The 253,246-nt window shown below is 54.0% G+C and overlaps 105 protein-coding genes across 105 annotated transcripts; 55 read left to right on the top strand and 50 right to left on the bottom strand.

Moving 5' to 3' along the window:
- Window positions 1-823: 823 nt before the first annotated feature.
- Window positions 824-2,264, bottom strand: K452DRAFT_291046 (uncharacterized protein). The gene is made up of 2 exons (XM_033541106.1): window positions 2,149-2,264; window positions 824-2,057 (listed from the first exon to the last, which is right to left on the bottom strand). The coding sequence occupies exons 1-2, from the start codon at window positions 2,163-2,165 to the stop codon at window positions 1,220-1,222; spliced, it is 855 nt and encodes a 284-aa protein (XP_033393726.1). The 5' UTR covers window positions 2,166-2,264; the 3' UTR covers window positions 824-1,219.
- Window positions 2,265-2,898: 634 nt separating this feature from the next.
- On the top strand, window positions 2,899-4,013 carry K452DRAFT_321388 (uncharacterized protein). The gene is made up of 2 exons (XM_033544391.1): window positions 2,899-3,242; window positions 3,300-4,013. Exons 1-2 carry the CDS (start codon window positions 2,988-2,990, stop codon window positions 3,939-3,941), a joined length of 897 nt encoding a protein of 298 aa, XP_033393727.1. The 5' UTR covers window positions 2,899-2,987; the 3' UTR covers window positions 3,942-4,013.
- Window positions 4,014-4,698: 685 nt separating this feature from the next.
- Window positions 4,699-5,611, bottom strand: K452DRAFT_93867 (uncharacterized protein). The gene has a single exon (XM_033547337.1). It carries the CDS (start codon window positions 5,439-5,441, stop codon window positions 4,869-4,871), a length of 573 nt encoding a protein of 190 aa, XP_033393728.1. The 5' UTR covers window positions 5,442-5,611; the 3' UTR covers window positions 4,699-4,868.
- Window positions 5,612-5,618: 7 nt separating this feature from the next.
- Window positions 5,619-6,244, bottom strand: K452DRAFT_291048 (uncharacterized protein). The gene has a single exon (XM_033541107.1). The coding sequence runs from the start codon at window positions 5,977-5,979 to the stop codon at window positions 5,782-5,784; it is 198 nt and encodes a 65-aa protein (XP_033393729.1). The 5' UTR covers window positions 5,980-6,244; the 3' UTR covers window positions 5,619-5,781.
- Window positions 6,245-8,357: 2,113 nt separating this feature from the next.
- Window positions 8,358-10,231, bottom strand: K452DRAFT_291054 (uncharacterized protein). Its single transcript, XM_033541108.1, has one exon. It carries the CDS (start codon window positions 10,117-10,119, stop codon window positions 8,470-8,472), a length of 1,650 nt encoding a protein of 549 aa, XP_033393730.1. The 5' UTR covers window positions 10,120-10,231; the 3' UTR covers window positions 8,358-8,469.
- Window positions 10,232-10,972: 741 nt separating this feature from the next.
- K452DRAFT_301399 (uncharacterized protein) lies at window positions 10,973-12,258 on the top strand (the record flags this gene model as incomplete). The annotated part of the gene is made up of 3 exons (XM_033542435.1): window positions 10,973-11,483; window positions 11,571-11,844; window positions 11,898-12,258. The coding sequence occupies 3 exons, from the start codon at window positions 10,973-10,975 to the stop codon at window positions 12,256-12,258; spliced, it is 1,146 nt and encodes a 381-aa protein (XP_033393731.1).
- A 735-nt stretch (window positions 12,259-12,993) lies between these two features.
- Window positions 12,994-15,672, top strand: K452DRAFT_311803 (carbohydrate-binding module family 52 protein; the record flags this gene model as incomplete). Its single annotated transcript, XM_033543465.1, has 2 exons — window positions 12,994-13,075; window positions 13,124-15,672. 2 exons carry the CDS (start codon window positions 12,994-12,996, stop codon window positions 15,670-15,672), a joined length of 2,631 nt encoding a protein of 876 aa, XP_033393732.1.
- Window positions 15,673-17,065: 1,393 nt separating this feature from the next.
- Window positions 17,066-18,431, top strand: K452DRAFT_339194 (uncharacterized protein; the record flags this gene model as incomplete). The annotated part of the gene is made up of 1 exon (XM_033545295.1): window positions 17,066-18,431. The coding sequence occupies exon 1, from the start codon at window positions 17,130-17,132 to the stop codon at window positions 18,429-18,431; it is 1,302 nt and encodes a 433-aa protein (XP_033393733.1). The 5' UTR covers window positions 17,066-17,129.
- Window positions 18,432-20,547: 2,116 nt separating this feature from the next.
- K452DRAFT_301401 (uncharacterized protein) lies at window positions 20,548-23,868 on the bottom strand (the record flags this gene model as incomplete). Its single annotated transcript, XM_033542436.1, has 6 exons — window positions 20,548-20,767; window positions 20,993-21,270; window positions 21,339-23,534; window positions 23,620-23,714; window positions 23,770-23,789; window positions 23,864-23,868. The coding sequence occupies 6 exons, from the start codon at window positions 23,866-23,868 to the stop codon at window positions 20,548-20,550; spliced, it is 2,814 nt and encodes a 937-aa protein (XP_033393734.1).
- Window positions 23,869-24,624: 756 nt separating this feature from the next.
- Window positions 24,625-25,251, bottom strand: K452DRAFT_235059 (uncharacterized protein; the record flags this gene model as incomplete). The annotated part of the gene is made up of 4 exons (XM_033537404.1): window positions 24,625-24,748; window positions 24,803-25,027; window positions 25,084-25,148; window positions 25,210-25,251. The coding sequence occupies 4 exons, from the start codon at window positions 25,249-25,251 to the stop codon at window positions 24,625-24,627; spliced, it is 456 nt and encodes a 151-aa protein (XP_033393735.1).
- A 383-nt stretch (window positions 25,252-25,634) lies between these two features.
- K452DRAFT_256809 (uncharacterized protein) lies at window positions 25,635-28,242 on the bottom strand. The gene is made up of 2 exons (XM_033538412.1): window positions 27,788-28,242; window positions 25,635-27,732 (listed from the first exon to the last, which is right to left on the bottom strand). Exons 1-2 carry the CDS (start codon window positions 28,138-28,140, stop codon window positions 25,917-25,919), a joined length of 2,169 nt encoding a protein of 722 aa, XP_033393736.1. The 5' UTR covers window positions 28,141-28,242; the 3' UTR covers window positions 25,635-25,916.
- Window positions 28,243-28,381: 139 nt separating this feature from the next.
- K452DRAFT_234950 (uncharacterized protein) lies at window positions 28,382-29,498 on the bottom strand (the record flags this gene model as incomplete). Its single annotated transcript, XM_033537397.1, has 2 exons — window positions 28,382-28,989; window positions 29,042-29,498. The coding sequence occupies 2 exons, from the start codon at window positions 29,496-29,498 to the stop codon at window positions 28,382-28,384; spliced, it is 1,065 nt and encodes a 354-aa protein (XP_033393737.1).
- Window positions 29,499-31,637: 2,139 nt separating this feature from the next.
- K452DRAFT_311809 (uncharacterized protein) lies at window positions 31,638-35,680 on the bottom strand (the record flags this gene model as incomplete). The annotated part of the gene is made up of 4 exons (XM_033543466.1): window positions 31,638-32,900; window positions 32,952-35,309; window positions 35,361-35,451; window positions 35,508-35,680. 4 exons carry the CDS (start codon window positions 35,678-35,680, stop codon window positions 31,638-31,640), a joined length of 3,885 nt encoding a protein of 1,294 aa, XP_033393738.1.
- A 329-nt stretch (window positions 35,681-36,009) lies between these two features.
- K452DRAFT_277713 (uncharacterized protein) lies at window positions 36,010-37,841 on the top strand. Its single transcript, XM_033539334.1, has 5 exons — window positions 36,010-36,247; window positions 36,297-36,454; window positions 36,517-36,574; window positions 36,628-36,713; window positions 36,763-37,841. Exons 1-5 carry the CDS (start codon window positions 36,053-36,055, stop codon window positions 37,682-37,684), a joined length of 1,419 nt encoding a protein of 472 aa, XP_033393739.1. The 5' UTR covers window positions 36,010-36,052; the 3' UTR covers window positions 37,685-37,841.
- A 2,803-nt stretch (window positions 37,842-40,644) lies between these two features.
- Window positions 40,645-43,975, bottom strand: K452DRAFT_301406 (uncharacterized protein; the record flags this gene model as incomplete). The annotated part of the gene is made up of 3 exons (XM_033542437.1): window positions 40,645-41,772; window positions 41,823-43,692; window positions 43,740-43,975. 3 exons carry the CDS (start codon window positions 43,973-43,975, stop codon window positions 40,645-40,647), a joined length of 3,234 nt encoding a protein of 1,077 aa, XP_033393740.1.
- A 418-nt stretch (window positions 43,976-44,393) lies between these two features.
- Window positions 44,394-47,398, bottom strand: K452DRAFT_277718 (uncharacterized protein). Its single transcript, XM_033539335.1, has 5 exons — window positions 46,892-47,398; window positions 46,451-46,760; window positions 46,305-46,363; window positions 46,210-46,249; window positions 44,394-46,149 (listed from the first exon to the last, which is right to left on the bottom strand). Exons 1-5 carry the CDS (start codon window positions 46,977-46,979, stop codon window positions 44,874-44,876), a joined length of 1,773 nt encoding a protein of 590 aa, XP_033393741.1. The 5' UTR covers window positions 46,980-47,398; the 3' UTR covers window positions 44,394-44,873.
- Window positions 47,399-48,662: 1,264 nt separating this feature from the next.
- Window positions 48,663-49,765, top strand: K452DRAFT_291071 (uncharacterized protein). The gene is made up of 4 exons (XM_033541109.1): window positions 48,663-48,763; window positions 48,816-48,910; window positions 48,989-49,629; window positions 49,678-49,765. The coding sequence occupies exons 1-4, from the start codon at window positions 48,699-48,701 to the stop codon at window positions 49,756-49,758; spliced, it is 882 nt and encodes a 293-aa protein (XP_033393742.1). The 5' UTR covers window positions 48,663-48,698; the 3' UTR covers window positions 49,759-49,765.
- Window positions 49,766-50,763: 998 nt separating this feature from the next.
- Window positions 50,764-52,843, top strand: K452DRAFT_361509 (uncharacterized protein). Its single transcript, XM_033546429.1, has 2 exons — window positions 50,764-50,836; window positions 50,898-52,843. Exon 2 carries the CDS (start codon window positions 50,962-50,964, stop codon window positions 52,672-52,674), a length of 1,713 nt encoding a protein of 570 aa, XP_033393743.1. The 5' UTR covers window positions 50,764-50,836; window positions 50,898-50,961; the 3' UTR covers window positions 52,675-52,843.
- Window positions 52,844-55,194: 2,351 nt separating this feature from the next.
- Window positions 55,195-56,568, top strand: K452DRAFT_353274 (uncharacterized protein). Its single transcript, XM_033545818.1, has 2 exons — window positions 55,195-55,764; window positions 55,824-56,568. The coding sequence occupies exons 1-2, from the start codon at window positions 55,331-55,333 to the stop codon at window positions 56,083-56,085; spliced, it is 696 nt and encodes a 231-aa protein (XP_033393744.1). The 5' UTR covers window positions 55,195-55,330; the 3' UTR covers window positions 56,086-56,568.
- K452DRAFT_328965 (uncharacterized protein) lies at window positions 56,197-57,437 on the top strand (the record flags this gene model as incomplete). The annotated part of the gene is made up of 3 exons (XM_033545022.1): window positions 56,197-56,568; window positions 56,611-57,295; window positions 57,319-57,437. The coding sequence occupies 3 exons, from the start codon at window positions 56,197-56,199 to the stop codon at window positions 57,435-57,437; spliced, it is 1,176 nt and encodes a 391-aa protein (XP_033393745.1).
- Window positions 57,438-57,513: 76 nt separating this feature from the next.
- Window positions 57,514-59,504, bottom strand: K452DRAFT_291073 (uncharacterized protein). Its single transcript, XM_033541110.1, has one exon. It carries the CDS (start codon window positions 59,150-59,152, stop codon window positions 57,911-57,913), a length of 1,242 nt encoding a protein of 413 aa, XP_033393746.1. The 5' UTR covers window positions 59,153-59,504; the 3' UTR covers window positions 57,514-57,910.
- Window positions 59,505-59,934: 430 nt separating this feature from the next.
- K452DRAFT_234879 (uncharacterized protein) lies at window positions 59,935-61,728 on the bottom strand (the record flags this gene model as incomplete). The annotated part of the gene is made up of 4 exons (XM_033537389.1): window positions 59,935-60,144; window positions 60,187-60,603; window positions 60,694-61,164; window positions 61,342-61,728. The coding sequence occupies 4 exons, from the start codon at window positions 61,726-61,728 to the stop codon at window positions 59,935-59,937; spliced, it is 1,485 nt and encodes a 494-aa protein (XP_033393747.1).
- Window positions 61,729-62,418: 690 nt separating this feature from the next.
- Window positions 62,419-65,338, bottom strand: K452DRAFT_291074 (uncharacterized protein). The gene is made up of 2 exons (XM_033541111.1): window positions 64,596-65,338; window positions 62,419-64,516 (listed from the first exon to the last, which is right to left on the bottom strand). Exons 1-2 carry the CDS (start codon window positions 64,886-64,888, stop codon window positions 62,863-62,865), a joined length of 1,947 nt encoding a protein of 648 aa, XP_033393748.1. The 5' UTR covers window positions 64,889-65,338; the 3' UTR covers window positions 62,419-62,862.
- Window positions 65,339-65,583: 245 nt separating this feature from the next.
- On the top strand, window positions 65,584-66,142 carry K452DRAFT_291075 (uncharacterized protein). Its single transcript, XM_033541112.1, has one exon. The coding sequence runs from the start codon at window positions 65,856-65,858 to the stop codon at window positions 66,033-66,035; it is 180 nt and encodes a 59-aa protein (XP_033393749.1). The 5' UTR covers window positions 65,584-65,855; the 3' UTR covers window positions 66,036-66,142.
- Window positions 66,143-66,655: 513 nt separating this feature from the next.
- On the bottom strand, window positions 66,656-68,126 carry K452DRAFT_311820 (uncharacterized protein; the record flags this gene model as incomplete). The annotated part of the gene is made up of 3 exons (XM_033543467.1): window positions 66,656-67,724; window positions 67,796-67,960; window positions 68,053-68,126. 3 exons carry the CDS (start codon window positions 68,124-68,126, stop codon window positions 66,656-66,658), a joined length of 1,308 nt encoding a protein of 435 aa, XP_033393750.1.
- A 939-nt stretch (window positions 68,127-69,065) lies between these two features.
- Window positions 69,066-69,434, top strand: K452DRAFT_361517 (uncharacterized protein; the record flags this gene model as incomplete). Its single annotated transcript, XM_033546430.1, has 1 exon — window positions 69,066-69,434. The coding sequence occupies one exon, from the start codon at window positions 69,066-69,068 to the stop codon at window positions 69,432-69,434; it is 369 nt and encodes a 122-aa protein (XP_033393751.1).
- A 25-nt stretch (window positions 69,435-69,459) lies between these two features.
- Window positions 69,460-72,372, bottom strand: K452DRAFT_277733 (uncharacterized protein; the record flags this gene model as incomplete). The annotated part of the gene is made up of 4 exons (XM_033539336.1): window positions 69,460-71,670; window positions 71,723-71,832; window positions 71,882-72,169; window positions 72,220-72,372. The coding sequence occupies 4 exons, from the start codon at window positions 72,370-72,372 to the stop codon at window positions 69,705-69,707; spliced, it is 2,517 nt and encodes an 838-aa protein (XP_033393752.1). The 3' UTR covers window positions 69,460-69,704.
- Window positions 72,373-72,551: 179 nt separating this feature from the next.
- Window positions 72,552-74,693, top strand: K452DRAFT_256840 (uncharacterized protein). The gene is made up of 2 exons (XM_033538414.1): window positions 72,552-72,727; window positions 72,779-74,693. The coding sequence occupies exons 1-2, from the start codon at window positions 72,707-72,709 to the stop codon at window positions 74,261-74,263; spliced, it is 1,506 nt and encodes a 501-aa protein (XP_033393753.1). The 5' UTR covers window positions 72,552-72,706; the 3' UTR covers window positions 74,264-74,693.
- A 354-nt stretch (window positions 74,694-75,047) lies between these two features.
- On the bottom strand, window positions 75,048-75,737 carry K452DRAFT_94338 (uncharacterized protein). Its single transcript, XM_033547339.1, has 2 exons — window positions 75,389-75,737; window positions 75,048-75,310 (listed from the first exon to the last, which is right to left on the bottom strand). Exon 2 carries the CDS (start codon window positions 75,302-75,304, stop codon window positions 75,128-75,130), a length of 177 nt encoding a protein of 58 aa, XP_033393754.1. The 5' UTR covers window positions 75,305-75,310; window positions 75,389-75,737; the 3' UTR covers window positions 75,048-75,127.
- Window positions 75,073-75,766, bottom strand: K452DRAFT_291082 (uncharacterized protein). The gene is made up of 3 exons (XM_033541113.1): window positions 75,711-75,766; window positions 75,389-75,659; window positions 75,073-75,310 (listed from the first exon to the last, which is right to left on the bottom strand). The coding sequence occupies exons 1-2, from the start codon at window positions 75,722-75,724 to the stop codon at window positions 75,452-75,454; spliced, it is 222 nt and encodes a 73-aa protein (XP_033393755.1). The 5' UTR covers window positions 75,725-75,766; the 3' UTR covers window positions 75,073-75,310; window positions 75,389-75,451.
- A 103-nt stretch (window positions 75,767-75,869) lies between these two features.
- On the top strand, window positions 75,870-78,076 carry K452DRAFT_291083 (glycoside hydrolase family 47 protein). The gene has a single exon (XM_033541114.1). It carries the CDS (start codon window positions 76,071-76,073, stop codon window positions 77,799-77,801), a length of 1,731 nt encoding a protein of 576 aa, XP_033393756.1. The 5' UTR covers window positions 75,870-76,070; the 3' UTR covers window positions 77,802-78,076.
- On the bottom strand, window positions 77,841-79,156 carry K452DRAFT_339235 (uncharacterized protein; the record flags this gene model as incomplete). The annotated part of the gene is made up of 2 exons (XM_033545296.1): window positions 77,841-79,030; window positions 79,113-79,156. 2 exons carry the CDS (start codon window positions 79,154-79,156, stop codon window positions 78,253-78,255), a joined length of 822 nt encoding a protein of 273 aa, XP_033393757.1. The 3' UTR covers window positions 77,841-78,252.
- A 1,332-nt stretch (window positions 79,157-80,488) lies between these two features.
- K452DRAFT_311826 (uncharacterized protein) lies at window positions 80,489-81,250 on the bottom strand (the record flags this gene model as incomplete). Its single annotated transcript, XM_033543468.1, has 1 exon — window positions 80,489-81,250. The coding sequence occupies one exon, from the start codon at window positions 81,248-81,250 to the stop codon at window positions 80,489-80,491; it is 762 nt and encodes a 253-aa protein (XP_033393758.1).
- An 871-nt stretch (window positions 81,251-82,121) lies between these two features.
- On the top strand, window positions 82,122-84,072 carry K452DRAFT_353281 (uncharacterized protein). The gene is made up of 7 exons (XM_033545819.1): window positions 82,122-82,174; window positions 82,227-82,384; window positions 82,435-82,517; window positions 82,574-82,583; window positions 82,637-82,720; window positions 82,782-83,238; window positions 83,296-84,072. The coding sequence occupies exons 1-7, from the start codon at window positions 82,133-82,135 to the stop codon at window positions 83,659-83,661; spliced, it is 1,200 nt and encodes a 399-aa protein (XP_033393759.1). The 5' UTR covers window positions 82,122-82,132; the 3' UTR covers window positions 83,662-84,072.
- K452DRAFT_234931 (uncharacterized protein) lies at window positions 83,889-87,485 on the top strand (the record flags this gene model as incomplete). The annotated part of the gene is made up of 2 exons (XM_033537395.1): window positions 83,889-86,532; window positions 86,602-87,485. 2 exons carry the CDS (start codon window positions 83,889-83,891, stop codon window positions 87,483-87,485), a joined length of 3,528 nt encoding a protein of 1,175 aa, XP_033393760.1.
- Window positions 87,486-88,065: 580 nt separating this feature from the next.
- On the top strand, window positions 88,066-89,628 carry K452DRAFT_277748 (uncharacterized protein). Its single transcript, XM_033539337.1, has 4 exons — window positions 88,066-88,197; window positions 88,265-88,487; window positions 88,543-88,982; window positions 89,035-89,628. The coding sequence occupies exons 1-4, from the start codon at window positions 88,137-88,139 to the stop codon at window positions 89,223-89,225; spliced, it is 915 nt and encodes a 304-aa protein (XP_033393761.1). The 5' UTR covers window positions 88,066-88,136; the 3' UTR covers window positions 89,226-89,628.
- A 994-nt stretch (window positions 89,629-90,622) lies between these two features.
- On the bottom strand, window positions 90,623-93,035 carry K452DRAFT_301424 (uncharacterized protein; the record flags this gene model as incomplete). The annotated part of the gene is made up of 5 exons (XM_033542438.1): window positions 90,623-91,706; window positions 91,764-92,192; window positions 92,245-92,685; window positions 92,739-92,923; window positions 92,997-93,035. 5 exons carry the CDS (start codon window positions 93,033-93,035, stop codon window positions 90,623-90,625), a joined length of 2,178 nt encoding a protein of 725 aa, XP_033393762.1.
- A 355-nt stretch (window positions 93,036-93,390) lies between these two features.
- Window positions 93,391-94,028, top strand: K452DRAFT_328975 (uncharacterized protein; the record flags this gene model as incomplete). Its single annotated transcript, XM_033545023.1, has 2 exons — window positions 93,391-93,661; window positions 93,718-94,028. 2 exons carry the CDS (start codon window positions 93,391-93,393, stop codon window positions 94,026-94,028), a joined length of 582 nt encoding a protein of 193 aa, XP_033393763.1.
- Window positions 94,029-94,469: 441 nt separating this feature from the next.
- On the top strand, window positions 94,470-95,497 carry K452DRAFT_301426 (uncharacterized protein; the record flags this gene model as incomplete). The annotated part of the gene is made up of 2 exons (XM_033542439.1): window positions 94,470-94,615; window positions 94,675-95,497. 2 exons carry the CDS (start codon window positions 94,470-94,472, stop codon window positions 95,495-95,497), a joined length of 969 nt encoding a protein of 322 aa, XP_033393764.1.
- Window positions 95,498-96,067: 570 nt separating this feature from the next.
- Window positions 96,068-98,535, top strand: K452DRAFT_321418 (uncharacterized protein). Its single transcript, XM_033544392.1, has 5 exons — window positions 96,068-96,163; window positions 96,228-96,429; window positions 96,492-97,020; window positions 97,071-97,306; window positions 97,360-98,535. Exons 1-5 carry the CDS (start codon window positions 96,123-96,125, stop codon window positions 98,326-98,328), a joined length of 1,977 nt encoding a protein of 658 aa, XP_033393765.1. The 5' UTR covers window positions 96,068-96,122; the 3' UTR covers window positions 98,329-98,535.
- A 2,482-nt stretch (window positions 98,536-101,017) lies between these two features.
- K452DRAFT_301428 (uncharacterized protein) lies at window positions 101,018-102,976 on the bottom strand (the record flags this gene model as incomplete). Its single annotated transcript, XM_033542440.1, has 1 exon — window positions 101,018-102,976. The coding sequence occupies one exon, from the start codon at window positions 102,974-102,976 to the stop codon at window positions 101,018-101,020; it is 1,959 nt and encodes a 652-aa protein (XP_033393766.1).
- Window positions 102,977-103,563: 587 nt separating this feature from the next.
- K452DRAFT_94454 (uncharacterized protein) lies at window positions 103,564-104,367 on the top strand. The gene has a single exon (XM_033547340.1). It carries the CDS (start codon window positions 103,750-103,752, stop codon window positions 104,215-104,217), a length of 468 nt encoding a protein of 155 aa, XP_033393767.1. The 5' UTR covers window positions 103,564-103,749; the 3' UTR covers window positions 104,218-104,367.
- A 404-nt stretch (window positions 104,368-104,771) lies between these two features.
- K452DRAFT_311835 (uncharacterized protein) lies at window positions 104,772-106,335 on the bottom strand (the record flags this gene model as incomplete). The annotated part of the gene is made up of 4 exons (XM_033543469.1): window positions 104,772-105,393; window positions 105,453-105,582; window positions 105,636-106,008; window positions 106,066-106,335. 4 exons carry the CDS (start codon window positions 106,333-106,335, stop codon window positions 104,772-104,774), a joined length of 1,395 nt encoding a protein of 464 aa, XP_033393768.1.
- A 1,043-nt stretch (window positions 106,336-107,378) lies between these two features.
- K452DRAFT_291095 (uncharacterized protein) lies at window positions 107,379-111,196 on the bottom strand. The gene is made up of 4 exons (XM_033541115.1): window positions 110,546-111,196; window positions 110,277-110,494; window positions 109,658-110,225; window positions 107,379-109,516 (listed from the first exon to the last, which is right to left on the bottom strand). The coding sequence occupies exons 1-4, from the start codon at window positions 110,895-110,897 to the stop codon at window positions 107,490-107,492; spliced, it is 3,165 nt and encodes a 1,054-aa protein (XP_033393769.1). The 5' UTR covers window positions 110,898-111,196; the 3' UTR covers window positions 107,379-107,489.
- Window positions 111,197-111,322: 126 nt separating this feature from the next.
- Window positions 111,323-112,106, top strand: K452DRAFT_94527 (uncharacterized protein). Its single transcript, XM_033547342.1, has one exon. It carries the CDS (start codon window positions 111,470-111,472, stop codon window positions 111,953-111,955), a length of 486 nt encoding a protein of 161 aa, XP_033393770.1. The 5' UTR covers window positions 111,323-111,469; the 3' UTR covers window positions 111,956-112,106.
- Window positions 111,837-113,636, bottom strand: K452DRAFT_321422 (uncharacterized protein). The gene is made up of 4 exons (XM_033544393.1): window positions 113,488-113,636; window positions 113,344-113,427; window positions 112,668-113,287; window positions 111,837-112,618 (listed from the first exon to the last, which is right to left on the bottom strand). The coding sequence occupies exons 1-4, from the start codon at window positions 113,606-113,608 to the stop codon at window positions 112,259-112,261; spliced, it is 1,185 nt and encodes a 394-aa protein (XP_033393771.1). The 5' UTR covers window positions 113,609-113,636; the 3' UTR covers window positions 111,837-112,258.
- A 412-nt stretch (window positions 113,637-114,048) lies between these two features.
- K452DRAFT_301432 (uncharacterized protein) lies at window positions 114,049-114,810 on the top strand (the record flags this gene model as incomplete). The annotated part of the gene is made up of 3 exons (XM_033542441.1): window positions 114,049-114,144; window positions 114,200-114,592; window positions 114,655-114,810. 3 exons carry the CDS (start codon window positions 114,049-114,051, stop codon window positions 114,808-114,810), a joined length of 645 nt encoding a protein of 214 aa, XP_033393772.1.
- A 1,385-nt stretch (window positions 114,811-116,195) lies between these two features.
- Window positions 116,196-119,753, top strand: K452DRAFT_291099 (uncharacterized protein). The gene is made up of 2 exons (XM_033541116.1): window positions 116,196-116,267; window positions 116,386-119,753. Exon 2 carries the CDS (start codon window positions 116,447-116,449, stop codon window positions 119,252-119,254), a length of 2,808 nt encoding a protein of 935 aa, XP_033393773.1. The 5' UTR covers window positions 116,196-116,267; window positions 116,386-116,446; the 3' UTR covers window positions 119,255-119,753.
- A 474-nt stretch (window positions 119,754-120,227) lies between these two features.
- Window positions 120,228-123,561, bottom strand: K452DRAFT_234742 (glycosyltransferase family 2 protein; the record flags this gene model as incomplete). Its single annotated transcript, XM_033537384.1, has 3 exons — window positions 120,228-121,265; window positions 121,320-121,507; window positions 121,560-123,561. 3 exons carry the CDS (start codon window positions 123,559-123,561, stop codon window positions 120,228-120,230), a joined length of 3,228 nt encoding a protein of 1,075 aa, XP_033393774.1.
- A 942-nt stretch (window positions 123,562-124,503) lies between these two features.
- On the top strand, window positions 124,504-127,628 carry K452DRAFT_353292 (uncharacterized protein; the record flags this gene model as incomplete). Its single annotated transcript, XM_033545820.1, has 12 exons — window positions 124,504-125,273; window positions 125,463-125,466; window positions 125,635-126,019; window positions 126,059-126,111; window positions 126,136-126,195; window positions 126,220-126,264; window positions 126,298-126,364; window positions 126,392-126,483; window positions 126,520-126,637; window positions 126,659-126,748; window positions 126,788-126,973; window positions 127,033-127,628. The coding sequence occupies 12 exons, from the start codon at window positions 124,504-124,506 to the stop codon at window positions 127,266-127,268; spliced, it is 2,106 nt and encodes a 701-aa protein (XP_033393775.1). The 3' UTR covers window positions 127,269-127,628.
- Window positions 127,629-128,431: 803 nt separating this feature from the next.
- On the bottom strand, window positions 128,432-129,594 carry K452DRAFT_256882 (uncharacterized protein). The gene is made up of 4 exons (XM_033538415.1): window positions 129,399-129,594; window positions 129,289-129,339; window positions 129,035-129,235; window positions 128,432-128,979 (listed from the first exon to the last, which is right to left on the bottom strand). The coding sequence occupies exons 1-4, from the start codon at window positions 129,492-129,494 to the stop codon at window positions 128,887-128,889; spliced, it is 441 nt and encodes a 146-aa protein (XP_033393776.1). The 5' UTR covers window positions 129,495-129,594; the 3' UTR covers window positions 128,432-128,886.
- A 98-nt stretch (window positions 129,595-129,692) lies between these two features.
- On the bottom strand, window positions 129,693-131,222 carry K452DRAFT_291104 (uncharacterized protein). The gene has a single exon (XM_033541117.1). It carries the CDS (start codon window positions 131,150-131,152, stop codon window positions 129,749-129,751), a length of 1,404 nt encoding a protein of 467 aa, XP_033393777.1. The 5' UTR covers window positions 131,153-131,222; the 3' UTR covers window positions 129,693-129,748.
- Window positions 131,223-131,492: 270 nt separating this feature from the next.
- Window positions 131,493-132,723, bottom strand: K452DRAFT_291105 (uncharacterized protein). Its single transcript, XM_033541118.1, has one exon. It carries the CDS (start codon window positions 132,716-132,718, stop codon window positions 131,795-131,797), a length of 924 nt encoding a protein of 307 aa, XP_033393778.1. The 5' UTR covers window positions 132,719-132,723; the 3' UTR covers window positions 131,493-131,794.
- A 216-nt stretch (window positions 132,724-132,939) lies between these two features.
- Window positions 132,940-137,434, top strand: K452DRAFT_256893 (uncharacterized protein). The gene is made up of 4 exons (XM_033538416.1): window positions 132,940-133,045; window positions 133,117-134,887; window positions 135,109-135,192; window positions 135,242-137,434. The coding sequence occupies exons 2-4, from the start codon at window positions 133,210-133,212 to the stop codon at window positions 137,056-137,058; spliced, it is 3,579 nt and encodes a 1,192-aa protein (XP_033393779.1). The 5' UTR covers window positions 132,940-133,045; window positions 133,117-133,209; the 3' UTR covers window positions 137,059-137,434.
- On the top strand, window positions 137,409-138,119 carry K452DRAFT_361541 (uncharacterized protein; the record flags this gene model as incomplete). The annotated part of the gene is made up of 2 exons (XM_033546431.1): window positions 137,409-137,479; window positions 137,534-138,119. 2 exons carry the CDS (start codon window positions 137,409-137,411, stop codon window positions 138,117-138,119), a joined length of 657 nt encoding a protein of 218 aa, XP_033393780.1.
- A 232-nt stretch (window positions 138,120-138,351) lies between these two features.
- On the top strand, window positions 138,352-139,720 carry K452DRAFT_234861 (uncharacterized protein; the record flags this gene model as incomplete). The annotated part of the gene is made up of 2 exons (XM_033537388.1): window positions 138,352-138,519; window positions 138,572-139,720. The coding sequence occupies 2 exons, from the start codon at window positions 138,352-138,354 to the stop codon at window positions 139,718-139,720; spliced, it is 1,317 nt and encodes a 438-aa protein (XP_033393781.1).
- Window positions 139,721-139,862: 142 nt separating this feature from the next.
- Window positions 139,863-142,124, bottom strand: K452DRAFT_301442 (uncharacterized protein; the record flags this gene model as incomplete). Its single annotated transcript, XM_033542442.1, has 6 exons — window positions 139,863-139,919; window positions 139,979-140,670; window positions 140,722-140,819; window positions 140,870-141,678; window positions 141,746-141,801; window positions 141,860-142,124. 6 exons carry the CDS (start codon window positions 142,122-142,124, stop codon window positions 139,863-139,865), a joined length of 1,977 nt encoding a protein of 658 aa, XP_033393782.1.
- A 345-nt stretch (window positions 142,125-142,469) lies between these two features.
- On the bottom strand, window positions 142,470-144,667 carry K452DRAFT_256900 (uncharacterized protein). Its single transcript, XM_033538417.1, has 2 exons — window positions 144,594-144,667; window positions 142,470-144,540 (listed from the first exon to the last, which is right to left on the bottom strand). The coding sequence occupies exons 1-2, from the start codon at window positions 144,626-144,628 to the stop codon at window positions 142,572-142,574; spliced, it is 2,004 nt and encodes a 667-aa protein (XP_033393783.1). The 5' UTR covers window positions 144,629-144,667; the 3' UTR covers window positions 142,470-142,571.
- Window positions 144,668-144,793: 126 nt separating this feature from the next.
- K452DRAFT_353299 (uncharacterized protein) lies at window positions 144,794-146,113 on the top strand. Its single transcript, XM_033545821.1, has 2 exons — window positions 144,794-145,153; window positions 145,211-146,113. Exons 1-2 carry the CDS (start codon window positions 145,014-145,016, stop codon window positions 145,791-145,793), a joined length of 723 nt encoding a protein of 240 aa, XP_033393784.1. The 5' UTR covers window positions 144,794-145,013; the 3' UTR covers window positions 145,794-146,113.
- Window positions 146,114-146,179: 66 nt separating this feature from the next.
- On the bottom strand, window positions 146,180-147,190 carry K452DRAFT_321436 (uncharacterized protein; the record flags this gene model as incomplete). The annotated part of the gene is made up of 4 exons (XM_033544394.1): window positions 146,180-146,206; window positions 146,253-146,582; window positions 146,631-146,912; window positions 146,975-147,190. 4 exons carry the CDS (start codon window positions 147,188-147,190, stop codon window positions 146,180-146,182), a joined length of 855 nt encoding a protein of 284 aa, XP_033393785.1.
- Window positions 147,191-147,260: 70 nt separating this feature from the next.
- K452DRAFT_277805 (uncharacterized protein) lies at window positions 147,261-150,157 on the top strand. The gene is made up of 2 exons (XM_033539338.1): window positions 147,261-147,618; window positions 147,684-150,157. Exons 1-2 carry the CDS (start codon window positions 147,473-147,475, stop codon window positions 150,013-150,015), a joined length of 2,478 nt encoding a protein of 825 aa, XP_033393786.1. The 5' UTR covers window positions 147,261-147,472; the 3' UTR covers window positions 150,016-150,157.
- A 169-nt stretch (window positions 150,158-150,326) lies between these two features.
- K452DRAFT_234745 (uncharacterized protein) lies at window positions 150,327-151,547 on the top strand (the record flags this gene model as incomplete). The annotated part of the gene is made up of 2 exons (XM_033537385.1): window positions 150,327-150,847; window positions 150,902-151,547. 2 exons carry the CDS (start codon window positions 150,327-150,329, stop codon window positions 151,545-151,547), a joined length of 1,167 nt encoding a protein of 388 aa, XP_033393787.1.
- Window positions 151,548-158,118: 6,571 nt separating this feature from the next.
- Window positions 158,119-158,850, bottom strand: K452DRAFT_291115 (uncharacterized protein). The gene has a single exon (XM_033541119.1). The coding sequence runs from the start codon at window positions 158,827-158,829 to the stop codon at window positions 158,266-158,268; it is 564 nt and encodes a 187-aa protein (XP_033393788.1). The 5' UTR covers window positions 158,830-158,850; the 3' UTR covers window positions 158,119-158,265.
- A 49-nt stretch (window positions 158,851-158,899) lies between these two features.
- K452DRAFT_301449 (uncharacterized protein) lies at window positions 158,900-159,610 on the top strand (the record flags this gene model as incomplete). The annotated part of the gene is made up of 1 exon (XM_033542443.1): window positions 158,900-159,610. One exon carries the CDS (start codon window positions 158,900-158,902, stop codon window positions 159,608-159,610), a length of 711 nt encoding a protein of 236 aa, XP_033393789.1.
- Window positions 159,611-160,438: 828 nt separating this feature from the next.
- On the top strand, window positions 160,439-161,787 carry K452DRAFT_234911 (uncharacterized protein; the record flags this gene model as incomplete). The annotated part of the gene is made up of 5 exons (XM_033537394.1): window positions 160,439-160,734; window positions 160,794-160,918; window positions 160,973-161,031; window positions 161,138-161,277; window positions 161,331-161,787. The coding sequence occupies 5 exons, from the start codon at window positions 160,439-160,441 to the stop codon at window positions 161,785-161,787; spliced, it is 1,077 nt and encodes a 358-aa protein (XP_033393790.1).
- A 161-nt stretch (window positions 161,788-161,948) lies between these two features.
- Window positions 161,949-164,066, top strand: K452DRAFT_328996 (uncharacterized protein; the record flags this gene model as incomplete). Its single annotated transcript, XM_033545024.1, has 4 exons — window positions 161,949-162,397; window positions 162,449-163,577; window positions 163,635-163,811; window positions 163,863-164,066. 4 exons carry the CDS (start codon window positions 161,949-161,951, stop codon window positions 164,064-164,066), a joined length of 1,959 nt encoding a protein of 652 aa, XP_033393791.1.
- Window positions 163,889-166,231, bottom strand: K452DRAFT_353306 (uncharacterized protein; the record flags this gene model as incomplete). Its single annotated transcript, XM_033545822.1, has 8 exons — window positions 163,889-164,402; window positions 164,465-164,754; window positions 164,818-165,362; window positions 165,435-165,598; window positions 165,650-165,692; window positions 165,750-165,823; window positions 165,961-166,084; window positions 166,127-166,231. The coding sequence occupies 8 exons, from the start codon at window positions 166,229-166,231 to the stop codon at window positions 164,218-164,220; spliced, it is 1,530 nt and encodes a 509-aa protein (XP_033393792.1). The 3' UTR covers window positions 163,889-164,217.
- Window positions 166,232-167,046: 815 nt separating this feature from the next.
- Window positions 167,047-168,952, top strand: K452DRAFT_277819 (uncharacterized protein; the record flags this gene model as incomplete). Its single annotated transcript, XM_033539339.1, has 4 exons — window positions 167,047-167,485; window positions 167,548-167,619; window positions 167,672-167,948; window positions 168,097-168,952. The coding sequence occupies 4 exons, from the start codon at window positions 167,047-167,049 to the stop codon at window positions 168,950-168,952; spliced, it is 1,644 nt and encodes a 547-aa protein (XP_033393793.1).
- A 777-nt stretch (window positions 168,953-169,729) lies between these two features.
- On the bottom strand, window positions 169,730-170,518 carry K452DRAFT_311859 (uncharacterized protein; the record flags this gene model as incomplete). The annotated part of the gene is made up of 1 exon (XM_033543470.1): window positions 169,730-170,518. The coding sequence occupies one exon, from the start codon at window positions 170,516-170,518 to the stop codon at window positions 169,730-169,732; it is 789 nt and encodes a 262-aa protein (XP_033393794.1).
- Window positions 170,519-173,155: 2,637 nt separating this feature from the next.
- K452DRAFT_328999 (uncharacterized protein) lies at window positions 173,156-174,331 on the bottom strand (the record flags this gene model as incomplete). Its single annotated transcript, XM_033545025.1, has 2 exons — window positions 173,156-173,566; window positions 173,900-174,331. The coding sequence occupies 2 exons, from the start codon at window positions 174,329-174,331 to the stop codon at window positions 173,156-173,158; spliced, it is 843 nt and encodes a 280-aa protein (XP_033393795.1).
- A 3,422-nt stretch (window positions 174,332-177,753) lies between these two features.
- K452DRAFT_234959 (uncharacterized protein) lies at window positions 177,754-178,501 on the bottom strand (the record flags this gene model as incomplete). The annotated part of the gene is made up of 2 exons (XM_033537398.1): window positions 177,754-178,220; window positions 178,372-178,501. 2 exons carry the CDS (start codon window positions 178,499-178,501, stop codon window positions 177,754-177,756), a joined length of 597 nt encoding a protein of 198 aa, XP_033393796.1.
- Window positions 178,502-178,589: 88 nt separating this feature from the next.
- K452DRAFT_311862 (uncharacterized protein) lies at window positions 178,590-178,958 on the bottom strand (the record flags this gene model as incomplete). Its single annotated transcript, XM_033543471.1, has 1 exon — window positions 178,590-178,958. One exon carries the CDS (start codon window positions 178,956-178,958, stop codon window positions 178,590-178,592), a length of 369 nt encoding a protein of 122 aa, XP_033393797.1.
- An 862-nt stretch (window positions 178,959-179,820) lies between these two features.
- Window positions 179,821-180,589, bottom strand: K452DRAFT_94846 (uncharacterized protein). Its single transcript, XM_033547344.1, has 2 exons — window positions 180,208-180,589; window positions 179,821-180,156 (listed from the first exon to the last, which is right to left on the bottom strand). The coding sequence occupies exons 1-2, from the start codon at window positions 180,478-180,480 to the stop codon at window positions 179,884-179,886; spliced, it is 546 nt and encodes a 181-aa protein (XP_033393798.1). The 5' UTR covers window positions 180,481-180,589; the 3' UTR covers window positions 179,821-179,883.
- A 493-nt stretch (window positions 180,590-181,082) lies between these two features.
- On the top strand, window positions 181,083-181,922 carry K452DRAFT_329001 (uncharacterized protein; the record flags this gene model as incomplete). Its single annotated transcript, XM_033545026.1, has 1 exon — window positions 181,083-181,922. One exon carries the CDS (start codon window positions 181,083-181,085, stop codon window positions 181,920-181,922), a length of 840 nt encoding a protein of 279 aa, XP_033393799.1.
- A 642-nt stretch (window positions 181,923-182,564) lies between these two features.
- Window positions 182,565-184,173, bottom strand: K452DRAFT_234906 (uncharacterized protein; the record flags this gene model as incomplete). Its single annotated transcript, XM_033537392.1, has 2 exons — window positions 182,565-183,722; window positions 183,778-184,173. The coding sequence occupies 2 exons, from the start codon at window positions 184,171-184,173 to the stop codon at window positions 182,565-182,567; spliced, it is 1,554 nt and encodes a 517-aa protein (XP_033393800.1).
- Window positions 184,174-186,086: 1,913 nt separating this feature from the next.
- Window positions 186,087-188,118, top strand: K452DRAFT_311865 (uncharacterized protein; the record flags this gene model as incomplete). Its single annotated transcript, XM_033543472.1, has 5 exons — window positions 186,087-186,089; window positions 186,157-186,489; window positions 186,590-186,846; window positions 186,900-187,115; window positions 187,167-188,118. 5 exons carry the CDS (start codon window positions 186,087-186,089, stop codon window positions 188,116-188,118), a joined length of 1,761 nt encoding a protein of 586 aa, XP_033393801.1.
- A 1,780-nt stretch (window positions 188,119-189,898) lies between these two features.
- K452DRAFT_329003 (uncharacterized protein) lies at window positions 189,899-191,452 on the top strand (the record flags this gene model as incomplete). The annotated part of the gene is made up of 1 exon (XM_033545027.1): window positions 189,899-191,452. One exon carries the CDS (start codon window positions 189,899-189,901, stop codon window positions 191,450-191,452), a length of 1,554 nt encoding a protein of 517 aa, XP_033393802.1.
- A 446-nt stretch (window positions 191,453-191,898) lies between these two features.
- K452DRAFT_291132 (uncharacterized protein) lies at window positions 191,899-193,139 on the top strand. The gene has a single exon (XM_033541120.1). It carries the CDS (start codon window positions 192,152-192,154, stop codon window positions 192,968-192,970), a length of 819 nt encoding a protein of 272 aa, XP_033393803.1. The 5' UTR covers window positions 191,899-192,151; the 3' UTR covers window positions 192,971-193,139.
- Window positions 193,140-193,295: 156 nt separating this feature from the next.
- On the top strand, window positions 193,296-195,746 carry K452DRAFT_277841 (uncharacterized protein; the record flags this gene model as incomplete). The annotated part of the gene is made up of 4 exons (XM_033539340.1): window positions 193,296-193,342; window positions 193,395-193,430; window positions 193,481-194,243; window positions 194,298-195,746. 4 exons carry the CDS (start codon window positions 193,296-193,298, stop codon window positions 195,744-195,746), a joined length of 2,295 nt encoding a protein of 764 aa, XP_033393804.1.
- A 1,446-nt stretch (window positions 195,747-197,192) lies between these two features.
- K452DRAFT_94922 (uncharacterized protein) lies at window positions 197,193-197,826 on the top strand. The gene has a single exon (XM_033547345.1). It carries the CDS (start codon window positions 197,401-197,403, stop codon window positions 197,731-197,733), a length of 333 nt encoding a protein of 110 aa, XP_033393805.1. The 5' UTR covers window positions 197,193-197,400; the 3' UTR covers window positions 197,734-197,826.
- A 716-nt stretch (window positions 197,827-198,542) lies between these two features.
- Window positions 198,543-199,283, top strand: K452DRAFT_311870 (uncharacterized protein; the record flags this gene model as incomplete). Its single annotated transcript, XM_033543473.1, has 1 exon — window positions 198,543-199,283. The coding sequence occupies one exon, from the start codon at window positions 198,543-198,545 to the stop codon at window positions 199,281-199,283; it is 741 nt and encodes a 246-aa protein (XP_033393806.1).
- A 990-nt stretch (window positions 199,284-200,273) lies between these two features.
- Window positions 200,274-201,774, bottom strand: K452DRAFT_301465 (uncharacterized protein; the record flags this gene model as incomplete). The annotated part of the gene is made up of 3 exons (XM_033542444.1): window positions 200,274-200,896; window positions 200,957-201,396; window positions 201,455-201,774. 3 exons carry the CDS (start codon window positions 201,772-201,774, stop codon window positions 200,274-200,276), a joined length of 1,383 nt encoding a protein of 460 aa, XP_033393807.1.
- Window positions 201,775-202,855: 1,081 nt separating this feature from the next.
- Window positions 202,856-203,484, bottom strand: K452DRAFT_329007 (uncharacterized protein; the record flags this gene model as incomplete). Its single annotated transcript, XM_033545028.1, has 4 exons — window positions 202,856-203,048; window positions 203,134-203,201; window positions 203,268-203,396; window positions 203,470-203,484. The coding sequence occupies 4 exons, from the start codon at window positions 203,482-203,484 to the stop codon at window positions 202,856-202,858; spliced, it is 405 nt and encodes a 134-aa protein (XP_033393808.1).
- A 432-nt stretch (window positions 203,485-203,916) lies between these two features.
- Window positions 203,917-204,981, bottom strand: K452DRAFT_234733 (uncharacterized protein; the record flags this gene model as incomplete). Its single annotated transcript, XM_033537383.1, has 1 exon — window positions 203,917-204,981. The coding sequence occupies one exon, from the start codon at window positions 204,979-204,981 to the stop codon at window positions 203,917-203,919; it is 1,065 nt and encodes a 354-aa protein (XP_033393809.1).
- A 54-nt stretch (window positions 204,982-205,035) lies between these two features.
- On the bottom strand, window positions 205,036-205,791 carry K452DRAFT_291139 (uncharacterized protein). Its single transcript, XM_033541121.1, has 3 exons — window positions 205,318-205,791; window positions 205,137-205,258; window positions 205,036-205,088 (listed from the first exon to the last, which is right to left on the bottom strand). Exon 1 carries the CDS (start codon window positions 205,761-205,763, stop codon window positions 205,362-205,364), a length of 402 nt encoding a protein of 133 aa, XP_033393810.1. The 5' UTR covers window positions 205,764-205,791; the 3' UTR covers window positions 205,036-205,088; window positions 205,137-205,258; window positions 205,318-205,361.
- Window positions 205,792-205,999: 208 nt separating this feature from the next.
- K452DRAFT_95022 (uncharacterized protein) lies at window positions 206,000-207,595 on the top strand. Its single transcript, XM_033547346.1, has one exon. It carries the CDS (start codon window positions 206,263-206,265, stop codon window positions 207,391-207,393), a length of 1,131 nt encoding a protein of 376 aa, XP_033393811.1. The 5' UTR covers window positions 206,000-206,262; the 3' UTR covers window positions 207,394-207,595.
- A 1,715-nt stretch (window positions 207,596-209,310) lies between these two features.
- K452DRAFT_311874 (uncharacterized protein) lies at window positions 209,311-211,746 on the top strand (the record flags this gene model as incomplete). Its single annotated transcript, XM_033543474.1, has 2 exons — window positions 209,311-211,219; window positions 211,268-211,746. The coding sequence occupies 2 exons, from the start codon at window positions 209,311-209,313 to the stop codon at window positions 211,744-211,746; spliced, it is 2,388 nt and encodes a 795-aa protein (XP_033393812.1).
- Window positions 211,747-212,246: 500 nt separating this feature from the next.
- On the top strand, window positions 212,247-215,477 carry K452DRAFT_291143 (uncharacterized protein). Its single transcript, XM_033541122.1, has one exon. It carries the CDS (start codon window positions 212,418-212,420, stop codon window positions 215,211-215,213), a length of 2,796 nt encoding a protein of 931 aa, XP_033393813.1. The 5' UTR covers window positions 212,247-212,417; the 3' UTR covers window positions 215,214-215,477.
- A 169-nt stretch (window positions 215,478-215,646) lies between these two features.
- K452DRAFT_291144 (uncharacterized protein) lies at window positions 215,647-216,360 on the bottom strand. Its single transcript, XM_033541123.1, has one exon. It carries the CDS (start codon window positions 216,333-216,335, stop codon window positions 216,120-216,122), a length of 216 nt encoding a protein of 71 aa, XP_033393814.1. The 5' UTR covers window positions 216,336-216,360; the 3' UTR covers window positions 215,647-216,119.
- A 4,469-nt stretch (window positions 216,361-220,829) lies between these two features.
- On the bottom strand, window positions 220,830-222,556 carry K452DRAFT_277856 (uncharacterized protein). Its single transcript, XM_033539341.1, has 2 exons — window positions 221,770-222,556; window positions 220,830-221,713 (listed from the first exon to the last, which is right to left on the bottom strand). Exons 1-2 carry the CDS (start codon window positions 222,439-222,441, stop codon window positions 221,045-221,047), a joined length of 1,341 nt encoding a protein of 446 aa, XP_033393815.1. The 5' UTR covers window positions 222,442-222,556; the 3' UTR covers window positions 220,830-221,044.
- Window positions 222,557-224,149: 1,593 nt separating this feature from the next.
- K452DRAFT_301472 (uncharacterized protein) lies at window positions 224,150-226,065 on the top strand (the record flags this gene model as incomplete). The annotated part of the gene is made up of 4 exons (XM_033542445.1): window positions 224,150-224,201; window positions 224,316-224,839; window positions 224,889-224,943; window positions 224,996-226,065. 4 exons carry the CDS (start codon window positions 224,150-224,152, stop codon window positions 226,063-226,065), a joined length of 1,701 nt encoding a protein of 566 aa, XP_033393816.1.
- A 649-nt stretch (window positions 226,066-226,714) lies between these two features.
- Window positions 226,715-227,966, top strand: K452DRAFT_291150 (uncharacterized protein). Its single transcript, XM_033541124.1, has 2 exons — window positions 226,715-227,676; window positions 227,736-227,966. Exon 1 carries the CDS (start codon window positions 226,970-226,972, stop codon window positions 227,606-227,608), a length of 639 nt encoding a protein of 212 aa, XP_033393817.1. The 5' UTR covers window positions 226,715-226,969; the 3' UTR covers window positions 227,609-227,676; window positions 227,736-227,966.
- A 680-nt stretch (window positions 227,967-228,646) lies between these two features.
- K452DRAFT_291152 (uncharacterized protein) lies at window positions 228,647-229,293 on the top strand. Its single transcript, XM_033541125.1, has one exon. It carries the CDS (start codon window positions 228,769-228,771, stop codon window positions 228,991-228,993), a length of 225 nt encoding a protein of 74 aa, XP_033393818.1. The 5' UTR covers window positions 228,647-228,768; the 3' UTR covers window positions 228,994-229,293.
- On the bottom strand, window positions 229,093-229,530 carry K452DRAFT_311880 (uncharacterized protein; the record flags this gene model as incomplete). The annotated part of the gene is made up of 1 exon (XM_033543475.1): window positions 229,093-229,530. The coding sequence occupies one exon, from the start codon at window positions 229,528-229,530 to the stop codon at window positions 229,093-229,095; it is 438 nt and encodes a 145-aa protein (XP_033393819.1).
- A 19-nt stretch (window positions 229,531-229,549) lies between these two features.
- On the top strand, window positions 229,550-230,053 carry K452DRAFT_95132 (uncharacterized protein). The gene has a single exon (XM_033547347.1). It carries the CDS (start codon window positions 229,648-229,650, stop codon window positions 229,915-229,917), a length of 270 nt encoding a protein of 89 aa, XP_033393820.1. The 5' UTR covers window positions 229,550-229,647; the 3' UTR covers window positions 229,918-230,053.
- K452DRAFT_291154 (uncharacterized protein) lies at window positions 229,693-230,508 on the top strand. Its single transcript, XM_033541126.1, has one exon. The coding sequence runs from the start codon at window positions 230,189-230,191 to the stop codon at window positions 230,453-230,455; it is 267 nt and encodes an 88-aa protein (XP_033393821.1). The 5' UTR covers window positions 229,693-230,188; the 3' UTR covers window positions 230,456-230,508.
- A 2-nt stretch (window positions 230,509-230,510) lies between these two features.
- On the bottom strand, window positions 230,511-234,172 carry K452DRAFT_321464 (uncharacterized protein). Its single transcript, XM_033544395.1, has 2 exons — window positions 233,813-234,172; window positions 230,511-233,738 (listed from the first exon to the last, which is right to left on the bottom strand). Exons 1-2 carry the CDS (start codon window positions 234,009-234,011, stop codon window positions 230,755-230,757), a joined length of 3,183 nt encoding a protein of 1,060 aa, XP_033393822.1. The 5' UTR covers window positions 234,012-234,172; the 3' UTR covers window positions 230,511-230,754.
- Window positions 234,173-234,642: 470 nt separating this feature from the next.
- On the bottom strand, window positions 234,643-237,558 carry K452DRAFT_277867 (multicopper oxidase). Its single transcript, XM_033539342.1, has 6 exons — window positions 236,956-237,558; window positions 236,509-236,526; window positions 235,982-236,458; window positions 235,712-235,932; window positions 235,300-235,661; window positions 234,643-235,221 (listed from the first exon to the last, which is right to left on the bottom strand). The coding sequence occupies exons 1-6, from the start codon at window positions 237,286-237,288 to the stop codon at window positions 234,839-234,841; spliced, it is 1,794 nt and encodes a 597-aa protein (XP_033393823.1). The 5' UTR covers window positions 237,289-237,558; the 3' UTR covers window positions 234,643-234,838.
- A 969-nt stretch (window positions 237,559-238,527) lies between these two features.
- K452DRAFT_234816 (uncharacterized protein) lies at window positions 238,528-239,850 on the top strand (the record flags this gene model as incomplete). The annotated part of the gene is made up of 5 exons (XM_033537386.1): window positions 238,528-238,689; window positions 238,738-239,183; window positions 239,232-239,343; window positions 239,400-239,486; window positions 239,542-239,850. 5 exons carry the CDS (start codon window positions 238,528-238,530, stop codon window positions 239,848-239,850), a joined length of 1,116 nt encoding a protein of 371 aa, XP_033393824.1.
- A 763-nt stretch (window positions 239,851-240,613) lies between these two features.
- On the top strand, window positions 240,614-242,481 carry K452DRAFT_256978 (uncharacterized protein). The gene is made up of 2 exons (XM_033538418.1): window positions 240,614-241,529; window positions 241,650-242,481. Exons 1-2 carry the CDS (start codon window positions 240,794-240,796, stop codon window positions 242,246-242,248), a joined length of 1,335 nt encoding a protein of 444 aa, XP_033393825.1. The 5' UTR covers window positions 240,614-240,793; the 3' UTR covers window positions 242,249-242,481.
- A 531-nt stretch (window positions 242,482-243,012) lies between these two features.
- Window positions 243,013-244,118, top strand: K452DRAFT_234909 (uncharacterized protein; the record flags this gene model as incomplete). The annotated part of the gene is made up of 3 exons (XM_033537393.1): window positions 243,013-243,196; window positions 243,255-244,000; window positions 244,056-244,118. The coding sequence occupies 3 exons, from the start codon at window positions 243,013-243,015 to the stop codon at window positions 244,116-244,118; spliced, it is 993 nt and encodes a 330-aa protein (XP_033393826.1).
- A 1,553-nt stretch (window positions 244,119-245,671) lies between these two features.
- Window positions 245,672-246,701, top strand: K452DRAFT_339344 (uncharacterized protein; the record flags this gene model as incomplete). The annotated part of the gene is made up of 3 exons (XM_033545297.1): window positions 245,672-245,724; window positions 245,780-245,906; window positions 245,967-246,701. 3 exons carry the CDS (start codon window positions 245,672-245,674, stop codon window positions 246,474-246,476), a joined length of 690 nt encoding a protein of 229 aa, XP_033393827.1. The 3' UTR covers window positions 246,477-246,701.
- Window positions 246,702-246,911: 210 nt separating this feature from the next.
- K452DRAFT_311888 (uncharacterized protein) lies at window positions 246,912-247,724 on the top strand (the record flags this gene model as incomplete). The annotated part of the gene is made up of 3 exons (XM_033543476.1): window positions 246,912-246,973; window positions 247,027-247,153; window positions 247,215-247,724. The coding sequence occupies 3 exons, from the start codon at window positions 246,912-246,914 to the stop codon at window positions 247,722-247,724; spliced, it is 699 nt and encodes a 232-aa protein (XP_033393828.1).
- An 826-nt stretch (window positions 247,725-248,550) lies between these two features.
- K452DRAFT_291161 (uncharacterized protein) lies at window positions 248,551-249,532 on the top strand. Its single transcript, XM_033541127.1, has 3 exons — window positions 248,551-248,709; window positions 248,899-249,017; window positions 249,173-249,532. Exons 1-3 carry the CDS (start codon window positions 248,650-248,652, stop codon window positions 249,330-249,332), a joined length of 339 nt encoding a protein of 112 aa, XP_033393829.1. The 5' UTR covers window positions 248,551-248,649; the 3' UTR covers window positions 249,333-249,532.
- A 1,676-nt stretch (window positions 249,533-251,208) lies between these two features.
- Window positions 251,209-252,416, bottom strand: K452DRAFT_329017 (uncharacterized protein; the record flags this gene model as incomplete). The annotated part of the gene is made up of 2 exons (XM_033545029.1): window positions 251,209-252,020; window positions 252,101-252,416. 2 exons carry the CDS (start codon window positions 252,414-252,416, stop codon window positions 251,209-251,211), a joined length of 1,128 nt encoding a protein of 375 aa, XP_033393830.1.
- Window positions 252,417-253,246: the final 830 nt, after the last annotated feature.

Raw genomic sequence — 253,246 nt, forward strand, 5'->3', positions numbered from 1 at the left:
AAAAAAAAAAAAAAAATGAAAACCTCAAACAATGCTTAATCAAATCGACCAGAATGCTTGCTCAACAAGCCCACCATCAACCACACCGCCTTTTGCCAGTTTTCGACCGCCATTTTCTTCCCCTTCCTCTAAGACTACTACGTAAGGCTACAAATGGATCCACAACACCAATCTGCGCCTCTTCGTCATCCAGATTCATCTTGGACCTCCGGACCCACTAAGCAGACAGTCGCTTTCCCCACCGACAGTTACCGGATATCAATTGTCACGGTCCCAAAATACTGATATAGGCGCCACTCGTCTGCTAGACCTGAGTATTTGTCGGCAACTTGATGCACCCTCAAATGGAGGGTCTTTAAACCCTGACGACAGCTTCCGTACGGCCCTAGCGCTTTATCGAGTTGGTCCAGATACTCCACAATCTGCCATGCCTCTTCGTACAATGCACAAGCCTCAGTCTCAGGCCCGATCATGGTCCATATCTTTTCTGCTTGCGGCACCATTAGTTCCTCGATACACCGGTGCTTATCTTCCGGCACCAAGGGCCTAGACTCGTCAAGGATCCATTGTACGTCGCACATGAGACCCTGAACCATCTCAATAAATGGGCCGTTGTCTACATAAATGATGGTGATTTGTGACGGGCTTCCAGAACGACTCTGGGTTAACTCATTGTTGCCCCGAGTGGTTGTAGTGGGTGGGACCGGACATTGTGAAAGACTGAAGAGCTCAGACGATGTACCTTTCACCGGGCTTGTTGGATTATCTTGTCTCTGGTTGTCCCTGCGTGATGTTAGTCCACACCATCTACTATTCGGTACATTAACATGCATACCAAGTGGCTGTCTCTGGTACGACGGCAAGCTGATGTGGTTGTAAAGCTAGAACGGGCGTAAATTGATAAAAGGGCCCCAGAGCGAACGTGAGCAACGTGTGGATGAACATTGTCGTGTGGTGTGAGGATATCTCCTGTAACGTGAACTGCGATCGTTGGATGAAAGATAGTGCCGCGTGGTTTAATGTCTCTTGTAATGCAAACTTTGTCTGTTGGATGTTGGATGAAAGATGAAAGTTATTGGCGTGGCATTTTCATAGGATATGAAGTCGTACTTTTGGGGCAGCAACCCCCATCTACCAAAAAAAAAAAAAGAAAGAACTAACCCTCTGAGGGTAGAGGAAAGAACCAACCTGCAATATAAGAAATGGAGGCAACCGCAACCTAAGTAGATTTCTTGGCAAACTCGACACGCAAGATGAGGTGGCCCAGCCCATACCCATCCACCTTAGCGCAAGCCATCTGAGCGTCGTCTCTGTCGGCAAAACTCACAAAAGCAAAGCCCTTAGCACGACCAGTCTCGCGGTCCTTGGCAAGGAAGACCCTAGTGACGTGACCGAAACGAGAGAAGATATCCCGCAGGTCTTGCTCCTCAGTGAACTCGCTGACGTTGGTGACGCGCAGCGTAGCAAGGTCATCCCTCTCGTACTTGCCGCCCATCTTCTCGCCCGTAGCGCCGCCGCGGTTGCGCAGATGAGGAGGGACATAGCTGGAGCCGCCGCCGCCGAGAGCACCCGCAGTCTCAGGCTCGTCGAGGTCCGCAGCGCCTGCACCGACCTCGCCCTCTGGCGCCATTGTATCCTTGAAAGGACACTTGGTGGTCCAGTGGTCTCCGCTGCAAATACGACACTTGATTTTCGCATCCTTCAAGTTGGCCTTCTTCTTCTCGTGCTCGCTCTTGTCATCAGCCGACGCCTTCCAGTTGGCCTGAGGACGAAACACGATATTCTCAGCGACTGAAGTGGTGTCAGTCTGCGGGCCCGCAGGCTTGCCCGCTTCTTGGCCGAATTTCGCCCAATGCTTGCGCTCAGCCACTGCGTGGTTGACGACGGTCTTGACAACAGTCTTTTTTATGCGCCGCGTGGTCTTTATCTTTTTGCCATCCTCGCGCATCATGTAGGTGACAATGGTCTCGGTGCCATCTTTGTTCTTGGTGATCTGCGGATGTGTGGGTAGGGCGACGTTCTGCTCATCGTCCTCCTCTTCGGCCCAGTCCGTGCGTCTGCTCGACCATCAGTTCGGTATCTCACGCAGGAACATCGAAGATTCGAGTGTCAAAATCAGTGACAAGCGGAAGATAGCATCCAGCTTACCCGGCGACCTTAGACATCTTTACAGCTTTTGCAGGGCAGGGCGAAGGTAGATAGGTAGTAGGTAGATAGTTGTGTGTGGGGTCGTACGTCACGAAACCGTCTCCGCTTTGTGGCCCAGGCACAGAGGTAGATGGTTGTTGATTGTTGATTGGAGGACAACGTAGCCGCTCGGACCATCCTCGGCTCCTACCCGCTGACTCATGCTCCGGGTTGCGCAAATGCGTCTTTACCACCGACTGCACAGTCAACATCGCTCATGATCAAAAAGGTTGCCAAACAGCTTGATCATCAATGCAACCTTATGACACCGCCCCTGAGTGACACGGTGGAGTCATTTTTCAACAGTATGTTCTCACAATCAAGAATGGTTACAACACTCCGGTCCCTACTAAAGGCATTCATCGGTACATCTGACCACATTTTCTGTGACTGTTTGCAACGTTATAACGAGAAAAACGTTATAACTAGCCAACGCTAAAGAGAGGTCATTGTAAACAGAATAACTCCGAACTTAGTATTATTATTGAGAGACCGCGCGCCAAGTCGCTCATAGTGAAGTTGTAGGTGCCTGGACCAACTTTCTCGGTCTGAGTTGAGCGCGAGGTTTTGTCAGCGGAGGTTTCGGCCTCGCCTTAGCGCTTTCCGAAGCCGAGCATCACCAAGCACCGGCGTGCGACACCATCGAACGTCGTTAAGTGATGAACTGTGACAAGAACGCTTCAAGAGCCATGGAATATAAAATGGGTGCAATCCAGCACCACAGAGGCATCAATCACTGCAACAACTCATTTTCTCGAGAAGGCATCTCTTCAAGAAGCTGAAAATCATCATCAAGCACCATGTCTGTTAAGAACGTCCTCATCACGGGTGCCACTGGCAAGCAAGGCGGTGCTACGATCACTGCTCTTCTGACCACCGGAGCTGACTTCAACATCATCGCCGTCACTCGCAACACGTCCTCCGTCGCAGCCAAGGCTCTCTCTCAATGTTCCGATAAAATAAAGCTCCTTCAGGGAGATCTCGATGAACCCCACGCTTTCGTTGACAGCGCCAAATCCACCTATGGGCCTATCTGGGGCGTCTTCAGCGTCCAGGTATGTTAAGATCTACCTCCACGTGACTTGGAACAGTTGCTAAGTTCACACTCACAGTTGGTGGCCGGCCACAACGCTCCTCCCGGAACTGAAGAGGCTCAGGGAAAAGCTCTTGTTGACGCCTCGCTTGCTGCGGGGGTCAAGCACTTCGTCTACACCTCCGTTGAGCGCGGTGGGTCCGAGGACCCCACCAACATCCCGCACTTTGCCAGCAAGTGCAACATCGAAAAGCACCTCAAGGCCCGCGCGGCTGGCAGTGACATGGCTTGGACCATTCTCCGACCAGTAGCTTTCCTGGACAACTTTGCCGGCGAAATGTTTTCCGTCTTCCCTAGCTTTTGGAAAGCTTCTTTGGGCATGGACAAGCCGCTGCAGGTGATTGCGACGACGGACATCGGGCGTGTCGCTGCTCAGGCATTCCTTCAGCCGGAAAAATATACTGGCAAGGTTATTCCGTTGGCAACCAGCGAGTTGACTCTGGCGGAAGCGGAGGAGGTGTACAAGAAGAAGACGGGTACGGACATGCCGATTGCTCCCGAGGAGGTAGCCAGGGGTATCTTCGCGCAGAGCGACGAAATGCGGCTTATGTTTGGGTGGTTTGTGAGCCATGGATTCAATGTTGATATCGAGTCTGTGAAGAAGGAGTTCCCGGGCACACTGGACTTTGAGGCATGGGTAGAGAAGGAGAGTGGCTTCTAGCTATAAGAGGAGAACGAATGTAAGGATATAAAAACACTTTTCAAGATATGGGAATACAACATATCCAAGGGCATAAAGTAATCGTATGTTTCAATATGTATGTTATCACATAAGGTAAGTAAAGTACCAGGGGCCTTTGGCTATAGCCTCAACTCGAGTAAATGGATGCTTCTTAATACCTGCGCAATGCCTTCTATCATAGCTCCTGAAATACTTACAATACGTGCGCAGCCAGCGAATGGACCGGAAGCAAAACAGGAAGACCCACACTGTAAAACACAAAGAGCAACCTCTCCATCCCCATCCATCGCCATCCATACCCCCTAGGATCAGGATTTGTACTTGACAAGCTCCTTGATGGTCTGATCAAGCTCCTTGTTTCTCGCCATGTGCTCGTCCCAGTTGCGACCCACCTTGTCGAGGACCTTCATGAAGGCTTCGGCGTCTTCGATCTCGCGCGCGTCCATCGCTTCCTCCAGTAGCGAAGCAACATCAAGCTTCTTCTCGTGAGTGTATATCCGCAACATAGCTCTTTTGAAGTCGTACCAACGGTCGAAGATGGAATGAACCTTCTTGACGCGTTTTGTTCCAGACATCAACTTTCGCATCCGATCCTTGTATTTCGCCACTTCAATCTCTTGCTCCATGTGCTCTAGGAACTCGGGCTCGATACCCCACTCCTCATAGCATTCTACGTCACCCGACACGTTCAACGTGCTGATGTGCGCATGGTCCACGTTTCGGATAGTCTCAAAAGGTTCCAGTAGACATTCTGCTTTCGAGAGGTCAGGAGGATCCCCATACTTGAAGATGTATTTCCAATCGACCTCGATATGAAGTACTTTCAGGTCTTTGGCGCACTTGAGATGCCCAACAACCCATCGAATGTTGTCCCTGACAATGTTGTATTCGTTAAATCCAGAAGGATCATAGTACTGCATGCCGTATAGTTCCGAGTTCATGTCCATATCTGTGGATTCCGTAGCGAGAATACTGATTTCGAGGAAGCGCATCTTGGAAAAAAAAGGCTGAAACATCTGTCCGGTACATGAGGTGTCTACGGCAGAACATCGAGTAGTTCCGAATCGTAATCTCATCATCAGTAATGATCAACACCTGCCCCGCCCGAAATTTGTTGGTGTGAGAGCGGGTGGAACTGTAGAGTATGTCTACGGCTTCCTCGTAAATCTCTTTGCAGGTACAAAGCAAGGCGGTGTAACCACGGCATCCGTCCCCAGGATGGAGTGCGTCACTGGACTCAAAGAAGCAAGGCTCGTCAGAGTTACGCTCGCATTTGTTGACTTCTCTGCACGTCATCTTCTCTGGTAGAGCGTACTCGTAGATCTGGATGCGAACTTCGACGGGCAGCTTGAGGAACGAAAAAACCACATCGTGGCTACGAGTCGAACGACGTCCTGTTTTCGGAACTGGCGGGTCGCTTTGAGCTGTCGCTTTGCCTTTGGCGGCATTGGCAGCGCCTCGGGTGGACTTTCGAGCCATGGCGGCTTCGAGTGTTCGTATAGTGGTGGTGGAGAAGAGGTGTAATGAACGAGCTGGTGGCAGCGGAGGAGTTGATGGAGGTGAAAGAGCAAGGAAGGCGCGTCCTTTAAAGGCAACCACCACGTCGCGTCGCGTCGCGTCGCGTCAAGGCGCTGCGGCTGCCAAAGGCGGAAGGAAGTGGTTGGATCCCAAACAAGGAAACCGCCTGACAGGTTGACGAACCAACAGCGAAGTTGAAACAATTGAAAATTAAGTAACTACAACGAGTATATCCGATAATAACAAGCTTCAGTAGCCCTTGGCGCATAATATATCACGCGAACATCACGGCGTTGTCACTTCACCACCAGCTTTCGTGGGCGATGACGTGCGTGCGACGGGCTGCGAATGCCTGCGCTGACAACACCAAATATCCTGTGTCGTGAAAGAAGACGTCGAGTGTGAAGCCTGTTGCGACGCTGCTTAGAACACCAAAGAGAAAAGCGTTATTGCTTATCGTTGGTTGACGGTGGCCTTCGTGCGTGGCGCTGGCAAACATCAACACCAAGCGCGCTGCGCCTGCGCCGGCTAAAGAGAACACAAACCTTTGGATAGGCGTGCGCTGGCTGGCATGCGCTGACTGAAAGAACACAAACCTTTGGCTAGACAGGCGTAGATAGAAGGAAAATGATTGTGCCGTGTCTCAAACCTATTGAGAAGCAGGGCATCGTCACAACCTCACTCGACCTCACTACACCATCGTGACAGACAAAAAAAAAAAAAAAAAAAAAAAAAAAAAAAAAAAAAAAAAAAAAAAAAAAAAATACTAAAAGTCTCGTAGGTTCCATCCGAAGAGGAACTCCCGCGTTGGAATCCGTTTTCAGGACCCCAGGCTTCAAGACTTTTAGTTGCCATAGGCAGCTGGCGGCGAAGCCAACGCTGACCACCTCTGCAGCCACTGAATGTCCAACACTGCCCTGACATGGGTTCGAACGTATGACCAATCAGAAGGGTTAGTTTCTGATAGTTTGGGTTCGAAAATGTCAGAGGTGAAGGACATACACTAGACCAGCCCGACCAGAGGAATTATATTAGTCATTGCGGTCTCGCGCATTATATACCAGACCCTTCCAAGGTCACATCCTCTGTAGAAACTCGTGTTAACTGCACGACGGCAGCTTAACTTACTTGTTTAAGCCCTACTGACGATGAGACCTTGGCGGCGGTGTTTTTCTATGGGTTAGTGTCGTTTTGGTGGCGTTCCTTTACCTACGACGGTTTTCTGCGACCATGAGTGATGAGGCTCAACGCAATGCCTTTTCCACCTACGATATCTCATCGGAAATCGTTGGTAGAACACGCTCACCATGTCAATACTCGTTAACCATAATACCAGGCCTTGGTCAACATCCCACCGCGCTTTCTTCGCATGGCCATGTTCCAAAGAGTCGTACCGGATAACAGAAACATGTCGACAGTCTCAAATGCCACAGTGACCGGGCTGTGAGGGTATTCATAAGAGCAAGGAAAAAGGGAACCTATTCGTGCCGCCAGGTCATGCGATGAGCCGATCGTAAGGCCAGGCGTGCCTTGTGCAGCCAGGAAGGATGGGTCGGCATCGGATAACTACAACGCAGGTCAGCAAAGGTCTTTCTTGCCACAATGCCGCCACCATCTCAGTCGGAAGAAGAAGAAGAAGAAGAAGAAGCTGGTACAGACCTTGTTGCCAGTCGTTATAAGCTTTCGCGCTGATACTTCGCGCGAAGCCGGTGAGGGTGAAGAGACCGATGACAGGCCAAAGGGTTCATGGAGGAGTTATCGAAAAGGAGAAAGCGGCGACAAGTGAGGCGAAAAAGGCTGCGAGCCCATGGCTTTCTCGCGGACGTGGCTGGTAGTTTCCAAAAGACGCCAACGGCATCCGCGTTGCTGAGAGAGAAGTCGAGAACAAGAAGAAGAATAAGAAGAACAAGAAGAAGCGGGCGAGGCGGCGACAATGAAAAGGCTCAAAGGAAGAGGCGTTTGAAGAGAGAAGGTGTGAAGGCTGATTGAAGAAGGCGAGCCCAGCAGGCACCCACAATAGCACCGAAAACCTGGTGGCACATGTCCCTACCTAGAACACCTTCATCAGCTTGTCTCTATCAGTTCACTAGGCACGCTCACCTTCACAAACCCACCCAGTCAGTCATCGCTCACCAACACTCCACCCACAGCCACAGCCTCACCAGGCTCTCTCGCCTCCCACCTAGACTTCCACCCCAAACAGCTTCACCCGGTCTCTCGAACCACAGGGCGTTGAGGCGTACCAGGCCAGCGCGTGTCGTTGTCGTCGTCGTCGACGTCGTCCAGAGGGATGAATGAAGTCAAAGAAAGCTCGACTCGCTAACCTCAGCTGGGTTGGGGCGCCGTTGTCCGTGCGGGTAGCCGCACCCTGTCCCTGGCGCCTGCCAAACCAGCACGCCCCAACTCACAATTGACTAGCGCGAACGTCGCCGCGAAGGCAGAAAAATTCGTTAAATCTATTTGGAATGCGGGTTGAGAGACGTACGTGCGAAAGAGCTGTGCGTGCATGCATGCATGCAGAACTAGCATCTGGGAACCCATGCGCGATGTGCAAAGTCATGAGTGGGCTTAAGGGACAGCGAGAAGGGGGCAGAGAAGAGGGCTTGGTGGGTTGGTAGCGCTGATGAGGAGAAGCAGTGAATATGGCTGTATGAATGAACTCGATTTTGGGCGTGTGCAGTTATTTGCCACAGCCTCAATCGTGGCTGTGAGGTGTGAGAAACGCAAGTGCGCATCCACAACTGCGGCTGTGACGCGCGAACAACACACCCACTCGTGTTTTGGTTTGTAGATTCAACAGGATACGAGATGTTTTGGGATAGTGAGGGGCGAGGTTTTTATATTGAGAGTACGTGACTTATAAAGGCAAAGACCTTTGTTCGAGTTTCCATTTCACACGCATTCTTCGTTTGCTATACATCGTGCTACGCGGGTATATCTTTTTGGCAGCTCGCCTGCTACAATATGTACAAGATGGCACCAGAAACTACTACAATCCCGCATCCTCCAACAGCCGCACCACCACTTCCGGGATCTTGCTCACACCATGCGCCTGGATTGCACTAACCGGGACAGCATTGATGTTCTTCTTCCACCCATTCTTCTTCCCGCTCGGATGCGGCGCCTTTCCCGCCTGCACTTCCTTCAGATACGCCATCAACTTCGCAAAGTTCTCCTGCGTGCCATCTAGGTCCGCCTTCGTCGCGACGACGAACCACGGCTTCGACGACATGGGCGGCAGCGCGAGCGGCTCAAGCTCGATCTCCTCGTCCGGGTCGCGGCCGAAGATATCCGCACCCGTGGACGACGCAAACTTATCCGTCAAGATGCGCTGCGTCTCAGCATTGAGCTCCTCGCCGCGCAGAGTCTCGTACGCGCCGACCTCGCGCCAGAGGGCCTGCAGAGCCTCAACAGCGTCGCCTGCATTCAAGTCGACCACGAATGCCAGCACCGCCGCGCGCTCTACGTGCCGCAGGAACTTGATCCCCAAGCCTTTATCCATGTGCGCGTTCTCAATCAAACCTGGGATGTCCGCAATGGTGAAGTTCTCGCGTGGCGCAACACCCCGCTGCTTGCTCTCGATGATGGGTCTGCCCGTGTGGTTGTCCAGCACGACCGTGCCAATATTGGGCTGCAGCGTCGTGAAGGCCCAGTTGCCGACACGCGCGCGCGAGTTGCTGAGCGAGCGCAGCAGGGTGCTTTTGCCGGCATTGGGCAAGCCGACGAGCCCCACATCCGCGAGCAGCTTCAGCTCCAGTTGCACCCCGACCCTTGTAGCGTCTTGCCCGCGCGACGCGAACTGCGGCCGCGGCGTCGTCCTGCTTATAAAATGCGGATTCCCAAGGCCGCCGACTGCGCCCGCGACTAGCAGCATGGGCCGCTCCATCGGCTTGTCCAGGTCCAGGCGTAGAGGGCCTCGGGGCTCCATGTGCGCAATTGGAGCCCGTCGTGGCCCTGGGATCTTGGGTATCTCCTTCAGGAAAATGGACGGCGAGGCTCCGGGATAAAGTAACCACTGTTCGTGCTTGAACTCTCCCGGTGTGACTTCCTCGCCGCTCTCCTTCAGCGCGCGCTTCCGGGCTTTTTCTTCACGGTACCTTTCCAGGTCCTCGTCCACGGGATCGCGTCGCCACAGCTCGCGCACAACTGTGCCGACGGGGACGGTGATCAGGACGTCCTCGCCCCGTTCGCCACCCTTCAACTTGCCCTGCCCGTTCCTGCCACGCCCTGCCTTCAACTGCCCGCGTCGGGCCAGCTTGTGCAGTGATGTCTCGCCGCGGACAGCCTGGATGAATATGCTGCCGCCTGTACCGCCATCACCCCCGTTGGGCGGTCCCTCGGAGATGAACTTCTCACGCAGGAAAGAGACGCAACCGTGGCCGCCTTCGCCGGCGTGCAGACTGAGGGTGCATTTGTCGGCGAAGGGCGTGAGCGAGTAGGAGTCCGGCGTGGGGTTCAGCGAACGCTCTCCGTCGACATCAGCCGTACGAGAAGTGGCAAAGTCAACGCCTTGGCGGCGGACGGTGGTGTTCAAGCATCGTCTGCGGGGCGTATGGGTGAGGCGCAAGAAGCGGAAGGCGACTGGGCGGGTGGAGTAGAGGCAGGACTCGGGTACGAAGGGATAAAGGAATGGCGTCATTGTCGTTGCGACATGATGGACCTGCGCTGGCGGCATGCAGCTGAAGGTGTTTCGGGCGCGTGAGGGAAATTCGAGCAGCCGTTGCAGGGTTGGTTGAGGCTAGACGGCGAAGAGAGCTCTCTCTGGCAAAATGCGCGCCAAGACGCGCGGCGCGCACGCCGTTGCCCCGTAATCTGTGTAGCTCCAGGCGCTCCTATTTGATACCTCTACTTTTTGTCTCCACGCGCTAGCACCTCGACAATCCTTCATCTTCTTAGGTCCTTCACAACTCTTTTCATCATGCCGACATGCGCCTTGGCACTGTAGCGCTCGCTAATTTTACCGGCAACCGCTGCCTTCAGCTCTCTCTGCAGGTTATCTATATTGATAAGATGACACTTTTACAAGCTTTTACGGTTCTAATATGGATGTGATCAACGTTCGTCACCGTCAGGCGAGATTCACCGTCTAGTGAGACAGGGAAGGATACAAGCAGTTCCCATGGAATACTCGTTGTCAAGCTACATCTCTGAATCCTGGATGTAAGTAAAGAGATGTTTAGGCATATACGTACAAACATCTTGACTAGATTTCGTTTCCACTCCATACACGCCTCGATCTTCTTAGGCGGCGATTCTCGCTTGATGGTGACGGACGTTAGTCCCGCCTTGTCTCAGCACAGCCTCCACAATCACACCGCGATAGCCGCAAGGCCGCAACTTCTGCTTCATGTGTTGTGGAGCTCAGCCGCCTGATCCCTGGATGCCTTGCATGGGTTCTTCTATAAATGCGGCTTATCGCCCGCATCTGCCAGTTTGCTATTTCGAATTTGCTCTCTACCAGCTGAGCATCCATCGGCTACTTACGCGTCACCATGTCGGCCTTAGCTAACTTTGGGCTTGCAATCCTATTGGGGCTGACGAATCATTTTTTGCCCGGCCTCATCGGCACAACATCCGAAGCACAGTTCATCGGCGAAGTCGCATTCCCTCTTCTCCAACTTTACATTGTTTACAAAAATCCCGTCTCTAGCCTTGCTTATGTCCTGTCTAGATGGCGAGGGGTCAACAACAAAGTCTACGGCAGTATCGACTTAGCAGTATTCTGGATAAACTGGATCGTTGTCGTGTACTTGTGGGTTATCACCCCGGCAAACGAAAAGCTTAATCGGTGGGCTCGTAACAAATGGCTGTGGGAGTTCAAGAAAGATCCTCTCATGAGGTTTGCCGCGGAGGAGAAGAAGTGGAAATGGCCCAACGAAATCGCTGTCATTACTGGAGCCTCAAATGGAATCGGGGCCTTTGTTGCGCAGGGGCTTGCGGCTAAAGGCATGAAGGTGGCTGTTTTGGATGTTCAACCGCCGGCTGAGGAGGTTCTGAAGGATGGTACGTCAAACTCTTACGCATGGCGACTAGCCTATTTTGGCGCCACAAGCATGCAAGTTCGGAATCGTTGACCGTTGTATCAAGCAGGCCCTAACATTACATATTTCGAATGTGATATTACTTCTCCCGAAGCAGTATGCCACAGCGCCGACATGGTGCGCTCAACTCTCGGACAACCTTCAATTCTCATAAACAACGCTGGCGTCGGAAATCAGGCCACCATTCTCGACTTGCCACCCGCTAAAGTCCAGAACACATTCAATGTGAATGTGGTATCCCACTGGTATACGATCCAGGCTTTTCTCCCTGACATGATTGCCAAGAAAAAGGGTCACGTAGTCACCGTAGCCAGCACTATGAGGTTCGTAATGCCTTGGGTATAGAGAAATCCGCCATTTGTACTGACTCTATTAGCTACGTTGGGAACCCTACCACGGTGGACTACAACGCGACCAAGGCGGCGCTACTAGGCTTGCACGACGGGCTCAACCTCGAACTGAAACATGTGTATCGTTGCCCAGAGATTAAGACAACGATTTTTCATCCTCACTGGACCAAGACCCGGCTCATAGATCCATTTGTTCCCGCATTGCAGGCCTCGGGGGCACAGATCATGGAGCCGCAGCAGGTCGCAGACGCCATCCTCAAGCAGGTCTTTAGCGGGCAGAGCGGGCAGGTTTTCGTGCCGGAAGAACACTCATGCACAATGCCCATTTTGCGAGCTCTTCCCACGTGGTTGTACGAATGGAGTCGGGACCGGGCGCTTGGTGCGTGAGCGTTGACAGGGATTAACGGGGGGATTTTCCGTACCGAGAGTTGCCACGCCACAGGGCACGATCGAAAAAGCCATTGATGAGATTCTGATTCGCGTTTCCCCAGAAAATTCCGGTCGATGAGCGTGCACATGTGGCAGTGCGGTGATCAGCAGTGGCTTGCGGGCGGCAAGTGGCAACAACGTGAATCCTGAATCCCCAAAGATGATGATCCCAACCCCCCGCGACGCGAGGGCCGAGGGGATCATCGTCGTCGATGGCGTCCTGCCGTGCCACAGCCTCCTCGCGTCTGCAGGTCCCGCGGCGGCTTGCATCAGCGCAGACGACACAGTCAGCAGACCGGTGCAGCCACGCTGCTATTCTTGGGACAGCACGTTTCCCAGAGCGGTTAGCTGCCGGGGCCGTAGTCGGTCGGGAACAGCGACCACGCGTGGCCTAGACAACTATTGACTCCGCCTCGCTGGCAGCGCCCGATTATAGGTCGGCTCCGGCTGGTCCTGTCCGTCCTCCCTACTCTTTTTTTGCCTTCCCTTCAGCTCGGGAGACGTTGGCGGCGTGAGGTTATTATATGTTGCTTGTGGGTCTTCGTGTCGCGCGGCGGCTATGGATTGCTTCCTTTCCTCCTCAGCGCCTAATTTTCTTCCCCTTCCTACTATTTCACCACTCTCGCTTCAAATATCCTGTCCGTCGTTTCGGCTCTGCATGCCCCTGTCTATCTAATGATATAGAGACATGCAATGGTTATGTTTTCGCTTTTCCTTCTTGTCCTTGTCTGGCTTGGCGTGATCTCGACTGCTAGTCCCGTCCTCGGCCGTCCTGGTAAGTTGTCCCCTATTTTTGATGCCTCAGGTCACTGATACTCCTCAGGCCTACTTTACCTCAATGGCACGAACGTTGTTCGTGACAGCACTCCGTCCCCAGGGCTTGGTGCCGAAGTGGTATCACCGGAAGTGGGAAACGCCACAACGGTGACGACGCCTGTTTCGTCTGACGCGACGACATTGACTGCTGTGTCGTCTCGTCAAGATGTATCGCCAGCTGCAATGGAGCACCACTCTCCCATCGACCCAAGTTCTACTGTACAAAAGACGAACTCGTCACGGGCAGTGGTATGCTACATCCACGACGTTCCAACACCTTGTTCGACACTTTCGGGCCTGACCTCAGCTGAGACTACTCCTCTCCGAACTAAGCTGACGCACGCCTTGACTTTGCCTGCGACAACAGCTTCTGAAGTTCCGTCGTCAGCCGCTGTATCACCGCCCGCAGGCGACACCAGCGCCACTGCTTCACCTCCGAGCTTTACTCTGTCGCAGAATGCATCGACATCTGCGGTGATCTCGCCGGCATTCATCGCCCAGGAGAGACCGGCTGCCTGGCCTGCCCATAACAACACAGTCTATGCGATGTGCCGTGTCCATGGTACTGCAGTGCCCTGCTCAGCGGTCGAGAGAGTTCAGACGGTCTCCGCATCGGATTCCTCACGAGCATACGCCGGCTGGAGCTCATCACGGACCTCGCTAGCTGCGTTCTTCTCCTCTACTCCATCATTTCCCTCCATCATCCCGCCATTCCGAAATGCCTCAGCACCAACCGCCATCCAAAACAACACCGTATCCGAGCCCACCGCCTCCGCCACGCGGACAATCTCAATCCACGGCGCTTTCTTCGAGCACGACGCCACAAAACGCAGTGCCTCGACCCTCCTCACCGTAGCCCACGCCAAAGAAATCCGCACAACCACAGCAACATCCTCCGCGTCTCCAAGCTTCGAACCCGAATCCACCAACGTCTTCGAGTGCGGCGGCCAGGCTTTCAGCCCCTACCAGTACACTTGCTGGGACGACACGACGCTCTGCCCCGTCACTGATGGCAAGCGCCTCGAGGCGTGCAATGGCGGCTGCTTTGACCCGGAGGCTTATGCTTGTACCGATGGTGTGCTTGAAGGCATCCACGACGGAAAGTTGCCCAATGGCGCTGCTGCTACGGCCACACCGATACCCGCGAGCGTGTGGCCGAGTTCTGCGGCGACTATCGCGCCCTCCAGCACCAGTGATTCCAGCAGTAGTACAACCGCCAAGTCCTCCAGCACGGCATCCGGCACATCCGCCGCTACGACCACCGCGGCTGTAGCACCCACAGCCGTCCCTCCCGATGATTCCAAAGAAGATGACGACGACCTCTCATCCGGCCAGATCGCAGCTATAGCAACCAGCACCACCTCAGCGGCCCTGCTCCTCTTCCTCATCAGCATTTTGCTGTTTAGGCGGCGCAACGCCCGTCTCCGCAAAGCCACCGATGAGGTTGTATATCCCGAGATCGCATACTTATATGATCCGCCTGTGCCGACGAAGTTTGGTGGCGCTGTTGTGAATGGCCGTGGTGCCCGTAGTAGTGGTTCTTCAGCTCATGGGGATACACCGCTCCTGCCACCACTGCCACAAATGCCGTCGTTGTTGCCGCTGCAGGGAGTTAGTGGCGGTGAAGGTGTGGATAGGAGCCCTGGAGCTGGCGCAGGTGTTGTTAGTATGGGAACAATGAGAAACGCGCAGACGCAGACGCAGCCACAACGCCGCCAACTGGATATCCTAAACGAGGAGGACGAGGACGAAGCCGCCGCTGCGGAAAACCAGCCCCAGTCTCAGCCCCAAACTCGGCCCCCGCCGGCCGCAGCAACAGCAGCCCCCAAGTCTCCCGCTCCTCCAAGCGTAACCCTCACTACTTCCTCCACTCCGGACTCCCCCGCCGTCACGGCCGCTCGCCCACTTCTCTCCTTCTCGGCTCACGCACTCAAGAGGAAAACTGGAAGTCTTGCACTGACGACGACGCTACCGCCTTTTCCACCTGAAGGTGTGCTGTACCACACACCTACGCACAGCGGGAGCAGCAGCAACAGTGGTAATGGAAATGGCAGCGGTGGACTTAGTGACGGAAAAGGAAAAGGAAAGGGCAAAAGAGGAGGCGGTAGTGGTGGCAGTGAAGAGCACTGGGACACCATCGACCTGCAAGACCACGGCCAGATCCTCACGCCCGTACACTCGCCACAGTGCCCCTGTCCCTACTGCATCACTCACAACCCGGCACGTCCTTCGACTTCGTCTTCTTGTGCCAGTGGTAGCAGCTGCGCGAGCAGTTGTGCGTCTAATGACGGGTGGGGAGGCCCGCGCTCGCACCGCCCCAGCATCATCAGCAGTAGGGGTAGCAAGACACCCTGGTGGTGTCCCGGAACACACATCCCGACATCGTCCGAGCAGTTGGAGGAAGCAGAGCGCTCGCGCGGACGACTGACCGTGCGGAACGGAGCTGCTACGCCTGCGAGCGGAAGGAGTAGGAGTGGGGGCGGGAAGAGTGGGAGGAGTGCGCGGAGCAGTGAGTTAGAATTTGCGGATCGGAGGTTGTTGGGACGAGAGTTTTAGGAGGAAAAGAGGAGGCTTTGACTTTTTGTTGTTGCATAGCGTGGCGTTGGTGGGATTTTTGAGGTGGGGCTTTGGATGTCTGTATCGATTATGATACCTTACGATGGATGGATGGATGGATGCGTATGCCTGGCTATGTGGCCGGGGCTACTAATGAGGCTACTATAATGATTGTTATGATGGGGGATGGACAGGGTGTTATAGATATGCCTATCAAATACTATGGTCAGAGAAAGTTATTTTTATCTATGTCACTACTGTGGGTGTGTTTCGTAGAAGTGAAAGCACGTCAAGTCGCCTGTGGTACCTTTGGAACACTCCCTATAGATCACTCTTTAAGTGGATCTAGAGGCTGCTCTCGTGATTATATGTATTACTCATGAAGATATGTAAATTGCAACAATTTGTACGGATGACCTGTTCTAAACGCATTTTTTGGTACGACCAAAGCCACGCCACGGAGTTAAAAGGTGTTCACCCAAGGTTGTCGCTGTCCGCTTAGACAGTATACTTAAAGCCACAATACTCGACTCCTCACTCGAAAAACAACTCCGTCCCATCGCGCAAAACTACAGTCAATGTTATATCATGGACCTTGACCGCTTATTATCCGTGAAAACCTACACATCTCCCGAGATCATGGCGGCTATTGCAGCCGTTGAGAGGGAAGTCATTAAGGCGATCGAAAACCCGCTCAGGCCCGTTAAGGCGGCTGATATAAGTACGAGGTTGAAGAAGATATTTATGGAGCACTATATAAAAGGCCGCGTAGAGTAGGCGAAACTGTGAGATTCCCTTGTATCACAGTAACGTACTAACTTAAACAGAAAGACAAACTCAAGAGCCATTGCACTGAATCGCCTGAGAACCATCTTGCCCAAGATGAATCTCCTTCCACTTCACTCTCTCGAAACCGACACACCTTTGCCAAATTTTCCAAGAACGGTCCGGGATATAGACTCTCTGCACGCTGAACACATAGACAATATGCTTAAGGAACTGGAACAAACACCGCTTAAGACGACGGATGTGGTGGCAAAGAGAGTGCATTTTAGAAGGGTTATTGGGTTGCGGGTGGGAAAATAGGGCTGAAGGATTAGGAGTGGAGGATGTAATAAGAGCATCCACTCGAGTTTTGCTCTCCCGGACGTAGAGCGTAAAGCTTTCATCTGTTTTGTGTTGGAGAATGGATTGAATGGGAGATGGTTACTACGATCGAACATGGTCTCGCTTCCGTTCCGAACCAGCCAATCCGTCCAGGAAGGAGCATCCCAATACTCAGACGACCCAATATTCTCGCCAGAGCGGGCTTCCTCTTCCCTGTCTCACTTGAAAACAAAGGATATCGGTCATTTTTGTTATCCAACAGCCTTTAAGATAAATTTACTCTATTGTTCAGCAGCAAGCGTCACTTGCTCAGACTACGACAGAACCTCGCACCTTCGCATAGCAACGACATGGTCTTCGGGCGGACGTCTAGCCACTGTGGACTTGGCTGGAGGGAAAGTGCTTTCCTTCGGGCCAAAAACAATCACTCCATCCCTCCCGAAGATCAAGGTCAAGCCGTAAAAAACGCAATGACGAACTTGGAGACCCTAAATGATCAATGGAGTCGCCATCTGGATACTTGCGATAATGACAGCCTAGTCTTGGAATTACTTCAGACGTACAAAGAAATACTTGAAGCGAGGATTGCTGCGTGTCTTGCGCAACGTAACCAACACGAGGATGCTGGAAGAAAGGCAAACGAGCTTACGGAAAACCGGCCCCTGACGCCAGATAGTGAGGTTTGGGGCAGAACGAGTTACTGTTCTTGGATGGAAACGTGGGAGAGCACCGTGATGTTACAGTTATTGCTGCATAGGCAGATGGCGTCAATAGCGGTCCAGCTGGCACCCTTTGCTTTGGAGTCTCCTCGAAATTTGGTTATAACAGACATGCAGGCCACCGTTAACCGCATGATTATAGAACCCCTCATAGCGGCAGGTACAGGGCGGTCGGCTCCAAATCCGGCCAACACCTGGTACGCCGAAATGTTGGTGCCTTTTTACAACGCTAGTTTTGGCCTCTTGGCCGGTAGCACTATGGCTAATGATAGCACTATGGTCTACTGCCAAGTCACGGGATATCCATACGATGCACAAATAGTACCGGCTCTTCAAATAGCAGAGCTAGATTGTAACTATTTATTGGGGAAACCACTGAGTACCTATCAGCCAACGGACTTGGAAAACCACCTTCTCGTAAACGCCCTGTTCGCAAGAGGCCTGGAGGAGAGCATACTTGCCATCGTTCCCGTCGTTCCTTCATCAGAGACGTCCACAACCACCTGGCGCCTTGCCGTTGTGGATGAGGATCAACGAAATATCATTGCCGGAAAACTCGTCCATCTAGACAACGCCGCAACATGGGGAAGATGGGACGGTCAATGGTTACAATTCCGGAACATTTGTCGCCCCTCAGCAGAGCGGTTGTACGCACGCTTCGTCTACACTGTTATCAAACTGAGGATAAAGCAAGATCGTGCCCCTCCACCGCCAGGTTGGTACAAGTATATCAAAAGCCTTTGGCCATCTCCACGTCCTTGGGTGAACACGTCGCTTATTATGAAGATCGCTTTGGCAATCGGGGACACATATGTGCTCCCATCTTTGTTGCGAAACGAAACTTTTCAGTTTGTCCAACCTACTTTGAGCTGGGAAGAGGAGCATGACTTGGCGAAGGACCTGGCTTATACGTTGAAACAAGACGTGTATTAGATCTTGACATTCTCAGGACTGAAAACAGGAAGACTTGGCGGAGTTTCTGGCCAACACGCTTGGATAGATCTCGTAGTTAATCCAGCTGCAAGCTTAAACAAACAAACACGTACAAATGGTGTGACCTCCTGTGTGATAAATTCGGATGCGTTTGAATGGCAGACTCCTGTCTCAAAAGCTCGATACTCAGTCTTATACCTATTGTCGGTCAGTCCATGACGGTGTGGAGGGCGAATAGATACATACCTGAGAATGGACTTTTATGGACATACATCTCGTCAGCTTCAATACCCATGACTCTCTTTCAGAACTGCTTGCGTACCCAACAAAGCCATTGAACCAAAGGGTCCTTATCACCATCATCACACACCACAAGGATGACAACACCACACAAGGCTTTGTAGACAAAAAGAGCGGACATTGCATAACTAAGAGGCGAGGAAGGTATCTCGAATCGGATGATATGCAATCTACTCAAGCAAACCGCAGCATCGACAGCAACAAGACACAACACAAACAACACATAAACACACACACGCACACACACAATCCACACCACCAAAGAACAGCACACAGCAACAAGAAGCAGCAACAAGAAGGGAAGAGAAAAAAAAAAAAAAAAGTTATAAAATAAAAAGGAATTGGGAGAAAAAGAAAAAAAGACAGTAAACTCGTTCCTCTACATGCGCGCATGAATCAATTTTCCTTCCCTTCTTCCTCCTTCCTCCTCCCCGCCGTCATCGTGCCCCAAGCCCAAACCAAGTCCGATCCGTCTCAGCACAGTCAGCCAGTCAGTCATACCAGTCCGAGTCGTTCCACCCAGCCAGCAGCCTATACAGCATCAACCAACCAACGAACCAGCCAAACAAGCCTCACCAGACCGACCCAGCGCAACCCAGAGCCTCCCTGCAAGAAGAAAGAGCAAAAGAAAGAGAAGAAGGGCAACAGAAAAAACAAAAAAGCCATATCGCCTCAAACCTTCGTTCGTACCACTCATCTACATACACACGTGAAAAAGAAGCCAAGCCACAAAAAGCGCAGGAAAAAGAGAAAAAAGAGAAAATAGAAGAAACCAAGAAACCAAGAAAGAGGGAATGGGAGTGATAGCAGCAGCAGCAGAGTCGTTGTCGTGGCAAAAAGGGAGTATGAAGAAGTTGAAGATGTAGTGGTAAGTAGCGTAGCATAGCGTAGCCAAAGCAGCAGTGAGTGAGCTGAGAAGAAGAAAGAACATCATGATCATGATCGTGCTTGGAATCATCAATCAATCAACCAGTCAATCACCTGACGCGTCCTCCGCGCCCGTCGCCCCAAACGAACGAACGAACGAGCGAGCGAGTCGAAGAAATCCGCCGCTTTTCTCTCCTCGTGTCATCGTGTCCCGTTAACTCGCATCACCACCAATCGTGCCGTCCGTCTTCATCTTTCTGTCTGGCTCCCATCGCCCCAACCCGTCATCCCAGCAACCTCAAAGAAGAGTAGTAGGTGAAGAAGCTCAAACGACAGACGGGCCGGGTCAAGTCAGGTTGTTGTGCGGGACAGATCAAAGCAACAGACGACGACGATGACGATGACGACAGCAGTCAACGGCAACAACAACACCAACACCACCACCAACGCGAGGAGAGAGAACCCGCCGTGCGTGTGAAAAAATGTGTCAACTCCAGACCAACTCCCCAAAACGTGTAGTCTTCAGTCGTGCCGCCATCTTGTCTCGCCCTCCCCCTCCCTCTCCCCACTCTGACTCACTCTGTACTGTACGCTTTCTCGCTCTCTCTCATCTCTCTCTCGCTCACTCTCTCCACTAGCAAAACCACACCCCCTCAAAGACCGCCATATCTCCTATATTCGTCATGGCTGTTGTCTCATTCAGGTCGGCAGCAGCCGCAACGGCAGCGGCAGCAGCAGCAGCGACAGTGCGACGAATGCCAATGCCAATGCCATTGCCATTGCGTCTGTCGCGTCCGCTATACCCACCGCCGCCACCACGACCACGATTATCGTCAGCGTCGTTGCTCATCATCACCACCGCACCACCACCACCACCTCCTCCCCCATTCCCATCATTCCCCACATGCTCCTCTTCCTCCTCGTCAGCAGGCTCCTCCTGCCGTACAATTCAAGTCCTCTGGTTGAAGAACCACGAGCTGCGCTTGGGCTGCTCGGGGCTGGCCACGGGGATGGGGCCGTCGCCGCCGCCACCGCGCAGGGGCTTGGCGATGCGGGAGCCGCCGCCGAAGGCGAACGAGGCGCCCGACGTGGGGCTGCCGAGGCCGCGCGTCGAGCCGACCTTGGCCGCCTCGAGGCGCTCCTTGACTGCAGTAAGCTGGGCCTCGAACCTGCTGGCTGTTAGCTACTGGTTCTCGAGGTAGCGAACAAGCATCGAAAGAGGCAAGGGCGGTGTCGTGGGCGAGGGCAAAGGGGAGGAATACGCGGGGTCTTGGTGGAGGAGTGGGAGGGGACGAATGGGCACGGGGTTGGATGAAAATGGTGTGGAGCAGGTGGAGCAAACGGTTGGCAAGGCAGCAAGAACGCGCGAGACGAGGGGCTTAAGATTGGCATACCTGTGGTTGGCCGCCGTCAACTTCTCCTGAGAATCCTGGAGCAGCGACTCGAGGCTCTGGATACGCTCGTTGCGGGCAATGAGCTTGCGCTCGGCAATGGCAACCTCCTTCTTGAGGCTGCTGTTCTGCTCGACGAGCTGGCGCTGGACGACCGTCAGCTGCTCAAGGTTGCGCTCCAAGAAGGCCATCTTCTTCTGCTGGGCGCGGTTGTTGGAGGTGCGCAGCACGTTGTTGTACTGCTCACGCGTCTCGTCAAGAGAGATCTCCAGCTCCACGACCTGCGACAAAAAGGAACTGTCAGCTAGGTGCAAATTTCGGAGACGGTGGTACATGAAAGGAGATATACCCGTTCGCAGCGGTTCTGCAGATCCCGCATGAGGCTCTTCTTCATCGCATCGAACTCGGCGATTTGCTGTTGGACCGTCTTGCCGTTGACGGGTGGCACGCCGTTGGCGCCATTGGCGGCGGCCTCGCCACTCTTGAGCTGCTGCTGCAGGCCCTCAATCTGGGTCTTGAGCTGCTGCGCCTCCTCCACCTTGCGGGCGAGGTCGGCCTTGAGCTCAGTGACCAGCTCGACCTGGCCGTCCTGCCGCGCGGCGTAGGCGTCAAAGAGCTTCTGCTTGACTTCTTCGACGTCGGCCTCGCTGAGGTTGCGCTCCAGGATGGCTTCGTACTCCTGCTGGATGTGAGCCAAACGCTGCTCGAGAGCCTCGCGGCGCTTCATGTGCTCCTCGTCCAGTTCGCCCCGCTCGTTGACAGAGAGCTCCGCCTGGCGGACAATGCCCTGAGTCTCCAGCAGCTTCTGCCTCAGGTCGCGAAGAGCGTCTGGTGCGACAATCTCGCCGGTAGAGCTCAACTCGATGAGAGCATCGACCTGCTCGATGACCTTGCGGATCATCTTCTCGTTGTCGCTGAAGATCTCGCCACCGAGGTCGAAGCCAGCCATCATCTGGGCCATGCGCTCAGCCTTCTTCTTCTCCTTCTCGTCGAGCATAGCGCCAGACTCCTTGGCACTCATCTTAGCGTCAAGGAGGTGCTGCTTGACTTCGTCGAGCTCGACGGTGAGCTCGGCGTTGGCCTCCTTGAGGCCATCCATGGTGATGAGAGCCTCCTTGCCCTCGAAGTTGATCTTCTCGACCTGCATCTTGAGCTCGTTGATCTCGGAGTTGAGCCTCTCATTGTCCTTGTTGGTCTTGGTGTCGTGCTCCTTCAAGAAGGACAGCTCTTCCTTGGCCTCAGCAAGGCTCTTCTCAGCCTTGGCGATTTGTGACTCCTTTTCTGCGAGCTGGTCCTGCAGCTCGTTCTCACGGCGCAAGAACTCTTCCTTTTCGTCCTTTTCGAGAGGCAGGCCCGGCGTGCCAGCCCTCTCAAGGTCCAACCGCGAGTCTGGCCGGGACGGAGTCTCCGACCTCCTGTTGGCCACTCGGTCAACAGCAGACGGAGTCTCCGAACGAGGGGTGCCCGTGGACTGTCTCTTGGCGGGGGTGCCAGTGGGCCGATCAAGAACCGGCGTCCACTTCTCCTTGGGTACAGTATCACCAGAGCGCCATAGGTTGACTTCACCCTCAAGGTTGGTGACATAGCTCTCGAATGTCGTGACTTGAGACTGAGCCTTCTTGAGCAGGGCCTTGAGCTCAGCAGGAGAAAGTTCCGCGTTGACCTTGGCCTTGTTCTTGATGGACTTGGCTCTGACACCGAAACGCAGCGTACTTACGGTTTCGGAGTCGTTGTAGCTGGAAGGCGAACAGTTGATGATGAGAGTCGTTCGCGAGTTACCACCGAGGGACTCTTGAAGGATACGGGTAAGCTTGGAGTCACGGTACGGGACGTGTGACGATTTGCCATCGGTCAAGGCGTTGATGACCATGCCCAGAGCACTCAAACTCTTGTTGATCTTCTTGGCTTCCTCGAGCGTCTGACCACTCGCACCAGTCTTGCCAACCTTTTCACTACCCGCCAGATCGACCAAGAACAGCTGACCGCTCTTTGCCGAGCCCGACTCGAGGTTCTTTTGGGTGATGGTGACGACGAAAATGGAATGCGAACGAGACGACTCCTGGTTCATGTTCGTGGCAGCGACCATTCTCGCCTGGCCACCTCTACGCATGACTTCGTAAACTTCCTGCACGCTGGAGACGTAAACCTCCAGCAGGCCCTTGACGTAGACTCCCCTGTTCTTCTCCTCGTGGACCGGCAGGTTGTCGTTCTGCGGCGCCAACAGATCGCGGATCTTCTCCATGTAAATTTCCATGTAGCTGACCCTGACCGTGTACTCGATGTTGCTGGGACTGGCCAGGATGCTGGCGAAGATCTGCTCGATAATTCGAGGTATTATACCTTTGCCCTCCGAGTCGTCGATGTTGGAGCCCATCATCGTGTACGACTTACCGGCACCGGTCTGACCGTACGCGAAAACCGTGCCGTTGTAGCCGTTGAGGATGTCATCGACGGTGGGCCTGATGGAGAAGTTGAAAACATCCTCCTGCCGCGAGTTCATGTCGAAGACACGGTCGAAGGTGAAGGCGCCGGCCGCCTCATTGGACTGTGTGAAGCCATCAGCATAAGCCATCCCCTAAAGGCCGCAGCAGACGCCTCCAGCCGTCTCCTTTTGACAGGGCCAAGCCTACCTGGATGTTACATGTGTCCTCGGTCTCGAACTTGACAATGGGCTCACCACCGCTGGCGATTTCGATCTTGTTTTGCGGCCGGAACCGCGCAACAACTGCGGTTCAACAAAGTCAGTACACGTGTGGGACTGCAGACTCGGCCGGTCGCACCTTTGATGGTGTTGTAGCTCCTGCGCGGGCACGAGGGTTAGCACGGGTCTTGCAGCAGCAGCAGCAGCAGCAGCAGCAGCAGGGCGGGACGTACGCCATGGTTGCAGGAAAAGGGCAGCCAGGGCCCAGCGGCCAGATGTATTATCGGTCTCGTCGCAAAATCTGCAGATAGGAGAGGGGCGGGCGCGGGTAATTGAAGAGGTTCGCCGGGCGTCGGATGTTTTCCGCGATCAAGGGATGAGATGGGGGGCCGCCGGTGGAGGGATGCGTTGGCGGTATGCGGACCAGGCCGACGAGCTAGCAGACGACGCAGCAAAGGGAGCGATGGACGGCGGGAGGGCGGTCGGTAAAGAAGGATGAAGGGACGCGGGAAAAGAGCCTGCAGGGCGCTCCACTATAGCCTTGGGAGAACTGCGGGCTCGAAGGGCGGTGTATAGGGTGGTTTAGAAATTGTTGTTTTGGCTGATCCCCAGTTGCAATGCGGGTCGACACATGCGCTAGCGCCCAAGGGTACGGCTCCCGCTCCCAGGCCCCTCCACGCCGGCCGTACAGTAGCACTGCGTCGCCCAGTCGCATCGCCCCGTTGGTGCCATTTTGCATCCTTCTGCCGCAGCAGGCGCGTGTTCTGCTCACCGGAAGCACACGCACCCATGCCCGCTCGCGGGGGGGCCCTGACTAAGTAGCCGCATGCATAGTAGAGACTGTCCCAAGAACCCACGCCAGAATCGCACACTAAATACAGGGCAGTATCAAATAGCTCCCAATACGCCGTCCGCACGCCATGCTGGTTCCCGCTCGGCTGCCCCGTCACTTCCAAACACCCTGAAAACCCTGAACACACGCCATGCCGACTCCCTAGTCCTCCCAGCTCTTCTCCACCGTCTCGCGCACGCGCTTGATGTACTCGCGCTTGTTGTCCTTGTACAGGTTGCTCGCCTCGACGTTGGCCGGCGAGCTCGTGTTCGGGTCGTTGAGCAGACTGTGACCCCGTCAGCGCCCCATCCGACCTCACCATCAACCTTTCCGCCCTTACCTCTGGATGCTCGTCAGGATGGCCGCAACATCGTATGTCGGGCTCCACCGGTTCTGTAGAATGTCCAGGCAGAGCTCGCCCGTGCCGTAGACGTTGGGATGGAACATCTCCGAGATGAACTTGACCTGCGGCGGCTTGTTCGGGTACGCCTCCTCGAAGTGCATCACCAGGCGAAACGTGCCGTCCTCAAACGGCGTGTCGGCCGGCCCGATGATGACCGCGTTCCTACCACCGCCCGTGCATCAGTATCCGCCATGAGCTGTGCTTGAAAGAGAGCGTACCAGGTCATGACATTGTCGGCGATGGGAGAGGCAGAGACACCAGCGGGCGGGTCGGTCTGCATGCGCTGTAGGCCACGAGGTTAGCTCATCAAGCCTGCCAAGCGGATAGACACGAGCCCAGCATACCTTGAAGTCGCGCATGAGCCTCCTACGCGCAGCAGTCGACATGTTTGCTTGTCCGTTGGAGCAGAGTGGGTGAGGGGAGAGGGGGGCGTCAGAGGCGTCGGTGGCCTGAGAGACTGGCGTTCAAAAAGGGGTGTTTCCGAGGTCTTGAGGGTGCAGGAAACTGTTGCGCAGGCAAGTCGTGCTACCTCGAGAAGGCGTGACGCAGCGGGATGCGAGGCAGGCAGCCGCGTCACGTGCTCCGGCCTGTGCGGGAACCACTCCAGGACGGACAGCATCAAACACAACCAACCAATATCAGATGGCTACCATTGACACATAGTTCTCCATGTCATGTGGCAGCCACAGGTCGACTTTTCTTGGCTCTCATCGCGAGCTTTTTCGGTACTCGGATGGCACAAACCACTCACATCGCAATAGGTACCATAGGTGGTGATACACACCGGATAGATTGGAGAGTCCCTAGCCAATTGCTAAACAACCTAAGAGAATACTCGTGATGCCAACTGGTATCCTTCCCTACTTACAAATGAACGCCGTCCCTACTTTTCCCCGAGATAGATGTCTACCTCCCACTACAAAAATACATGATACAGCTTTTTCCTTGGCCCATAAGACCATGATTGACGGCATCCATCATGCCGTTTGAAAGATCCTGAACGCCGTCGTCAATCGACTGTCAGGGCCGTAACCGATCGAAGTGCAGACGATCAATAGCGGTTGAACCTGTCGCCGCCGAAGCTTCCACCACCACGCCTGTCACCACCGACGCCTTGACCAGTGCGCCTCTCACCACCGAAGCCTCCACCGAAGCCTCCACCACCACGCCTGTCGCCGCCGAAGCCTCCACCACCGCGCCTGTCACCACCGCGCCTGTCACCGCCGAAGCCTCCACCACCGCGCCTGTCACCACCGAAGCCTCCGCCACCACGCCTGTCACCACCGAAGCCTCCACCACCGCGCCTGTCACCACCGTAGCCTCCGGACCTGCCGCGACCATAGGCGGATCCAGTCGAGCCAGGAGCAGCAGTCGGCGTTTTAAGGCCGAAGGGATCGTTCGGATCGTAATCAATTTCGCGGTGGGTTGCTGACCTCATCCTGTTTCCTGCCGTGTTGATCCCATCAAGTCTGTTGAGACCCAATTTTTGAGCCATCGATGGGCCGATGAAAGGCGGCTCGGGCAGGCCCCAAGTGTGAATGGCAAGGTCATTCATTTCATAAATCATATCCTGCTTGGCGCCGGCCGCGGGGGAGAAACCACCAATCATGGACAGGAATGAGGCAGTAACATTATCGGGGTCCACCATTTGGAATGCATTTTTAATGGTTTCTCTGTATGCAGCGACCTCTGGTGCAAGGCCTTCTGTCTCCACACCTGCCTGGGCCGTGGCAAGAGAGGTGTCGGCTTGGATCGGAAGATCCTTGAGCTTATGCCTAAGTTCGCGGCGCTCGAAGGTCGGGATTATCAGCCAGCCCTCGCCTTCTTTACCCGCACGGCCGGTACGGCCTACACGGTGAATGTAATCCTCGCGTTGTTTTGGCAAGCCCATCTGGATGACGTGCGTGACGTTGGGGAAATCCATGCCACGAGCCGTGACATCCGAGGAGAAGAGGATAGCAGTCTCATCAGCTCTGAATGAGTCTGCCGCCCGTTGACGAGAACCTTGCTCCATTTGGGAATGAATTCCATAAACGGAGGCCGGCCGGAGCTCCCTCCGGAGCTTCATAAAAAGATCGAAGTAGACCTTTACATCCTTGAGGGTGTTGATGTAGACGATAGCCTTGAAGGGACGTCCCTCACCCTGCCTGTTCAATTCCAGGTTCTTCTGGATCAGCTCGAGCAGGACGGTGTGCGAATTGCGAAGAGGAGCAACGACGGCCTTTTGAGGTACCCTGTGGTGGGTGGGTTCTTCATCTTCTTTCACCGTGCGGACAAACTGGAAGCCGGGCTTCAGAGTCTGACGGACTAGTCGAATTACTTCTTTGGGGACCGTGGCAGAAAACATAAGCGTTTGGCGGTCGACCTCTTCCCTTGCGGGAAGCTGCGCTTGGATGTTGGTAAGTTCCTCGAAGAAACCAGCATCAAGAAGACGGTCCGCTTCATCCATGACGAAGTACTTCAGGTTGGGCGCCTTCACGCCACTGTAGGGGTCGGAGAGAAGATCGTGCAGACGACCGGGAGTCGCCACCAAAACGTGGCAACCTTCCCTCTTGATCTTCATCAGACCTTCCCTCTTCTTCGTACCACCAACGGCTGTTTGTACAATGACACCAGTCCGGGCAGTCAACTTCCTCGCCTCTACGGCAATCTGCTCTGCCAGCTCTCTTGTCGGTGAGATGACAATAGCTTGAATATCGGGGGGAGTTTGCGAAAACCGCTGGTGCTGCTGATAACGCCGCGAATAATGCGAGGATTGGGGAGCCCGTTGGGCTTGAGCGAGCTCGGGGTTAGCGGCGATAATTCTTTGCAGCATAGGTAGGAGGAAGCCGATGGTCTTGCCCGTTCCAGTCTTGGCTTGGGCAATCCTTCTCATAGTTAGCTCCAGTCGGAAATGGATCAGGAAACGGGATTTTCACGTACATATCGGAACCTCGGAGCGCCTCATTGATACTCTGCGACTGAACATCGGTCATCGTCTCGATGCCCATGGCCGTGATAGAGCGGATGATGTTAGGGTGCACCAATCCCTTGGCTTCAAGATCCGCAAACTGGGTGATCAGAGGTTCCTGTGCCGGGGCCTCGGCCGCAGCGGCTTCAGAGAGGCGAGCGCTCAGCTGGAAGCTCCGGACGGAGAGGATAGGCGCCAGCTTCGACTGAGACACGACAAAGCGAGGAGTCGAGAGCGGCGCGCTGCGCAGAGCAGGCCGCGCAATGGCGGCGCAGCTGAGCGCGCGAGGAAGAGATGCAGAGCATCTCCGAAGAGGCGCGAGCATAACGAGTAGAGGAACTGCGAACGACTGATGACGAGATGAAGAGTAGGATCAAAGGGGACGACAATTGAACAGAGGGGACTCCAAAGACTGGCGGAGTGGAATATTTGTTCAAGATAAAAAAAAAAGGCAGCCGAATGGACGCGATAGCTTTTCCATTGCGCTAGCGTGCTATGACCACCAACGTCCGCCACTGGCGCGCCCGCGCGCGCCAACGCCGCCGCTCTCGGCTGATTTGCGCGTGCTATCTAGGTACTTTATTCAAGATATTCAACCCCTCGCTGACCCCTTCATGGATCCCGCCCGTCACGCCCTTGAGCCACCAAAGCGTCACGTCGTTGATTGCCTGTCCCACCTTCCCGTCGTTCATCTGGCAGATGGTGTTGGTGAAGCGGATACCACGCCGTCCGAGCCCGTCGACCGTGCTGATTGACGACGACACCAGCCGCTCTGATATCCGGTGCTGGCGCTCGTACTGGTATGCCTGCCCGATAAAGAGCTTGAAGTAGGGCAGGAGAATATTGAAGAGCAGGAACATCTGAATGATTCCTGTCGCAAAGATTCTATGCACCCACGAAGGCTCGGGCGCTGGCGCTGGCGCGTCCCCGTCGCTGGCCGTACACTGGATGAGCTGCCCGCTTGTCGCTCCCACCTGCACTGCTTTGGACATGATTGGTGGCAGAGCCGTTTTCACCGAAAGCCTCTCTTCATTACTGAGGTCTGAAGGGAGTCCTTTGAGGAGGTAGGTCAACGCATGCAGATAAAGCTGTCGACTGAAGGACTGCGTTGCATTGCCTGCACCAACCTCCAGCGCTGAATACTCCTGCAATGCAGAGGTGAGCAAGTTCAGTCCTGTTTTCCATCAGTGCCCTTTCAACCACCTGGAAACGCACGGCTCGCATACCTTGGTTGGCGTACTTCCAGTTTACTCCGCTCGGCGTCTCCAAAGAACTCCGATAAGAAAGCAGTGTCGACGCAGCAGTCGGTGGCGAAGACCGCGGTTCCTCTACAAACATGGCTTCGTCCGGCAGAGTCTGGGTGGTATCTGCATCCGAGCCTCTCCTCCAAGCCGCGCTACTCGCCGGCCGCGAAGTATAGCGCGGCGGGGGCGTCAGCGCGCCCTCACCCAGGCGCGGAGTATCAGGTGCGGCAACACACGAAGGCGAAAGTTGACGAGGACTGGAACGGCCGCGGAACTCGTTGACGGTTCGACGAAGCGAGCGCAGGCGCGGGATGCGCGTTTGAAGCACAGTGGGAAGGATAGCGTATACAGACGAGGGAGCGCCGTCATCGCCGCCATCGCTCTCTGCCAAATGCTTGGAGACGCCGCACGGGAGCGGCTGGCTCTGGGGGGAGGACATAGTCGGCGACATCGGCACAGCGACAGAAGACGAGACGCGGGCGACGACGACAACATACAACGGCATAATATACATATCAGCAGGCACGCAAAGGGCCTAAACGACCAGTACTGGCGCTTATCAAAGCCATATTTTTCCGCCATAGCGAGCGAGTAGCTAGCGGTTCCTGACATGTGAAAGAGCAGGCACCCTGCCTTTGTTGAGAGGACGTTGGCGACCCGGCTGCCGACGCTTTCCGGGTTCCCGGACAAAGATAGCGCGATGCAGGTGCCTGGTGGGTGCGCCAATCATGCGGCTGGATGCACGCGTGCTTGGATTCGCTTCTTCAACACGATGCGCGCTGGACGTCATGTTAATGCGCTAGTTCGCCTGTGGTTCAAAGTGCATGTCGCCTTTCGATATAGAGCTCAATGTCTCTGATAAGTCTGCTTTTTTAGTATGCGTTATTCTCATTGCTCTCTCATATGGTATCCAATACTAACATTTTCCTGTGTATCAGGCCCTCTAACGTCCGTCACCGAGAACCGAGATCCACCGTCTAGCGAGACAGGGGGCAATACAAGCAGTCCCTACAGATTACTCCTTGTCTAGCTCACATCCCGAGTCCTGGGTATGGATGTAAAGGTCTTAAAGCACACACAGACTCTATACATCGTAGCTGGGTCTCTTCTTCTCCTCTGTACAAGTATCACCATCTCGCTTCCCGGTGAATCTCGATTCACGGTGACGGACGTTAATCGTCAGTGATATAAAATATTTCCGCCTTTTTACTCCTTTCCCAACTACAACACTGGATTATCGAGTCGACTTTCCACGACAGTTCACACTACATCTCAAGCATACTAACATATACGTCCTTCTTTAAACGGACAATAAAACACTTCAACTCACAGAAATAGCCATCTTTAATAACCTAAAGCCAAACCTATCCACGGCCAACACGATAAAACAACAGCACAACTAACCACCCTCATCTTATTCCCTGCCAGCAACACAAATAGTTCCCCATAGAATAAAAGCAAGAAACAACCGAATTGCTCAACTTCGTAGCAAGGCACCGCTCCTACGGATGATTCAACGCCATGACTACTCGGTCTTGATAACTGCACTAAAAAAGAAATGCAAAATCTTAGTATCCTGCTTATACAATACATCTACATTCGAACAGCACAGCAAAACCAAAGCCAAATAAATCTAATCCGACATGAACGAAGGCCATATATTCAAAACCCTAAATTCAGCTTTTACTAAATCACCACCGTATCCACAACCATCACAATCAGTTCCAATAACCTCTTGCACACCAATAGCAAATACACCCTTCTCTCCCCGCGTCCAAAAAATACCCTCCCATGCCCGGCCTCAGACACTAACTCCAACACACACAAAAAGCCCACCCACCCCATCAATCCACAGTCCACCTCCACACGCACAGCACACCACACAACCAACCCAACAGCACCATCCCTCCACAGCTTCACACCCAATTCCACTTCACCACAGACAATACAAACACACCCACAAGCAAGCAAGCAAGCACACAACACACTACAAAACCCCTTCATTTATATCTACCACCCACCCCTCCCCTCCCGCTAACAACTGCACCCGCATCCCACCCCCAACCCTCCATCATTCATCTAGTTACACCAATCAACTTTTCCACGCCAGCAAGCAAGCAAGCAAGCAAGCAAGCAATCAAGCAGTGGTAAGGTATTTCCGTCCCAACAACAACAACAACAGCGCTGAGAACGATGATAACGGCAACAACAACAACAACAACAACAACAACAACAACAACGATGCATGCATGCAAACAGCTCACAGCTGCGCGCCGCCAGTCTGGGCGACAAATCTATCCAACCACAACGGCAATGAAAAGAGAAAAGGAAAAAAAGAAATGGATAAAGGAACGAAAAGAAAAACGCCACTACCGATCCAAGTCCAACCCAGTCCTGTCCTGCCCAGTTCCGTCCATTCCAAACCGCTTCATCGCTCGTCACCCACCAACGAAGCACCTACTACAAGTGTCAAATATCTACCTCTCCATCAGCCGGCCTACACCATCATCCAACCAAGCAGATGGATGAGTTATAGACCAACAGCCAACCAAACCCCACACACCCACTACCCACTCACTTAACTCGCATTCCTATAAGTCCACCCCCCATCCTCCATCAACCGCTTCCTACCCTCCCTATCCTTCTTCCTCTCCTCCTCCGTCAACTTATCCGCCGTCCAATGCGCCGAGCTCGTCCTCTCCCTAAACCTCTTATGGCGATCCTTATTCTTGAATATCTCCTCCATCTGCAACGGCGGGATAGGGCCAAACACCTCCATTGGATCCACCAGCTGCTGCTGCGAGAGCAGCTCCTTCAACGCCGGGCTATTGACCCACGACGGCGCCTGGAAGCTCGACGCCTCGGCATCCGAGTCCTCGTCCTCCGAGTCCGTCGCTATGTCTGGCAGCTCCGGCGTCGGGAAGTGCGGGCTCGCCGTCTTGACCGTCGTCGTCGTCGTGTTGACACGCATTGGCGTCTTGAACTGGTGGCTCGAGGGGCCGGCCGCAGAGGCCGATGGGCCTGGCGCTGCTGCAGAGTCTGCGAATGGTATCTTCGCTTTGGAGATGGTCGCCATGTCGTTGGGATGCCCGCTCGGCTTGCCGTGCTGGATCTGGTGCTGCGCCGTGACCGTCTGCTTGAACATGGAGCCGGTGTGAGATGACGCCCCCGACGGCGCCGCCATGTAGCCGTGCGTGAACTTGCTGGGCACGTCCTTGGCCTTGTCAATAACGCCCATGATCCGATCCCTGTCGGGGTATGCCTTGCGGATGTTAGATTGGCGGATTGGTGGTGCCATCATTGACCGCCTCTGCCCTGCCGGTTCTTCGGCTTCTTCGCTGGTTCTACGGCGTTTCGCATCTAGTCGTTGAAACGAGGGACCATTACGCGGCACCTGGGGCCGTTGTACAGGTTCGTCATCATCAGCTTGAAACATGCGCTTTGGCGGAGGTTTCGCCGGGTTAACGGGCCGGCTGAGGTTCATGTCCTGAACCGTGTTCATCCTGGAAATTGGTCTGGTTGCTGGCATGTCGGAACGCTGATGCGACGGCATCGTACTGGCCTTCTCTTGCTGCAGTGCATGGGCGAGGTCGTTGCCTTGGCGGCTTGCAGCCTTTGACCGCATCTGCTCTTGTTTCTTCGCCTCAGCTGCCAGCGCCTGTCTGTTCGCAGCCCTCTTCGCCTCTTGAGCCCGTTGTTGTTCCGCAGCCTTACGCTGGACTTCGGCCCGACGTTCTTCATCAGCCTTGCGACGCTCTTCTTCGGCCTTTGCAGCTTTTTCAGCACGCTGTTGCTCGATAGCACGCTTCTTCTCGGCCTTGCGTTGAGCCTCACGTTCCTCCTATGCAGATTTAGTGCCTGATCACATGCGTGTTTGTAGAGGTGTTCTTACCTTTTCCTTGTTCTTGGCCGCCAATGCCAGCGAGTTAGGCTTAGCCACCGATGATGATGCGCCCGTGATGCTCTTGTTGAATGAATTGCTTGCGGGCTCAGCATTCACCTTCGGTGCAGGCAAAGTTCCCTGAAGAGACTTTGACAGATCGGCCGTCGAAGGGTGTGCCCTTTGCGAAGAAAGGCCCACCTTGATAAGCGTCCTGGGCCTCGGAATAGATTCCTTGACAGGCTTCAAAGACTCCTTGCTGGGCTTCGCAAGCCGGCTGGCCGGCTGCTTCAGTGTTTGAGATTTGCTCGCAGAAGGCTGCGTCTTCGGAGCCGGTGGAGGTGATGCCGCCTCATCAGCCGAGTTGTAATCCTCGTCGAATGGAGAGACGGTACCAGCACGGCTGGCGGCACCTGGACGAATGCTCAAGCTCTCTTTCGAGGGCTTTGCCTTTTGCTTTTTCTTTTCAGCCGCTGCAGCAGCCTTTTGGCGTTCCTTCTCTCGTTCCTTTTCCAGCGCCTCTTCCTCTTGGCGCTCCCTTTCCCTGGCCTCAATCTCCTTCTGCCTGCCCTCACGCTCAGTCGAACTGCGTGTTTTACGGACCTCGGTCGGCTTGGGGGTTGCCGGTGCAGCCATCGAGCGGGATGCTGGAGGAGCGGGGTTTACAGGCTTATCGAAAACAGATGACAAAGGACGAGAAGGCTCGGGACTGGACACCTCCTCCATTTCAGGATAGGTGGGTGCAGGCGACTGCGCGTCCAATCGAGCTTGATCGCCGGCTCCAGCACTGCTGGCGAACATACTCCTCGCCGATTTCAAAACCGAGTAGAATCGGGATTTAGATGCGCTGAGTGCACCAGCATCAGTCTTGCTGGGAGAGCCTGCTGGGGTGCTGGTTTCCTCAACCTCAGCAGGCTCAGGCTCGTCGACAGAGTTCGATTTTTTGTGAGTTGAGCCAGGGTCCGTTGCCACGGGCCTCAACGGAGAACCAAAGTCGGGAACGGAGGAGCTGGATTTCGCATGTTTGGCACCGGATGGCGATGCTCTTGTTGCGGGCGAACGCAACTTTGAAGCCTGGGTATCCGGCTCCGTGCTGCCAACACTGCTTTTTCCAAGGGTGTTATCCATGGTTTCAGCTGAGCGGCTCTTGTTTAGAACAGGGCGAATGGAAGACATTGGAGGAGGCATGCTGCTGATTGGAGCAATCCAATCGTCATCATCGTCTTCGTCTTCATCCTCTTGGGTGTTTTGCACTGGGCTTGGTGCTTTTGCTGGTGCTTTGGAAATGACTGGTTCGGGCTCGTCTTCGTTGTCCACGCCCGGCAGTTGCGGATAATTCGGTTCGGTGCTTGTTTGACTGGATGGAATCGATTTGGTCCTAGGCTCTTGTGACTGAGCAAGCATGTTAATCCGCTCATGGAGAAGTTGTGTGGAAGTCTTGTTGTGCGTCTTCGTCGTTTCCGATGCCTCATGCGCTGCTGAAGACTTGTCTTCTTCAGCTTCCTTCTCTTGGCTTCCATGGTCTGTTTGGGTGTTCTGGGATCCACCCAGACTCTTGCCATGCGTGAACCTCCCAAAGTGACTGCTACGCGCCTTGTACTGGTCCACGTGGCTCGTCCGGGAGACTCTGGCACCCATACTTTTCTTCGCCGCCAACGGCTCACGCGCGGGTAATGATGAAAATGCCAGGCTGCTCTTGCGCAAAAGTTGCCTAGGCGGACTGGGCCCCTCGGAAGGGCTCTTCGTGCCCTCAGCATCCATCTGATTCTGTTCTTCTTCTTCTTTTCGGCGCTCCTCTGCGCGCATTATCGAATTGAAAGCAGAGGTCGTTTGGTCACCGACACTGTACTGGGGGGATTTTGCATTCTCTTCGTCGTGCGGGGACGGCGGCTCCTCCGGTTGTGTGTCTGGCTGTGTGGCGACCAAATCCATGTCCTCATCCGGCGCGGCTGCGCCCTCGTCCTCATAGACGCCGTAGTTAGTTGGCGCTTGGTTCTCGGCATCTTCTTTGGCAGAGACAAACGATGACCCATGCGAATCTTCGTTTTCATCGGCGGGCTTGGGCGGTGACGAAACAGCGGCAGGCTTCGCGGGGCTTTCCTTGACCGGGCTGAGCTTTGCAATTTCCTCATTGTCATCAACCTCCATCTCATCGTCCGTTATGCCATGGTATCCCGAATCCGTAATCAGGGTAGACAGGGGAGCGCGATGCGTCTGTGACTCGGATTGGGAAGGTTGGGAAGGCTCCTGCGCCGAGGAAGGCTCGGGGTCTTCTGCGACCTGGAACTGCGCAATCTGCTTGAAGAACTCGGTGTTCTTCGCCGGGCTCGGTCCAGCCTGGATATTTGGCGCAAAAATGTCTGTCAAGGGCTGTGGTTCCAATTAGCGGGGAAATGCCGCAGTAGGGTTGCAGCAACTTACAGCCCGAGTTTCAAGAGGGTTCCGCTTGCGGGCGGTTCTGGGAGTCTTCCCTCGTAGTTTGCCGGGCGTCTTGAAAACATCCGCGACATTCCTGAAAAGCATCGCGATCAGCGGCGCATTCATTGTAGGGGTGTGGCGGGCACGTACAGCTCAGTCTTGCTGAAAATATCGGCCATGTGTTCGTTGAGCCACTCCATCTCATTGCGCACCGAGTAGGAGAACTCCTCGGCCTCCTGGTCGACGAACTCATTCGCCTGGCGGCGCTCGCTCAGGATCCATGGCGCGGAGCCGACCTGGACCTTTGAGCGCGAAGGTGCCATGTTGGAAGTGTTGCGAGACGGGTGGTTGGAGAATCGACGGAAGCGTTTCCACGAGACGCGTGTCTAGAGCGGGAAGCGAAGGCGACAGGTACAGAGATCCAAGGAAGCAAAAGCTACATGTACATGGCGAAGTGAGATTCGCGGGCGTGATTGGCGAAATGGGTGGTTGCCGGGTGGTTATTGGCAGTCGCGGTGGTGGGAGCTTGGATGTTGTGATGCTTCGAGGAGCGTAAACAGAAAGCGGGAAGCGAGCTTTACCCGATCCGGCTCGCAACTTCGCATGACGCCAACACCGCGGGGACGGACGACCTCCTCCATCCTCTTTCCCATTGATGCTATCCAACGAATAGTCTAGTCAAAGTGCTCCCCACCATGTACGCCCGTAGCGCCCTCAGATATGCCTCTCTCAAGAGAGTAAATAAAGCAATCATCATCTCTTCTCCAAGATACAATTCTCGCTCTTTTTCCGTCTCATCGTCTCGCAGAATCATGGAAACGGCTGGATTCACCGAAGAGCAAATGTCCGTACGGGATGCCGTATTCAAAATATGCTCTCACTTTCCAGATGTATGCCGTGCCGTCTTCCAACCCCGCTCACGTTGTTGACTTGCCGGAGGAATACTGGGCACGGCATGACGAAACGGGCGAATACCCGCATGAGCTGCACGCTGCTCTCGCAAAGGATGGCTGGATTGGTATTGCGTTGCCTGAAGGGTTGGGCGGTGCCGGATTGGGCATTTCAGAAGCCACAATGATGCTCCACACCATCTCTGAGTATGCCGTGTCTGCCGAGAGCCAGCCGCGTGGCCACGCCCATTGAACTCATATCTCAACAGGAGCGGAGCTGGAATAGCCGGTGCTCAGTCTATTCATGCGAACGTCTACGCCACGCAGGTACCATTCTCCCGGCCAACATGAGTGTTCCAAGCTGAACTGCATATACGCAGCCTCTCGCCAAATTTGCGAGTCCTGAGCAACGGCAGGAGATGCTGCCCAAGATCATCAACGGAGAGTGGCGAGCCTGCTTCGGAGTGTGAGCTCTCACGCACTACTACCCCAAAACCACTATCTCACGTCTCTAGAACGGAGCCCAACACTGGCCTCGAGACGCTCAAACTACGCACCACCGCCAAGCGAGACGGTGACGGCTACCTGGTCTCTGGCCAAAAGACCTGGATCTCCTCAGCGCAAGTCGCATCGAAGATGATTCTGCTCGCGCGCACCACGGCCCTCGAAGACGTCAGCAAGCCCTCAGAGGGCCTCTCCCTCTTCTTCATCGACTTTGACAAAACCAAGCCGGGGCTCGCACTCAACAAGATCAAAAAGATGGGCGGGCGCGCCATCGACGCGAACGAGGTCTTCTTCGACGACTACCGCATCCCAGCCTCCGCACTAATCGGGGCCGAGGGCCAAGGCTTCAAGATGGTGCTGCACGGCATGAACGCGGAGCGGTGCCTGCTAGCGGGGGAGGCGCTGGGGCTGGGCTACGCGGCGCTGAAGCGGGCGGCGGGGTACGCGCGCTCGCGCGTCGTCTTTGGAAAGCCAATCGGGCAGAACCAGGGCGTGCAGCACCCGCTCGCGGCGGCGTATATGGGCCTCGAGGCGGCGAAGCTGGCGACGTATCACGCGGCACGGCTGTACGATCAGAGTCGGGTGGACGCGGGCATCACGGCGCACGCGGTTGGTGTCGCGTGCAACAGCGCCAAGTACCTCGCGGCCGAGGCGGCGTTTACAGCGTGCGAGCGCGCGGTGAGCGGTTTTTTTTTTTTTTTTTCATTTTCTCTGCCTTGGGCCCTTTTCCTTCCTCTCTCCACTCGTGATCCGCTGACAATCCCACCTTCCTGCTGCCAGGTCATGGCCCACGGCGGCATGGGCTATGCGCAAGACTACCACGTCGAGCGCTACTTGAGGGAGTGCTTCGTCCCGAGGATCGCGCCGGTCAGCAGGGAGATGATCATGAACTACGTGGCAGAAAAGGCGCTTGGGCTGCCGCGCAGCTACTGAGCAACGAACAGGTAAGTGAGAGTGGGTGGGAAGAAGGGCAAGCAAGAAAATAAAAAATAGAAAAGATGCAGCAGGAAGGATGTAACTAGCACAAACACGGAGGAAGGGGAGGGGAGGGGCATGCAGCAGCAGACTCCAATGGCATGCAGGGGCGGTGATAAAAAAAAAAAGTTAAGAAAAAACCACGTAGGCAAAGGTAAGGTAGGGTGGTAACAAGCATGGAGCCCGGGAGCCCCGCGATGATGTGTAAGTGTGCCCAACTTCCCCAGGAAGCAGCGCAACGCACAACACAGCCTACATAGCTACCCCGCCGCACGACGCCTCAAGAGCCCCACTTCCCGTGCATACATACATGGCATACATCATAGGCCACCCCCCTTGCCAGCATGCAACATGCCGCTTACCAACCACGCAGGCCCCACTCGCCCGAGCTTCCCACCCGCTGACACACACACGCACAGCCAGCACTGCTGCTGACTCTGCCGCCGAACAGGTCACTCGCCATGTATGATGTAGCTATGTTCGTCGGCGTCCACACCCTTGCATCTACCTACTTACCAGGTTACGTGCTCGCCCCCGGCCTAGGTTGCGCCCGTCCGCCCGCCCGCCCGCCACGCCGGCTCCGTGGCTCCGCGCCCTGCAGCTGTCTGCAATGTATGTACAGCAGCAAGCAAGCAAGCAAGCAAGCAGAAGCTGTGCCCCCACGCACCCGCTGCACGCGCATGCGCGCTGCTGCCTGCCTGCCTGCCTGCCTGCCTGCCTGTCTGCCTGCCTTAGCCTCCCTCCCACCCGTCTAGACACCTGGCTGGGTCGGGGCGCGGGCGTGGGCGTGGGTGGTAGGTCGTTGTCGCCCAACGGCTTCCCGGCTTCCCGCCGCGCCGGGCCGCGCTGCCTGCTTCCCTACCTACCTAGGCACCTACCTTACTACGTGCGTGCGTGCGTGGGTAGGTATGTGTGCCCGACTGGAGCCGGGGCGCGCGATTGGCTGGGCTGGCTGGCGCTGGCGGGCGCTGACGGGTGAGTGGGTGAATGAATGCTGTGTGCTGTTGTTTCCTCCTGCTGCTGCGGTGCGGTGCGGCTGTTTTCGGCGCATACCTACCACCTGCCGGCGCTCATGTGCTAGCTACCTAGCTAGGTCTTATGTAAGGTAAGGATGTAGAGGTGGGCCTGAGGACGACTGATCTACCTAGGTAGGTACCTAGGCTGTTGGCGCTGTTGGCGGATGCAGAGATAGTGTCCATACCTACTGAGTGGGTTGGATAGACCACCAGAAGGTACCTAGGTACGGCGCACACAGCTGAGTACCACCACCACCGTCTCTCTCTGTGCTCGCACACGACACACACGCAAGGAGGTAACGAGCCCATGTGCTCGCTACGCCCTGCTGCGTCAGCCAGACGGACGGCACACCCACTCACATGTACGTACCTATGTACATACATACCGCCTTCCGCCTTCCGCCTTCCGCCTCACGTCTGCCTACATCTGCCTGCTTACACACACACGCACACACAGCCATCCGCCTCCATCCGCCTACAAGGCAACCACCACCCCAACCCAACCCACCGCCCCTTCTGCCCCATCCCACGCATCTGCATCCACGCATCCCCCGTCCCCCGTCCCCGCCCCTTGGATCCTCACTCACTCACTGACTGCAACCCCACGCCCCACGCTTCGCACCTCGCACCTCCCGCCTCACGCCTCACGCCTCACGCCCAACCACCGCACCACCCGACCGTTGCACCACAGCAGCAGCAACAACAACAACACACGCACCCATTCACCCAACCCTTCCGCACAGCAAGCTCTGCAGCACAGCACTGCACCCACAGCACCCACCCGCCCACCCGCCCGCCGTCCCGCAGCCGCAGCGGCCCGACCCGCATCCCCAACAACCCAGGCAGCCAACCACCCGCCCATGCAAGCAATGCGCCTCTGCAGCTGCATTCAAGCACTCGATGCAAGAGCCAAAAGCAAAAGCCAGCCAACAGACCAGCCCCAAACCAACCAACCCGCAGCGCAGCGCGGAAAGGCAAGGCACGAAGGCAAGGCACGAAAGACAAGGCATGAAAGCCGCACCCGCGCACGCATGCGCACGCAAGCGCCTGCCAAAAATAACCCAACCCACCTCCCTACATATACACATACATGTACACATATATACATACATACACATATACATCCTGCGTGATGGAATCTCTGCCGCGCGCGCTTGCGTGTATGCGTCGAATATTCAAACGCGCGGGTACGCGTACGTGGTGCGTAGCTACTGCACGGCACCGTCGATCGGGGCGATCGTCGTGCGGAATCCGGGACTAGGGTGTGTGTGCTGTGCGTGCAGAGGGACGAGGCGAGCAAAAAGTACCTAAGCTTGCAAGTACGAGAGAGAGAGAAACGAGAGAGAAACAGAAGGGGACAGAGAAGAGGCAGGTAAGCATGAGAGGAGAAAGAGAATCGGAGATTTGTTCGTTCTTTGTTGTCGTCATCGTCGTCATAAAAGTCTATATACTTGGTGAGAATAATAAGTAGACAAGAAGCAGAAAAAATAACAGTAGGTACTGTAGGTAGGTATGTAGGCGCTGGCTGTGCGTATATGTACGTACTAGATCGTATGTATCCATGTATGTAGGTATGTGTGAGAGCGTGAGTGGACGACCGTCACCGCGCCGCCTAACTGACTGACTGACTGACTGGCTGGTCGCTTGCTCGCCTTCCCCCCTTTCTCGCGCAGCCCGTCTCTCCCCCCATTACCGTCTCTTCTGTACACGTTCCGTTCTGCCCCAGCGTGTCCAGCACCGGCGGCACACCCACGCCCACGTTCACTCCTCTCTTCAATCCCACCCCGCTTGCCCACTCTTTTGGATATCCTATCACCGCACACAACTTCCTTTCCCACCTCTTCACCACAATCACACCACACCATATCGCACCCTTGATGCAAACCCACTAGCACCACCTCCCTACAGACTCCCTGGCGCACCAGGCCCTTGCCCAAAGAAAAACCCGTCAAACAGGTCAAACGCGTTCCCGTCGCTCCAGTCATGGTTCCCCACCGCATCGCCCAGCTCCATCCCAAACCCCAGGTCCATATTGCCACCGCCGCCCGTCTCGGCGCTCGGCCCCGGCGCGGCACCACCCGGGGGAAACGCGTCGAGGAAGTCGAGGTCCGGGAACGGGTTCACGCCGAGGTCGGGATAGGCCGACTGCGGCGGGATATGCGTCTGGGGCGATGGCTGCTGCTGCTGCGCGCTATACCGGTGCTGTTGCTGGCCAAAGCCCATCTGCTGCTGGTACGGTGACATGTGTGGCTGTTGCTGATGGACGCTATGATGCTGCCGGTGGCCCTGGCTCTGCTGGCGTGGCATCGCCACCGGGCCGGTGGCGGCCTGCTGCGGCTGTGCGTCGAGTGGCGCAGCGCTGAACGGGCCTTGGCTCTGGTTCTGGGCCGGGCTGCCGTGCAGGTGCGCCTCGGGCATGTATGCGCTCGCGCTCGCGGGCCGCTGTTCCTGCTTCGCGCGTTGTTGGTGTTGGAGCCCGTGCGGCCGTATACCTACGAGGCCTAGGCTCGGCCGCCGTAAAGCTCGCGCCTCACTCTCATCGTCGCTGAAGAGGTCACGCAGGTTCATGTCGAATCGTGGATACGGGCGGGGCCCTTTGCCGCTGCCACTATACGATTGTTGAAAATAACTCTGCTGCTGCGGCGGCTGTTGCTGCGGCTGTTGATGCTGTTGCACCTGTTGCTGTTGTTGATTCTGTTGCTGCTGCTGCTGCTGCTGCTGCTGCTGTTGTTGCTGCTGGTAGTTCTGAGGTTGTTCAGAGGAAGGAGAGGGCATAGGGTGAGTTTCTGCAGCAGAGTAGCTAGGCGACGGAGTGTAAACTGGAGCATTAGGAGCAGGGCGGGCTTGCTGGCTGCTGATAGCTTGCGCAGCCTGTGGCCCGAAGCCTGTCGTCGACATGCACATCTGGATGGTAGCTTTGCTCATGCGGTCAAAGGCGTCGCGGCAAGCTTCTGCGGGCGGGCATTTCTCGACAAGATCGCCAAGCACCGAGGTAGCGGCCAGCACAGTGAAATCAACATCGTCAAGAGACTGCAACTTGTCAGTGCACGACCTGCCCTACACAACTAAAGACGACTTACCAGATGACTACGAACCACCGGCGAATGCCAGACGGCGTAAAGAAACGAAATACCTGCCATGAACAGATGGTGCGTGGCCAGAAAGGTGTAGTTCACCAAGTGTACGCGATGTAGCTGGCGATACAACTTGAGCACCTTCTGACCAGCTTCTGCCACCTTCAGGAATACGAATTCTTCGTCTTCCGTTGCTTCAACGTTGACCATAGAGGGACTTGAGACGTCATCCTCCGTCGTCTTCAATTCTTCGGCCAGCACCTGTGGGACACTCAGGCTCTGCCGGTACAGCATTATGACAGCCTGCCAGTAATTCAGTTCCAGGAAAAGGGGTGAGAATTGCACGCCCGTATCAGCCTGAGTCGGAGAAGATTCTTTCCACTCCCAGAGACGGCGGTCAATGTGCCGCCGCCAAGATTGAAAAGATTCATATTTTGCCAAGAACGGAGACGGGAGTTCCGAATGCATCCAGTCGTTGCTTTGGTTTGCTCCGTTCGCACGAGCTTGCTGAGCCTGGCAATGCTGAAGCACTTGGAGGATCTCAGATTGCAAAAGACGGAAGCGGAGATAATGATATGTCACGAACTTGTAGCTCGGCTTCTCGCTCGGTGGAGTCAAGAAGCCTTCCTTGGTGATATACTTGTCATCCAGCAGTGAGGGAAATTCAGTCGTGATGACTTGGTCGGTGATGCCAAAAGGTCGACCGACGCAAGTACTGACCAAGCGGTCGAACGAGTATACGCACCACCACAGACGGCGTCGAAGGTCACGGACCCATTGTCGCCGGCCTCTCTCCTTAGGATTCAGCTTCACAGTGTTACTTGGCTCGGCGGATTCGCTCGAGTCGGGTTCCTGCTTGTGTGAGTTCGTCGTTTCTTCTCCAGTGTTTCCGTCGATGCCTACGCCGTCTTCGTAGTGAAGACCTAGATCCACGCCCAGTCGGACCGCCACGCCCGTGATGTACCACAAACCCGGAGCGACCGGTCTCAGGAGGGCGAAGCCGGCCAGCAGAAGCACGGCCTGCAGCTCTTCCAACCCTCCGCCGAAGCCGTCGGGACGATCCACGGCCGGGTTGGAGCCGAGAAAGCTCTCGAGGTGCACTATAGCCGAAGCATGGTACTCCTCGGGCTGAGACTGGACGCCGGAGATCCTCCTCCGCTTGCCGGGCGGTGACTGAGGGGGTTTCATGGCGCCGTTCGAGCCATCAGGGTCAGGCGATTCGGAAGAATCGGAAGAGCCCATGATGATGCCGGCGCCAATAGCAAAGACAATGTTAAGCATGTAGAGCTCCCTGCTGGTCCTGGCGGACTCATCGGCGGCATAAGCGTGGTCGAACATGGCCATGAACTCACCGCGGTGGAGAATGGGGATCTGAGGGTTGGCATGCTCAAAGTACAGGTCCACCAGGCGCAGGGCCAGGTCGCGCTCGGGGAAGGGCGCCTGACGTATGTTGGGTTTCGTGTGCAGGCCGAAGAAGGAGTCCCTCATGGACGTGCCACTGGCGGCCGCAGATCCCGGCAGCGGCTTGCTGGCCTTGGTACTACCCTTTTCCGACGAGGCGCCCGACACGGAGCTCTTCACCGCCGCAAACACGACGCGCGCAAAGGAGATGCCGGAGGTTGAGCCCAAGTAGCGGGGGTCGGATGCCCCCTGCACCGAGACCATGCCAATATTCGACACCATTTTATTGATCTTCTCGCGATCGTGCTGCCGGTCCCGGGCCTGAGCCAGGGCCTGCTGCTCGAGCGAGAAGGTGGGCTGGCCAGTAGGCGGCTTGAAGCTCAGGGCAAAGTGCTCGGGGGGCGCGTAGGCAATGGCGTTGTCGCGCAGCAGCGATTGCAGGTAGGCGACGCGACTCTCGAGATAGTAGACGTAGCTGCACAGGGTCAGCCAAGACAGCACACTTGCGCATGGCCGACGCACCTTCGCGGGATCTCCCTCTTGGTGATGGGATCGTAGCCGACGCATTTAACATGGGCCTTTTCGCAGCTGGCGCAGGCGGGCAGGCGCTGGTCGCAGCGGTTCTTGCGCAGGCGGCACCGGTTGCACGCCGAGACATTGCGGAAGGACGAGGGCGACTGTGCGGGCGAGTCGACGGGCGAGGCGGCGCCGTCGTCATTATTCGAGGATGCCTCTCGCGGGCGCTTGGGAGCCGTCATGGGGCATGTCTTGCCTCGCGCGCAGCAGCACACCCTGCACACCGACTGTAGGGCGGCGGAACCGGGCGCGCGGTGCTGCGCAGGATGCTGCTGCTGCTGCTACTGCTGCTGCTGATGATGCTGCCGTGCAGTGCAGGGCGGTGCAGGGCGGTGCAGCAGCAGATGGGGGCGGGCGCGACGACAACGACGACGGCGAAGGTGCGGTGCTGCTGCGCTGTGTGCTGTGCGTGTGCTTGTTTTGCCTTGCGCACTGCCGCTGCGCTGGTGCGTTGGAGTCTGGCTATCGGTGGGACCGAGCGGCGGGACGCTTCTCCACCTGCCAAAACCGTGCGTCCTTCGAGAAAAAAAGCAAATCCTCACAGACCCTCTCATGAAACCCGGATGACGACGTGCAGTCGACGATCACTTGATACGAACGCGGCTGTGACGGAAGCTGAGTCAATTGCTGGCTACCTACAGCCCAACCTTCCACCCTCCAGCTGTTCCCACCCCCAAGCGCCACGTCCCGGTCCCCGGCCCTCCCTTTGCTGTCAATGGAGCCTTGCGCCCCCATGCTCTATCTAGTACAAACCAATCAAACAAATCAATCAAAAACAATCAATCAATCAATCAATCGCCCAAAACTCCGCCCTGATGCTAGTTCTGTGTGTGTGTGAGTGTATGAGAGAGAAAAACGTCCATCGAGGTAGGGGGGGAAAGGGGACAGCAAATAAACAAAAACAAAAAAACAAATCGCTAAAATAGGGAAATCGTCATAGCAGTCGCCCGTGAACTGCCTGGTATCATGCCTTTCCCTGAACTCCAGATGCCCCCCCTTTTTGGCACTCGTAATGCCCCTTTTCTACGCTTTCCATTACCCCCCTCTTGTTGAGTGTGCGTGAATCCGTCCGCACTGTCGTTAATACTGTTCTTTCGAGGCGCCCGAGTGGTCTTCCTCAACACCCTCGTGCAAGGTTTGCCCCTGGACCGGGTTGCCATCGGCCGCAATGTACGACGCGCTCAGCGCGTTGGGGTCAAGGAGCGCCTCGCCGCTCTCCTCGTCCGTCTCGTACTCGCTGCTTTCCACCTTCTCAAAGCGCGTCTTCACCTCCCTCATGAACAGACTCTCAGTGGCGCCGACAGTGGCCACCAGGGCGCACGCCCACCACGAGAGACCAGAGTAACCCAGACTGAGACCAGCAGACTGGATGAGACCAGAGACCGTCGGGCCGAAGGCGCGGCACAGACTCGCAGAGGAGGCAGCTACGCCATTGAGCGTGCCGAGCACCTTCTTGGACGGCGCCGAGTTGGCCAGCATGATCGCGTTCGAGGGGTAGGAGAGTGACTGGGCCGTGACCTTCCAGAAGAGGACCAGAAGCACGCCGGCCATGCGCATGCTGGTGGGAAGGAGAGTCAGATATGGCGTCATGGCGTACAGGAAAGGGTATGCGAAGATGACGGCGCGGAATGTCGTCAGACTGCCAAATCTGCGGCTGATGACGGGGAAGATGAAGACCTGAACAATCATCTGCATGAACCCCTGAAAGGAGAGGATAAATCCGATGGTCTTTGCGGGCAGGGCGAAACCGCCGACAAACCTGAAGGGCAAGTGGGCCGGCTCGTGCGACTCTGGCATGCTCATCAGGACAGGGAGGAGCTGTTCGAAGGAGATGGTGTGGAAAGCCAGGATACCATAGCCGACAATGTTCAGAATAACCTGTGGAGTAAAGGCAGAGCGCATTGACGGCTTCGGCTGCGGGGACCTTCTTGGTGGTGGCGAGCGGATCGAAGACGCGTTGGCGGCCTGAAAGCGCGAGGCCTCGAGCAGCGGCGATCCCTCGGTCGAGTGGTAGCCGGGGGGCTGCTCGTCCTCGGAGTCCTCAGCCAGCAAGTAGCAGGTCTGCTCAATGTAGCCGGCCTTTGCGGCCAGGGCCATGTCGTCGGGGCGGCCGCGCAGCTTGCGCAAAATCCATTTGCCGCACTCGAGGCCGGGGTCAAAGCGGTCCTTCTTGTCCTCGTGCGTCTCCTCGAGGAAGAGGAGGCCAATGACAAGGCCGCACAGGACGACCGTGGTGCACACCAGGTTCGGAAGGAGATAGGGGAAACGGTCGAACAGGGAGCCAGGCAGGAAGACGCTGGGATAGCCCTTGGCGGGTTCAGCCAGGGTGCCGCCCAAACCGGACCCGATGATGGAGCTACGCGAAGATCGTTAGTCGACTTTTTCCACGTGGCTGTCGGCAGGAATTCGGACGTACCCAAGACACCAAACAAATGGCATGATCGAATATGCGCGCGCTGTGTTTCACCGTCAGCCTGTCACTAGTTCCCGTGCGCGCGACTCAGCACTTACGCTGCTGCGACTCGACCGTCACCACCTCTGCGACTGTCGTCTGAAGCACACCGATGTTGCTGCAAGGCGCATGCGTCAGCGAATCAAGCTTTCTCGCTTGCGCGCAAAAGGAAATGTCGGTGACTGCGCGTCAATCAAAAACTCACCCGTTCAACAACCCGCCCAACGCGCGTGCCAGCAGCGCAACGGGCAGGTTGGGCGCAAGGCCGAACAGCAGCATGCTCAGCCCCGTGCCCGCCAGCCCGGTGAGGAGAATGGGCTTCCGTCCGAACCGGTCGCTGAGCCTGCCCCACATGACTCCAGTCATGAATTCTGCAAACGCAAACGCCGACGTGACCATGCCCGCGTACATGGCAATCTGCTTCTCGTCCGTCGTGATGTTGAACGACGAGACCATGTAGTAGATGTACGGGAAAATAGACATGAATGCAATCGGCTCGGCGATGCGGCATAGAGCTGCGGCGCCATGGTCAGCAATCGTCTTGTTGTTGTTGTGTGTGTGTTTGTGTCTTTTGTTCTTGTTCTTGTTCATGTTCTTGTGTTGATATGTAATGGGTGATGGTGATGGTGGTGATAGTGGTAAATACCTAGCACGAACAACTGCTGCGCCGGGAATGGTACGTTGCCATCCGGGCTGGCAGAAGCCCTCCGATGACGGGCGCGACAGCTCAGCATGGTGGAGAGGTCGAGGGAGGGACTGGTCTTGACGGCGGAGGAGGAGGAGGTGGTGGTGGTGGAGGGGTTGAGGGAAGAAAGGAAGGACTTGAAGAAGAGCGTCTCTTGGGGGGAGCGGCCAGGCGGGGGTTATATGGGCGAGGTTCACTGTGTCATCTAGACACGATAAGATTTAGCACAGTGGCGTAGGGCAGACGGGCTTATTGCAGGAGGCAAGGGTAGACCAGCCGGGGAAGTCGGGGCGTGATGGAGTCGGGTGCCAGATGACACAAGAGCGGGTAGGAGCAGCGGGCGGACGGGACGGGGCCATGATATAGGGCAAAGAGGCGGTGATGGTAAGCGAACGGATTCGCTGGCAGGGCAGACCCAACATGAGGTTGTGTACGGCGCCCAAGCTTGGGATGTGCGGCCCCTGAGTGTTTGGCAGCCAAGCGAAGCGGGTAGTACAGGAAGCGGCTGCCAAAAGTAAGGCGGGCTGAGACTTTGGGCGGTGCGGCGGCCGGGATGACATCCACCGATCAGCGGCTGGCCGGCCTGCCGGTACGCTACTGGGATTGACTTTGGTGCTAAGTGCCGTTGCCCCCTTTCGCCGGGCCCTGCGAGACAGGGGCTTGCGGCTCCGGTGGTGACGGGCAAATTGCAGGCCCAAGCCCGGCCTTCGAGAAGCCTTCCGCCCTCGGGGCACGCGGCGGCAGAAACTCGCGGCGGCATCGGCAAGTGCCCCGATAGCATCATCAGCTGAGGCAGCGTGGCAGTGTTATCCCTGCGCGCGCGTGTCGGCCTCGTCGAACGGCCGATCTCAGTCGGAACGTGGCCCACGCAACCTGATTCGCCCGGGGAGCCATCCTTGGGCAGCCTGCCGAACCTTCCGCGCCCTCGTCTCTCACCACCGTGTCTGGGGTACCGCCCGACGTCATGCCCGTCACTTGACGACCTGCGCGCCGCCTCGTGTGGTGCCAGCACCGCGGCTGTACCACCTGTCCAACTCCCCACTTTTGCTGCAGCGCCCGTCCCCGGTCCTTGGGCAAGCCATGTCGTGCCAATATAAAGCCGGGCGAATGCCAGCGTGCCGAGTTGTCCTGACCCCCGTCGCACATCTCCATGACCCGTGAGACAGCCAGATCTCCCGCTGCCTGTCTGTCTTCACCGCCAACGTGACGTGTGGCGAGGTTTGACTGGTGCTTCCCCGCCGTCTCTTGCAGGCCCTGTCCGACCAGAGATGCGCTGGCTGCTGGCGTGACGCGAATATTGGAGAAACCCGGCGCGTGGATGCGAGGGGCAGTGCGAGCGTTGCATTCATCCCACTTCCCGCATCCGGAAATGTGACAACAGAGCCTTTCTGTGCGACGTGTAGTAGCTAGGGCGAAGAAAAAACAAAACACGCGAGAGAAAGAAAAAAAAAATCAAAAACAAAATCAAAAATCAAAACTGAAGCGGGGGGACGCGGCTCTAGACCGCCACAACGCTGTGGTGACAAGCGTGCATATGGCGTGAACGAGTGTAGTTTCTTTTTGCGTGCGATGCTGCAAGGGCGGGCATTGAGATTGTCGATGGATGAGATGTGACTGATGATCGCGGTTCGCGGCCGAGTGGGAGGATCGCGAGCCGAAACAGATCCCCCGTTGACTAAGGCATCAAGGCTCCACTCACATGATAGGCTCGTCCCCTCCTCTTCCTCCCCGCCCCGCCACCTCCGCCCCTCAATCTACAAAAGTCATCATGCCCTTGCTGGGGCCCACGTTGGCCCTGCCCGCTCTCCAGAAGCAAAATCTCCTAGTGGAGTTGTAGGTGCGCGTCCGCCCGCCGCGTCGTCCGGCGCTCTGACGCCGTAAACAGTGCCAGCCTCCGCCATACCTGCCCCGATGGCATCTACATGAGCATCCTCCCGGAGGACGCCTCCATCTGGACTGGCGTCATCTTCGTCCGCAAAGGTGGGCATGTGCTCGCCGCCCTCAAAAGCGGGGCATTTCCTGCACCTGCTCAGGGGAACTAACCGCTTGCATCTCAAGGCCCTTATGCACCAGCAATCCTCCGCGTCCAGATATCCTTCCCCTCTACGTATCCAGCCGTCCCGCCGCTAGTGACGTTCTCTACCGACATCTTCCACCCCCTGGTCACCCCACTCACCACCTACACTTACACGACCGGCTCAGCTAGCGGCGACACGGTAAGCGCTACCGACGAGCAGAGGCTCCCGCCTGGCGGCTTTAGCTTGAGGCACGGGTTCCCGCAATGGTTCCAGCGCCCTCCCCGAAGCCCCTCCACGCCCCGCATTCTCCCTGGGGCCTTGAGCGTGGCGCCCGTGGTCCACGAGGCTGGCCCCACCCCCGAGATGGACTTTGAGTCCCCGCCGGTGGTGAAGATCCTCAAGTACGTCCAAGACACCTTCACCGACGAGGCCATCCTGGACACGATTACGGTCGAGTCGGCGGCGAACCCTGGCGCGTATCATGCTTGGCAGTCCTACAGGGAGACGCAGAATACCGAGGCGCAGCCGATGAAGAAGGACGCAGGCCCCCCGGCGACGAGGTCCCGACGGCCCGGCGAGTGGAACTGGGAGGGCGTGTGGGAGGAACGGGTCAAGAAGGGCATTCAGATGTGCACGTCGGACGCCGTGGTGCACGCGAGCGGCGAGGGGGGTGACGAAGTGGTAGGTACCGGGCGGCCGACGACGCGATCCCCCGCTGACGGACAACAGGTACGCTTCGCGGCCATTGATGCAGAGACGTACGAGAGTGCCAAGAACCGGCTGATGGCCGAGAAAGAGAAGGAGACGTAGAGGGCGATAGTTGCGTTGCTTCGAATTGATGCGTGGTTTGACTTGCTGCATGGAGATGTGGTGTTGGTGACCGTGACTATCAAGGTACTAGCCTGGGTGCCTGATTGATGCCTCAGCAGGGTGCCTTCCCAAAGTGGAAGGGGAGCAGCACCGCGCGCCTGCCTGTCGCCGGGCACGCGCAGAGAACATGGATGCACCGTCGACCGCCAATCCCTATCCTGCCACAACCAACACCATGGCACCCTCCTCCAGCCCCTCGGGACTCCCTACAGGGGAGCTTAAAGTCCGCAAACGCCGCGAGAACAGGTCATCTGCCGCTGAAACCGGTGGCGTCCAATATCAGACGTTCGCCGAAGATGAGCAGAAAGCGGTTGAATCTCCGCTCCAGGGTCCTCGGGATCAACCCTCCTCCCCGGCCCGTACCCAGAGCTCGCTGCACCGGCGGAAGTCGTCAAAGAACAAGGTCTTCTCCAAGGTACTGGGAACCATCCAGAACGGCAGATCGCATCCCGGCCATCACGGCCCTCGGAACGGTCAATCGGACGGCGGCCTCTTTAGACGCCTTTCACTGAAGAGGGCGGCTCAGCTCCCTGCTCGCTCCAAAAGCAACGAGCTGCCCATGCCAGCCTCGTCCACACCGTAAGTGCCTCCGCCGCCCCCCCTGTCGCGGCAGCCGCGGCAATGCACCTCATGCGTCTGTCGGCCTCAGTGACCGCCTAGCCGCTACACCCCGGCCTTATTGTTAACGATCGACAAGGCTTCTCACCCCGCAGGTCACTCATGCAAGCCTCGGACCCAACCAGGCTCTTTCCGGTGCAAAAGAAACATCGCCACAGCTAACCCTGCCGCTGCCTGCACCCGAAAAGGGTCCGGCTCAGGACGGAAATCCCAAACTGGCACCGCCACATAATCTTGGCGTCGACCTTAACTTGATGCCTGAAACAGACACCCTGAGCTTATACAAGGAGAGGTCCCTCTGGATAGCCGTTGAAGTGGCAGGGGTCCTGAGAGGAGCCGAGGGGCATGATCCTCCCGCTTCGCGTGCAGCTATTGATGCCGTGCTCATTATTGACAATTCGTAAGTCTCCCGGCCCTCACCTGATGCAGGGTTTGTTTTCCCAGGCTCAATAGCGGCACAGGAGATATGCGTCTCCGGCATGCCTTGAGGCCGCATGTGAGATTGCGCTCCGAATCTCGCAGTTGATGTCCGACCCCGAAGACCGGATCGCAATCATCTGTACATCCTGCCGCCATCGATCTCGCATTTTAAACGCATCTGGATGCCTGCTACATCCGCTCAAGCCCCCGAACCTCAAGGTGATTGGCCAGGAGATACGCGCAATCCGATCCCTGTCGACTCAACCGCCAGCTGCTGGCGGAAAACTCGGTGACACCCTGCATGAAGCGATAAAAATTCTTTCCGACCCAACAAATGGCCCTGATGTCCTCCGCCTCAACCAGAGCCATGTTTTCATCATCTCGCCGCAGTCGCCAGGTAACCGGATCCCAAGCGATAGTTTTGCACCGATCACTGTGCATGCAATCTGCCCGGCCGTCATACCTTACCAGAGTAAGACAATGCAGGCGGATGCGTGGAAGCCATCGGCCGAGCCGCTGTCCATCGTTGGGCAGTATGACTGTACCAGAAAATACTTGCATGAAAATTCAGCGTGGTTGCCCGATATTCTTGCACATTGTCGACGTGGACACGCATACGGCTGTATCAAGGACCTGCAACTTGCCATCAGGCCACATTCGAAATGTGTAATCGAGAGCGTCCTTGGTCCGACCACCATCAACATACTTGAGGTTGGTCAAACTATGACCATCTTGCTAAACGTCAGGATCCCAGCATCCTTGTCCGCAAGCCGCGAGCCCCCTCCAACGAGTTCAATTACCAATTTCGACGACGCGGTTTCTGAACTAGAGATACTGCTTGGAGAGGCTGTCACAGAGCTCTTTACTATTCGAGCGCGTTACAACCAGTCTGTATCCCCTGCTGACGCTGCCGTTCGTACAGAAACCATGTGCAGCATCCGTAGATCCAACCCGTTCTCACAATGGAGCATCGACCCTCGCGGGGATATATTGTCAGCTCCAAACAATGAGATTGAGCTTTGCAAACGACTGGCCTACTTTATCGCCACGCAGAATCCTGTGCAGGAAGCATTGAAAACTTTAGATGCTTTCTCAAACAGTCCAGGATTACCACACACATGCTTTCCTTACATCAATAGTATTCGCCAAGAGTTACGGTATCAAATATATACCCTGCAGCCTCGAACAAGTATACCTTTGACTACTGCTGTCCCAGTTTTGGCGCCGTCAATGCCCTCCATAGGAATTGTCCCGTCAGGGCCAACTGTTACGCGTAAGGAACCTATGAAAAATATTACAGGCGGGCCTCGCCACTATCCATCTCACCCGCATTTCTCTTTCGAGCCCCATGACAGTCTCCGCTTTACTGCTGTGACTCCAACACCACCTCCGGCGCATCGCTCCGTGTCAACGTCTCAACTTACGACCCCTGGAAACAGCGACATACACGAACACAGCCCCGACAATACCTCGCCAGCAGTCAAAGCATCGCCGCCCAAAAGCAGGCCCCTTTCAGGGGAGTCGGAAGCCAGTGCAACGTCAGTAGACGAGGCGCGCGCTATATGGCGCGAGATGCGGCGGGACTCGCAGCCGCGTCGCGGCGTCGAGTCAGTTTGCCAGGGTAAAGACGGCCTCACAGTGGGCGTCTGGCTCCCAGAGGAGAGGGTCGTCGAGCAGCAGCTGAAGGAACAGGAGATCAGGCGCAAGGCTGTGGCCAACAAGCGCAGCATCGGCGCGGATACGCTGAGAAGCCTGGCCATGGGAGGATGTGAACAGCTGGGCAGCGGCAGATCGGGATATGCGCCGTGGATGGTTTAGGTTTAGGCTGAGATGACGAGCGCGTGTACTGGCTTCGGGAAGTGGGTAGATGTTCCTACTGGATGGATAGGCGCAGTTAGATAGCGGGGAAGGCGGCAGTGTTACGTTTGGTTGTTGTCGGGTGTAGGGTAGGTAGGTAACTATGACTATTCGACGCGTGTTGTTGCACAACAACTACTACGGAACTGCACCACCGCCATCACGACGTCTCTCGTCAGCGACACATCGCGCTGCGTAACTGCCTGCCCGCCTGGCTCCTCCGGGTACGAGCCGGAAGGTCGGCTGGTAACTTTGTGCTCTCGGAAATGTTTCCGATGGTTTAGCCGGTTCCGCGGACGACGGCGATTGGACGATGCTTTAAGCGCTGGTGTTGTGTGTTCAACGGGCAAAAAAGAAAGCTAATAGCTATGTATCCCTGACATGTTACTCTACCCGGGTCTTCCAGCTATGTGCAACGGCTACATGGATAGCGGCCGCTACATGGATAACCACAACCATAGACCGCCGGAGTAAGCGGTTTGAGAGTTCGTCGATCAGGTGGCGGGTCACGCCAGGCTCTGCTGATGATGAAGGCGACTGATCTGCGCTCTGCCTGGGGTTCCGAGTGATTGGTGTATTGGAGGGTGTCGGAGATTTTGGTCGGGTTTGTCGGGAGGGCGTTCCTTTTGGTTAGGGGGGAGCGGGTAGTGGAGGGATTGGTGGTGGGGGATTTGGAATCTGAGATCCGTTGTGCGGGGCTGAAGAGGGGGTTTGGGAAGGGTTTGAGGGGGACTGGGTAGGATTTGGGTTTCTCATTTGCGGAGCTCGGGGTTAGTTCGTTCTCATGGGATGGAATTCGTGGGTTGGGATGCCTTCTTGATCAAGATCAAATACACTGAAGGCTGATGAGACCAGATCAAACTAAAACTGTTTCTTCTATGCCCGTACTGGATTTGATCCGGTGTGGAGGTGATGCAGGTAATGAATTCCTTTCTTAAGGTATCTCGTAGTGCTTCCCCAGACTTCAATTTCGTCACTGTTCTTATTGTTTGTTTAATTAACTTCATTGATAGCTTAGGATATTTTGAGATGTAAGTATCATAACCTCTACTACCAAGGGTACTCCTCCAAATATTGGTTTTATTGTACTTCAATGGTTTCCAGCATCGGTTTTGATCGGAGAAGTTGAGTATGGACCTTCTCCCTTTGTATCATCTTACTTGCTCGCAGTCTCAGTCATCAACTGCCATTTTTTGTCTTTTCACAACAAGCATCGGCGCAATATCCGCGATTTAGATTGAAGCAAATGACAAATATCGACGACCAAACCAATTCCACCATGAAGGCTTACCTCGATACCACTACGGGCATGCTCATAAACCTTTAATTCTTCATGGCATTAGACAACATACTCGAGTGCTGACCCCTATCTGCCGCCTAACCTGTTCACCGATTATTGGAGGAACAGGCTGATTGCCCGGGGAATTTCTTTCAGCTTGAACCGGATGTCTGGAAAATCGAATTCTCTAAGCTTTTATTCAATACATTAAGGACAACATTTCCTTGTCGTGGTATTAAAATTCTCATTCAAAGATAACTACGCCTCTAAGGTAACGAGCAGCTACACGGGCCATTTTTGAAACCATAAAGTACACGAACCGTTATTTGAAAGAACTTACTGCGCGGTTAAGTGTCTATCATCTTCACTCTCACTGATGAGTGGAGCTCCCCGCCTTAAGTAGATACTGATTCAATTAACAAAAATTTTAGGTTATTTGTTCGTTAAAAATAATATGAAATAATAACAAATATTTAGAACTTTCTCCATGCCGGGATACGTTAGTTTCATCTTGCTCGAGATTTGCCGGCTGTGTTAGTACTGCCGCACTGTGTCAGTTCAGGATATTTATAGTTATGAAAATAAATATTCACTGTCAATAAGTCTAGTTTAGAAAATCTTTTACTATCCATATTAAGTAGCAGATAATTCATCCTAGGCACATAAATATGTCAGCCAGGATCACTCCGATAACTCTCGTTTTTTCAGCCTTATTACAGTCAGTTGTTACACTACAGCCTTACCCCTTACACCACACGTTTATCCACTGCAAGGAAATAAGGATCTTAAAGAGAAAACGTGTTCTTTTAGATAGCAGCATATATACCCCCATAGGTCGTAGTAATTTAGGAGGACAAGCGGCGTCCAATTCCTCGCGCCTAGCTTCACAAAATACTAAAGGTAGATATCAAATAGGCTAAAATCATACTGCTTTACAAATCCCTAGGTAGTAAACCTTTTTAGTATAATTTGCTCTCTCGTTCCTTTAATAAATTTTGGAAGAAACGCAAAACCGCAAAACATCTTCTTAGTAACCCTCACGTGTAATTTGCATGTCGTGGCTATGCCGACAGAAAGTGAGGGGTCTTGGGACTTAGAGCCAGATGATTGGTTGCTCGCTCAGCAACCTTGTCGTGACACTTGCTCAGCCCCGTCAGCCTCGTCTTTTCAGACGAAGCGTGCTCCTCACTTCATCTGTCCGTCGTACTCCCTCTTGTCTGCTTTCTCGTCTGGTCCGTGTGTCACTGTAAAGCTTTGTATCTCGGTCAGGATTGCCGCCGACTGTAGCACCCTTTCTTCTCTGCCACTCAAAGTATCTAGGTGCTCAGCCTCGTCAAGATGGAGGCTCTTGCGGCGATTGGCCTTGCAGGCAATATTGCCCAGTTCCTCGACTTCGGGTTCAGAATCTTGTCGCAAAGCCGAGAGCTATACCGGTCAGGAAGCGGTTCTCTTCAGGAGAATATTGACCTCGAAAACGTCACCACAGACCTCGAACGATTGGTAGAAGGTTTGGCCGTAAAACCTTCACAGCAGTGTGCTTCTCAAGATGACATTCGACTTTCCAAGTTGGCTGCCTCTTGTCAAAGCACATCAAATGATCTAGTCATGTTGCTGGGGGATTTGAAGATGGGGGAAAATCCCCCAAGAAAGAGATGGTATTCATTCCGCTATGCTATACGTACTTGGAGGAAGAAGAGCCGGCTTCAAGAACTCCAACAGCGACTTGAAATGTTCAGAAATCAGGTCAACGTCCACCTGCTATCGGATATAAAGTAAATACTTACCACGTTAAAGAATGACTGAAAGGGGATTTCAAGCTAACATATCCAAGGACAGCTGTCAATTCCATTGAAGATCTGTCGCTGAGCAGTCTGAATTACGTCAAAATACTACTACAAGGAATGCAACAACCCAACACCGTAACTGACCTCAATTACTCCCAGAAAATAATGGAGTCACTACACATCATTGAGAAATTTCTGGAGATGAGAGAGCAGGACGTCGTAAAGAGCAAAAACAAGACCGTCCTTGGGAGTTTGCGCTTTGAATCATTCCACCTTCGGGATTCTCAAGTCAAAGAGGCACACAAATAAACATTTGAATGGGCATTCGACGATCCAAACGTCCGTTTGAAAAACTGGCTTGAATCCCAAAACGGAATCTTCTGGGTTACCGGAAAAGCTGGATCGGGGAAATCAACTTTCATGAAATTTATCTACAACCACTCAACAACCCAGCAAGCTCTAAAGGAATGGGGCAGCCTTGACAAAGTTGAAACTGCTCAATTCTACTTCTGGAATGCGGGAAACCAGATGCAAAAGTCCTTAGAAGGCCTTCTACAATCACTGGTGCATCAAGTCCTTGAAAGGTACCAGTCATTAATCCCGACCGTCTGCCCATCAAGATGGGAAGAGGCAGAGTTTACGGAGCAACTGAAGCCTTGGACCTACGACGAGCTCTCTGATGCTCTACGGGCATTAGCCAGGCAAAATCTTCATAACACAAAGTTCTGTTTCTTTGTCGACGGCCTTGACGAATACGACATAACTACATCCGACAGAGACCACAAAGATCTTGTCTGAATGTTAAAGGACTTGGCGTCTGCACCAAACATAAAGCTGTGTGTTTCCAGTCGGCAGTGGGAAGTATTTGAGCAGGAGCGTGGAAAGATGGAATGGAAGCTCCGTTTGCAGGATTTGACAAGAAACGACATCAGGCTCTATGTCGCTCACAGTCTGGAATCCGACAGCCGGTTCAAAAGCCTTCAACTGAGAGATGGCAATTGTGCGAGCCTAGTGGATCTTATCAGTAACAAGTCCCAGGGTGTCTTTTTGTGGGTGTATCTTGTGGTCCGCTCACTTCTGCGCGGCCTACAAGAAGAAGACAATGCCTCCGAATTACTGGGACGGGTCGAACAACTACCTGAAGATCTGGAAACATACTTTAAGCTCATGTTCGAGTCAATTGAAAAGTATCACCGAAGGCAAGCGGCCGAGATACTTCAAGTTGCCATTGCAGCAGAAGAACCACAATCGATTGCTGCCTATTCATTCCTAGACCTAGAGCGCCAGGAACCAGAATATGCTTGGAACATGCCTCTGAGAGAGATATCTGATTTGGAGGCCGAAGAAATGTATTTGAAAATGCGCAACCGCCTGGATGCACGCGCAAAAGACCTTCTAGAGGTGCAGCTCTCGCCTTCGACAGATACTAGCATGCCGCTGTTTCTTCGCTATCAGGTTACCTTCCTTCACCGAACAGTTAAAGATTTCCTCGAGACCAAAGACATGGATAACCTTCTACGTCAAAATGCACCAGGTTTTCAGCCTCTTGCGAGTCTGTGCAAGGCATCCTTGGGTCAAATCAAATCCTTGGATTGGACAAGCAAAATCCCACACGGAGTTTGGTTAATAGACTATCCTTCAAGGGTCAGAATCATATTTGAAGATGTGTTCGAATCTGAGGCATGCAAACGGCCACTAAGAAGGCAAGATACTGAAACGAGTCAACCAAACGGTAGCAGTCCGGATTTTCTCTCTCTTGTGGTATTGCAGCTGATTTATATCACATTTTTGGTGGGTTACATTCCTCATCGTGATAAAGGGCTGCCATCAGCCATGGAGTACGCCCTCAATCCGAATATACATATTTCATCCGGAAAGCAAGCGATTTACTAGCCTTTGTGTTGGAAAAACTCGAGGAAAGGAAAGATCCGAAGCAGGGACAAACAAGTCAGGGCAGTATAACCGTCGAACGGAAAGAAGGAACTCAAGAATCTATGTCGGCGTTTGCTGCTATACGGCGTTGGATCACCGGAAAGTGAGAATGCTGTTTGGAGTCGGAGTTTGCTGGTATTTGTATAGCGCTGAATGGCTGGGAAAATAACATTATCGTTTTCCAACATCCAAGCAACCTGACCTACAAAAACCTCTCCATCAACTCCCTCACCCTCTCCAACGGCAACGCCTCAACCCTCCTCCCCCCCGCCCCCACCATCGTCTCCGCCATACACAACGCATTCAAGACAGCCTCCTCAACCGCATCCACCGTGGCCTCAAACAGCGCATTAACCGTCTGATCATCCACGACGCGGACCTGCAGCGCCCGTGGCTTGAACGGATCGACGTCGCGCCCCCCCGCCGTGACCGTCTGCACCGGCACCTCCGCCGCCGTACTAAACGCCAAAAAGACGTCGCCGGAGGGATTGTGCGCGTAGCTGCCCACGCGCGCTATGCCCAGCGCCGCGCGCTTGGCCAGCCGCTGCAGCTGCAACGGGTGCAACGGCGCGTCCGTCGCGATGACGATGATGATGCTGCCGTCTTTCTTGTCCTTGGCCTTCTCGATCTCCGCCATAGCCTGCACGCGCGCGGCAGCGGCCGCGTCGTCCGGCTGCGCCGCTGCCGCTTGCTGCGCCTCTGCTTCGAGCAGCCGTCCGATGGGCGCGCCGGCGATGCGCAGGTCGCGCAGGCGGCCGTAGTTCGCTTGTACGAGCACGCCGACGGTGTATTCCGTCGTGTCTTTGTCGACGGACAGTTCGACGTCGGTTGGGACGACGCGGCTGGCGCTGCCGGTGCCGCCTTTGTGGCCATGACACAGCATGCCGGTGCCGCCGCCGGTGTTACCCTCGGGGACGGGGTCAGCGCTCACGCTCTCGATGCCCTGCACGATGTGCTCAGGCTTGATGCTCAGCGCAGCAATGTCGTTCAGGAAGCCATCGAACGTCTCGCCCACGACGGGCAGCATGAACCAGTCGACGGCGCCGGCGGCGTCGCGGTGCCGCGGGATGCAGTACTCGTAGATGCCCTGGTAGGCGGCGCCGACGGCGAACGAGTTCGTGAGCACAATGGGCGAGTGCAGCAGCCCCGTTTCCTCGATCCAGTGCGAGCCCGTCAGCTCGCCGGATCCGTTGAGCCGGAAGATGCCGGCGTAGCAGGCGTGCGAGAAGAAGTCGGCGCGCGGCAGGATCGTCGTTACTCCCGTGCGCACTTCGCCGTGCGTGCTGCTAGCGGGCAGGATCTGCGATTGCGTGTGGCATAGCACGCCTGCGACGTCGGTGAGCGTGTTGTTTGGGCCTGTGGCGTAACGGCCTAGATGTAGAGTTGGCAAGAGGGCGCGGATGCGCTGCCGGGATACAGGTTGGGACTGGGGTTGAGACGACATTGGGGGCGGAATTGAGGAGTTTGGAGAAGAATAAAAAGATATCAAGGCGCAAACCTATTATATATAAACTACCACAGCAGTAGCACAACCGCCCAACATTATCCCAGCCAGCCCGGTCTCCCTATCAAGCGAGTTTTTATAAGTAGTCGAGGTCAATGACTCGCTTGCGAGCTGTTACGACCTTCCTGATCGGGCAAGTGCCGGCGCAGTCCAAACTCGATTCGGATGCGGGGTGCCTATCTAGGTCACCGCCCTTTACCGCAGCGCATGATGCGATCCTGCTACGCAAAGTCGATTGGAGCTTGTGGGTTGGTAGACTGCTCTGTCGATGCGTACGGGTTATCTTGCATGCCTATGGCGCGAAAAGCTGAATCAGCGAGCTTAAAAAATGCAGATAGACACCTTGTTTTGACTTACCTCTTCACTTTATACCTAAAATAATTAATACATCTATAGATATGTTAGACGCAACCCCATTTGAACAGTTCCATTATGCATCTACACCCATGCAGCTGCAAAACAACTTGAACAAGTCAGTACCCTAAAGAGCAAGTATGGCAGCCAAAACAGCATTCTAAGAACATTTTGAATGGCAACTCACCGAAGCAAGCTCGCTCTACTAACAGCAGGGCATACCTCTCAGCCACGACCACTGTACCGAGATCACGTCGGCCGAATATTCAGAAGCCCCTCTAGCAAAATATGATACAAAAGCAAACCGCAACAGCACATCCAGAACGGCCATTGCAGCAGCAGCCACAATGTCCCGACAGCTTTTACGCTCAGTTCCACCAGAAGCTGACACTGAAGCTCGGGCTCAAGCTCCTGACATAGTGCCACCAGCCAATGGGGATATACAAACACTCGCCCGGTCCCAGGACCGTCTCCACGTACTTCGCATTCTTGAACCTGGGATACTTCTCCTCGAACACGCGACGCCGCTTCTCGAGCTTATCAAACTCGCGCTGATCCATCGGCTTCGCTTTGCCAATCTTCCGGTGCGAGTCGCTCCAGCCCTCAAACAGCTCCATGACCTCGCCAATGTCAATGTTGCTGTTGTTCTCCATGGGTACAATGTCCTGGCCGTTGCGCCGGGGATACAGGTTCTCGCGCTCGCTCGGCGCGTACAGGCGCACGTACTTGCTGCCGACAACTTGCGCGAATATGTTGTGGTATGGATCAGTGTGAACAGGTGATACGGTGTTTGCGGGTCCAAACCAGGCATTCAACTGGGGCTCTTCGACTTTGTCAACACGATTGACGAAAGGTGGAGGCGGAGCAGGTGGCGCGTCCGTGTGGCAGTAGTCAGGAATGGCGATGTCAGCGCGCAATGACGGGATTTGGGCGAAGAGGTCATGCTGCGCGAGATAACCAGTTTTTCCACCAGAAGAGCTTTCGCTGCTTATACTCTCGTCAGCAGCGGCTTCGCCATCACTGTCTGGAAGCTCGATCTCTTCGCCAGTCCAGGGGTTGTTCCCGGTGGCGCCTTCGTCAGCGTCCTCTTCGCTCTCCTCGGAATCCTCATCGTCAGTATCATCAACCAGAACATACTCCTCCATAAATTCTCCAAAGGAGATTAAGCCTTGGCCCCAGCCAGCAGCCATGTAGTGCTTTCCGGTCTCAATTGGCACAAGACGACGCCCTCCAAGCGTCTTGCTAAGTAGATAGTGCGGATCGCTCCATGGTCGCTCAGACAAGGCAGGCCAGTGTTCCAGGGCGCCAGTAAGAACAAGAGGAGTCGGTAGGTCGACATCATCAGCCTTTTTCGCTTTCGCGATGTCTAAGTGTTCCTGGAAAGTTGTCATACTTAAGTTGTGGCGTCTGGGGATTGGAAAGCGGAGATTCGGTGCATGAAGAGTATGGTCGGGAAATCTGTCCGGGACATCGAAGTCAAGGGTAGGCACCCTTCTGTGGCCTCGTACTTCCGTAGAGCTTGATTTCTGCTCAGGAGTGCGCACAATGGTAGGGTTGGGCGCCTGCTGAGGGCTGGATGGTTCCCTGGGGCTATCTGCCTTGGTTTGGCTGAGGACTTTCTCAGAGTTGGAAGCACCTGCGGGGTTCTGGTTTTCGCTGAGGATGCGCTCTTCCGACGCCTTGGACTTCTTCGCAGGCCGCTCAACCAAATCAAATGTCATCGGCCGAGCCATGACGGCCTCCTGGCGCCTGCATTCGTTGTCCTCATCCAGGACCTCGGTAAGCCGGGCAAAAAGCCACTCAATGTCCTCAAGCCTGCCCACGGCACCGGCTATGATCTTCGCCCGGTCTAAGACATTGACAATGTCAAAGAGCCAGTCTTGCGACCGCTTGCGGCCCCTAGCCTCGAGTATCTCGACAGCTTGCCAACAACTACCCTCGGTGTACAGGCGGAACCAGTGGTGCGGGACTTCGGTAAAGGGAAAGATGGAATGAATGTGTCGGTGAGCGGCATTGGTCGCGGCCTCGGGGGAAGTTTCGAAATGCTGGAGGTGCGACGGGCATTGTTCATGGAGGCTGTCGTAATCGCGCTTTACGGAGAGGCGAGCGCGGAACTGACGAGCGAGCTCGAGGCGGACGGGGTCGGTGGTGCGCGGCGTCATGTTTCGAGGTGCCGACGGCCTCCTTGCGACGGCATGCCTGCGCGGCGGGGAGAAAAGAAGAGGAGGTTCGGAGGGTTGTGGGGGAGAAGAGGCGGCGGTCGAGTTCAAGGAATCATTGTGAGTTGCGGGGTGGTGACTGCTGCCGTCGCAGACCAAGTCGTCGTGGTGAGTGACAGAATCGGCATTCTTCGGCGGAGGCAGCTGCAACGGCCTCCTTCTCTTTCCCAGAACCGATTCGGCGCCCGTTGGCATTGACAGGTCTGCACGCGATCGCTGTGATCACCATGGACGTGAGACTGCGGGAAGTGACATGGTCCCGTCACCACAACGCCGTCACTTTCCCCACATCGATTAGTCACGGTCTAAACATAGTACTGCACCTAGCGCCAACTAACTACACAATCATCATTGCATTGCACTCTCCAAACACTCACATTGACCCCCTCCTTTTTACAGATCATGATGATGCGTGATCCGTTAAAGTCAAGCCAAGCAGAGCTAAAAAAAAATTACTTTTTAAAAAGACAAGGTCCGCCAGCCACACCACCGCTACCCAGCCAAGCAGGCATTCCCACAACCAACCACCAAACCCCTCAATCCCGTCAAAATGCAAGCAAAAAGCCTCCCTCCATAACCTCAATCACAACAAGAAGCACATGGCATAACAATAAAGATACAGCAACCCTTTGCCACCCTCCCATTACAACCCATTTTAACAGCCTCCAAACCACAATGCCACCACAAACCCAATCCCAAAACACGATTAAACTAATCAAACGACCGCCCCGCAATCCCAAAAGAAAAGAAAAGAAAAGCAAAGCAAAGCAAAGCAAAGCAAAGCAAAGCAAAGCAAAGCAAAGCCAACCCCCTATGGCGCGGAACAGGATATCCCAAAAACCAGAAAACTCAAGATTTAATCAAGACGTTGAAGACGCTGGCGTCCTTCTAATGTGTAGTGGGCAGGGTATCGGAACGAAGGCGCTGAAGAGCAAGAAAGGGGTATGGGTATGGTCGTCGTGTGTCGTATACGTGTATCGTATGCGTGTATCGTGTGCGTGTGTCGTATGCGTATGCGTATGCTGAGATCAGAAAGGATGTTTAGAAATGGTAAAGGGCTGGTGTCGTCACGTCACGTCACGTCGCGGCGCGGTGGTGGTGGTGGTCGTCGTCGTGCGTGGTATCATTCCGGTCGTCGTCGCTCAGGTGCGTATGGGCAGCTTCATCATCTGGCATCGTCCTCTCCTCCTCCTCTCCCTCCCCCTCTTGCACCTCTCCGCCCCTACCGCCCTCCCGTCCCCCAACCCCCGCGCCGCCACCCAGAACACCCATCCGCGCATGCCCTCCCAGCGGCGACACCGGAAACGACACGGTCTGGTCCACGACGCGCGAAAAGACGTGCTCATCGGAGCGGCGCCCCAGCCCCGCCTCCCCCTCCTCCCCCGCACCCGCACCCCCCAACAGCCCGCCCACATCCTGCAAGCGCGGCAGGCCGCCGAGCGCCTGGCCCGCGCCCCCACCGCTGCGCTCCACCATCCCCGTCGACTGGCTCCCTCTGCGGCCGAGCCCCAGGTTCAGACCCAGCCCTAGGTCCTCCCCGTCCCGCGGCGCGAGCTCGAAGCACTCGCCCTCGCGCATCGACCATGGCCGCGGAGACGCCGCCTTGCGATGACGGTTGTGGTGGTGGTGGCTGCCGAATGCCAGGCCACTCAGGTCCTGGAGCAGTACGCGCGAGCCTCTGCGCTGCTGTTGCTGCTGCTGCGGCGGCGGGGAGGGGCCTCGCAGCGGTGGTGGGGCGCTGGTCGGCAAACCGCTGGCCAAGGACATGGAGCGCGGCTTCTCCTGTATGAGGCCGCCGACATCAAAGAACGAGAGGTTTTCGGGCGTCGGATGGTGCGACGCCAGCGAGAGGTCGTGCGGGCTGGGCGCCGGGTCTAGGTCGTCGGCGCCGGCGGCCGCGGGCTTCCAGTACGACTCTGCGCTGTCGTGGCTGTGGGCGTGGGCTTGTGGGAAGGTCCATCCGTTGCCGAGGAACGCGGGCGGCCGGCTGGGGTGGTGGTGGTGGTGGTGGTGGTGGTGCATTGACTCGGAGGGAGGTGCCACGGGGGCCGCGGGGCGAATCGTCGTCGAGCACGCTTCCATCTCCGGTGAGAGGCGCCAGCCGACTCCGCGGACGAGGTCCTCGTCGCTGCCCCATTGCATGGTGGTCAGCGTGGGTTTGCGCTGCGACGACCGCTCCGTGCTGTCTGTCGTCGAGCCAAACTTGTATTTTCTGTGCTTCTTTACGCCGCGATCACGCAAAAACGAATCCAGAACCACGCCGTTGGAGACAGCGGCAGCGGCCAGGATCTCGCCCGAAGCAAGCACGGTCCGGTACTGTTGGAGGCCTTGGTGGTTGATGACGCTCGGGACGCGAGCAGATGTGACTCCGATGAGGATGGCGGACATGGAAAACAAGAAAACAAGGCGTATCTTGCGCTTGAAGGGTAGACTCGATCTCAAGACCAAGGGAATAGGGAATACGATGAGCAAAATGTCGGTGATGATGTCGCAGGCGCCCATGGTGATCAGCTGCGCGTAACCCTGTCTACACTTGGGACCAGGGTCAGGGGTGACCTGCCAATAGTGGTTGAAGGGGCGGCACTCTCCCAAGGTGGCAATGATGACGGCGATGAAGGTAGCGAAGAGGAAATATCGGATACAGCGCAAAGTGATTTCGTACGCGCGCTTCCAGAACGTTTCTATGAGCCTAGCAAGAAACTCGCAGACGCCGAGCTTGGCAGTCCATATGCTGTGGAGTAAATGAGATTGGTTAGCATCGTCGCCGGCTCTCCTCCCCTGACAGCGGCATTCCATTTGCGGCAGCTTACAATGCGGCGTAGGAGATGCGGGCAGCTAGCACCAGCCTCGAGCCAACTTTCCGCATCCGAATTTCGTCAAGGTTGGTCATGTTGGAGGTGTCGACATTGTTGGTTCCGTAAAGTAGCATGGCATGGACGAAGGCCATGCGCGTAAACAGTGGAATGATGCTGAGGGCCATGACTCTGTCTTCTCTAAACAGCCGCTCGGTCCGTATGTAGCGGCCGCCCAGGCGGGAGAGGATGATGACGAGGGAAAAAAGAGTGCACCACCAGCTGAAGAGCAGAGTAGGATGATTTTCCATGCGCGTGCGGGGATCCGGTGGTGATGGGCTGCCAACGCTTCGAGGTAAAAACATGGTGGCTGGGGCGGGGAGGATCAAAGGCGCTCACCACCTCCGCGGAGGGGTGAGCCGGGTGAGCGCGCGATCTATCTCGAGGGGGCCAGTGGGCGGGGATTTATGGGGAGCCTTCGCTATCGAGACTCGACGTTGTAGCATGCGGTAATAGCAGCGCATGGACCATGTCGGAGGGCACATGCGGATAGCAAAAGGCTGGAGTAGCGGCGGGAACCAAGGTAGCGAGGCGCGCGCGAGATGGGGTGGGGAAGGTAGAGAGAGGTTGGGGAGAGCGAGGGGAGAGGGAGATGACGGGTAGTGTACTCATGATAGGGCGGGCGCTGTCTCGCAATCCAGACTCTAGGACCAAGGCGCTGAGTTGTGATTGTTGCGGCTGGCTTGATAAGGGGACGGCTGCTGCGCCGAATTAACGTGCTTCGACCGGGGTCATCATACTGAATGGACATACATCATCTCCGCCCCGGCTCACAGCATCCCAGCGTCGCATCGCACCTACGGCTCCTCTGTTTCGCCAAGCGGCTTCGAGCAGGTGATGAGCGCATGACAGAGTGTGGCGGGCAACTGTCCAACGTTGCTCATCACGCTTGCGAGAGAGATGGATACGAAGTGCTCACGCGGGGTACTGCCCGTACCTACACTAGCTGCTATCTCACTTAAGCCCACCTAGTCTCCAACCTCCTCCCCCACTCTCCCCCACCTCCACGATGCGATGCGATGCCATGCCATGCAGCTGCGGATGCTTGTTGCAGATCCATTGCCCTCCCCCGGCCACGGGCTGAGTGTGGGCGGATCCCGTCCCTCCTTGCTGTGACGAGTCCTGTACAACCAAACCACTCGCCTATACTCTCTTCTTCGTGTCACGGAACAGCTCTAGTCTCTATAAGTACCGCCACCTTTCGGCCTGTCTCGAACCATGTACTCTACATGGTGGCTGAGAGCCTCCTTACATGCCCTCGTCGTCGTCATCCTTACACAGCACGCCGTCCCGCCTCACACCGAGATCACAACAACACAGCCCGTCCGTCCGTCCACCCCATCCCTGCCTCCACTCCAATCTCACTACGATCTGCACCCCAGCCTCCCATCTCAGTAAATGGTCGGCCTCAGTCATACTTATGTGCTTAGTCCTCCGGACTGTGTCCACGTCCCGTCCACAACCAGAGCGGGAAACCCTACTTATTCACGTGTCTGAAAAAAAAAGCATTTGCCTTGCGCGTGCGGATGCATACATCCGCTTCCGTTTACTTTCCAATACCCGATCCCGTTTGCCGCGCGCTGATGATGCTTCCCCTCAGCCTGAGAGCTCCGTCTACCGATCCGACATTTCAACCGCCCCGGCCATGCATGCTGCTGTACTATCTTTAGCCCACCACTCGTCATCATCCCATCCACTCACTGAACTCCCCAAAAGCAACCAACGCACCGCTAAGCTTCTCCAATATACTAGGCTTCCGCTATGCCTTTATCGCAATACTTTCGCGATTGCGCGTTCCGAAATGTGGCTGCAGTTGGCTATCCGACTGGCTGACGGGGACTAGAGCGCTTCTGGCTATAAGCCGCGTGTTGTGTTCGCAATGTTCCGTGGGCTTATCTTCTCGACAGGCCGTGAAGGGGCAGAGCGCATTCAATTATCTTCCCGTCTATTTCCTTTTATTTATAGTCTATTAGATCGTTCAGCCATCTACGCCCACCTCAGCTCAGCGCGGAATCGCATTACGCGACAACGCCGCTGGCAGCCTTCTCTCTCTTCTCCTCGCCCTGGCCGCCCACCTTGGTCTTGCCCGCGTAAATCTTGTCCAGCACTTGGCGCAAGCTCTCCAAGAAGCGGGTGCACTCGTCCTCCGTACCAACTGTGATACGTAAGCAGCCAGTGCAACCGAGTTCCTTGCCACGGAAGCGGACAACGACACCCTTCTCCTCGGCCAAGCCTTCGTACGCCTTAAGCGCAACCTCGTTGTCAGGCTTGCCGCTCTGGTCCGCCGGCGCGTCCAGCACCTCGACTAGCAGGAAGTTGGACTCGGCGCCGCCGCGGAACCGCCCGATACCGGGCACGCCTGGCAGCTCGCGCAGCAGCCGGTCGCGCTGCGTCAGGATGTTGGTCACGTTTGCGCGCATCACTGCCAGGTGTTTCGGTGCCAGTGCTGCCTGCGCAATCTGCGACGTCGGGTTGCTGATGTTGTACGGCGCCTTCAGACTGTTGAGCAGGCGCGCAATCTCGGGCGACGTGAAGGCCGCGCCCAGACGGATGCCTGCCAGGCCGAAGGCCTTGGATAGTGTTTGCATCACCACTAGGTTCGGCCACTCGGTTACCCACTGCGCGAGCGAGGCGCCCTCGGGCGCAAAGTCGATGTAAGCCTCGTCGACGACGACAACGCCGTTCCATGTCGGGTGCTCGAGCACGGCTTGTACAGCCTCCTTCTTCACCAGCGCGGCCGTGGGGTTGCCCGGGCTGCAAATGTACACCATCTTGATGTTCTTGCCCTCCTCGCTGCTCAGCACGGCGTTTATGCTGGCCGGGTCAAGCGCAAAGTCCTGATCCGCGAGCAGCGGCACCTTGACAATACCCACGTCGTTGACGCAAGCCGACACGCTGTACATGCCATAGGTCGGAGGGCAGGTGAGGATCTTATCGCGGCCAGGAACGCAGAAGGCGCGCAGCAGAACGTCAATGGCCTCGTCGGACCCGACGCCAACGAAGAGGTTGGAGGGCGTGATCGACTTGCTCGTGTGAGTGTTGGTGTTGCGCAGGTTGCAGAGGAGCTGCTTGAGGGGTTCTTGGTGCCTGCGGACAAAGTGCCATGCGTCAGTAACTTGCGGCGTGGTCCAATGGCCAGACTATCATGCCACACTCACGGGTCGGGGTATCTGTTCAATCCCAAGAAGTCCACCTCAATATTCCTCTCTGCCGCGTCGCTGGCCGTATTGCTCAGCTTGCCGTCACCCGAGAGGGCCAAGCCGGGGCCGTAAGCATTCTCGTTGGCGTCCAGAAGGATGTTCGTGCCGTCATCTTTGTAGTCACTGCCTCATCAGCCGTCAGTCCTCTTGCGCTCATCCCGCGGCATCAAGGTAACCAATCTCAATTGCTGCGGGAACGTAAGCGGGACACTTACTCGCGAGCGCACCGGTACGGCTCCAGCGCGAGAATGTTTGACCTGGCACAGGTCTGCAGGTTGAAGGCGGGCATTGTGGGTGTTTGCGCAATTGAGTGGTTGTCAATGGTAACTTTTTGGCAGGGAGATGTGACACACTGGAGTTATGGCCGATCTCGCTATGACTCAATAGCCCTCCGGGTAGCATGCATGTGCTGCTTCCCGCGAGATGTCACGACTCCTCCCCGCATCCAATCCAGCCTTCATCCCTCATGAACCTCTATGTCGGAACTTCCCGACCTCACCATGTACACTACCTCCTACTCCTCCTATCAACCACCTTTCTCAACTCACTATCTCTTCCGTCGCTGAGCTCGCTAAGCCAAGCCAAGAAGGGCCCTGGTATCAAATACCTACTGACGCCGGTCTATTGTACATACATACACACTTTTATTCTCCAGATTGGCAAAGCGGATTGAAGCTAGCGGTGACACTCACAATTATTGCCAGCGACTAAACACTGGATACTTACGATTGATCGTCCCCCCCGTGAATTATATTTTGGCCCCCCGCACTTCTTCCGTTGTGGAGTAAAACATGTCGTTGCCACATAAACCCCCACATTTGTACTCTCATATAGGCAACGAATTACGAATCAGAAGCTCAGGCACAGACACCGAATTCCACTCCGATGCTTCTACACCGTATCTAAATGCTTGCCCGCACGCGTACGCCGTGGCCCTAAACAGCATTTCCTGGGGGCTAAATTGTAGGTAGCCTTAAGCACTTACGCTACGCAAGAGCCATGCAATACGACGTAGGCGCTATTTCTCTATGCGGAGCATACGCAACTGTGCTATAGAGACCATATATAAACTGCGTCGTTCTCAGCAAATCCCTAGTTTGGAGCAAGCCATCACCGTCTTCCCAATACAAACACGTCCTCCGAAACCAACCCACTGTCAAGGTAAGCACACCTATACAGCACGTGCCAAATACCAAACAACAACAACAACAACAACTAACAACACCAGATGTTCGCCACGGCACTCTTCCTCGCAGCCAGCCTCCCCCTTAGCGTCATGGCCGGCATAACCTGCGAGACGACGGACGGCAGCCCCTCGACCGAAGCCGTCACCGAGGTCATCAACCAGGTGCGCGGCCAAGGCGGCGACTGCGAGCAAACAAATCACTTTGGCAGCAATTGCACCACGCTGGTCCACCACGACGGCGCCGCTATCGCCATCTGCGGCCCCTACGGGAACTATTCCCCCTGCACCGATGTCGCGCATATCGTCACGCAAATCCAGGACCAGTGTTTGGTGGACGGCAGGGCCGGCGGCACATACACCTTTGAGGGGTTTCCTGATACGGGAGAAACCATCGAGCTTATTAGCTCGTAGGAGTTGAGCTAGTTGCTCGTAGAGCGCTGAAGCTTAATGTGGAGGATGATGTCTTACGCTGGACAATGTATACGACCTTGTATTACTCCTGTCCCATGCGGAACCCGTCCGCAACGCCAATGGCCTTCCTGTATATATACCCAACCCAAAAACCAGATTTTTTAACCATCGTAGTCCAGACGATGCCGCAATGATACCAAAACTTCTACGCCTCTCCGAGCACAATAGCACTTGCGCTGTAGCATCAATAATCCGATCCAACCAAGCAGATCAGACACAATCAATACCTTCGACCGCTCTTATGGCCCTTGTGCCTTGCGTCTCAAACAGCCCAACCAGACGTTCACACTTTTCCCGCAGTCTTTGTTCTCCCTTCTCTGCTTGCGCGTATACCCACTCCTCGACGCTCATCTTCTTCTCGCGGTCGGTCATACTGCGCATGACGTAGGCTATCTGTTCCTCGGGGCTAAGAGCTTCCCAGTCATCGTCTTCCATGTCTTGCTCCTCTGCATCAGCGCTGTCTTCCTTGCTCGTGCCAGCGTACACGCCACCTTGCTGAAGGATACGTTTCGTCTGCGGCGAGGGCAAAAAGACGTTCTCGAGGTCGACGGGGCGCCACGGATGCGTGGACGCAAGACCACCGTTGTTGGCATTGCGCTTTGATGGCGAAGCTTGTGGTGTGCTGCTACTGTCTGCCAGAGGAATCCGTGTACCCATTTGCCGAGCTGAGAGGGGGGGCCGAGTTGATGCTGGACGCGAGGACGGCGGCTTGTTCTCTGCGTCGGAGGATTGAGCGGATGGAGAGGATGAAAGTTCGTGAGGTGGAGCAGGGGAATTTGAAGATTGAGCAGGAGACTGCGCTTGTTCTTGATCTTCTTCGGGCTCTGGATCATCTTCATGAGGTGTAGGTACTTCGTCTTGCTCTGGTGCAGCAATTTGCTCGGACTCTGGTTCAGGCTCGGGCTCTGGCGAAGGCTCCTTAGGTGGTGCTGAAGCCATATTGCGGACCGGAACTTTGGAGGCAGAGGATTTCATGGGTGGTGGCGGTGCGGGCATTTCGTCGAGAGTTGGTTCTGGCTCTGGCTCCGCAATAGTGGACTCCTCGACAGCCTGGGCTTTGGGTTTTCGGCCACGCTTAGGCTTGGCAGCAGCAGGAGCCTTGGGCGCAGGTGCTGTAGCAGACTCTGCATCTACAGTTGCGTCCTCAGCCGGCTCTGGAACAGGCTCTGGCGCAGGGGCCTCCACCTTCTTCGGCTTCCTTCCTCGCTTCGCCTTTGGTGCAGGCTTTGGCGGCTCATCGACAACCATGATGGATGAATCCTCAACTCCCGAGAGTTTGGGTGCACCGTCACTCGTCCTCTTAGTGCCGCTTGTGGGCTTAGGTGGTTCGAGTTCATCGGCCTTCTCGACCGCATCTTGCAGTTCAGTCTGGAGCTGGCTCTGGTCATTGCTGAGTCTCGACTCTTCCACAGCTTTGTCCTTCCGTCCGCCCTTTGCCCGCGTTGCCTTGGGCTTTTTAGGCTCGGGCTCGGGCACGGGCTCAGCCTGTGCAACTTCCGGGTATGATTGAACTTCCAGTCGTGAGGTTCTTCTCGTTGCTCTTCCAATGGGCTTAGGAAGTTCCGATTCGGCTTCATCGTCCACTGCCTCCGCGGGCTCTTCGTCCAACAAAGTAGAATCTGCAGCCTTCTTGGCTTTTGAAGTTTTGCGAGTCGTAGCTTTTGCTGCACTCTTAGATTTTGCTGCCGTTTTCCGGCCCCGGCCTGCTTTCGAAGCGGTCGTTGCTGTGCTCAACGCACTATCTCCTTCGTCTGCTTCGATATCTCCAAGAGTTAGGTCTCCATCCGCATCAGCAGGTTCCAAGGTTGGCTGGTCCAGCTCCAATACAGACTCAGACTCCTCAGTAGCCTTTTTTCCGCGTGTAGTCTTTTTGGTTCCCTTGGCAGTCGATTTGGCCTTGGTAGTCGCCTTCTTTCCCTTCGCCATCGAGGTAGTCGTAGCTCCAGTTGCAGATGTCACAATGCTGTCGTCGTTCCGAACCGCGTCGTCGCCTAATGACATAAAAGATGGTGCGTCTGAGAAAGTGTCAAAGTTGTTAGACTGAATAGACAAGCGCGACGCTTTGGAAGCTGTAGATGCGCGTCCCCTCTTCCCTTTCGTCGCCTTTCTGGTAGGAGCATAGTCTTCGGCAAGAGCGAAGAAGGAGCAATCGGGCGACCTCCTGTGGTGCTCTTCCCTGAGCAGAGTCAGTAAAATAAGGAAGGCTCGATTCGGGTTTTTGGACGTACGCAGGATTATCTTTGGGCTCCCACCCGTCAAGGGACAGCAAGCAGTAGAAACAAGTAACACCATCCTCATAATCCGGGCTAGGATCAAAACACCATCCAGCCTCGGCCATCTATGGCAATATTAGTCAAGTGGTTCGCAACGGACATTGCGCGTCATACCTTCTTCGTCTTGCACTTCCATCCTTTCTTGTCCTCATGCGGCCAGTTGAGGAATGTAGCCGTCCTCGCAACGGTCATCCTTTCGCTCAATGGATCCTCCAATTCCTCCACCGGCAGGTGCATTACAGAAGTATTGATTGCCCACGCGCATTCAGGCGCATGTGTCAAGTGTTCGAGGGCTGGGTTGTCCTCGGGCTCCCATCCATCGAGCTTGCGATGGCACGAAAAGCAGGTTACATTGTCGGGATTGCTGGCAGTCGGCGTATAGTAGAAACCAGCGCGCGCGAGCTAGAAGTGCGTCAGATATTTTGGTCAAGCATGCATGCACAATTACTCACGTCTTCTACGGAAGGGGCGGTATGCGGCCAGGAAACGGTAGTCGGCGCCTTTCTCTTGGTGGTGGAGGATGCGCGTCGTTTGGTTAATTGCTTGGGCGCCTCGAAAGTCGCGACGCGACCGACAAAACTGGCGACGTCGTCGGGAGCAGCCATGGCGTGCGGTCTGCGGCGCGGAGAGGAGTGGGTAGCAATGCGAGTGACGTTGAATGTGTTGTTGATGGAAGGGTCCGGAGGTAAACAACATGGATGGAATTCGGCGCGACTCGCCGAGCTTTGAGCTCTGACTTCATCTTAGTCAGTTTCCTTCCTGCGCAACAACTAGCTCGTGGACACCGGTTGGCACCTTTCACCACTAGCTGTCTCTGTGTGCTCCTTTCCACTCCTTCAACCCATACATGGCTGTGCCTTTGCTCACCCTTGCTGCCTTCCCCGCCCGCCGGTAACTGGTAAACTTGAGCCCCTCTCTCCACCACTTTCTGCGCGCACAATGGCTCTTCGACAAAGCTCCGTAGGTTAAGCCGGCGCATTCCACTCTATCAACCCACGTTAATGACAGCAGTCTGCCAGGGGCCTGCAATCCCTCACCGCAGGTTGCATCATGCATCGCTATCCGCTGGCCTTTCGTCGCCATCCGCAATGCATGCGGCGCAGAGCTTATGCCTCGAATTCCTCCCCCGCAAGCACCCCGCAGTCCGACTCGCAACCGACCTCTCCCTCCATATCTAAATCGAAACGCGAAGCGCCAACCGCCACCAACGCCTCATCCATCAATACTTCGTTACCCGACGGCTGGGAGGATGGCCATCACGATGTCAAAACTTTCCACGACTTGCCAGCGGGCCGCGACTTTGGACTCAACCAACACATGGTGGAGATGAACCACGATTTCACCGATGCCCTCAGGCAAATAATATGGCAATTCCGTGCGCCCATCCGCTACGCCTTTGCCTACGGTTCCGGCGTCTTCCCGCAAAGTAGCGAGAGTAGTTCGTCCGGCTCGCTTTCTCCGCATCCCAACCCACCCGAAGCGATTAAAAAGTGGCAGGAAGGCGGCCAGAAGGTCATCGACTTTATTTTCGGCGTCACATATACGCAGCACTGGCATTCGCTAAACCTGCAACAACATCGCGACCACTACTCCTTTCTTGGCACCGCTGGGTCTTGGGCAGTCTCCCAAGTGCAGGACCGGCTGGGCGCAGGTGTTTACTTCAATCCCTTCATCACTGTGAACGGGACTATGATCAAGTATGGTGTTGTCAACCTCAACACTCTCTACCGTGATCTTTCCGAATGGGACACCCTCTACCTAGCCGGTCGCCTACAAAAACCAGTCAAAATCCTGCGTGACGACGCGCGCATCAGACTCGCGAACCAAGTGAACTTGATATCCGCTGTGCGCGCTGCGCTGCTGATGCTGCCTGGAAAGTTTACCGAGCAGCAGCTCTTCAACGCAATTGCGGGTCTCAGCTACATGGGAGACCCCCGGATGACCTACGGTTCGGAGAACCCTCACAAGGTCGCAAACATAGTAACACACCAGCTGCGCAACTTCCGGCGTCTCTACAATCCTCTGCTCGATACTCTACCCAACACGACACACACCGATTCGCGAGTCAAGACGCCTGGCTGGGAAGTTGATACGCCACCAGGCGTCGATGTCACAATGGAGCAAGATATGGACCCAGTCAAGCGGGGCAACATGGTGCGCCGGCTGCCCAAGTCCTTCCGGCAAAAGATCTACTTTGCGTACCAACGACAGTACGGCATCTCGGGCACCGAGTTCCAGAAAATGCTCGAAGCGGCCAAGGACGACGACAGCGAGTCGTTCAAGAAGCGCCAGGGTGGAGATTTCGAGCAGCGCGTCGCCTCCGAGTCAGACCTCCGCGACAAGGTGAGCGATGCGGTGCAGTTGACAGTCAAGTGGCCCAGCACAGTGCAATCAGCAAAGGGACTGCTGACCGCGGGCCCACTGCGCGGCTGGAAGTACATGAGCGAGAAGTTGGCCAAGTCGAAGCAGGGCAAGCAAGAAGGTAAGAGCAAGTAAAAACGCCAAGTGCACGAACAGGCAAAATACAGATCCAGAAGTCTGTTTATCGCCTGTACGATTTTGGCGAATAAAGGATGAAGGAGTTTAGGGAGTAGGAGACCCGGTATGATTGGAAAGCATGTTCTAGGAGGTAAGACGATATACAAATGATGCATGGCATAGCGGACGGGGTTAGGTCGGGACAGGGGCGTGCGGCGAGCTTTTGTTCCATGTCGTTTTTACGATTTACGCGCGCCTAATTTTACCATTTTCCCCGGTGTAAGAATGGCGTCGAGATGGCTGCATGGGCGTTTGAGACGTATCGTTGTGCCCTTAGATAAATGGTAGGCGTTTTAGAGCAAGCTTGGACGTGGGGCTCATGCACTTCGGATAGATGGAATGTCAATATACTGTAGATATCTGCACTTATAGATCTGGTGGAGTAACGTCCCTCAACGTTAAGCGCGATTCGCCGCCTAAGGAAATAATGATGCTTGTACGGAGCTGAAGAAGATATTCAGTTATGTTGTTTATAGTATATATGTGCTCTAAGACCTTTTTACTCGTATCTAGGATTTAGGCTTGTAGCTAGCCAGGAGTAGTCCGTAGAGACTGCTTGTATTGTTCCATATCTCGCTGAACGGTGAATCTCGGTCGACGGTGGCGGACGTTAGTATGAGCTCTGATCTCTATATAGGCTCAACGGGATTTGAAGTTAACAGTTTCCCGTATAGAGATTTCTCATGCGAAAACTCTTGGTAGTGACTTAAAAAGGCCGACATAAGAGTGCCGCTCGTTGCATGAGAAGATAATATTGGCACAGCAGCAAGGTTAACATAATTTGATTGCAGCAGTAGCTACATCTACAACAACGCAGCGAGGCTAGAGATTGGCTGTCATGAAGCGGAGGACTTGCAGAGAGAACTTTGGGGCCTTTGGATGAATTGTAGTGATATTCAGAACACCCACCTCTATAATAAAGGCATAGCAATACACAGCGTGATGCTGCGGATGATGTCGAGATCCACGATTCGGCTTTGTAATCTCATCTCCGATCATTCAAGGCTGCGATATCAATTAGTACTGCCCGGCGTCGAGTTCTTTCATTCACTACTACTTGGCATACATGCACCATGGACCTACAGTATTTTCCAGAGCGCTACGCGCTTGCTTTTGCGCCTATTTGCACGCAGGTCTTCCTCTAGATTACCGAATGCTTCCTAGCGGCTTGTCGTCCTGGTCCACGATGTGGATTTTGGGCATGGCGCTGTCCAATCTCTTCTTTTCTTCTTCGGTAGGGACCATGTTGAAAGCCTTCTCGGCCTCGTCGCTGGCGAACAGGCCAAAGGCGCCGTAAGCCATCAGGCCCACGCCCAGCAAGAGGCGGGTTTTGGGGGCCGTGGCGCGGTATTTCCTGAAGGGCAAAGGTCAGCGTGGGCAAGGGCAAATCGGGCGACCAACGCACTGCCAGAGCGACATGATTCGGGATGGGCAGGACTGAGTTGGCAGAGGGCGGCGCGTTGCATGACGTTGGAAGAAGCTTCAAGCTTCGTCTCGCTTGGGGGTTCATCAGACAGCTCCTCCCGAAATGCTGCCAACTCCGCAGATGCCAGCTATGCCGTCTGCCTACCTCTCCGCAGCAATCTGGACTGCTCCTTGATACCCGCGAAGATCGCCATCTGCGCCTTAATTAATCTCAAACTTCCCTCGTCCCCGACATGGGAACTTGATTCTTTCCCTTGCCGTCTCCGCGTCGAATCCTACACCAACGGCGCGCGCACACCCTTCGGCCCTCCCCCGATGACGCTGCCGCCAGCTCCTCACCATGGACGAATGGAAACCAAAGCCCCGCTCCCGGCGCATGGCCGCCTTTCGCCGCAACCCCACGCCGACCTTTAAGCTTCTGGCCGCCGTCCTCATCATCACCTTCTACCTCCTCTACGTCAGCATCTACGGAGTCGCGTCGCCCGTCGATGAGACCTCGCACGACTTGATAGGCCCCGTGATACAACACCGACCATGGACTGGGCCCAGCGGACGCGCAGACGAGGCAAAGACGAAGAAGGTGGCCGAGGCCATGAAATATACTTTCGCAAAATACAAACAGCGCGCATGGGGCTACGACGACATACTGCCGGTCAGTGGAGGGAAGCATAATAGCAGGAATGGCTGGGGCGCATTCATCGTGGATTCGGCCAGCACTCTGGCCCTCATGGGCTTGTGGGACGAATTCATGCTTTCTCTGGATCACATTATCGATATCGATTTCTCCACCGCCGAAGGACTTGTGGATCCTTTTGAGACAACAATTCGCTATGTTGGCGGCATTGTCTCGCTGATTGATCTTATTGACGCAGGCGTCGTACCGCCAAAGCTCGTCACAGGGGAGCAGCGCCTTGCCCTTTTGTCTCAAGCGACCATTCTGGCCAACAAACTCGCTCCAGCCTATGATAGCCCTACTGGAATGCCGTATCCTAGAGTCAACTTCAAAAAAGACATAGGCCAAGGGGATCCGCCGGAGCTGTACGAGAAGTATCCTGATAAAGTCCGGTACGAAAATCCATCCATTGGCCCTGCGCGTGCCGGATCGAATCTTCTCGAGTACCGCACACTCACCAGGCTGAACGGCATCGAGGACTACTTTGCCAACGCGTCTCTCTCCTGGGCTCCACTTGTCTGGGACAAATACATTCAAAAACCGCCCGGCCTCATTTCCGCCCCCATCGACATCACAACCGGCGCGCCTGTCGGGCGTCAACGTCACTGGGACGCCGGCCACGACAGCTACTACGAGTACCTGATCAAAGCGGCGATCCTCGCGCCCAAAGACCGCTATTCGAAAGCCTACGAGGAGCGCTGGCTGCAAGCCGTGGACGCGCTCCGGCACTCGCTCGCCACACGCTCCAGCTACGCCGACAACTACAACCCACAGCACCTCTTCATCGGCAAGCTAGACGGGGAGTGGTACCTCAACGAGCAGTCACACCTGGCGTGCTTCGCGCCGGGGAACCTCATGCTCGGGGCGTCGTACCTGGCCAAGCCGGCGCTGATCAAGACGGCGCAAGCGCTGCTCGAGGCCTGCCACCACACGTACGCGAGCACGTCCACGGGCATCGGCCCCGAGCTCTGGAGCTGGGAGCCCATGAGCAACCTGCCGCCCGGGACCTTCTCGCCGCAGTCGCCGCGCCAGCGCCTCGAGCTTGCCCACCACGGCTTCTGGGTCGTCGACCCGAGCTTCCGCCTGCGGCCCGAGTACGTCGAGTCCCTGTTCTACGCGTGGCGCATCACCGGCCAGAAGCGCTACCGCGACTGGGCCTGGGACGCCTTCCTCGCCATGGAGAAACACTGCAAGACGGACTTTGGCTATGCGGCGCTGCAGGACGTCATGGCGGGCGGTGAGGGCAAGAGGAGGGTCAAGCATTTGGATGAGTCGGAGAGTTTCTGGGCCGCTGAGACGCTGAAATATATCTTCTTGACGTTGACAGATGTTAATGTGGGGAGCTTGGATGAGTGGGTGTTTAGTACTGAGGGGCATCCGTTTAGGATGATTCGGTAGGTTGTTGTGAGCGTTGTTGTGTACGGGAGTGTTGTGTGTGTGTGTTGATGAGGAGGGAATATATGGCAAGGGAGGGATTACCGTTCCCTGTCTGTTTGGCATGGCGGAGTTGGGTTTGAGCATTTTAAGCCTGTCACGGGTTCAATGAGTGTACAGTGCACGGAGAGATACCCAGGCGCGCAGCACGAGAAAATGAAACGATAGGTCTTGTATACTAGGTTCGTGGGAATCATTGCATTTATCCTAATGAGGCCGGTTCATAGGGGCTCTGTGGCTACAAGTGTTTATTTTTCACGAGCCTCGTGCCGTACGAAGGAAAGATTGTAAGCAGTGGTTGTGGCTAAACAAACTTTCTATCAGTCCTTGCTTCCTTTCTGTATCAATGTCATCGGCATCGCAAAGCATCCCTCAGCGAACGTGTTCAGTACTGATTTGATCCACAATGAAACCGTTATTTCCCTGCATCAGTACGATCCCGACTGTCCTCTGAGCGAGTGTGCCAATGCATCATTTTCTTGAGCTTCTTCAACGACGCGGAGCCCAACAGCTCAAGCACTTCATCGTCATCGGCTTCAGCAGCTTTTTTACTCTTCTCCAGAAGCAAGTCCCGCTCAATTATTCCCTTCTCCACATCAGACATTGGCCATTTGCTTTTGTTCTCCAGATAACTCAGTCTGATTTCGTTGTTCCTTTTGTCCAGATGGGACGCGACTATGGAGGCAATGACCGTTTTTGGTGCGGCATCGATAAGCTTTTCAGCATTCTTGTGCAACCTTCCATTTCTGGGTGCATCGTCCTTGTTCCAATAATTTTCAGGTACCAGTAGCGCTTTCATGTAAGCGCAGAACGATGATGTTTCTGGAAGCACCTTGAAAACCTCGGTGGCATCTTCGTCCACACAATACCGTTGGGTGATTCGTTGGTGGTATTCGGCCATTATATCAACTCGAAGTTGGTTGACGTCGAATTCGTTGGCAAGGTGGTATAGATCGAGGAAGTCGTACACTGAATTGTATACATCGATTTGTCGAGTATTGACCCAGTGGATGAACCAACCGAACACATAAGGTGAGAAGCCGCCGATTTCCAGGGGTTTTTGCGTGTATTTGGCGTCGAAGTAAACTTCATAGAAATATTGACAAGTGCCGCGAATGAGATCTTTCTTAACGCTGAACTCTTGGGTTCCTCTTTGCTCTCCAACAACTTTTATTGTGACCATGTCGCTACCACTGCTGAAGCAAAGATGAGCTTCATGTCACAAATTCCGTGGATGGCGGCTTCTCCCCAGATGAACCGAGCGAGGTAACATACCTGGACTTGTGCACTCCGTTTACGTTGCCGTTTGTCTGTGCCATGGTGTCGTCTGTACGCAGCAGCTCACTGGCAACTGAGCACTGAGTCTTTTATGTTGATGCGAATGTGAAGTTATGCTGATGCGAATACGTGCAAATTCTTAGTGATGTGGAGTAACGGTATGTTGAAGTTGAAAAACCATGTATATGGGAAGTTGTAAAAGAAAGGTTGCAAGTAAAAGGTCGTAAGAGGAAGGTTGTCACAGGCATCCTGAGCGCCTTCCTAATTTGCTGAGATACTGTCAGGAAGTAACAGGAAGGTGCAGATGGTTATCCACGCATGCAAATGATCCGACGAGAACCCTCGCATGTTGGTACTAAAGATCAGATATATACAGTTCAATCGCCTCCCAGCTTTGATTGGCGATGACATTCCTCTCTTTATAAAGTCAAAGGCATGCAAATGAGCTTGCAAATGAGCACGCAGAAACTAACCTTGTATAGCAACAACTGCCTTTTTGATGACTAGCTACTGCTTACCAGCTCGTACGATGTAACCAGCTTGATCGTACGTGAAAATTCCCAAGAAATACTGATGGGCACATCTTTAACGATCGGAAGTTGCTGATAAACTCAGCCGTTGTAGCCAGTCTTGGCTGTATACAGCGGTAAAGAGGCGAGGTCTCCGGCAGATGACCAGAGGCAGAGGATTCCTGGAGACATCTCTTACACCCTTACCGCATACGCTACACACTTTGAACAAGGTAAACGCATCGAGACACATTTGTGGGATGTCATAATGCTCATCAAAAGCATAAATGTCGATCGCATGGCAGGAAGTAATATGCGTGTAATGGTTAAGACACATGGTCTCGCTTGGCAGGCGTTGACATTTGCCAAGCGTGTGAAGGTGAGTCCACGAGAGGGAATACTCCACGTGGACATCTTTAGGCTGGTTGACACCGGTCTCAGCCTCTTCTGATAGCTTATCGGCGCTTTCTAAAGAAACCGTTGACATTACAGAGGCGTTGTTTGTTGACGGAATACTCTTTCACTTGTGACGCGGTGCTAAAGAATGATTTTAGTACAAGTGGCATTGAAACATGTGTCCACTTACCTGGCCACTCGTGCCTAAGGGCCAGACATGTCCGTGCAACAACGTTTGGAAATGCCAGTCAAATCGACCAGTTCTTCAAAGGAAGCTTTACATGTTTCAGATAAGCTTGTAGACTCATTGGCGTTGCATGGCTTGGATTGACGCAAAACAAACGTGCAAAACGGTCAAACCCAGATCATGGGTGATTGGCATATCGAAAATGAAAGAAAAGGAATGAAAGAAAGCCAAAAAAACACAAGCTAAGCAGAAGAAGTAAGACACACCTCAATCCTATCCTTTTAACCGCCAGTGACATCACTAGAATCTATCCGCATCCTTGAAAGAGCCATAATCGCCTCTTCCTCACTCACAGAAAGGCTTCTCTTTGAAACGGGACGACTTTCTCTTTCGTACCTCTTAACCATCGCCCAAACATCGAACGGTAGTGTGTTCAGCCAGGGGTTGGACAACTGTTCCTTCCCCAACTGCCTAGTGTTTTCACTACACTCCTGCGGGTATTTGCCTTCGTATTGGAATCTGTGGTAGCCGTCCTCTATTGTTGCTTGCTTTTTGGTATAGTCTGCCCTTAGTAGGTCCTTGAATATCAAGAGCATGTCCGAGAGCACATGAACCGGCAACATTCTCACTGTCTCTGCTGCTTGCTCCCTTTCTTTTGGGTTATTTTTACTCTTTTTGACGACCAGCAAGTCTTTCGTATATTGAAAGAGAGGACACGTGGGCAGCAAGGCCTCGGTTTCGCATTGGTGATATACTTCATTGGTCAGGGTCCAAAGAGAAGCTCCTCTTAGCATGCTGTTGTGAATGGCGGTCAAAGCGTCAATCCGGAGTTGTGGAACGAGGTGGCCTTCGGCGAATCCATAAACATTGACAAGGAAGATGAGGTATGAGTCGAGGTTAGTGTGGACTGTTCTATCTCTCTCCCAGAGTGGACTGAGTTTCCGAGTGTATGCCCATGCAGTGAATTCTGCAAAGATATCCGGCTTTACATGGTGAAGCTTGCATGACCCAGACAGCGTCTCAGCGAAGCCACCGTCCAGCATTCGGCGAAAGTAATCCGGGCTGACACAGCAAAGGAGGTCTTTATGGATACGGAATGTCCTTGCATCCGCGGCGTAACCGACTTCAATTGTGGTCAGGTCGCTACCGAGATTGCTGCGCCAAATTAGCCCGGATTGTCAAATTGAAGGGGCCGTTATGGAGCTCGACAGAAGGACATCACGATGTGCGCGGGCTGTAGATTCCGTGCTGAATGAAGGCATTGTTTGGAAAAGTAATGTAATAGAGCGATTTCGAATGTCGATACTAGCGAAAGATAGCACGTTTTTTTTTTTTTTTTTTTTTTTTTTTGGACTGGGGTGCTTTGCTAGTAAGATCAAAAGTTTGGAAATGAAAAAAAGACACGACAATGGACGGAGTAGTTGCAGGACCGTACATAGTCTTCCTGGCTATCAGAGTAGGAAAGCGCAATCGATCTAGATTGTTCGACACAAAACCGCATCGAGCATGAGCGTGCATGTCCATCGCAGCCAGGCACAGATACAAAGTATTGAGCCGAGGCAAGCCTAGATGAAAAATAAGGGATTCGATCGGATGATGAGTAGTACCGCTTGAAGGCCACTTGATGCTGCTTATACCTAGTGAGAAGGTCGGTACCGAGAATGAGCAGACTCATCGTGATAGAGGACCGCCCGAGGGGCCGGTACCTTGGATCGCGAGAATCCAAAGCTGCTCATTCTACCAAATGTCGTTCCAGGTTTTCGTCCTCATGTCAAAGAATTGATAGCGTTGTTGGTTGGTCACGACGAAACCAGACGGCTTGGCGGATGGTTGTTGAGCGCAAGGCTCTATCATCCATGTTCGCCGACGGGGATAAAGTAGCGGTGACTTGCCGATCCAGCCATCAAAGCATGGCAGCGAAACGCATGGCTTCCGCGCTCACGTACGAGCCTGTGGCAAGATGTTCGGTACTTGGCGGCCATCTCCTCCTTCTCTCGATCACTGCTAACGCCCAACAAGACCACCAAGGCCCGCGCCGCTACGCTTCACCTTCCTCATGGCCCTGTCCCGCTTCCGATATTCATGCCCGTGGCCACGCAGGCCTCGCTAAAGGGTCTTTCACCTGAACAGCTGGCGGAGACGAGCTGCCGGCTGTGCCTGAATAACACATATCACTTGTAAGAGGGTTGGAAGAGCTCGGAGAAGCATGTGCTTACAAGCGCACTAGAGGATTGAAGCCGGGACAGGCGACACTGGATGCGATAGGCGGCGCACACAAACTGCAGTCATGGCCGCATAACATCTTGACAGGTATATTTACCTAGAACCTTGCGCTTTTGATTTCTAGAGAAAGCTGACGCTTGCAGATAGTGGCGGGTCGGTCACCAGGATACCTCCAACAAGAGAAGCTATACTGATTACTCGGATAGGTTCCAGATGGTCTCGCTGCTCAAGCTCGCCAAGGTCACGGAAGAAGGCGTAAGATTCCTGAGTCCGCATGATGGGACGCCTATGTATGAATGCCTGTTGCTCCTAGTTTGGCTCGTTGAATGTTTGCTAAACATTGAAACTCAGGCTGCTCACGCCCGAACACTCGATTTCTTTGCAGAACAGCATTGGCTCGGACATCATTATGCAACTAGACGATGTCATCGCGACAACCTCTCCAGACCACGCACGCATCAAGGAAGCCATGCACCGTTCAATACGATGGCTGGACCGCTGCATAGAGGCGCACAAATACCCCGAGAGGCAGAACCTGTTCTGCATTATCCAGGGCGGTCTCGACCTCGACCTCCGCCGGCAATGCTGCGAGGAGATGGTGGCTAGAGATACGCCTGGAATTGCCATTGGTGGACTCTCGGGAGGAGAAGAGAAGGAGTCGTACTGCCAAGTCGTGAAGACATGCACAGAGCTCCTCCCCGACAACAAGCCGCGCTATGTTATGGGCGTCGGATACCCCGAGGATCTAGTGGTATCGGTTGCGTTGGGCGCTGACATGTTCGACTGCGTATGGCCCACGAGGACCGCCGTACGTGCTCCCCTCGCCCGTTCCCCCGAGTAATTTGCGTGACTGACTCCATGACAGCGGTTCGGCAACGCCATCACCTCCAAGGGCGTCCTGACCCTGCGGCACGCATCGTTCGCGGCAGACTTTACGCCGATTGAGGAGGGCTGCACGTGCATGTGCTGCAGGTCCGAAGCTGACGGCGGCCTTGGTATCACAAAGGCGTACATCTACCACGTCACGGCCAAGGAGACTGCGGGGGCGCATCTGCTCACGATGCACAACGTGCACTACCAACTGTCTCTGATGAGATCGGTGCGGGAGGCGATCATTGAGGACCGGTACCCGGCCTTCCTCAATGCCTTCTTCAACAAGCTGTATCCAAACAAGGACTTTCCAGCTTGGGTCGTCGGGGCGCTCGGCGGGGTGGGGGTGAGACTAGAATAGCGGTCGAATCAAGACGAAACATTGTACAATAACCCCTGTCAGCCTTAAATACCCAGATCCTTGTCGGGACGCACGGGCCTCGCGCGAGCTTGGGGTTGTGATTCCCCTCGGTCGGTCTTGGACACAGCGAAACAACCAGGAGAGACTCAGCTGCTCACCAACATGGCCCTTTGACCGCGCACCCCACGATCCGTTCCCCCCTGAAACCTGTCGCTCTTTTACAAACAATGCAGAATGATCCAGCTCCCTCCGACCCCGCGCCCGCGGAACATGCCTCGCAGGCCTTAAATCCCGACAACTCCCCTCGTCTTTCCAAATCCATGAAGCGCCTCTCGATCAACACGGCCGCAAACCCTCCCCGCCCTGATTCCCCGAGCATGAGCTCTCCTCGTCGCGCTCCGGGCCAGCGCGGTCCTATGCGCTCGCCCACCCCAGCCGCGCCCCAGCCCAGCCCGTTGCACCGCAGCTCCAGCAGCATGGGCAACCACCAGCGTTCCTCGTCGCCCACCCTCTCCCGCCGGAGCTCCATCATATCCATGAACGACACCCAGAGCACCAGCACCCCAAGAAAGTCTTCTTCCCGCCGCACCTCGAACAATAACCACCCCCCAGGACCTCCTACCTCTGTCCCCATCTTCCCGACGCGGATGACGATCACAATCGAAGAGCCTGCCCCGCCCACGGCGCAGAAGATCGCTGCCGATTACTTCGCGAAAGAGCTGGAGCTACACAAGCAGGAAGAAACGTCCGCGCAGACGGTCGTCATACTGCACGATGCATGCTATGGCCATAGGTTCTCAAGGCAAAAGACCACCAAGACCGCGCTGAGCATGATCGTCGAGCGGCCGGAGCGGATACATGCTGGTATCCTGGGCATCTCCACGGCATACGTGCGGTTCGGCGAGAGGCACCAGGGAGGTCCGTATGCGCCGCATCCCGATCGCGAGCCCAACCAAGATCTCCCTTTCAGAATCCAACGTACCTCACGCACCATGGATATCACGTCGCAAGCCGTTACCAATGTTCATGGTACAAAGTGGATGGAGGAACTCCAGACAATGTGCAACGCTGCAGGTGAGAAGCTGGCACATCATGAAAAGGAGCTTACAAGGCCAGAGGAGGCGGGTCAACCGGCCAAGGAAGCTTTCCATGAGGGAGACTTGTATCTTTCTAATGAATCTCTGGACGCTTTCCAGGGAGCACTTGGTGGCGTTTGCGATGGCGTGGATGCCGTATTCGGCAACGCAAACAAGGAGAAGCCCACCAATGCCTTCGTCTGTGTCCGGCCACCTGGACATCATTGCTCGGCCGACTTCCCATCCGGGTTTTGCTGGCTGAACAACGTCCATGTTGGCATTGAGTATGCGGCGCTGAACCATGGTCTGACGCATGCTGCCATCATCGACTTCGACTTGCATCACGGCGATGGGTCGCAAAGCATCACATGGGAGCGCAACTCAAAGGCTGCTAAATTAGCTGCCAAACAATCTAAGAATGCCGCACCTTCCAAGAAGGCCTCTATCGGATATTTCAGTCTTCACGATATCAACTCCTATCCGTGCGAAGAGGGCGACATCAACAAGGTTCAGGCCGCTAGCTTGTGCATTGAAAACGCACACAATCAAACGGTTTGGAATGTCCACCTTCAGCCTTGGAAGACCGAAGAAGACTTCTGGAAGTTGTATGAGACGAGGTACCTCACTTTGCTTGAGAAGGCCCGTGTTTACCTGCGTACGCAATCCCAGCGTCTGCGCACTTCGCCTAACCAGACCCAACCAAAAGCGGCAATCTTCATCTCGGCTGGCTTTGACGCGAGTGAGTGGGAGGGACAAGGTATGCAGAGGCACAAAGTCAATGTTCCCACAGAGTTCTACGCTCGCTTCACTAAGGACATTGTCCGTATGTCAAAGGAGCAAGGCCTCGGGGTTGACGGTAGAGTCATCAGTGTCCTCGAGGGTGGGTACAGCGAGAGAGCCTTGACAAGTGGCGTTCTTAGCCATCTCAGTGGACTCTGTGACGGTCAAACTCGGACGGTGCAGAAGAAACAGGCGGAAACGAATGGCTTAGGCTACGATACGGTCATGGGCCATGCAACGGCGCAGCCCGAAGACGGAATTCTCGAGTTTGAGAAGCAGCTCCGTTACAACGTAGAATGGTGGCACGAGTCCAATCTTACTGCTCTGGAGACTCTGGTATATCCGGCTCCCCCACAGCCTATCCGGAAACAACAACGCATTGGACCGAGGCCGAACTTCGCCACGCCAACTCAGTCATTTACTCAAAAGGTAGTCGATCCTACCAAGTTCATTAAGAACTCCTCTGGCGATTGGGTGCCGATCAGAGAGGCCCCCAGGCCACCAACTCCGCCGCTTCCCGACGTCGATTGGGTCACTGCCGCGAACGAACTCAGTAAACTGCTTATTCCTACCGACCGTCCCACGAAGAGCCACACGGCAGAGGAGTTGGCTCCGCCTCGCATAAAGAAGGAGGTGATGCCACCGCCAGATTTTTCCATCAACTCAGGAAGACAGCTCAGGGACAGAAAGGCTAAAGTTCCAAACTACTCTGAGCTTCCCTCGGATGACGAGACTTTAGGCGGAGGCAGTGACCGTAGAAAGACAGTGCCCCCGGATTTCCTCACAGCCCCCGAGGGGAACGAGATGTCTGAACCTTTACAAACTAATCGCCGTCTGAGCGTCGCATCCACTGCCACCTCCGTCGCCGGCGAACGCCCTAGTAGTAGGGCTTCGGTTGCAAGACAGCCCAGCGGCACAGGCATGCAAGTCAAGAAGACGAGGCCTGCCAAAGCAGATCCGTCCACAAAGCTTGCTCCTCGACCTGCTGTCCACAGGCCGTCCACCAGTTTAGGCAGTCGGACCAAACCACCTGCTCCCAAGGCAGCATCCATCCCTCGAAGCAAGACTCCTGCTCCCGAACTAGCAAGCGCGAGCACCAAGTCTACCGAGGGCGGCGACCCTATGGATCAATTGACGTCGGGCATCAAGAAAATCACTCTCAAGATGCCGACGAAAGAAGAGCATGATGCTCGCCAAGCCGCGGCGGCGGAAGCAGAGAAGAAAAAGCCTACTGCGGCCAAGGCAGCCCCAAAGAAGGCACCGGCATCTCGCACGACCAAGACCAGCACCGCCGCAAAAAAGTCGGTTCAGAAGGATCCCAAGGAAGCGGAGACGAAGGTCGAACAGCCTGACGTGTCCAAAGCGGCTGCGGTCGAAGAGCCTCAACCTATTCAAAACCAACGAAGGATTTCCAGTTCCCCTAGACCTCGGCAAACTTCTCTAGAGCCTGCCGGTTCCGAACACCGTCCCATGACCCGTCGATCCATCGAAGACATGGGAATGCAAGTTATGAATTCAATCTCTCCGGAGCTTGCTAAGTCGCCCGAAATGCAAGCTGGGACGCCACATAGTCCTCTTCCGACAAACGCGGTTCATCTTCCCACGATGACGCCCAGGCCGGACACACCGCCCCCGCCACCTCCCTCTACTGCCCCCGAAGCGGGCCAGCAGTTTACTCAGTTTGTCCAATACACGCCTCCAGAGACCAAGGATCTCGCTCAGGCCGGACTGGGGATCGATGGGGCTGAATCGCAGCAGCCTGCAGCGCTGCAGTGGATACCGCCGAACTTGGACCCAGAGGCGCATGGCGCAGGGACCGAGGCGCAGAAGCCGAAGCAGCAGCTGCCGGTCTTCACCAGCAACGGGTACATTCCGTTCGGGCCGCGTCCCGGGAGCGGCGGTTCGCCGAATGGTGCGTCGCCACCAGCCAGCGTGGGAGAGGACATGGAGATGGCGGACCAGCAGTAACTAGCGCGTTGACGTTATCGACGGGACCCAGCATGGCGGTCGCCGAGGATCCCTGAAACGTGCGTCGGGGATAATGATGCTGCGACGATCATACACACGCGCCTGGGTCGCGATTTTATTCGGCGCGGTCGAGCACGCCATGCTCGTATCATTGCGTCGGAGGATATGGAATGTGGAGACCATTCCGGGGCAGAGTCGCACTCAAGTCGGGGAAGTTCAATCGGCATGGGCGCTTATGCGCAATCGACATTCGCTTCACTCAGCACACAGCAGTGACACACGCTCTTTCAGCGACAGCCTCTTTTCCTTAGCAGTTGGTCGGGCTTGACTACCCGTTTCCCATGTTCCAAAGATACCCACAAGCATACACACCACCACCACCAACACTGTACTACCTAGTAAACCTATCCTAGCATAATTGAGCGTCTTTTTTCCCTGTTGATTGATGAAAAGGCCTCTGGATGGCGGCGAGGATGCGGGGTCGCCAAGGATTATCCCTGCGCGCGCGTGCGAAAATGACGTGGGGCCCGGCCATGGTACGACCGTTGGCTGCGCCTTCTTAAACCTGCACACCCACACTCCCTCTGTTGCAACGCAACGCCCGCTCTTCCATTCCCTTCTTCTCCCCTGTCCTCCCTCCCCGCCGTGACCATGTCTGAGACTTCCGGCAACAACAATGTCGCCGACCGCATTCACGCGGGCGTGCACTCGAGTGAGTAAATCTAACATCAGCTCCCCACTCCCCGCTGCCTACTCCAATCTGACCACCCTCGTCTCAGTCAACCCTTTCAAGTCACATGCCGAGGAGGAGCGCTCGCGCGGCAGCATTGTCACGCACAAGGTCTTCACCGCCATCACTTACCTGTTGGTTCTGATCACAGCCATCTACTACACCTTTGAGCGCCCTCATGAGGGTCACTACGCCAAGAGGACCATCTGGGGTCAGAACAGTGCCCACCACACCAGCTTCACCATGAACTCGATCATCACGAGCATCTACTGGTAAGGATTGAGCCTTCGCATGTTACGAAGCATTGTGGTATTAACTCTGTTCAAGGCTCGTCCTCTTCATCCTTCAGATCGGCTACAGCTGGCACCTCTACAGCGGCAACAATGTCTATGTTGCGGCCGCTGCCAACGTGGGCTCGCACTTCATCACGCACAACCTGCTGCTCTTTGGATTCATCCACTTGTGGGTGCGCTCGCATTTCTGGCTCGCCGAGCTGCTCCTGGTCATCAACTTTTTCAACTTGTCCGCCGCCTACTTCCGCCACAGCACCACCCCGCGCTTCATTCACATCCCCGTTGTGTCTGGACCGCTGGCCTGGAACTTTGTCGCGCTGTACTGGTGCGGTGCCGTTGCCGTCCACGCGCACAACCTCCCGGCACGCATTGTGGCCAACATCTTCATCTGGGGGATTCTGGTCTACGGCATGTTCTTCTTGGCGGCGTACAAGGACTACACCATGGGCTTTGCGCTCAGCATCCTTGCGGCTGGTGAGTTATTTTCCAACTTCCTCGCGGCGAATACAGTTGCTGACTTAAACAGCGATTGGCGTCGCCCAGTTCCTCACCAAGGTCGTTGCCTTCCAGTGGATCTTCGCCTTCATCATTATGGCCCTGCTTTTCGTCTTCTCGCTTGCCGTCGGTGTTCCGGGTCTTCTGGGCCGCGACCCCTTCAAGCGCGGCGAGATCGTCGACGAGGACCGCGAGAGAGCGCCTCTGCTTGCGGACCAGTAAGCACGCCCAGTACAGTAAAATCTGGCGACAGCTTCGTGAGCCGCCTGCTCAGCGACACTGCCCTTTGGCACGCCAAATTTGGGACTGAGCTATTCGTAACTCCGGATAGATGTAGCAAAGCCTGGCGGTGAAGAGTGTGGTTGGTGCTTTGGCCCAATCACTACACGCCAGGAACATCTATCCAATTGTGCGCGTGTCTTGCTTTTCTCGTTCCTTTTGTGTGTAATGCTGCATCGTGTACCCTCTGTCGTTTCCGCGCTTGGTATGATTGTCCGCTCCGCAGCTGTACAATACCCATCTCCGTCGACCTGTCTGTCTGTCTGTCTGCATATGCATTCTGGAGGGAGGGCATAGTAATGAATTTTTGCAATTTACTCCAACCAGCGTAACGCTTGTGACACACACGTAACAAGTCTGCTCTATTTAAAATGCGCAGGTGAAACATGCATGTCAAATCAACGGCTGTTTCAAATTGATTAGGGAGATGTTTATACGTCTTGACTAGGTAGGTGTTTTGCATCGGGGCGGGCGCCGCAAACAGCAGTCTCAGCGTTGCAGTATGCATGGTGGGCGGCCAACCAAGACGTTTTGCTTGTCCCTCCTCTTTCTCGTATGTATGTCGCTCCTATCATGGCACAGCACAGCACAGCACAGCACAAAACCCACCGGACGCGGCACATTGGGTCAGACTTCTGAAGCGAGTGAGACAAACTGAAAAGGCTACGTATGTTAGTTAGACTGACTGGTTGTAGGTTTTAGGGCTAGTGAAGATGTGTGGCTGAAAGTCTGTCTGTCTGTCTGTCTGTTTTGGTGAATGGATGGACGGATAGATAGATAGATGAGACACAGGTAAGGGTAGGCATAGACGCGCGAAGGAAGAGGGCAAGCAATAAGAGAAAAGCAACAGCAGCAGGAAGAACGAACAGTCGGGCGGTAGGCAAAGAGATATAAATGGACTAGAAGAAGGAGCTGTCCGGCCCCCTGTCGCCGTCGCTGTGATGATTCCAACCAAGCACAAGATGAAGAAAGGGAGACTACTAGATGATGACGAAACAACAACAACGGAAAAAAACAACAGGAGAGAAGGCTAATGATAAAAAACAACCAAGGAGGAGGAGGGGGGAGGGGAACCAAGCTTTCCGTCCTTCCGCTCTCGCCTTCTTCTTCTTCTTCTTCTTCCTCCTCCTTTCTCTATCCTTCCACCAAACAAAACAGACGGGCACACGCCGTCGTCGTGTGCGCAAACGTCGTCGTCGTCGTCGTTGTCGTCCACCAAGCTTCCACCATGCCCCGCAAACCAAGCCCAACAACAAACCAATCAGACCAACCAAATCACACCCCGGGCTCTTCCCCTCCCCTCCAAATCTTCAACCTTACCTTCTCCTCCTCCTCCCCCCTTACAACAGCAACAAATCCCCGTTCCCCGCCCCCACCGCCGGCTGATACACCTGCTGCGGCTGGTTCTGATTAACGACGTACATGTTCTGCTGGGTGCCCGAGACGGGGCTAGCGGCATCGAAGCCCATGCCACCGCCCATGTCCATGCCGCCACCCGCCAAGCTCATGCTCGCCATTTGCTGGCTGCCTACGCCCGCGAAATAGAGGTCCGCCGCGTCGGCCGCGGCCGAGACGTTGCCGCCGCCGGGGTGTGCGCTCGCGGGCCCGGCGGCCCCGCCCGCCATCGCCGCCGCCATGCCCGTGTCCAGCGCCGGCATCGTCATGCTGCGCTTGATCTGCGCCTGCGCCTGCGTCGTCGGCAGCTGCTCGCGCTGCAGCGCCGGCGAGTCCGGCACGCGCCGCACGCGCGCCGTGCGGAACACTTGCTGCACCGGCTTGAGGTAGACGGTCGCCAGCGTGCCCACGTTCAGGCACATCTCCTCCAGCGTCACCGGGTCCAGCTTCTCCGACTCGGCTGTGATGGCCGGTTTGTCGCCCATGACGACTTTCTTCGCCGTTGCCGGGTCCGACGACAGCAGCCGCCAGTACATGTACCCCCGGTCGCGCAGGTCTGGGTTGTCCGTCTCTTCGGTCGCCCAGCGTAGGACCTTGGGCACCAGGTCTTGTCCTTTGGTCGGCCGCTGGATGAAGAGCTTCACGGTCGCTGTGAGAAGCGCAAGTTGCACCTCGTGCGGCTCGTCGGCGAACGTGTACAGGAAGTCGTCGAGGAGGACGTCCGAGTTGTCGATGCGGTCGGCATATTGCCCGATAACCCAGATCATGGCTGCCTTCGCCTCCGGCTCGTCCAGGGAGTCGAGGTTCTCACACAGCGTCGAAATGATGGATTCGTACTGGTTGGGGTATTTGCGGAAAATGTTGCGGATGACGACCGTCGCTTCTTGGACAATGTATGATACCTTGGTCGCGACCAAATCGAGCAGCGTGTTGATGCACATTCTTGCGGCGGGTTCGATCTTGATCGCGAGCTTGCCGATTGCTCGTACGGACTTGCGCACAAAGTCGACATCGATTTCCGTCGCGTATCTGATGCAATCAGCCTCTAGAAAAAAAAAAAGTAGCCGCGAGTCCATTGGTACTTACTCTCTCAGCTCGGTCAAAACCTCGTTGATGTTCTTTTCCGTCGCAAGCATGAATATTAGTTCCAACTTGGTCACCTTTACATAGATGGGGTCATTATATTTGCAGAAGAAGACGCGGATGTCGTTCCGGAGGACTTCCGGCCGCCTTTGGAGGATTAGAAGAGCGTTACGGAGGGCTAGATACTGGATTTCGGGACCCTTGGAGAGAAGTGTGACGAGAGGTGGGGAGAGCTTATTACAAAGGGAGGAGATGACTTTTTGGTCCGAAATGTAGTTCATGAGGTAGAGAATGACCCGTATGCAGGTGAGCACAACGGCCGAGTTGGAATGCGAAAGCCGGGGGGCAATGCGCTCTGCGAGCAATGCTGCTTCCGAGGTGTCTTGGGGTACATAGTTCATCATGGCCTCTAGGATGTAGGTTTGGCCCCATCTGCGGCGCGTCAGCTGTGACTTCACGGGATCCGGGCTAGAATTAGGCATACTCTGAGCAGTCCGGTAGAATCTGAACAATCTTTGAGGCGCTCGAGTAGTCGATGGTGAGCTTGATGCTCTCGCTTCTTTCCCAAATGTCCATCAAACTGGCCAGCGCGCTCGACACAACCGTGGGATTTTCGTCCCGCAGCATGCTATTGAGCCTGTCGATGAGGTCCGAGTGCTCGACCAGGTGCTTGTCATGATCGTACAGCTTTGCGACGCAGAAGGTCGCCGTTTTCCGGACGTAGGGATCGGTGTCTCTGAGCAATTGCTTCAGCGGCTGCACCGTCGCCTCGATGAACTCGCGGACATGGATGTACGAAATGGTGCGCAAGGCGAGGGCGCGCACGAGCGGGTTGTGGTCGTCCATGTCGTTGATAATGATTGGTAGCGCCTTGAGCGCAATCTCGGGCTTGATGCGCGCATAGTTGACCAAGTAGAGGAAGCACCTGCGCGGCGGGTCAGCTTCGTCGCGACAGGCGCGGGCAGAGCGGCCACTGACATCTTCTTGATCTCGAGGCTGGGGATGTTCATGCAGTTGACAATGTCCGGGAAGAGGGCGACCATGTCGTTATTGCTCATGGTCATGTTGGCGACAATCTTCTTCAGGGCAATCTTCTTGGCCGAGTGGTTCTTGTCCTTCTTACCGCCACTGGCCAGCTCGAGGCGCAGCTCGGCGACCTTGCCCTGTTGCGAGCGCACATAAGGTGAGTGAGAGTCGTGGGGTAGGGAGGGCATGGAGATGGCGAGGACGACGTACCCGCGCAAACAGTTTCGCATCTTGTCCGCCTGAACTCATGATTGCGACTCTATATGCATGTGCTTCTGACCCTATTCCCCTCCAATTGTATGCGGCTTGAACCTAGTCGCTGTCGCACCACCCGTTGGTTATGCCTGGAGGTGCGCGGAGCAGCCGGCCATTACTATGCGGGATCCGAGAAGGGGAGCGTGTGCGGAGAGAGAGCAGAAAGGGTGTTTTTGCAGGCGAGAGGGCAGAGAGTGAAGAGTAGAGGAGCCCCCCTCGGTCAGGCTGGCTGGGCTGGGGTACCGAAATGCAACTCGAGCCACCCTTGTTGCCCTGCACGTCCGCTCCCGCCACAGCCCATCATCATTACCGATCCCATCATTCACCTTCAATCCCCGCACGCGCAATCATGGCCACTCTGCAACAGCCTCCTCCGCCGCCTCCGCCGCAATGGGTTCTCGACCTCAACTCGGCGCCCCATGCTCAGCCCAAGAACTCGTCCATCCCGGACCCGCCAGGCTTTACGCGCCAGCTGCCGGCCAAGGGCAACACCAAGGCAGCTGCCGCCGCGACGCCCGCTAGGAAGCCGCCCTCGACCGAGGAAATGGACACGCTGAAGTTGAAGAAGGCCTGGGAGCTCGCCATTGCCCCCGCAAAGTCGCTGCCCATGAGCGCCATCGGTTCGTCGACACCCCGCTACAATGGAAAGCTACTGTTATTAACACAAGCCACCTAGGCATGTACATGTCCGGCAACTCGCTCCAGATCTTTTCCATCATGATGGTCTTCATGCTGTTCAAGACCCCCGTCACCGCCCTTCTCAACATCCAGCGCACCTTTGCCAACTTTGATACCCCCGGCACCTCCTCCCGTCTCCTCGGTGTCAAGCTGGTCTTCGTCGCTACAAACTGCCTGGCACTGGCATTGGGTATCTGGAAGGTGAACAAGATGGGTCTGTTGCCCACTACGCGCAGCGACTGGTTGGCATGGGAAGCAGCGCGGGAGCCGTTGGAGAGGGCCTACTTTGAGGGCTGGAGCAGCCGGTAATGCGTTCAAGGTAATCAGAAGATAAGGATACAGTACAGCTCCCAAAGCTTCTGTAGGTTGTGTATACGTATGACGCCCGGAACATAGCTAGGTACACGTAGGAGTATTGACCGATTGCAATGACCGCCGAGCGCCTTTTGATATGCGATAATTTCCCGTTATCTCGTATCTGATGGGCAGATCAAACAAAGAAGAAAAAAAAGAAAGACAAAAAAGACTTGTGCCAGGCAATAGCCGTGCTCTTCCAAAACAGCTCGTGACGATACTCTAGCAACGGGACGTGTGGCGCGTACCTGTGGCGGAACACGCTTACGGGAGATCGACAGTTCGCGCATCTTCCAGCCCATGATTACGCGGGCCCGCGGCAGCCTGGTCGCCTCCTAACCCTCATCTCCAACACTGTCGCTCACTCCCAGTGCGCCACTATAAAGACCATGCACCATGGCGTCGCAACCGCCTTCCGATTCCGAACCACAGAGCTTCACCACCATGTCTGTCGGCGACGTTGAAGCAATCGGCGCCCATTGCCAAATGGCTTTCTGCCACCAGCTGGACTTTCTGCCCTTCCGCTGCGAGAGCTGCAAGGGGTAAGCAAAGCAATCTCCGCCCCGCCGCACCCGCCAGCGACTAACAAGCAGGCACACAGCAAGTTCTGTCTAGACCACCGCAGCGAGACGGCCCACAGCTGCCCGCAAGCCGGAGCATGGGCGCGGCGACTGCGCGAAGCCTCATCGACTCCCTCCTCCGACTCCACCACGCCGACACAGAAACCCAACATCCTTACGCACGAGCAGCAGTGCTCCAGCCCGTCCTGCAAGACCCTCATCGACACTCCCCTCGTCCCCGGCATCCACTGCACCAACTGCAACCGCCGCTACTGCCTCAAGCACCGCCTGCGCGAAGACCACGAATGCGACAAGTTGATGCCGCTGGGCGCACGCCCCGGCCCCTCACAAAAGGAACGCGGCCTCGCGGCGCTCGAGAAGCTGCGGGCCTGGGGTGCGGGGAAGAAGGCAGCAGCGACAGGTGCGGGCGCGGCTGCCAAGGCCAAGGCCTCGGCGTCGTCGTCAGCTAGCAGGAACAGCAATTCGCCGGCGGCGCGCGCGGCGGCCCTGAACAATATCAAGAGGACGGCAAAGGGCGACTCGAAGGTCCCGGCCGAGAAGCGCGTCTACGTGCACGTGGAAGCGTCGGCCGATACCACGACGGCCAAGTTCCCGACAGGCAACTTCTTCTACAGCGCCGAGTGGAGCGTGGGCCGCGTGCTGGATATAGCGGCCAAGGCGCTGCAGGTCGAGAACGTGAACAACAGGGGTGGAGGCGAGGAGGAGCGGCTGCGCGTCTTCCACGTCGAGGGTGGGCGTCTCCTGGATTTCAGTGAGAAGCTGGGCGCGGCGGTCCAGACGGGCAACACGATTGTGCTGCTGCGCGGCGTGGGCCCGCCCGTGCCGGACTTGATTGAGGCGTGAGAGAGCGCCTGGGACTTTAGCGGCATCGGTTTTGGAGTTTTCAAGCTGGGATAGTCTTTTATGACATTGAGATACCCCGTAATCGATTTAATACGGTTCGTACCATCTGTTCCGCTGTATGAAGTGCTTGGACCATGTGATGTAGCAGTTGTTATGACCAACCCTAGATGTATAGAAACGGTTGTTGGGACACAACCAAGAAAAAGAAAACCCACTTCAACATTCCGACGTAACTATACCCATCCCGACGAGCATCCGACGACGACCTCGGCACGCCCAAAATACTACCCGACATCTCAACGGCCAGCACCCGAAGCCACCCAAGAACCGGGCCAATCTGCACTCTAACCCCATCGTGTCCAAGATCTGCATTCCCAGAGTCAAAAAGTGCCGTCTCGCCAACCGCAATGGCTGAGCACTGCTATTGTAAGTATTATGCGAGCAAGCCAGGCCCGTGCGCTTCCCCACACGCTGCCCCCGCAAATCGCACCCTAGCTCCCGTCGAGAGAAGTGTATATATAGCAGCCATGCCGCTGCAAGCTTTGTGTTGCGCTTACATTCCTCTCTGCGCGATTCGACGACCCTTTGGAGCTTGAGAGAACGTTTTGCTGGAAAAAATTGAACCATGCCTGGACCTCTAACCATTCCAGAGTCCAACTGCGATGTGTACGTCCTACGATTGCCCGAGCTCTTGCGTACATGCGGCTAGATGCTGACGTCTTTTGCGCAGGCTCATTGTGGGCGCTGGCCCGGCTGGCCTCATGACCGCGGCCTGGATGGCGCGCTGCGGCATCAACGCGCGCGTCGTCGACAAGCGCGGCACCAAAGTCTTCAACGGCCAGGCCGACGGTCTGCAGTGCCGCACGCTCGAGATCTTCGACAGCTTTGGCTTCGCGGACCGCGCGTGGAAGGAGAGCAACCACATGCTGGAGGTATGTCCGGGTAGCAAGCACGTGCCATCTTGGACATTGCGGGACTGATGCCAGCGCTGCAGTTTTGCATGTGGAATCCGGGGCTTGATGGCGTGTTGAGGCGCTCTGATCGGATTCCTGACACTATGCCCGGCATCTCGCGCTTTACAGAATGTGTGTTGCACCAGGGCCGTGTGGAACGTTTCTTTCTGGACCATATGAAGCAGCACTCCAATATCGAAGTGGAGCGCGGTGTGCTTCCGGAATCCCTGGAGATAGACGAGTCCAAGGCTGAAGACGTTGCGGCATATCCCATTACTGTCAAGCTACGCCATTTGACAGATGAAGAGGCTCAGCCTGAACAGAGCAAGGCGTCCAGCTCGAAGCTGCAGGATGGGCTGTTCAGGAGTAATCTCGCGCCAGACGACACTGATGATTTGATCAGAAAGAGCAAGGGAAAAGATGGGTCTGAAGAGATTGTACACGCCAAGTACGTGGTAGGTTGTGACGGGGCACATAGCTGGACGAGAAGACAACTGGGATTCGAGATGCAAGGAGAAGCTACCGACTTCATATGGGGCGTGCTTGATATCGTACCTATCACAAACTTCCGTAAGCATCTCTCCCTGGCTCATCAGTATCAAGTTGTTGACCGGCGCCAGCCGATATCCGCAGTCGCTGCGCTATCCACAGTGAAAACAATGGAAGCATCATGGTGATCCCGCGAGAGAACGGGCTAGTGCGCCTATACATCCAACTCAAGGAAATCGTTCCCGATGCCAGTGGGAGAGCCGATCGGTCGAAGATTACTCCTGAAGTCATTCTGAAAGCGGCACAGCGGACATTGAGTCCGTATACACTGTCCTACGTGCATTGTGATTGGTGGACAGCATACCAGGTAGGCGACGCTGGTATACACTTTTTATGCATAGAGATTGACCCTTGTACCAGATCGGACAGAGAGTAGCCACAGACTTTGACAAATGTCAACGTGTGTTCTTAGCTGGTGACGCAGTGCACACACACTCTCCTAAAGCGGGCCAAGGCATGAACATCTCCATGCAGGACGGCTACAACCTTGGCTGGAAAATTGCTGCAGCAGTCAATGGCCGCTCGCCTCGTTCCATTCTAAGAACATATCAATCGGAGCGTCGGCGCATAGCGCAAGACCTTATTGCTTTCGATCATCACTTATCGCGGCTCTACAGTAAGCGACCGGCCAAAGACGTCATGGACACTGAAGGAGTTAGTATGGAAGAGTTCAAAGCGGCTTTTTTGAAGGGCCATATGTTCACTACTGGCCTCACCGTTGACTATGGTGGCAGTATGTTGGTTGCCAAGCAGGGCGAGACCAATGTCAAAGCTGGCAAGCAGCATCTTGCTGCCAATGTACCGCTGGGAATGCGCTTCCCCTCTTTCAAAGTCATGAACCAGGCGGATTCCCGTCCATGGCACTTCCAGGAGCGCCTGCCGAGCGATGGTCGGTGGCGCATCATCCTCTTTGCGGGCAACATCTCCAGCCCTGCGCAAAAGGAGCGCGTAGAAAAGTTCTGCGCTGCGCTCGACAAGCCGAGCTCCTTCCTCCATCGTTTTACACCTGCCAGTGAACCCATTGACTCGGTCATCGAGATCTTGACGGTGCACTCGGCGAAGAGGTATGAGACGGAGCTGCTGCGCGACTTCCCCGAGATTTTGCACCCGTTCAGTGAGACGAGAGGCTGGGCATACGACAAAGTGTATGTGGACGACGAGAGCTACCATGAGGGTCACGGGCAGGCATACAAGAACTACGGTGTGAACGCCGAGAGAGGATGCGTGGTCGCGTTACGGCCTGACCAGTACGTGGGGTGGGTGGGTGAGTTGGAGGATGTGGCGGACCTGGAAGGCTTCTTTGGCGGCGTCTTGCTGGAAAGGAAGTAGCCACTGTCGAACTGTCTATGGCCGCTCGACAAATCAAAACCAAATCTTCTGCCCCCGTGCCGGCGTTCTCTCTCCATCGTCTATCCATTGATTGTCTATCCGTCTTCTATCCATGAGACCCGCTTCAAACCCACTGGGCCGCCCCAACCCCGTCAAGCCGGCCCCCGCCATTGTTACACCAGCTACTGCTAAAAAGCCGTCTTTTTCTCGCCCAAAGGAATCCGCTGCTAAACGTCTACGTCGCTCGCTGTTGCTGCCATTCACTCGCTGTTTCCGCGAGCCATGATACCCCCCAAGACTTCAAGGCCTGCCGGCGGTCAAAGGGTCACCCGTCACTGCTGGCCTAAACGCCTCCTGGACGAGTGGAAAGCGAGAATCGCTAGGGGCAATGAAATGTGGTTGGACATCCGCGAACAATTGCAAACTAAACTGACTGATTGGCATCTCTACCACTCGGCTCCTCCGAAGCCGGCTTTACCACGCGTTTTCCAGGATAATAACAACTTACTTTCGCGGCCTGTACTGCCTGCAGTGCCTGCAGCGTCTGGCAAAGAGATTACAGATCTCTTGGATGCTCTATCTTTTCTAACCGAGGCAAGCTCTCGACAAGGGGGTGCAGAAACACTACCACAAAGGGATGCAGGAGGATCAAGAAAGTCCGAGAACTAACCGCCACAGAAGCTACAACAAGCGCCTTCACGGCCTAAATTTCCTCCAGGCACTTCACATGACGTGCAGGTCAGACACCGCCATATTAACTTACACACGACAACGCCCAAACCCCCTCCACTACCAAAGCCAGCACAACCCACATCCCAACGACCACCAACATCCCCATCTCCACCAAACCATCCGCAAGTTCCCCCAAACAAGCCACCCCACCCCCCACGCCAACGCGCACCACGCAAACCGCGAGCACGGAAGCAACAGCAGCAGGCTCGGCCAGTGCCAGTGCCACTGCGGCATTTTCCCACCCCAGAGCCTTTCACGCCTCCCCCGCTAGAGCGCACGCCCAAGCCGTCAGCACTGGGCACACAGGTCATCGCGGCCGCGAAAGCGAAACCCGCTGCAGGGAGCTTTTGGGTTTCTGGCGGCGCGGTGGCTGGAGACTTGGGTGCTGGAGCGGGGGTTGGGGATGCTTGCCGTTGTGGTGGCTGGCGGTTGGCGGTTGGTGGGTTGGGGTTGATGTAGAAGAGGAGGAAGGAGGAGGGGGATGGGATATATATGCATACCTTACGCTTGAGATGGCTGGCACGGCACTGCTGAGCCGGGAACAGAGATCGAGGTGGTAACGCTCTCTTGCCATCGAAGATTAATTGCTGTTAGCCCAGCTTGCCGGGCGTTTCTTGCGTTATTTTCAAACTTCCGATCACTATCCCCATTGTTCACTGTTTACAGTCTTTGGTAGTTTGGTACTTTGTGTTACTGTCTTTACCATTGCTCTGGCACACATAGTCGGGGCTCTTCGAGAACAGTGGCTTTTACACCGAATCGTTCGTATGCTCAGGCAATGATTAGTTGGAGAGCTGCGCACACTGCAAACCACTCTGTTCCATCCTCCTCTGCTCGACGTGACTGTTGCATCGCATTGCAGTACATGCATCGCATACAGCGACTTGACCGATTTCCGGTGTGTCGAGTCTGAATATCCTCTACCAACATTCTCCGCTGGCATGGAGTCTACAACCTCGATTTCAGTGAATATATATGTACAAGGTACCTTAGCCAAGCCATCCACGGTCGCAACCCCAGCCGAAACAAACGGTTGCCGGATCGACTCTGCTGAACGCAGTACAAGGCACAAATCTGCATACGCTGGCAGCGGTGTTTTGGAAACCCTCCACGCTGGTTTCCTGCTTCGTGGTGGGTGATTCTCGACAGCGCCGGCTTGGTGCTGTAGAGCCGACGCCTACGTACCTACCCAACAGCAAGACTAGGCAGGCAGGCACCATGCAACAACGCACACGAACACGGGGTCATAGAAACACCAACGCCACGATTTTCTGTTTGGACTAACTATCCTGACTACGCGCGCAGACAGGCTAAGAGAGATGTAGCATGCAACTCCATGGCGAGAAAGGACGAAAGGAAGAAAGAAAGAAAGAATAAAAAAGGGGGGGTATAATCGACCAGCTATATATGAACCAACCAACCAATCAAACGCCAAGCTACCGTACGCGCACTCCCACCTGACCAAGCACCTGACGACGCGACCGGCTTATGTGGATGGATGGATCAATGGGTGAGTGAGTGGGTGGGTGGGTGTGCGTCATCCCATCCCATCCAGCCTGGCACGTACGAGTAGGCAACCAACTCAAGTAATTAACCTACGCAGAGCCACTGCGTTAAAGAAAAGAAAAAAAGCAAAGAAAAGAGCAGCTACGCCAAACGAAAAGAGACGGTAGCAGAGACAGCCAGCAACCGGAAATGGGGTATGAGGTAAGAGTGAGAAAAAGCCGGGAAGCCGCAAAAAGTCAAGAAAGCCAGGAAAAAACATGGAAAGGGATATAAGGAAAGAAAAAGAGAAGTGAAATAAGAGAAAAGTAAAAGAGGTAAAGAAAAAATAAAAGGGAGGGGGGCCAAACAAAATCAAGCAAAGCCAAGAAAGGGAGAAACGAGACAGCAGCAACCCACGCCGCCACCACCCACACGACACGACGCACCATCGCGCCGGGTAAGCCCAGGCGTCTCACCGCCCCCACGACGAATACCAGGCCCCCCTCTCCCTCTCGCGCTCGCGCTCATCCCGCACCCGCTGCCTCTCCCTCTCAACCACGTCTCTGCCCCGCGCGCTCGCCGCGCCAACGCCACCAACAAGAGGAGCCTGGTGCACGACGGGCCTATCGCCAGCACGGCGCGCCACGCTACCCCTCCTGTCACCACCGCCGCTACCGAGGGCGTGGGTCGCGCCACCGCCGCGCTCGTATTCAAGGCTCTCGCGCCCCCCCACAGCCGCCGCAACGTCCCGCGCATCAGCGCTCCGCCGCTCGCGCGCCAGCTGCTCGAGCTCGCGGCGGTTGAGGGCCTCGCGCTCCGCCACCTCGGCCGTGGCGGCGCTGCGGGCCGTCGTGTCGCGCGCCGGAGCGTTGTGCAGACTCGGGGTTGGACGGGCGTTGGTGCGGCTGTGGAGCGGCGACGTCGGGCTGAAGGACGACGAGGGCTCCTCGCGGCGGCGGTGCCGCACGGGCTCTGCGTACTCGCGGATGGGCTCGGGGTGCTGCTGGCGGAACGGCGCCGTGCTGGGCTTGTCTCTTGGGCGTGATGTAGCAGCAGACGATTTCTGGTGGGGTCGAGGGGTATGGGTAGGCTCTTCGCGAGGAGCAGGAGCAGGAGCTGGTGTAGGCTCCGTTCGCAGCCTTGCCGCATCCTGCGCGGCGCGCCGGCCTGCCTCAAACTTGGTTTCCCAGTCGTCGTCCGCTCTGCGTTGAGCCGCGGCAGCAGCCTGGCGACGTGCTGCTTCTTCCTCCTGGCGACGTGCCTCTGCATCCCGTCGACGGGCTGCCTCTTCCTCTCGTTGACGCGTCTCCTCTTGCTGGCGACGACGTGCCACTTCCTCCGCTTGAAGACGCCTCTCTTCCTGCTGACGACGTCCCTCGTCCTCCCGATGGCGTGCCGCCTCTTCCGCTTGAAGACGCGCCTCTTCCTCCCGCCTCCGCGTCTCCTTGCCATTACGTCTCGCCTCTTCGCGCGCATTCGCCCGCATTCTCTCATAGTCGGCATGCCATTGGTCCTCCCTCTGCTGCTTGCGCAGACGCTCGCGCTCCTCATAGCGCGCGGCCTCCTTGCGCGCATAAATGGCATCAGCAGGCTCGTCATCATTGAGGTCGAGCGCCGACATGGCGTCCTCGACGGGCTGGGCTCTCGCCGGGGCAGGGTGCGGCACGTCGCGCGGCGTGCGCACCTCTGCCGCGTAGTTCGGTGTCGAGGGGGTAGGGCCCTGGTGGTGAACACCTTGGGTTGGGCCAGTGATGATTGGGCGAAGGTCCTTGGCTTTGCGCTTACGGTTGGGGTCATCGTCCGGGAAGCCGGTGGCTACGGCGACAGGGGGACGCGGTGGGCCAGAAGGAGGTGCGCTGGCTGGAGCAGTTGCCGGGTGCCTGGGTGGGGCCATGGTTGCTGTGCGGGATGAGGCGTGTGCGTGTGAGTCGGGTGGTCTGTAGCTATGGCCCGCCTCGGCGAAGGTGGAGGAGAGAGGCGAATGGTCGTTTACTATGTGCGTGGTGTCCAAGGACTGTTCTGAGAGAGTCGAGGCGCCGGAGCTAGCGTGACGGCGGTGGCCACGGTGGGCTTCCTTGCCTTTTCTGTTGGATCCGCCGCCGAGTCTGAAGTTGATGTCGGTAGGGTTGATGGTACGGGGACCGTAGTTTCGTGAGGACTTGGAAGGCCGCCTTTCGATGAGGCTGGGCTCATTTGTAGGAGTGGACGGGAAGCTCTCCGAGAGGGGCGAGACGGAGGCGCCAGTGTCGGGGACGAGGCGGACACGGGGGGATCTGGCGGAGTGGCCGGCGCCCTGGAGGACGCGCTCGTCAAACCTCACCGACGAACACGGCTGGTTGCCCATTGCTCGATCGCAGTAGTTCTTGACGTGCTCGTACACTTCCCTCTCGCCGCCGGAGAAGAGGTAGATGCGCTTCTCAACGACGCACATGGTTGCTTTTTGGTTGGAGGAAGCTTCTGGGGGCTAGAGGATGCTCCCGCGCTCTAGCTTCGGGGAGAATAAGAAAAACAGACGGCGATGACTGTAAACGGTGTCGGGTGGTCGCAAAGGGATAGCGCGTGGACCAAACAGATGTCGAGGTCGCAGGTGACCACCGAAAATGGCACACCTGATGGATGATGAGAGCAAGCGTGACGACGAACAATGGACGAGGTGGAAATGCAGGTCCAAGAAAGAGGCGTCGGCGATGGCAGCGAATGAAGGAGAATGTGGAGGAGGGCGAGCAGGCCGGGGGTCTTAAGAGGTCGACCAGGCCAACATGGCAGCCTGCGCGGCCACAGTCGTCGGCGCGGCCATTACAGGGCAGAACCTCGCACGGCGGGCGAGCATAGCCCAAGGCCCAAGGCGACGAAAAAACGCCAAAGGGCAATGATTTGACAGCTCGCTCACTCGTCAGTGGGCGGGGAAGCGCGGTCCTTTTGCTAAGCAGCTTGCTGCGCCTCGCCGTCGACCTACCTGCCCTCTCGACGCGTCGGGCCAGCCAACCTCTCACGGACGTCGCACCGTACCTGAGCACGCGTGAAGCGTGACGCGGACCGGTGAACAGGTCTCAAGTGCGAGGTGAGGTGGAGGCGCATACCTACGGTCGCGCTGATGTCAGATGGCAGCGCGTCTGCTACTGTAGCAAGTCTGCCTCGTCCGGGCACAGCCACTTTCCGGCCCCCAGCAGCTGCATACCCTGATACTCAGTGAAGAAGTCGACGATGTGCTTAGGCTTTCCCCCGCACTTCCGCGCCGACCGGCAACTGCTCCAGCCACCACAGCCACAGCCACTGCCAATGACAACCACAGCCATCCATCACCACCACCATTCCATTCCAATCCATCCCATCACCGCCACACCTCTCCCCTCCCATCTCCCCATCTCCCATCCTTCCAATAACCACACACCCCCCTGCTCAGCTGAACCCTCTCTCTCCCTGCCTCCCTCCCCGTCAGCAGCCACGTCCGCCCATCCGCGCTCCGACCTCTCCCCAACCAGCCCGCCTGTTGTGTTGGTGCGCCCCCCGCCGACTGGCTCGTCCCTGGCACCGAGTCGTGCGTGCAAGCGCCCGACGCATAGCTACTTGCCTACAGTAGCCTCGCCGCCAAACCCCTTGCACGCATGCGCACTGCGCGAGGCGGCGGGCGGCGGGCGGCGGAGGCGTCTCGGTGCGCGTGCGCGTGTATAGTTAGGTAGGCAGGCGCCCCAAAAAAAAAGAAGATTCGTCATTATCGAGGCCGTACGTCATATTATCTGTGCCTTTGCGGCGGCGGCGGGAGATGCCTTTGGAAGAAGAAACGCCTCCCGCGCTCTAAAAAAAAAGAAAAAACCAAGAGGAAAAAACCCAGATGCTCGCTCGTTCGCTTGCTCACTCCATACCGTCCTTCTTTTTGCTCCCGCTTCGCTCAAAAAATGCCCATCATCCGCGCGCTAAATCATACTAACAGATCATAATAGAAATACAGGCCCGGGACAAGCCGTCAAAGAGATGGTGGGGGGAAGCTGCCAGGCAGCAAGGCCAGACCTGAGGCGGTGCCGTCGGTTCAACCGACGACTTCGTCTTCTTCCCTGTGTTGGTTATTACTTGGCGGACCGCTCCAATATTGCTTCGGCTGGCGCCCCGTGCCGCGCCCATGCGGACGGGCACCCAGGCAACTGAGACACCTCCCATACCCAACTCCCTTCTCGTCCGCCGCGAAGCCCAAACACCTAACTCCGTTTTTCTGCCCCGGTGCTGACTCATTAGTGTTGGGTGCTCGTTTCGCCCGTATTTTCCGTGGAGCCTTCGGCGTGGACCGGATTCGGGTAGTAGAAGGCGCAAACCGCGACAATAACGTAGACAATAACGCAGAGGAAGCCTTCGAGGTAGTTGCTCTTGCCGTCTCTCAAGAACGAGCCCACCACCAAAATGGCCAGGATCAACACGACCGAGTCAAACACCTCGAACTCGAGACTCATATTCTTGCCAAGGCCCCAGCCGACGAAGACGACGAGCGGCGTGTTCAACAGCGCCGTCTGGATACACGCGCCCAGGACGTGCGACAGCGCAAGGTTCATCTGGTTGTCCCACGCCTCGTCGACGGCCGTGAGGTGCTCGGCGGCCTTTTCGACGACGGGAACGAGAATCAGACCAACAAAGGCATCGCTGACGCCACGAACTTCGACGATGTAGTGGATCTCTTCGACCAGGAAAACGGCGCTCATGGCAACGCAGGTTAGAGCAATGACGAGGGCGAGCAGGCACTCGGTGAAGGTGAGCTTGTCCTTGACCAGGTCCTTGTGGCGATCGGTATCCTTGAGCTCGTCTTTCTCGAAAACCTCGTCGTAGAGACCGTGGTGGGACCGGGTTTGGAACCAGAGATAGCTATTTCCAAAAATTAGTATCCTTCCATTCATAATAAGCATGAGCCATGCAGGACTTACACAAAGTAGGAGATGATCAAGACGATGGCGGTCGCACGACTGATTTCGAGAATCTGGTGGTCAAAGTTCTTGCCGGCGTGTTCTCCGATAGCGAGGGTAGAGGAAAATGCAGAGGGCATGACAAGAGCCACTATTGAAGGGATTAGTATGCGTTTTCCTCACCTCTGAGACATGTCCACTTACTTCCAGCGACCAGCATGAGACCGCTTCCGACCTCACTGACGACGTCATGGAATTCTTGTTCCTCGCGGCGCATACCGCCAGCGAAGAAGCACAGACCCAGACACAGCAACAGGTTTGCCAAGATGGAACCCAAAATGGCAGCCTGAATGACTTGTACAGGATCAAAAGACGCCGTCTCTTTACGCGAGATCAAAACCATGAACAGTATGATTTCGACAATCGAACCCAGCGTCGTCTCAAGCACAACAGCGGCGACCTTGTTAAACTTGCGGGCAAGTTCCTGGCCGGCGAAACCGATGAGGTTGGCCGCGGGGACCATGGCGATGTAGTTCAAGATGAAGATCCATAGATGCTGCTCCGGCCTAGCAAAGTGCTGCGGAGGAGCAAGTCAGCAACACGAGGGTCCGCGACGGTTGGGAGCAAGTCTTACCAGAGCGATGGCAGCTGGCACAAATGGCCACAGAAACGTCACGACCTTGGAAGCTTTGCTCGAGCTGTTGTAGCAGATGCGGAAGAAGTGCCATGGGTGGAAGCCGGCCCGTCCACTTTCACCGTCGGGGTGGATGCCCGTGGTGACCTTGTGGCCATTGTGGTTGAAGCGGGGCAGGACGTGGTCCTTCTTGGGGTGCGGGCGTCTGGTGCCGCCCTTGTTGCCTTCAACGGCAGTAGACTCGGAGGCGTCTCTCTCTTTTGGAGCCATGTTTTGTCGGTCACCCAGGGGGCGCAGATGTTTGATTGCGGGACAGAGGGCGAGAGATGAGCAGAGCTGAAGGAGGGGGTCGCAGCGCAGCGCCGGGCTATTGGAACGATGCCACCTCCTGAGAAGGCGGTAAAAGCTAACAGGGGTGTCGGCTTAGCGTATTAGAGAGCAGCGTTGTGCAGGACGCTGCAGTAGGTACTGTAGGTAAAGTAGTGGTCGAGATAGGTAGAGAGGAGCAGGAATGGTCTGAGGCAGCAAAGCAATCAAGGGCGATGCAGCAGGATTAAAAAGGGCTTCGTGGCAGCGCAAGCAAGCCTGGAAGCAAAGCGGTTACAGCGAAAGAGAGGCGCAGAGAGCCAGGGCCGCCAGCTGGCACTTTCAGGCAGTCTGGGGGGAGCTCACTCGTCAGGGTCAAGTCACGATAACCGCGCTTGACTCGCGCTCTGCGTTTCAGCCGGCCACAGGATCAAACTCCGGGCACTGCTCCGTCCTGCCGCCATTAGCACTCACGGCACTATCTTTTTTAGACCCTTCTACCCCACAGCCAGGGCTGCTATTTTCGCCCCGTTTCAAGTTTCATCGTCTTCCGCCTTCTTCACACGAGTCTAGGTCCGTCCCCGCAACCGCTGGCGTTGTGGGCCGTCACCCGTTCTCGGCCCGCCGCCGTGACCGGTGCGTCGCGCTTGGGGCGACTCACCGCATGCCGTTTGCCGTTTGGACACGAAGGCGTGCGAGGGCCGCGAGGGTCACTTTGATGCCCCGCCACCCGCAACGCGTCGTCGTGTGTTGGCTGATTTAAGGATTCTCGGCGCCCAGCCAATCACAATCTCTGTGAGATATGCTTATTACCCTCGAAAACCAGCTCAGAACGTCTTGACTGTTGACTGTTGACTGTTGCTGCATCCCCACCATCATCCACCTCTTGCCTATCCGGGTATAACGAAAACGACCGAATGCCCGACTCCCTGCACAACATCCATTTACTCCACCGACAATGTACGCCTCGGATGCCTCGCCTTGACAAAAAGACCATCAAATACCTAGCCCATCCAGGGACCGCTCAAGGGAAGAAGAGATAATTACCATGGCTAGCAAATGAGGAAAAAATGATAATGATGATAGCGAAAAAGAGAAAAAGAATATCAGCAAACGTCTCAGAAGCCTGCTCCAGGCGCCAACATCTCGATACACTTTCCCAGCAGGTTACTCGCCTCGTGCAGCAGCTCCCACCGCGTCTTTTTGAACATGTCGCGCAGCAGTATCAACATGCCTAAGCACGCATTGCGGCTCGGGATCTTGGCTAGCGCATCCGGCGCTCGAGCGCCACCCACCCGCTTCAGATAGCCTTGCATGTCCTTCACCATGTCTTCTCTGTTCTCCAGTTGATACAGTGGCCGAATCGGCCCGTCAAGCGCGTACCCGTACGACCACACGATCAGCGTCGCGAAATACAACACCCATGGCCGATTTAGCAGGTAATCCTCCCGCGCGCTATAGTCGAAGCCCGTGCTGGCGCCTGCTGGAATCTGGCTCGATGTCCCGTTGTCTCCCGGCATCAGCACTTGGCTCAGGAACCGCAGCGCATAGAACGTCGCGTCTCGCGCGCGCGCCGTCGGTGCCCACACTTCCTTCATGCGCCGTTGTGCCGCCGCGTAATCCTGTGGCGTTATGCTGCGTCCCAGCAGCCGCGGGGCACCGGCGAAGATCTGGCAGTCGACGATATCAACGTGCATGGCCATGTGCGCGAGGTGGTGCAGCACAGTCCTGCTTTCAATCACATTCTCATCCACCACGCCGTTGCCGTAGTGGTATGCTGTGGGCGCAGACAGCTCGCCGTTTTTGGCAAGAGACGAATCGAAGTCCTGCTTCCAGAAATCGAAAGCCCGTGTTAGGGAACCGCGCCACTTGTCGCGGCCTCCGAGCGCGCCAGATGCGCCGAGGGAGGAGACTTGCAGATCGCGTTGGTTCATGTGCCAGCTGACGCTAAGAAGGCCCGCCATGAGGATGGTCCGTCCAAAAGAGTTCGTGCGGACAGGCTGCCCCGAAAGTGTCTTCTTTAAACCATCGAGAAACGTCGTGGCTTTGACACCGTTTGAGTGCAGGCTTGCTTCTACGCGGCCCACCTCTTGGGCGCTTGTGGCAGACCAGAGCGCCTCGTCGCAGGGCAAAGGTAATCTCATCTCGTGCGCAACCATGACTGCTGAATGGCCGAACATGGTCGCATGAATTGAGTCGATTACGAAGGCTGCAAATGCGGCGCGGCGGGTAGCTTCGTTGGTTATCCACTGTCTCCACCATTCCTCTTGGGAGTTTGCTGGTGTCGATCCGTTAGCGGACTTTCCGTCCTTCGCACTTGGGGGCGAGTCCAGGGCTGATCTCCCGATCAGCGAGCTACCTCGCCGCATTAAAGTGAGCGTGGTGGCATGGTGGATATGCGCGCGTTCGTGCAATGGCCGAGTAGAGTACAGCTTCTCAAAACACTCCAGCAAAATAAGCGCCTGGAAGACCCACAATTTGGCTGGGGGCCGAAAGTCAGCATCCATGAATATCTCCCAGCGCAAGTGCCACGCCAAAAAGTTTGCGAGTTCGGAGCACGTTGTTGTCATCTCGTGTCCATAGCTTTTTTCCAGACAAGATGCGCCGAGCGCCATCATTGATAGCAGAAGAAGTTCCGGACAGCTTGCGGCATTAAAGGTCGGTCTGTGCAGGAGAGGGAGTTGCGTGTGGAAGTGTACCCAGTATGAGCCGATATATGTCTGCATCATGTTCAAACTGAGTACGTGAGTATCTTCATCTCTGTTACCATCCAGAAACTCTTCTTTTTGCTTTTTGACTGGTGCATTGTTCGTTTCATTGAATCGTCCAATGATAAGATCCAAGATCAACTGGCGTTTCTCTTCTGATAGCGCGGTCTCTGGGAGACTGGTGTCAAGGATACTGTTCACTGCCATGGGTTGGTGTGGTGGCGCTGAATGGTTGAGATAACCGTTCACTGTGGGATCATAACCAAACAACGGTGCTTGTAGGCCGAATGTTTGCGAAGCTGGCATGTTATTCATAGCACCGACCGGGTAACCCATTGGTGATTGGCCGGGCCCAAAGTTCGCATCGTTGAAAAGCCATGCCGTGAAATCGTCTGCCATCGCGAACGGAGAGCGACTATAACCTTCTCCGCCAAAGACTGGAACGGAGAAACTCGGTGTCAGGTCGTTTTCCATAACTTGTCTTTGAGAGGCAGTGTTCAGAGCAGGGTCGGCCGTGCCCGCCGACTCGAGGCCATGCATGGCCGTCGAACTTGACACGGGGTGGCTTTGAGACGTACCCTGGGCTTGATTTATCGAAGTAAAACCTGATTGAGACAGAGGCGTAAATTGTTGAGATACATTTTTCTGGCTTTGGCTTTGATACGCAGCTGGAGAATGAGTTGCATACTGGTTGCTCATGGCTGTGGAAGTACTGTAACCTTGGGCTGACGTTGTTGCTGGGACAAAAGGTGAGTTGGTGCTCGTGTTCTGTATACCGGCTGCCCCACTTGAGCTCTGCGACCGCAGCGCAGATGGAACGAAGCCTTCAGGATGAGCATGTGACGAATGCGGGGAATATGATGATCTGCTATGACCTATAGCACTGATGCTTGCTGAGCGCTGCGGAGGGCCATAAGCAGGAGTGCTTCTAGCCTGCGCATCTGGCATTCCACTAGCAACGCTGTTGGAGCGCGACCAGCCATCGCCATTACCTGACCGATTGCTCGGTTGGATGTTTGGCAGCCCTCTACTCGAGGTGGTTGCCGACCCGATCGGGTCTTGGAGTGGCGACAATTGAGATCCAGCACTTGCGATGGACGGAGCGGAAGACTGTGCCAGCAGCGCGCTATCAGACACCGATTGACCCTGCACTCTCCAGTCAGCATCACCATTCGGACCTAGAGTGCAGAACCGTACCGGAGGGGAAGCTTGTGCCTTGCTAACCTTGGGATCCTTGTTTTGATTCGCCATTGCGCTCGATACAATGGGGTTGAGGTTATGCATGAAGGTATCTTTTCGCAACAGTTGCGAGCCTCGTGCTGAATGTCTCTCTTTGTGTCGTGCGCACAAATCCTGTCTGACGAAGGAGCGGTGGCAATCGGGGAAATCGCAGTGGTAGATCTGCTTCGGATTATCTAGCCGACGTCAGCTCTAGACAACCTACCAAGCGGACGGGAGCGTAATACGGTTCAACTGATGCCTGTATAGGTGTTCTGCCCTAGAATAGCTCTTGCCGCAGCCTTCGTGGGGGCACTCGAATTTCTTATCCAGCCCTTTGCGGCTCCTTCTCCTCTTCCTGGAGCTCCCAGGCACGCCCTCGACCTCTGCATCCATGTCCTGTTCTTCGGCATCTTCGTCGTCCCTCAAGCGTCGGCGGCCTCGGCCCTCGTCGGCCGTAGGGCTCGTCATCTCCCGTTGTTCCTGGCGCTGGTCTATTGTCGGCGCGCTTGGCTTCGCAGCCAGCGGGACCTGGGCGTCGAGCGGCTTTCTAAAATCCAGTGAGGTCCCAGCTTGCGCAGGAAGAAGCTGGGCCGTCATTGCCGCGGCGCGGGTGCGCGATGCATATGTTCGTCAGGCAGTCGGTGCGTGGAGAGAGCTCAGCCTCAACCGAAGGATCGTGGGGAAAGGCCGGCACCCGATCAGTCACGAGTGCGACAAGAAATGCAATCAAAAGTGACGGCGCTTGGGGGAGTGAGAAGGTCGAGCAAGCTGGCTGGGCCAATGTGAGGTTGACGAGAAAACGGACCGAGGAGTCGCGTGTCACAGTCGCACGGCGGGTCGAAAAGCGATCTGCGCCCAAGGCACCGCGGAGACAGAGGGCGTGGGGAGATGCGGGCGAGGGGAGGGGTGATGATGAACCCGCTCACGGTCACGCGTTGCCCATCAGCAGCAAGAAGCATTCCCGCCCCATCCGCCGCTGACACACATTGCCCAGGCCTTCATTGATGGAATGGCATTGAGCCGGAAGCCACCATGTCCTTGCAACCGCCCTGCCGCCGCCGTGCGACTAGCTCCCCCCGCCGTCGTGCCATCCTTCAGCCCACAACCCACGTCTCCCCCCCACCCACGGGGTTCGGGGTCGGACGTGTTCGTGGGGTGGGGGAGGTGGCATGATTCATTGTTTGCTCGTTCCTCGACGGTTGGATTCTGCTGCTTCCATCTGCTGCTTCGAAGCCCAGGCAGACGCGCTGGAACCTGACGCCCGCCTGCATCGACGCCGCATCACTGCAGAACGCTTCGACCACGTGCGCCGAGGCACAGGACGGAGCTGCTGTACCTCGCGCGCAATGGGGAATTCTCCCTTGACACCTCATCACTCCTCCTTGACTAAGCGCCCGCCTCTGTCCAATGATCCAATCCACTCCTCCTCCAGCTGCACGTCAGATCTCATTGTGCAACCGGGAGCATCCGTGCGCGCTGTCAACAGGGCGCAGAAAGCAAGCTTCGACAACACATCTCACAAACTGTCACATACTATGTGCGTGCGCCTGGCCGTCTTACCACCTGGAGGGAAAACATCTCGACAAACGACGTCTCCGTACCTTAAGCGAATCTGCAGGCTTACTGCTCTATTTATAGTCTCCATGCAAGCCTAACATGGATGTCCGTCCCGTCGGATCGATCTGCCTGTGGGACAAGTGGGTTACCAGCTTGGATCCCATGTCGCCGTTCCAGCCAAGTACCGTGGATACACTCGTTGACCCACTAGCTATAGCCTTACGACTTTTTAAAGACTGCACACCTGTGTGTACTTGAGTAGTGCCGATATCATCATGATGCCAACCCAGCTACTCGGTAAAAAGCACAATATTGGACAATGGACGGAATGTCATGATTCTGCCGTCATCGTGTCTACCATTCATAATCGCTCATTTACGTGCCCTGTCTTACGGATGCAGTTAGGCCCCAACAGCATTCCTCAAACTCCCTGCGAACTTCTCTTCCACTAGTCCTCTTCCGATCAATACGACCTTTCCACCTTGCGCCAGGGCTGCCTGTCTCTCGGCGTCTGAGTTGGCCGTGCTGTCCTTTGAGTCGAGTATTTCAAAAACCTCTCTGACACCCTGAATCATTTTCAGTGTTCCGTCGGTCAGCGGTATCCGGCCTTTCGTTCTATGGACCTCGAATTTCGTTGGGGTAGAAGAGGTTATGTCTTCGGGCAACCTTTCCTCCCACAAGACTGACTGAAGCCATGTATCAAGGGCTGTGAGGCCTTGTTCCGGAAGCGGAGGAAGTGGAATAGTGATAGTCGAGATCGTCTACCGGAGTCAGTTCAGTCAATCGTCAACAAGCTAATGCGGATCTTACAGGATCTAGATGGCTATGCCCTTTACTCGCGAATTCCAACTCGTCCTTGGTCACCGCATCGTACGCATGCAGATCCAACAACACACCCTCCAGCTGCGGCACCTGGCCGTGGCTCGTGACATGTATCCGTGCCAACGCGTTGATCGCCCTGATCCGCTGCTTGACATCTTCTAGCTCTTTTGCAGAGACCAGATCACTTTTATTTATCACTACGACATCGGCATGCGAGATCTGCAGGTGGGCAGTGGTGAGTTCCGGGCCACCATGATGGCCTTCTTCAGAAGCATCATGCTGGCTTTCCGGCGGTGGCTCATCTAGGCTCTTCAGAATGTTCTTAGCGTCCACGAGCGTGACGATTCCGTCGAGGTAGATGCTACTTCCAAGTCCCTCATCGAGCCAGAAGAGCGGTGCAATGTTTCCCGGGTCAGCCAATCCAGTCGTCTCGAGAAGCACGTAATCAAAAGCACCACGACGCTCCATTAGAGACTCGATGGCAGTGACACCCGTGTCTTTGACGGTGCAGCAAAGACAGCCGTTGGCGAGATCAAGCCATTCTTCAACCTGGCCGCCGTCTTTGCTGACCGTGAGAGACTTTTCGATATCGGCGGAGTCACCGAACTCTAGTTCCTTTGTTAGCGGGTCTGCGAAGCTAGAGTGGGACAGGGGGAGTACAAGCCATTGAGGATGACAGCAATCTTCTTTCCATGGCGCTCGTTGAGGATGTAGTTGAGCAAGGTGGTCTTGCCTGCACCGAGATAGCCTGCGGGTTGTTTAGTTGAAAGCAGTGGGAACCAGCGTCTAACAAAGAAGTAGTAAATACCGGTTACGATAGTGATGGGGACCTTGACCAGGGAAATGTCATCAATCAAGGTGTCGGGCGCTGCAGCGTCGGCCGTCGCGGTCACGAGGAGAGGGGGTGCTTCTTCGTCGTCGATCTCCATGGTTGCAGCAGGTTTAGTTGCGGGGAGGTGTCGTCCGTCGTCCCGCTTTCTTTCATTCCCGTCGGCATTTAATGCTATCGATAACGAAACTCCGTTGCAACTCCGTCTCGCTTGCGCGTCAAACGTGTCATCGATGCCGAAGCCGTGCGCGGTCAATGTCACCCTCCTCGTCATTGGGCAGCTGGGGCACCTCGCGGCTCCGCCGGGTCTCCAGTCTTCATGAAACCGGAAAGCAAGACTTCGCAGATCGCTGCCCCCGCCCAAATATAGTCATCTAGATGCGACACGCGAAGTTAGGGTGTAAATCTCCTGTACACCCCCGCGAATCCCGCTTTTGCCCTTAAACAAAATACTCTCTACCTTCCGCTCGTTCGTGTCTCTCTACAACCACTTCGCTCGTTTCCACGCAATTGCCCTTTCTGTACACCACGCCGCCCAAAATGCCTTCTCCCATGGTCACCGCGACGCTGCAGGCAGCTCTGCTGTCCTCTGCCTCCAACATTCTCGCCCAGTTCATCGAGGCCTACCGCGGCGAGGTACGACGTCTTTTCACCTTCTGCGCGCCGTCCGCTGACTCGATTTCCACCCCAGCGCGCCTTCATGTTTAACTCGCCTGAATTCTTCCGCTTCGTCACCCTCACGTTGATTACTGCGCCACCAAACTACCTCTGGCAAGGCCTTCTCGAGCGCACTTTCCCCGCCTATCCGCGTGACTCCATCTACGGCGCCGCACCCGGCGCCCCCATCCGTTCCCCTCGCTCTTCAATGAGCCGGGATATCGAGGCCGGCGATGGCCTGGAAAAGCGCGACGATTATGTCTATGCCAGCCAGCCCAAGCCTAGGATCAGCAAGAGAAACACCATTACGAAATGGTTCGTCGACTGCATCACCATGGGCGCCATCATGAACACTGTTGCCTTCCTGGTCATTATGGGAATCATGAAGGGGCAGGGCACTGCGGAGATTGGACAGAACATCCGGACGGTGAGTGTTATGCAGCGAATCTACACGTATTCTGGAACACAAGATGCTGATCTTCCGCCCAGGAAACCATCCCCATCATCATTGCAGGTTACAAGATTTGGCCGATCGCGTCCATCATCAGTTTCAGCTTCATCCCCGTCGAGAGGCGTATTGTATTCTTGAGTTGCGTCGGTCTATGCTGGGGCGTTTACATGAGCCTGGTCGCCGCCAGAGTTTAAGGGGCCTCTACCGAAATTCCTAGGTGATTTAGCAGGCTGAATTGCCTAGTTGGGATGTTTTTAAGGTATGGTTCTCGATCTTCCGACGATCATTGATCAACAACGTATGCTAACGTGCCTTCTGATAGGCGCGATCGGCATTGGCGTCTCCATCTGAGGGTCTACTTGGGATGAATACAATTTATAATACAGGCTGTTTGAAAAGCCTTCTGCAACTGGACCACGGCAGTAGACTGTCGGATGCTAGGCTCAAAAGCCATGTGCTAGCATTCTCTGTGCGCTAAAGCGCGTTTCACGGTCCCACTTTTGTCAGGGATAACTTATGGTATGAAAATGGTGGTCGACAACCACGGGCTTAGGGTTTAAGGCTCGCAAACCATCTTCGCCGTATTTTGTAATGAAAATCATACGCAAACCCAGGCATATTTTCGTTCATGTCCCCTGAATACCGACTTGTAGTCCGTTCGGCCGATCATCCATTATACGCCTATGGACCGCCAATAATAGGATTCCAATTCTGAAAATTTGAACGAAGCGGAACGTTTTCGTGGCCGTGGTCTGGAAGAGGCTTTCCATAAGACATAAACATCCAGGCTATCAACGCACTGTTCACCTCCGTCTTACCTATCTAACTCATCTGCCTCCGCTAGATATTGGTTCACGCCTTCACCTGATAGAAATCCAAGGACATTGACGATTTACTCATGGCGATGTTTAGGAGAGGAGACATACGGTCATTCCCACCCCCAAACGTTTGGTATGCGTATCTAGTTACTTTCGGTCGCTGAGCAATTGTTCACTAAGGATCACCGTCAAGCTCCGACGGCATGTCTACGAACACGGTCATGTTACCGATGACGAATGACGCGTGTTGTTTACCAAAAGGCAGGAACTAGAGATAGCGGGCGGAAGCAAAAGGCTTGATTAGAGTACTACGGCTCACGTCACAGCCTCATGTTGTATGCCGCGTGCAGTCTGGCCTTGGCTGCCGTCAGCCTCCTGGATCCTCCAAGCCCACTCATTCCTGGCGCTTTCTTCCAGCAGTTTGCGGTTGCGTAGCGGGAGCCCGGCCAACATGCCATTAGGTGGGCGATGCTACGGATCAGCGGGATGCGACGGACTGGCGTGATGGCTCGTACGATGGCATGGGTCGCACGGGAAGCCTGAAGCGGAGCAGCAGTGGGAGGAGGAAGCATGACGGCGCGTCGGGGGGAGAAGAGCCGCGGACGCGCCTCTGACACTGCTACGGCGTGCACGGGTACCTTCTCCACACTCGGCTTTCCCGTTTCTGCTCTGGCTTCCTGTCGACCCCGCAACTGATTGGCGTGATAAAGGGCCATGAGCTCCCCCCCCTCGTGAGCTTCGAGTGTCTCACGCCTCGCTCTCCTAGCATTCCTCGACCAATGCTGGCACTTGCCTCTTCGCCTTTGTTGAGGACACTGCTGCTGACCAGAGAGGTACGTCATCGTCACGTTGCACCTCCGCACGTCCGACTGCACCCGCCCGCATCACCCCGCCCTGCACCTTCTGTCTCCAGCAACAGAAGCACACTGACATTTCGCTGGTCGAGTCCAGGCTTCTGCTTCGCAATCCACATCGAATGTCCATTCATTTCATACCCTCGTAGAAAGCCAATATGAGTTCTCTTCCATTCCAGAAAGGCGTCGCCAAGAGGCCGCTCCGCTCTTCGTCGCTTTCTCCCGTTCTGAGTCGGAGCCACAGCAACTGGGGCAGGCGTCGTTGGCCACGATGGTTCCATGAGCGGAGTGACGACGAATGGCGCAACTTCCAAGCCCAAGTGGATCGTTTTCAAAAGCAAATCAAGGAAGACCCGTATAATACCATTTTTGGTCGCTCGAACGACATGCTCCGTGGCGTCTTTGAAGACACTCCCTCGACCGCCAAGCGATCGCGGACGGTTGACGCCAACAACGAACTGCCTAGTGAAAAACCCATGTCACGCCGAGACAATCATAATGCATTTGACGGGAAACCCATCAACTTGGGCAAGGCGTCATCTTCCGATAGCCAGTGGCGGTCTTCGAGCACACCGTTTGCTTCCGGCAGGGCGCCAGTGACTGCTACATCGCCGAAAGATACAGGCGCATCCTCGCCTATGAACCCGCCGCAATCCGAACTCATGTATGACCCCATCTCTGGCCGTATGATTGCTCTCCCTCTGGCATCTACAAAGAAACCGGCATCCAAGAAAAACAATGATGATGCCGTGGACATCCCTGTGAAGCCATCCCATGTTCCAGGAGACGCACATGCAACGAGCCCCAGCAACACCGAAAACACTCCCAACTCACAATTGGATGATGCGTTAAGCATCTTTGATCGGAATCAGAGGGAACCAAACAACAAGTCAAAAGATAGGCTGTCCAAGGAACACTTTATGGAAACCCGTTCTACATCATCCCATGACCAGCTTGCAGCAGATGAGCAAGAACAGCTCCAGCGAAGCTTGGCCGACTACGACACTCATATGCGGAACCAGCCGCAACAGGCACCTGCTTCTCCTGAAGAGTGGCTTGTCCAGGAAGAACACTCGAGGAGTACGGCCCGTAAACCATGTACCCCAACGCAACAACCACACCAGAGAAATGCTGCATCTTCCAACAATGAGTGCCAAGATCAGATGGAGCCTGACAGGTCTTTGAAGTCTAAAGTACGCAAGCCTAACCTGCCTCCTGACGACATTGACTTGATGACTGCTACCGACGTGAGGGCACGCATGGGAATTAAAAGAAATCCATCCAAGGGGACTGGTGAACAAAGGGAAGAGGAGCGGTCCAAACTGGAAGAAGATTTCGATAAAGTCCACCAGGAAAAAGACTCGGTCGATGCCTGGGGATACAGCCTCAAGCCCCAGGGTCTCGAGACCTCATATGTAAGGGAAAAACAAGCTGGGGATGCTGGAGCACATAGCTCCATGAAAGACAAGCGGTATGAGACTGCTCTCGAACGGCGTCTTCGGGGTGCCAATGCCACTCAAGGTTCATCTGCATCAAAAACTGCCACCGATCCATACGGCTATCCCCTGACACCAAAGGGACTGGAAACATCATATGAGCATGAGGTTACTGCATGCAAAAACGGTGAACGGAAGTCATTAGAGGACGAACTCCAAGAACAAGTATTCGGGAAACACAACACTGGCAATATCACCGATGAACATGACTTTTCCTTCAAGCCAATGGGATTGGAAACATCTTATCAACGCGAGCTTGAGGCTTGCAAGAAGGGCGAACGACCGTCACTGGAAGAAGAATTAGAGTCGGGTAAAAACCTCGACGGCGACTCTATCCAGGCTTCGGATGTCAACAAAGGCAAGGTTTCTCAAAAGGTTGAAGAGGAACTTGAAAAGGCACGCCAACAGCGCCTCCGCACCATTTCTCTCGTTGATCAAGTGCGTGAGATTTACGAGAAGTATTACGGCAAAATACCTGATAACAAAAGCCATCAGCCATTAAAGGCCTCGACTGTCGTTACAGATCCCGCGAACGAGGGGCGTATTGATGAGAGCGTTCACAACTGCTTGGCTGACTACGAACGTATAAACAAAAAAGCATATCTAAATGACCTCATCGGCAAAGTACAAAAAGCCTCGACTATCACTACGGATCCAGTAAACGAAGGCCGAGTTGACGATAGCATTCATGACTGTTTAGCCGACTACGACCGCAAAAATCCAAATGCATACAGCTTTACCAAAGACAAGCTTGAAGAGGAGCTTGCAAAGCTGAACCAGCCACCTTCGGCTACATCAACCGTTCCAGGGACGGAGCAAACAGCTTCTGAGCAACCATTAACAGAGAACTCCAAGACGAGCAAAAGCGAGTCCGGAGACACGAAGTCCTCGGCACCTTCCACAAACACTTCGCACATCTACAAACTGCTTGCCTACGACCGTAGCAAGAAAGCGATCACGACCTCTCACGCAACCTCCACAGTCAACAGTCCCAATGAGCATGCGATCCCACTCAGCATCGCCCTCTCCAAGCTCTCCCAACCTGCCCACTTTCTTCCGCAGGTCTCTGCTCTCTCAGAAGAAGGCTACGAACCCGTGGCGTCGACAGCGAACTTGCTCGTCCTACGCCTAAAGGGCACGGCTGATCCCGCCACCAGCTCTGCTGCTGCCACTGCCACGGCGCCTCGCCCCAACCCCGTCGACGGGACCACGATCCCGCTGCCACCCACGCCCACGATGTCCCCAACGGGCTACGTCAACCTCGAACCCGTGTTTGAGAAGCCTGCCGCGACGAGCGAGGAGGCTACGACTGGCGGTGAGCGCATGCGCAGGACCGAGGACGCCTACTCTGGCGGTAGTAGGAGAGAGCGCAGAGATAGGGGCCATGGCGTTGCGACGGTGGTGCAGACGATGGTGTGGGCTGCTGCGACGTGCTACGTGGCGGGCGTTTTTGGCGAGTTGTTGAAGTGAGAGAGAAGTTATGATTGTAGTGATTTCTTTGGAGTAGATGGAGTCTTGGGGTGTGTGGGGATTATGGACGGACGGAGTCGTAGGTATGAAGCTTTTTTTGTTTTTGATGTTCTGTTGGATGATGATCTCTTTTACTTTTCTGATTTTTTATATTGATGAATCTATGGGTGGGTTTTACTTGTAGTGTACCACGATATCCCTGCTTAGGTATTTCGTTGTGGACGAATGGAAATACTTTGCTCATTAAAGTTAGTAGTATTGCCTGTTAAGCTCATACTTCTTATTAACTATTCCATCTAAGCAACCGAACATCTAAAGTTGTCGTCCTGCAGGTATCTACTCCTCTATCTGTCCCCTTTATAAACGGGCAGAACTCAACTTACTATTATAGTGATAAATCAGAAAACAAAAGCAATTTGATAATTAGAGAAGTGAAAATGTGTGCTATCTACGCAGTACGTGTGCCTTTTTCCTTTGTATCATAAAGACAAGAAAGATAATAAAGCCCACAACAAAGGTCGTACGAAACGTAGCCCAATCATCTCATCCATCCATCCGTGCCACCACGAAGCCCCAACTACATCAAAAAGAAGAAAAAAAAGACGGTAAACTCATTACCGGATGGATATCATACAATCAATCAGTCGTCATCAAAACCGTCATGTCCCATGGGCTGGCTGGCTGGCTGCCGCCGCCACCACTGACTGCTGCCTCTGCCGTTGCCGCCAATGCGAACCACACACCACCCAATGATGCGAGCCCGCTCGCGGTCGACTGCTGCCGCTGCCGCCCTTTCGTAACCCACGAAAGAGAAAATAAGAAAAAAGGGAAACTCATTATCCCAAGCAGAAGAAAATTAACGAGAACCCCCTTGGTATCATTCATAATCCCGCCAAAACAAACCCTCCTATGCTGCCTGTCCTTGCATACATACATGAATGCATGCACGTCCAGGGGTACGCTTCTCACTCGACTATCTTCTCAGACGGCTCCCCACGCTGCTGGCCTTGCTGCTGACCCAGCTGCCGGAGTCCGTAACCCACGTGGGCATGTTGATCCAGCTGAAGCGGCTGCTGCCCGGCAAGCGCTTGCGGCCGGTGTTGCTCAGCTTGCTGCGCCACTTGAGCCGGCCTTCCGCAATGCTGTGGATGATGTTGATGATGCCAAAGGCCGAACTGCCCATTGCACGGAAGAGCGCCAGCGCTGCCACCGACCACAGGATGAACTTCAGGTAGAAGTTGTTGCCCACTTCGCCGACTGGGTATGCTTCGCTGACTGCCATGGCTAGGACCGCGTTCGCTACCATCCACGATATGACCATGTATGTACGCACCGCGCGGTAGTAATCCTCTTGCATCTGTGATTCGTTGATGCCGGGTGAGGGCACTTCAACGCGGTCGCGCAGGTTGCGCAAGGCTTCGTCGTAGCCGGAATCAATATCCAGTTGTTCGGATGGCATTTCGAGCTCGACGGTCGTGCCGGAACCCTTGGCTTGGCCCAGGTCGGTGTTGATCGTGTTGTCGCCTTTGGTTCCCCAGCTGATGTCGTGGGTGTTGCAGAACGAATAGACTTGCAACGTACAGATGTATGACGGAAGCAGTGCGAAGTACTGCGCCGAAGATGTGATCATGTGCCATGGATCCAGGTATAGGAAAGACATGAGGAAATACAAGCCGATCGTGCTGGCGGTGGACACAATCATGTTCGTGAATACGTTGTTGCCGAAAACGATGTTGGTATCGGGTGCTCTGAGCTGGTCCACCACGATGTAAATGGACGCAAAAGTCGTGTAAGCCATGATAATTCCATAAATAATCATACTCATCAAAAACATCTTCTTCGCGCCTTGCGGGCGATTGCCCATCGACAAGATGAACTGCATGCAAATAAGAAGCACACAAACATATCGCAGGATGACGAAGATGTACTTTCCGGCGTGGCCACCGAATGGATCGAGTTTCGGATCAGCGAGAGATCCAGCGATGAAATAAAACGTGAGGTAGAAATTGGCCTGCAAGCAAAGTCAGATAGATAATTCCAACATAGATAGTGATGAAGCGCCTACCAAAGAGAAGTACGTGAAGAGCAAGCTGACAAACTGATAGACAAACTCGATGTGGAGCAAAATCTTCCGCCACAAAGTGTGGTCCGTAAGCCAGATCTGCTTGAAATGCAGAAGAGAGTATACGGCAGCGAAAAACGCTCCGTTCAGCCATCTACGGCGCTGGGAGATGAACTCCGGCACAGCATCTGCTCTCTTGTTAACAACTGATTTTCTGCACGACCATCCATTGAAAAGGCTTACCCGGCACATCAGTTTCTCCCGTAGCACTCTTGACGTACTTCAAAACCCATCGTTCATTTCGCTTTGCGACCAGCTCCCAACAAAGGATTCGATCCTCGGCCAAATACATATTTGCGGTAAACACGTCCGCATCTTGGCCATGAAGTGTCTCACCCTTGAAGTACTGGCTCAGTGGACCATGGCCAGTCTCGTCGTTCTGCAGCGCATGATAGCGGTACGCACTCAGAGCACCTGGCAACACGGTAATATAGCCAAAAACAGACTCCAGGGGCTTGTCCAAGATATTTGACATCTTGTACTCGAAGTTTTGAGATGCGACCAACGGATTGAGCAAGCCGAGCCATCCTTTGCCCTTTCCGGCTTTAATCTCCCCAGCAGCGCCAGCAACGCTTGAGTCGGTGTCAAAAGCCTTCCAAAGGTAATACAAGGCTTTGGGTCCTGGCTTCGTGCCGACGTCGAGAAGGATGCAAATATTCGGGTTCAGCGCGCGACCAAAGGCGTTGAAAAACCAGCGGTGAGAGTTCAGTTTTTTCAGGTTCCTTTCCTTGAGGCAGAAAACAACCTGGACCGGAACGATGCCTTTTTCGGCTCCCTTGAATCGGAGGTCCGAGTCGAGCGATACTTGCGTCGTGTATTCGTAAACGTGCGCCGTGACTTCCTTGTTGTTGACCAAGTTTTTCGCAATTCCTTCTTGGTAGCATCCCATGGCTGCCAACGCATCGAGCACTCTTGGATGTACTTTCGTACGGCCATCGGCAATGATGCAAACTACGATTTTTTGCCAACCATCCTTACCCCAAGTTCTACTCTTGGCGCGAGAGCAGAAGTGGGCGATGTTGCGCATAACTCCATGCATAGTCCTCGTGAAATCGATCTCGTTTTCGTTGTACATGGTAATCGCAATAAAAAGCTCGGTCTCGCGCTGGGTAGGGCCAAAGTTTTGCCGCAATTTGTAGCCTCGGTCCACAAAGTCATCCGGATCGCACGTAACAGCCGTGTATCGCATATGCGTGAATTCGCTTCCATCTTTCCGTGGCAAGAAACTGTACAGGGTCGTCGGAATCTTGCACTCAAGGATCAGTTCACCGTTGACCAAACGCACTTCCCTCTTCTCCATTCTTGTTTGGCGGGCACCACGCCTTTGCTGCTTGCCTGCCGGTGCGGGGCCAATATGCTTCTCGTTGTAGAAATCGTCAGTCATTGTCGAATAAGTTCCGTAAGATTGCATGGTATCGAGTGGGGGCCGTCCGGCATCGTCGGAAAAGACATCGCCATCGTCTATGTTAATTGCAGTAGCATCACTATTTTTGGCTGAATCACTAGAGACGGGACGTCCAGCAAAAAGAGGTGCTGGCGGAAGAGGTCGTTTTGGGCTTCCGCCATACTGCGTCGAAGGCGTGCCCGGCCTGGGACTTCCGTTCAGGTTCAATGGCTCGTAACCAGAGTTTGAAGCTGGCGGGCGCGCGTAGGTCGCTGCTGATCTTGCGGACGGTGACCAAGGTCTGGTGGGCGAAACGGGTCGTGATGGCGAGTAAGCGACGTACGGCGAATCGTTTTGCGGCGGGGGCATCGAAGGCGCGTCATCTATAATCGAGGGAGCTCGCATGGAGGGGCCGCGTGACAAAGAGGCCGTCGACGGGTGGTACGAGGGTTGGAGCGGCGAGGGTCTGTCGTTGGTATTGAATGAGTCTTCTGTGCTGATAGGTTTGCGATTGACGCCGTTTTTGTCTTTGACAGTGGCCTTGATCTTCGCTACTCCGCGCTTGAAAGCGTTGGGCTGGGATGCTGGCTGGGTGCTGGAAAGGGACTGCTCGGCTTCGCGTAGAAAGTCCGAGAGGGCATCTTCGACTTGCGAGGTTGGTGGGGGGTTGGTGGGAACGGAATGGTTGGGTACATCCAATCCCGCAGCCGCAGTGCCCGGGAAGGGACGTTGGCCAGCGGGACGGGAGGGACTGGTTGCTGAGGTAGCGAATGCGGGTGGAGGTGGCTGTACTGACGGCATGTATGCTGGGTCCTCTGGATAGGGCGGGTCTTCGTGGTGTGTCAACAGACGCATGGTGGAGGAGGAGGAGCCGTAGCCATAGCCATAGTTTGTCGGACTGGCATCTTCTTCGTCGTACTCGTAGCCTGGGGGATTAGAATAACGCGGAAACGCGCCGTTAGGGTTGGGATGCCTGTCCATAAGGACAGAGGTCGCGCAGCAACGCGCGGAATGTGAATCGGATCGCGCGGAAACGCGAAGGGTGCGAGGGTATCAAAACAAGAGAGTCGCCAGCTACGTAGTAAACGACAGACCGGAACTCGCAAAGCAGACAGCAAGAGGCAGAAGGAGGCGCGAGACGGACGAGGCGCAAGAGCGAAAAGACAGAGAGCAGCAGATGGCGCGGCGCAGGTGGGGTCGAGTTAGTAGATGAAGTGTAAGGCCCCGGGGGCAGCGACCAGGCCGTGCGCAGGCAGTGATTCGCCGGTGGGTGCGCGTGTTGCTATGACGACAGCGCCTCGCCCACTCTCCGCCTGGGGGATCCCCGTCGTCCAAGGCACCGGACGGCGTTGCCCAATCGTTTCATCTCTGCTTGTTTCTGCTGTCGCTCAGATCCTCGCAGCTTTGGCCAGCTGGCACCCACAAATAGCTCCTTGACGAGCCGCCCTGCACGTCGGTAACCACTCCTCAACTTTGCGCCTCGATTTCGTGCGCAGCGTCTAGACTGGGCCCCTCGTTGGCCGGTGCCTGGTGCCTGACCGGCGCGCAGGCAGTGCAACGGGCACTGCGGGTCCCGCTGGCGACTATGACTCGCGACCCGCCAGAACACCACCCACTTACGACTAGAGGAGCTACTCCTAATGGGCCTTTCAGGGTCCAATGACGTCTGGCTTTTCCAAGTCTCTGTGTAAAGAGCAATCCCCCTTTTTCCATCTTCAGCCCACATACACACACTAGCTAGTTATGCCATCTGCAGCCCTCGACTTCTCCTGCGCCCTCGTCACCGGCGGCGGTGGCGGCATTGGCAAGGCCCTTGCAGAGTACCTTCTCAAAAAGGGAAAGACGGTCATCATTGCCGGCCGAACCGAGTCGACCCTGCAGCAGACGGCCAAGGAAATCGGCGCAACCGCTTACTACACTCTGGACACGGGCGCCATCGACACCATCCCGGCTTTTATCAACAAAGTCACAACCGAACACCCGGAACTCGATTGCCTGGTCAACAATGCCGGTGTGCAACGGCCTCTGCAGGTACAAAAGCAGGATCCCGCCGACTTCCTCGAAAAGGCAGACCAAGAGATCAACATCAACATTCGGGGACCCATGCACCTTGCCCTAGGTCTGCTGGACCACTTCAAATCGAAGCCCAATGGCGCTCTGATCGTCAACGTCTCGAGCGTGTTGGCTTTTATACCTTTCAGTATCATCAACCCGGTCTATAACGGCACAAAAGCATGGCTCCATTTCTGGTCCATGAACCTGCGCACGCAGCTGGCCGACACTAAGGTGCGTGTGGTGGAGATCGCGCCTCCGACGGTTGCGACAGACTTGCATCGCGAGAGGGAGGACCCGGATGACAACAAGAAAGAAAACAACCCCAATGCTCTTAGCGTCGACGAGTTCATTGAAGAGGTTGCTCAGAAACTGGAGCGGGGAGACGAGACCATCGGAGCGGGCATGAGCGCGGACATAATCGACCGGTGGTACAAGGAGTTTGGGCCGCACTATGAGAAGTATGCAGGCGGCAAGTAACATCCGTCACCGTTGATGAGATAACAACGTTTGTACGGACTAAAAGAATAACCAGTTAAAATAATTTGTAGTACGTTCCATAGGAACAGCTTGTAACCTTCTCTATCTCGCTGGGCGGTGAATCTCCCCTGACTGTGAGCGCATTAAAACAGGACTTGTAGAAAACATAGGGCAGTAGTCCAAGATGTGAAAGTATCTTGATGATGACGATGATGTTGTTGTTGCGTGAAGGCGGGCAGCCGAAAAAGGCATAGCGCGCCGTCACTTGCGACGCGGTTTCCGCTCTCTGTTTACATTTCGGCAAACCAGATGCAAGCTTGCTCGCAATCACACACCTCCAAGCAACCACAACCCCTCGCCATCATGCCGAAACGCGCACCTGCGCCCACTCTCTCCAACATGATAGACGAATCGGCCTCCGAGGACGAATTCGCCCAAGACCATGCTGCGAACATGCTCACCTCGGACCCCGCCATCGAAAACACCGCACCGTCGAAGAAAAGGTCTACAGGAAAGCCAGCCAAGGCTAGTGGCGCAGCTGCAACCAAATCAAACACGGCCAAAACTAGGACCTCGGGGCGCAGGACGAGCGGTGCGTCTGTCACCGCAGCAAAGACGAAAACGACCAAAAAGGCAGCCGCCTCGAAGCGCAAGACACTGGCCGAGAGACAGCAGGAGGGCAACGAGAGCGACACCGAGGAAGTTGATGAGTTTGATCACATTGAAGGTTCTGTTGTCGAGCAGCCTGCGCCGTCGAAGAAGAGAGGACGACCTGCGAAGTCCAAGTCCGAAGTTGATGACAGTGTAGTCACTGCTGATGTGCCTGAAATCCTTACAAAGAAGGCGAGGGCTGCGCCCAAATCTAAAGGAAAGCAACCTAAGAAGGAAGAATCCGTCGAACCCGTCAAAATAATCCCCGAGACCCAGCCAGAGGTAGACCCTATGGAGGTCGAGCCATCGATTGAGGAAATCGTTGAGGAGCCAGAGCCCTCACCTCCCGCAAAGCAATCCCGCCTCGCAAGTACCAAGTTTAAACAACGTCAGCCCGTGGCTCCAATCAGACGCGGGGGCAGTGTCATGTCGGATACGGAGCGGACAGGCAACGACCCGGCATTGCGCCGTAAATTGGGTGACATGACAAAGAAGTTTGAGAACATGGACGTGAAGTACCGCAATTTGCGAGAAGTCGGTGTGCAGAATGCTGGGGAAAACTTCGATAAACTTAAGCAAAGCTCGGATGAGCGAGCTAGGGCCCAGAACGACCTCATTGCTTCCTTGAAGAAAGAGCTGGCGGCTCAGCGCTCTCTGGCGAACGAGTCCAAATCTCTCAAAAAACAAATTTCGAGTCTCGAAGCCTCCAACTCAGAACTCTCATCCGAGAACAAGTCTCTCCAGAATCAGCTCTCCGAATCGCAAACTGAAATCAAATCACTAAACACCAAGCTCGCTGCCACTCGTGCCACATCCACAGCAGTTCAGAGCGCCGACGCGAGAGTCCCCGGTAGTGCCGTGAAGGCACAGAGGACAGTTATGGTCGGAAGTGCGGAGGCAGCTAAAGAAGCCCAGATCAGGCAGTTGAAAGAGGATTTGTATAGCGATCTGACCGGCCTCATTGTCAGAGGAGTCAAGCGTGGCGAGGAAGAGGATGTGTACGATTGTATCCAGACAGGTCGCAACGGCAGTAAGTTGATCCTTCCACCAACATTTTCGAACCTGATCATTGTAACTAATCGCTTACAGCCCTCCACTTCCATCTTTCCATTGCTGTTGACGATGCCAGCAAGCCCACCAGTCAAAGCTACGAGGATGCCGAATTCGCCTACGTGCCATTGCTCGACGAAAACAGAGACCGCGAACTCCTCGAAATCCTGCCCGATTATCTTACAGAGGAGATTTGCTTCCCACGCAGCAGTGCAGCCAAGTTCTACGCTAAGGTCGTGGATTGTATGACGAAAAAGATTGTTATTGAGGAGTAGACACGGACTGTTCGCACGTACGGGGCTGGCGGCGGCGTTTTGAGATGTTCGATACCTTATGGCTTACCGGAGCAGGTTACGGCGTCTTATGTCGGAATATGGGTGTGGTGGGTGGTAACTTGGCGTCTCCATCACTCGAGTTACAGCAATACAATTATGTACACATTCACTGTGCACAAACGTCCATAGTACAGCCCAAAGTATGCCAAGCGCCAGGCATTCCAGAACAACGCTTAGGGAGGCCGTGGCCTACCGGAACGGGCAATCCCTTGCCTGCAGCGCGCGCAATTTTCACGCAACATCGAACGTAGTGACAAGCTCTTGGCTCTGGATCAACCAACGCGGCGGCTCTGCCGACGTCGCCCGCTTGCCTCGACCGGGCAGCCCGCTAGCTGCACAGGGTGGCGCGCTCGCAACTTCGAACGTAGGGACAAGAGCTTGGCTTCGACTCTGCCCAGCCAGTGGCGGCCACAGCTCGGTGGCACGGCGTTGTGCGCTGCTTCTGCGGCCGCCGCCGGGCCTGGCACGTCGTCTGCCAAGCTGCCGCGCTGTCGATGTCGAGTGCCGCGCGAACGTGTGCTCGTCAGCCAAGCCGTACCGCCAAGGCCGGAAGATTTTGCTGTCGTGAGAATGGTTGATGGTCGTACTGCCGTATGCAAGGGTTTTCCGGTATATCGGCGTTTGTTGATTTGTGTATTTTGCTTACCTTGGTTTTTTGGGACACTGTTAGATAGAGCATCATAAGACTGCGGCGGTAGGATATCTAGGTAGAGTAGATTACTGTACCACCGTGTACTGCGTCGCCAGCCAAATAAAATACCTTGAAGAGTATTGCTATCTGCAAGGCTACCATAGCCGCATTGTTAGTCTCACAGAGTTCCCCGATGCACCTGGCAGCCAAGGTCTTGGCCCTACGTTCAATGTTGCTCCTAGAACTACTTGTTTAGGAAAAGAGGTTGCCCCGTATGGGTAGGCTGGCTACGTGTTTTAAGGAATCTGTGAGCATCTTGGCGTAGGGAGGCCTGAGATGGCGTCTTGAACATGGCTCAGACACTCTTCGTACCCTATTAATGTGAAGAGGCAGATTATCATCTAGAAAAAAAGAACTACGAAACGTCGTAGTTTCTCACAGAGCATCAACTGGACACGCAATATCAGATTCGCTCTCAAACTCAAGACGTTCAATTTAAAGTTTCTAGCTCGTAACTACAATTATCCCCGACAAGGACACATCGACATAATATTGGATCAGCGGCGCATGCGAGATCACCGCGATGGCCGTGTAAAAAGTCATCTGTCACAACTTACCTTTTCATGACTGCCTTCTGGAATTCTTCACACACATCACCCAACATCCACACACAACCACAGCCGTCTCGTCAGGGAACTCCACCGAGATGTCTAAAGTCAGTATACAAGTTTTCACAGTGCATGGGGGTAGGGATCCCGAAGGATCTGGCGATCAAGCTTCATCTTAGGGGTAAATCCCGTCAGACTCCGCGACACCTGGTTGTGGGGGAAACCTGTCATTGGCCTATCATAAATCCCTCTTCCCGTAGTGGTATCCGATCCTGAATATACTTTTATTTCCCACACCGACATGCGCTCTCGCACATGCTTATTGGCCGGGGCGACGGTCACCGAAGCGGCGAGGGCGCTCAGCAACCTGCTGCTGGGCGACGGCGACGACGTTGACGGGGATGGAGTCGAACTATGTTACATTAGCATGCTTAAACATCATACAAAACTGGCGGATTGCAACTTACGCCCATGGACTTGAGGAGGTCCTTGGTCTCCTGGTCAACGTCGAGCTGGCCGCTCTCGGAGTTCTGGGTGAAGTCGAGAGCGGAGATCTCAGGAACGTACTGATCCTTGCGCTCACGCTCCTCCTCCTGAAGCTTGAAGGAAATACCGCGAACGGGACCACGCTGGATACGCTTCATCAAGTGGGTGGTGTAACCGGCAATCTGTGCGACTAGATTAGAGACGACGGCCGATGCCCGAAGCCAGGCGTGCTAACCTTGTTGCGGAGACGCTTCGAGGCAATGATGGCGATCTCATCGCAAATCCTCTGTGGTTAAAGTCAGTCTTCTGCCGTCGCCCTTCGCCAGGGAATTGAAGCGTACGAACCTTGTTGGTCTCGAAGTCGAGGGTGAGCTTGGGGTAGTAACGCTCAATGACGACCTTGGCGGACTTCTTGACGGTCTTAGTGCGAACGCGACCCATTTTGACTGCGAGAGGTGGAAGTGTCGAAGAGGATAAGGTCCGGTGCGGTTGTCGCGGTGTGGTCGTCGTCGGTCTCTCAAAATGAAGCGCAAGTAGGCTCTCCAAAAGTCAAAGTGCGCCAAGACACTAGTATAAGCGAAAGAAATGTCGATCACGTGCGCCGTTAGATGCGCAAGAAGGTTCGGCTCATCATGGAAGTTCGGCAATGTTTGCTTTCCGGCAAGACATATATAATACACTGCATACTCATCTACCTAGAATATACCCCTCCTTGGCGCCTGGACCTTGGCCTCAGCTGGAGCCGAATTGCGAAGCATTCTAAAGAGCTCTTCGTTGTTCTTGCTAGCATCCGGCCCGTACCCTGAGCCGCTATCAAGAGTCTCGTTCAGCCCAAACGGCTGCACATCAGGCATGGGCTTTGACCTGGCCTCCGCCTCGCTTCTCGTCAAAGAACCCTTCTTGATCTGCACATCTTCCTCATTGGCTTGCTTGACGCTAAGCTTGATGCGACCCTGCGCATCAATGTGTGCCCGCGAAGGCGACATCCACATCTTCGGCCCGCCCTCATCATCGAACGTCATCATGGAAATGTCGCCACGTCTGGAGGAATTCGCATGGTTGAACTCGGTGACCACACCGCCCAAGCCGAGCCTGGCCCGCGATCGGTTGTCGATTGTCGACTTAGCACCCAGGACGCGTGCTTCCACAGGTTGCCGCTCGGCCCGAGGGCCTAGAACTGGGTGATTGTGAAGGAAGGCCGAGCTACGCAAGTAGGATAAACCGGCAGAAGGGTGGGTTGCTGGCGGACCGGAGTCAGTGCTAGAAACTTCAGCCACGCTGACGAATTCGGCATGCACGTCTTTGGCGGGACCGCCATAGACACCAGGGAGGTCGAAGAAGTCGCGGATAAGGCGGGTTAATTCCGAGCTCAGTGTAGTGTCCTCGCGGAGTTGCTTTAGCTTGTCTTCGAACTCTGCTTCTGAGATTGAGAAGCTCTCCACTTTAGGAAGAGCAGATCCGGTATCTCTTGCTGATTCAGATGCTTTGGCAAAAGCCTCTTGGGTGATATGCTTTCTCAGATAATCGCGGAATTCTTGTTTCCTCTCCCGCACGCCAGTTTCGAGGAACGATTGGAATTCACCCTGGTTCATGCCTGAGATCCAAGGTCCCTGGTATTTCCATTTGCTGAAGCCCTGCTTTTGCTGCTCCGAGGACAATTCGGTGTTGTCTGCCTTCTCCTCGAAGACGCTGATTTCCGGCCCTGAGGTGTCGGACACATTGACGCGTTCAACTTTGATGGAGAGTGGGATGTTCATTTCTTGCCATTTCTGCAGCGTTTGGACATGATCGCCAGCGCTCTCGAAATCCGTGAAAAGGTTGATAGTGTCCACCTCGTGTACCCTCATTGTTGGTGTACTCGACCTTGTTGTCTCCCGAAGCGGCAGTGGCCTTTTCAACCCCCAATCACCCCTGCACAAGCTTGAAGTCGGAGTAGCAATGGCTTGATGAGTCGGGTAGGCCTGCGTTGCCGTTTCCGAGTCGCTGCTCATCTCCGATGAGGTGCCATAGTTATCAGGACGAGGAAGAGGCGGCGGGAGCGAGAAGAGGCGAGAGGCGCGCAGGAGTTGGGCCGTGGGGGAACTGAGCTTTCGCGACATGATGAGCTCGAGTGGCAGGCCCGGCTCTCCGTTTGCTGAGACCCAATGGGAGCGTCGTGGTTGCGTTGCTGATGGGTTAGAGACGTGGGAGACATTTTGCTGGCCCAAGCGTGGCCGCCAAGGCCAACCACGACCGGATATCATGCCCTTATAAATGACATGAATTGGACAAATACAAGAACATGGAAGCAGGAATATTGGGGCGCAAATTAGCCCTGGCCAAGTGTTCAAGATAATAGGCTCACTTAGAATTAATGCGTCTTGTAACTACTTATCAAAAGAACCTTGAAGCTCAACGTCAACCACGATATATTTGATACCCTAGGTAGTATATGATACCCTAGGTAGTTATTTGGCTTCCGTCTGCCCCCCTCCCTGTACGCATTTCCACCTTCGACAAGTAGCAGTCCACATCTCATGTTCCCTAGGCAACCTGCTTACTGAACGCCATACAATATATGGTACACTGGAGTAAGGGGAAGGCCCTACCATATGTAATGCACTTGACATAGAATTGATGCAGAAATGATAGTCGCTTCTCAAGCACACTACACTAAAAATCATTCGTAATGATTTCTAGTCAAGATACCAGATAATATCGAATATCGGGGGACAGTGTCATTCTGGGTAGATCGGGCTCCCTCACAAGACCCAATCTCCGTCAGCATCCCTCTCCACCAAATTACCTGCCGTGTCTGTATGTGGTTCATAGCCTTCTATGTCCATATGCGCAAGTGACTTGGCGAGGTCTCCTGCCGATGGTGCTGGAGCAGGCGCCACATCCTCTTTTTCAATGATGGTGTCTTTCACTAGCCCAACGGATTTCGAGGAGATTTTCCCTTCGCCTCTTTCCAGTGCCAGATTTGCCATGGCTTTGTGCAAGTTTTCGACATGGCGAGTGCTTTCGGCTTCGGGTGTAGAGGTGGGCTTTTCTGCCAAAAGCTCGAGTGGATCGATCACGCCTCCTCTTCTGAGCCAAGCCGGCTCTTCGTTAAGTTGGACTTTGACGTACAGGGCCCGTCGAGCGCAGTCCTCGGAACACCATAGCTCGACCTTTTCTCGAGGTAGGATCGTCAAGTTGTTGCCCTTTCCAATGATGAACTTCTTTTTGCCACCTTTGGGGTTGACGTATGGCGGCTTTGGACACAGGGCGTAAGCACACAGGTCTGCGCACTTCCGTTCTTCGATCAGCGAATCATAGTCCGATGGCTGAAAGTCTGTGATGAGAGAGAGGAACTGCGAGGCGTCAGCGTCGGATGGGCGCGCGGGGTCGGCATCTGGGGATGACGGAAAGTCAAGAAGCTGGATGATTGCATCGAGGATCCGTGCTTCAGTGTCCTTCTGTTGCTGGATGAGGTTGGCATGGTAGAGGGCTATTTCGCGGTTCCGCTGCTCGCGGGGATCTGGAGCGAGGGCGGTGGCGGAACGAGGAGGAGCGCGAGCAGGAGCGCGAGCAGGAGCGTGAGCAGGAGCGTGAGCGGGAGCGGTGTCGGCAGCAGGCCCATTGATCTTCTTGAGGATGGACTTGGGCAAGACGGCACTGGGGTTGAATCTTGGGTGAGACATGGCGCGCGGAATGAAAGTGCGGCAGCCGGTCGATCGTGATAGCAAACTGACTGGGTGACTAAGAAAGTTACGCGTGGGAGTTGGAGCGTGGGTTGGGAAGGCGACCTGTCAGGCGCGTCATCTGGCGTACGGTAATTTTGGCGATGTCCGCCTGAAACCTAATGCGTGGCGGCGTCGGGCTCGGCCATCTCAGGGCACTGCCTTCAGCACAACACCTCCATCTCCCCCGACCTCCCCACGACCACTCCCGACCCTCCAGAGCGGAAGCTTCGGGTTGTCCAAGTGCAAACTGCACCTGCCCACTCACCGCATTTCTCGCAATTTCAGGTGCCTAGCTCTCGCCCAGCTCCCGCTCGCCGTCGCTAGAGCTCCTATCCGCTGACGCAATGCCCCGCTAGCAATCCGTCCTGCCCCCGATCGCACGCTGCCGCACCTCGTTTGCAACCCGATAGTGGCGTCTTCGCATTGTCTGGCCCAAGGACGACCAGGCCATGTCTCCTCCGCCCTTCAAGGTCAGGGCGCTGTACGAGTACAGCTCGCCCCATGAAGATGACTTGAACTTCCCCGAGGGAGCCTTGATCACCGTCACCGCCGAGGAGGATGCCGATTGGTACGTTGGCGAGTACATCCTGCCCAATGGCGGCAAGAATGAGGGTTTGTTTCCCAAGAACTTCGTCGAGCGCTACGAACCCGAGCCCCCTCCACGCCCAAACAGGGCCTCCAGACCTCCGCCGCCTCCAGAAGCGCCTCCTCCCGTTGAGCACGTGCCAGCAGTCGAAGAGCAAGCAGAGGAGCCTAGCGAGCCTGTCTCCCATGATGAAGCTCCTCCCACAGGAGCTCCTGCTGTTCCAGAGTCCCCACAAGCTGCTCCAAGGGCGCCTCAATTGCCAAGCTCACCGCCGCCCGCTCCTATTCCGAAGCCTCAGGAGCAGCCTTCGCAGCCTCAAGCCGCTAAGCCTGCACCTGCTTCCGCTGGACAAAAGAGTCCGCCTCCGCCAGTTGCAGAAAAACCCATGTCCTTCAAAGAACGCATAGCCGCATTTAACAAGCCAGCAGCGGCACCAATTGCTCCTATCAAGCCCAAAGCGCCCCCTGCTGGCTTTATTAAGAAGCCTTTTGTTGCGCCTCCCCCGAGCCGGGACGCCTATGTCCCTCCGCCCCGCGAACCGGCGCCCCAGAAAATATACAGGCGCGACGAAGATCCAGAGGTCGCGGAACGCTCAGCGCAGCAACAAGAGAGCACTGAGCAAACTGCGCCTGCCAGCGGATCGGCTGCAACTGAGGAAGAGGACCAGCCCAAGCCTACGAGTCTCAAGGAGAGAATTGCGCTGTTGCAAAAGCAGCAGATGGAGCAAGCTGCTAGACAGGCTGAAGCTTCGCAAAAGGAGAAGCCTAAGCGACCTCCGAAGAAGCGTATTGAGTCCCACGACAGCGAGAGGCGACCGGTAGCGGAGGAAGGCGTAGCGGAGGGTGGCGAGCGCGGGCATGAAGCTGGACAGGAGGAAGCGCAAGCTTTGCCAAAGAAAAGGCACTCGCGCGGCCCCTTGTCTCCTGACGCGGGACAGCATGAAAGAGAAATGTTCAGCGACGGCAACGATGCAGACATGTCCGCGGCTGGCGAAACTACCGAGGATGCTGAGGAATCTTCCACCACTGTCGAAGAGGAGGGGGAAAGGGCCCATGCAGCGCCATCGCATGAACCCGAAGCTGAGCAAGAAGGAGAAAGCACCGAAGAAGAAGACGACGGCTTAGATGAAGAGACGAGGCGACGCATGGAGCTCAGGGAGCGCATAGCTAAGATGAGCGGTGGCATGGGCATGGCTGGCATGTTTGGCCCCCCTGGAGGTATGCCGATTCCGGGTATGCCCATGAAGCCGAAGAAGCCTGCTCCTAGCTCGGAGGCGACAGCGGCGGAAAGTAAGCGTGAACCGGAGCAATCCCCACCACCACCGACTCAGCGTGTGCCTATGATTCCTATTCCTGGTATGCCTCATCCCGTCAGGAGCCCTGATTCCGAAGACACCGAGCTAGCTGTGGAGAAAGAAGAGGAACCACAGGACCCTGTGACTGGAGAAAGGGGTGCGGAGGAAGTTCCAGATATTGAAGATGTCAAACCAGAAGAGCACCCTAGGGCCTCGCTCGATGAGAGAGCAGCGCCTCCACCTCAAGGTAATTTCCAAATACGCCGTCGGGCTGTAGGTGCCACCCACAAAACTACAAAGGCTTCGAGGAGATCAGAATCTACCAGCTCCACTATCTCTTGGTCGTCTATCAATATGGACGGAGAGTCGGAGTGCATTCTGATCCTTGAGGTTCTGAGTACGTTAGGGGGGCAATCAACTACTTAAGTCCGCTATAACCCCACGACAGTATGCTAATAAATTCCACAGAACGACCTGTCCCGCCTCCGCCTGCGACAGAGCGGCCGGTGCCTCCGCCAATTCCTGGTGATCGCCCAGTTCCACCACCAGAGTGTACGTCAAACAGCGCCCTTGATAGAAAGTTCTTGCTAAACGTTCACAGCACGCCCTGCCCCGCCACCTCCACCGGTTGCTCCTCAGTCTCCGAGTGCAGGTTCGGAATCTGACGATGAAATGGCTGGTGATCAGAAACAACTGCCACTGCGTGGCGCTCCACCTCTACCCCCCGGAGTGCCCCCAGTCCCTCAATCACCTCCTTCTCATCAACGCAACTTTTCTGGCAGTGGTCCTATGTCACCCCAGTCGAGACCTTCGACCTCGTCGGACAAGCGATCTAGTCGCGCTATTCCACCAATTCCTATTGGCAGCCCGATTATGGCGCCTGCAGCGCCTGCACAAGCCAGACCTCCGCCGCCCCCGCCACCGACTGGGGCTCCCCCATCTAGACAGCCAACCAAGGACGTTCTTTCGCCTCACTTGGTACCACAAGAAGATGAAGAAGGCGAGACTGATTACGAAGGAGACTATGATACTGACATTGCTTCTGGCGCTCCACACAAGGATGCCCTGAAAGCACATGTGAGGGATCAAAGCTACGATGATAGTACACTTGCAGGAGATACTCCCGTCCGGTCTCCAATCGTGCCATCGTCAGCGCTACCGCATCCTATGCTTCCCGGTACGGTCCCACGTCCTGTACCGCCACCTCCACCACAACAGCCTCCAAGCGCCAGGCAATCTTTGGACGCCCCAAGAGCTGCTCCTCCGCCTCCTCCACCTGGGAGGGAGCCCATGTCTCCTGTGGAGAATGAGAATGAGTATGATCCATATCGCCACTCTTCTATTTCTGCAGCGCCTCGTGCGGCCCCTCCACCACCGGCTGTTCCACCACCAGCACCTGCACAAGCTCCAGAGTCTGCCGAAGAGGAAGAGGAGGAGGATGAGCTCTATTCGAGTCCTCCTCCGAAAAGGTTTTCTCAGCATGCTCCCCCTCCGCCCCATCAAGAGCTTCCGGAGCGTCAACCCCCTCAGTCTCCACCGCAGCCTTCTCGTACATCAGCACAATACTCTCGTCGGTCTTTGGACGTAGAGAGAACGCTGGGTGGTTCTCGACGTTCAATGGATCAATCTCGACCATCTCTTGATCACGGCCATATCGCAAACGATGTTGATCTCGGTGCGGGTAGCCAATGGTGGAGCCAACCTAACACGCCGCCTCCTGTCTTCCAAAACCGCAAAGATGTCCTGTATGAGATCGAAGAATCTAGTACTTCGAAGCGTGGTGGCAAGAAGACCATCCAAAAGGACGTGTACGTTCTGTTCCAGGATTATTCACAGACCATTGTCACGGTCCGTTTTGACGCGAGGAACCCGGAGGACGTCTCACTTGAACAAAGACACGAGCCGCCGCCGCCGAAGCTTAGGCAGGACCAGCTTGAAGATGCCTATGAGCAATTTGGTCGCCGCATAAGCAATGACGTGAACGCGAAGCAAAACACTACCGTCGGCGACGGCTCGCCCCAAGCTTTGGTACATGAGCTTGTGGCGCCTTTGCCTCAAGCCTTGCTTCCGATCGGTACTCGAGCATACGGTGCTCTTGTTTACGCCAATCTTGCCAATGCGTCGGTTCAGCAGCATGATGAGATCCGTCCGGGTGATATCATCTCACTGCGCAACGCCAAGTTCCAGGGTAAGCATGGACCTGTGCATGCTAAATACAGCATGGAAGTGGGTAAGCCAGACCACGTCGGTGTCGTGGTTGAATGGGACGGTACCAAGAAGAAGATCAGGGCCTTTGAGCAAGGTCGTGAGAGTAAGAAGGTCAAGGTAGAAAGCTTCAGGATGAGTGATTTGAGGAGTGGAGAAGTCAGGGTTTGGAGGGTGACGGGAAGGTCTTGGGTCGGGTGGGACGCTGAATAGTGCTGCACGAATGTTGTTTGGCGCTGGTGGTAGCGAAGGAGCTCTGTAGATACGTGCTTGTCAGGGAGCGCTGAGTTGAGCGTTGCAATTGTAAGCCTGTGTCGCAGTCACACAAGAATGCGCTTTCTGGAGGCAGGGAGAAATGCTGAGGGATTTCTCCTCTCCTGTGCAACCGAAGCGCATCTTGCTCTTTGAGGCAATGTAATGGAATGGGGAGGCAAAGAGCGAAGACGCGACGAAGAACGAAGGAGAGCGCGACGCGAAGACGCGACCATGTCTCCCATAAGTACTGCTGCCTCGATGTGTGTTTCGAGAGCATAGGTACTTGCCACTGTTGTACTCAAACCAGCATGCCAGCCAAAACTCCAATCTCAGTGCTTCTTTTGGGCCTTCTCGGTGCCGTTCATGGCCAGGTGACCTAGTATGTTATCCGGCCCGTTCCAATCCAAGGTACTATAGGCTGACAGCAGGACAGCAATGGAGAGTCCGGCATCTTCACGTGCGCAACCGCCTCAGGAGCCTATTGCTCTGGCGACTCCCTCAGCAGCAACATCATTATAAGATGCTCCGGTGGTGTCGGCATACCAGGAAACTGTAACGACAACTTGGCTGGCATAACGCCCGTAGGCGTCAAGACATCTGCCCTATGCTACCAGACATCTCCAACCGCTGGTGATGCTGTATGTTCCTTCAACAACGTTGGATATCCCGGCAATGCTGCCGCTTTCGCCATCGCCAACTGTAACACGCCCTCAAATGGTAGTGTCTCGACGCAAATACTGTCTGCACCTACTATTCCGGCCGTCCATGTTTCAAGCAATCATAGCAGCAGCAGCACAACAACAAAGGCACCTTCGGATAAGACCAGCACTAGCACTCTCACGAGGACGAGCACGAATATCCTAACCAACACGGAAATAGTTGACCTGCCGACAACCCCAACCCCAACGCCTTCTGGGCCGTCGGTCGAGATGACGACCGGGGCAGCAACGCGGCCTGGCGGAAGTCTTGGTTTTGGATTTTTCGTTGCTTTTGGGGTGGCAGATCTGCTCATGGGCTAAGGGTAGATCCATAGAAGCGAAATATACAAGAAGTCTTTTCGCTTTCACGGAGGTGATGAAACGGGCCGAGGCATAGGTTCTGTTGCTCCGCAAATTCCGTGGCCCCAGCTGGAGCTTTCCCCGCGTCATTGCCCCGGTAGCCGACATGTGAACAATCACACCCCCATCCACCGCCATTCATCTCCCTTCGTGCCTTGTCTCTCCCTGAACCCTTTCAACCCTCTATCCAAACATGTCGTCCTCAACCATCCGTCTCGCTCATCACACCCCGCTCCGCCTCCTCGCCCACTCACGACCCCACCTATCTGCGACCCGGCGCCTGTTTAGCAGCAGCCAACCGTCGAAACGAGAGGTTCGGGATGCTTTCATCCTGAGTGCGTCAAGGACGCCAGTTGGTGCAGTAAGTCTATCCATTTACCCTCCATTTTTGCTACCATGTCTGACGCCTTTAGTTCAATGGCGCGTTCACCACTGTGCCCGCCCCGCGCCTGGGAGCAGTGGCTATCCAAAGCGCCCTCCAGAAAGCAGACGTTCCACACGACGAGATAAAATCAGTCTATATGGGACAGGTGCTCCAGGGCGGTGCCGGCCAAGCACCGGCCCGACAAGCCAGCATCTTCGCCAACTTGCCCCCCACTTGCGAATCTACCACGATAAACAAGGTCTGTGCCTCGGGCCTGAAGGCTGTCACTATCGGCGCCCAAGACATTCAGCTTGGCGATGCCGAGACCATCGTCGCCGGCGGTATGGAGAACATGAGCCGGGTGCCGTATTATCTACCCCGCGCTAGCCAACAGCCCCCATTCGGCGAGCAGAAGCTGTTGGATGGTCTGGTTTCGGATGGACTATGGGATGTTTACAACCAGATTCACATGGGCAACTGTGCAGAGAACACGGCCAAAAAATACGAGATCTCGCGAGAGGAGCAGGATGAGTTTGCGATTTTGTCGTATAAACGTGCTCAAGAGGCTTGGGCAGCTGGCCAGTTCAAGGATGAAATTGCGCCAGTCACGGTCAAGGGCAAGAAGGGGGACGTTATCGTCGAAGAAGATGAGGGATACAACCGCCTGAAGCTTGACAAGGTTAAAACGCTGAAGCCGGCTTTCGTACGTGATGGCACTGGTACTATTACCGCAGCAAACAGCTCCTCTTTCAACGATGGTGCGAGCGCGCTGGTGCTTGGAAGCCGGGCCATTGCACAGACTCATGGCAAGGACTCTCGCGTTCTCGCCCGCATTGTCTCCTTTGCTGATGCCGCTGTCGACCCGATCGATTTCCCAGTTGCTCCTGCCAAGGTCGTTCCTATAGTTCTTGAGCGTGCCGGTCTCTCCAAGTCTGATATTGCGGTATGGGAATTTAACGAGGCATTCGCTGCCGTGATCAAGGCAAATGCAAAAATCTTGGGACTTGGTACTGAGATAGTAAACCCGAGAGGCGGTGCCATTGCTCTGGGTCATGCATTGGGCAGTTCGGGAAGCAGAATCCTGGTGACTTTGCTGCACCAGTTGGGAGTGGGTCAATATGGCTGTGCAGCGATATGCAATGGAGGAGGCGCAACGACGGGCATTGTGGTACAAAGGGTGGCACATGCAGACTTGTAAAGCTAACTCTATGTTATTGGAGCCTATGGGTAACCCAGGGCAGCAAGATTAATCGGCTTGTGTTCATTGAACCGTATACTTAATCACATCGTTAACTGAGGCCCCATTACCAGCCAAACGAGCATTGTATTCATGTGTGCAATCATTCGGCAACTGCAGTCACCATCTTGATTCTTCCTTCCAGTCTGGGAGCAATAGCCTGAGCATCTTGTCAGCCGCTTGTGAATTATGCGAGCACGAAGCATCCATCAGACTCACCTTAGTCCAGTTTATCATAAATTCTCCCTCTCCAAGCTCATCACACAGCTTCGGGTGACCTTGCAAGCCAGTCAAGCGCCACCACTTCCTCATGACTTTCCTCATGATGACCAGCTCCCTCTCGCGCTGACGAACGGCCATGTTGGTAGGCTTCAGGTCTGCCTCATCGTCTTCAGATTCAGACTCATTCAAAGGCGTCTCTGCCCCTTCAGGTCGCGAGCCGTGAGGTGTGGTCCTGCCGCTGGCATGAGACGGAGGCGACAAAGTGTTGTTGTCTGCGGCAGCCGCCCTTCTGAATGCCTCAACAACTTTGGCTCCCGGTGCTCTCGGAGCTATGTGTGGATGCTTGACCTCTAGTTCTTCCTGCACCTCACCCCAGTGACGTCCCAGACTCGGCCCCCACTGCTTCCAGCGTCCGAGGACCTTGAGGGACATGAAATACTGGCGGAGCATCATGGAGATAAGAATTCCGTTCTCCTCCGATACGATCTCTTTCGCTGTTCCGCCCTCTGCCTCAACTAGAAGGCTATCATAGCCGTCTTTTCCACGTGCCATATAGCCTCTAGTGACGAGCACATATTCTTTCTCATCATCAAAGGGCTGACCACCTATTTTGGCGTAGGTGACACGTTCGCCTTCAGGCCGCTGCGGGTCAAACTCGAATTCAATGTTCGAGACTTGAGGGAAGCGCCCTGTAATTGTTAACACTTTGCCCTTACAAGGACGGATACAAAGATAGTCACCTTCAAGGGCTGGGTATTTAGAGACGGAGTTCTCCAGTGCTCCTATGATTGCACGACCTTTGACTTTGATCACCACGATTGGATCCTCAAACGGAAAGCTAACGATCAGTCAGCTAAGCATCAAAAGCAATTACAGAAAATGGCTTACCAATTCATGACATCTTTCAGCCTCAACACGCCGGGGGGGTAAATTTGGTCTCCTCTGATGGTCCCGGATGCCATGATACAACAATCACCCTGGTAATGGAATCGCATCAAGTCACAGACAAAGTTGCCCAGGTTTGATTCTCTGAGCCGCACAGTAGTGAATCGCGCGTCGAGAGGGGCGGCCGTATACCCTATCGGTTTTTCCAGCTTGGCCTTAAGCTTCGTAGTCAGGCTATCCACGAGTTTTACAGTGGGGGGGTCTTCCGGTATCTCTGATATGACATCGCGGCGGGTGATGTTGAGATCCCACTTGCCGCTTCCATCATCCCTTTTCCAGGCTTCAATGTAGCTGAGATTCTTGAAGTCCGTGCCGGATCGGAGGATATGCGTGCCGTTGATTAGGCTGTGTCCATAGTAATGGTCATGGCCACCAAGGATTATGTCAATCAGACCATCCGTGCATTCAGCCAGCTTGTTGTCGTTGGGTTCACGCTGGTGCGTCAGAGCCACAATTAACTCACATCCCTGCTCCTTCAAGCCCGGAATCAGTTCCTTTGCAGTGGCTGACGCGGACTTGTATACCAGGTTCGGTGGAAGCGAATTGATTGTGTCCAACCATTCTCTTTCCGCTAACCCAATGACGCCAATTTTGATGCCGTTGGAAGTGGTGAGGATCACAGTCTTCTGGGCATTCCCAAGTGATTCATTTTCGCCGAGGTCCAGGTCGAGGACGTTAGCTAGCAGCCAGGGGAAGTTGCATTGGCCAGTCAGATAGCGGTATTGGAGAATACCAAAATCGAGGTCATGGTTCTGCAGGCTCAGCTGTCAGCGCTGTAATATAGAAGGGGGTAAGAGCCAGACAAAGAAGTATACATACACCGACACATGCAACATCGGTACCTATTCCGTTAAGGGCCGGGACCATGTGACTACCTGCTACATGTCAGGCAGAGCTCTAGAAGGGTTGCCCGTCCATGGTCATATCACGAACCCTTGGTCACACTGCTCTCCAAGCTAGGGTTGAAAGCATCTCCGGAGAAGAGCGTGATAAGGTCCGGTTGGCTCTTGAACCTCTCATCGCTGCGATAGAAGTTGCAGAGTGTTTGGAAACGCGCAAGTCCGCCGACAGGTTCCGCGGACGCAGCTTCTATGTGGTAGACATCGTTGTAGTGTAGAAGTCGCACGCTCGGTGGTGAATCATGGGGTCCGCTGGAGTAGGTGGTGGATTCCCCGATAGGAGGCGTGGTCGAAGGCATTTTGGAGGTTAAGGGGGAAGCGGCAATAGGGTGTTGGAAGGATGTCCGTGGACTGCACGCCCGTGTGAGATGGCCAGGCTTGGCTGCAGCTGAGACAGCAGGGTACTAATGAAAAGGCGGTGATTGGGTGGGCCTCCATTGGAGCTGGGGCTCCTTATGCAATTGCTCGCACGCTGCATAGTGTTCGGAGCGCTGGGTGTTGTTGTCGGGGAGGGTTGCGGACGTCATTGGATTGGAGCTTCCCCTTGCGAGCCAAGAAGTTGTTTCCTCCCGCCCTCCGCACCTGGCGGGGGTTCTTGGCTTACTTTTACCCCAGACAGCGCATACAACATAACTATTATTTATCTTTGTCAATTATTTCAAGGGTATCGAGTAATGCTACATTGGTATGCTTTGGCGAATTTTTCGCCCAACGCCCACGCTCACACGCAAACAAAGTACACAAGATCAAGGCTGAGCATCCCGCTCGGTTACTGTCCACCGTCTCTTCGGTCCACGTTCCCTTTCATTGCGCGCTCCCGACGGCGCAGATCCCCAAAGTCCATGTTGGCTCATAGATCTTCCGATGCTTGGGGGAAGAGGCGCTATCTCATCCTCGGCCTCGGCCTCGGCCTTCTCAGTGCGCGGTGTTGATGCTCGCCTCTGAGTGTTCCCAAAATTCAACATAAAGTCCCCGGCCGGGCTGCCACGGCCGTCAAACGCTGCTTCGTCTTTTGAAGTGGGCCTGCTCCATAGAGCAGTTCCGGGCTTAAAGCTCGGGCTCCCAGGGGAGGACCGTCCTGGAGTAGGATTATAACTTCTGCTGGACATCGAATGCACGGTCGAGCTGCGTCGAATGCTACCGAGAGAACTGCTGACTCCACGGGCCGGTTCTCCCGCGTTGTCTACGGGACTTGCGGGGGCAGCTTGAGCTCCATAACGACTGGAATCGCTCATTTTAGTCATGAGCTGTGGCGAAGGCATAGGTCCTAATCTAGCTGGGTCGGCTCCCACGCGCAAATGCTCGGTCGAGGCAACAACTGTCAGATCGTATTCATCCGAGAGCACAGACTCGACGCTAGTCTTGCGGCGTTCGTTGAGAGGAGACACGTCGCCGATGTCAAGGTCTGAAGGTCTTCGCTCCGATTCTTCTTTCCTAACAGCCATTGTGAGCGATGCCATGCCTACGTCGAGCAGAACTGGCTGATTAGTCAAAGCACCAATCAGAGCGTTACATCCTGCACCATGTGTGACCAGCACAAGGACAAGGTCCTCCTCATCTTCCTCGTCCTGAGTTTCAGTGACCGCATCTTCCAGGTGATCTCCGGCTCCATGCTCTTTGTACCAGGCCACCATTTTATTTAAGCCGCCCCGGAAGCGTTTGTGCATAGCACTCCACTCCTCTCCATAGTCGCCACCATCACCCCACTGCTGCGGGTCGCGCATGCTGTCCCACTGATAATCAATATCAACGCAAGCATCCCGAGCATGGGCAACGTAACCACGAGGAATTGGCTCGGCTGGCGAGATGGCATAAGTTGGAACTGGGGGTCTGTAGGCTCCTGATTCCGATTTGGTAGATGTTGAAATCGCAGTATCGCCTCTTCGAATGGACCTACTCGCCGAGCTGCCTTGACTGCTTGCGCGATCGCGCAGAGGGAGAGCCTGAGCCAGGCTCCCCAAACCTGAAAGAGACCCGCCTTTTTGATGCAGGCTTGCTCCGGGTGAAGTAGTGGATCTCCATCCACCAGGGAAGTTACCGGTATTCAACGATGATCCCGGGAGAGTGTCCACAAACTCTCCACGTCGGAGGAGTTCTGCTTTCGCTCCAGCAAGCATCATGGTCGAGTTTGGAGGGGGCGTAATCAAGTCAAAGTAGTCAGGCGAAAGCCATTCCCCCAAGAAGGCATCGACACGCAGAACCGTCTTGTCGATGTCTCTTTTCTGAAGAGACTTGCTGAGCACATTTCGCGTAGGGTAATCCTCAGGGTGTGGTATGCCTTTTGGCCCTGACGACCTGTCTGCACCGCGGCCGTTGGCCGAGGTCGAATGCAACGACGCTCTGCGTTTGGGTGAATTACTTCGAGACCTGGACGGCGGTTGGGGGTGCTGGAACGAAGAAATGCCGGCGCTGATGGCTACAGACGTCTGGATGCATCGCAAGAATGGCGAGCTGTGAACGATGACCTTGTGCTTACGCTTTTTCCTCTCAGATCGGGGCTGACCACTGATTCCATCCAAGCTATTGCTCCTACCGTGTGCGCCCGCTGGAGCTGTATCGTCATCCTCGGACGTTTCGCGTGCGTACAGTAGGCTGGCAATCCTCGTGCCCAGCGCGCGAGATTGCGTCCAGCCGCCGTACGTGAGAGGAGGGTCGTAGGGCGTAGGCGAGGTGAGATGCCATGTCTTGTCGGCAGCGTCGAGGCGAGCCCCGTGTCTGGATTGCCGGTCAGCTTATTGGAGAGGGCGGAATGGGCGGCTCAGGTATACCTGGCGACAATGATAACGGCAGGGGAGGGAGACATGGTGTGACTTGCGATGCAGTTCAGGGTGTTGGCAGGGCGAGCTGTGGCATCGGGCGGGGAGGTGCGGAGCTGGAGAGGGACGGGGCTTGGCACGGTGGAAAAATAATTGAAAGCAGCAGCGCGCGCTAGGAGCACTCGGGTGACGCAACCGGCGATGCTGGAGGGCATCTCAAAGGCGGCACGAGCGGTGAGATGCCAGCTGGCCCGTCTGCATTATTGCCTCTCGGGTGGTCACGATGCTCGCAAGAACAACACACACGGCATGCATCAAGGCGAATCATGGCTCGCTGCATCTTGCCGCCTACAGCTGCAGGCGGGCATTCCATAAGAAGCCCTTCTCCGCCGCCGCCGCTGCCGCCCTCACTGCTACCGGCACCTAGAATCCATGGACCCTGAGACCGCACCCAGCTGTGCCATCTGCGGCAACCCAGCACCTCAAGAATGCCAGTGTGAAGCAGAGAGACTTCAGATCGCCCTGCAGCAGGCCGAGCACCGCGCTATGGACGCGCGCCAGGCCGAGATCCGGTGAGTGCTCCAAGCGCTCGCTCGCCTTGTAACCCCAAATATTTACTTGGCCGCAAGAGACTGGGTTGTCAACCACGCTCGCACCCACATTCTTCATGCCTTCGAGCGCCTGAAGTCCGCTCGGAAATATGCCCATAATGCCTATCTCTCGTCTCTTCCCTACTATTCCATTTACGTGCAATACCGTGGCCAGCCTCCACTCCACCCCGCCGCGCTGCACCAGCTCAAAGCTCAAATCATCGATGCCGACGCCGAGTTAAAGCGTGGTGTGGACGCCGACTGGCGTGCCTCTGTTCTACGCTACCCGGAAGTGTTAGATTACTTTTACGGCCTTGTGGATCTACATCTCCCCAGCGAGAGGGACCCAAGCGTAGCATCGCCACCTTTCGCACTGGCTGGATATGTGGATCGGGGCTTCGAGGGCGGGAGGCGAGAAAAGGGCACCAAAAAGGGCAGGACTGGACGAGAAGACACTCCAACATCGATGCCAACGAGTGAGAGGCCCAGGGACCGACGCAGAGACTCTGGAGGATACGGCCCAACCGGAATTGTCAGATCAAAAGGACCGCCAATGGCTCCCACGCCCCCGGTCATGCCGCCGTATGCACCAGGATTCAGTGGCGGAGGCTACTTTGGTTGAGATCAAACCTAGGGCCACTGCTAGCTATAGCAGTGCGCCAGGAAGGCGTTGCCATCGTAGCACGTGACAGCGGTCTCCTTGGATCATAGCACGATGCCACATCTAAGGCATATCCCCACTAGTACTGTTGCTGCAGAAAGATTGAGTCTTCTGCATTGAAATTCTTGGGGACAGGCTTAGAAGATCCGCTCCAAAGGGCACGCTGTGGAAACGGTTTATTTTGTAATCGACCTAGCCATTAATGGCAGGATTTGGGCCCTGTGCATACAAATCTCAAGTTTCAAATGATTGATACTGACGCACGTTCAGTCTTACCCAACCCTCACACCTACCTGCTTCTTATTGCCACCAGGTTCGGTCCCAATACATCTATCCGCATAAGTGCTTCAGTTCAGGTAGTCGCCATCAGTCTCCTGGAATGCATTAGCTTTGGGGCAGACGTGCCGACAATAAGCCCACCTTGTGGATTAAGTCAAATAGCGGCTTCGCACTGAACCACCCCGCTCTCGGCGTCCCAATACTCTTGCACGTAAAGGCCGCGTCCTCATCGTCAATCTTGACTGTCTTGTCCCCACGACCACCGGCAGCAGCATCGGCCATGAGCTGCGCATGACAGCATTTTTCCAAAGATATGAACCAGAACACAGTTTCCTCGATCGTTTGGCCTACGGTAAGGAGGCCGTGGTTCTGGAGCAATACAGCTTTCTTATCACCCAGACACGATGCTATATTTCTTCCTTCCTTTTCCGCAAGTACAATGCCGTTGAAGGATTCATAGACGACGTGATCCTTAAACACCGTCAGTATGTTCCAGTGGCAAATCCGACTTGCCCATACGTTGTAAAAAACGCAAGCATCCTGAGTGATGATATCCAGAGGCCTTCCTAAATTGCAGAAACTCCGACCATAGGTGCTGTGGCTGTGAGCAGCGGCATTGACATCTGGCCTGGCCTGGTGGATAGCACTGTGGATCATGAAGGCAGCAGTGTTGAGGAGCCTGACGGGCCCGCCATCGACGATATCACCTGCCTCATTGACCCGTATCAGGTCCGAGGCCTTGATGAGCGAGAATGCAAAGCCAAAGGGATTCACCCAGAAGGTCTGGGGATCCACCGGGTCCTCAAGTGAAGTCAGCCATAGGTGGTGCGGCACAGCCGCCGCACGCTGTTGTTTACTCGCACAGTGATATGTCCGGCCACGCCCTCGTCAAAGCCATATTTTCCGAAGATGCGGAAGGCAGCAGCAAGCCTTTGCTTCAAATACTGCCTCTCGGCGAGCGGGTCGTCAAACGTGGGCGGCTTTGGCAAGACGAGCGGCCTCACTTTGGCCTCGCTGAGACCAGGCTCATGGACGGTTGCAGTGGGTTTGCCTTCACAGATGGCCGACGGGGGCGACATGATGTACGGAGCAAGGCAAACTTAAGGTGACGGAGAGATACATAAGTAGGTACCCCTACCCTAAAAATGCGGGGAAGTCGGCACAGTTACCGGAGTGGCAGCAGGCCCGATGACATGTGGTCCGAGCGTCCGCGCCCTTCAGTCGACATGTGGAGTCAGCAGAGGTCTGCCAGACGGCGCCGCCAGGCCTGGTAGGCGCGGCCGGGTCGAACTAAAACGGCCCTCTCTTCCTTCAGCAGTCCTGTTGCACGTCAATCTTGAACTTGTCTTCCAAAGGGCGTGATGGACGCCCAACAGCAAGACATGGCTGACTATTTCGACTTTCACGCGGCAGCCATGCCCGATGCCCCCCCTGCTAGACCTCAACCCGACCATCTTGCCGCGCCTCGCTTTATTGGCTCCTGTCTGCTACATCCTCACGATGACGGGTAAGCCTCTGCTCTTGCCTCCTTGACTCCATCCCGTGGCGGCCACATTGCTGATCACGTGACAGCTGCCTCTGCAATGGATCAACTGGTCCGTTAGAAGTCCCTGACCCTTTGGTTACCACGGCCGAATGTTCTGCGGCTTATGACATGAACAATGACTGGACCATGAACTTCTCGAGTTATATTTCTCGATACCAGAAGCCCGAGACGCCCTGCGATTACTGCCGCCTGCGTCAGCTGGAATGCTTCAAGACTTTCGAAGGCCAGACTGGATGTTCGCCTTGCAATGCCCTGTTCCGTACATGTAGCTTCAGTAAGCCTGAACAGCTGCGTGGGCGGTCGAGGAATGAGCTTGACACGTTACACTTAGTGCAGGAAGACACGGCCGAGGAGTTCGGTGGACTGACGGGCACTAAAACCCTTGCGGGCTATAAAGCTGACGAGGAGCGCACAGCACGGAGAAGCTCGACTAGATTTCCAAGGGCTGCCATCAAGGTACTGACCGATTGGATCGTGAACCACAGTCACCACCCTTACCCTACCGAGGAAGAGAAAGAGGACTTGGGAAAGAGAACTGGTTTGACCGACAACCAGGTCAACAACTGGCTGGCTAATGCGCGCCGAAGGAAGAAGCACAAGCCAAAAAGGGGCATATCGCCCAGCATCTCGTCTCCAAATGCCGCATCTACCCCGGCAATCGATATACCTGCTAGCAAAACATGGACGGATCTTAACCCCATGGAGAGATGGATGGATTCCCCACCTGAAAACGAACCTGCGCCTTTGACGGCCATTGCTCAGGCCATTAGGCAGCACACCCCACCAAGGGACAGCTGCTCCTCTGGGTACAATAGTCGAAACGCATCCACTGGGAGTTCAGGTCAGCCGTCGTTGCGGGCTCCGTCAACGGCAAGCTTGGAGATTGCTTCTGTCAACTCCGGGCTTTCGAGCCAGGACTCCTCGTTCGGATCCGTTTGGTCCTCTAACTCTCGCAATTCGGGCAACTCCTTCGGTTCTTTTGGTTCTCTCAATTCATTGGGCAGCGGTATACGGAAAGACAGACGCCGCCGGCGTCGACCGGAGGTCAGAGCCAAGCGCCAAGCTGACGATGCTCGTGTATTCCAGTGCACGTTCTGCACCGACACTTTTAAAAACAAGTACGACTGGTCCCGTCATGAGAAGTCTCTACACCTCAGCTTAGAGAAATGGATATGCGCTCCCCTTGGGCCGGTTATTACATGTTCTGCATCAGGCCAGAAGAAGTGCGTTTTCTGCGACGCCATTGATCCCTCCCAGGAACACTTAGAAGACCACAACTGGTCTACTTGCGAAGAAAAAGGGCCTGAAGGCAGAACTTTTTACAGGAAAGATCACCTAAGGCAACATATGCGGCTTATGCACAATTGCAAGCTGACCCAGACGATGGAGTCCTGGAAATCGGAAACGACTTATATCAGGTCTCGATGCGGATTTTGCCGGCAAACATTTGATACTTGGCAAGATCGTGTAGATCATCTTGCGAAAGAATTCCGCAATGGTGCCAACATGAAGGACTGGAAGGGTTGTCGGGGTTTCGATCCTCAGGTTGCTCTGCTCATCACGAACGCTATGCCGCCATATTTGATAGCGGGTGAAGCGAAGACGCCGAACCCATTCAAAGCGTCGGAACCTTCTTCTCTGGCGTGGCATACCACTCACAGCCCTGCTCCAGAAACAACGCGTTACGACGTCGCTGCCGGTGCTGGGTTTTTCCAAGCTGATGTAGTCGAAAGGCATCCTCAAGGGGTGACTGACCAAGGAGACCCCATCAATCCTTTGCGGACCAGCCGCAGTCTCCCACCCCAAGGCGCTACCTGCTGGGAGGTTCTTACTGTTCGTCTCGGTAGATATGCGAAACAACAGGTCTCTCTTGGTATTCACCCGAGCGATGCGATGCTACAGCGCGAAGCTCGCAGGATTTTATTTAATGAGGACGACGGGTGGGAGCAAACAGCCGCGGACAATCCCGAGTGGTTAAAGCTATTCAAGAAAGCACACGGGCTCACATACACACCGGCAGATTTCGATCAAGCGGACGCTTTGGAGGATCTAGGTATGCTGGGAGATTTGAGAGATCATCCAATGTGTGGCGATGATTGGTACAACACCCAAACAAGCATCCCTGCGACGGAGTGCGCAGACACAATGGGCGGCACTCTCACCTTGTCCGAAGCGAACATGATGTTAGGTGGGCCGGCAACATGTTGGGCTAACATGGCAGCAATGACAGCAACAGCAACGGCAGGTGGAGGGCTGGGCTTTGTTAGCGGAACCCCGGATTTTGAGGGTTTGGACATGAGAGTTCATGACCTGAATGGCTTTCCAGGGATAGGCTATGGTGGGAACAGCGCACCATGATTTTACGCGCGGATATTTGGGAGGAGTTATGACTTACTGTTAATGATTTAGAAAGCTAGAGGGGTCTGGGGGTTCTGGAGTTATACTGGCGATAACTTTTTTTGTTTGTTAATCATGGTGTTTGAACTTGATGCCGTCCGGGTACCAAATGAGGTGCTGTGCACTGCCTGACTCGATGCGTGAGCTGCTTATGAATCGTCATCCACCTGCGGGACTTCGAAGTACCGCGACAGACAAGGAGCGCCCGCGGACGCCATGCGCACACAACGACGAGCACCAGCCCTTCTTGAATTGCCATTATGCCGTCTACCATGGCGTTCTCGCTCTATCTGATCTTGACTCTCATCCTAGCTGCACTTGTTCCTGCCGAACATACCTCTAACTGGGCTGTCCTGGTGTCGACGTCGCGATTTTGGTTCAACTACCGCCACCTTGCCAATGTTCTGTCGCTCTACCGCACCGTTAAACGTCTGGGAATTCCCGATTCTCAAATCATCCTCATGCTTCCAGACGACATGGCCTGCAACCCCCGCAACGCATTTCCCGGCACTGTTTACAACAACGCGGACCGCGCCCTCGACCTGTACGGTGACAACATCGAGGTCGACTACCGTGGATACGAGGTTACCGTTGAGAACTTCATTAGGCTTATGACGGACCGCGTGGGAGAGGACATGCCTCGTAGCAAGCGCTTGTTGACAGATGATCGAAGCAACATTTTGGTATACATGACCGGACACGGGGGAAATGAATTCCTCAAGTTCCAAGATGCTGAAGAGATTAGCGCTTTTGATCTTGCTGATGCATTTGAACAAATGTGGGAGAAGAAGCGGTATGGTTCTACTACATCGTGGTCAGAGACAGAGCTAATGTGACGTGAAATCAGCTACCATGAACTGCTCTTCATGATCGATACCTGTCAGGCCAACACTATGTATAGCAAGTTCTATTCCCCCAACATCATAGCCACCGGTTCCTCTGAGATCGATCAATCCTCATACTCCCATCACGCCGACAATGACGTGGGTGTCGCCGTTATCGACCGCTACACGTACTACAATCTCGAGTTCCTCGAAACACAAGTCAGGGATCCCTCGTCTAAGCTTACTCTTGGGGACCTTTTCGATAGCTATGATGAGGCTAAGATACACAGCCATCCTGGTATAAGGTACGACCTTTTCCAGGGTGGCGAAAAAACAGCTAGGGAGAGACTTGTCATGGATTTCTTTGGGAATGTGCAAAACGTCGAAGTCGAGAACGGAGTTGAGCGCAACGACACAAAGTTACAGGAAGAGTTGGATCACTTAAGCAGGCTCATCGAGGCTGCAAAGCAACGTCACAACGAAACTCAAGTCGCCTATTCTGCAGGCATTGACAGTACTGAAGCGAACGTTCAGCCAAAGAGTGCGAAAAAGTTCGAAGGTGCTGCAAAAATCCAGCAGGATGACGGTTGGAGTAAACAACTCGTCGGTCTATCTGCTCTGCTTGGCATTACAACCATATGGGCCGCTGGATCCTGGTTGGAATCATAGAACAGTTTCCTCTTATCCCCTTTCTTCATGATATCCTGCTGAATAATTCGGTGCCGATCCAGTTTCCATGATGCAGCTCTAATACACTACACAAAGCAAAGTGGCCCAAGACTATAATAATGAATTGAATGGAATTCATTCAACCCTGTAGCTAGCTTTGCCCGGACTTTGATCCTCATTGTTTAACCTCTTGCCGCCTCATCAGCCCGCAAACTTTGCTGGCGATACAAAAAATGTACTAAACTCAAACCTCACCATGAATTTTCCTCGCTTGTCTCCTTCAACACTTCGGCAACACCCTTTAATATTCTGGATGCACAAACCCCTCTTTTTCATCTTAATTCAAGAAGCTACTTTATGGCGTCATCCAGGTCACCAATTGGTACTTGGACCACTGGTTCAAAGATCTTGGTCGTTATTGCTGGCGGGCTTTTCTGACCGTTTTTCTCGTCAGATCTTGAAATTGAGTCTATTTCTTCGCTTAGTCGTTTGCTTGTGGTTATTAAGACTTTCAGATATTCGAGTTTTCGAAATGCCACGACGAGGCCGCCATTGTAGCGAGTGATCTCTTTTCTCCGGCAGTTCTCCAGCATCCACTTCCAGACCTCATAGGCTTCCTGGAATTGCTTTCCGAGATTCTGGGTGTCCGGAAAATTCAGCGGACGCTCTGGGGACGGATATCTTCGGGGCTGAGTGTCCTGCTCTTCTTCTTTGGGAAGGGGATCTTCCATCATTTCTGTGCAGGTAAGCTTGTGAATACTTCAAGGTCTTTGTTAACTTTAACATACTGCTTTTAGCGGCCACCGGTTTAATTTCAGTTAACAGGATATTCTGGAAAGTACGGTCATGTGAAGTGCTCTCGTTGCTGCTGTGGGTGTTGGAAGCTGTCCTAGCAACTTTGGCTTTGGATGTAGAGTTATGTCGGGTTTCTTGAGCTGACTCTCCTAGTGTCAGTGCTGTATGTATTGCTTTCCCCGAAGTGTTTGTGTCTATGACTGTGAGGCTAGTTTCACAATAACTGAAGCTTAGAGAAACTTACCGCTGTTATTGCTTGGAAGCCCACCCTTCTGCGACACCTTTGCTCGTTAAGGTTGTTTGTTTAGTAGTTGACGATTGTTCTTCGAGTTTGATTATTATTATCTGATAGTGTTCCGATGGTGCTTGAAAAGTAGTGGAATGAGATAAAAGTATGGTTTTATGTTGTTGTTGCGTCTCGAGATAAAGAATACAAAGTTACTTTGGTGCCGCACCTTCCTTAACCAGCTCTTGCTTTTCTTAGGGTAAAACTAGAAAGTATTGCCATCGCCCGATCCCGTACCAAGAATACAAATACTTAGTATTATCTAGTATTACTACTATAAATAAACCGGTCTACTATATATTCTAACTTAACGTCCCTTACCGCGAAACGAGATAGCTAATCAGAGTAGGGCGTCGGGTTCCCTCGGCAGGACGGATTCGGTAGTAATTTAGCGATAATTTATAATCTCTATATCGGCGGAGTCTACTATTAAATTTTAAAGTAGCCGATAGCAACTATAATAAATTTTCCTTATTAATTACCTGCTTAGTAAAGCTATCTATATAGGTTAATCCGTTAGAATACTTCTAAGAGCGCCTCTAATTAGCTATCTCGCTTTACGGTTAATCTCGTTTCGCGGTAAGAGCATCAGAAATTTTTCGAAACTCTACCATATAAAAATTAGATAAGTCTAATAATTAAAGCTAGCTATAAGTTATTTTATATTCTAAATAACCTAAATCTGTAACAAAACTATTATATTTTCGTAAGGGTAGAGTAGTAAATTAAACTAAATATAAGTTTATTTAATTTTCCTTAGTTTCCCTAATATAAATTAGACGGATTGGAGCGGGTTTTAAGAGTTATAAAGTAAAAAAAGTAAGAATTTAAGCTAAATATAAGTAATAAATTACTCTAATTTATATTAGTAGGTATTAAATTTTTATATTTTTAAAAAAAATCGTAATAAGATGTTAGCTATTTTCTATTTTAATATAAAAAAGGGAATTATAATAAATAATCTAGATTATATTACTCTAATCTATAAATAAAGAAAAGAGTAATTCTTTCTATTTTAATTAAAGCTATTAAAAAATATATATATTATTATCAATATAAGCTATTTAATTTACTACTTTATAGGTAACTAAACAACTAAAATTAATTAAATTCTTAGATTCTTAGATTCTTAGATCCTTAAATTTATAAATTAGTATTTTATAAATAGTACTTAAAATAACTATTTATTAAGATATATATTTTTTAAAAGTAATTTCTAAGATATATATAGTAACTTATTATAATATATATATATATATCTTAGAATTTTTTTAAAAGAATATATTTCGCTTTTCTTTTAAAAATTTTTTTAAAGAATATATCTTATATTTTTTTAAGAATATATTTTACTTTTTTCTAAAATAAATTCTTTTTCTTTAAAATAAACTCCTCTTTTTAGAAATATTTTTTTTTTTAAAAAAAAAAGTAAAATATACTCTTTAAAAAAATATATTCTTAAAAAAAACCGAAATATATTTATCTTAAAAATAGTATACATACTTTAGTAAATAGCTATTATAAAAGTTATATTTATATAAATTATATACGAAGTAATAGCTTTTACTAAAGAAAAAATTAATAAAATTTTTAATACTTTATAATAATTAAGAGATTAACTTATAAAATAAAAAATTATTTATTTATTTAAAGCTCTATAAGTTATTTTTATATTTTTATAAAATCTAAAAATAGTAGTAATAATAGCTATTTACTAAAATATAAAGTATACTATTTACTAAGATATATAGTATACTATTTCTGAGATAAATAAATAAATTTAAAAAGTTTTTTTTTAAAAAAAAATTAAAAAATCAATATATTATAGTATATTATTAAAACATATTATATTAAAAAAAATTTACTAAAGAGACTTTTTAGATAAATTTATCTTATAGATATTTTAGAAAAAGATATAATTTAAAAAAAGATTAAAATATAGTTTAGAATATATATATATATTAGCTATTTACTAAAATAAATATATATTTTAGAAGTTTTAGCTATAAATATAATAATTTATTTTAAAATTATCTCTTTTAGAAATACATTTAGTATATTTATATATATTAGATTCTTTTAAACATATTACTTTTTTTAAATATAGTTTTTCTAAAATATATTTAGTTTTCTTCTAAAATATATTTAGCCTACTATTAAAGATTTACTTAGCTATTTATAATAGCATAATAAAGTAGACTATTTTTTAAAATATAAATAAAAGCTAAATTTACTAGATATAGTTTTTATATAATTACTTAGGATAATATCCCTACGGCGCGATAATACTACGGCTATTTAATAAAATATATACTTTTTTTAGAAAATATTTTAAGAATATATTCTTCTTTTTAAAGACCATATTCTCCTTTTTTTTTAAAAAAAAAGTATTTTCTCCTTTTTTAAGACTATATTCTCCTTTTTTTTTTAAAAAAAAGTATTTTCTCCTTTTGTTAAGAATATGTTCTAATTTTTTTTATAAATATATTCTATTTTTTGAGAATATATTTTACTTCTTTTTAAATAAAAAAATACTTTTTTTTTAGAGAATATGTTCTTCTTTTTTTTTTTTAAATATATTCGGCTATTTACTAAGATATACTTTTTTTATAAAATTTTTAAAATATATATAATAATTCTAAGATATGTAAATATATATATCTCGGAGTTTTACGCTATATATATAGTATTTTATTACTAAAAATATATATCTTAGAAATATTTTTTAGAAAACATATTTATAAAAAAAATTGAATATATTCTCAAAATAAAATCGAATATACTCTTAAAAAAATATATTCTTAAAAAAGCGAATAAACTCCTAAAGAAATTTAAAGAAAAACTAATATATATAAGATTAAATATATTTAAGAGTTTTTTAATTTTTATTAAGAGTATATTCGATTTTTTTAAGAATATATTTAATTTTTAAGAATATTTTTTTAAGAATATATTCGATTTTTTAAAGAGTATATTCGCTTTTTTTTAAGAGTATAGTTAGGTTTTTAGGAGTATATTTATTATTTATAGCAATATACTTTTTTTTAAAAAAAAAAGTACTACTAAGATATAAAAAATTTTCGAACTTATTTCTAATATATATATATTTCTCCAATGTATTTCTAAGATATATATATTTTTATAATATACTATATTGTAATTGTTTATAAGCGAAATATATAAGAAAGTATATATTTTAGAAAGACTTTTTTAATATATGTATCTTAGAAATATTATATATCTTAGAAATATTATATATCTTAGAAATATTATATATCTTAGAAATATTATATATCTTAGAAATATTATATATCTTAGAAATTTTATATATCTTAGAAATTTTATAAGAATATATATATCTTGGTAAATAGCCGAGATATATTCTTTTCTCTGAGAATAAATATATTTCGCCTTTTTTTTTAAAAAAAAAATAGCTATTTACTAAGATATATATATATATATATTCGAGTATTTTCTAAGATATATATATTATTTCTAAGATAAATATATATATATATATATATATATATCTTAAAGATTTTCGCAATATATTTAGTAATTTATTATAAAAAATACATATCTTAGAAATTTTTTTAAAGATATATATATCTTAGAAATTAAATTCGAAAATATATATATCTTAGAATTTTTTTAAAATAAAAAATATATATTCTTTTTTCTTAGGAATATAATTCGATTTTCTAAGATATACTTTTTAAAGAATATGTTCTTAAAAAAAAAGCGGAATATAATCTTAAAAAAAAAAAAAGTGAAATATACTCTTAAAAAAATATTATTTAAAAAATAATTTCTAAGATTTATATATTTTCCGATATTTTTTCTAAGATATATATCCTTATAATATTTTATAATAAATCGAAATATATTGAAACATTTATAAAAAAAGTATATATCTTAGAGAGACTTTTTCGATATATATATCTTAGAAATTATACGAAAAAAATTATATATCTTAGTAAATAGTTATTTAAAAAATTTATTCTTATTTTTATTAAGAAAAGCAAAATAAATTCATAAAAAATATATTCTTAAAAAAATATATACTTAAAGAAGTAAAATATATTCTATAAAAAGCGAAATATATTCTTAAATAAATAAGTATATTTCTATAAGAAAAGGCGAAATATAAGATATATATTTTTTAAATTTAATTTCTAAGATATATATATATATATATATATCTTAGTAAATAGCTGGATTTAATTTTAGTAACTAAGATTTATTATAAAGTAAGATAATAAATATAACTATTTATAAAGATTTTTTCTTTAAATATTCTACTAAGTAGGCTAAGATATATATATATCTTTTAAGTATTTTCTAATAAATAAATATTACTTCTAGAAATAATTATAAATAAATACTTATTTTAAAGTTTTATATTATATATATTAATTTTTTTTAAAAAAAAATAAATATATCTTAGAAATATTTTTAAAATCTTAGAAAAAAAATTTCTTAAAAATATATTTAGTATTATTATTCTTACTAAGTATATTTTATTTTTAGTAAAAAAAAATAATCTTAAAAAAATACAAAAGATACTAGAAAAATATTTTCTTAGAAAAGTTAAATATATTCTTTAAAAAAAAAGATAATATATATACATATATATACTAATTTAAAAAAGAAATACATTCTTAAAAAAGTAAAATCTAATTAAAAAAACTTTAAAAAATATATATTTTTAATTTTATTTCTAAGATATATATATTTTTAATCTAATTTCTAAAAAATATATTTATCTTATAATTTATTTTTTCTAGAAAAATATTTAGTTTATTTTTAACTTATATAAAGCTTTTTTTCTAATATTTATTTTATATCTTTTTAAATTATTTTTCTTTTAAATCTATTTAGCTTTCTTTTTCTTAGCTTTTTTCTTTAAAAAAAATTCTTTTTAAAAATATATTTTTAAGAAATATTAATTATACTTCTAGAAAAATATACTCTAGTAAACTATTTTTTAAGAGAAAATATATATAGAAAAAAATAAATATAATTTTTAGAAAAAGCTAAATATACTTTTAAAAATTATATAAGTTTATTTAAAAGAAATATATTAGAAAGAATTTAAATATATTTTGAAAAAGTAATTACCAAGATATAAAGAATTCTAAATATTATTTTTAAAACTTATAATTTTTTATAATAAATTTCTATATATATACTTATTTATCTTAGAAATAATATGCTATATATCTTAGAAAGCTTTAATTATATATACTAGTAAATAGCTGTAGTAAGTAATACTTATATAGAGTAGAAGAAGATACTTACTAGCTTAGTAAGATATATCTATTAGAGTATATATATACTTTAAGTACTTCTTACCTAGCTTCTAGCCCGAGTTCTAGGTATAGATAAAAAAGTCTTAAAAGAGACTATAAGTTATGTTATCTACTATTTACTATATAGTAGATCTTAGATCGCGATATAGTAGATCTTAGATCGCGATAATAGACATATAGGCTAAACGGAATCCTCTATTAGATATCTTATAGTCTATTAACTTCTTCTCTGTTTTTATAACTATTTAGTTTCCTAGAGCCTCTAGCCCAATTCCTCTTCAAACCCAACTACTAATTACCTACATCGACTTTCTTGTCTTCTTGGTTTTTATAGACTGGGTTTGATTTCTATAAATAGCGCTTCGGCGGTGGCATAGGCTCTGCCGTTGCCGTCTTCCAGAGCTGCAGAGATATATTGTTTCCTCCCGACAACCTTTGCGTATCTTGCCGTGGCCAAGATGACAGCGGGAAGCGGCAAGGGCTTCTTGTAGCTGACATTCAGGTAGGCCGTCATGGAGCTGAGCCCTCTGGCGGTCTTGGCATTGCGGTTGGTGTGGTCGACATTGGCGGTCAGCAAGACCCCCATGATTTCGTCGAGCAGGGTCGCGATGAGGCCGCCATGGCAGGTGGCAGGATAGCCGTTGAGGCCGTCACCGAGCTGGAGAAAGGCGCGGACGGCGGGGATGGCGGGGGAGGCGGCGTGGTCCGGCTTGCGGTGCTGGGTGAGCCAGAGGCGGATGGTGCGGTCGGATTGCAGGGTTTCGGCGATCAGCGAGTCCTCGCCGGAAGACTTGGGTTGGCGCGAGCTGGTGGGACGTACGACGAAGCGGTCGTCGGCGAGGAGGTGGGCGCACCAGGGAATGCGCGAGAGGTCTGATGAGGTTGGCGACATGGCTTGGCGCGGATGGCGGCTGTTTCGGGCGTCTCTGGGCTCCCGACGGGCAACATCCATCCCGCGCATCATGGCGACCATGGCCGACCCGCTACCCAGCGCCCTGCACCGCCTGTCGCCCGACCTGCGCGACCGCATCTACGAGCTTGTCCTCCAGCACAGCGCGGCCGTGTGGTGGCCTCCTTCGTCCTCCCCTGCGCCCGGCAATGCCATCGCCCTGCTCACCACCAGCCGTACTATGCACGCCGAGGCTGCCCCAGTTCTCTACGCGGCCAACAGATTCATGTTCGCCCACCCCTCCGATGCAAACATGTTCGTCCACACCACCTCTCCTCTCTACTCGCGCTGCATCACCAACATCTGTCTACGTATCCGTGACCGCGATGTCCGTCTCTGGTCCACGTACCTTGGCAGCACCTCCTCGTATCGCAGCCTGCAGCACGACTTCCCGCGCCTCAAGACGCTCTGGATTTTCTTCCGCAGCAACTTCTGGTCACCCCGCGCAAACGACCTGTTTGAGTCCTTCTATCGCTGGCGCGACGACCCGGCCATGCGGGAGATTTGCTTGAATCTGGAGGGGCGCGTGCCGGAGAATGCTGATATCAGGCTTGTCTGCGTGCACAGAGTGCCCAGGGCGCACATCGACTCCTTGGTGCAGAACGTCTCCGAGCTGACTGTCAATAAATTCGGTACGGGCGAGGCAAGGACCCAGTTTAGGAGGCTTTTCGGGGTCAACATTGCCCTTGAGCTGACCCCTGCGGACCCTACTCTGGCGGTATGAGAGCGACTTGATGCTATGCTCGTACAAGCAACTATGCCAATGGCAAAATGTTGCCGGTATAGAGTTGCAGTTACATTATATTTTGTTGTGCAACCTTCTGGAGTAGGTATTTCTCTTCCTTCTCTTCGGGAGGCGCTAGTTCCCGCCGCATCATACCATTTTCAATACGCAGACTCGTTGTCAGCCGATTTGTTGTAGTTAGAACTGTTGAAACAAGCAACTGCTCTTCCGCTCGGGGTGAGCTAGAGATCGAGACCAGCAACCAGGGCTGGATATTAGATTTTTCGGTCCAGAAAAGGACTGGACATATCCACTTGGATTCGCCGTACTTGGATGGGCCGCCTGCGTCATGTCTTCGACAACACCGGCAAAGAACAGGCAGAATTTTGAGGGAAATGTCAGAAGCTCTAACGTCCGTCATCGCGAACCGAGATCCACCGTATAGCGAGACAGGAGACGATACAAGCAGCCCCTACAGAGTACTCCTTGCCTAGCTCCCAGCTGAGTCTTAGGTATAGGTGAAAAGCTCTTAGAGCACGCACAGACTCTACACACCTTAACTGGGTCTCTTCTTCTACTCCGTACACTTATCACCATCTCGCTTCACGGTGAATCTCGCTTCACGGTGACGGACGTTACGATACCAAGCCTCTCCTACCTAGCCCGACACGGCTCCGATCTCCCTTATTCGCCCCACTTTCACGTGGTGTGACTAAGTAAAGGTATGTGCGGCGAGGCGATTCCTTAACTCTTACCTTAAATCGACGCCTGTCAAGCTGATACTGTACCCATCAAAGTGGAAGTTGACAGTACCAACGCATTTCTGTAATGTCTCCTGCAGAAGAAGCACCGTCTGCTGGCACGGCAGCTTTAGGAGGTGTTGACTTTGAAGAGTATGCGAACGAGGTCAGCGACGCGGCCCAGCAAGCGTCTACCACAATCCAAGCAGGGGAAGAACGCGACCTTGATACTGCTAGCGAGTCGGGATTCTCAACCGATTCTGATGCAAGATCCGTTTCTTTGACTTCCAACGTTAGAGACTTCGTCTTTGAAAACGGACGCCGCTTTCACAAATTCAGGGAGGGCCGGTATCTTTTCCCTAATGATGACCAGGAACAAGAAAGGTTAGCCGATGCATCACCCCCACAGTGCATTTCGGGATTACTAACAGGCGTTTTTGCAGAGAAGACATGAAACATGCTCTAGTGGTTACTGTTATGGGAAACATGTTGCACTATGCCCCTATTGGGGACAACCCCCAAAATATCCTAGATATTGGGACAGGGACCGGTATCTGGGCGGTCGAGAGTCAGTAGTCCCATTCCTTTGAGTTCTGACTAGACTACTGACTCTAAGCAACAGTGGCTGAAACCTACCCAAGTGCAACCGTGCAGGGGTACGCATGCATCAAACAACACGTAGTAAATTTGTTGGCTGACTAAATACAGCATCGACCTGAGCCCAATCCAACCATTATGGGAAAGTACTACGTATGCTCTCGGTGGATTATACTAATCGTCACTATAGGTCCCTCCGAATTGTAGATTCATGGTCGACGACGCTGAAAGTCCGTGGCTAGACCCGAAGGAATATTACGACTTGATTCATGGGCGTCATATCCTGCAAGCGATCAAAAATTTCCCCGCTATGCTGCAGACAGCATACGAGTATTAATGCTTCCAAGCCGACCTGATCCGACGGTAGCTGATCTTAACCTTAGACACATGAAGCCCGGCGCCTACGTTGAACTGCATGAGTTCGAGTATCAGGCTGGTTGCGACGATGGCTCTCTTCCCAAAGACGGCTACAAACTGGAGGAGATGCTCAAGTATGTGGCTGAAGGATTGAAGAGGCTAGGGCCTGACCTGTACGGTGTCCTCAAACTGCCTCAGATGCTCAAGGACGCCGGCTTCGTTAACGTGGAGGATCGCATCACCAAAGTGCCTATTGGACCGTGGGCAAAGAACAAGTTGCTCAGGAAGACGGGCCTTTATCTGCAGGCTATTGGCTTGGACGGACTGCAAGCAATTGCCATGGCACCCATGACGCGTGGGCTGGGTTGGTCTCCACAGAGCGTTGAAGTTTTCCTTAAGGACGTGCGGGACCAGATGAAGGATCCGAGCATTCATGCCTACTACAACTTTCACGCCATCTACGCGCAGAAGCCGGTTAGATAGATGAAATAATATTTTCTGATCCTGCTGTGACATCTTTGCCGACGGTGTGGCGCGGGCGGTCGACCAGTAAGTAACATCCGCCCTTGCGGTCGAGACCGTGGGCCGGGCTTTGGCGAACATCAACCTACCACAAGCCCCAACACCGAAACAACCACGTCCCAATGCGGAATCCCATTGCCTGTGTTTCTTGTCGCAGCGCAAAGCAAAAATGCATCCATCGCGACCGGCCGCCCTGTGATCGCTGCCATGCTGCTGGCCGGGGCGACTCCTGCCGTTTCGCCCCGCCAGGCACATCATTCCTTCATAGACAGGCAAAGCGGCGGCGCCAAACTTCAGAGTTCTCTGCGGACTCGGCGGACGCCAGTGCGAGAGCTGCTCATGGGGCGAGTTCGTCTGTCGAGGGTCAGGGCCCGCCCCATGTCGCTGACGGGCTGAGCGTGCCGCTCGCAGACACGGACCCTTTCGACCTGCTTACTGACGAGGTCCGGAATAGCTACTTACGATGCTCCTACAAGTGGAGCTTCCATCATACGCCTACGTTCCTCTCTCGTGTCCGCGAGAAGTCGCTTGAACCCTGGGTCACGTGGTCGGTGTTGGCACTTTCTGTGAGGTAGGTCAAAGACAACAACCGCACGCCTTATCATCCTCACGCATCCTTCAGGTTCAGTAGACATGCTCCTGGCACTTATGCTACGCCAACGGAAGCAAGCAATGCCTTTGCCACACATGCCAGACAGATCCTGCAGCTTGAGCTGGAGACGCCTAGCATCTCCCGCATTCAGGCCTTGCTCATGTTGACTGGTCATGACTGGGGTGCCGGCAACGGACGCAGAGCCTGGTTTTACCTTGGCATGGCCATCCGCATGGTCCAAATCCTCAACCTCTGTGAAGAGACTCCGGCCCAACCCAACAGGACCCCGACGCGCCAAGAGTTCATCGCTGCTGAGGAACGCCGTCGCACCGCTTGGACATGCTTCCTCATGGACAGTTTGCTAAGCGGTGGCAAAGGACGGAAGCGTACACTCTCTGCTGCAGACATGCGTATTCAATTACCGTGCGAGAAAGATATGTATGTGTTCGGGGATCCTGTCAGATGCGAGAGACTAGACCGGACGATCACAGCAATGCCACCACCGTTGCCAATAGGAGACGTGGGCATTGTTGGTTATAGCCTGCGTGTCGCCGATGTTTGGGGAGAAGTCGCTCGATGGGCTTGTTCCAGTACCATGAACGAAGAATTGCCGTGGGACCCGGATTCCAGGTTCCAACAGCTATCTGCATCCCTCCGAGCATGGTATCAGACTTTGCCTTCAAGGTTAATATACAACACGGAGACGTTGCAAGCACACAATGCCCTAGAGCAGGGCCAAGCCTTCTGCTATATGCATTCTATTCACTTTATGTCGCTCATGTTCCTTCACCGAGCGTACCTTCCCGTCCTTGGTCCTGGCGAGGAACCACAGAGGGCTGGTCTGGGCACCCAAAGTTTGAGCGGCGAAGATTGGGCTCAGTGGAGAAGAACTTCGAGGAAACAGCTCTTCGAAGTCGCTAGCATGGTTTGCGACATGGTCGATGAAATGAAGTCTTTTGGATGGTATTTCCTTCGTGGACTGGTACCTTGGATAGGCTTCACCGTGTATACCGCCGTTGGCGTGGTCGTTTACCGTTGCAACTTTCATGGAGACGAGGAGCCCGATCAAGCCGTGTCCGATACAGGCAAGGAGCAAGTTATAAACGGCTGCAACTTCTTAAAAGAAATGAAATACCAGTGGCCTATGGCACAGCAATGGGTGAGTACGTCAATAATATAGCAAAGGACCGTACTAACGCGACTATTATTGTTCCAGTTTGAGACGATCAAGCGCATGCAAGCATGCTATCGACGGGTACAGAGTGAAGGAGGCTCTAGCATACCGGACGCAGAACAGCGCACCATCAGGAGCGCCATGGTTGACTATGGCGCGCTACAGCCTTCTCCAGTTCAAGCGGAAGAAGAGATGTCTATTCAGGTGAATCCTGAAGTGGTTTGTGACCTCACCAACAATATTCGAAAGTCAACCAAGCTGACTAATTAGGTCTCTAATTCCAACGCCCTTGGTAGCAACAACCAGCTCGATTCTCCTAAGCTGATTGATGACTATACCAACGAAGATGCGTTCCTCCAGGGGGAATGGCTAGACTTTGATATTGGAGTTCCGGATGCTGAACTTGACGCCATGTTTATGAACGCAACGCAGGAGTTTTGGGCAACTTTTCCAGGAGAAGTTGGATATTCGTAACCCGGCCAACAGTAAAATTTATTCTCGGGTTTGGTGGTGTATTGAAATGGCAACGACAGTCAAACAGCTGCTCAGGGACGTTAGCATCTAGAAGAAGCGCTGAGACAATGCCATCAATAAAAACACCTGCGACCTTCATACAACCATAAACTTAAACCAGGAACCGGAAACCTCTCTCCGCCGCCTCGCCCGGCACGCCCTGGCCCGCGTTGATGGCCCCCTCAACATGCTCTCCTCGGTCAAGTTTTCTGTTCAGACGCACCAGAATGACGCGCAGAAGCGTGGCCATGATGGCTGCGAGGACAAGCATGGCGCAGTCGACTGAGAAGGCCTTCGCTACGGGTGCGTCAGCTTATTCTCGCATGAACAAAGGATGGACTAGCTAGCGAGTAACTTACCATATCGTGGTTCATCATCATACAGGTAGCTGGTGTAAATGCTGGAACAGTTGCTAACGGCGTTAATGAAGGCAATACTGGCGGCGCGTTTAGCCGATGGACGGGGGATCGTGTTCGATATCCAGGCCAACACGACGACGTAGCCTGTGTAGACACCAGAGACCATGAGCATCATGGCGACGTAGCGCGGTGCCGTCGCCGTTGTTGCCACGGCCAGAATAAACGATGCAATGCCTAGGAAGATGGGTAGCACGACGTGGAAGTAGCGTTCGCCGGTGCGGTCGGCGTGCCTAGTCGTATGTGAGTATGCCTTAAAGTTTGATTGTGGGTGTAAGGGGAGAGAGGTCACTTACCAGGCGTTGATGAAGGTCGTGATCACTGCGAGTACGTATGGTGGTGCTGTTAAGAGGAGCGTATTTACGGAGTTATAACCCAGTGTTTCAACGACACTAGGGAAGAACGTAGTGACGCTCCCTGCGCTCACGATGCCGAACAGCATCAGCATAAGGATCCACATCTTGATATCCTCACAAGCAAGCTTAAATCCGTTGAAGAGGCTCTGCTCCTTGGCGCCAGTCCAGTCGTCTGTGCCCACGTCCTCTTGAAGTCTCCAGACTGCCAGTTCGCGCTCCAGCTCACTGAGCCAACTTGTAGTGCGTGGAAAGTTGGGGATAATGAAGAATGCTGTCGCGGCGATGACTACAGTCGCAGAACCTTCGATGATGAAAAGCCATCTCCAGGCGCGAAGTCCACGATCACCATCCATGTTGCCTTTAATTCCGGCCGCAATAAGGCCACTGAAGGCACCAGATATGAGGGCTCCCGAGTAGAGGACTGCTGTACGTAGTCCGAGTTCCTTCCGAGTATACCATGAAGAGAGGTAAAATAAACATCCAGGCTAATGTTTGTCAGTGTTTTTGACGTAATTGTGTAGCTAAACGGACACCAGAACGATAAAATAAAGACTTACAAAGTAGGCAGCTTCGACGAAACCGAGGAAAAATCGGCATACTACAAGGCCAGCGAAAGATTGTACGCCAGCTGTTGCGCCAGATATGATCCCCCAGACGATCATACAAGCGGGCAAATAGACTGCTGGCAAGCCAATCTTGTTGAGAAAAAGATTGGAAGGAACTATCAAATATTAGTGCATTTTGGACATTTCCATATCGTTGGTGGCCCTACCTTGCATGAGGAGATAACCAACGAACAGAATGCTGACGGATGTCTAATCTAGTCAGTACTTGGAAGCGAGGATGTTAAGAGTTACCGGGGGAAAAAGTACCAAATACTGATTTCCATGCAGACTCAGATCCTCCTCCAAACCGGCCAATCGTGCCGCCGCTATATTGTTTCTGTCTTCAATAAGATCAGTACATTTCCATTCTCATTACTACAATCAAGTGTTCACGACAGTGGTAGGCTTTTGGCCGGCTGTCTGGGACGACCTGGTCTCACACCAACCATATCTTCAACTTATCCTTAGGACCACTTACCAATATAATTCATGATGTACATGATGATGATCATTGGCAAAAGTCGTAGGTCAATTTTTCTTCTCAAGCGTGCTTCCAAACGAGCACGCTCTTCCGGCGACAGGTCCCGAATCAACGGCGGCACCTCTTTTTTCGGAATGTGTATGCGGTTGTTTCCTGTTTCTACATCTTCTTGGTCTATATGCTCTGCGGTGCTGATTTTCTCGTCGCCGGCCAAGCGTGGGGTGTTTTGAAGAGCCCCAGCAGGTGCAGAAGAGGAAGCTGCGGACATGTTGGTGTCTAGACTCGCGATCGCGACGGAGGGGAGATAATAAAGGTGAAGGAAGACAAAATGTCGTTGCCTGCTGGTATAGTGTAGAGGAAGCCGGGGATGCAGGATAAGGAAGCCCAAGGAAGAAAGGCCGGAACGTCTACCTCCCCAAGCCAGAATGCCAGCCAAGGCTGAGCGATGTAACGAGGCGTCGACCAAACCAATCGGCGCCCTGATTCGAGACTCGCTACCCCGCGTTTGCGTCTCCACAGATCCACTTCCCCGCGAAGACGGGCCGGCGAAGCGGAGAACTAACGCCTTGCCGCATCAGAGCCGCGAAGGTTGCTTACACGGAAACCCGACATTCTTCGGCACATCATTTTATCGAGCGCGCCGAACCATCAGTCCACAAGTAGGAGTTTTCTTAGTGTAACTACGTGTTTATCTAGTTATCAGCAACAGGGATATGTACCGAAGATTGGGTAGGTGATCTCCGGGATCATCTGCTCCGGAAAATGCGGGGCTCCAGCCTCCGCGCGAGACCACCTCCCTCCTTACATATGAACATGATCGGATACGACTGGCGTAGATCCACTGAAGGCCTAGCTTTTTACCGACATTCTGGCTTTCATGCACTTGCATGCATGAGCTCGAGCTCCTCCGTGCATCTGTCTACAAGGATACCCCACTGAGCTGTGGGTCGTGGACTGTATCCATGCAAATGCATGGCACGTCACTGACTGCAGGAATTATTCACTTATCATGGACTTGGCCTCATGGCAAATTCTAATACCGATGTCAACTTTTCCTCAGCCCATTTCACCTTTTTCCCCATCATGCAGTCAATACGATATACCTTTTCATACCTCAGTACATTACTCCTTTCAATCCATGTATATGCAAGTGGCGGTGCACCGCTGGCTGATTTGGGCTACGTCCGCTATACCGGCTTCACTAATGAGACGGCGGGGATAAATTATTTCAGAGGGATTCCATATGCACAACCTCCAATTGGTCAACTGCGCTGGCAAAAGCCACTGCCAATCGAAGAATTAAACAGCTTTGCCGGCCAAACGATCAATGCATCTGCGCCAGCAAAATTATGCTACCAAGCACAGCCATATTCACTGTGGGTTGATCAGCCAGGCAACCACAGTGAAGGCAACACGACATATTGGAATGAGAACTATCCACAGTCTGAGGGTTGCCTAGTCCTCAGCGTCCTGGCCCCGAGATATCCCGTAAATAACTCACTCCCGGTCTTTGTTGCCATTCGTGAGTAATTTGCCTCTATTGAATACTTCTCGCAACAGGTCAGCTGACAAGCAAATCTTCAGATGGAGGCGGATATACCCAGGGATCTGGCCATATGAACTCACCCGGTGACGCAATAGTGCATAAAAGTAACGGTTCGTATTACACCTGAGTGGCGACCTAGAAGTAAGCACTTACAAAGGTCAGGCTCTATCATCTACGTCGAAATACAATACAGGCTCGGTATCTTTGGCTTCCTCGCTGGCTCAAGCGTCATGGAAGATGGTGTTGCGAATGCTGGTTTGCTCGATCAGAGAGCTGCACTCAACTGGGTACAACGACATATCAGTGCATTTGGGGGAGACCCGAACCGGGTCACTATTTGGGGCGGTTCTGCCGGTGGTGGAAGTGTCAGCTTCCAGCTTATGGCTGGTGGTGCGTTTGATAAGCCACCGTTTTCTGCCGCCATTGTAGAATATCCTTGGTAAGTTCCAGGCTGAAGGCCTACTCATGCATGGTTGCTCTCAAAAATGAGGGCTACAGATGGACGAGCAATTGTCTTTGGGTTATTGGTGGCGCTGCCACGAAACATACTCCGTAAAGACGATGAGCCTATACTAACCAATACACAGGTGGCAGCCCCTTCCAAGCATCAGCACCCAAGAAACGCAATTTCACACAGTCCTCGACATTGCCAATTGTACCAGTCTCTCTTGCCTGCGCTCCCAACCCTCTTCTGTCCTACAATTCGCCAATCAACATGCAATGAACGTGTCCTACCCCTCCCCTGGCACTGGCTTTGGTACATTCTATTACGGCCCAGTCGTCGATGGATCTTTCATACCTTACCTCCCATCCGAAGCCCTCCGGCGCGGCCGCTTCTACACAGTCCCACTCCTTGTCGACCGTGACGCCGATGAGGGTTACTACTTCTCGAACCTGTCCATGAACAGCATATCCGCCGAATTAACCGACGCGGCATATCTCTTCCCTTCTGCCGGTCGCACCTTCTTTAGCCGACTGCTCACGCTCTATCCACGTGTAAATTACGATACAATCTTCGCGCAGCGCGCTGCCTGGTTCGGCGATACTGTCGTCAACTGCCCGACAGCGAGGCTCGCAGCTGCATTTGTGGACCGCGGCGCCGCTGTGTTTAAGATGGTCTTCGCGGCTGATGGTGGAAGACACAGTGCCACTGGCGTGTTTTTGACAGAGGACAGCATCGGATTTCCGAAAGCTAAAAACGGGACGCTTGCGGATATCATGTCGGACTATTGGATCAGCTTCGCTAAAGAGCATGATCCCAACGTCTTGAAGAATGCGGCGGCACCGATATGGCCTTCTTATGCGAGCGACGGAGAGGCTCTGGATGGGGTGAAATTTGATGTTTTGCGTGTCGAGGACGAAAGGATTGCGGTACAACAGGATCCGGATGCCGCATCGAATTGCGATTTCCTTGCTGCGCAGAGCCATGTCATAAGAAACTGATATTGGTGATGGTTGCGACATGAACGAAGACGGTGCGCCGAATACATTATATGCCTTACTTGCATTGAAGCCGAGCGGCACGTTCATAACTACTGTATCTTCACTGTTAGCTAACTGACCAATTAATAAATAACTTGCCCGTTATCCAATTCTCTCTCTTCCTTTCTCTCTACCCTTTTGTCTATCTATCTACCTGAAGCATAGTAGGACTTTGATAGGAAGAAAGAACGGAAGAGGAAGGGGTGGAAGCAAAGGACACAAACGGGGGAATGTCCGCCATTCTTTCCAGAGCGGGTAGTGCAAAACTCAAAGGCCGAACATGGTGCCGGTGGTGCCATGGATATTCACTGATAGAGAATGTTCTTTTACTGCCAAGATTTACTGTCAGACCATGGCCGCAGGTACGGGTGGTGTTGTACCACACTGACCATGCACGTAGAACATCTTGCATATGACCGTGTAGCGGTAACCATCTTATGGCCCGTGTTGCAGGGGTTGACATGCGTAATCAGGCAATGGCATTGAGCGGCTGGGACGTTGATAAAAAGAAGGGTTAGGGCATATCTGGCATTGTTGAGAAAATGCACTAAGTTGGCGAGAAGAATGAGACAATGTTCATTGAACGTGTGCCTTTTTGTTGATGTATTGTTTTGTAAGTTGAAGTCTCAGAGCCGACAGATGCAAGACGGATTAAGAGATTCCAGCGATCAGAAAGAGGAGTGGAAATTAGGAGCTCAGACCGGTCGTCGAAGGTGATGTGTTGCTGCCTCAGTGTTGTCACTTATTCTTGCCGTTGCCCTTGTTAGCAGAAGTCACCGCAGTGAGCCGCAGAGTGGCTAGCTGCACCGGCAAGTACTGCGATTCGTCCGAAGCTTCGGCCAACGCTACAGCCATTAGCTTGTTGAGAGTTGGTTTGTAGCCGTTATGAGCGCTGTTCTTGATGGATTGGGTCCAGATTGGGAGGTCGTCCTTGACACACTGTAAAAACTTGGCGCAGCACATCTCGTCAGGTACGGTGATTCCAATATCGATCACTGCAGCTAGACGGTTGTGGAAGCCCTTGAAGAAGTCGTCCAAGGTATCAAAATCGCTCCGCTTAGTGTCCATCCATTCCAGAATAATTTCTGAGCTATGAGCGAAGTCTTTCTTGTCGTATGTCTTGCAAAGGATGTTCCAGGCGGACTGAGCAGTTTGACAGTAAGTTATCGGGCGTTGTAAGGAGGTATCAACCCAAGAAAGTATGTGTGAGAAAGCAATCTGCTGATCATCATCGTCAACGTCGGCACCAGCTTTGATAGTGTGGCCCAGCCTAAGTGATTTTAGCTGCTTCTCTGCTAAAATCTTCCACGCATCCCAATTATCGGCCCCTTTGAGGAGAGGAACCCGCGGCACTTTCTTTTTGCCTGTCGGACTTGCTGTGGTAGCAGTTTGTGGGGACCACGGGTAGTTCTTCAAATGCTTGTTCGCCTCGAGGATTTCTCGCGTCACAAAGGCCATCTGTTCGTCAGTCGTGCGCGTAAACATCAGTCGGATTGCGAGCACCATGATCTTGGCGAGAGGAGCCATCTTGCGGGCGGCGAGGATTGTCGTCCATCGCGTCGAGTGAGCCGGGTAGCGGGTGCCTACTGCACGCGACTGAATGTTTTGAGTTCTACGGACAGGCTTCGAGAAGAAAAGGAAGGCGGAGCTGACTAAAGCCACACTAACTGAAAAGGGAAATATTATTCTTCCATAATGACGACAATGGAAATGAATCAGCGCGAACAGCCCGTTAACAGGCATTTGCCCATATAGAAACACGTAGAGTGACCAGCGCCCTATGATTTCTCTTATCTGGCAATACTGAAAAGGGCCCCGCAATAGAAGTCGCCTGCTCACTATAGCGTTACTTGTACTTTCATGGTCAATAGAACTCCAACACTTTCCCTATACGTTATTTCTTTTAGACACAGGCTTTGCAGTTGTAGCTGAATTAACCACACAAAAAGGTATGTGTCTGATAACAATACTTCCCTCTCCAGCCCTAGTTGAAACGGATTCTTGGCAGACTATAGGATAATCAGACAAGAAGACGAAGAGTGCTTATCTCGGATAGTGTTGAAGAGACGACTGCCAAACAACCATGCCCCCAAGAACGATGGTCTCGACGCGGCGCCCGGAACGCGCAAGAACTAGTAGTCTCGCCAGCGCACTGAGAGTAGACAGCAGCGTCAGCAGCGGGAAAGGCCAGGCCAGCCCCCAGCTACCCGATACCACATCATCACCGCCTGTCTTCTCTTCCTACCCAGCACACCTATCTAACCTACCTTGACATGCCCGCCGCACGCCCCCCAGCTTCTTTCCTCTCCCATCACACTAGCCAATCCAACAACGACGCGCGTTGTCCGACGCGTTCGTCCGCCTAGTGCAAGGTAGCATCGCGCCACGCCACGCCACGCCACGCCGCTCCCCGCCGCGCCGCACCGCGCTCCGTCGCGCGGGCCGGCGACGGTGCAAAAGGGGAGACAGAGAGCGAGAGATGTGTAGAGAAATGAGGGGTAGAGAGGACGCGCAACCATGATGCGTGAGCGCGGCTGCGTCCGGCGGTGGTGAAGGGTCGTACGAGACGGTGACGATGGAGAGGTATGGGGAAAGACGGGAGAAAGAAGACTGAGGAAGAGCAAACAGAAGAGAAACAGCATGCCTGCTTCCGCGCAGTCCCCCCCAACCACCGTCATCCCTACCCCTCCACCATGACCCGTACCCGTTGCACACAGCAACCAGCCGTGCCTGCCAGACCGCTCCCTTTCGCTACTCGGACGTCGTCGGTAGTTACATGGCGGTGAGGCTGGTGGCAGACACTCCGCCTCGTGTCCGTCCGCCTCACGAGCGTCGAGCGCGCTTCTCGCAACTTCGAAGCACAAACGAAAAGCACAAACCCGCACGCCTGCCAACTGTTGCCCACCCGAACAGGCCGACCACACCGCCGGGGCCGAGAGAGCCCAGCATCAGGGCGTACGGCTTGCCGACCCGGCATCTGGAAGGCCCGGCTTAGGCTACCCATCCACCCCCATCCAACCCAACACCTCATACCTCCCACGTGCCTACCTGCCCTACTTATCACCCCTGGCGCGACGGCGCGTTTCGCGCGGCGCGCGGCGCGGGCGTTTTTCAGGGTCCAATCTAAAATGGCCCTAAAGTACCTAGTTGATGGGACGCAGGCATGGTGCGGCGTTAGGCCGGCAGGCGGGCACTGGCGGAAGCAGCGCCTAGAGTAGTTAGCTACGTAGCTAGCTAGAGAACAAGCACCAAAGCAAAGCCTCGGCGTGGCGGCAAGAAGAAGGCTGATAGTAATCGGTGTGCATGCAAGTGCACAGAGTAATCAGGGAAAAAAGGGCAACCGAAGGGATTTGACAGCTTTCATTTCATCCGACGATGCATTGACTAGCTAGCTAGGCAGTGACAGACAAACAAAGCTGAGACTGACTACTGCGGTTGCGTTATGCATGTTGCATTGCGCAGGTAAACCATTCGCTCGTGACTTCCGTGGCTGGCTGACACTGACTAGCTGATGGATGAGTGAGCACCACCATCAGCAAGCCGGGGGCAGCCGTTCGTCTCGTCCTGCCAAAGACATTATCCGAAACGAAGCGCTTCGCTCCGCTCCGTCAATCCCTCCCTCACATCCAATCCAATCCGAAAGGAAACGAAATGCAAATGCCAAACCCGGTCCCTTTCATCGACTCAAGGGCCCATCACCGAGAACGCCGCCCCACACCCCACCCGGAGTAAACAGAAAGAAAAGAGAAAATCCCATGCATGCATGATCCGTGTCTCGCATCGACAAAGTGGTATAAGCGACCCAGCAGCATGTGAACAGTAAGAAAAAAAATAACGACGATCGACCCACTACTCCACCGTGTCTAGTGGCAGCGAAGCAAAAGAAAATGTCTAGGAATCGAAATGAAGCGCTAGAACGCAGCAAACTAGAAGCAGAAGTCATTATGCAGGCCGACGAGTATTGCCAATGGAAGGCGTGTCGCCCAGCGCGGCGAGCCGGAGGCGGGCGGGAGGATGGTGGTCGCGTGGCCCGTGGCAGGCAAGCAGCGGCGGCGGCCCATTGGGCAGGCGAGCACGAGCGGAAGAAGCTCGGCGATTGCCATGTTTGTAATTAAAGGCGCGTGTGCGGTCGACATTACGAGAGAGTATCGGCAGTGTCCGCGATTAGAACGTGCTCCAGTTCCAATCGCGCGGCACGCTGCCCACATAACTGCCAACGCGGTGGGTCTGCGCTTGGGCTTGCGCCACGCCTCGTGGCTGGGGAAGCTGGAGACCCTGAGTCTGCGTGTAGTTGGTGAAGGATCCGCCGGTGGAGCTGCCTTGTGAGCTTGCGCTGTTGGTGCGGGAGGAGTTGCGCGCCGTGTCCCACTGACGGTACGTCGACCAGCAGCTGTCACAGGCGCGCGACAGCTGGCCGTTCGGATGGAACAGAGCATCCTGGTCAAGCTTGATCTCGTGGGCGCTGTGCTCGTAGCAGAAGATGTCGCCGCAGCGGCGGCAGTGGTGGCGTCTGCAGAACATGGTGAAAGCACGGTTGCAGCCGGCAGAGTTGCACTTGTCGGTTGCTTCGTTGGACTATCGCGAAGTCAGTTTGTGACCAATGAGGCGCGTGATGTTGGAAAAGGCGGAGGTGGGACAGGGGGGTCGAGGGACGTGGTGTTGCGAGAGCCGCCCCCAAGACATGCATACGCGACCGGCTAGCGTGAAGGCGGAAGCCAGTCACACGAGCAGAATCGCGCGGGATGGCGCAATCAAAAAGGGCGAGCACGACGAACCATCAAGGTGCGAGACGCGAAGCGTTAAAAAGGCTCCGGCTGCCCCGTCTTGATGTCAGGTCGGTGCATCTCGACCACGACCTTCTCCAGACGGCGCGACGCCAAGGAAAACGACGGATGGCTAAACACGTACCTTCCAGTGATTCCTGGACGGAGGGCCCGTCACAGGTCCGAGGGACTGGGTGTCTTCCTGGCTGTTGATACGCTCGATTTCGGCGATGCTCGAGCCGAAGCCGTCACCCGCCGCCTGGCTCCCAAAGCCGATGGATCCACTATCCGAAGGGGAGGCGATCTCGCTGCCCTTGGGGGGAGACGAGCGCGGGGGCCTCTCGGTCGGGCGCAGGACGGCAGGGACGTACATGGGGGCGCGCGGCGGGCGCAGCTGGCGCGAGTGCAGGTGCATGTGGTGGGAGTTGTTGGTGGGAGAGACGGTGGTCGGAGTATTCGAGCCGGAGTGGGTGGGCGAGTAGGGGACGTACTGCACGCCGCCCTTGTAGCCGTAGGTGGGTTGCTGGTAGGCCGAGGGCGGCATGGCGGCGTGAGGATTCGCGATTCCGGTGGCCATGTTGGGATTGCGAAGGGGTGGGTGTCGAGAGAGGTGGGTGTCGCGTGGATTGTTGGTAGAGTAGGTAAGGTAAGGTAGTGAGGGCGATGACGGAAGGCGCGCGCTCAAGAAGAAGCTATGGAGGAGCGGTCTGCACAGGCTAGGCCGGAGCAGGCTGGGGAAGGAGGCGGGAAAGGCGGAAAGGCGATAAGAGGGTTATTGGACGCGAGGCAGACAGGCAGCGATGGCATGCGTAACAGGGCGGCGGCGTGAGGGCTTCAAATAACAACACGGGCGGCTGGGCACAGAGTAATGCCGCCGCGCCATGACGCTTCATCGCTGGCCGAGAGGACGGCCGGACAGGCAGATTACGGCCGCTGGATTGGGCAACTCTGCCCATCACTCGCATATCTCTCCGCCCGGGCCAGGCTGGATGGAGCGTAGCCGGCCGAGCGAGGGACCCGCAAGCGTCGTGGAGAGGGCCTCTCCGCCACACTCCAGCATCGTGAAGGCCCTTGGACAGTGCGCCGGCCTTGCTCGCCCAATTTGCCTTAGCAACGCGAATGCTTATCGTCGCCCGCCTATTGGCCACCCGTGCCTTCATCCGTCGGCAGCCGCACCTCCCACTGGTAGGGCTGCTTGTGTGTGTTGCTCTAGCCACCTCCACAAACACAAACCACCGATGTCAGCCGCCCGCCCATGTGTGTGTGTGTTGCCTAGGTCGTGTGTAGACTCGCCACCTTGCATGTTTTGGGTTTCCTTCCTCGAATGCCTCTCTCATGCCTGGTCCGTGTGCCCCATGGTTACAGGTTGAGTACGCTCGCTCTCTTTTCGGTCCGCCTGCTAAACATTCGGCCGCCGCTCGCTGCCATGCCGGGTCACTTTCTCCGCGGTGTGTGCCATGCACGGTGTCAGCGCTGCGCCCGCACGCACGATTGCTCCCCGGGATCCGCTGCACTGACGGATGGGACTGTTGTCGCAAAAACGCGGGGATGGCGTCTGCATTTCGAGACCACCATGCCACAAGCAAAAAATCGCCTTCCAAGACCCTGACGCCGACGACGTCAAGCTTTTCTACTTAATGCCGCCCTCGTCGCGTGCGGCTCGAGCCGATTGCCACGCTTGCTTTTCCCGTCCTCTACATGCCTTGAATTGCCGCTGCGTTCGTTGCATTCCTCGTTCTCGACCGTCCTCTTGGCATGGCGATGCTCATCAAACATGGCCCGCTGCCGCCGCTACCCGACAAGACCTCCTCAATCCCGGCACGGAAGAGTAATCGGAAGCTCCTGGCTTTGGGTGACACCGTAGTGCCATTATCGGTAGCGCCGGTTGCCACGGCCCAACCGGCAGCGCAGCTTGCCGTCGAGAACGGCGCCCACGTTGCCGCTCTGGCCCAGCTTCACCAACTCGTTGGCCTAAACGTCGAGGGAAGCCTGGCCAGCAACTATCTCGCCGAGCCGCCGTCGTCTCTTCGCCTTTCAAGCTAGGTCTGTGGCAATTATTGGTCAACTGCATGCCTCGCGACTGTAGTAAGCAGTTGGCGACGGTTCTATCCCTGCTAGGGTCAGTCAGGGAAAACCGATATTTATTGCGCTGCACTAATTGGCTGCCAGCACGCGTCCTGGCGCGCTTTTTTGTTGACTGGCCACGCCGTCCCTTCGCCGCACAAGAGGGAATCCTTCAGAAAATGGGCCATCCAGCATTCCGTCAACTTCATAGACCGCTGTCTGGGTCTGGTCCAGCCCCACAGTCAATGGCGTACTGGGCTTCTGCTGACGCCTCAGTCGATGCCATCATACCGTGGAGGCTGGCAAGCTGAGTTCATCAGGGAGGGACTTTGACGTTGGAACTTCGGACTTCGGGGGGTTGGCGTCTCGCCTACCCAGCAAATGAACCGCGATTGGTCGGCGGTGAAAAGTGGCAGAAAGGTGTCGCGATTCATCTGCTGGGGACCGCCCTGGGTCTCGCCCATGCCTGCCAGTGGCGTCTGGCCCCGTCTCCTGCTTCTCTGCTGCCCGACGACAACTATCCTACCTCCTTACACTCGACTGCGACACCTAATCACGCCGAGGAGCTCGGCGCATTCTTCTCCTTCTTCCCTCAATACCGCAAAAGACACCGGCCTCGTTTGCCCGGATTCATGAATACGCGGGCGGCGCGCGTGGGCAGCCCAGTTCTGGCATGATCTGCCTTCTGCAACCAACGATGAACGATGACCACGCCTCTCACCCCCAAACGATCGAGGATGCGGCCTTTTATCAGCCACCCGAATGGCTGAACGGCGTGGACATTGACAACGCTCTAAATGCGCTCAAGGACGCGCCCAAGCTCGACGGCCTCAATAACTACAAACTGTGGAGCGAGAACACGCGGTGGGCCCTTATGCTCGGCGGCCTGTGGGACTACGTCGAGGGCACCCTGGACTCATACCGGCGATCGCAATGGTGGCGGACGCGCGACGGGCAGGCCCAAGCCGTCATCCGCATCGCCTGCGGCAACGCCTATTGGAGTCTCGAGCTCGAAGGCAAGTCGGCCGCTGAGGTGTGGCAGATGCTGGAGCAGTTGTACCGTCCCCGCGCCAACGGCCCCATGATAAACGCCCTGCTGCGCCGCTTCTACTCCAGCACCATGGCTACTTGCGGCAGCGCCCAAATCTTCGTCAAACAGCTGCTAGCCATCGACGACGAGCTCCGCTACCTGGGCGAGCGCTACGCCCTGCCGCCGCACATGATGAACTTGCAGCTCGTGTACAACCTGACACCCGAGCTGGACCACGTCAAGTCGCGGCTGCAGGAGCGCGAGGACCTTGTCGGCACAGACAACATCATGACATTCCACGCCGTCGCGAGCGAGGTCATCGAGGCGGAGATGATGGTTCGCGCTCTGAAAGCACAGTACGAAGAAGAACAGCAGGCAAAGGCGACCACTCCGTGCTCCAGCTGCGGCAAACTAGGCCACGAAGCCGGCGCAGACGGGTGCTGGTGGAACTCGGGGAACCGGACGTCGCCTCAGTGGGCCAAAAAGAGAAGGAGGACCAGCATTGGCAACATGCACAGGAAACGGTCAAGGACCAGCCCTGCATGAAGGCTGTCTATTCTTGTCGCCATTTTGCGTCACGTCGCGGTCGAGACTTGGTCTCTGCGGCTGCTCTAGGGTGAGCGAGCGCGCGGCGCGCCAGGGACCTCGTGCGCGTTACACAGCATACTACCGACGGTCTCATCCCCGCATTCCAAAGCCACGAGTGTCGCCAAGTCCCATCCGCCATGGTGAAACGTCCGAAATCGATTACTGAAGCTAGCCACCTGAGCATGGCTCTTCCTTTTTGGTCCACTAATATTTCCATGCACACGATTCAGTGCTTGACCACCGCCGCCAACACCGTCGTCCAGACCAGCCGCTGCCCTGCACCCCAGAGCGTGCCTCACTTGCAAAAAATCCCAAGCTTACGCCTTCTCGCCAACAATAAACTCCTTGACCTCCTGGTACGCCTTCTCCAAATCGTCGTTGACGACGATCTTATCATGAATGCCACCAACCCTCGCAAACTCCATCTCGTTCTTGGCCTGCTCCAAGCGCTTGAGAATGGCCTCCTCCTTGTCCGTGGCGCGGCCACGGAGGCGCTGCTCGAGGACCTCGACGCTGGGAGGGCTGAGGAAGAGGAAGCGGGGGCGGGGGAATGTAGGGTGGTTGGCGACCTGCTTGACGCCCTCCATCTCAATGTCAAGGATGCAGGTGCGGTCTTTGGCGGCGATGTCCTGGATGGTGGCAATAGAGGTGCCGTAGCAGTTGCCGCCGAACTGGGCGTGCTCGACGAAGGCGTGCGAGGCGATCATGGCCTCGAAGTTTTCGCGCGTCGTGAAGTGGTATTCGCGGCCATCTTGCTCGCCGGCGCGGGGCGCGCGGGTCGTGTCTGCACGAGGGGGCGATTAGTTGCTGTGCCGATGATGGTATAGAGAGAGAGAACAGGTGGATTAGATGGAGCGAGGGAATATAGAGCGGGTTGTTGTGGCTGTGTGTATGAGGATAGCGCGCGCGGAGTGCGCTGTATGGATTGCACGTACGGCTGACGGAAAAGCCGAACTTGTCGGGGTATTCCTTGAACAGACGGTTGAGGATGGTGCTCTTGCCCGCGCCGCTAGGGCCAGAAATGACAATGGGCCTGTGGGCCTCGAGCGCGGCAGTCGAAGCCATCTTTCTATTGTTGTGATGCGGTGATGTGCTGCTGGTGCGTGCAGTGGTGGTGGTGCTGAAGAACGCGCGATTGTCGAACGATGGATTTTTACTTCGCGACGGGACGAGGACACGCGGAGCGAGAGAGCTGCTGAAAGAGAGGCGCGGGAGCGGGAGCAAGAGGCTGGACGAGGACGAGGACGACGAGGAGGATGTGGGCGGCGTCGCGAGGCGGAGGCGGAGGCAGAGGAGGAGCGAGGGCGAGGGCTGGCGCATAACTTTTGGGAGTCTGGATCTGGAGTGCGGCGGGGTGAGTAGGTCCGGCGGTGAGCCCCGAGGACTGCGCCGGGCCAGGCACCGGGCAGACTTCGGGAGGGCCGAATTTGAGGGTCTCATCCGCGGACTGGAGTCTACCCAGAAGTAAGGCATCATTTTCAGGCAGAGATTGGTCTTGTCTCAACTGGTCATTCGATGACATTTTTCACGTGAATTTCCACCAGGCAGTGGTCTCGAGACAGCCGACTCGGATGCTGTAACCTCGTGGGATGTGAGTGAGTGCGGCGCAGCTGCAGTTGTCTGTGCAGAGAATTTTGCTGAAGAAGCAGAACATGGAATGTCTGCTACCTTCGTAGAGTGACGGAAAAGGTTTATTGCTGTGATACTACTGGCCCTTAAAATACCTATTCTTCAACGAACCCCATGAACTTGGGGTCTCCATCACTTACAGTTCATGAATCATAGGTCCCTACGTCCATTCTCTTAGGTAGGAGTAAGGTCAGACGACACTACGATAAGCCCCGTCGCGGGGCAGCGGGGCCAGGCCTTTGGAGGAGGTGGCACAGTCGTGGTGGATTTGTGAACTGGCCCGGTCCGCCTCTCCAGACTCCAGACTCTAGAAGGATTTGTCCGGAAGGAATGGATGGGCTGAACCGACGCCTGCCGTTCTACACTCGCGTCAGCTCGATTCCAGACCTTTCCACCGATCATAACAGAGAAAACCCCCAGCAATCGGCTAACCATCTTCATTCTCGTGGAAAGCGCGAGAAAGACGGGATGGATGGGCGCACAAGGTGGTCCCTCAGAACAAGCAGTGGGGGCACGGAGCACTATCTATTGCGGTCATTGCCTCGCATTCGGATGCTGGGCGTATCTTGCGGTAAACAAGGACCAGCTGTACGATCATTCCTGCCCGATGATGCACTGACGAGCGGGTGCCGGGCGCCAAGCATGCTACCGAAGGCTCCCTTCGATGTGATGTGCAAAAGAAGTGTTGTTTGAAACACGAATGAAGGGGCCACCAACTCGAGTCGCGGTTGGCGTGCGGGGAATGTGGACCTCGCTGCTCGCACGACGAGCATGGAGGTGTGGAGGTGTTTCTGCCACGTCGCGGACAACAAGGGAGGTTATGGGATCGTAAGAGCCAAACGCCTTATCGTAGCTGGCTGCAGGCAGCAGAGCCCTCTGCTCTTTCTGCGCTCTACGGCCTGAGATATCCGGATAAGACGACCATCCCCACATGCACGGCGCCGCGGTCCACAAGGAGCGAGCGCATTAACTGTGGGAGGGCGGCAATGGCATCCTCTAACGGCCGTGATGAACCGGTTTGAGAATCTCGATTGTAAGGGGTGAAGCTCGGAGGCAGTGAACATGGCGCTTTCAAGCCGGGTGGCTTTTCGCTGTAAACAGGTGAGGTTAGACTACAAGACGTTCATACCGCGGATGTGTACCCTGATCCAGTTGATGGACGGACGCTGGAGGTTCTCGTATGTTGTACAGCGTGTCTCAGTTCGACCAAGAAGCATACCTTGGCCTTGCAAAGCGGCAGTACGTCGCCGGAGATCTTCATCATGATTCCCAGACTGCCCGCTTCCAAGCGCACGGAGCAGAAGCTGGCGCCAGGGCGTCAACAACGCACGCTTCCAAGCGTGGCTGAGCGCGAGCTGAGGGAGTTGGAAGAGTGGGCTTGAGAGGTCCATCTCTGGCAGCGCGAGTGGGGACATGAGTCCTCCGTTGGTAGTGTCTCACGGTGTGTCGAGCGAGATGAAGGGAGAGGCGCAGAAAGGCGAGGGATACGTGTAATCAAACATTGGTGGTGCGAGGTGGAGATGTGATGGGCGTGGCTGGTTGCTGCTTCAGGCCCCACCAAAGCCTGGAAGTCGTTGCCGCCCAGCGCGACGAAATTGCCCATGGCTGACTCGTCACCGCCAAACGGTAAACCCGTCTCGCCCGCCTTCGGAATTATTGCAGTCACGTGACTGATGATGGTGAGGCGTGCAGCCCACGCAGCCGTCCTTGGCCAATCGGGCCGTTGCCGGAGCTACTTGCATAGAGGTATGATAGGGCGTGACGGGAGTGACCGTTATACCCTCAGCTGAAGCCTGCCAATCACAGCGTTTGCCTCCCCATTGCTCTCCGCTGACGCCATAGCAGACATCAGGGTCTCGTCAACGCCCTTTCCCGACGCTTTCGTGCTGAAGCTTAGAATCTTGCCCGCAAACAAACAAACACACTGCCATCCAAAAACGTCGTTTTGAAGGACTGACTCCCCCACCATCCGAGCTCTGCGACTGCAGACACCGACGCAGACACACCATCATTAGCAATGTCGACCGAGTTCATCTCCTTCCTCGGGCCCACGGCCTCGCTGGCCGCCTATGACCCCACCAAGCCTGCCGCCAAGCAAGAATCCAAGGACATCCCAACCGCCTTCAAAGACGCCATGACGGTGCGCCAGCGCGTCTTCGTTGAGGAGCAAGGCGTAGCGTTGGAGAACGAGTTCGACGGCGACGACCCGCGCTGCTACCACTGGGTCGTGTACGCCTCGGTCGGCACCACCAACGGCCACAGCAACGGCGCGAACAGCTCTTCGTCTGACCCGCTCGATGACCCCGCTGCCCCCGCCCGCCGCAACAGCACTGCTAACCGCGTCGCCGTTGGCACGATCCGCCTTGTCCCGCCGCCTCACCCCGCTCACCCCGCACCTTCAGACCACCACAAGTTCGACAACAGCCTGCACGCGCCGCCGACCATCTGCTCCGGCAACGGGCACGACCAACTTCGCCGCAACAGCGACGGAAGCGCGGACGGCAGCACCGCTAAGCCTGTCGAACCCTACATCAAGCTCGGCCGCATGGCCATCCTGCCTGCGTACCGCAAGCTCGGCCTCGCTGCACTGCTGGTGCGCACGGCGCTCGAGTGGGCGCGCCAGAACGCAAACGAGGTGCTGTCACCGCCGCCGCCCGAGGCCGTCGAGCTGGCGCGCGTCGAGGGCCGCGAATCCGAGCTTGAGGCCTGGCGTGGCTTGTGCCTTGTGCATGCGCAGGCGGCGATTGAGCGCTGGTGGACCAAGTTTGGGTTTGTCACAGATCAGTCGATGGGTGTATGGGACGAGGAGGGAATTGACCATGTCGGGATGTGGTTGAGGGTGAAGGTTAAGGAGTAAGTGAGTGAGGGAGTGAGTGGTGGATAGAGGAGGCGTTGATGGGAGTGGAGCGAGACGGTGAATAAAGGAGTGAAAGATGGAGGCGAATGAGGTTCAAAGGTCGGACCTTTCTGCATACTCGCACGGCATTAGAGGTGGCGGCAACGCCCAGCTGCAGCTGTAGCTGCAGCAGTAGCAGCAACGACGAAGGTGGCGGAGGCACATACACCACCAAGGAGGAGAGCGATGAAGTTCACGAAGGCACGATCAGAGATATATTCCCCCATACCTTTTTCTTTCCAAAGGCCCTTTCGGTCGGAAGCTCCACGTACCTAACTTTAATTCATCACACATGCTTCATAGTAGTAGTAGTAGCTTCTTTCTTACCCATCCAAGGGCGTGTCTTATGCACACTGCACATATCCTTGCTTGCCTTGAGTTTGAGCCGTGAGCGCGCCTTGAGCGTTCCATTCCATATTGTCCTGGTTGACCTATTCCTCTCGCTTCTTCAACCTATTCACTGCTCTCCAACACACCAATCAGCCCATAGGCGGGCAGCAAAGAAAGCAAAAACACAACCCTGTGCTCTGCGCGTCCGTCTGCTGCACTCATCGTCTGCGGTTTTCTGTTGTTCAAATTCCTTTGTGAGATCGCGCGTCGCACTCATTTCCTGTAATAGATCTTCTTGAACTGGAAGTGCAGTTGCAAGATGCCCTTGTCAAAGCTGCTCTTGAAACCCCGCTCCCGCTTAGCACTATAATCCCACTCCTTGTCAACGATGCGGAACGCAATGTCTTCGTACGGCGGACCAGCAATGAATCGAATCAAACACGTATCTTCCTCTCCGGCCGGGGCAAAGGACTGCCCGCGTTTGCGGCCGTTCTCGCGCTCGATGCGGTAGGTCGGGGCCTTGCCCTTGTCGATGAGTTCCGGGTAGAAGATGTTGAACTTGTAGCCCTGGACCACCTTGGGCGGGGGGTTATCGTGGTCGTAGTGCGTCTGGTTGTACTTGTTCCACTCGTAGCCCATCTGCACGCGGTTGAAGTAGCGAGGCTTGCGCGGCCGGTGTTTGTTCATCCACTGCGATTTGTTCGCCGTGACAACTTCCTCTTCGCCCGTGAATATCTCCTCATTCTCGTTTACGCCACGGGCGACTTCGCGCTCATAGAGAGCTATGGTCGCTTGGGAGAAATCGTTGTTGCGCGGCGTTGCGAACCTCGAGGTACTGCTGCTGCTGGCATCCGCTGCTGGCTTAGCCTGGTTGCTGCTAGTAGCAGACTTGTCGACCTGGTTCTGCCCAGCTGGCACGTAGCCGAGTTTTAGGATCTTGCGACGCTCGTCCGCGATCTTGTCCAAAAATGCCTGCTCCTCAATACATTCCAGTGCCTTGTCCTCTGGCCGCAGCTTGAGGAACGGCTCTGGATCTAATGAAGATGTTGCAGTATTTGCCATTTGTTCTCTTCCTTGTGAGCTCGGCTTGCTCAAGATGCTACGCAATCTTTCCTGGACGCTGAGCGCCTCTTGCTCCTGTTGCATGCGCAAGCCTTGTAGACGACTGTTGACAACCGCCTGCGCGACACGTCTAAGCTTTGCCTTTGACTTCCAGACTATGAGGCTCCGGAGCAAGTGTTCCCAATAATCAACGTCGATTGGTTCGTTCGATTCCAGCTTTCTCCGGATCTGCTTCTCCAACCCTTCGAGTTCTTCAAGGGACTTTGGTGCAAGAAGCCGATCGACATCGCTAGACACGGAGCTGACGCCGCGGGCATCAGAGCCAGACTCTGACTTTTGGCGGCGATCTTTGCAAATGACCTTTATAGTCTGCGACGAGTTAGCATATCATCACAACTTAGATAGTTTGCGCACGGGCTCGTACATTCCAAAACTCCTTGTTCTTTCTGTCCGATTCAAGTGTGAGGTATGTATCGATGTCTTTTTCCAGTTCAGCCAGCTGGGCGTCATCTAGCGATTCTAGGACGCCTTCGGGATCCACAATGTCAAGCTCGCTGTCGTCCTCATCGTCCTCGAATGCGCCTTTCGCGCCGTCGACAACGCGCAAAGTGATAGCGAGCCAGTCGATAGGCTTTGCACGCCCTCCCTTCACACGAATAGCTGCCTTTTTCTTTGCCTGCCGCAAGACGAAGCGATCTTCGTCCGCAACCCAGGCCTCCTCTTGTGTGTCGGCGGAGCGCTTGCTCGGTATCGTGGACGCGGGCATTCTGTTAGGAGCGCGACCCTGTTGGGCGCGCCATGGCGGGTTCCGGCTGTCCATAATTACTCGGCGTCGACAGACAGTTCTGGGTGCTGCAGCTCGTTGGTCACAGATTGACCCACTTTCTCACGCAAGTTGCTCGTGAGTCGTGATGTTGTAGATGAAGAAGACAGATTTTGCGAAAGTACAAGCGATGTGACAACCTCAGATCAGTGCCGTTGCAGTTGCTCTACTCTAAGTCAAGGTCGCGTGGGTTGACATCATTGTATGAATGTTGGCTTAGGGTCAAGGAGCCTGGGAGTACCGAAATTTTGCCAAGACATATTCACCGCCTGCGGCAGAAACCTTTCGACTTTCAATATCATGACGAACTCAATTCACGCGTCTACCTACGAGTAGGCAACCTGATGCATTGCAAGGCCTCAAAAATCATCTCGACTTTGCGTTTTCAAGACGGTGCACAAACCTCAAACATATCAAATCGTTGTGCGTGCCGAACGCAGCACGCATGCGACTGGCTCGGTCGAAGCGGGATGGAGCGGAAAATGTTGATGATGATGCATAAACAAACCCACATATTCTCCCCTCTGTAACCTATACCTGCCTACCAGTGTCATCACAACGCACACCTCGGAGAAAGCAGAAAGTTAGATTCTCGCGGGCGCTGTCGCTGTACCGAGCCATCGTCCTCGCACAGCGGGGCCGTCCGCCGCTGTGCCCGCGCCTGCGTCTGCGGGGCACGCGCGCAGACTTCAGAGAGCAGAGCGGAGCCCTGTCCGGTGCATCAGGTCGCGCAACAAGGCGCGCCGCTGGCTGGCCCTACCGGCACTACTGCAGCACGCAAGCAAAGCCTTGCGACGCTGACAGCAGCGCGCACGCACAGACAGCACGCAACCAAAATCTCCGAGGCTCCCAGACCCTGAGGCCCAGGTCAATGGTGACTGGCGACGATGATTCGCAATGCGGCGTGGGTGGGGACGGGGGGCCTAGGGGTCCAATCTTCCATCTGGGTGCCCCATCATGTCCCGCTATCCTCGTGGCGGCGCTAGAACACGGTAGCGTTGGGCTGGCGCAAGCCGCGAAACCGTTGAATTTGCGAGGGACCGAAGAAGAACGTGGCGGATGAGGGGAGGGGTGGACCGGGCCAATTGGTGCGCCTGATGAGTATTGGTCGCGCGGCTCGCGCTGCTTGCGCGCTGCGAGCGAGGCTTTTTTTTCTTTTCGTCTTGTTCTTTTCTTTGCGCATTGTGCGCTCGGATGCTCGGTGCCAGATGAAGCATAGGCGGTTTGCAGTGGTTTTGTGCTGTGTAGCTAGTGCAGCTTGTGCAGTGTTTGTTGTGTTGTGCATTCTGGCATATGTCAATGTCTGAGAAAGTTAGATGCCATGGTCGAGTGTTTGCCCACGGGTGAATGTGGCGCTGACGGGACAAGCAGAAGACGCCAATCGGAACGTCATAAAAGCCAAAGGGGCAAAGCCACTTTGGTGAATGGGCCAGATATCGACGATCTGGTCGAGGCACGTTGCGATCGCGGGGCCGGATCTGGGGACTGACGTGCAGTCAACACCATGACGCCCAGCCATCACCAGGTCGCGCGGGGGGCGATTTGGAAGGCCAATGATGCGCTGACGCGGGAAGCGACAGGGCGACCCTCACACGAGCGCGTTTTGCAAGCACGTGTGACCGAGTACGAGGCTGCGCTTCTTCGGTGACTACGTGAGTTGCGTGGGAGTAAGTGAGTACTGTCTTGGAAGGCACGACCGCCGGACTTAACACGACTGGTGATTGACTGAGACTGGAGAAAGCCTTCACCCATCAACCAAGCGAGCACTTAAAAAACCCCCTCCCTTTGTCCTGCCCTTCTCTTCTCCACCTCCTCCCCTCCCCCCAACCCTCACGTCGACTCTCACCCGGACCTGACAAGACAACCACCCGCAATTGCTCATCCGCCGAGCAGGCGACGGAGTCCGCATTATGGTAGGCTTTGATGATGCTACCTAGCTTTCGCCCCGAGCTTACCTACTTACTGACGCTTTTTTTGTAGAAGCCGACTCCTACTCCCGCTCCAGACGTCGCTAGAGGCTTCGAGGAATCCATCTACGAGTTCAGCGGTCACATCCAGTGGCAGTCATACATATATCTCGCCTTTGCCGTTATCGACACGTTTCTCACTTGTGCTGGCATGCTATGGCTGTTCATGCTGCGCAACAATCCCGCCATCCGCATCCGTAGGCACTGGGCTTTGCAACTGGCCATTTCTTGCCTCACGGCGTACCTCATCTTGGTCTACTTGCAGTTTCCATTGCGCTGGTGGTACAGTTGCGAGGCTGAGTACTTTGTCATGGGTTTCTTGCTTCAGTTCGGAATCGGAATGATGGTTTGTATGTCATGTCCTCTCGTGACCGCTCACAGAAGTAACATTGCTCGCTGACGTTTAAGTGTCTCACAATCGCCTCTTATCCTACTACAGATCGCAGATCTCTTTTATTGATCCTTCTCTTCGTCGCAAGAAGTCTACAGCGTCAAAGACTCCACTTCTCAAGCGACCCTGGCAGTGGATCAAGGAGCGCGACTACGAATCAACGACTCTTGTGGTACTGATTATAGCTTTGATAGTCACAACTATCGTCGTTATAACCGTCTACGTCGGGTCAAGGAACTTCCATGAAGGGTCCGGCTGGTTTGGAGAATGGTCTGGTGTCCATAACTGTTACCGCGGTGGGCATGGCGAATGGTAGGTGTCCCCTTGTATTTCCCGAAGCTAAAGCTGACTTGTTCTTCTTCTAGGGCCATCACCGCCTTGATGCTCATGTTCTGGATTTACCTCTACGGCCCGTTTACTCTTTATAATATCTGGAACATCAAAGACAGCCACAAATGGGCAATTCAGACCAAAATCTCCATCATGTCCAACTTTTTTGGTATTCCAATCTGGCTGGTTTTCCTCTACTCGAACAACCCCGGTATCCTGGCGGTCAATCGTTACTGGTCGCATGCGTTATGGTGAGTGTTTTGATGCACCAGAAACCTTGAACCTTTACTGATCATTGCTAGGCTTGCCCTCGGCCTGATTGTTACGAAGTACTGCTTCATTTGCTTTCCCATCTACGACGCATGCAGAGGAATGCCTTACTTTTCCAGCCAGACCGAACGTAATCCCTCGACCGCCAGTTGGACGACCAACTCTTCAAAGGAGAAGGTACGCCAGGCGTATAGCATCGGTGCACTAGATGAGTGCCTGGAAAAGAACATTGAGCAGCTACTTGAATGGTCTGCGCGCCGGGACTTCTCTGCTGAAAACATTGCTTTCCTTCGCGCGGTTCGCGACATGAAGAGCAAATCGAGGACTCGTGCCGTCGACCGCGGCGGCGTCATCACTCATCTGATCTTCCGCGAACGCTATGAAGAGGCGGCTATCATCTTCTTCAAGTTCATCGATCCACGCACGGCCGATATCCCGCTCAACATCAGCAAGCGCACGGTTGATGGCCTTCGCCAATGGTTCAAGTATGTCTCGTACGACTCCCTTGATGATGACTCCTCAAGCAAGAACGACGTTGCGCCATTCATTGATTTCAATGGCGATTTCCCGAGTGCCAGTCCCAATGGAGAGGACATCGTCATCGACCGCCTTTACCCAATGCCTCTGACGGAAATTGTACCCACCGGTGCCATTGATGACGAGGGTAACACTGCCGACACGGTGCCTGAAGGATTTAACCTGGACATCTTCGATGATGTCTACGCCCAAATCAGGCACCTGGTCTATACCAACTCTTGGCGCAGGTTCGTCGTCTCTTGCGAGGGTGATGTTGAAAGCTTCACGTCTTCCTTGCAAACTGCGGCCACCAAGCAGACTGGGGACTCCATGGGCAAAGAGCTGTACAAGATGCCTAGCTCTCCAACCCCAGTGTATCGACAGGACTCCCCAACCAGCCCACGGTCTCCCAAGCAGCCGGAGACACCAAACAACCACGAGTTTCCGCGCCAGCAGGAATCACCATAAGCGGAGCACTTGCTCATGCACTCGGGCCACAACTTACTTTGAGTACCCACACTTCCCGGTTGGCTTTCCACGGCATCTACTCTGTAACAACAACCTACCTCAAGAAAAGCTCTTTTCACGGCACTGCATCGGTTGCATTGTTGCATGTCCAAACTCTCTTTCCAGTTTCTGGTTCAACGATTCCATGTTGATCTTGCTTGCCGATTCCATCACCTGCGACTCCTCGAGCCTGGCTCTGTGATTATGCTTGCGATGGAAGGCGCAAGCTGCACCAATACCACTTTGATGTTTTCATGTTTTTGCTTTTCCCTCACGACCGACTCTACGAAATTGCATTTCAATGCCAGAGATTAGTGCGGCTGTGGTGGGTTCTTCTTCGGGACGGTAAGAAATTCTCAAAAATAATGTATTAGTGGTGTCTACACTGATTGGTAATTTTTGCAGCCTACGGAAGCGCAGCACGTCTACTACCTAGGTAGAAGATTCGGATGAGGTCGGGCATGGGTTGAAATGGATGCTGCTTAGTTAATGACGATACACTGGCTCGGTTAGTAGAGTACGTAGTACGTGAACACATAAATATGAGCCAGTTTGCTTTTGCCACTATGGGTTTTCTTCTGTTTTTTTGTTGAGGAAGTCTTTTTTCTCGAAGGATGATGCTGTGACGTTGTCACATCGTGTGGAGATGGAAGCCCCAAGGCCCCACACAAACCGGGGCAGCGGGTCTTCCCCGGTCGTGTGCGGAGCCGGGACGTCTTGCTGGCACCAGTCGCACGACGCATCATTGCATACAGCTGGGGGATGCGCCACGGGCGGCAGTGGCAAACAGCCATGCAGTCGAAAGCACGGGAGGAGCAACATCTGGCGGCAACGTGTCCTCTCAGGGGGGCACGCGAGCAGGATTTGCGAGGGAAGAGCGATTGCGGCTCTCGGAAGCTTGGCATGCAGGCGCAGGGGTCAGCTGAGCGGTCGCTCGATGGGACGGCGATTGGCGACGATCAATGGCACCATCGCGCTCGACCATGGCGTGCAGAGCGTGCAGAGCGTGCAGAGCTAGGTTAAGAGCAGGAGCGAGACAGGAGACGACGCAGATATAGTCAATTGATGACGACGCAAGTAAAAAGAAGTTGCCACAGGGGAGGCCGGGGAGATTGCGGTCAGCATTGCTTTTTGGCTTTTCGGCTGACATGGACGTGTCTTGCTTCCTTTTTCGCATTTTGCAATCGCCCCAGGAATTGACGTGCTCAGCCGCTCACAGTCCAGTGCCGGTCACTAAGCTTCCCCATATGCAGGGTCCGGTGCATCCACGGGCCAATGGCGTCGCTCCATGCTCCGCCCGATCCTCCCGGCCCAGCAGTATAAAAGAGCTCCCTTTTTCCTTCTTCCTTGCCTTCCCCTGCCGAGTGTCTTGATTGTCTCGCAACCCTCCGGTCCGGCCTCCCGCGTTGATCTATCAGATACCACCTACCCTCCGCCCCGACACCGCTTCTCTGCTGGCGCCACTTGCTGCCGCCCGACTTGGCTCCTCCAGGGACTGACGCCCTTTCCGGAAACAGACTGACGTGTCAGGAGTCCTCTGCTCTTAAATCGACGATAACTGCTTGTCTATATAAGAGCATAGGCAGTCAGACACTGCCCTCACTACGCCCCCATCCCACTCATCCCTCGAACAATGGCCCCTCACGCTCAGCTCCCGGACACTCCTCCTAACGGCTCGACGGAGAATGGCTACCTGCCGCAGGGCGACCACTTCCCTGTCCAGCCCAACATCCTTTACATCATGGCCGACCAGATGTCGGCGCCACTGCTGAAGATGCACGACCCCAACTCGCCCATCAAGACGCCTCACCTCGACAAGCTGGCCGAAAGCGGAGTCGTCTTCGAGAGTGCCTACTGCAATGCGCCCCTCTGCGCGCCCTCCCGCTTTGTCATGGTGACAGGTCAGCTCCCCCACAAGATTGGCGCCTATGACAACGCATCGCACCTTAACGCCGACGTCCCCACGTTCGCCCACTATCTGCGAAAGGAGGGCTACGAGACGACCTTGGCCGGAAAGATGCATTTCATTGGCCCTGATCAGTTGCACGGCTTCGAAAACCGCCTGACTTCGGACATCTACCCTGGCGACTTCGGCTGGTCCGTCAACTGGGACAAGCCTGAGGAGCGCCAGGAGTGGTTCCACAACATGTCTTCAGTGCTGCAGGCTGGCCCCTGCGTCAGGTCCAACCAGCTCGATTACGACGAGGAAGTCATGTACAAATCCACCCAGTTCCTCTACGACCACGTGCGCAAGGGAGATAAGCAGAGGCCCTTCTGTCTGACGGTCTCTCTGACGCACCCTCACGATCCTTATGCGATCACGGAGGACTACTGGGATCGCTACGAGGATGTGGAGATACCCCTGCCCAAGGTCCACATTAAGCAGGAAGATCAGGACCCACACTCGGAGCGCGTGATGAAATGCATCGATCTGTGGGACAACGACGTTCCCGAAGAAGCAGTCAAGCGCGCGCGCCGCGCCTACTACGGCGCTTGCTCCTACGTCGATGATCAGATCGGAAGGCTTCTGACGACGTTGAAGCGCTGCAAGCTGGACCAAAACACCATTGTCGTCTTCAGCGGCGACCACGGAGACATGCTTGGAGAGCGCGGTCTCTGGTACAAGATGTCCTGGCACGAGGGCAGTGCTCGCGTGCCTCTCATCATCAACTACCCGCCTCGATTCAAGCCTCGCCGCGTCAAGGAGTCTGTCTCCACGATGGACCTGCTGCCGACGCTGGTCGACCTGGCCGGCGGGAGAATGGACACCGGCTTGTCGATCGACGGAGTAAGTTTCTACCCGGCGCTCTATGGCCACAAGGTCAGCGACGAGGTCTTTGGCGAATACATGGGTGAGGGCACGATCTCTCCAGTCTGCATGATCCGCAGGGGCCGCTGGAAGTATGTCACCAGCTTGGTGGACCCTCCGCAGCTGTTTGATCTGGAGAAGGACCCGCGAGAGCTGCACAACGTTGCCAATTCGGAGGACTCGTTGTACGCAAAGGTCTCGCACGACTTTGCCAACGAGGCGGCCAAGAAGTGGGATCTGGAGGCCATCCATGACGACTGCCTGAAGTCGCAGCGCCAACGCCGTCTGTGCTGGAACGCACTCAAGAAGGGCAAGTTCGAGTCTTGGGACTACCAGCCTCAGGACCTCGCGTCGCAGAAGTACATCCGCTCGACGATTCCTCTGGACGACCTGGAACTGAGGGCGCGCTACCCGCCCGTTGATGCTTTCGGCAAGCCGTACATCACAGCCCATCCTCACGGCATCGCTGGCGCAAAGGGCGAGTAGTCGTGCTGACAGGTTCTTACGGGTCACATGCTCCGCTTTGGACGCAACAAAAGTTTGCTTCGGCCAAAACAATTTGCGATACCTCTGCTTTTTCTTGTAGCCACGGCCCGGGCTTATCATGATGCTTTCTTCAATTGACTCTCAGCCTTTGATTTTCTTAGCAAGGCGTCGGGGAGCACATTTCATTTTCTCTTTTTCCGTGGCTCTACGAAGGATGGATGGATGGAGCGAGGTCGGGAAGGGAAAAGATTTCCATATCGGGGCAAGGGGGCGTCGCAAGGCGTACTGTAGTTAGCTCGATGCAGTCTCAACTTGGAATACTCTAATAATTTCTAAGCGGGACGGATGTGCGCGCGATGGAAGTTGCGGTGTGATGTTGCTAGAATACTCTGGAGGTCCAGATTTCTCTCCTCGGCCTTCCCCTGATGGGCTTGCTTGCATGTGATCGGGGGTTGTGGCTGTGGCTGATGCTGTGATTGTGGCAAAGGGGTGTGGCTAGTAAGGTGGCGGCAGGCCTTGTCCGGGCATGGCACGCAGTTACGTTTGACGTCATTGTTCGAGCTGCCGGAGCTCCCGCCTTTAACACTTCCACGCCTCCCTTCCCTCCCTAGGAGTATTGCCCATCATCCTACCTACCTTACCTTGGGGATTCAGCACCTCAGAGACATTTTAGAATCAGGCAAGGAAAAAGAAATCAACATGGCTGACCTACCACCGACATACGAAGCCGCAACTGGCGGCAGCTCCAGCTCGCAGCCCTCACACCAGACGCGCAATGGCATCCCACCTCAGACACGCCGCAGTATGGAAGATGAGTCGCGCCCACTGCCAGAGGGCTGGATTCGCCAGTATGACCCGCAAAACAACCATCAATTCTTCGTCGACACGCGCGCAGACCCACCCCGCTCCATCTGGCACCATCCCTACGACGATGAGCAGTACCTCTCGACGCTCGATCCTGTGGAGCGCGAACACATTACGCGACTGCACCGTAGTGTTAGCCTAAAAGACATCGAAGATGAGAGCAGCGACGACGATAGCGACGAGCGCACGCACACGAAGAAGGCTTCGGCCGGCGTCGGCGCCACCGCCGATGAGGTCCACGGCCTGCACAAGTTTGGTCGCAAGATCAAGGATCGCGTCACCAACTCGACGCACCAGCAGCGTGAGACTGCGCGCCAGAAACGCGCGCGCGACGAGCAGGCCGCGTACCAGGCGCACATGGCTGCGCGCCGCGCCATGGTGCGCGCGTTGGAGACGGGCCAACCGCAGTTCTTGTGCAAGGACCGCCAAGGCCGCGACGTCTACATCGTGCCGCCGACTGGCAATGCTGCTCCGATGGGCGCTCGCGCGTACAATCCGTATGCTCAAGGCCCGTACACGAACCCGAACGCGCGCTTCCTGGCCCCGGATTACCCTTACTCTCGCCCGTACGGCTATGGTTATGGCGGCGGATATGGATTCCCACTCATAGGAGGCCTTTTGGGTGGTGCGATGCTGGGTGGATTGTTGTTTTAAGAGGGATCACTTTCTCATCACTCTTTTTCCCCTTGAGTTTTGCACATGATGAATTACGATGGGATGGCTACATTTTGATACCCGCGGACGGATTGGGAAGTGGTCTGGCAAAACAGCTGGTATAATGACAATGCCCAGGTCCTCATGAAGCATGTATCAAATATATGAGACTTGAAAGTTTGAGACTGTGCAAGGCGAAAGGATATCTTATCAGCGAGTCATGCACCGGGACGGTCCCTGGTGGCGCTAGCGTCGCTCCAGAAAGTCCGTCCAGAAAAAAGTTCCCCGAAGCCAAAGAGGAACAACAACTCCGCAACCGCACATCATGGGCAAACGCAAGGTCGGAGCGCTCGAAAAGGTCGAGGCTGATCTGTACGGCTCCGCTGCTCCCGTTCTGCAAAGCAATCCGCTAACTTCCCCGCAGTTCAAATTTGCAGTACAAAATTCGTCGCGATCCCAGGTACGTCCCTTCCGGTGCCCGCGCAGACGACTGTGCTGATATGCGCGCAGTTCCTACCAGGATGACTTCGAGAACCAGTACCTGCAATATGAAGTGTTCCGCGACGTCTTCCTCGACACGCCGACGTCGCGCGACGAGAACGGCCTCGTTTCGCTCAAGGACCAGATCGATTTTGTCGCCCACGTCGCCGACTGCTACCCCAAGCTGACGGCGAGCTTTCCGGACGACCTGGTAAAGCTGTTGATGCAGCACCATGCTGAGCTGGAGCCGGATCTGCGGGACAAGATTGTTGGGAGTCTGGTGTTGCTGAAGAACAAGGACGTGATCGACTCGGCGAAGCTGCTCAACACGCTGTTTCCCATCCTCGTTACTACGCCCAGTAAGAACCTCAGAGCGCTTCTCTTCCAGAAGATCCTCTCCGATCTGCGCTCCGCCAATTCCAAGGCTACCAACCACCGTCTCAATCGCACCATTCAGACTGTGCTCTTCAACCTGCTGAGTTCGGATCGTACATCCTCCAAGGGCATATGGGCCGTCAAGCTCACTCGCGAGATGTGGAAGAGGCAGATCTGGACGGATGCGAGGACTGTGGAGATTATGAAGGAGGCCAGCTTGTCGGAAAACGAAAAGGTTGTTGTCGGCGGTGTCCGCTTTTTCTTGGGCGGCGATAAAGAGAGAGAGGAGGCGGCCGAGGACGACAGTGATGAAGGCTCGGATGTCGATATGGGCAAGCTGAAGCACCAAATTGGCATCAACAAGAAAACCCGGAAGAAGGAGAAAGATCTTAAGAAAGCCGCAGCTACGGTTAAGAGGGTAATGACTGCTCTATCTACGTACAGGCATGCGGTTTGCTGACAGCCCTCACAGAAAGAACGCAAGAAGAACGCGCCTCATCCACTCAACTTCTCCGCCCTTCACCTCCTGCACGACCCGCAAGGCTTCGCTGAGGCTTTGTTCTACCGCCACCTCCAGAACCAAAAGTCCAGGCTCAACCTCGAGCAGAAGCTCCTCATCCTCAATCTCGTGTCCCGGCTTGTCGGTCTCCACCAATTGACCGTCATCAGTCTTTACTCCTACTTCCTGAAATTCCTCACCCCCAAGCAACCTTCGGTGACATCATTCCTTGCATCCCTCGCACAAGCCACGCACCCGCTGGTACCCCCGGATGTCCTCGAGCCCCTCATCCAGAAGATAGCCAACGAGTTCGTCTCGGAAGCCGCAGCATCCGAAGTGGCATTCGCAGGACTGAACGCTATCCGTGAGGTCTGCGCTCGGCAACCACTCGCCATGAATGACACGTTGTTGCAAGACTTGGTCATGTACCGCAAGAGCAAAGACAAGGGCGTTATGATGGCAGCCAAGGGCTTGCTCAGCTTGTACCGGGAAGTCGGTGCAGAGATGCTGAAGAAGAGGGACAGAGGCAAGGAGGCAACCATGGGTCTGAAGGCGGGCGAACGCAAGGAGCAAAGATATGGTGAAATGAACGTGGGCGGTGGCATCGAAGGCCTGGAGCTGCTGGAGAAGTGGAAGCAGGAAGAAAGGAGGAAAAAGAGGATCGAAAAGGGTCTGGATCCCGACGGGCCCGACGACGAAGACGAACAAGCCGAAGACGAGGACTGGAAGAACTGGGACGTGTCGGAAGACAGCGACGACGATTCGGAGGGCTGGATCAACGTGGAGCAAGACGGCGAGGACATCAACATCAGCGACAGCGAAGATGAGGATGGCAAGCCGCCAGCGAAGAAGGCAAAGAAGGGGCCAGCAACGGCCGAGGAGCAGGCTGAGGCGGCCAAGACAGCCGAGGATAAGGCGGTGGCTGAAGCGGCAGCGGCCAAGGCGGCCGAGGAGGCGGCCCTCGCGTTTGCAACGACGCGCATCCTTACGCCGGCGGACCTGGCGAAGCTGCAGGAGCTGCGGCTGGAGGCGTCGGTGAAAGCGCACCTACCTGCGCACAGGCGGAAGGCTGCCGCGGCGAACGAGGCGGCGGCACGGCACGCAGATGACCCGTTGACGGCGGAGCAGATTGAAGGCCTAGCCGGGCTGGGGAACAGGAAGACGAAGGAGGAGAAGGTGGCGATGGCTAGGGGTGACAGGGAGGGTGAGAAGCACCAGAGCACGACGGCCAAGCGGAAGGAGAAGAAGGTGGCGCAGGGGAAGAGCACGACGAACAAGGAGAAGGCGCGGCAGAAGAACTTCTTGATGACGTTGGGCAAGGCGAAGGCGAAGGGGAAGAGGAGCTTGACTGATACGAAGAAGATTCTGAAGGGACATCTGGATAGGCAGAAGAGGGGAGGCAGGAGGGGAAATAATAGTTAGTGGGTGTGGTGGGTTTTGGGACTTTGCAAAAAAGGATGGGGTTCGTTTGGGTTTTGTTAGAAAAAAAAGGACTATGGAATGGGATGTGAGATACCCTGGTTTGGTTCTCGACGGTTGGTTCTTCTTCGCTCTGATGTAAGGCCAGTTGCTTGTTTAAACGGCGAATATGCTGAAGAAGGTGAGGACCTAGGCACGGTAGGTATGATGGAGAGGATAAAGTGTTCTCTTTTCTGTACAACGAAGGACGTGTCGTAGTGGCGGATACAAATGAAAAGCGTAGGGAACTTTATGAAGGCCTGATCGACTGGAACGACGCGGGGAGGCCGGAACACACTCTCCGCAGCCGCTTGGGCAGTTGCTCGGACACCAGTAGCCGCTGGCGGGTCAGCGTGGGGAGTGGTTGGTAGTAATGGTGGTGGTGAATGATTGTGCATACAGTGGCCACTGGTGGTTGTCCGGCTTTGATTTAATGCAGGAGCAGCACGGCATATATTTACCTATCTATAAACCAGCCACATGTCATGAGTTTTCTGTAGTGGGATAGCAATGATGTGGAACTGGCTGATATGGCATAGTTGGGAGGTTGATTGGTATTTATTGGGCGGCTTAGCTGTGCTGCTTTCTCTTCTGCCGAGTCTTATTCTTCTGCTTCTGTTATCTCTCCTAATACCGACACTGCCTACTATATCATCCGTTCATCCAAGTTTTTGGAGAAGTCATGGCCAAACAGGATTACATGCACAAGAGTCCCAAATGGCTGCGGTATCGCCAGCTTCGAAAGTAAGCAGTGAATATCGAAGAAATAATGTCTTGGCTGAGAGAAACTGCTCCCGCTATATACGCATGACAAGGAGGAACAGCTGCACATTTTCCACTAGGATCCAGGTCCCTTCCAGGGGAAGTTGGAGCGCTGCTATCATGACAGTCTTACCATACCGTGTCTGTCCGCGGAATGTCCGGCTTCCCAGAATCAAAAGCAAGGCCGGTTCACCGTTATTCATCTGCTATCCGAAGTTTGTCCAGAAAAGCCGCCAGCTGGGGGTTGCTGGTGTACTCCTTTCCTACGTGGACAACGGGGTCATTATCGGGCTCTTCGGAGTTGTGTCGGATATGTGGCTTCACTCGCGTAAGGCTTGGGCGGTTGGTCTGATGCGTGGGAGGATGGGGAATGAGTGTGGTGTGGTAGGGGGTATGGTAATGTTGCGACTTGTCGTGTTGTTGGGTTGTTATATTTTGTAAAATAGGTGTTATTGGTTTTATGAACGTTTGAAGTGATTTGTGAAGGAGTTTCGGTTGCCCTTGGAGGGTTGGTATGTACTGGTTATCTTGAATCGAATGAGCCTTGGAACGATAACAATACAATATCTCGTCTTGGGATATTAATCGAACCAAGTCCATACGGCCTCCTGGAAGCGAAAGAGAGTTGATGAATCTTTGAGGAAGTGCGATATATATGTATACAGCATAAAAAGAAATATCCCAAGTCGATGGTCCGTTTGATGCTCTTTTGTCCGTCGAAAGTTAGCTAATATGTGGATTGGGCCTTGGAACCGGGATGCAGAAGACACGATATTGACACAGATCTCTTGTCCACGGTATACGGTCACTACTGTTACTAGCATGCCCTTGGTACGCGAATCCCCCATTGTATGGCATGGACGAAACAGTGTTCCAGGTACCGGCACCGGATCCCCACGGCGTTGTCGCATTTTCAGTCGATAGAGATGGCGTTCGGACTAGCAGCTCGTCCCAAAGACATCGTCACCAGGCCGAGAGTTCACCGGCATCATCAGCAGCAGCAGCAGCGCATTCGTCATCCTGCAGACACAAGTCAGAAGCATGGCCAAAGCATCGATTCAAAGGGATGAAAGAGAGCAAAAGAAGGACGCAGAGTGGGGATGCAGGTTCCATTTCGGGCTTCGATCGGGGTGAGTCAAGCCGTCCACGGATGGAGGTCACAGAGTCGATGGTGGCTTCTCCGCGATGATGAGTCAAATCGAGGAACCAGCCGCTGCCCCGCCCGATACGGCAGACGCGGGGCGCGATGCGGGCGTGCGGAGAAATTATTCATCAGAGGATTCGATTCGATCGTCTGTGAGATCAAGACGAGAACGACAAGCAGTGCGGTCAAGCTGTCCCACGTTCGCGAGCTGGGTGTCGAGTACAGAGCTTTTCAAGCCGTTCGCAGAACGGAGACGAGACATTGAGGCGGCAGGAGGAGGAATTGGAGGCTTTGGGATAGTGCGGGGATTGATTTAGGCGTTCTCCGATCGACTGGTTGAGCCGGATCATGCGGAGGTTCTAGAGGAGGAAGTTGGGGGCGGTAATGTGGGTTAGGTTGTTCGGGGATGACGAAGCCAAGTCCGGCTCTTTGAATGATCGTCTGGATTGTGGTGTTTGTTGTTGAAGATAGAGTCAATGAGCAATAAGGACCTGCCCCCATGGTACGAACGTCATGCAAGACTCTTATCTCCAATATGGGGACGGATGGAGCCTCGTGTGAGCAGTCAGACGTGATATCACCTGAAGGTACCCTGATGGCCCCGCAGTATTAGCGCGGTCCCGGCGCAGCTCTTCCCCACGAGCCTTGCTCGATGACCTGACACCTTAATGGTCAGCAACAATTCGAGGCGCACCCACGACTATCACCAGCCTCACCAGTATGACATGTCGATACTTTGCCTATAAAGCGGCATGCGGCAGCCTTGGGGGTAGGCACATACCGGACTCCTGACTCCCGTACTCTTGTCTCCCATTTCCCCTCCAAGGACCGCCGATAAGCCCGCTTAGAGCAGCATGTCCGTACAACAATGCACGGTGCAGAGTGGTCCTCTGTCACCTGTCTCGGCCTTCCCGGCCGTACGCTTCCTGTACAATTACCTCGTCGCCTTGGACTCGCTCGACTTTGCATCCCACGCTCCCTCCCGCTTCTTCGCAGACGCCGCAACCTTCTACCACGCCGACAACTCCGTCACCCGCTCCAGCGAAGCAATATGGAACTCGACGAAATCCTCCTTCGCGCAATTCGAGTTTATGTTCCACCAAACGTGCATCACGCGCATCTTCGGGACGGACCTCAAGACTTCCACCCCGGGCCAGATGCTTATTATCTCATTGCAGACGATAATGCTGTGCCGGCTAAAGAACTGGGAGGAGGAGCGAATGGTCCAAGTGCCGAAGACGTTCGACTTCGTCATCGGCCCAGTCGAACCGAGAAGGAGAAGAAACGAGAGGGCGGCCGATGAGCACGCCGAGGGCGCCGCGCAAGGGGACGACGAAGGAGAGGGTGTTGCGAACGAAGACGAAGACGCTCCGCCGGCCGGAGCCGCCCAAGAACAAGACCAATTAGACCAAGAGGACAACGAGAGCGACAGAGGCTGCGAGGGCCTCCACATCTACGAGGCGCGCGAGTGGTGGGATACCGGCGTGCTGGCGAGAGCAATCGCGGAGAAGGAGAAGGAGGACGAGAAGAAGCGCTTCCGCTCGTTCCTGACCACCTGCAATGGCTTCCTGGGCCAGGGCCGCCGAAACTCCTAGCCCACTACTCCGGACCTCTGCTTCAACTTTTGCCAAATCCGGAACAACAAGGAATCCACAACGCGCAGCAAACCGGCACATACGGGGGATGATTGATTAGCCAGCGTCTCTGAACTTAGTGGACTGCAAGCAGCGCGCTCAATCGCGCTCCCAGACGGCAGTCCGAGGACCGCCGCCGTCCGAATGCGCACAAGCAGCAGGCAACAGTCCAGCCCAGAGTCCAGAGTCCAGAGCCCACACCAGCCCCGCGGTATTTACGCCGCCGCCGGCGGGACGTGCACGCGTGCACAGAGCGCCCGCTCTTGCGGCACGCACCGCTCCCGCAGCCTTGGCCTGTCTGGCATTGTCTCACTACGCGGCGCAAAAACCGCGCAACACGGGTTCCCCTTCCTCCTGTATTCTTTTCCTTGCTGGTGCTGGTTGGAGTGGAGGAGGTGATGGTAGTGCTGTTGCTACCGCTGCCGCTACTGCACGGGCCCGCAATTCCCGGGTCTTCACCGAGTGCTTCAGGGCGGCGTGGGTGGGATTGGAACATTGCCTGCTGTAGATAGCTTGCTGGGGTTTGATTGCGCCGAGCTGTGTGGTGCTGAGATGGGTTATGGGTGGCTGGGCGGTGAGGCCGCTAGTCGCTGCTTCGTGCTTCTCGTGGATAAAACTAAGAACAATACGTCTCTTGTTTCCTCGGATACTATCTATGCATGTTGGATTCTTAGGTGTAATTAAGAGTATCAGCATTGGTGACCCGCACCAGGAGTAATTTGATTGTGAGAGGCTGTGTGGGTCTGGTTATCGAGTGATGTCGCAGTGTATGCGTGACTGCGGAAAACTCAAAGCAATCATAATACGATGACTGATCAGTTGATTCTACTACGGATTTCTACTCCCTACAATTCAGTCTAGCTATTTTACCATTCAACCACATAAACTCTACCCATCTCCATCAAACAATCTAACTCCCGCACCCCACCTACCGACCCAGCCCCCAACTCCTTATCCCACGCTCCCCTTCCTCTCCTCCTGTTCCCTCGCCCTCGCCGCCTCCTCACACCTCCTCTGCCGCTCCCTCAACTCATTACAAAAAGCGCTCCGAGCACGAATCTGCTCACCCCAGACCCAAAACCCAAACGGGACAACACAAAGCAGGAGCATAACGCAGCCCAGCAGACTGCAAGCCCAGGGCACGCCCAAGCGCGCATACATCAAGCGGGTCGCAAACGGTAGCGTGGCGCCAAAGACGCTGCGCGTAGTGCCCGTGGCCGCCATGGCCGAGGCAGCGAACACGGCATACGCGTCCGTCAGGTAGTTCAGCAGCGCCATGAAGATCAGCAAGTACCCGATACCGAAGGGTACGCCCGCCAGCACCGGCACTAGCCAGTGGATACTGCGGCGCGCTGTCCAGCCCGCCCAGAACAGCGAGAGCACGATAAACGGCCCTGCGAGGCAGGCCAATGGCAGCCGCTGTGCTTCTTCTCGCTGCGTCCAGGGTGCGTTGCGCTGCCGTGCTCGTGCTAGCATGCTGTCGTAGAGGAGGTAGATTAGGCAGGCGATTATCGAGCCGATGCCGATGGGCAGGAACGTGAGGCCTTCTTCGCCGGCGCTGAAGCCGTAGGTCTCTGTTCGTGCGTTAGGGGTTGTGTTTGCGTGGGACGGGGATGGGATGGGATGTGCCTCACCTCGGTACATTATGGGGTAGGCTTGGAAGAAGATATAAAACACAGTGTAGACAAAAGAAAGATAAACACACGAAAAGAGCACGAGTGGCTCGAAGAGGATCATCCTGATCGGCCGAGTCAGCACTACCGTTACGATGTACCTAGGACCGCGGTTTTCCAGCTCGATTGGCGCAACAATGGATGGGTCGTGTAGCATTTTGCGCAGTCTTTTAGCCCGGCGCTTCAATATGACCGGCGGATAGGTCTCTGGCATCAGGAGTAGGGGAACCCAAGTCACCACGGCTATAATCAGACCTAACCAATACGTCCACCGCCAACTGACGACCGAGATGAAGCCCGAGACTACGGGTCCGAGAAGCGGTCCGAATGTAGTGATGGTCATGAAGACGGCCATTGCGCGGCCGCGGACCACCGGATCGTGATATACGTCCGCACATATTCTGCCCAGCAGAGTCAGCCCAACCATGTTCCGTGGAGATTATCGAAAACCATACACACCCTCCGACCACGCTGACAGCACAGCTGGCTGGAATCCCCACAAACAGCCTGAGCACTACCAAGCTCGCGAATTTGTCAGCGAATGCGCAAGCCAGTGTGAATATCGTGTACAGTGCAAAGGCGGAAAGCATAACGCTCTTCCTGCCATATGCCTCGCTCAATGGGCCGAAGATGAGCGGACCGACGACGTAGCCGACGAGGAAGATGGACGTAGTGAGCACGAGTTGCTCTTGGCTGGGGACATTAAAGTAGGCGGATATCTGGTCGGTGGTGCCGGTTGCAGAGGATGAGGACATGGTGCTGTTCATGACGGTCGTCATGGCCGCAAAAATGGCCCAGACTTTCTTTTTCTGTCGAGAAAAGTACGTGAGCTTGGCGCTTATCGTTTCTGGTTGTGAATAAGATTGAGAGCGAGGACATACCCATGGCCACAGTTTTGGATTCGCCGGATCGTCCTTGGAAAATGATACTAATTTCTGGCTCGGTCGTTGGTTTTCGATGTCTGAGGGGCATAAAGAGCCGCACCCAGGCAAAGAGAGATTGGACTCGTCAAGTTTAACTAGTGCCAGCTGGTCTTCGATATCGAGCGCATCAATTTGAACTTGCTTGTATGGGGCGGGGTAGTATGCTGCTAATCCTGTCAGCCAACTTCGTATCTCACCCACTCATTACCAACAACAGAAAGCACCTGCTTTGGCAAAAGGTATGTATGCCTCATTGAAGAAGTTGCAATTGCTGGATAGCCGTTCCACTCAGCCCTCTCAAGCGTCGTCGACAGGAACATATCCCGGATTGTTCTTAAAGAGCTCCCCATACCACGATCAACGGAAGCGCTGCGCAGTTGCTACAACAAGAGGTATTTTGGATGATGCTGCATACCTTTCACCGGTGTCTCCAACGTCTTTGAACAATATGACGATGCTCGAGAGTCCGTTCCGTCATCGGCGGTGTTTCTTCTGGTAACACGGTCTCCAGCCATCGACATCCGAATGAGTGACCAGGCGCTGCAGCGTACACAGACACAAATTTGGCGAGAAAGGAAAGAAACGCAAACGAGGAGGGAAACCAAGGCATAAGAGAACGTAGAGCAGGAGATATATGTGTTGACATCCGTGGGAATGAGGTACACTATGAATATGTGCTACAACGGTGGCCGCGATGACTGGGTCAACTATCCCCCACTGGGGAAGACAGTGCTTGTATGGAAAACGTTGGGGGCATGGACAGGATAGTGATGACGGCAGTTAACCAGTGCCATGGACGCACGGAGAGAAATGGAGATAAGAAGAACTCAAATCTAGGTAGAAATAAACGGTTTGCATCGCAGTGACAAATTGAAAAGCAGCAGACCTTCGGTTAGATATTGGGAGGCTCGATTTGGGAGAAAATTGCTGGCGTTATTTACGTTTCGAGGTTGATGCTCCTTCCGAATCGCGCGTACAACGCGACCTTGAGCTCCTCCATCTGCTCGCGCACTGACGACAGCTGCTCTTCGACCGACGCCACATCCTGATCGATCTTCTCGGTCGACGTGCTCAGCATCTCAAGCACCTCAGGTTGCGGCAGCGAGACAAACGAGTCGCCAATCTTGTACCTGTTTGGTCACGTGAGCACGAAAGGTTGCCCAGGCAGCCCTGCACCCTGCTAGGGAGTGGAGACGAATTGGAGGAATGACTTACGGGACCTTGTCTTCTTCGTCGACAAGTTCCAACTCGGTGGAAATCTCCTCGAGATCCTCCTTGTCCTTCTGTGAGAGCGCGAGGGGATCAGTACAGGCCCGATCACGGGGCGGAGGGTCGCGAAAAGCGCTCACCTGCTTCGTCTTCAGCTCCTCCTCAAGCACCTTCTCGCGCTGATGCAGCCGGCTGAACTTGTTGATCTTGTCCTGGTCCTCGCGACGGACCTCGACCTCCTCCGTTGAGGCCTCATCCTCACGGGAAAGCTGCGACGAAGGGTGCTCGTTAGCGACGGCCGACCCCTTTGCGACGCGGCAGATGCGGGGCGGAATGGCTTACCATGCGGCGGTTCATCTTGATCGCAGGGCTTGGTGTTGATGGGGATACGTGTTGTCGGGGTTGCAAGGTGAGGCGCGACGTCTCCTTCCTGTGGCTTGGCTGCGTTGAGGCTGGTGAGCTGCAAGATTTGCGCTGGTCGACTCGATGTTTTGCGGGCCTTCACCATCACCGCTTCGCCGTTGAAAAGACAAGATGACAATTACAACGCCATAGCATCAAGGTGTCCGGTTTACCCGATGCCATATGTAAATTTATGCCCGATTCTTTTCTTATCAGAAAACTCGTTCAAAGCTCAAGCCACAACATCCGCCTTCACCTCCTCTCCACACCGCACTGAAGAAGGATGGAGGTGTCGTAAATGACGTCGTATATATTGTCAGTATGGTACCAATAAACTTTAAATAGCAATAAATATATTCTCTATAATTGCGGCCTTGAGAATCTGCGCTATCGTTCGATACTTCTGCGCGACACCAAGCTCTTCTCCAGCGGAATGCGCTGCCAAAATCCACCCAATGCCCACCACTCCTTCCAAGTGGTTTTCAATATCGTGCATGTAAGTTCCCTTTCGACTGCAGTTGCCACCACTTCCGGTGGAAGTGATGAAGTCCACCCAGGCACTTGCGCCGGCCCATGGCCTGAATTGATGATCGGCTTTTTGCCACTCTCCTGCAAGTAGATAAATTCAGTCGCATACAAAGGTCGCCGCATAAAATCCCAATAAAGTCGGCTCCAACTCTGCCGTTCAGCATAGAACTCTATGTCGAATTCCTGAGACGATACGCTACCATGTCGCAACAGTGTCATATAACTTTTGAGCGCGCGGCGGACATCGTTGTGCTCGCAATTGGACCATTGATTTGCCTGCCGCCATCCGGATGAAAAATGATATTGGTGGTTTAGCTGACGAACATTACCGAGATCGCCAAGAAGCCAATGCTCGGGCGTGAGGGCATAAAGGTTGTCGGGCTTGATGTCTTCATGGCAATAGCCACGAGTATGTAGTTTAACAAGAGAAGATACGAGGCGAAGGAACGTCGGACGTAGTTTGGCATCCAGATCTTGGGGCGTCCACGCTATCTCTTGTTTCAGTCGAGGTGCGAGTTTCGAAAGAGTTCCGCCAGCGATGTAGGGTGTTACCATACTCCAAGTATACTGCTGTGAGGAGACCTCTGGAGATGATGAATTTTTGAGAAGAAAATAATCTAGAACCGGCACAAGCCCATTTTTGTAGACATGGAGACCGCCATGGTTATGACCAGTGCCATGTTTCCGTTCGAATCCTGAAAATGAAAGCATCGCAGGTATTTCCGTCGGCCACTGTGTAGTTTGTCTGCCAAAGAAATCAATGTATGTTGACGGCATTGGATTTCGAGAAGGCCCGAAGAAAGTTTTTACAACTACTGTGTTGTTGTTTAAGTTGTCAGTGTAAATTGTAGCATCTCCCTCAAACCCCTTTCCAAGATGGCGCAACAACGTATATCGGTCATCGATCTGAGTCACATCTGCCATTATGGCGAGGTAGCGAAGAGGTTTTTCAGGGAGCAGCTCGCGGTCAGGGAATCCAGAGCTACTAAATATTGTGGGGGCATTTTTCAATCTTAACATAAGAGTCTTCTCTGGTTTCCGTGTCAGATAATACTGAATGCTGTAACCATATATCTTACCTGCGTAATTGATTGCCAACCATAGAAGAAGAGCTATGGCGACACCAATGGAACATTTTGACACTACCCTGAAACCGCGACGGACGAAAGAGACGGTTGATTGAGAGACAGTGACCCTTAGGCTAAGGTGACCAATGCTAAGCCCAACTACCCGAAAGGCAGAAGAGCTATGTCGACTTACCCACTGCAACTGAGGCCTTTTCGGGGAGTCTTCAACATATGGCTCTATGTTTTCGACTGATTTATCGAGAAAAATGGTCTGAGAGGAAGAGAATTTCCGACATTGAGCGGTCGAGAGCTACACTTGCTCCAGAATTGGTTAAATAAATATGCGGCAAGCAAGGGATCACGTTGGATACACGTGGAGGTTTGACAAAGTAGGAGAGCATGCCAGTTATCCGCCTGAAGACTGCTCTTGGCGGTGTTGAGGGAGTCGATAGGCTTCCACGGTAGGAGCGGCAGCACGGCACGGCAACGCCTACAGCAGAAGTAGGAGCAAGGGACAAAATCAGGAAAACGGTCGCGAGGCGGAATGTAAGCTGATTGGAGGGAGTGCATTTTTGAAGCAGCGTATGGTAGCACAACGAGAGGACGAGCGAGAAGTCGGAGAATCGGAGCTGACGGCATGATGACAGACGGGGCGCAGGCAGAGACCGAGATATAGGCAGCCGTTTGCATGTAGCCGAGGATAGAGGGCGGTGGTGATTGGAGGAGGCGAGGGAAGGGAACTGGCGGTATGCTTGTCAGACGGGGGAGCTGCGGGAACGGCCAAAAATAATGCACCTGCTAGCTGCAAGGCGGGGTGAGCCGGTTTCATCATTGGGCTGGCACAGCCTCGCCTTGTGTCCGCGCCGCAGCTGGGTCGACAGCGCACCTTTAACAGCCCAACTCCGCGCTGGAACGGTTGAAAGTGTCTGTCTCTCGCACCCGGCGAGCACAGCGTCATGGCTTGAGGAGGCATCGGGTACTATCGATAAGGCTAAGCTTCAACTTTCCCGTACTTCGGCCCCGCTCTCCTAATGTCCAATACAAACCGCCAGGATTCCGCAATGCCTGCATTCCCGTATAGCCACGCTGACGCTCAGCTGAGCAGACAGGTGATCCGCGTCTGCGCCTTATCAGCAACATGATCCCCAACGTGCGCGGAGACGACTACTACTACTGTCGCTTTCACTCTTGCCGGATCGATTGGACGACTATGGATTGGCAAACCTCCGAATCCACAGAGACCGACTTACCTCCTTCATATTCGGGTCCCCGGGGCCCTCCGAGTGACGCAACTTCAGCACAACCAACTGACAGAGTCGGCGGTTCGGGGCGAGGTCCTCATCCCACCTTCGATTTGCACTGGAGCTGGACCCGGACCCGGATTGTCGAGCTGCCCTCGGTGACCGGATTTCCTTTTTTTCCAGAGCCAACGACGACCACCTACACGACATCTGTTCCGGTGGACCCGGTCCCGGTGACCCAATCAGACGGAGCTGGGTCCAATGCGGCAAACAAGCCAAGCAAAGTCGTACCGCCTGGACCAGAGCGCTCAGATTCCACCAAGCCACCCAGTCAAGGGGATGACACTGATAACCACTCAGGCTTGGGAAAGGGACAGGTTGTAGCTGCCGTGGTGTTACCGCTCGTCGTGACCGCGCTCCTGGTATTGATCATCTTTGTCGTCCTCCGTCGGCGAAAGCAAAAGTCGCAGCCTCATCCCCCTCAAGACGAGATGAAGATGCGTACGGAACCCACCTCATCAACGACGGGTTTGCATCAACCTGTCGGCCCGCAAGTACCGCCTCCTGTGTTTTCTCCATCTTCTCCGCAACCGCCTCCGGTCATTATTTCCGCCATGGCTCCCTCAGGCAACGCGGCATACTTCACCGGTATCGACACGTCCGAAGCACTTTCGGTGCGCAGCGGGCAGCAAGGCCAACAGATGGGCGGCTTCATGATGGACGGAGAGCATCATGAAGAGCCTCCACCGCCATACCGGCCAGCCAGTGTGCCGCCCCTTTCAAGAGACTCCAGCATGCGATCTAGGTTGTCAAGACAGCTCTCTGACAATGTCAATACGCGGCTGGCAGCTCATCATTCCCAAAACGGGGTCAATCCTTTTGCAGATCCGTCGGAAGATGATCATGGATCATTCATGTCAGGGTACACGAACGGACCGTTCGGACGACGACATGATGACCAGCTTTCTATCGTCTCTGATCTCTCCTATCAGGATGAACAACCAACGATGGTACATCAAACCGTATAGATAATCGCTTGAGCGGACTGCTACAAACCCTCTCCTTTCTGCAGCGTGAATAAAAAAACATGTTGGAATGCAGCTTTAGCTCGGCGATGGCGTTCAGGCGTTGGCACGTGCTCTTGGAGAAATGTTTTTGGAGAGTGGGTTGGCTAGAGACGTTTGTCGGGTGCCCGGGCGACTACCGCATTGCAGGGGGTGCTGGAGGGTCTATTTCATAGCTTGAGCATTCTCAGAGGATATTCATACGCACTGCATTCCATTGGCGGGATGCCACGCCAGATCGCCCGTTAGCTCGAAGCGTGGCACTGGGGGGTTCGCATGGCGGTCCAAATTACATGGGAACGTTTTAATCCACGTTGGCCGCGGCTCCTGGCAGCTGTATAAAGGTGGCGTCGGCTAGGAAGTGGACGATGACGCGCCGTGGCCCCCGAGATGCTTTTTGCCGTCACAGAGTCATACTCGTACACGTACACGGCGTGAGAGGAGGCCTTTGTCCAACAGCTTGTGGAATGCAATATCTAGGCGGCGTACCTTGCAGCAAACGAAGTGGTGCCAAGAGGACCGGCCGGCTGCGCAACGCGAGGTGGACTGCATGAGTGCTAGACTGCAGGCGTGGTGGAGCAGCAAAGCAGTTGCTGACGCGCAGGAGAGAAATTGAAGCTGGCGAGACTCGGGATCGGCGGCGCTGAGTCAGGCGGGCGGGAGCCGACGCGGAGCAGGTCTAGAGTAAATTCGTCATTGACGGCAACGAGGCCCAGCTGCCAGCTGCCAGCCCCAAAACAACCCACCCGGCAATGAAGTTGAGCGCATGGCTGGGCTGGCTTGCGTTCTTCTTCTTGCGTGGATCCTGCAGATCGGGCGACATGGGTAGCGAGTTATGTACACCCGGACCATGCTCAGCCCTCATTATGCCTTGCCGTCACGCCGTGCCTTTCTTCATAGCATATCCTATGCCAGGAACAGCATAAGCTCCATGGCGCCATGGCCGTCCTTACGCTGGAGCCATCCGGTGCCTTGCACCTTGCACCGGCCTCCGCCCGCCGCCAATCATGTCTGTCCACCAACCAACACCGTCCTCTCCGCTGAAATGCTTGTTGCCGTACGTCAATAAGTTCCTCCGACTACTCGAGCTTGCTCGTCCGTCAAGCTTCAAGCACTTGCGGCCTCATTGCCCCTGGTTACCGCGCCACTCGGCCCCGGTCTTGGCCTTGCCGACAAGCTCTTGGTGTGTGTTCAAGTTTCTCTATCCAGGGCCTCACGTCCGATTTCCTTCACTCAAGGGCGGTCCTCACTTACCACAAGCTCCGCAGGGACCTTCACGTCACAGGAGGCCTCGTATGCCTCTTTTCCACCGTCGTTGGCTCCACCGTCACTCATACACGGCACAAACCTAACACCATATCCGAGACCTACCTCCCGCAACTCTACAACCACCATCCTCGGTTTATGCACTCGCAGCAGCCTGTTTCAGCGGACAATTGCCTTCAGTGCCATCTTCGGCCTCTAGTTGGCCCATAGTCTCCCGCTTCTGTCGAGGAAGTTCCACGATCGCCCGGCACAGACGAATCTCGCAGTGCGAACCAATACCTCCACGCGTGTGTTGTCAACAAGTAACGCCCTCAAGGTGGGGTCTTGAGGGACAATACGCATTATATGATAGAAGGCGTAGGGCACGTAGGGTGTTTCTGGGCTGCTATGAATCTGGAACAGCAGCACATGTATGGGTATGCGCATCCATGTTTGACCGGGCCAATCTCTGCTCGGTGTCACCACCGCCCACACCACCGAGCCGGCCGCATTTATACATAATCTTTGGTTGGGGCAGCGGGGTATCACCGACACAGCCCATCTGGCTTGCACCTGCATAGACTGCTGCCCGATTTCTACTTCAATCTCATTCTGGTCCTATTACACATAACTAACATGTCGTTTGCTACCAGAATTACCGATTGGCGTCTTCCGAGCCCGAATTCCACCCCGAAATCAGCCACCTTCCCCGATGCATCCTTCCAAACGCCTAGGACAGACTCTTTTTCAAGCCACTTCCTAGATGCTTGGTCAACGCCTCGAGCAAATGTACAACAGACTCCCACGCAGACACCCCTCCAACCACGAACCGTAACTGGGGAAAGACCTGTGAGCTCCTACAGCCACAAAAGCTTGAACCTTGAAGATCCCAATTTCCACATAAATCATCTTTCTCCAAATTCCCATCTACCGTTGCCGCCAGTCGAGCAATCTCGCCGGTTATCGTCTAGCCCAGGGCCACTACCAACAGAGCACGGATCTCGTGATAACAGTCAGGGCTACAGCACTGCGGTTTCATCTCTGTCGAAATCCGCCATGAATTCCTCCCAAATACAAACACCGCCTCCGACGAGGGATGCATCGTCCTCGAGGAAACGAGACTCGAGCGGACTCGGCTTGAGCTTTAATACACCATCTACAATATACTCGAGGAGAGGCTCGGCACCAGTTGGAAATGGGGATAATGATATCGAAAGTGCTTTCACGCAGACTCCAGGTCCGCTTTTTACGAATCTTCAGTTCACCCCGGACATGGCACAATTCTCTAGCACGGGTCCGGCTACAGCACCCATCCCTGCACAAAACAGGCTGTTTTGGGACTCGACTAGCTCTTCGAATGCGACAGGCATTGGTAGCAAACCAGTCCTCGACGATCCGTTTGGATTCACACCAACCCGCAACCAGGGTGCTTTTTCTTGGCAGTTTGTTACACCCTCAACTTCCTGTCACTTGGATTCTTCATCAATGCCTGCGAGTGACAACGCCTGGACCCATACCCCTGCTATGGTAACTACAAGCTCCACTCAGCTGCAAAACGTTACTGGGACCGCTTCTTCGGCAGCAGGCCAAGACTCTTCTCTGGCGTCTACATCTGCAGCTGTGAATCCAAGCATGCTCTTCAGCTTCACTGGCTCCCCGACCAAACAGACTGACTCCTTTCCTCCGGTACAACGTCCACAAGCCACTTCCCTCCATAAGGGACGGTTGCCGTATGAGCACCAAAGACAAGAATCCCAAAGAGAACAGCAGATACGGAGATTCTCGGCGCAACATTCAGTTACAAGCACCAGCTCGTCTGCTGGCTCTATTTTCGGAACATCCAAGCCTGGTCTCCAAAGAAGCAACAGCCACAGCGGCTCCACATGGCGTCCGGGCGCCTTCACCAATTCTCACCAAGGCAGTTCCGCCCCGCTTCCGCGCAAGACGTCACCATCAAAGCGTATGGTGCAGTCGTCCTCACTCGCGTCTATATCCGAGCACGCTTGTTCGCGGCCGAAAACGCGGCTCGTCGTGGACGAGTTTGGAAATGCCAGGACTGAGACAGTGCGAAATCAAACGCAGTCACCGCGCACTATGGACCCCCGCAAGCGTTATTCTGACCTATGGGACGATGGCGATAGTGATGATGATTCTGTTGCCAGCACCTACGTCCCAACTCGAACTGCTTCGATCTCGTCGGCTTCTGCGCTTTCCCGACGCAACTCGAAACAGGGTAGATCTGGAAGCCTGCTTGGTAGATCGCAGTCTGTAAAGCATACCAAGACATCTTTCGGAGGCTTCTCTTTCAGTGAGAGCCTATCAAGGAAGTTGGGGCAGCTTTCTACCGACAACAGCCCGGTAAAGCAGCGTTCCGCTGACGTTTCTAGGAGAAACAGTGTTTCAAGCTTGGGTAGCTCGTTCGGAGGTTTCTTTTGGAACAGGAACGGAAGGTCTAATGTCGTTGACGATATACCGGAAAACGGTAGCGGTGATGCTCAAGACGAGCTGAAAAAGATGGTGGAGAAGACCAAATTAAGACGACAAGGTTGGTGTGGCTGAATGGTTTGAGAGAAAATATCTGACAATTAAACAGAAACCATCCACGCTGCCAACGTCGCCGCTCAAAAGCTTGAGGCCCACAATCAGCGCTGGCGAGCCTCGGCCGACTTCTCGAAAATGACTCCCAGCCAAGGGGCACTGTTTGATCCGTTTGTCGACGCCTCCTTCGCGGACCCAAGTGCAGCCGGCAGTACCGAGCTCCTCAACTCGACATTGACACCTCTAACGGAGCGCAGCAGTGCGTCTAGTGATGCCACGCGCTGCGTGTGCAACTCGGCGGAGTGGGACGGCCAGCTGATGGTGCAGTGCGACGCATGCACCAAATGGCAACATGCCAGCTGTCTGGGACTGCCACTAAAGCCTGAGCTCTTGCCGCCGGTTTATGTATGCCTCTTCTGCACCAGCAGCACGCCGGCAGCCCGAGAGAACCGATCTCGGAGGTCTTTCGGAAGCCATATGCAAGGGCCAGAACTGCTGAGTCCGCTGGGGTACAAGAGCGGTTTCCAGCCTTGAGACTCACATACTACGCGCGGGGTCTGTGGTAGCGTTGCTTCACTCGGACTCGCTCGACTTACCCACCCCCTTTATTGACTTGATAAACGCGTCATCCCGACGCGTTCAGACGACCTACCAAAGCCAACAAGGCAGAATGACCTCGAATATCCCTGTAGACTGTAATAGCATCGAATGGATGAGTGCATAAAGGAGCTGGGGTGTAGGAGAAGGGCGTGTGATACGGATTATTGATTAATTGGGTGGAGAAAGCAGTGGAATGCAGAGGGAATGAAAGCGGTAGCAGTATATATTCTTTTTGCATACCAAATCGCGCAGTCACGTGAGTGGAAGCAAGGATCGCTATCGATTAGCGGGACGATCACCTTACCGAGCGAGCCGCAGCCAATGACGTAGCGTCGCGGGAAGCTTCTCCACGCTTCTGCCAGTTTCCAAGGCAGACTCTCAACGGCCTTCGAGAGGCTGTGAGATCCCTGTAGTAACATCACGATACTCCTGCCAGCTTCCAGCTTGTTCGAGGTTACCTGACGGCTGTACGCATATATTCCCACCGTCCCGCGATAATTTGCTGGTCATCAGACAAAGACAACAACACACCCGAACAACAAACAACTCTCGAGCCTTATTTAATACCTCACGTTATCTTTCTCTTTGCCTAATCATACAACACAATGACTTCAGGCATGAACTTTACAGACCGGGCATCAAAAGCCCTAAACGATGCCCAAGACCTCACCCAACAATACTCGCATTCGCAACTATTACCGTTGCACCTCGCAGTCTCCCTGATCGATCCTCCTCCAGACCTCTCTAAAGACCAGCAAGCAACCTCCCACGACTCACATGCAGGGTCGTCCGCACCACTCTTCAGGCAGGTCGTCGAGCGCGCACACGGCGATCCTCAGCTGCTGGACCGAGCGCTGAAGAAGGCTCTCGTCCGGTTACCTAGCCAGGACCCACCACCCGATCACGTCTCGATTGGGCCATCTTTCTCCAAGGTCCTGAGAGCTGCAAATGAGCTTCAGAAGACGCAGAAGGATAGCTTCATCGCCGTTGACCACCTTATTCAAGCGCTCGCGCAAGATTCGACCATTCAGCGATGCCTCGCCGACGCAAATATCCCCAAGCCCGGCCTGATTGACCAGGCTGTCCAGCAGGTTCGCGGCACGAGGAGGGTAGACTCTAAGACGGCAGACTCGGAGGATGAGAACGAGAACCTGAAGAAGTTTACCATCGACATGACGTCCATGGCAAGGGAAGGCAAGATCGACCCCGTCATCGGTCGTGAAGAGGAGATTAGGAGAGTCATCCGCATCCTCTCCAGACGGACGAAGAACAACCCCGTCCTGATTGGTGAGCCAGGTGTCGGTAAGACTACAGTTGTCGAAGGCCTGGCACTCCGCATAGTCAACGCAGATGTACCGGCCAACCTGGCGGCATGCAAGCTTCTGTCGCTAGATGTTGGTTCTCTGGTTGCCGGTAGCAAGTACCGCGGAGAGTTTGAGGAGAGAATGAAGGGTGTGCTGAAGGAGATCGAAGACGCAAAGGAGATGATCGTTCTCTTCGTCGATGAGATCCATCTGCTCATGGGCGCCGGAGCTTCTGGTGAGGGCGGCATGGACGCAGCCAACCTTCTCAAGCCTATGCTTGCCCGTGGTCAACTGCACTGTATTGGTGCAACGACCCTTGGCGAATACAGGAAATACATTGAAAAGGACCAGGCCTTCGAGCGTCGTTTCCAGCAGGTCTTGGTTAAGGAGCCCTCTATTCCCGAGACCATATCTATCCTGCGTGGTCTCAAGGAGAAGTACGAGACTCATCACGGTGTTACCATCCTCGACGGTGCTATCGTCTCCGCCGCCACCCTTGCCGCGCGGTACCTTACCCAGCGTCGTTTACCCGACTCGGCGGTCGACTTGATCGATGAGGCCGCCGCAGCTGTTCGCGTGACCCGCGAGTCACAGCCCGAGGCACTCGACAACATGGAGCGGAAGCTTCGGCAGCTCCAGATCGAAATCCATGCTCTCGAGCGTGAGAAGGATGAAGCTGCTCAGGCTCGTTTGGCGGAGGCTAAGCAAGAAGCTGCTAATGTCGAAGAGGAACTTAAGCCACTGCGCGAGAAGTACGAGCGCGAAAAAGCTCGCGGCAAGGATATTCAGGAGGCCAAGATCAAGCTCGATCAGCTCAAGGTCAAGCGTGCTGAGGCTGAACGTATCGGTGACCTGTCGACGGCCTCTGACCTTCAGTACTACGCTATTCCGGACGTCGAGCAGCGCATTTCTCAGCTCGAGCACGATAAGGCCAAGGCCGATGCCGAGATGTGGAAATCCGGAGGTGATGAGCAGGCTCTGCTTACTGACGCCGTCGGCCCTGACCAGATCAACGAGATTGTCGCTCGCTGGACCGGTATCCCTGTCACCCGTCTGAAGACGACGGAGAAGGATAAGTTGCTGCAAATGGAGCGCCATCTGGGCCAGCTCGTCATTGGCCAGAAGGAGGCTGTCACTTCTGTCTCCAATGCTATTCGTCTGCAGCGCTCCGGTCTTGCAAATCCGAACCAGCCACCATCATTCCTGTTCTGCGGTCCTTCCGGTACCGGTAAGACGCTTCTCACAAAAGCCCTTGCCGAGTTCTTGTTCGACGACCCGAAGGCCATGATCCGGTTCGATATGTCCGAATACCAGGAGCGTCACTCTCTATCTCGTATGATTGGCGCGCCGCCTGGCTACGTCGGCCATGACGCCGGTGGACAACTGACCGAAGCCCTCCGGCGCCGTCCATTCTCGATCCTGCTCTTTGACGAAGTCGAGAAGGCCGCCAAGGAAGTCCTGACGGTGCTCCTGCAGCTCATGGATGACGGCCGCATCACCGACGGCCAAGGCCGCATTGTCGACGCCAAGAACTGCATCGTCGTCATGACATCGAACCTGGGCGCAGAGCACCTAGCACGGCCGAACGCGCCAGACGGGCGCATCGACCCGACGACCAAGGAGATGGTCATGGCGGCGCTACGCAACTACTTCCTGCCCGAGTTCCTGAACCGCATCAGCAGCATAGTCATCTTCAACCGTCTCACGAAGCGCGAGATCCGCCGCATCGTCGACGTGCGCATGGTCGAGATTCAGAAACGCCTCAGTGCCAACGGGCGCAATGTGCAGATCAACATGACGAACGAGGTGCGCGACTACCTTGGCAGTGCGGGATACTCGCCTGCGTATGGCGCGCGGCCGCTAGCGAGGTTGATTGAGAAGGAGGTGCTGAATCGGATGGCGGTGCTGATTCTGAGGGGCGCCATCCGGGATGGCGAGGCGGCGAATGTGATCCTCGAGAACGGACATATTCAGGTGTTGCCGAACCATGATTCTGAGCCTGAGAGTGAGGGGGAAATGGTTTGGGATGATGATAGTGATGATGCGGTAGAGGAGCTGGGAAGAGATGCGGATGGAGACATGGAGCTCTACGATTAGATGAGGATTGACTTCTCATCTCTTCTTTTCCTTTACTCTATCTCTTTCTTCTTTTGCTTTTGTTTCTTTTGATGTTGCTTTTGCATGTTTCTCCAAAAAGCGTGAGCGAGATGTTTTTCACTCAGTCCCTGGGGGATTTGGGATTTTACGATAGGTTTTACGACTTGCACGACTTAGCGAAATAGTTTTGGGTTTTACCTTTAGAAATGGGTATGGTTCGGTAGCATGGTAGAGATTTAATACATGGGCTGCATGAAATAGAAGTTTTAGCTCTTTGTGTTTTGGTGTTTGTGTTTGCTGTGTGACTGTTTGGAAATGGTGAGCTGACTTGGGAATTAAACAAGTTTTGGGCAGGCAAGCCTTGCCGCCCTAGTTCTATGCTAGGGGCTTGCCTGCCTTAGTTCAATGCTAGTTAGGGTGTTTGAGAGTGCTTGGGATGTACGGACAAGTGGCAAGTATAAAGGCAACGCTAACAATGCTTCACTTCGCACACAAAGCAATCCATCACAGCAAAGCAAGGCACAGCATAAGGGAAAGCAATTGATTTTTGATTGGCTCTGCATGATGGTGCGTCCATTGAGCCATCAGTCATGTATCCGCAAGTCGTATTTGATCGTCATCCATCACCAGCGACAGCTAGCCATCTATCTAGATACGCTGCCGGCGCAGGACCATGGTCGCTCCGCGAAAGTCGTCGTCATGAGAAAAGAAAAGAAAAGAAAAGAAAAGGAAAGAAAAGGAAAGAGAAAGCAGAGTATCAAAGGCGCGGCCGTAAGAGCGCAGTCGTTAAGAGACCAGTCAGTCGTAAGAGAGCAGAGTGGTCAATCAGTTGATCAACATAGCCACAGGAGGGATCATGTTGACACACCCAGATGACTGACCACATTCAAGCCCAAAGCTCGAAGCTCAAAGCTCCAGTCCAGCCTCTCCGACCATCTTGTTATCGCCTTCTGCATCCTTGGAATCCTTGGCCTCGTTGGTCGCATTGTCAGCCACAGTCTTGCTGGACTCCTCGTCGCGCTCATCATCATCGACAGAGCCAGACTCTTCGCCCTGGGCGTCCTTGTCCTCCTTGTCCTCCTTGTCCTCCTTGTCCTCCTTGTCTTTGTCACCATCCTCCATCTTGACATCGCCATCACCGTCAGTGCCGTTGGCGTTCTCCTTCTGACTACCACTGGCACTGGCACTCGCGCTGGCGCTGGCGCTAGCACCATCCTCCTTCTCATCGGCGTCGCTCAGCTCGGAACCAGACTCGTCGTCCTCAGCCTCAGCTTCGGCCTTAGCCTCGGCTTCGGCCTTGATCTTCTTGGCCTCAGCCTCAGCGGCTTCCTCAGCGGTCTTGCGCGCCGCAAGCTCCTTCTTGGTGGGACGGCCTGCCTTCTTCTTCGTAGCAGGCGTGGCCGTGGGCGTCGTGGCGTCTCCAGCAGCGGGAGTGGTGGTAGGCTCCTTCTTAGGCTTGGGCGTGCGCTTTGCCTTGGGAGTGGTTGGGGGAGCAGCGGTAGCGGAGTCGCCCTCCTTGTCGTTCTCGTTACTAGAGGAGGCGGTGGCCTCGCCGTTAGTGTTGGCGGCAGCATCGGCTTCCTTCTTCTCCTTCTTGACCGGCGCCTTTCTGGCACGCTTCTTGGGGGTAGGCGTGGTGGGAGGAGCGGGAGAGTCCTCGCCGTCGGTCTTGGGAGCGTCGGCAGCGCCATCTTCCTTCTTCTCCTTCTTAGCCGGAGTCTTCTTGACGCGCTTCTTGGGGGATTCTTTGTCATCGTCTCCGCCGGCAGTGGCGTTGTCACCATCGGCGCTGGTGCTGGTGTCCGCGTTCGCGTCCTTCTTCTTGGCAGGGGCGCGGGCACGCTTCTTGGGGGTGGCTTCGCCTGCGAGGTTGAGAGTGGCGGAACCTTCGTCGACGGGAGCGAGCTTCTTTTGAATGCGAACAAGGGCGTTGCGCGCAGAGTCTTTGTTGGTAATTGACATGTTCTTTGCCATCTCGACATAGTCGACCTGGTGGGAAGTGTGTCATTGATGGCATGGTGCGTAAGGTGAGGTGAGGTGAGGTGAGGTGAAGTCGGGTGGGATGGATGAGGCGTTGGATCTTAGATGGATGGCTTGAAGTGTTGGAACTTGAGTGGATAGATCGAGACCTTGGATCTTGGATCTTAGATAGCTTGGGGTAGGTGTATGGATAGGAAGGTGGTTCGGAACGAGATAAGTTGACTGTCTTGAATGGGATTGAGACACATACCTCAGGAAGGCTGGAAGCGCGATAAGCGGCAGCGAGGGTCTGAACTTCACGCGGGGTGAGCGTGATGACAGGCTGAGCTTCAGCTTCAGTAGAAACGCCAGCAGCGCCATCAGCGACAGGCTCTTGAGGTTGGGCCATTGTTGTTTTGTTTCGACGTTTTAGTGAAAAGGGAAGGCGTATCGAGGTTGGAAGGGAATACGAGAGAACAAGCTTGTGTGGGTTAGCTATCCAAAGCAAGGTTGTAAGGTGTAGGTCTGAGAGTGGGCGAGGAGACCTTTTTGTGTGCACTCTCCTTTTTGGCGCTAGGAGCGTGTGTGACCAACCGGATACGGCAATTTCGTCACCGTACGAAGTGTGAATATCAATCCTCGGACATCGGGGGAAAGTCACAGCTCGTCCGTTAGTATATTCTCATTCTTTTTCTTTCTCTTTATCGGCAGCAGTTACCACAATTTACATACAAAGCCACCCCTTGTATCTACCTAATGCTTTTGGCGTCATAGTACTGCACTCATCCGTGACACTTGAAATTTCGAGAACCACGTAGGCAGACAGTACATGCGGTCAAAGTCCACCGGCACAAAGCAGATAAACTCTGTATGTCGCTGCTGTGGAAACGTCATGCGTGATGGCTAGATGCCTTGAAATGGGCAAAACATAGAAGCCGAAAGGTTCCTGTCTTTCGGTATGGCGTAAGTGTGCGAGGAGAGACTGGAGGCCGGCGGTTACAAGGAGAAATCAGCAATGCTACCGGCCGCCGCGACAAGGCTCAGGTGTCGCCCGGGCAGCCAAGTGAGGACAAAGGACGGGAAGGAGTCTGTCGTCGCAACCAAAACCTACCTAAAAATGTCAACGTTTCACCACTGACCGCGGTCAAACTTCTATCACCCAGGCCTGACGAGACTGATACTTACTCACCACCAAGTCGAGCGAGACACAGCGATGCGACCCCCGAAGAAGCTAAACTGCCGCGAGTGGTTCCGCCTCCTACACGCTGCCAAAGTTGAAGTTAAAGAGGATACCAGCACCGTGGTCGAGGCTTTACTGCATGATACTGTCAGCGACAGCAAAGGAAAGCGCTACACCTTCCACCCTCCGGCTCTTTCTTACCTAGCTTCACCATTTGCCTCACTCCTTCCGCTGTCACGCTGTCCCACACACTTTTACACGGCGGCGCGTCTCGCCGCACACCCCGGATTCAAGAAGCCCACAATGTGCGCTGCTGCTCGCGCTCGTAGGGGCCTATGTACATCGTACCGTGCCCAGGCGGATGAGCACCTGCACGCGCATCGCAGCAATCTCTGCACGTCTTGCGCTCTCGCGAAGAGAAGTAGGTTTGTTGTCGTTGTCGTGTTTTAGGACCAAGTGCTGCTGCTGCCGACGGACATACAAAAAGGGAAAGAGAAAGTGAGCGACTTGCCTCTTTTCCCCCACGTTCCTCACCTTTCGCCATAACTATATCCCATTCCGCGGAGTGCGGAAATCTGCGGACAACTTGTAGGTGAATCGTTCATCTCGAGAAAGCTACTGGGGATCTGAAACATGAAAGCATGGAAAGTAGACATGAAGTAAACATTATTTAACAGCCCTCTCCTCATGGAAACTTCTCTCTTCAGTACTCATCCTCCTCCGAACTCTTGATCCAAGAGTAATGCCGTGGAAACACGGCGACTTTCATTCCACAAATCGACAAAAGACGCGACTACATTCCCCAATCCTGGTGATCAACGTGCTGTAAACTGTCATCCTGGGAAGATGTTGTCCATCGTTTCTGCTTAGAGGTCAAGCTAGGCATCATTAGCGTGGAATATTCTGAGCCAGTATTGCGACAAAGGTTCGGACGTCCGGGTCGGATGTTTTGCTGTAGATCTCGCTCATTTCTTTCATGAACCCATCACCTGCTACCGATAGCCCCGACGCTGCATAAAAGCGCGAGGCCATGCCTGGATACGAGCTGAGAGAGCTTGGTTCGAGCTAAGCTTTGTGTTAAACCAAAAGGCGGGCCCGCGCATTTGATGCGCAGGTTTGAGTGACCTATATATTCCAACACTTTGGAACATGGCGTTTGACTTGAACGTGCGGCTCGCCAGAAATGATATAGTCGTCTTCTTCCTCGTCGTCGTTGACTAGATCCACTGATGAACTATATCTGTTAATCAGCTCATACGCTGTTAGAAAGGCGTCTACAAGCACTCCCAAGGAAAACTCCTAGGTGTGTTTATTTGCAGGAGAAAAAGCGCCTCAGAAATACTATCTGCAAGAAATGGGAAGAGATCATCATAATACACACCTTGCCCGACGTCTAGACGCGAGTATTCCCCCAAATTTATAGTTTAACTAGGTTTGGTCTGGGAGAAAACACACGGCCAATACGAACTTTCTGATCTCCTTATGGCAAACCATTGCGGTCAGAGGGGAAGATGTTTGTCCTCAAAAGCGCTCGAATTGTAGTTGCGTTGGACACAAGCAGCTCATCTGCGTTGCGAAGAGAAAAATATGAAGTATTGAAGAGCAAATAGCGGTTAAAATCCTCATCATGGAGCGCTGATGTTCTCCACTTCTTCATATGGTGCTTATGCCGCTGTTTAGGCATTGGCTCGAAGGTTTTATTGACCAAGTGAGGGTTTGATGTGTAGCATATTGCCCCCAGCAGCGATATCAGCATCTGCTTCAACCTTGGTGATTACCCTGTCGGGCTTTCTCCTGGCCTGGGAAGAATATTCGATGTTCAATCTACCATCAGAACTGCCTTGTATTGCACAAAGCGCAGCATCTCCGCTGTCGGCACCGACGCAAAGTGCGCTATAGGCATCTCAGGAACCCAACAAGCGGGTTCGTCGAAAACGTCCTCAACAGGGTTGTTGCTCCCGGCTTATTCCAGTCAGATACCAGTTTTCGAGACCTGGAGGTGTGTGTTCTGTTTCCATGAAGATCTAGACCAACCCCTTGTTTCCATGATTAGGCGTTGGCGTGGCAGCAATCGGGCGAACGGTTCGACTCGTCATCGTGATGGCAGCGGCACCAGGCTGTGTCTGGGCAGACTTCCACCATTCCCTCCGTCCCTCGGTCGTCGGCCTGGAGCTTTTTGAGGTTATCGGTCCATATCTCGAACCCCAAAGCTTTTTTCTGCGACTTGCAAAGCCACAATGTGATCTCCTCATTCTTGGAATATATATTCTCCATGCTTGGCTGTGAAGGATTGCTGTCGTGATGCTGCCCGTGCCATCCATCGATGACGCGGAGACCCCGTCATTTGTCGCCGGGTAGCTCACCAACTGAGCTTTTGGAGCTATCCACAACAGCCTGGCAACCCCGCTCAAGACTGTTTCCTTTTGGCGTCGAGGTTGCGTTGTCAACCAAAGTGTTCGGTACGAGAAGGAACAAGTCTCAGCATCCACTCTCAGTTCTATACTTCAAGGCGGCTGAATCCAGGTCCAATTCCATGTTGGGCCTTGAACCGGCATGGCAGTAGCCTACAAAAAGTCTGGTATAAGCAAAAAACATACAACAAAATCGTACCCTCATCAACATCATAGCAGCATACCTCCAATCCTAACCCCAAGTCCAGCCGTAATCTCTCAAATAATCTCCCAAATAAAAATCATTCTTTGCCGCCAACTCTTCGCTCAAAGTCATCCACCATCTTAGCGCCATCCACGACCTCAACGCCCTTTCCGAGCCCCACCATCGTCCCCGTCTCCCACCACTTTTCCTTCTTCTTCCGCTCGGGACTGTTGCCCTCGCTCTCGTCCTCTGTGTCCACGAGGCCGCCAAGCCCGCTGCCCCCAGCGCCCACCACAACCATAACTTGCCCGACCCAGCTCTTGATCTGCTCGACATGTACGCCATTGTCGCCTGCTAGGTCTTCCGTTATGTAGACTATATCTGGCGCAATATGCCGCAGCATATGTATGTGACCGCTAGGCGTGCCGAACGGCATTACCATGTTGGGCTTTTCAACGCGCTCCAAAGCCTGCGCTTTCATAGCGTCGTATACAGCGTTGTCAGCGTCCGTCGCCGTCATGGCAGGCGTGAGGACAGTTGGAGTAGCGGCTGCTTTGGGCGTGGCATTGTCGCTGAATGGCTGCGGGTCGATGTTGAGGAGCTCTTCGCCAGTGGTTTGAGAAGGCGTGCTAATGGCAGAGAAGGAGGAACCGATGCTGCCGACCTGGTCGGAGGAGGAGGATAAGGGCTTAATAGAAGGAGCATATATGAGGATAAAGAGCTTCGTTGTCGCAAAGTTGGTCGGCGGAAGTTGGGACAGCAGCGACTGAGATTGTTAGGCTGAGCTTGGATGTTTGATAGATACAGTAGCAAATGACTTACAGGATGGTCCGTATTATCTAGGCCGTGCTCATCATCGTTAAAGCCCATGAAGTCGGCTGACACAACAACGACTACAGTCTTCCGTTTGACGCCGGCTTTCAGTGCTTGCGAAGGGCCCTTGAGGGAAGCATTAAAAGCATCCGTATGCGCACCCACGGCGGCAGAGCTCTCCGCAGACTGCGCTTCCACCTGCCTGCGCGCAGCCTCCTCGGACCATCTCGAATGATCACCGAAATCGTCTCTATCCTCTTCCCGAATGGCCGACAGCGCGCCGCCGAACGCAGCGCCAGCGGCAGCAACGCCGGCTGCCACGCGCCTGCTCGCACTATCAAAAACTTGCTGCGGGCTCGGCGTGCGGCGAATGGCGCCAGACATGCGCGCCATGAAGCCCCCCTCTTCTTCTCTCACGATGCCAACAGACTCGTCGTCTTCAACTCCTCTATATGTGGGCGGAGGAACCTCCGGTGGCAAGTCACGCTTGTCCTCGCCATAGACAAGATCGGAATCGTTTCCATCGTCGTCGTCGGTGTCTCGGCGTTCGCTCCAGACCCAGGCTGCGATGCCGGCAGTCGCCACGGTGACGGTCAAGGCGAGAGGCACCCAGTAGCCGAGGGTGGTGCGGCGGCGCGAGCTCGGCTGTCGGCGGTCATAGCGGTCGTATGAGAAGGACATGGTCGCTCCTCAACTCACATTATTCTGAAAAGCGTGAGAATGGGGGCCGAGCTGTGGTGATCTCTGGCGGGTGGGTGGCTGGGGTAGAGCTGGGATGCATGGGAGCTAAGCTCTCCGCACCGGCGTCCATGAGCTCGCCAGGCACCGAGCGCTTGCCGATTCGTCACACCCGAACACGACCACTAGGTACCTGGTACCTCTTGCCTCCCTCCTTCTAATACACCTACAAACCCCCCCACCCTTGCACTCAAGTAAGCAAAGAGCCACGTCACCTTCACCTATGCGCTTCTCACAACTCTGTCGCCACTCGACCATCTGCAAGACATTGCGGGCGCCATGTCTCATGCTACTCGAGTACAGTACAACGCCAATGTCATCTCCAGACTTCAGGCGCTGATAACCCGTTAACCGACTGCGTCGATCAGCGCCTTCACGTCGAGTCCTAAATGTCACGAAGGACCCCAAGTCCAGATGGCTCAATTTCGAACCAATCGAACCGCGTTGAAGGCTGCAATGGCGCTTGCTGCACCACCACTGACTGACTCTCAAGAAACATGGAACACACAAAACTCTATTAGAATCTGTGGTAAGCCGACCTCGTTACTTCGCATCCATTTTCCGAATTTGGTTTGCTGTGTTGGTGGCTTTTGGAGGCCACTCTTCTTAATGTTTGCCGCACATTCTGGAATTGAGTCCTTCGGGCCTTGTCCCTTTCACGAACAGACTGACAACACGGTATCCACCGAAGTGGTGTTACTGTGGGAGAACTACAAGCATATAATCCTACGTGCATACGGTGAATCCAAGTCACGAGGTTGAAGTGCTGACGATAGCGGCGTAGATGTCTTCCTAAACTGTGGAATCCGCCGAAGCACTTGAGGCCACCCTGTTGCAAAGCCCTGCGGTAAGAGGCTCTACATGACGAATCCAAAAGAAACTACTTGCACATGTCCAACATCTGTCCAATCTTACGTGCGAGATCCACACAATTGATCGGGGTATGGAAGTCTCCAGGCAAGTATGAGTGGTGGACTCAGAGACACTATTGATCCCTTTCTCAGCCGCTTCAGTTGCACGTGTGCATATGCAAGCAGAATGACGCAGTGACTGCTACACCAACCTTGAACTTTTAACATAAGCGAACTAATTCTGTGCAGCGGGCTGAAGGCTTAGACACCGTAACGCTCCTTTCAGGCAAACGCAAGGCAGAAAACCCTGCAGCCTGAAGGCAACACGAACCAGTCATCAGCCGCCAAGACCTGCAGAATCCCGACCCCGGTCACGGGCTTTCAGCCTCTCCTCCCCCCCACGTCAGCTGTCTAATAATAATCAGCCTCTTGCGGCCGCCTGCTGGATCGGAGCGGCCGCAGCGGCACGGCCCTGGGCAGATCTAGGGTGTAGTTCCGGGGGTGGTGTCCCTTCTTTGCCAATCGCTGGCTTGCGCTCCGTCTGACTGCGTAAGACCCTAGATTCAGCTGACAGTGGCTCATCGCTTCCGCGAATATTTGCAGAACGCGGGGGGTAGGCGCCACAATGGATGGTGTGCAGGCGGCGGTCAGCCTTCTTGTGGGGCGGCCTCCTTGGTCGACGAGTTATAAGGTCGCGGTTGCCGCGTGCATAAGAGGCTACAAAAAACCAACCACTTGACACTGAGGCTTGGGAACCACGATTAAGTATACGAATATCTCTGATCTCTATGACACCAAAGATGGGAGAACAGATCTTGAGACGACCGAAGAAGCTTATTGTATGCTGCGATGGTAAGACTCCTGTCTTTTGTTTTTGAGGATCATCACGTTTCTTGGAATAGTTCAGTTGGAGAGCTGTTCCAACCACATTTGTCCCATAAGGGCATAAAGACTAACATCGTAAAGGCACCTGGATGGATAGTGACAATGGCCTGAACAACGAAGGCACTTGGTTCCACCCGAGCTGGGAGCTCCAAACTCCCAGCAACGTGACGCGCATCGGACGCGCCATCCTGGCCGAAGACTCGCAGCACCACCCGCAGGTAGTATATTATCAAGCGGGAGTGGGTACGGGCTTCAGCTGGACTGAGCAGATTGTCGGCGGCGGCACTGGTGAAGGGCTCGCGGAGAACATCCGCGAAGCGTACAGTTTCCTCGCCAACAACTACTCGGAAGGCGACTCTATCTTCCTTATTGGTTTCTCGAGAGGCGCGTTCACGGCACGCAGCATCTCGGGCCTTATCGGCGGTGTGGGCTTATTGGAGAAGCATGCACTGCCTGTATTTTATGACGTCTTTAAGGATTGGGAGCATACTGGCGCGAAGGACTACCACATAAGGGTCAAGAAAGACTATCCGAGGTTCAGTATTAAAGCTTCTGCAGACGACCCGCAGGAGTACTTGAAGCAGTACAAGGATGAGCTTAAGAAGGTGAGTAGCCCCGACTGGTTCTTCCTTACAATGACTGACATGTCTCCAGCATGGCCTAACTCGCGAAGTGGAAATTACCGCTGTAGGTGTTTGGGACACCGTAGGTACGTAATGTATTCCATTGCGTACACTAGCTTTGACTGACATTTTCAACAGGTGCCCTCGGTATACCTACACCCGAGATCCTGCAGAAGATTGGTTTCCCGGCCTTTTTACATGAATACCGCTTTTTCGACACTGACATTGACAACCACATCCTGCACGCCTTCCAAGCACTCGCGCTCGACGAAAAGCGCTCAAGTTACAGCCCTGCAATTTGGGAGCGGCCAACAGGCTGCAACACGAAGCTGAAGCAGGTGTGGTTCCCGGGCGTTCACTCGAACATCGGGGGCTCCTATGCGGACTCGGGGCTCGCGGACATTACCCTAGCGTGGATGATGAGCCAGCTAGAGCCGTGGCTCGAGTTCGACGAGCAGTACCTGGTGGAGCAATGGACGTTGAACAGCGAGTACCACCAGGAGGAGCGGCACAAGAGCCTGTACCATCCGCACAGAATACACCCGGAACACACGCCGCTGCTACACTCGCGGCATAACACGCTGCAGGTGACGAGCGGGGACATTGTTGCCGCGCCGAAAGGAGACAAGTACAGCAACGACAATGACATGTCGCTGTTCCCAGACGCGTCCTCTTCCGACGAAGAAGCAAACGTCCATCTCGCGGAGTCTGTGGGCCCCACGGCTCCGTCGTCACACCCAGGCTGGGCGCTCACCAAGATCTACAACAGCAACAAGTTCCCCACGAGCCTGGGGGGCACGACTCCCCGTACGCCGGGCCGCTACACCAAGACGGACTACTACTCGAACAAGAGGCTCACGGAGCCGATGCGCGAGACGGGAGAGCACGTGCACGCGAGTGTGCGGGTGCGCAAGGATGCCCTTGACAAGAAGTACGATCCAGCGGGGATGCGGGGGTGGGTGTGGGAAGAGGACGCGGTCACGCGCGGGCGCTGGGTGTATCGGGGCGAGGATGTGAAGTGGCAGGGGAAGAAGCTGCCGGAGGATGAGCTGGGAAGGCTGGAGATTAAGCTGTTGAAGTTGGATCAGAGAATGAGGGCTAGAGTGGCGAGCGAGGAGTTGAGGATGATGAAGAGGGCGACGTTGGCGAAGGTGGAGGGGGGAAAGAAGAGCCGTAAGAAAGAGGGGGGTAGGACTAAGACGTTTTAGGGGATTTTGGTTTGGGTTGGTGGGTATGGCGTTGGTGGTTCTTTTGTGTTGCATTACCCCGGACGTTGGTTAGGCGCTTGGGAGGGTTAACCTATAGTAGGAGTAGTACATAGTCCTTTGTATAGCAGTAGTAATACGCGCAGTATAGTATATATAAACGGGAGACAAACTCCACTCCATTGTGATTTTCTTTTCTCATAACATACAAACATATGAACATCTCCTTCTTTCCAGTCCTCTCTCATCCCTCGCAGCCCACTAGAACAAATGATTCACGAGATCCGAGCCTAAGCAGACGCACACGCATCAGCAGCAGCATGACGACGCAAACACAAGCGCACTCACCGGCCGTAGCCCCCGCGCCATGAGGTCGCGGGCCCATTCAATGAATGCCCCAGGCGTCAGCCAGCTCGTCAGTAACAAACAACACGCCGTGCACGCAAACTAGGGGAAGGAAAGGACTCGCCTTGGGGTGCGCCGGGTGCGCTGGCTGCGCGCTGATGGATTGGTATTGCGGTGGGGAGAGGATGGCGGCGTCGCGGATGGTGTTGAGGGAGCGGGCGACTTGGGCGGGGTCGGGGGCGGGCTTGGACATTTTTGCTTGTGTTTGTTTGTGTATAGAGTGGGTATGTAGGGTACTAATGATACTGTATCAATTGAGGTAGGTAACCTTAGGTGGTCGAGCGCAGGGCTAACTAGGTACTGACGTCAGGAAAAAAAGGACGCCGTTCTCAACACCACACCACCACCACGGCCTTAAACAAGCTCTTCCACACCACGAGACCAGAGAGCTCAGCCCAGCAGCCCAACAGCACCACGTGGGCCCCACGCGCTTCACTTTTTCTTCCTAAAATCTGCGGCGGTGAACGCGCCCAGCGCGGGCCCAATAGCCCAACAACACATCATGGCCCGAGCTCACGATCTACAAAACCCGTCCATCATGACGCGCCTGGAGACGCGACATTTTCTCTCCCACAACAACAATAACAACAGAAGCTTTTACAACCGAATCACAATGGCCACGGCCCACGCCCTCGGCCTCGGCCCCGGCGCTGCCGGCGCTGCTTACCGCGCAACGCAGCTCTTCAGTCTGAGCGCCCTGGCGCTCCTCGCGGGCTCAACGGCCTGGTCCACATTGGCGGTGCTGCCGTCGCTGGTGGTCGCGCCCATGTCGTCGCACGCCAAGCTGTCGGCGCTCAAGGGCATCGTGCTGCTCTCCAATGCGGCGCTGCCGCCCACGCTGCTCGGCACCATCGCCAGTCTGGCATTTTTGGCCCTGCGCGGCTCCCTTGCTCATCGTAGCAACCACCTCATTGCGCTGGGTGCGGCGGCTGCCGCGCTCGCGCTCCAGATTCCCCTTCGTCCCCGCCTCCGTGCCATTGTTGAGATTGTGGACCGTGGGCAGAAGAGGAAGGATGATGGTCGCGACGCCAATTGGCGCATCAAGGAGGTGTGGCGATATGGGGTGGTGCGCATGGTGCTTTGCGCCGTCGCGTTTGGGGTCGAAGCATGGATGCTGATGCCCCAGGAGGGGAGGATATGAGACGGGGGGCGGCTTTTAGTCGTCTCTGTCTGGGAAGCGGGGAGGAGAGTATCAACCTCATGGTGTTGGTAAGTTTCTTCAGTATCACCCCACAGCCCAGCCATTGACTGACCCAATGCCTCACCAGACCACTCTCATGACCTCCCTGCCTACCGACCATACCTCCACCGCCACCACCACCACCACGGCAACCCGCACCCTCATTCCGGTGCTCCTCCCACCCGCGCATTTGCGCACCTTTTTAACGCCCGTTTACGACGAAATGATTTATGACCAAAACCAAAACACCAACCACCCCATACCACACACACTCGTACCACCTCAACAACCCCAAGAACAAACTCGGGTTCTCCATCTCTCCCAGGCAGCCGCAGCCACAGCCACGCCCCTCAGCAGCAGGCGTGGCTAAGCGCCAAAATTACAAACCCACATCACAGCGCGCAAAACAGTGAGTGCTGCTTGGCTAGGCGCCTAACAACAAACCACCACCATCCGACATACAACAACAAACAAACATCAAACTAAATTACTCTGCTATCCATTTCCTTGCGTTTTTCATAACCTCTACATTATCACACTCTCACACACAAACACACACAAACACACAAACACCTACCGATTGATCGCGTTCACTTTTTTTTCTTTTGCTATGTACATATTACTTGCATACGCTGCTGCTGTACATATGTGTGGTATACCATTGTACATACTCTGGAGTAGGGAGAGGAGAGAGGAGAGAGGCGAGAGGCGAGATGCAATATCATCTATGCATTTCGATTGCGTTGCTGGCTGGTTGAGTGATTGTGCTTGTGAGTGATGTTTGGGTGTGCCATCAAACTGCCATGGCGGCGAGTGATAGTATAAAGTGCAGTGATTTGCCTAATCCACCACAACGCGTCTCATAGGAGTAACACATCATCTACCTGTTAGAGTAACGAGTGATGCCTGCGCTCATAGCAGCAGTGGCGGCGGCGGCGGCGGCGGCGGTGGTGCAGGTCACAGCGAGCACACGCGCAAACAGAACCGAGCACACTTGAGCGGTTGTCGTAAAAATATTCATACGCAGATTACCTATTATCAACCAACTACAACAACATCTACCCAAACCACCACCACAATGAACACGGCCGCTACAGGGCATGGAATGGCCTCGCGCTACCATGCCCACCGCACCGCACACAAGCACGCAGTTTCCGTCTTCTAGAAACGCATGCGCGTGTATACATGCGTGCAGCAAGCGGCCTTGCACACCTCCTCCACCCACAGTATCCCCAACCCTTCCCACCCCAGCAGCAGTGCACACAACACGCAGACCCAAACCTAAAACCCTTCGCAACGTCAGTCAGCGCGCAAATTCCCAAGAACAGCAAGATAAAAAGCAATGAATGCGTGTTTTAAAGACGAAGCTTTGTTTAGGTGTGTTTCTTCTCAGATAGGAGCGAAAGATGGAATGGTTGTTTCCCCAGGTATTCTGGTCGGTTGAACTATGCATTGTGGTTTGGATCATCAGGGAAGAAGGCGAGCCTGCGAGCACTTGCAAGCGAGAGCAGTGCAGGCACCGTGGGTAGGTTGTTGTTATTGTTGTGTGGAAAGAGGAAATGTGCAAGGCTTACCTCGTGCTGGGGTGCCGCTGTCGCCGAGGCGGGGGTGCGGCGGCAGCGGTGGTGGTGATGGGGGAGTGGTTGTGGTGGTGGTGGAGCGAAGGAAGGATGGAAGAGGTTTTGTGGTTTGTGGTGGGCGTGGCGGGAGAACTGCGGGCAAGTGGTCGAGGGCGCTAGGCTGGATGGGGTAGGTGGATGTGCTGTGTTGCTGTGGTGGGGGACCGTGGTGCGTGATGGGGCACCGGCTGGAGAGGTTAAGGAGGTTGCTATAGGAGGTGATAGTGTACAAGTACGATGGTGATGGGTTGATGCTATAGGCATGGTGATGGGGGTTTATGGCTTCGCTGGCTGGTTAGTTATACTCTTGTATAAAGTTAGGCCCTCTAAACTGACTGACTCGATCGATAGCCGTTGGTTATTGCGCCACTATGCAGATACATGGATAGGCATCCGATGAATGCAATTATACCCTTATTAAAAACCCCTCCACGAAGCACTGATGCCCATCCGCCCACACAGAGCACAACTCCCTCCCGCAACTCCACGAGCACATCCGCACCCACCTCTTACAGCACACACACCCCTTCACACCACCACACCCACGCCCACCAATCATCCTCTCCCGTCTCTCCATTTGCGCCCACGAATCAGCAGCCCAGCACTGTAGCACAGCCCCCAGCCCACGCGCTGACGTCACCGCGCGCGTGAGGTGTCCGTCGCCCTCGCGGGGGCTCGGGTGGTCAGCACCTACCTCGCATCAAAAGCAGGCTCCAGAATAATTGATACCGGGATACGCGTACACGTACCTAGCTACACGTATAAGAGCCCGATCCGCGTCCACTCTTGCTACTTTAATCACTCTACCAACTACCTCCTTCCACCACCACCACCACCACAACAACAAACAACCACAAACAAACTCTCCACCTCCAAACCCACCAACAAAACCAAGCCAAAGCACTACTCCCACCTACCAAAAATGGCCATCACAAACTCTAACGAATCCGGCCTCACGTCCGGCGTGCGCTTCGTGACCTCCACAGTCGGCAACACGGTCGGCGGCCTGACCAACACCGTCGGCGGGGTCGTCGGGGCCGCCGGCCGCGGCGTCGGCCAGACAATCGAGGGCGCGACGGGCTCCGCGGGCCGTGGCGTCGGAAAGGGCGTTGCCGACGTGGCGACGGGCGTCGAGGACGGGGCGGCGCGCGTCGCGCGCGGCGTCAAGAATGCTGGCGAGGGGAAGTGAGTGATGATTGAGAGAGCGGACGGAATGAGAGAGGAATAGGGAAAGAGTTTTTTCTGGGGGGAATGCCCCGGGGAGTATATTTTCGGCGAAAAGATGGCGCAGAATGGTTGTGAGGAATGTTAAGGCTTAGTTATTACTCGGATATCGTTAAATGATACCACTCGTCGCGCGAGAGGCCGAAAGGTGCGAATTAGAAAGAAGAGACCCCAAACCAACCCAAATCCCAAAAGATGCAAATGCCACCGCGAATGCGTATGCGAATGCGAATCCACCACCCCTCCCCTCTCCTCTCCTTCAACCTATGCCCAAACCAGCTTCTTTAACGAATACCCAATTTGCTCCAAATACCCCGTGCTCTTCTTCGCCTCGGCCAGACTAATTATCTCCCTCTCCTCAATCGCCACCAGCGGATCCGCCTCTGCATCCTCTCCCCCCTCGCTCACACTCGCCCTCTTCTTCTGTATCCCCTTCTTTTGCCCCCGCACCTCCGCAGCCGCGCGCTGTACGTCTGCGCAAATCATGCTCACAAGCTCGCGCTCACTGGGCGGCTCGCTGGGCTGTTCGCCGTCGTCCGGTCCGCTGGCGGTCGCGAAGCTCGACTTGGGCGGCAGCGCCTTGAAGGCTAGGTAGCGGCGCACCGGTGCCGACTGGGAACCTGTTTTCTCTTTCTCCTTCTCCGACGTCGTGCCCTTGCCCTCAGTCTCGGCTTTGGCCTTCGACGCCTCCGTCACACCCTCCGCAATGCTTTCGCGTTGAGCCCCGTCGGAGTCGTCTTTGTTATTCTCGGTCTCAGAATTCGTTTTGCCCTCGGCTTGTGCGCGGGCCTGGGCTTCGGATTCGCTCTTCTCGTTGGCCAGACTCCGGGTGTTGATGCGGACGGCGTCGGATTGCTGGATGTACTCGACGACGAAGCCCACGTTCTTCGTCTCGTCCATGTGCCTGGGCGCGAGCGTGCTGGTGATGTACGTGCCCTTGGACAGCTTCGTGATGTTCTCGAGCTCGATCTTCTCAAACTCGCGCACCTTTTCAGTGCCCCAATCGAAGCGGCAGAAGTACAGTGCCTTCTCCGTCAACAGCAGCACGCATTCTTCAAACGGCAGTACGCGCAACGTGTTGCCCTTAGCAGGACATGACAGCGTCCAGCCGTGGATGAAGTCTTCATCGGCGTCCTCAATCACGAGCTCGGAGCAGCGAGAAATGGCCATCTCTCGCACCTTGCGCAGATCGATGGCGTAGTCCTGAGCCTTCATGTCATCTTCGAAATCATCAAAGATGGACTCTGTCGCCCGTCCAAGCAAGAAGTCAATGACAGCCTGCGCAAAGTAGTCGTTAACGATGTTGTTGTAGTAGCGCGACAGCGTAAGTCCAAAGTCCGTGAGCGCGCCCGTGATGTTGCGCTTCCGAGTCCGCGTAAAGTCTCCCTTCAGCGCGGAGGTGCCGGCGTACTGTTTGGAAATTGCATCTCCGTTGTCTGCCCACAGTGTGTTGAACCAGGAAGTCTTGGGGTCGTTCTGAAGATCGATGCCAATATGCTGTTCTGCGAGCTGCTGCTCAAGAGCGTTGCGGCCACATGCAGACTGGACAACGTTTGTGCGGTCTAAGCAGTCCATGCAATTGGTACGGAGTACACCGGATTGTGTGCCAGTCAACAGGCCGTGCTCCTCAGCGGTCCAACCGAAAGAAGTCATGTTTGGAGCCAACGCATCCATGAGCATGGAAACATTCTCGAACTTCATTCCACGGCAGACATTGTGAAAATCAAACCATTCGAATCCAAGCCCCTTTCCCTTGCCATCTATACCACCACGCTCATTCAGCAAGCTAGCAGTGAACTCGTATTCTTCACCGATCTTTGCCTCGTTGCCATGTTTGTCAACAAGCGAGGCCACCTGGACCCCTCCGTACTTGTTTGCCAGCTTGGAAAAATGGAGCTTGAAAGCAGCATAGTTCGCCTCAGGGGAACCGTGGAATTGGGGAAGGGGCTTTAGACTGTACGGAGACTGCGAGAAAAATATCGGTATGGAGCCTCTGAATTGGACAAACGAATAGATTTTGCCGCTGTTGGAATCAAATGATTGCGGCGACAGGATCTGTTCAGTTTCCACGCTATTGGCAACGTTCCCGTCCTCGTCAACACCACGTCGAAGGTAGCGCAAGCCTGCCCTCTTCACGGAACGTCGCGATATTAAGGTAATCAAGAAATCCTTCTTTCTCGAGCCTTGCACGGACAGATTAGTGACTTGAGGGGAGGCCAATCCAGACTTGGTCGGCGAGGACGGTGAGCCTGGTCTCCTCGCTTCATCTTGTGCGGCGACGACTTCTCGCGGATCTGAGGCTGATGCTGCAACAGTTGCCTCAGAGCTCGTCGCGGACACATCGACAGAGAAGGCACGCTGGCCGACAAACCCTTGGATTAGTGGCAGCACGAAATTATGTTGACCAGCCTCAATGAATGAAGCGGCAATCCGCTGGTTCCAGAAAAATACGGGATCAAAGAGTCTGTACAGCGGAAGGGATGTAGAGGCGCCATTTTGGGTGGCAAGACTCCTCGACAAATCATACTCGTATGAGAAGAAGAAGCTCTTGCTACTGAAGTATAGCTTCGTGGTCTTGAGGATTTTCGGAAGCAACGTGCTGGTTGTGTTTCCGGAGGGCATCGGCAAGTTACTCTCCAGTTCCTGTGTTGGTTTCACGGCAGCGTCTTTCCTCTCCTCCGAAGGGGACATAGACTGAGGCTCGGCCTCTGCGTCATCCTGTGGCGCCTTTGGTGCATCCGTCTTTGGTATCTCGGAATTGGGTGTCTCAGTCTTGAGCTTCTGCTTCTGCGGAAGATCTTCGTCGCTGCTCATTCCTTGCATGCGCCTGTGCTCTGCACTCCAGCCTTTCTTCGAGAACCATTTCTGTGCGAACCTCCCATAAACTCCCTTCCGGCCTATCACATCCTGGGCGACACTTGTTCTCTTGCGGGACGTAGCAGCCGTGGCGTCCTTCTCAGCCTCTGACGGCGGGGTGGTTGGTAGAGACTCGTCGACCGTAATGTGATCAGAGGAGCTGTCAGAGTCGTCGTCTGAAGACTCGTCATCGTCATCACTGTCATGGTTCCCTTTGCGCCGCTTCAGGCTCTCCTTGGCCTGAATGATGGCCCGATTCGCTTCTTCCTGGGACGCGAGGGGTATGAGAGTAACGTCGGTGATGGTGTATATGGGCTTGCCGCGTATTTGCGCAACGAGTTCGCGTTCGGATATGGAAACGAGGAAGTTTGCTTTGGCAACCTGCAGTAGGCCTGTGTGCCAGTGTCGCGGTCAGTGCAAGTCCGACAACGGAGAAGAGCGCGTCGCGTCAGGGGAAAGGCGATACCAACTATTCCATGAGCCTCCAGCGACACGGGCGTGGTGTCCTCTTCGCGCCTGTCCTTGAGCAGCGGCGCGATTTTGCCCGTATAGTCGATCTTTATAGCTTGCTGCGTCGTGGGCGGGTGGTTGCGCGGAGGTGCGGGCTGGAGGATCAGGCCGTCCGCAGCGGCGAAGATCAGAAGCTTGCGCACCAAGCCCGGCATCTTGACCGTATGTGGGTGACTTCAAACGAAGGGCTCAAGTATCATGGCAGGGAAGACATGCATGTGCCGGGGAGCTTTGCCTAGGGCGCCATCATGGGGTTCGGCGGGAAATAACCATTCATGACGTAGGCGGTTTCAGCTGGCGCTCCTCAGGCGACCATCGTGTCCGTTGGCTGATGATCTGGTCAACAACACGCAAGTCTGGCCATTTTATCCCAACGCTTCTCTTGTGATGCTGTCCTGGCCCTGCGCGCGGCTGACGAGCCTTCCAATCATCAAGCGATCCGCTTTCGCTTTCCTCCGCTCTCGCCTATCTGCTGCATACCGCCTCGACCTAGTGCATACACGTATGGCACCTTTAAACACCAGTCACGAGCTTGGACTGGCACTAGAAGAAAACGCACACCGTCTTGAGCTCCTCTCAAATAATCGGGAGACGCGGAAAATTACCTACTGCACAGCAGTTGCTTCAGGTGTTATATCACGACACTTTTAGGAGACACTCCTGGCCGGCGAATGACCCGAGCGCAGCTACAACATCATGCGAACTACCAAGACATTTAAAAGTGCAATCGCGGCTACCCTGACAGCAGCACACAGTATACAGCGGCTCACCTGCGGCATCACTCGTTTCGTGTCACATGAAGATTCTTGTCAGCCATTGAACGCAGATGTGTTTACAAAACGCAGGGACTTCTCCTTTGTACATGCGTAATCCGAAGCTGCGTACACAATGTACATCGTAAAGCCATCAGTGGTGTCGAACCAAAAAATAAGTAACCATCTCTCATACTCCCCTCATTGTCCACATACTGTACCTCCTATTTTTACTCATCTCTGCCTTCCTCTCTTCTCTCCGCCAACCAAGCCCCCTCCCCCACCTTTGCCCCTTGCAGGGGTGCCATACCATACCATCCAATAGCGATCATGCCCACAAAAGCCGAGACACAACTGAAAACGAGTGCAACAATGCCGCGTGGCGTGAAGCCCACGGGCAGCGGCGCTGGGGCCTTATTCTCGCCGGACAGGTCGAATAGATCCTTCGTATTCCCGGCGGCATTGCCCTTGGTCGGCGTATGGGAGGCATTGCAGACGGCCCAGTGGTCGTCGGGGATGATGGAGCGGCCGGAAGAGAACTGCTCCTGGATAGCGAGAGGGGCCTCGATCATCGTGGCGATGAGGCCGGACGCGACGTGCCATTCAATGTGGCCTGTAAATATGGGCGTCAGCTGTTGCGTCTGCTGAACTATGTTTTTGGACGGGATGAGCGGATCCAGTAATCACTTACAATGGAAGAACCAGACACCGGGATTGTCAGCCCGGAAGCGCAGTACAACGTTGCCATTCGGACGTACGAGGATCGTATCGCGACGCATTGGTGTCTGAGGCATGGTTACGTTGTTCGCGTACAGACCTGCGTTGTCCTCGGAACGTGATGCGACCTGGAATTCATGGCCGTGCAAGTGGAAGGGGTGCTTGCCGGCATCGTTGTTATTAATAACGATCTCGACCACCTCGTTCTTGTTAAGTATGAAACTGTTCGTGCTGCTGCCGTAGATAGATACGTTGGTAGCTGCGCTCCCTGAGGAAAGAACGCTGTACAGTGTGGGAACCTTAGGGGCAACATAGGTTATGTCGTTGAAGAAAGCGCTATGCGGAGTAAATATATAGACAATATGTTGTAGTGGGAATTGACTTACTAGTTAAATCCATCGCCGAGGTTGTCCATTTTCAGATCAAGTGTAATCTGATGATCGACGTCTCTGAGTAGGTCTTTGCCGTCTTGCGGCACGAGTGTGAAGTCATCAAAAGGATCGTAAGCGTCAACGAGCACAGCTGGTGCCCTGTCTGCAGTGGCATCGTAGACGAGCCAGCCTGTTACGTTATTGTTGAGTATGGACGGAACGGTATCGAAAAGATCCTTCACTGTGTTAACGTCCGATGGTATAGATAAGTCAAGTATGCTCTACCTCATCCATGCTCCCCACTATGGCAAAGTTTGAGCTCGTGTCGTTCTTCGCAGTAATCAAGACGCTGTATCGTTGTGCAGCAGTCATGTAAATTCGGTCTGCTTCAGCCGGCTCGGTGTAGACGCCATCAACCTCGATTATGCTCATGGTATGGCCCTCGAACCAAACATATTGTGCGGCGAAAGCGCCCATGTTGACGAGGCGGAACATGTAGGTCTTACCGGGCGTCATTGAGACGGTAAGGTTCTGTGTGTCATTAATCAACGCCGAATTTGGCACAGGCTCAGCGCCAGTGGGATTAGTGACACTAAGGAATTGCTTCATCAAGACTGGTATTCTTTCGTGGTACCAATCGGAAAAGGTAAGCACAATCTCCTCGTCATATTGGTCTTTGTATGGAGATTCGGAGTCTCTCACTATGAGTGGGCCTCGTAAACCATCGGGATACTGAGCTTTGACATGGGAATGGTACCTGTACTTAGATTGAGTATGCACTCATCAACCCATGATAAGATGCCTTACCAGTAAGTTCCTGATTGATTGACCTACTGTAGCGTTAGCATTGTTCTGGGATAAATTCTCTTTTGTAGCCGATGGCGAACTACACTAATCTTTTGGTGCTTTCTCAAACAAATTCAAACCTGGTTACAACGTATGAGTTGGCCAGGAAACTCCTACCCTTAAAAAAGCGTTCATCGGCATACCTAGGGTTTGCGTGACCTTTCATACATTTACCATTGTAACGAGAGAGACAGCTTAAACAGTCAACGCTAATCTTAATAGCCGGAAGGTGCTGACCAGCCCAAACGTTGTAACCAGTCTGGACTTTTTGTAAGAGAGGACTTCATAGAGGGAATGACTTCGCCTTCCAAAGGAAAGTTATATTTCCCAGCTATGAAGCCTCTCTGTTCTGACAGTGAAAGGAATCAAGCAGCAAGAGACCAGACAGGGTTGCGAGTTCATGACAAACGTACCGTAAAGTTGTATGTGAAGTTGTTGCCAGGAAGGACTGCGCATTGCGTAACACCCACAACGCCATCCATGTGATTCGTCTCGTTCATGAAAAGCCCATGGAAATGCAGACTTGTGCTTTCATTCCCAAGCTGATTGTTAAGATTCACAATAACGCGGTCTCCCTTGTCGGCAACAATGGCAGGAATAGGCCATTGGTGATTAATCCCCATCACAGATCGCTCAAAGAGGCCATCAGGATTCGCGCGGACCCAAGTAACATTGAAGTCGTAAGTGACCGTGGCCGCACTGGCACACAATGCTGATGCCAGCAAAGTGAAAATTGAACGTGCCATGAGAGTTGCTGTGGCAAAATTTTCGTTGCCACAAAGCCGGAGGTGTTAACGGCGCATGCGCTGAAAGTCTGAGCTCAATAGGGCTCCTGTGAACAATAAATCTGTGCCTGAAGCGTCCTGGGCGTCTGGGAAAGAAGTGATAGACTTGAGAAAATGAAATGATTGATTGATTAGATCGATAGTTTTAGACATTCAGCAGAGATCAGATAAACCTTGACTCCAACTCTTTGGTTGAATGGACTGTCATGGTACGGTCCGATTATTGCGGCACTTGTTGAAGGTTCCAGACAAGCCCATTGCTTAAAGTTCATGCAGAAGGCCAAAACACATAGGAAAATGCCGACACCAAGGATCAGAGAAGAATCAGACCTATAGACGGCCGAGAACATCTGATAACCGAAAGCGAAAAGACGGCCCAACAGATGCAGCTGTGGGTCGGCACACCTAGCTCGGAAGGTCAGAAGGACGAGTGGCGCGATATGAACCATGTGACGTGGATCATTTTCTCCAACGGGAATCTTTAAGCGCAAAGTGGCTGCGATCGAGAGTAATCCAGGACGTGGATGGCTTTCGGTATGATACGATGGCGTAACAGATAGCGAACCTAGAATGTTTTCTGTGATGATATGCAGTTAACTGATCCTGAGGAAATGTAATCCTTGTGCAGGCTAAAAAACGAGACATGTTCGTGTTGTCAACAGATGATGAAGGGAACTCGAGCAGATGATGTAAAATGGGTATTTGAACAAAGGGATAAAGGTCGTATAAGGTCAGTAGAATATTATATGTGGGGAGAGACAAAGCGCAGGACGGGGAAACAAGGTTTGGCGATCATCAAAATAGCATGCTTGTGCAGAGTTAAGCAATGAACCAAGCTTCGAGACCTCGTTGCCGCTGTGGAGCATCCTGGTTTGGCGTGAAATTCTGGCGCCTGAGCGTCGAATCTACCCGAGGGTAGCGCAGTTGGGGCAGGTTAGCGCACAGTCGGGCCCTGGTGAGCTTCCGGCCTCGGGATGCCTGTGACACCCAGAGTGTCGCGGGCGCGGCATGATGTTGTTGAAGAGATGCAGTTAAAAAGCGCCCCCTCTTTATCAGATCATCAGTATCAGATTATCAACCGCCATCTCCCTCACTCCATCGCTAGAGCACACTTTTTTGCAAGAGACTAATCTCCCGCAAAGCTGCCTTTCGATCCAGAATGGTGAACGTTTTCGCTGTACCAGGTAAACCCACTGAAACATGTTTGCGCACGCTGAATTAACTAACGCAACCTCAGTGTTCTTCATCTGCATGAGAGAATGCCTGGAGACAAGCATCATCGTCTCTGTCTTGCTTTCGTTTCTGAAGCAAACGCTTGGCCCTGAGCATGATGCAGTAACATACAAACGTTTGGTGAAACAAGTAAGTGGTTTCCCAATGTCGCGATAGCAAAAGCCTGATTATGTTTAGATTTGGTTTGGCGTAGCTTTGGGATTGTTCTTATGTCTGATTATCGGCGGCGGCTTTATCGGTGCATTCTACGGCGTCGGAAAGGATATCTTCTCCAAGACGGAAGACTTGTGGGAAGGTGTCTTTGGACTGATTGCATCAATCATCATTACTGTGATGGGTGTTGCTCTTCTACGAGTGTCCAAACTCCAAGAAAAGTGGAAGATGAAGCTTTCGAAGGCACTTGAAGCGAACGACAACAGGAAGGGAAAAGTCGGAGGTCGCATGAAAAAATGGGCCGAGAAATATGCCATGTTTCTCCTCCCTTTCATTACAGTCCTTCGAGAGGGCCTTGAAGCAGTAGTTTTTATTGGCGGTGTCAGCCTAGGCATGCCAGCAGAAAGCTTTCCACTGGCGGTTGTCTGTGGACTCGGGGCAGGCTGTCTTATTGGATATTTCATCTACAAGTAAGTAGTAAGAGAAGCTCCAAGGGTAGTTACTGACCAGTTGAACAGGGGAGGCAATGCTGCTTCGCTGCAGATATTCCTTATCGTCTCTACCTGCTTCTTATACTTGGTAGCAGCTGGCTTGTTCTCCAGAGCTGTGTGGGCCTTTGAGATGAATAAAGTACGCATTATATCCATTTTTGCCATGATTGTTCCCAAAAATTAACTAGGGAACAGTGGGTAAAACTTACGGGAGGCGATGCGGCGGAGACTGGATCCGGACCAGGATCTTATGACATCCGACAAAGCGTGTGGCATGTAAATGTACGTGCTTCGAGAAGCCGCTGCGACACTAGAAGAAGCTGACATTGTTAATTAGTGCTGCAACGCGGAAATTGCCGCCAACGGTGGATGGGGCATCTTCAACTCCATCCTTGGCTGGGAAAACTCCGCGACCTACGGCTCCGTCATCTCCTACAATCTTTACTGGGTTGCTGTCATCACTGCCTTTGTGGTTATGCGGTACACGGAAAAGACCGGCCACTACCCTCTCATGAAAAAGCGCCCGACTGTCGCCACATCTGATATTGGAAGCGAGAGGAATGGCGAGCCCGTCATAAACTCCAAGGCGAAGGTCGATGCAGAAACTGCTCCTGCCACAACCAACATCCGGGAATTTAAGGAATGAGTCGATAAGCCCTGGCGAATTTTTAGTCAGCGTGCCAAGCTATTTTTGTTTTACTTTTGACAGGTAACGTCCGTCACCATGGAGCGAAATCCACCGTGAAGAGAGACGGTGATACTTGTATGGAGTAGAAGAAGAGACCCAGCTATGATGCGTAGAGTCTGCGTGTGCTCTAAGATCATTGCACCCATACCCAGGACTCGGACTGTGAGCTAGGCATGGAGTACTCTGTAGGGACTGCTTGTATCATACACTGTCTCGCTAGACAGTGGATCTCGGTTCGCGGTGACGGATGTTACTTACGACGATGCGATTTTTTGGATGTCTATCCATTTGAGGTGCAACCATCGTATGATAGAATGTTTCAGGGAAGGTTTACGGGACTGTGGGAATCTTGTCGATAAACCAACATAGGTCTTCTCAAAAAGCTGTTATCAGTACGACGGAATAATCAATATATTGTATGACAACTTCCGGCATTCAGAATGTTTTCGTTGACTTAGCCAAGACCGAGTGGGCTGTGAACGTATAGCAGAGCCGCCTATAGTTCAAGAGGTAGTCCGCTTGCATTCGAGGTGGCTGTGTACGACCCATCACCTGTTATGGATGATGGCTGACTTGCAGGCGGCGATTGTTCGATGGGGTGTTATGTACGTGGTACGGTCTGGTGGGTACTCCTGCCAGGCGGCGTTAGTTCGGAATTTCCCCGAGATGCCCTGTGCCTGGCTTTGAGGTGACGTCCGTTCTCTTACACTCCGACGCTTCTGAGCCACCGCTTGAACATTTTTTACCCTCTATTTAGCTGTTCTAACCATGAACTGGCCGTATCCATGAGGAAAGGGATTGGTATTTTTTGCTTCCAAACCAATCTCACCGATCGCCGTCTCCCTGAATACCCCGCTACAGCTATCTCGTACCCATCCTCGAAGAGAGCGTCGCCCCCAACATGCCAGCCGGCTCACTGTTTGCCACGCCTCCAGCATCGCCGACTTCCACAAACGCCGAAAACAAGGAAGGGCAGCCGCAAGCGCCGGGGATCACAATCATCTCTGAGACCGGTGACCTGACACTGCGGGTCAAGGCTGAGGACGATCAAGAAGGCTTCAGATACCGGGTTGACAGTCACCGTCTACAAGCTGCATCGCCATACTTCGAAAATCTTTTAAGCCCGCGGTTTAGCGAAGGAGCAACTGTCACTGCCCAACATGAGCGCCTGCGGAAGCAGTACAAGAACCTGGCCGACGCACCCGTGGAGGAGCTTCCTCAAATCACCATCGTAGACATCGGGAGAATATCGAAAGTCAAGACGATCGAGCTCATCACTGCAGATTTCCTACGTGTCCTTCACGATCAAAGCCTGGGCAAAGATAGCCCGCCAATACCCAATATTGGCAACCTTGCAATCGTCGCGGATCGGTTTGACGCGTTACCGACCTTGTCACAATACGTTCATCGGAGGAAATATTTTCAAGCAATAGATGCGAAAACTAAGCTTAAGGGAGCGTCAAACGTGCCCGAAGAAAGAACAAGGCAGAAACTTATGATTGGTGTCATGCTGGATTATGCGCCTTGGGTCCGAATGTACAGCAAAAGGTTGACTCTATCGGGATCCACAAGATGGAAAGCTCAAGGGTTTGAGGAACCTGGCGCGCTCTGGTGGGATATCCCTGCTGGTATAGAAGGTAAGGCCTGCATTCAATGATGTCCATCCCCAAAGCTTGCGTTCTTGTGTTTCGCCTTGGCTCAGAACAACCGCGGAATGTAGACCTCACACTCTGCGCACACATGCTAACGATACGCAGAGGAGATCATGCACCGTCGTCAATGTGTACTGGAGACAATCAGCTCTTTACAGTCTTACTTTCTGAAGCTCTACACCTCCGGGCAACGCCAATGCAGGCTCGGTTATGATTCATCTGCGCAGTGCGATGTTTTCCAACTGGGAGAAATGGTCCGCTTCTTCACTAAAGTCGGAACCCTGCGCCTCGAGTCGACCATATTTGGCGCCGATCCGCCCGATGATTATGAAGGCGATATCAACCGGCTACTGGAGTCCTTACGCCAATGCCCTGCATATCAGATTGACAACAACCATTCCCATTGTGGCCTCCGAACAAAATTAATTCCACTGCTTGATATGGTACAAAGTTGTATCAGTTCCAGCGCTGAAGGTTCTGACATTGGCATCTGTGGTGACTGTTGGCGGAATCACAGGAGAGAATATGCATGGACAGAGTCCAAGCGGCCCGTTCTGTGGACGAACTCTCGTTTTTTCATTTCGAACTCAAGGATGCCCCCAAAAGGAGTGCACGGAAGAGACGGTTGCCTTGCGAGGCATTCAGGGCTGAGGGATATGTTCACTGCTGCCGAGCGGGACTGGACAGCTAAAGATGCTTACTGATGGTGGTTCGTTGAATGTATGCCATATGGTATGAAGACTGCCTGTGAGTCGCAGCTTTGGCTGAGGCTGTCGTAAGGAGTACTGAACGGTGACCGGCATACCCGTCAGGTGTTAGCTATGGGTACACCTCGCGAGAACCTAGGGCCCTTGCTATATGTGAGCGTTGAATTGATATGTTCAGCATCAAATCCTGCCTTGAGGCGGAGTCAGCGCTTGCAACATGTGAACTTAGGAATTTTTACTACGTAGTAATGTCAGGTGCATCCCGAATTCGCCTTGACCATGTGCACCTGAGGCTGCGCCTCGAGAAGACCACTGATAGGTGGGGGCGGCGGCGCAGTTTAATTGGCCTTCAATAAGGCCGCAATCAGGGACACAGCCTCAGCCTTGTGCGAGTTGAGAGCCTTAGGCTACACAGCCCCCGCACCACCCGATCTCGCGGCATCTCTTGAGCCTAATCTCACCACCTCAAGACATTACCGCAACTGCAAACAGGTGGGGCAGATTCAGTGCCCATCTGCTCTTTAGGGGCTGTAGGCGAGGCGTCTCCGAGGCAGATTCCTTGGAGAAGAAAGAGATGAAATAAATTGCGTTTGTATGTTTGGTTTATCAAACTTTGAACCAAGGTTCACCTCAGTCTCGTGGCCTCCTGCTTGCTTACGCTTTACTTACACATTATACTCCACAGCATGTGCGCGGCCGTAGTTTCTTTCTTCAACTCTACTTGCCAATCACCCACCACCTCAAACCCTCAAAACGCCGACATGGAGCGCGGCATTTTCGGAAGCATTAAACACAAGCTCTCACGCAAGGAATCGAAGGGCGCATCCTCTTCACCTGCATCGTCAAGACTCTCTAGAACCTTTAGCTTCAAGTCCACCACTTCGAATAGCCAGCAGCAGCAGAATAACCCGTTCACATCAAGTGCTCCGGCAACCCGTCGCCCAGGTAAGCATGACGTAAAATATCCGGGTTAGACTGTCAGCAGGATCTCACATGCGTGCAGACCGCCCGGGCATGAACGCTTTCACTACCCCCTCCACCGAACCTCCGCCGGCGTACAGTCCAACACCACAGTCATCCAACGCCGCCGCCACAACCGCCACCCCGCTCAACATGGCAAATGCGTCGGTGACGCCGAGCGATGACCGCTACGCCTTTCTCAGCTCCTTCGATACGATTTTCTTGATCGATGACTCTGGAAGCATGGCCGGCCGCTCGTGGCGCGAAACAGGGAAGGCACTGGAGGCCATCACGCCCATCTGCACGGCACATGACGCCGATGGAATTGACATTTTTTTCCTCAACCACCCGGATAACCAATACTACCATAATGTCACGCTGCCTTCCACGGTTACGGAAATATTTTCTACTGTCCGACCCATGGGCGGCACCCCGACGGGTCAACGGCTTAACCAGATCCTAAAGCCTTACCTTGCTCGCGTAATCGCGGATCCGGATAACACGAAGCCGCTTAACATTATCGTGATTACGGATGGAGAGCCCAGCGACGATGTGGAATCCGTGATTATCAACGCTGCCAAGAAGCTGGATAAGTGCGATGCTCCGGCCTGGCAGGTAGGAATTCAGTTTTTCCAAGTTGGCCGCGAGCCAGGCGCCAAAGAGCACTTGAAGCAGCTGGATGATGAGCTTGCACAGCTGGCAGGTGAGGATGATCTCAGAGATATTGTGGATACGGTGCCGTTTACTGGCGCTGATGACACTGAATTGACTGGCGAAGGAATTCTCAAGGTAAGTTCTTATAGTATCCGTCAAAACGCAACATCTTCTGACTCACTCATCACAGGTTGTGCTTGGTGCAGTGAACCGGAGATTGGACCGTAAGAAGTCTAAGGATCTCTACAGGTGAACGGTCCACCAAACCCTTCATTATCGAGAAATCCGCGCGTAGGAAGGGACGCAGTCCTTCTATTTGTCTCTGGATAGCAATACGTTAAGTTATTCTCTTAATGGGCGTTGCTATCATCTTTTGAAAACTGACGTTGTTTGCGGTACAAGGATTCCAATACCCAACCTGGCGTGTTTGGTTTCCACAGATACCTGTCGGACTTCTGAGATAGTAAGCTGGCCATGGCCTTAGTATTTACTTAAATGACGTCAAGTCGCACTCTTCGCCCATGATAGATAGTTACTACTTCAACAGGTGGAATAGGACAGTCGGCTCAAACGTGGTTTCTCACTCATCGCGGATAACCAAAACGGCAGTGATGATGTTTATGTATTTCCAAGAACTTTTCCATATTCTTTAACTAGCGTCGAAAAGAGGTAAATACACACCTATCCGACTTCCTGGCCTAATGTTATTAGGAGTACATCCCGCCTGTAGTCACATGCAGTGGAATACGTGATCGCAAATGACGTACGGCATCGAGGGACTGAGATAGAAGGCCCTGGAGTGCCACAAGAAAAAAAAGCAACTCCGAGGCCTGCACCGGCAAAAGGACTATTCTTTGGACAGTCCCACCTGCACTATCAACTTCGTAGACACTGTCAATATCATCTACAGTAGAACCCCGGAGAATTATGGCGAAGCCCGTGATCACTTTTGTTCTATCGCGACTAAGAACCTGGATCAGCCGCTTCACTTTGAGGAGTTTATTGAGCTTGTTGAAGACGGCGGAAGCTTCTGCAAGGAACTCTGCAGAATGATGGTCGGGTTCGATGGGGACAAGGCCAAAGGATAGGAGACAGTTTCAGTGCGGAGCTTGTGGTGTATTGCAGGCCTTGTGTTGAGAGCTTCTAGAAGAAGGTCCCGGATAATTTGGCCCCTTCTAGAAATTCTGCCCACCCCTTAACTGCGTATTAATTGAAATCTAGGATACCTACAGATTACTCCTTAGGTAGTTATAATAGATTATTATACTACGGCTAGCAGACATTACATAACTATATGAATGTAAAACTATACTACCTAGGTATATTTGGATCCAAAACCATATAAAAGTACTAAAGTAATCTAAAAGGGTACAGAAATAAAATATTCAGAGTCTAAAGGTACTTACGAAGGTATAATTATACAAAATATCTAGGGATAGAAAGTATATCACAAAGTTTTGCAGATATGTCTTCACGTGGAGTGGGAAACATATCTAGAGGGAGTGGGTAATTATCCGATGCCTCTGACTAACATGTGTGTGAGCTGGACGTATGCGCCGTTTTTGTGGCTTTATGGATGGCTCCCCCCAATGATGAGACTGGTATCTACTGAAAGCTACTGGAGCTATCAGTGAAGTACCAGGTAGCTTTCACTTTAACACTTCGGGTTTCTGAAAGCGATTTAGTTCCCTAAACAACTGCACAAAACATATTTCTTGACCCGGTCTCTTTGAAACCTGCAACCACGCGCTTCTTCCAACAAATTCACATCCCGAGAGTACGACAACCTTCTCGGATTACACCGTCATGGCGTCTGACGATGACGGCCCCGTTGCCGCCCTCACTGAAGGCTTAAAGTCGTACGTTACTTTGGCGAGTTGCTGAAACATATCATTACTGACCCTTTTGCCCTAGAACTTTTCTCAGCGGCGATTTCACTGATCTGGTTATCCGTTGCAAATCGATGAAATGGAACGTCCACAAGATCGTTCTTTGTTCACAGAGCGAGTTCTTCAAGCGTGCTTGCCTCGGCGGCTTCAGGGTATGTAATCTTAACAGCTTGCTCTTGTCAGAATGGACTTTACTGCCATGGGCCTTTTAGGAATCGAAAGAGAATTCTATTGATCTCAGTGAGGATAACGGTCATATCGTCCATGCGATGCTTGAATTCCTCTATTCCCTCGACTACACCTTCAACCCTTCTTCTCACGAGGAGGCGGATTTCCATGCGGAAGTCTACCTTACGGCAGAGAAGTACGGCCTCACCCATCTCAAAGGGTGCGCCCTGGGAAAGTTTAAGAAAGTGGCCGAGACCCTTGTTGAAAGTCCGGCACGCTTTGCTACTGTCATCGTCAGGATTTTCGATGGAACGCCGAATTCTGATGTTGATTTGCGGAGTTACATCAGCCAGCTCGCTGCAGAGAACCATGATGTTCTTCTGAGCTGCCCGTTGTTCCAAGAATATACGGAGGAGGGCGGTGACTTCAACCTTGGTCTCATGAGAGCACTTGCCTCGAGATACTGTAAGTGTGACCACAACTGGCACTTGCCCACCTGCATGTGCAACAACGACGTCGTCTATGGTCAGCAGGGAGATTCGGATCATGATTAGTAGCAGCTAGTTTTTGCCTTGTCGGTGGACATCATCCGAGAACAATGTCAATGAATCAGGCGCGAGACTCCATCTCTTCGGGTAGACTTGGAATGGTGATTAGGCCCACAGCGTAGAAAACAAAGACGATCTACAATAGAAAGTTTGCTTTTACTTTGTGTTGTCAAAATCCATAAAAACTCTGGATGAAGCCAGAGACATTATGGTTCTCGTGGGAACTTACTCATTGACTCTCGTACGGTCTACCTTTGAGGGGGCCGACTTACCGCGTGGCCACTCTCACTTTCACTTCAGGTTCCCTAAATAGGATTAGCTTCCAACCTAACTGCACAAAAGGCACTCTCCCCCAGCTCGTTCTTCCTTTGAATCTTTGCAACTCTACCTCGCCCACGCCATCGCCTCGAAAGACCAGGTCCCTCCTGTTATTACACCATAATGGCGTCCGGCAACCAAGACGAACCCGATCCAACTTCCAAGCTCAGAAAAGGGCTGTCAGCGTACGGACCTTCCCGCCATCTAACTAAATTAAATCAATACTAACCGCTACAAGGACCTTCACTTCCGGTGTCTTCTCAGACCTCAGAATCCACTGCAAAGGAAGCGAATGGAATGTTCATAAAGTGGTCGTCTGCGCCCAAAGCGACTTCTTCAATCGAGCTTGCGTCCTAGACTTCAAGGTATAAGACATTGAGAGTCCTTTTATGGACTTGCGAAACGGATGTAACTGACTTTTACTAGGAAAAGAAAGAGAATCTCATTAACCTACGCGAAGATGATCCTAACATTGTCCACGCGATGCTGGAATACCTCTACAAGTTCGAATACCATGGACACAGACAAGGCCCTACCGACCCTGGCAGTGTTATGTCGTTTCATGTGGATGTCTACATCATAGCGGAGAAATATGGCCTTTCACACCTGAAGGCGTATGCTCTTAAGATGGCAAAGGGAGGATTCAACTACAACCAACTGGATCCCAAATCTTTCGCACCGATAGTCTCAGCTATTTACGATGGAACACCGGATTCCGATCGTGGAATGCGCGACTTCATCTGTAAAGTGGCTGCTACCCGTCTTTGCGACCTTTTGCTCTGCGACGAATTCAAAGACCTGATCAGAAACAACGGAGATTTTAGCATTGATCTTCTGGGTACTTTCGCACTTCCGTCTGCTGCTAGCCGCAAAGAAAAGGCTCGGAAGGGTAACGTGGAAGCCCCTTATAACTGGTTCCCAGAGTTCAGAACCTGAAGAACAAGTATATGGGTGTCATTTCTGTGCTATTGCGGGCTCTATCGGCGATAAAGAAAGAAGCCAGTAAGATGTGGAGCAAATCTAGTAGCTAAGTTCGGAAGCAATGAAGAAGTAGAGAAAAGAGGCAATGTGCTAGGACTGGTGAGCCAGCGACGTCTATTCGACGTCACGCACCCAAGCGCTACCCGGAGTACTAGGTACCTTAAATTGCTCCCCACATGCTCGCTATCCAACCCCACCACACCTGGCCCCCACCCCAACACGACCCATCCCAGCCAGTCCACAGTCCACAAGCCCATAGAGCCCACAGTGCAAAGCCCAAGCAAGGCAGCAGCAGCCGCATTTCCCCTTTTCCCCTCCTTCTTTGCAAGCACAACGGCGACAAGGAGCGCGCACGACGCCGACGTAGCCATCCTGATTCCCGAACAGGGGGCCTTGGAGGCAGATGCAGATGCGCAGCGCCCGCGAATCCAGGGACCGCGCCGATCATCTTCGGCGTGCGACCAACGTCGTCCGCGACTCGCCCGCGACCTCGACCGCATCCGCGAACCCCTCACCTGACGTAATGCCACGGCGGCGGTCACCTACAAATAAGGGCGCCGCGCGGATGCGGTCGTGCTTGCGAGAGAGCGAAAGATGATGATTGACTGACTTTCGACCTTCCCACTCTGCTTGGACCCCGACCCCTTCGCTGCGCCGCGCCGATCTTTGAGGAATCTGCGACGCGTACGTCCGCAGCCCATCGCAATTGCATTTCGCATCGATCCGAATCGCGTTGGTCCGCTTCGCTTCGTTACTTATCTCGCTGACTTCTGCGAGCGCTCGCAAGCCTTGCCGCTACAACACCTCCGCTCCGCCTGCAGCTGGCTACCTATACTAGCGTACCTACATACCTCCATCCTACCAATCTCCAACCGTCACCATGTCCGAGGAAATCATTTGCACGGCGGTCATATCGCCAAAGGTGGACAAGGTCGACGAGGTACGCATTCAGGCCAATAAATGCGTCCATGATCAGAAGGACAGCCCCCACGCCAGATCCACACGCATGCTTCGCTCCCTGCCTTCCTTCTGAACGGCGCGTCAGGGAGCGAGTAGCGGTGTCTATCTGACGAGCGGATTGTCTGTAAAGTTAGCTGAGCTGGGCTAACGCGCGTGTCCGTCCCCACAGGTCGAGAAGATCCTCACGACGTTCACGGCATGGGTGCACGCCTTTGAGCCCGACACGCTCAAGTACCAGCTCTTGAAGCAGATCACGGGAGAGACGCCCGAGTTCATCATGCACGAGAGGTGCGTACATACTTATAGCTCGAGCATTTCCATGCCACACATCCCTTTCAACGCCCAACGAAAATCCTCTGCCCAACACCAACACCATCATCACCGCTACACTTACCACAGCCCCCAACCATTGCCTCCACTTACCAACGCCCATCGCCCCACAGGTACAAATCCCAAGCCGCGATCGAGGCGCACGAGTCCAGCGAGACGTTTCAGAAGGCGGCCGGGCAGCTGAAGGACCTGCTCGCGCGCCCGCTGTCCATTTACTGGTCGCGCCCGGTTGCGGGATTCGAGAACCGGGATAGGGGGACGCTACATATGTAATGCAAGAGCAGGAAATGGCAGGAAGAAGAAAGCAAGGAAAGAGAGGTGACGAGGGAAGGAAAGAAAAAAGAGAGAGGGGAAATTGTTTATAGTGAGTAAGAGGATGTAAAAGACTGTAGGAGATATGGAGAGCGAGGGCGTGTTTGCTACCTGCTTACGAACATACCTACACACCTACCTATGGACCTCGTGGACTACTCACTGTTTCTATTCCTGCTTGCTTTTTTGACAGTCCTATACATAAATCCAACCCCTCACGAACCCACAAACAGCCAGCCCTTCACCAAATGTCTCTCTAGCACATACACACCTACGCCAATCCACCCCTCATCCAACCCAAAATTCAAGCATACCTTTATACCTACATACCCACCAACCCACCAGAACCGTGCACACGGACACAGCCAGCTATAACAACCCCAATATACCCCAGGGGACAGAAGCGCACGAGCACCACCATCTCAGCATCCTAATCTGCCATCATCTCGCATCTCGCATCTCGCATCTCGCATCAAGCGCAATCTACGCGACCGACCCAGCACCGCGTTCCCCCTCTCTTGCGTAATATGATTGCTCTTATCACTCACACATATACACTTACCAAGCACCCTCCCCACCACCCAACATCTCCTGCTCAACCATACAAACCCCACCAAACCAACCAACCAACCAACCCCTAATAACCCAAGCCAACCCTCTCTTCTTCCCTCCTCCTGAGCTCGACCTCGACCGACCTCTCACCCTTTCCCCGCACAGTCCCTACCCTATCTCCCGCCCGCCTTAGCGCCAGATCCAGAGATCTCTTAAGAGATCAAGCGATCTAGCGATCGCCCACCTGCCTATACCAGCGCACTAGGCACCTATATGATAGGCCGCGAGCGTGCGTGCGTGCGTGTCGAGCTTGCTGGGTCATTAGCTGCTGTGCACGGCGGGGCGGGGGTTGCTGTACGGGTGGTGGATTAAAATAGAGGCAGCGGTGATGATGGTGGTGGTGGTGGGGAGATGTAGGGATAGCGGCGGGAAGTGTCTAGGTAGGGTAGGTAGCTAGCTAGGGATGGTGTCGGACATGGTTGCTTTTCTTCCCGTAGGTACAAATAGGTACCTAATGCGTAAGTGTAGATGGGTACAATAGGACCAAACAGGCACACAGATACATACGTAGGTAGGTACATACAAGCATACATATTCCCATGCGCTCACCCCGCAACGCGTGCGCGCGCGCATTCGAGCAGCCATATACATACATACAAACATACCTAGTTCCAACACGATACCTAACCCGCCCGGAATTCCCTGCCAGCCTGAACTACCTATACACGCTACAGTACCACCGTACAACAGCCGCCAGCAGTGCAAACTCGTACAACCCGTACCAAAGCCCGAAAACGCCGCTCGCAGGTCCCGCGCCGCCGCAGTGGCAGAATGACGACGACGACGCTTGCTGTTGCTGCTGCCGTAGTCACCGCCGCCGCCTCCGCGCGGGACTTCTGTAGGCAATGGAAGCCTGAGTACTTTTTCCCCCTGCTGCATCTGACCTTTGCTCCTCTTTCCATCTCGCCCATTATCCACACACACGCACCGGCCGCTGCATAATAGCTGCGGCGTTCAACCGACCAACCATCCGTCCGTCCGTCCATCCAGCCGTCCCTTCCTTCCGCCACCGCACCCGATCCGCCCTGCGCGTCGTGGGTAGAGCCTTCGCCGTATACGCCCGCAGCACCACACCAACCAGCCAGCCAGCCAACCAACCCACCATAACAGGAGAGGAAGCAAAATGACACTAAAAGGCGAGAAGTAAAGCAAGAAGGCTGATGGATGATGCATAAAAAAAAAGTCAAGAAAGCAAAAGAAGACGTGAGCGTGCCCGTCCATCATCTTATTTCCGGGCAATGCGCTCCTCGTACGCGGCCCACGCCTCCTGGCGGTAGCGCTCGGCCTCGGCAGAGCGGTTCTCGGCAGCGACGATGCCGCGACCGACAATGATGACGTCGACGCCCTGCTCGAGAACGACCTGGCGCGGGCTCGAGTACTGCTGGCCCTTGCCGTCGCCCATGGGGCCGTCGGGGACGGGCTGGCCGGCGGGCGGCAGCTTGACGCCGGGCGTCATGGTGAGGAAGTTGTCGCCGGGCAGCTCGTTGAGCGAGCGCTGCGCAATGAAGCCCATGACGAAGTCCTTTTGCTGGCGCGCAATCTCGACGCACTGCTGCGTGTAGGCGCCCGTCAGCAGGTTGCCCGCGCTGCTCATCTCGGCCAGCAGCAGCAGCGCGCGCAGGAACGGCGTGCTCCCCAGGCGCTCGAGCACCTCGTGCGCGTCGGCCGAGCCCTCGCCCTCCTCGTCGATGATGGGCGTCGGCTGCGGGCTGATGCTCTGCGAGATGGTCGTGCTGATCGACACGATGCTCTGCTTGCGGTCGCAGTTGGCCTGGTTCGACGACTCGTCGACGTCCAGGCGGTCCAGCTCGGCCGTCGGCGCGCCCGCGGGCGACGCGTCGATGGACGACTCGGCCGACGTCGGCGGCGACGCGCTGATCTCGGTCGAGACCGACTGGTTGTACGTGGCGATGGCGCTGGCGGCCGCCTCCTTTAGCGACGATACGATCGCCGGGCCCGGCAGGATGTGCGCATTGGTGATCTCGGCCCAGCGCGCGATGACGAGCGGGCCGCCGGTGTACTGCTTCTGCACGGTCTCTGCAAAGCGGGGAAGGGACCCAGGTCAGCGGGGTTCATCATCGAGAGTAATTTTCTTCTTCTTCTTTCTTCTTTCTTACCTCCAATGTCGGCAAACTTGCGGTCCTCAAAGACGAGGAACTTCTTGCGCTTGGCAATGTCGCGCAGGCCCTTGACGGTGCGGTCCGAGAAGTCGGAGATGGTGTCGGCGTGCGTCTTGAGCAGGCATATCGAGTCGCCCACCTCCTCGGCCACGGCCAACAGCTGGGCCGTGGTGCTGACGTCGGCCGACAGGCACAGGTTGGTCTTCTTGATGGCGATCAGGCGCAGCAGGTAGGCCGTTAGGGGCGAGGTTTCGGGGAGCAGAGCGCGCTCGATGTAGGACTGAGTCCAGGTGGGATGGCGGGCGGCGGCCATGGCGGCGATGTGTGTGTGTTTGTGTGTTTGAGAAGTGGTGGTGGTGGTGGTGGTGGTGGTGGTGGTCGTCGGAGTCGAGCAGCAGTAATAGTAGTAGTAGTAGTGGGAGAGACGGCGACGCAGCAGCAGCAGGAGGAAGAGGAGTAGGAGGAGACGGAGAGAGAGAGAGAGAGAGAGAGAGAGAGAGAGGAAGGGTGTGTGTGTGTGGCGGGCGGTCAATGGGCAGAGGGCGGGCGTGGCGGCGGGATATAAGTGCGTGTGCGCGCGGCAGCTCAGGGTCTTCTTTTCGCGTTGGGTCAATCTGGCGTGCCGTGCTCTGCAAACCGCAGATCAAAAGTCGGTCAGACTTCCCTTGGCTTCCGCGTGTTGGAGTGTCTAGACTAACTAGCCCTCATCCCCCAACTCCTGGCCTGGCCTGATTTTCCAGCGCCGCCCGGAAGGAATCGTAGCTATACGCGGAGGCGGCGGCGCGCGCGGATCGCCCACCGACGGCCTGCCCACGCTCCAGGGAACTTCCCTCTCCGCGCCCCATACCATTATCCCGTAAGGGTCATGGCCTGCCGCAATTCGCATTGCACGCTCGGACGAGATCGAGAGCGCGGCACGCAAGCGGCTGGATTGCGCGACAGCGAAATAATAACACATCGGACGATCCAATTAACTGTCTTTGCTTGCTGCTGATGCAGCCTCACTTCGCTTTCCCTGTGGTTCCTATACTTAACAATCGGCCCGCAGCACGCTGACCCGGAGCTGCTGCTGTTGGGTGGCCAGGCGACCAGCCCCTGGAGATCGATCGCCGCTGACTCCGGATCTGCCGTGCAGCTGCGGCT

The sequence above is a fragment of the Aplosporella prunicola genome, assembly GCF_010093885.1.
Source record: "Aplosporella prunicola CBS 121167 unplaced genomic scaffold K452scaffold_25, whole genome shotgun sequence".
Taxonomy (NCBI): domain Eukaryota; kingdom Fungi; phylum Ascomycota; class Dothideomycetes; order Botryosphaeriales; family Aplosporellaceae; genus Aplosporella; species Aplosporella prunicola.

Bases quoted from the DNA above. Each gene is read 5' to 3' on its own strand.
- K452DRAFT_94846 (XM_033547344.1), bottom strand. From the start codon at position 180,480: ATGTCCCCACTCGCGCTGCCAGAGATGGACCTCTCAAGCCCACTCTTC. The intron at 180,157-180,207 runs GTACACATCCGC...ACCTGTTTACAG, and splicing joins CGTCCATCAACTGGATCAGG to CGAAAAGCCACCCGGCTTGA.
- K452DRAFT_291104 (XM_033541117.1), bottom strand. From the start codon at position 131,152: ATGTCGCGAAAGCTCAGTTCCCCCACGGCCCAACTCCTGCGCGCCTCT.
- K452DRAFT_291095 (XM_033541115.1), bottom strand. From the start codon at position 110,897: ATGACGGCCCAGCTTCTTCCTGCGCAAGCTGGGACCTCACTGGATTTT. The intron at 110,495-110,545 runs GTATTACGCTCC...GACGTCGGCTAG, and splicing joins ATACAGGCATCAGTTGAACC to ATAATCCGAAGCAGATCTAC. The intron at 109,517-109,657 runs GTACGTCTCAAA...TCTCCGTTCCAG, and splicing joins TTCGATAAATCAAGCCCAGG to TCTTTGGCGGAGAAGGTTAT.
- K452DRAFT_321418 (XM_033544392.1), top strand. From the start codon at position 96,123: ATGCCTGGACCTCTAACCATTCCAGAGTCCAACTGCGATGT. The intron at 96,164-96,227 runs GTACGTCCTACG...TCTTTTGCGCAG, and splicing joins CCAGAGTCCAACTGCGATGT to GCTCATTGTGGGCGCTGGCC. The intron at 97,307-97,359 runs GTAGGCGACGCT...CCCTTGTACCAG, and splicing joins ATTGGTGGACAGCATACCAG to ATCGGACAGAGAGTAGCCAC.
- K452DRAFT_291075 (XM_033541112.1), top strand. From the start codon at position 65,856: ATGTACTCTACATGGTGGCTGAGAGCCTCCTTACATGCCCTCGTCGTC.
- K452DRAFT_291083 (XM_033541114.1), top strand. From the start codon at position 76,071: ATGGACGAATGGAAACCAAAGCCCCGCTCCCGGCGCATGGCCGCCTTT.
- K452DRAFT_291115 (XM_033541119.1), bottom strand. From the start codon at position 158,829: ATGTCGCCAACCTCATCAGACCTCTCGCGCATTCCCTGGTGCGCCCAC.
- K452DRAFT_353299 (XM_033545821.1), top strand. From the start codon at position 145,014: ATGGACCCTGAGACCGCACCCAGCTGTGCCATCTGCGGCAACCCAGCA. The intron at 145,154-145,210 runs GTGAGTGCTCCA...CTTGGCCGCAAG, and splicing joins GCGCGCCAGGCCGAGATCCG to AGACTGGGTTGTCAACCACG.
- K452DRAFT_321388 (XM_033544391.1), top strand. From the start codon at position 2,988: ATGTCTGTTAAGAACGTCCTCATCACGGGTGCCACTGGCAAGCAAGGC. The intron at 3,243-3,299 runs GTATGTTAAGAT...TCACACTCACAG, and splicing joins GGGGCGTCTTCAGCGTCCAG to TTGGTGGCCGGCCACAACGC.
- K452DRAFT_353281 (XM_033545819.1), top strand. From the start codon at position 82,133: ATGGCTTCCGCGCTCACGTACGAGCCTGTGGCAAGATGTTCG. The intron at 82,175-82,226 runs GTACTTGGCGGC...ACGCCCAACAAG, and splicing joins AGCCTGTGGCAAGATGTTCG to ACCACCAAGGCCCGCGCCGC. The intron at 82,721-82,781 runs GTATGAATGCCT...ATTGAAACTCAG, and splicing joins CCGCATGATGGGACGCCTAT to GCTGCTCACGCCCGAACACT.
- K452DRAFT_94454 (XM_033547340.1), top strand. From the start codon at position 103,750: ATGTGCTTAGGCTTTCCCCCGCACTTCCGCGCCGACCGGCAACTGCTC.
- K452DRAFT_95132 (XM_033547347.1), top strand. From the start codon at position 229,648: ATGGATAGGCATCCGATGAATGCAATTATACCCTTATTAAAAACCCCT.
- K452DRAFT_256900 (XM_033538417.1), bottom strand. From the start codon at position 144,628: ATGTCTCCCTCCCCTGCCGTTATCATTGTCGCCAG. The intron at 144,541-144,593 runs GTATACCTGAGC...CCGGCAATCCAG, and splicing joins GCCGTTATCATTGTCGCCAG to ACACGGGGCTCGCCTCGACG.
- K452DRAFT_277856 (XM_033539341.1), bottom strand. From the start codon at position 222,441: ATGTCCTTCTCATACGACCGCTATGACCGCCGACAGCCGAGCTCGCGC. The intron at 221,714-221,769 runs GTAAGTCATTTG...TAACAATCTCAG, and splicing joins TAGATAATACGGACCATCCT to TCGCTGCTGTCCCAACTTCC.
- K452DRAFT_361509 (XM_033546429.1), top strand. From the start codon at position 50,962: ATGTCCGACCCCGAAGACCGGATCGCAATCATCTGTACATCCTGCCGC.
- K452DRAFT_277718 (XM_033539335.1), bottom strand. From the start codon at position 46,979: ATGCTGAGCTGTCGCGCCCGTCATCGGAGGGCTTCTGCCAGCCCGGAT. The intron at 46,364-46,450 runs GTGAGTTTTTGA...TGCGCCTTGCAG, and splicing joins TTGGGCGGGTTGTTGAACGG to CAACATCGGTGTGCTTCAGA. The intron at 46,250-46,304 runs GTAAGTGCTGAG...GGTGAAACACAG, and splicing joins GACGGTCGAGTCGCAGCAGC to CGCGCGCATATTCGATCATG.
- K452DRAFT_291150 (XM_033541124.1), top strand. From the start codon at position 226,970: ATGGCCCGAGCTCACGATCTACAAAACCCGTCCATCATGACGCGCCTG.
- K452DRAFT_256840 (XM_033538414.1), top strand. From the start codon at position 72,707: ATGGCTCTTCGACAAAGCTCC. The intron at 72,728-72,778 runs GTAGGTTAAGCC...TAATGACAGCAG, and splicing joins TGGCTCTTCGACAAAGCTCC to TCTGCCAGGGGCCTGCAATC.
- K452DRAFT_256978 (XM_033538418.1), top strand. From the start codon at position 240,794: ATGCCAGCCGGCTCACTGTTTGCCACGCCTCCAGCATCGCCGACTTCC. The intron at 241,530-241,649 runs GTAAGGCCTGCA...AACGATACGCAG, and splicing joins TATCCCTGCTGGTATAGAAG to AGGAGATCATGCACCGTCGT.
- K452DRAFT_291071 (XM_033541109.1), top strand. From the start codon at position 48,699: ATGCCCTTGCTGGGGCCCACGTTGGCCCTGCCCGCTCTCCAGAAGCAA. The intron at 48,764-48,815 runs GTAGGTGCGCGT...CGCCGTAAACAG, and splicing joins CAAAATCTCCTAGTGGAGTT to TGCCAGCCTCCGCCATACCT. The intron at 49,630-49,677 runs GTAGGTACCGGG...GACGGACAACAG, and splicing joins GCGAGGGGGGTGACGAAGTG to GTACGCTTCGCGGCCATTGA.
- K452DRAFT_321422 (XM_033544393.1), bottom strand. From the start codon at position 113,608: ATGGAGATCGACGACGAAGAAGCACCCCCTCTCCTCGTGACCGCGACG. The intron at 113,428-113,487 runs GTATTTACTACT...AACAACCCGCAG, and splicing joins CCCCATCACTATCGTAACCG to GCTATCTCGGTGCAGGCAAG. The intron at 113,288-113,343 runs GCTTGTACTCCC...CAAAGGAACTAG, and splicing joins GATTGCTGTCATCCTCAATG to AGTTCGGTGACTCCGCCGAT.
- K452DRAFT_291152 (XM_033541125.1), top strand. From the start codon at position 228,769: ATGCCCACCGCACCGCACACAAGCACGCAGTTTCCGTCTTCTAGAAAC.
- K452DRAFT_93867 (XM_033547337.1), bottom strand. From the start codon at position 5,441: ATGGCTCGAAAGTCCACCCGAGGCGCTGCCAATGCCGCCAAAGGCAAA.
- K452DRAFT_256893 (XM_033538416.1), top strand. From the start codon at position 133,210: ATGTCTCCTCCGCCCTTCAAGGTCAGGGCGCTGTACGAGTACAGCTCG. The intron at 134,888-135,108 runs GTAATTTCCAAA...TAAATTCCACAG, and splicing joins AGCAGCGCCTCCACCTCAAG to AACGACCTGTCCCGCCTCCG. The intron at 135,193-135,241 runs GTACGTCAAACA...AAACGTTCACAG, and splicing joins CCCAGTTCCACCACCAGAGT to CACGCCCTGCCCCGCCACCT.
- K452DRAFT_291074 (XM_033541111.1), bottom strand. From the start codon at position 64,888: ATGGAAAATCATCCTACTCTGCTCTTCAGCTGGTGGTGCACTCTTTTT. The intron at 64,517-64,595 runs GTAAGCTGCCGC...TTTACTCCACAG, and splicing joins CGCATCTCCTACGCCGCATT to CATATGGACTGCCAAGCTCG.
- K452DRAFT_256882 (XM_033538415.1), bottom strand. From the start codon at position 129,494: ATGGGTCGCGTTCGCACTAAGACCGTCAAGAAGTCCGCCAAGGTCGTC. The intron at 129,236-129,288 runs GTTAGCACGCCT...CTAGTCGCACAG, and splicing joins CGAAGCGTCTCCGCAACAAG to ATTGCCGGTTACACCACCCA. The intron at 128,980-129,034 runs GTAAGTTGCAAT...AATGTAACATAG, and splicing joins ACCTCCTCAAGTCCATGGGC to TTCGACTCCATCCCCGTCAA.
- K452DRAFT_291105 (XM_033541118.1), bottom strand. From the start codon at position 132,718: ATGTCTCACCCAAGATTCAACCCCAGTGCCGTCTTGCCCAAGTCCATC.
- K452DRAFT_256809 (XM_033538412.1), bottom strand. From the start codon at position 28,140: ATGCTCGCGCCTCTTCGGAGATGCTCTGCATCTCTTCCTCGCGCGCTC. The intron at 27,733-27,787 runs GTACGTGAAAAT...AACTATGAGAAG, and splicing joins GCGCTCCGAGGTTCCGATAT to GATTGCCCAAGCCAAGACTG.
- K452DRAFT_291048 (XM_033541107.1), bottom strand. From the start codon at position 5,979: ATGTTTGCCAGCGCCACGCACGAAGGCCACCGTCAACCAACGATAAGC.
- K452DRAFT_94527 (XM_033547342.1), top strand. From the start codon at position 111,470: ATGATTCATTGTTTGCTCGTTCCTCGACGGTTGGATTCTGCTGCTTCC.
- K452DRAFT_291073 (XM_033541110.1), bottom strand. From the start codon at position 59,152: ATGTCGTCTCAACCCCAGTCCCAACCTGTATCCCGGCAGCGCATCCGC.
- K452DRAFT_291161 (XM_033541127.1), top strand. From the start codon at position 248,650: ATGTCCGAGGAAATCATTTGCACGGCGGTCATATCGCCAAAGGTGGAC. The intron at 248,710-248,898 runs GTACGCATTCAG...CCGTCCCCACAG, and splicing joins AGGTGGACAAGGTCGACGAG to GTCGAGAAGATCCTCACGAC. The intron at 249,018-249,172 runs GTGCGTACATAC...ATCGCCCCACAG, and splicing joins GAGTTCATCATGCACGAGAG to GTACAAATCCCAAGCCGCGA.
- K452DRAFT_353274 (XM_033545818.1), top strand. From the start codon at position 55,331: ATGGAGGCTCTTGCGGCGATTGGCCTTGCAGGCAATATTGCCCAGTTC. The intron at 55,765-55,823 runs GTAAATACTTAC...AACATATCCAAG, and splicing joins CACCTGCTATCGGATATAAA to GACAGCTGTCAATTCCATTG.
- K452DRAFT_321464 (XM_033544395.1), bottom strand. From the start codon at position 234,011: ATGCCGGGCTTGGTGCGCAAGCTTCTGATCTTCGCCGCTGCGGACGGC. The intron at 233,739-233,812 runs GTATCGCCTTTC...ACTGGCACACAG, and splicing joins GGAGGCTCATGGAATAGTTG to GCCTACTGCAGGTTGCCAAA.
- K452DRAFT_277805 (XM_033539338.1), top strand. From the start codon at position 147,473: ATGGACGCCCAACAGCAAGACATGGCTGACTATTTCGACTTTCACGCG. The intron at 147,619-147,683 runs GTAAGCCTCTGC...ATCACGTGACAG, and splicing joins CTACATCCTCACGATGACGG to CTGCCTCTGCAATGGATCAA.
- K452DRAFT_291139 (XM_033541121.1), bottom strand. From the start codon at position 205,763: ATGCCGTCAGCTCCGATTCTCCGACTTCTCGCTCGTCCTCTCGTTGTG.
- K452DRAFT_277867 (XM_033539342.1), bottom strand. From the start codon at position 237,288: ATGGCACGTTCAATTTTCACTTTGCTGGCATCAGCATTGTGTGCCAGT. The intron at 235,662-235,711 runs GTAAGTCAATTC...TACTCCGCATAG, and splicing joins CTCGGCGATGGATTTAACTA to CGCTTTCTTCAACGACATAA. The intron at 235,222-235,299 runs GTAAGTGATTAC...CCATATTTACAG, and splicing joins CGGTGTCTGGTTCTTCCATT to GCCACATTGAATGGCACGTC.
- K452DRAFT_95022 (XM_033547346.1), top strand. From the start codon at position 206,263: ATGATCCCCAACGTGCGCGGAGACGACTACTACTACTGTCGCTTTCAC.
- K452DRAFT_277713 (XM_033539334.1), top strand. From the start codon at position 36,053: ATGTACGCCCGTAGCGCCCTCAGATATGCCTCTCTCAAGAGAGTAAAT. The intron at 36,455-36,516 runs GTATGCCGTGTC...ATATCTCAACAG, and splicing joins ATGCTCCACACCATCTCTGA to GAGCGGAGCTGGAATAGCCG. The intron at 36,714-36,762 runs GTGAGCTCTCAC...TCACGTCTCTAG, and splicing joins TGGCGAGCCTGCTTCGGAGT to AACGGAGCCCAACACTGGCC.
- K452DRAFT_291144 (XM_033541123.1), bottom strand. From the start codon at position 216,335: ATGGAGGATGGTGACAAAGACAAGGAGGACAAGGAGGACAAGGAGGAC.
- K452DRAFT_291099 (XM_033541116.1), top strand. From the start codon at position 116,447: ATGAGTTCTCTTCCATTCCAGAAAGGCGTCGCCAAGAGGCCGCTCCGC.
- K452DRAFT_291054 (XM_033541108.1), bottom strand. From the start codon at position 10,119: ATGACGCCATTCCTTTATCCCTTCGTACCCGAGTCCTGCCTCTACTCC.
- K452DRAFT_291154 (XM_033541126.1), top strand. From the start codon at position 230,189: ATGGCCATCACAAACTCTAACGAATCCGGCCTCACGTCCGGCGTGCGC.
- K452DRAFT_291132 (XM_033541120.1), top strand. From the start codon at position 192,152: ATGGCTGACCTACCACCGACATACGAAGCCGCAACTGGCGGCAGCTCC.
- K452DRAFT_277748 (XM_033539337.1), top strand. From the start codon at position 88,137: ATGTCTGAGACTTCCGGCAACAACAATGTCGCCGACCGCATTCACGCG. The intron at 88,488-88,542 runs GTAAGGATTGAG...ACTCTGTTCAAG, and splicing joins ATCATCACGAGCATCTACTG to GCTCGTCCTCTTCATCCTTC. The intron at 88,983-89,034 runs GTGAGTTATTTT...TGACTTAAACAG, and splicing joins GCTCAGCATCCTTGCGGCTG to CGATTGGCGTCGCCCAGTTC.
- K452DRAFT_94922 (XM_033547345.1), top strand. From the start codon at position 197,401: ATGGACGAAACAGTGTTCCAGGTACCGGCACCGGATCCCCACGGCGTT.
- K452DRAFT_94338 (XM_033547339.1), bottom strand. From the start codon at position 75,304: ATGATCGGAGATGAGATTACAAAGCCGAATCGTGGATCTCGACATCAT.
- K452DRAFT_291143 (XM_033541122.1), top strand. From the start codon at position 212,418: ATGACTTCAGGCATGAACTTTACAGACCGGGCATCAAAAGCCCTAAAC.